At 32.2% G+C, this 288,358-nt stretch overlaps 12 protein-coding genes and 2 long non-coding RNA genes across 21 annotated transcripts in view; 9 read left to right on the forward strand and 5 right to left on the reverse strand.

Moving 5' to 3' along the window:
* Positions 1–2,505: 2,505 nt before the first annotated feature.
* LOC139491504 (diaminopimelate decarboxylase-like) lies at positions 2,506–4,216 on the forward strand. The gene has a single exon (XM_071279236.1). The coding sequence runs from the start codon at positions 2,547–2,549 to the stop codon at positions 4,026–4,028; it is 1,482 nt and encodes a 493-aa protein (XP_071135337.1). The 5' UTR covers positions 2,506–2,546; the 3' UTR covers positions 4,029–4,216.
* An 11,101-nt stretch (positions 4,217–15,317) lies between these two features.
* Positions 15,318–41,569, reverse strand: LOC139492158 (uncharacterized). 5 transcript variants are annotated; one of them, XM_071280304.1, is made up of 8 exons: positions 41,457–41,569; positions 35,555–35,666; positions 25,712–26,401; positions 24,502–24,615; positions 20,217–20,330; positions 19,207–19,365; positions 17,649–17,759; positions 15,318–16,723 (listed from the first exon to the last, which is right to left on the reverse strand). In XM_071280304.1, the coding sequence occupies exons 3-8, from the start codon at positions 26,382–26,384 to the stop codon at positions 15,378–15,380; spliced, it is 2,517 nt and encodes an 838-aa protein (XP_071136405.1). In that variant the 5' UTR covers positions 26,385–26,401; positions 35,555–35,666; positions 41,457–41,569; the 3' UTR covers positions 15,318–15,377. The 5 variants fall into 5 exon arrangements, with proteins under 5 accessions (XP_071136405.1, XP_071136404.1, XP_071136409.1 ...); XM_071280303.1 differs by lacking the exon at positions 41,457–41,569 and adding an exon at positions 37,094–37,252; XM_071280308.1 differs by lacking the exons at positions 35,555–35,666; positions 41,457–41,569 and adding an exon at positions 28,648–28,892.
* A 5,306-nt stretch (positions 41,570–46,875) lies between these two features.
* Positions 46,876–71,528, reverse strand: LOC139492162 (prefoldin subunit 3-like). Its single transcript, XM_071280313.1, has 6 exons — positions 71,375–71,528; positions 68,232–68,356; positions 67,619–67,685; positions 65,447–65,545; positions 51,568–51,706; positions 46,876–47,458 (listed from the first exon to the last, which is right to left on the reverse strand). The coding sequence occupies exons 1-6, from the start codon at positions 71,456–71,458 to the stop codon at positions 47,394–47,396; spliced, it is 579 nt and encodes a 192-aa protein (XP_071136414.1). The 5' UTR covers positions 71,459–71,528; the 3' UTR covers positions 46,876–47,393.
* LOC139492161 (uncharacterized) lies at positions 53,875–55,811 on the forward strand. Its single transcript, XM_071280312.1, has one exon. It carries the CDS (start codon positions 53,931–53,933, stop codon positions 55,608–55,610), a length of 1,680 nt encoding a protein of 559 aa, XP_071136413.1. The 5' UTR covers positions 53,875–53,930; the 3' UTR covers positions 55,611–55,811.
* Positions 71,481–98,620, forward strand: LOC139492159 (cullin-5-like). Its single transcript, XM_071280309.1, has 19 exons — positions 71,481–71,568; positions 74,905–75,011; positions 75,436–75,535; positions 76,578–76,760; positions 77,194–77,335; positions 78,094–78,320; positions 79,303–79,396; positions 80,682–80,812; positions 82,331–82,438; positions 85,857–85,921; positions 86,855–86,987; positions 87,698–87,829; positions 88,295–88,418; positions 89,026–89,198; positions 90,512–90,673; positions 92,411–92,529; positions 93,260–93,383; positions 94,757–97,754; positions 98,504–98,620. The coding sequence occupies exons 1-18, from the start codon at positions 71,554–71,556 to the stop codon at positions 94,949–94,951; spliced, it is 2,334 nt and encodes a 777-aa protein (XP_071136410.1). The 5' UTR covers positions 71,481–71,553; the 3' UTR covers positions 94,952–97,754; positions 98,504–98,620.
* Positions 98,621–102,625: 4,005 nt separating this feature from the next.
* On the reverse strand, positions 102,626–107,414 carry LOC139491505 (DNA-directed RNA polymerases I, II, and III subunit RPABC2-like). The gene is made up of 5 exons (XM_071279237.1): positions 107,336–107,414; positions 105,054–105,114; positions 103,945–104,078; positions 103,459–103,530; positions 102,626–102,840 (listed from the first exon to the last, which is right to left on the reverse strand). Exons 1-5 carry the CDS (start codon positions 107,386–107,388, stop codon positions 102,750–102,752), a joined length of 411 nt encoding a protein of 136 aa, XP_071135338.1. The 5' UTR covers positions 107,389–107,414; the 3' UTR covers positions 102,626–102,749.
* A 6,446-nt stretch (positions 107,415–113,860) lies between these two features.
* Positions 113,861–119,158, forward strand: LOC139491506 (uncharacterized). The gene is made up of 3 exons (XR_011656562.1): positions 113,861–113,981; positions 118,422–118,476; positions 119,056–119,158. It is a non-coding gene; the product is annotated as an uncharacterized lncRNA (long non-coding RNA).
* Positions 119,159–120,083: 925 nt separating this feature from the next.
* LOC139491507 (uncharacterized) lies at positions 120,084–120,900 on the forward strand. Its single transcript, XR_011656563.1, has 2 exons — positions 120,084–120,192; positions 120,801–120,900. It is a non-coding gene; the product is annotated as an uncharacterized lncRNA (long non-coding RNA).
* Positions 120,901–125,714: 4,814 nt separating this feature from the next.
* LOC139492160 (uncharacterized) lies at positions 125,715–158,884 on the forward strand. 3 transcript variants are annotated; one of them, XR_011656708.1, is made up of 12 exons: positions 125,715–125,804; positions 136,927–137,686; positions 139,603–139,732; positions 140,445–140,607; positions 141,636–141,798; positions 143,857–144,005; positions 146,856–146,932; positions 154,128–154,228; positions 155,546–155,646; positions 156,109–156,241; positions 157,145–157,243; positions 158,577–158,884. XR_011656708.1 is itself a non-coding variant. In XM_071280310.1 (12 exons), the coding sequence occupies exons 2-12, from the start codon at positions 136,949–136,951 to the stop codon at positions 158,717–158,719; spliced, it is 2,007 nt and encodes a 668-aa protein (XP_071136411.1). In that variant the 5' UTR covers positions 125,715–125,804; positions 136,927–136,948; the 3' UTR covers positions 158,720–158,884. The 3 variants fall into 3 exon arrangements, 2 of the variants coding, with proteins under 2 accessions (XP_071136411.1, XP_071136412.1); XM_071280310.1 differs by having other exon boundaries at positions 155,536–155,646; XM_071280311.1 differs by having other exon boundaries at positions 125,723–125,792; positions 155,536–155,646.
* A 7,603-nt stretch (positions 158,885–166,487) lies between these two features.
* LOC139492163 (protein Mis18-alpha-like) lies at positions 166,488–178,071 on the reverse strand. Its single transcript, XM_071280315.1, has 5 exons — positions 177,852–178,071; positions 171,981–172,047; positions 171,195–171,317; positions 169,682–169,781; positions 166,488–168,029 (listed from the first exon to the last, which is right to left on the reverse strand). Exons 1-5 carry the CDS (start codon positions 178,021–178,023, stop codon positions 167,544–167,546), a joined length of 948 nt encoding a protein of 315 aa, XP_071136416.1. The 5' UTR covers positions 178,024–178,071; the 3' UTR covers positions 166,488–167,543.
* Positions 178,072–178,301: 230 nt separating this feature from the next.
* On the forward strand, positions 178,302–184,986 carry LOC139492164 (mitochondrial transcription rescue factor 1-like). The gene is made up of 4 exons (XM_071280316.1): positions 178,302–178,635; positions 182,128–182,255; positions 182,933–183,005; positions 184,688–184,986. Exons 1-4 carry the CDS (start codon positions 178,324–178,326, stop codon positions 184,844–184,846), a joined length of 672 nt encoding a protein of 223 aa, XP_071136417.1. The 5' UTR covers positions 178,302–178,323; the 3' UTR covers positions 184,847–184,986.
* A 12,775-nt stretch (positions 184,987–197,761) lies between these two features.
* Positions 197,762–208,385, forward strand: LOC139492168 (uncharacterized). Its single transcript, XM_071280320.1, has 5 exons — positions 197,762–198,295; positions 202,867–203,058; positions 204,479–204,608; positions 206,062–206,235; positions 207,881–208,385. Exons 1-5 carry the CDS (start codon positions 197,796–197,798, stop codon positions 208,082–208,084), a joined length of 1,200 nt encoding a protein of 399 aa, XP_071136421.1. The 5' UTR covers positions 197,762–197,795; the 3' UTR covers positions 208,085–208,385.
* A 1,138-nt stretch (positions 208,386–209,523) lies between these two features.
* Positions 209,524–231,751, reverse strand: LOC139492167 (homogentisate 1,2-dioxygenase-like). Of its 2 annotated transcripts, XR_011656709.1 has the most exons (16): positions 231,652–231,738; positions 226,711–226,794; positions 225,895–226,089; positions 224,542–224,601; positions 223,414–223,505; positions 222,010–222,044; positions 221,267–221,346; positions 220,840–220,939; positions 220,227–220,345; positions 219,600–219,704; positions 217,046–217,172; positions 216,506–216,558; positions 215,035–215,163; positions 214,036–214,171; positions 210,596–212,571; positions 209,524–210,336 (listed from the first exon to the last, which is right to left on the reverse strand). XR_011656709.1 is itself a non-coding variant. In XM_071280319.1 (15 exons), the coding sequence occupies exons 1-15, from the start codon at positions 231,664–231,666 to the stop codon at positions 212,534–212,536; spliced, it is 1,368 nt and encodes a 455-aa protein (XP_071136420.1). In that variant the 5' UTR covers positions 231,667–231,751; the 3' UTR covers positions 209,524–212,533. The 2 variants fall into 2 exon arrangements, 1 of the variants encoding a protein (XP_071136420.1); XM_071280319.1 differs by having other exon boundaries at positions 209,524–212,571; positions 231,652–231,751.
* Positions 231,752–238,930: 7,179 nt separating this feature from the next.
* LOC139492165 (mitogen-activated protein kinase kinase kinase 15-like) overlaps positions 238,931–288,358 on the forward strand; it is a 97,870-nt gene continuing 48,442 nt past the window's right edge. The window contains exons 1-26 of the mRNA XM_071280317.1: positions 238,931–239,070; positions 241,197–241,343; positions 241,788–242,010; positions 252,739–252,911; positions 254,745–254,820; positions 259,236–259,328; positions 260,382–260,537; positions 261,315–261,436; positions 262,005–262,117; positions 262,593–262,752; positions 263,728–263,806; positions 264,252–264,320; positions 265,766–265,837; positions 269,392–269,480; positions 269,825–269,920; positions 270,771–270,855; positions 271,475–271,608; positions 272,968–273,095; positions 273,892–273,995; positions 278,907–279,045; positions 280,225–280,286; positions 280,854–280,919; positions 281,573–281,673; positions 282,109–282,177; positions 284,073–284,137; positions 286,215–286,278. Of these exons, the coding sequence (XP_071136418.1) occupies positions 239,030–239,070; positions 241,197–241,343; positions 241,788–242,010; positions 252,739–252,911; positions 254,745–254,820; positions 259,236–259,328; positions 260,382–260,537; positions 261,315–261,436; positions 262,005–262,117; positions 262,593–262,752; positions 263,728–263,806; positions 264,252–264,320; positions 265,766–265,837; positions 269,392–269,480; positions 269,825–269,920; positions 270,771–270,855; positions 271,475–271,608; positions 272,968–273,095; positions 273,892–273,995; positions 278,907–279,045; positions 280,225–280,286; positions 280,854–280,919; positions 281,573–281,673; positions 282,109–282,177; positions 284,073–284,137; positions 286,215–286,278 (2,726 nt within the window). The 5' untranslated portion in view covers positions 238,931–239,029. The remainder of the gene's footprint in view (positions 239,071–241,196; positions 241,344–241,787; positions 242,011–252,738; positions 252,912–254,744; positions 254,821–259,235; positions 259,329–260,381; positions 260,538–261,314; positions 261,437–262,004; positions 262,118–262,592; positions 262,753–263,727; positions 263,807–264,251; positions 264,321–265,765; positions 265,838–269,391; positions 269,481–269,824; positions 269,921–270,770; positions 270,856–271,474; positions 271,609–272,967; positions 273,096–273,891; positions 273,996–278,906; positions 279,046–280,224; positions 280,287–280,853; positions 280,920–281,572; positions 281,674–282,108; positions 282,178–284,072; positions 284,138–286,214; positions 286,279–288,358) is intronic.

Below are 288,358 nucleotides of genomic sequence, written 5' to 3' on the forward strand. Positions count from 1 at the left end.
AACCTTTTCAGTTTAATTTAAGGATGTCCACTATTCTGTTTCAAAATAACAAGCTTTTGAAAACATCTGTTATGAATTGATATTGAGCAAACTACGGAAGTTAATTACAAGTCCGAAAAAAATTAATGTTCCGTGTTCTTGTCTTTGAGATACAATCAATTGAAAGTTTCGCGGGAAATTATTCGCTCTAAATTTTACATACATTTAACATTGCCAAGTTTGTTATTTCAACAGCTATAAAAAAAAAAAAACATGCTCTTTTAAGTGTATTCTATAAATAAGGAAAAGAAAAGAAGGGTAAGCAGGCAAAATTTATATTGACACTACAAAATGGATAGATTAGAGCCAGAGGATTCAGAATATCTGACAAGTCAAAAATATATAAGTCGCAAATATCCATCCTTAAGTTTGAATTGTTTCTATCCACAATCAATTTGTCTTTCACTATGTTTTAACAAGTTATTGATATGCTAAATTAAACAAAAATAGTATGATCCATTACTACTTAACATAATTCTTTTTTTCTCAAAAATGGGAAAGTATAAGGTTATTTTAAAGCTAAACAGAAAGTTTTTGGTGGGATTCATGTTGCTCAGCCTTTACTTACTTTCGATGTTGTATTTTGTGTACTATTGTTTGTCTTTTGATCTTTATCTTTTTAAGCCATGTCGTTGCCAGTTTGATTGTCCCTCTGGTATCTTTCGCCTATATTTAATCTTTCAATCCATAAAAAAACAAATTATTAGGAATTGGAATCTGTCAAAAAATTAAAACAGCACGTTATACATTTAATGCGAACAAAGCTCTTTTCTGGATTTTCCCTCATCAGGAAATCTAAAGCCGTTTGTTAAAAGCCAAAGAATGTTTTCCAAAATCAATGCACAATAAGGACCTAAATAATAGCTAAATCCAGGGTCACTTTGCTTGAGATAATGAAACCTTAGTTTCTTTATAAATTATGATTATAAACGGACTGTCTGTTTGATAACAGATAATAAATAATTTGACACATATAAATTCCACCCCTGCAACAAGTGTGTTGTTTGATAACAGATTATAAATAATTTGACACATATAAATTCCACCCCTGCAACAAGTGTGTTACGATATTTCTTCACTCGTGACAGTAAAAAATGTTACTATTTAAAGCGCGGTGGTTCGCTCTCACCCAATATGGAATTTACTGACCCCATATATATCGTAGTAGGCAACTATCACACCATGTAACTAATTATATATACATATACAAAAAAAGGTGACGCCCGACATTAATTTGAGAAGATGTGAAGATATTTCCTTAGGTAACAAGCTGTTGTACGTTCTCTGTATACAACAATAATATTAAATTAAAAAGTATGGCCTTTACCAATAATGTTTATTTATATTTACAGTCAATCAGTATTAATGTGTATGATTAATGATTTCAATTACTATACAATTTTTACAAGAGGACAAAAGGATCATTGATATACATTACCGAAAAAAACAGGAATACATTTGTATGCCACATTTATGGTCATTATGTTTTTCGGTCCGTGCGTTTGTTCGTTCTTTCGTCCGTCCGTCCGTCTGTCTATCCCGCTTTAGTTTAAAGTGTTTGGTCAAGGTAGTTTTTGATGAAGTTGAAGTAAAATCAACATGAAATGTAATGCCAAATTAGAGTTTCGAGTCACAAAAAACAACTATTAGAGGAAAACAACCTAAACAAAACAAGCTCCAACATACACAAATACTGACTATATGAAAACAACATCCATATTCCTGACTTTGTACTGGAAAATTTTAAGACAAAATGGTGGGTTGAGCTGCAATTGCAATTTTGAAAATACCGCTTACACTTGATTTTCATTTTGTACAAAAATAGTGAAGGCTACCAAGCTTGCGATATATTCTGGGACTTGCAGTTATTTAAAATAATAGTTAACTTTTTCGAAGTGCTAGTAATACAAAACTACAGGAAACTGAAATCCGGACAAAACACACCAAAATATGATCGATTGATTGATTGTTGTTTGCTTTACGTCTAGAGATAACTAAGATAGACAATTATACTTATAGCGGTTTTTCGTCTATCTATGCTTGGTAAATATTTCCCCCTTTTCTCGTTTATATGATGCCATTTGTTTGAAGTTAAGAGTTTCATTGGTTTTTTTTTTTTATTTATTTACTCCTTTTTGCTATTTCACATATTCGATACTATTTTTATTTTCGATTGACAGGATACATTGCAATACCAAACAAAAGCATTTTTGTTTACAAGTAAAAAATGTGTTATTTGATTGTGAAAAAAAACCCGATTGGTATTTTGTATTTGAACAATTTTTAACAATTTTAATCAAAGATTAGGACAACTTATATTAAATGTAACACTAAATAAGAATGATAAATCACGCTTTAGATAACACACTTTTACGGAAATTACTAAACATGATACAGGTCGTCGGGTTTATTTAAATGTTTAAATATATATAAATACTTTTTGTCACATATAAACACATGCATTGTTTACAAACTGGCACTTAAGCGGTCACGTTCATAAATGAAAAATGGAGGAAGAGTTTTGTTTTCGTAATGGCGTGTTACATATAGAAAATGTCAGCGTTCAAGATATAATTCCAATATCACATGAGGATTCTGAACCTGTTTATGTATTCAGTAAGCAAAAGATATTATCGAATATAAGGAACTATAAAAAAGAACTAAACAAACAATCTTTTCCATGGACATTAAATTTTTCAATGAAAGCAAATGGCAATCCGTCAATTCTTCAAATTTTCAAGGAAAATGGGTGTTCTCTTACTTTAGTTAGCGGTTTGGAATTGAAAACGGCTTTAGAACTAAAATTTCCGACAGAAGATTTGGTGTTTAACGGAAATGGAAAACAAAATTGGGAGATTGATTTAGCCATTCAAAATGGAGTGTTATTGAATATTGACAGTGTATTCAATCTGCAACAAACGGTTAGCGCTTGCAAACGAGCAAATAAACCAGCTAGAGTTCTATTGAGAGTGAATCCTGATATCGAGGTTGACGTACACGAGCATGTGATAACGGGGAAGATTGGGTCAAAATTTGGAGTAGACGAAACTGCATTCGACGAAGTAGTTACCATTCTACAAAATGAACAATTGCTGACGCTTGTTGGCCTGCACAGCCATCTTGGATCCACTATAGATGATGTGGCAGTTATTGCAGAGAGTGCTGAAAAGGTTTCAAAAATATTTAGAAATTTAAAAGCAAAAGGGTTTAGTTCCATGAAGTATATTAATATAGGAGGAGGGCTTGGCATCTCGTATCGAAAGAAGGAATTAGAAACCCTAGCTTGGAAGAACATAGCAGAAAGTCGCAAGCATAAACTTGAGAATGTGTTTAACGAAATATCGTCTCATAGTGATTTTCAATCCATCTTAACGGATTTCAAATCTAACAAAATTTCAGCATCGCAGTTTGAAGAATTGATAGGAAACATTTGTAAAGAAGATAATCCCCAAACTGTTGAAAAACTGGAAAAGACCCTTGGAGTCAGAGGTATTATGCCGACTCCAGCTGATTTGATACAAAGAATAAAACCATATATTGACGACGATGCGCACCTAATTATTGAACCAGGACGTTCCTTAATAGGCAATGCTGCCATTTTATTATGTCGTACATTGGGCTGTAAAGAAAGTGGTGACAAAAGCTTTTTAGTCGTGAACGGTTCAATGAACGAGGTTATCCGACCTAGTCTTTATAATGCATATCACCATATCGAATTGGCAGAACCGACAGATAGCGACAAGAAGATTTATGATGTTGTGGGCCCAGTTTGTGAAAGTGGCGACTTTCTCGGTAAGAACAGACTGTTGTCGACACCACATGTGAACTGTTTACTGGCAGTATTTGACACTGGTGCATATTGTGGCAGTATGTCAATGACTTACAACATGAGACCACGAGCAGCTGAAATTATGGTCGATAACGATACCGTTAAAGTAATCCGACGTGCCGACACATACGAATATTTGATGAAACCCTACAGGATATGAAAATCTCAACGTGATTCATTTTTACCGTTTAGGACTACATTTTCTTGCTTTTACAAGTCAATCAACGAACCTTTTTTAAATTAAGAAAGTTTTAGGTCTAAGATTTTTTTCTTATTAATTTGTTCTCAATAACCTTTAAGAGATATATAAAACGGACTTTATAATTAAAGCTTACAACATGAATTCATCGTGAATGGTTTTTATTTTTATAAATTTGGAAGTAACACATGTGATTTGATGCAAATCAACTTTAGATTGTCCATTGGATTTGAAAAAAAAAAATTATTGCCATTTCTTTCGTTTAAACTATTACTTGTTATATAGCCAAAGTGTTATAGAAAACAAATATCATAAGTAAAAAGATACAAAATCGTTTGAGAAGAGAGGCGGAAGATACCAAAGTGAGCTTACCCTTCCGGAGCACCTAAGATCACCCCTAGTTTTTTGGTGGGGTTCGTGCTGTTTATTCTTTGGTTTTCTATGTTGTGTCATGTGTGCTGTTTGTCTTTTCATTTTTAGCCATGGCGTTGTCAGTTTGTTTTAGATTTATGAGTTTGACTGTCCCTTTGGCATCTTTCGTCCCTCTTTCACACTCATTGTAAGTCGCTGACAAACGACGTCATGGCAAAAAACGACGAAAAAACACAAGCATAGAAAACAGTGACCAACATAAACCATAAGATAAAAAAAGTAGGTAGCGTTGTAATCTATTCGTCGACATCCCATTATGATTATGATACTTTGAACTCCATTCATCGACTTTGTATCATTCAAAGAGGGACGAAAGATACCAAAGGGACAGTCAAACTCATAAATCAAAAACAAACTGACAACGCCATGGCGAAAAATGAAAAGGACAAACAAACAACAGCACACACCACACAACATAGAAAACTAAAGAATAAACAACACGAACCCCACCAAAAAACATGGGGTGATCTCAGGTGCTCCGGAAGGGTAAGCAGATCCTGCTCCACATGTGTCACCCGTCGTGTTGCTTATGTGATAACAAATCCGGTAAATAGTCTAATTCGGTAGGTCACATTCATGAAAGGGAATGGGGTTGTAGTTACGACGTAAGGAACATATCCGATATCATTTGTGAAACGGTTATTCCATAACTGTAAACCAACTTGTGATGGCGTCCGTAAAATTTACGCAGGGATGATTTCAACTTCACCATTTGGAACTCTTGGTTTAATAGCTTCCTTGTGAGCAGCAACCCTCTATCAAGAAAATCATGATAGGAAATGCAAGCACGGGAATAACGTATCAGTTGGGAGATATATACCCCGTATGCAGGTGCTGCTGAAATGTTGCTACTTAGAAATGGAAAGTTCACAATTGGAAAGCTGAAATCATCTCTTTTGTCGTAAAGTTTTGTTTTCAACCGACCCTCATTGTCAATTTCTAGATGTAAGTCAAGATATGAAGCCGACTTAACTGTATCTGTAGTATCCTTTATCTCTAGCTCGATTGGATAGATGCGTTCCACATAATCACCAAATTTTGAATTATTTAGTGAAAGAACATCATCTATGTAGCGAAAAGTAGAGTTAAAGGATATTGCTAACTTCTTATCTTTCTTCCTAAGAAGTTCCTGCATGAAGTCAGCCTCATAATAATAAAGAAACAAGTCGGCAAGTAGAGGGGCACAGTTTGTTCCCATTGGAATGCCGACAGTCTGTTGAAAAACACGTCCTCCGAACGTAACAAATATGTTGTCAATCAAGAAATCAAGCATCTTGATAATATCATTTTCAGAGAATTTTTTGTTCGAATCAGAGTGATCCTTTACAAAGTAGGATTTATCCCTCCCTAAGACAAGATACTTGTATCTACGTTGGCCATTCTTTTTAACGAAGCAAAGCAATACCAACTGTTTCAATTTGTCTTTTAGTTTGGAATGTGGAATAATAGTGTAAAGAGTAGAAAAGTCAAATGTTTTAATACTGTTACACGATGAAAGAGAGTTAGATTGTATGTACTCTAAAAGATCTTTGGAATTTTTAAGTATCCACATCTGATTCACGCCCCCTCTAGAATAGGCAGTTTCACAATAACTGTGAAGCCCGTCTTTGATTGCTCATAAAATAGATGTTAATAATTTCGAAAGAGGTTTCGTGGAGCACTTGGAAGACCCAGCAATATACCGTTGTTTGTCAGGACACTTATGTAGTTTAGGTATCCAATATAGTGATGGCAGATCAACCTTGAACACCTTTATAACATTGGCAATCATGTGTTTTTCATACCCAAAAATGCATGCCAACTAGACATTTAACACTGAAAACCGTGATATGTAAAAACTAGTATATATATTTCTTCGTCCCGTAAACCTCTTTTGTCGTCAATCATAAGATTAGCTCAATGTTGAAGCAAATCATTTCTGGTGTTGGTGATGTTATTTTCCTTTCGAGTTAATATCATTATATTTGTTTTTTGTTTTGTTTGTGTGTACGTTGTATCACCTGGCCTTGGTTGGGTATTTGTATGGTTAACAAGAACAATTGTATAGAGATTCCAGGGTTCTGGGTGTTTGATTTTAGCGCTGTGTTGAAGACACATTGGTTGCCATCTGCTGTTTTCTGCTGTTTGGTCGGGTTGTTGTCTCTCTGACACATTCCCCATTTCAATTCTCAATTTTATTACGGTCAATTTCTGTATTTTTGTTATGTTTCTGTTTATAACAAACACTTTATCATTCAAAACACTAAGAGTTTTTAACTTACTAGCTGTATATGGCATAACTTTTTGAATTTTCCCATTAAACTTCGTATTTGACTTGGACTCCGTCAATCATAAGGTTGATAATTATTGAGAGACGAAACATAACAAGCTCCTGTAATTTGAGTTTACATTGGGTATAAATATGATTAAATTGAGTGTTTAATTATTTGATTAATAAAGGCAACAGTAGTATACCGTTGTTCGAAAGTCATAAATCGATTGAGAGCAAACAAATCCGGGTTACAAACTAAAACTGAGGTAAACATATCAACTATAAGAGGAAAACAACGAAACAACAGAAACACTTAAATACCGTTGTTCGAAAGTCATAAATCGATTGAGAGCAAACAAATCCGGGTTACAAACTAAAACTGAGGTAAACATATCAACTATAAGAGGAAAACAACGAAACAACAGAAACACTTAAGTGCAACCAAAAACCAAAACTGCAATGTAACACACACAGGAATACATCGGATTTTATCACAAGCTGAGTAAATGCATACTTCAAAACACCATCTATATAGAGATGACTAATAACACTCTCCGAGAAAAAAAATTAAAAATCATCAAACCTAATAAATTAACATATTAAGGTCTAAAAGAGAGAGACCAAAGATACCTTCAAACTCTTTAGTAAGAAAATATGGCCATGGCTAAACAAAAAAAAACCAAACAAACAACATCACACAAAACCCAAAATAGAAAACTGAAGATGTAGAAACACGAAACCCACCAAAACTGTGGTTGATCGCACGTATTCTGGAAGGATAAGCATATCCTGTTCTACATGTGGCACCCATCGTGTTGTTCATATAAGTACAAACTCGGTGAATTGTCTAAATCAGTAAGTTACATTTAAGGAAAAGGAGACGGGATTTCAGTTACAAGATTTCAGATGCATCTGTGACATAGATTTTACATAACGATTAACCAACTCGTGATATTGTCCGTAAAACTTTTTAAATTGAACTCAAGATTTAGTAGTTTCCTTTTGAGCAGCACACTCTATCAGGGAAATCAAAATAGGAAAAACAAGCCAAAGAATGTCGTATCAACCGGGAGATATATACTCCGTATATAGGCGCTGCTGGAATCCATCTACACAGAAATGGAAAGTTTACAATTTGGAAGCTAGAATCATCTCTTGTGTCGAACCGACCCTCGTTGTAGATTTCTAGATGCAAGTCTAGATATGAAGCAAACTTAACTGTATCTATCATACCCTTTATCATTTGGTGGGGTTCGTGTTGTTTATTCTTTAGTTTTCTATGTTGTGTCATGTGTACTATTGTTTTTCTGTTTGTCTTTTTCATTTTTAGCCATGGCGTTGTCAGTTTGTTTTAGATTTATGAGTTTGACTGTCCCTTTGGTATCTTTCGTCCCTCTTTTATCACAAATTCGACTGTATAGATATGTGTAAGAAAGTCAATAATTTTTTATTTTTTAAGTGAGAGAACATCTTCTATATCGTGGAAAGTGAAGTTAAGTTATAGAAAATGCATATGTAAAGGTTTTTCTTGTCGTAGAACACACCGAGGGGTGTCAGGATTGGTCAAATGAAAGACCGACCGTAGGGAGGTCTTTCTTTGAGCAATCCTGACACCCCGAGGTGTGTTTTACGACAAGAAAAACCTTAAAATATGCATTATCGGACTTATATACCGTCAAAAAAATATTATTTTTTATAAAGATTTGCAAAATTTAGAATCCTATTTTACCGACAATACTAAAATGGGATATTCCTTTCTAATGCGTTCAGGTTTTAATACGCCCTACAGCTCATTCAGAATGTGAAATAAAACTCACTAATGAATCTATATATAAACCTTTTAAAAGATATTATCCATACACAATAAAAAAAAATATTATTGTAACTGCATGAAGTAAGACACAAATGTATTGTTACCATCTGATAACGGTGTATGACAAATACAAGACACAGTGTAAGTAATTTATTGTACCACTTAGTTTATGAAAAAGGGGGAGGGGTATGGTTTTTTTTCTATTTGTAATGTCATTTCTATCGCGGAAAAGTGGTTATATTTTTAACAATTTTAAATGAATCGAATGAAAAATTCAGAAAGATTGTTTTTGAAAAGCAATACATTTTATTAACAGATAATCAGGATACAATTATATACCCTCCGCACCCGACCCTTACCTGAGTTACGTTAATGTTATTCAATAGAATATAAGATTATCTTATTAGTTGATAATTTGATAGAGTAAACGGTATACATAAATTTTTAAAAGTTAAGAACTGACACGAAGACTAATATAAATACATGTAGGTCACATAATGATTTCCTATTCAGCGTTTATCGTCCGGAACATTCATGAAATATTTGCCACTGGACGTTAAGCAAGCAACCAAAAATCAATCAACCTATTCAGTGTGACTCAATAAGATTTTCAAAATCTAACACACGAATATGTTAAATCTTGCTTTTTATTTATGAAAGTCTGTATTAAAATTCATCTCACATATATTCGAATGTTTCTTTTATATTTATTGTAGCGATAAATTCACAAAACTTCACGTTATTTGTTTCTTAAAATAAAATGCGGGCAATGAAGGTTTCTTTTACATCTATCATCGATTGAACTTTAAAAAATAAATTGCCAAATCGGCAACAAACAACTATCAGACGAATAAAATTTTGAAGTAAATTATAGATTGCATTTTTATCAAGGAAAATAATTACCTCACACAGGTCATTATTGTATGCCTTTGAAGATATTTCATAGAAACATGGTATCGTCCGGGTTGATTCTGAAAAAGAATGACCTGTCGTTCTTAAAGAAAATAACTCTATATAGGTATATAAATGGTACTGCTCATTTCTTTTCTTTATTCCTAAAAAGTTCTTGTATGAAGTTATCTCCATACGAATAAAGAAACACGTCGGCAAGAAGAGGAGCATAGTTGGTTCCCAAGGGATAGATGATTGTTTATGAAAACACGTCCTCTAAACGTAACAAAATACTGTCAATTAAGAAATCATACATATTGATATCGTTAGTTACAGAGATAGTTTACAGAATAGAGGAACAAAAATGCAAAACGTATCTAGACATGATAATAACTTGGTGCTAAAATATACATGATCCGTTTGAAAGTTTTGATTATATTTTCAAGATAATAAGAAAGAGATCAAAAATATGACAGAAAAACATTTTACGGCAATAAATCATTTTACTTTTCATACTTTCATATCATAATTGTGGTGCAAATTGTTAAAAAATGTTTTGACATTCTAAATATACTTTCATGTCAAATTGTCTCCGTATATTAAGGTTCATCTGATATTAGACAATTAATACCTTTTATACTTATGTTCTATTGTAGCCACAGTGGATTAGTTGTTTGGGAAGAGCAAAAAATGCAAATATTATTCTGTTGTCCTTAAGAGCATTTGATTAATGACAGTACAATGACAGCTGTTGATCATTCAAGCAACAGTTTCTTTTTTTTTAAAAACATGTGCTTATCAATTTCATCTAAAAAAAAATATCATTATTTAAAGAATACACAGTGTTTTCATCTAAAAAAAAATCATTATTTAAAGAATACACAGTGTTTTAAATTCCATACAAATTTGATAAAAACAGGTCTAGCGTTTTGTTATACCTGCAATATGAATTAGTAAAAATGTTATGAAAATGAAAGAAAACAAACCGAAAACAACATTTTATAAATTCCATTTGTCCGCAGTTATTGCTTTCCTTTCATCAAAAATGCTCAAAGCCGAATATTTGAAATGATGTACAAGAACTGAAACTGCTACAGCTTAATATGACCAAAAAGAACATTAAAACGATATTCAAGTCCATCTCAGGTCAACTGTGCCATAGGGAGCTGAAAACTTAGTTTCTTTTTTTTTGTCTTAATTAAGAAATGTGCAATTAAAGAAAGGTGTGCTAGAAATCATCCTAGAACCGAAGTGTTAACTGATGAGCTGATGCTTATCACTTTTTTTTTTATTCCACAGAGGTAAAAATGTGAAAATAAAAAGTTACATTTCATGCGTCCGAAGCGCATTTACTTTCATAAGTAACGCTCAAAGACGAATATTTGAGAGCCAAGAATGTACAATTACCTAAACAGTTGAAGAGCTTTATGACCAACAATGACTTAAGAAATAGCCAAATTTATCTAATGTCAAATTTGCCTGGTGAAAAGTGAAGTGGATTGTAATTAAGACACAAGGAACATATACGGAATCATCTGTGAAACGATAATCCATAAAAGTCAGGCAACTCGTGATGGCGTACGTAAAATTTACGAAGGGATGATGTCAACTTCACCATTTGACACTCTTGGTTTAATAGCTTTCTTGAGAGCAGCAGCCCTTTATCAAGGTAGTCATCAATTTTGAATTATTAAGTGAGAAAACATGTTCTATATCGCGGAAAGTAAAGTTGTAGGTTATTGATAACTTACTATTTTTTTTGCCTAAGAAGCTCATGTATGGAAGTTAGCCTCATAATAATAAAGAAACAAGTCGGCAAGAAGAAAGGCACAATTGGTTCAAATGCCGAGTCTATTGAAAAACGCGTCCTCCAAACGTAACAAATATGTTGTCAATTAAGAAACCAAGCATCTTGATTATGTCAGTTTCAGAGAATTTTTCGTTTGAATCCGAGTGATACAAAGTTGGATTTATCCCTCCCCAAGGGCCCAGGACAAGATACTTGTGTCTACGTTCGCCATTCTTTTTTATGAAACAAAGCAATATCAACTCTTTCAATTTGTCTGTTAGTTTAGAACGTAGAATACTTGTGTAAAGTGAAGAAAAATCAAATGTTTTAATACTATTGCAAGATGAGAGTCTTAGATTGTATGTACTCCAAAACATCTTCGGATATTTTTAGTATCTTCATCTGATTCATACCACCTCTAGAATAGGCAGTTTATAATAACTTTGAAGCTCGACTTTGAGAGCTGATAAAATAGATGTTAATAATTTAAAAAAAGAACCATCTGTTAGGTATATTTTTTTTTTATTTTATTGGGTTTTTTCTTATTTAATGATGTCCACATAATATTGTTTCGCTATTGTATTAGACTACAAAAAAACGAAGAAAATGAATAGGCCCAGACTAATGTTCATTCTGCAATATGTATGCTTTCATATTATCTAATTCATACATCCAAGAATCAAGGATAAACAATAGCACTTAATAATGTTTTTGCGTCTGACGCCGTTTTCATCATCTACTGTATCCCTTTATCAAGTACGCTCATACTTAAAAAGGTGAAATTTCAATGTTATTATTTACTGAATTTGAGAGAGTATTTAACTAAAGAGGGGCTACTAGAAATTACCAAATCTAAATAAGTGAAATGACGTTATCAATAAATTTACAGCACATACATTTCACTTGTTCGGATTAACCGTCAAAGGGATTGACACAATGATCTGTTAGTGCTTTAATGATGTTATAATGTTACTCTACGTTTTCACATCTATATTTGATTTTTGATGCTTGTCGAACTTTGGTGCATTACAAATTATTTACAAAAAATAGATCCCGAACTCCCCAGGTAAATTGAAAAAGCGTAATTTCCATAAAACTTGACGAAGTCAAACTCTTCACTATACCAACCAACTAAACGAATGGGAAACAACTGTTCTATCCTGGCTTTAAAGCTATCCACCAAATTTGGCAACTTAAACTTCAGGGTGTAAAATCCATTATTAAATTGTCATCTGCTGAAGAAGAATAAAATATTTAAAAGCATTAGCAGCAAATTAATATATAAAAAAAACACCATCCGAATAGAAAATACAGAAACCAGACATCACTTACATTGCATTTATCCTATTTATGGTAGATACCGAAATGATTTCCTGCCTAGAAGGTTGCTATTTACAAGAAATGTATTTAACCTAGAATGTCAAGTGGTGTACTTGTAATCAGATTTTCGAAAATGTGATGGACGCCATCACGAGTTGTTTGGTCGTTAAAGAATAACAAATTCACTGATAACAGCAGATATATTCCAATGTTCGTAACGACAATCTCGTCATCTTCTCCTCAATGTGATCTACCGAATTAGACTTATGATCGGATTTTGACCTATATGAGCAGTCGTTTTTACTTTGGAGCATATTGGTTTCTGTTTCTACCTACGCTTAGTTTATATCTCATTAATTATAAAACTTTAGTGAATTTATTTGGGGTCAGAATTATGGAGGTTGTAAACAAATAGTCCATTTCTATGCGTGTTGGCGTTTGTGTTTGTAACAGTTCTGTGATTTAGTTGTTTCGTTGTGTTCTTCTTGTAGTTCATGTGTTTCCCCCAGTTTTGGTTTGTGACCCGGATTTGTTTTCGCTTAATCGATTTATGACTATTGAACAGTGGTATAATACTGTTGCCTCTATTTGACATTTCCAGCAAAAGCATTACAAATTTTGTGCGTCAGATGCGCTTTCTTGGATTTAACTTCTGTAATCGAAACATTTAAAAGTCCGGGATAAGCAAATGAGTAGAAATTGTTAAAACGAATTGTGAAAAATTCCATATTAAGTCTCTGAATATCCGGAACATAAAACTAATATTGAGACAATGACCCTAAACTATTTATCAGGTGACAAATTTATATAATTCATAGTATACAGTAATAACTTAGATATTTGTAGAATATGTATTTGGGCGTTGACAATATGTATGATATGAATCAGTTTGGAAAACAAGACATGTGATACAATTATTTACTAAGTATAAACTTTATTGTCTACTTAAAATATATTTTAATTGATACTTGTTTAATAAATAATATAGGGTAAAATAACGTGTGTATACCTTAATGATTTGATAGTCTTAACATGGGAGATAACTTTTAAAGCCTTATATAGCTATGAAATCGGTAATAATAATTCTGTTGTTATTTACAGATGTATTGTTTCATCGCGTTTTATATTGCTTGTTATATATGTTAATGCCTCTTGTAATGGAAGATAGGTCACTGTTTGGCATTGTTTTTTGGACAACCGGTGATAACAAAGGATGCCGAAATATGAAAAATAACTCACACAGTTACATTTGGTCATAACAATAAAGAAATATATTCCAAATATTTCTTTTAAAGCGAGACAACTGGAAATATATTGGATATTTTCTTTAATTTTCGTCTTGAAGTGTTTACAGAAAAGAGAATAATGAGCCAGAAAATCAGCAATGATGAAAAATGTGCCAAGAAGCATGTTGTTTTCAATAATTGAGGTTTTATTTTATAACGTTTTCTCTTTTGAGTTTTTTTAAACATTTGTGTCAGGTCTGGGTCTTTTGCAGCTTCCAAATGTATGAGTTTTGTTCAATGATGAAAGCTGAACAGTGGCCTATTATTGTTTACACCCTCATTCTTTGCGGATAGTTGTCTTGTTTCTAACTAAATATTATATTCTTTTCATGTTTACAAACTCCTTGTCCTGGTTAATGTTTACTTTCGGTAATTTTGAGTTTTATCAATTAATCGGTTTGTACATTCAAAATATTTAGGCCTTGGGCATCACATAAAAGACATTAAGTGTAGTAATGTACATCTTGTGCAATCCGGTTGGTATTGCTATTTTAAAACAATATTTTAAATCATTAAAATAGATATTTTTTGGTTGGAACAAAATATTCTGGATTGGAAAAAAAAATCATCCTTGATCTAAGGTATGGAGCTTAATATTAGTCAAAGTTATGACATTGAAAGGCAATTTTATTCTTTGCTGTGACGCCTTCCTCCTAATAAAAATAGCTTTTCAACAAGCCATGATTATTATATTTGGTTTCATATTTGAAGTTATACCAAATTTTGCTACAAATCTTATGGAAATTTCTTTTTTGTAAATTGTTTTAAATTCTATGTGATATTCAACCACTAATCCAAGGAGATAAGTGCTCCATAAACAAAAACTAAGTCACTCAATACGTTTTCATTTGGTTGATTTTTCAGTCATTCCAATCCTCAATTGTGTTGAGGCTGTGCCACATCTTATCCTTCCAGAGCACCTGACATTACATCAACTTTTTGATAAGGGTTCATGTTACTTATTCTTTAGTTTTCTATGTTGGGTTTTGTTTATTATTGTTTGTCTGTTGGTCTTGTTTTTTTGGTTGTCAGTCATTTTTTTTACTTAAGGTGGTACCTAACACTACAGGGAGGTAACTCTGTAAAGTCAGCTGAACGTTTTAATTACGTTGTGTTGTAAAGGGAATATTAAGCTTCTCAATAATCAAAATTGGTACTTGTCAAACTGCTATATATTCAGTGTAATGTTTCTGACAAAACGGTTGGTTCAAAATTTTTGAAATTTTTATATTTTTGTTACAGGGTTAAAGTAAATACTTTGTCAAAATTTTATTAAAATTAAAGGAGACAAATTAATTTTAATGAAAGTGTTGGGTACCACCTTAAGAGCTAGAATTTCCCCTTTGTATCTTTTACCTCTCTTTCAATAAAGATATTTTGTTTTGCTTTTAAACTAATTAACATTCATGAGAAGCTTGTCAGTTTACATATCCCTCCACTTTTTTACTATACAATAAACATGAAACACTTTTTTCATTTTTAATTTAATTTTATTCACTTCATTTATTAATACTACTAGTAACTGATGTCAAGACTTATCTTCAGATTTTTTCTTCATAATATTCAACAAGTTTTCAGCACGATTTGGTCCCCTTGATGTGTTTGACCTTGAACCAATGTTTGAACTTTGAGGACTAGCACTATTGACTGGTACAGTCCCCATTTGTAAATGTTCTGGTCTATCCATACTGGCCTCGGTAGATTTTTGACTAGATTTTGATAAAAGAGACAGAAGTGAAAGTTTTGGCATATTAGGGTCCTTATATGAGGACTGTTGACTAGAACTTGGACTATTTCCTTGACAAACACAATGAGATTCTAAATTATTTGAAACACTTTCATCCAGTAAGGAATTTGGGTCCAAAGTTGGTCCAAAAGAGCAAGAATGTTCAACTGGTCTTTTTAAAGAGGTTTCACTCTCTGATACAGATGTTAGGTCTATTTGTCCAAATATAAGTCTTTTTAAAGAATTATCATTTTCTTCTTTAATTGGACTATGTGTCAATGATGTTTTGGGCCGCACAATTGGAGGATCATTTGATCGCAGATTTTGTTTCAAATCTTCAGGACTGAAACTGTCACTGCATATATTGAACTTAACTTCGTTTCCTGATTCGTTACAAGGAATATTAACATTGTCATCCATAGAAATTGTATCATTTCTTTCACATGAAGAATTCCTACTGTCTGTTGAACAAATACTACTTTGAGACATGCTTTCTGCCAGTATGTTTTGAGAACTCCCACTACAGTCGTCCCACTTAACGTCTCCAGGTTCCTCAAAAGCATCTGCTCTATTCAAATTCTTTCTTTTAAACTGAAGTTGCGTCAAACTCTCTTGTAGAGTCATAGCCCTGCTAAGATTATTAGCTTTTGTTTCAATGAACATCTCTTGTGCACTGGCTGAACGACTCAAATTATTACGTTTAATAATATCTGAAAGTCTTCTTTCAGAAGTTACTGCAATCCTGTCATTTTCTTCAATACTGCAGCCCAGATTCATTTTAACCTCACTGAGTCTTTTTTGTCTTATCTCTTTCTGTTCACCATTAATGTTAGCCTGATAGCCACTTTCACATTTCATCTCACCACTAATACCACTTCCTGCATATTTAATATCCTTCCTAAAACTGGGTTTCTGTTCCATTGATTTATGTAAATTTGTATCAGCAGGGAATGGGAATCCTTGTTTGTCTTCTTTCTCTGTAGATGTTGCAGGGGACAGGTCATTAAGTCTTGGATTCCCTGTTGAAGTATGGGAGATATTTGTTCTTACTCTGATGTTATCTGAACTGGTATCCCGACTTGAAGGGTAAGAGGGCTCCAAGCTGCGTCTTCTGTCACCAGAGACTGGGTTGTAGTTCTCTGGACAACCTGAGATGAGATAATTTGGATTATTTACTTTTCCAAAAAAGTTGTTGTAAAACAAGAAATATCAGGATTTTCAAATTTATACAAATTTTGTCATGTTTGCATGCTATTGTAATTTGTTAATCAAGAAATTTGTTTTTTTATTATCTAAACACCTTGTAGTTAAATTTTTAAAACTTTTAACTAATATTTTGTCTTTATAAAGAACTTCTCACGCATTCAGTAAAGGCAATTACCTAGCAAACATCATTCAGTAAAGGCAATTACCCAGAAAACATCATTCAGTAATGGCAATTACCCAGAAAACATTATTCAGTAAAGGCAATTACCCAGAAAACATCATTCAGTAAAGGCAATTACCCAGAAAACATCATTCAGTAAAGCTAATTACCCAGAAAACATCATTCAGTAAAGCTAATTACCCAGAAAACATTTGGGGTTTGTCTTTATGTAATATGTTTTTGCTCTTAGGGCTTATCTAACGAGTGTAGCCTTTTTTGAACTGATATTTACAGTTTGATCTTATGTTGTGTTGTTTTTTACCACTGTCAAACATTAAAGGAACAGCTGAGAGCTGACACATGTTCAAGAAACCCTGCCCCATTCTGTTTGAGTCTGTCCTAAGCTAGGTTATAAAATAATTTTCACTAGTTGTTGTCTGCCTCCCCTTATATTCATTGTTGTATAATACAGGTTGTTCGTATTCATTTTTGAATTATTTTGCATATCGTCAAACTGAGCCTTTTATAGTGTACTATACTGTATGGGTATCAACATTTTTGAAGGCTGCACAGGAACCTGTCATTGTTAACATTTTTTTTTTTTTTTTTTTTTTTTTTTTCAATAGTCAGTTAACATCTTTGTCTTTAGGTCTTTGTGAATAATTGTCTCATTGCAAATGACAAAGTATCTCTTTAAATATTCTTACCTTTACGTTTGTAATCTTTTAACTGATCTATATATTCTATTGATTTTCCTGGTGCTTTGTCCTGCTGTTCACAAATCTCTTCTATCAATTTTTGTATCTTTTTTGCAATTGCTAGAAACCAGAATTTAAAATGCATAAATTAAAATTAAATAATAGAAATAAACTCATCATAGATACCAGGACTAAATTTTGTATATATACGCCAGACGTGCGTTTCATCTACAAAAGACTAATCAGTGACGCTCGAATCAAAAAAAGTTAAATAGGCCAAATAAAGTACAAAGTTGAAGAGCATTGAGAACCAAAATTCCTAAAAGTTTTGCAAAATACAGCTAGGATTTGACTGTTTATGAATAATTTTTAAGTGATAAGTGGGACATAAGTTTTATTTTAAAATCAAAGGAAAAACTGCCATTGCTAGAATATTGAGGTCCACCACTTAGGTCTTGAACCACAAAACTAATAACTTATTTTTTCATTTGCCCACCCTGAACTGTTACTGCAGTTGTTGGAGTGCAAGTAACTGATAGTATCATCAAATAAGTGGTCAGTGCTTCAGTACTATTTTTAAACATGATTTTTTAGCATATTTAGAAATAAAGATTCCAACTCCCTCAGGCTTAAAAATAGCCTGCATTGAGGTGAGAAGTGTAGTGAAAATGTTTTTTTCTGTGTTAATGGACTCACTGTCACTTTAATATGAAGAACAGCAATAAAAGCAATGTTCCTTCTTGTGTGTGTGTATTTTTTGGTTTTTTTTGGGGGGGTTGTTTTTGATGCATGTCCTGATTTTGTGTCAGGGATTGATACCCATATCCTTTATTTTTCTATAACATGTAGGATTTATTTGGCTTTTTTCATTGAGTCCCTTCTGTGCATATAGCTCTACATGCGTTTTTAAAAATTTAAAAACTTTCTTAGCTTTCATTTTTGTTTTGTTTTTAGTGTTCCTGGCAAAGATTAATCCAGAGAAGTGAATCTTATGTTTTTTAACATGTATTTGACATCCTCTTAACTTTCAATGCATTGTTCGTTTAAAATCATGTTGTTTGCATGACCTTTGTATATATGTGTGTACATATATTTTGATGTAGTCGATTTGTAAAGCTCACCAGAGGTTGTGGTTTTGAAGTCTATTTACTGAATATCAATTCAAAAAGAAACTTTATAGAGTTATTTCCCTTGTTTTTAATTTGTATATAAGTACTGTTGATTCATTTGAATACCAGGTCTTAAAGCAGTGGCGGATCCAGGGGGGGGGGGGGGGGGGGGGGGGGGGGGTTCCGGGGGTTGGAACCCCCCTTTTTTTTGTCCGATCAATGCATTTGAATGGGAGCATATAGTTGGAACCCCCCCTTTACTCTGGGTTGGGACCCCCCCCCCCTTTTTAAAATGGCTGGATCCGCCACTGTTAAAATCATAAAACTTTCGCGTCAGTTTTTTGTACTCATACTCCAAAATCAACCAATCAAAATGTTGGATTTCATGTTTCAAGCATGATTTGTGTACTCTGAGCACTGAGCAAAGTTTTATGACTTCAACCCGAGACCAACCTTACCTTTATCTCTAATAGTTGTGGAAGCATGATGAACTTTCATGAACTCCTGTGTGACAGGATGAACAGAAATGCCTTTACTCTTCATACTGGCGTCAACAAGACTTCTGTATTTCAATGGTATCAGAACATCAAACTTGAATAGAGCTTGTTTATCATAATCTACAATAAAAATGGAAAACAAACTTTGATTACAATTTGTTTAAATACCTAAAAAACTTTTGATATTGATTTAAGCATGTTATGGTTTGGAAACATCATTACCAGTAATGGTTTAAACAGAACAGAAAAAAATGGTCTAAATTAAGAATTAAATTTTCTAGCAAAAGAATTTCTGATTCAAATAGGATTTTATAAATATTTTTTGTGTACTCACTCAGAAAATTTTCTTTGAAACAAAACATAAATTAAATCAACAGTTTCAATTAAGGAAAATAATTCAGGTAAAAAACATTCATCATGAAAAAAGATTATTCGGACACGATGGCAGAGGATAGTTTATTACTTTTTTTGGTTTTCAGATATTTTTTTAATGTTTTTTTTATAAAAATAGCAGTCACCATGATGTATCCTTTTTCTGCTGAGGTTTTAAAGGTAAGGAAAACACCAATCAACCAATATCAAATTATTGAAAAAAAAAGAAAACACACATACATTTCTAACAACTGCTGAGATATATGATCAAAAGAAGACAAACTTTAAATCAGTTGTTTAAAAAAAAAAAATACTAACAAAATAAAAAAAAAAATTAGCACACAGTTTGTAGTCACTTGTATGTATCATTCAGAATACTGTAGAAACATTCATTTCCGTAAGTTTAAAATTTCGTGGTTTTATCTGTATATAAGATTTCATTGGGATTTAATTTCATAGTTTCCAGTAAATGGAAGTGATATTATATAAAGGTTAAATTTCCGTGGAGGTTTTAATTTTGATGATATATTCTCTCCACGAAATCAACAAAAATAAATAATCCACGAAAATTTCTGATTTTACAATAATTATGCCCTTACCAAATGCCTGTGCTCCTACTGACATTGACATTTCTGATCCACTAGCAGCTATAACCCTCAAGTTGTCCTTTCTCTCATCAGATAGTTTTCTTATCATACCATTTAAACTACTATCTGTAACACGCAAAAAAATATATTGAATTTTTGTTATCTATCAAATCACACTCAGGGTTGTTAGGGAGCTACCATTTAATTTTTAGGGGGGGGGGGGGGGGGGGGGGGGGGGGGCTAGGATGAAATTTGAAAAAAATAGGCAGGATGAGACACTTACAAAAAAAAAAAGTCAGGACGACAATTTAGCTAAAAAAAAAGTCAGGATTAACTATAAAAAAAAAGGCAGGACTGAACAGAGTGAAAAATAAAAAGGCAGTTAAAAAAAGGCAGTTAAAAAAAATGCAGGACAAAATTTTTCCTCCTAGCCCCCCCATAAAAATCAAATGGTAGCTCCCTTATAGGAAAAAATAGCCATACAAATATAATTGCAACAAACATTATTGTTATTTGGGAATCTGCAATGCTTGACCTGAGAATTGGCCAAATTTGAAATATTGAAATCAAAGAACTATAACTTTCTTATAAGGTGTGAAGTTTTCTTTTCTGATGCAAAATTGTTATGGAAACATCTATTGTGTTCAGTAAAAGTGGAAAATAGTAATATAGTGTATTTAAGGTGGTACCCAACACTTTCACTAAAATTAATTTGGCTCGTTTAATTTTCATAAAATTTTGTCAAAGTATTTACTTAGACCCTTTAACGAAAATATAAAAAATTTTAAAATTTTGAACCAACCGTTTTGTCAGAAAAATTACACTGGTTATATAGCAGTTTGACAAACACCAATTTTGATCATTGAGAAGCTTAATATTCCTTTTACAACACAACGTAATTAAAACGTTTAGCTGACTTTACAGAGTTATCTCCCTGTAGTGTTAGGTACCACCTTAATTGTTGAAACAAGAATATATTATATATCCGGCTGTGGTAGTACCATCTATGTGAATTATGTTTTTCTAAGTTATATTTTTTTCGTTTTTTTTTTAGAAAAACTGTTCTTATATGATTATCTTAATTAAATCTATTTCTGTATTAAAAGCCTATAAACAGACTCAATCATTACCAAGATAATAGGATACCATGGGCGGATGTAGCCATTTTTAAGGGGGGGGGGTTTCCAACTAAATGTCCCCATTCAAATATATTGATGGTCTAAAAAAAGGGGGTTCCAACCCCCCAAAAACCTTCCCCTGGATCCGCCACTGGATATTTCATGAGGGATTTGAAATAAAATGTTCCAAATTTATTTTTATTTGTGTATTCATGTAAACTGGACCAAATATAAATTGACTAGTGTGTTTAAAGGGAGATAACTTTTGCTTTCTTACAGTATACATTTTTCCTATTTTATTTAATATGGTTGTGATGATGATAATTATGATATTTTTATAAAAAATAACCTTTTTAAAAACAAGGAATTGACCACTGGTATAAATGCAAGAATAACACATAAAAGGAAAGATAATTCCTGTCAGAAAAAAAATGTAAACAATACCATATAAATTTCATGCCTACTAAGTACTATATAAGGCTTGAATATCCAAATCTCTTTCATATGGAATGAATAAAATAATTATGAAGTGGAAGATTATTCAGGGCCCAAAATTTTTAAAGGTTTTGCCAAATAGATTTACTTTTTTTCTTGTTTCAATAATGTGTTTTTCAATGAGAGACATTCCAAAGTTACCTACATCAACAACCAACCAAACAGTTTTTAAATACATCACATCTCCTTTTATTCATATCAGCGGCAAATCCAACGGAGAGTTCCAGGGGTTGGATCCCCCCTTTTTTGAACAATCAATGCTTTTGAATAGGGAGATATGGTTGGAACCCCCTTACAAAAATGGCTGGATTAGCCCCTGCATATTTAAATATTTATTGACCTTTCACCTTAATAGAAGCACAAATTAAACACTCAAACTGGCAAAGTTTAAAATCTTTACTGGACTGGACTGGAATCTTGGACATGAACCAACTGGACCCATAGACCAGAATGCCAGACTGAACTTTTCTTAAACTTATTTAACATTTTTTTGGGTTCTAAGTTGAATGCATCTCACTTTGACTTTTAGATAAAGAATAGCAATAAAAAGAACTAATCCTTTGATTTTTATAATTTATGCTGTGCACATATACTGATCTTGTGCCATGGATAATCCTTTCTCTTCTGGTGGACTGTTGGACTTGACTAGTAAGGTCTTCAATTTTAGTTTTTTTTTCATTAAGGTGGTACCCAACACTTTAACTAAAATTAGTTTGGCTCGTTTAATTTTCTTAAAATTTTGACAAAATATTTACTTTGACCCTTTGACAATAATATAAAAATTTCAAAAAATTTGAACCAACCGTTTTATCAGAAAAATTACACTGGTTATATAGCAGTTTGACAAACACTAATTTTGATCATTGAAAAGCTTAATATTCCCTTATGAACACAATGTCATTAAAACGTTCTGCTGATTTTACAGAGTTATCTCCCTGTAGTGTTAGGTACCACCTTAAAATACTTTATTCTTTTAAATTTGAAATTTTTTATGTCCTCTTCCAATTATGAAATAGGAAAGTAAAGCTAATAATCTGTCAATGCATTCTGATTAAGTGACAGATAATTTTAGTTTACACAATTGTTGTTTACAAATAATAATTCTGTAAACATAGGATAGTTTATCAAGTTCAGTTTGTGATAACCAATTGGAGATAGAAAATGAGTTGAAAGTAAATATTTTTTTTACAGAATACTTAGTGAAATTGGCATGTTAAAATAAATCACTTATTGATGCATGTTTTTTGTTTACTGTTTATTACAACGTACAAGCTGAAGTGCAACATTCTGATAACAAATAGACACTTAAGACAACTTGACCAATAATTGAGTGCTGTTGTTATCACTGATATATATATATTATTAGAACTTTGTCTTCCTTAACCTGACACTACTTTTAACCTATGACAAAAAAAAGTTACGATTTTGATTTTTTTTTTCTTTTCTTAAACTTATTGACATCTTTGTTTGCAATTGGCTATAAAGTAAAATTGATAAGAGGAATTTAAAGAAGTATAAGTGCACAGAAGATAATAAATTTGTAATTTCAAGTGAAAAAATTAAATGCATGGTTTCTTGTTTGAACAATCTATTATAATTGATAGCAATTATGGACTTTTAGCAGGAAAACGTGTCTGTGTCAAGTTGCAATCACATTTATAATGAAATGCATAGACAGATGGGGAACCCCTATGAAAACCAGTAAGCATTATTGTGCATTTAAAGTAAATATTTTCTTTGACAGTTATTAGTGATTGAACCATTCAAGACCAGTAATAATATGTGTACAATTAGTAATCATTTTTAAAGTTCTAGATGGAAATACTGATTGCAAACTTCAAATGAAATATAAGATGACTGCACTGTATAATGAGAAAATCTTATAACGAGATTCTGAGGAAAAAATCCTAAAAGGAAAAGCTGTCTAAACTCAATTTAAGTTTAATAATATTCTTACTGAAGTTGAAATCATCCCAAATTTTACAGATGCCATCACGAGTTGGTTGACAGTTACGGAATATCTGTTTCACAGATGACATCGGATATGTTCCTTATGTCGTAACTACAATCCCTTTCCTGTTCAATGAATGTGACCTTCTGTATCAGACTATTTTCGGTGTTTGTAATAACATGAGCAGCACAAAGGGTGCCACAGTGGAGCAGGATCTGCTTACCCTTCATGAGCACCTGAGATCACCCTAAGTTTTTTTGTGGGGTTCGTGTTGCTTAATCTTTAGTTTTCTATATTGTGTCTTGTGTACAATGGTTGTCTGTCTTTTTATTTTTTAGCCATGGTGTTGTCCGTTTATTTTTCAATCTATGAGTTTGAATGTCCCTCTTAATCAGAAACAGGGGCAAATCTAGCCATTTTAAAAAGGGGGTTCCCAACCCAGAGTAAAGTATATGCTCCCATTCAAATGCATTGATCGTCCAAAAAAAAAAAGGGGGGGGGGGGTTCCAACCCCCGAAACCTGCCCCCCCCTCCTGTATCTGCCACTGAGAAACTCAAGGGTTGTGTTTTGGTTTTATAAAACAAATCCGAATCTAAACAATGGGCTCACTGAATTCCTTGGAAGACCCAAGCAACTAATTTTTCTTTTTTTCACTCTAACAGAATTTGACCAAACAATATTACAACATAAGAATTTGCTGTCTTTATGGAAAAAATAATTTCACCATTTTACCTATTCTTACAGAAGCAGGAAGAAATTCTCCACTCAGTGCTGCTAATTTCCTATCAATCAAAATAGATACCATGTCTTCATTGGTCAGTTCTGTACTCCTGATTATGTCACTTCCTGCAAATATAAATAATGTGATTACTCGGCATATTTTCAGGAACATATATATTGATGTTAGATATACTGTTCCCAGATATTTCTTAATATTACAAATTAATAAGCCAACCATTATAATGCAAAAAAAACCAATTTTCTTTAAATAGAAAGTTCAGAAACAATTTTGTGCCTAATGGCAGCAATATTTCTTAGCAACAATTTTATAACACCTCCACATTCTATATGCGCTTATCCCAAGTCAGAAGCCTGTAATTCATGAGGCTCCCACAGGGTACCCCCCCTCAGGTCGCGAGGTCTCTTTTAAAATTGTCGAGAGGTCGTTTTTAAGGGAAATGTACAGGTCGCAGGTCTTTTTTTCCAACACAGAGGATGGAAGTCGGTCGGAGGTCGTTTTTTTTCAAATTTTACAGGTTGCAGATCGTTTTTAGAAGGCCCTCGGGTCGGAAGTCGCCTCTAAAAAGCCCAGAGGTCGCAGGTCCTTTTTGACCCTGCGGGAGCCTCATTCATATGTTGTCCTGTGTTGCTGTTTATCATATTTGCAGTTCTTTGTTTATTATTTTGCACATTAATCAGTCCTTAAGTTTCCTTTGATTAAATTTGTCATTTCAGGGTCTTTATTTACTATGTGGTATGGGTTTTGCTCATTGTTAAAGGTCATACAGTGACCTATATTTGTTAATTTCTACATCATTTGGTCCCTGGTTGATAGTTGTTGCATTGGCAATCATACCACATCTTCTTATTTTTATATAATGTCTATGTACAGAACTACTTTATTCCTTTTTCAAAGTTATTCATTTTATACCATAATGTTCCATGCTTTTAAGATAAGTTCCTCATAATTTTCTGCAGGTGAACAAGTAACTGTCAATTAGGAGATAACTTTATTGTATTTTAAGCTCTGACAGCATCAATTGGTGATTTGATGGTCGCAAATTAAGTTTACTGGTGACGTTTTAGCACATACATTTTCGTAGCATCAATGGAAAATTGACGCCTTGAAAATTGGTGACATAATTGCAATCAAATTGGCAAAATGAACCTTACAACCATGTTGCATTAGAATTTGAGAATATAAGGCGTATGAATAACTTACCCACATTTACAATTGAACCAGGCAAGCCGTCACAAAGGTCTGCTATAGTCTCTAAACAAGATGTATCCTCATTTTGATCAGATAACACTTCCTTCAGAAGCTGGCATGAGTCATATTTGTTCAGAGCAGGCACATTCTGTAAATAGGCAATCTTTGACCACTGGCCAAACTTGGCCCAAGTGCATGATGTCAAGCAAAAATAAATATTACTGCTATTAGCCAGAAATTTATGCACTATGTTTTGATATATTTTATCCCATAAGGATTCTGCAAATTTGTCAGGGCCTGATCCATCTTTTTGTGCTTTAGGCATAGCCTCCTCTAAACTGTCAAAGACAAAAATGAACTTTGTATCAGGCTTCTGTTTCACATATTGTAATATTTGCTCCCGACCAACTGATGATCTATGATTGCTGTCGATTTGAAATTTAAGAAAAAGGAGAGCTTCAAAGTTATCATACGTGTCAAGGTCACCGTCTCTGAAGTCAAACTCAGTTACTTCAATTTTGCTATCCTCTGTTTCTTGAAGATTTTTAACGAATTCAGCACATAATCTTGTTTTGCCAACTTTTGCCATTCCATAATATCCAAATATTCTGCAATTGTTTGCCCATGCTTCTGAATACTGTTGCAGCAAGTCATTTCTTCCAACTAATTTGTATTCAATATCCATGTTGATATAATGTTACCCTGAAAAAACAACAATCAAATTGAAAATAAAAGATGGAAGAGCAAACTCATAAGGGAGCTACCATTTGATTTTTATGGGGGGGCTAGGATGAAAAATTTTGTCCTGCATTTTTTTTTGGCTGTTATCTCTGTCCTGCCTTTTTATTTTTCACTCTGTTCGGTCCTGCCTTCTTTTTTTTTTTAGTTCATCCTGACTTTTTTTTACCTAAATTGTCGTCCTGACTTTTTTTTTGCAAGTGTCTCATCCTGCCTTTTTTTTTTACTCAAAACTCCTGTCCTGCCTATTTTTTTCAAATTTCATCCTAGCCCCCCCCCCCCATAAAAATCAAATGGTAGCTCCCTAAGATGGAAGAGCAAACTCATAATCAACAAAACATATTTATAGATTGCTAATTGGTTATTATTCGAGCGATACCAATTTTCATAGGTTCCATGTGTATAAAAGGGTGAACCACATATTTAAATGTTACCATAAACAAAGTACATATTTACTATAGGTTTGCAAAAGACTTTGGCAAAACCACAAAATCAAATAATCACAAAAATACTATTTTTTCTCAAACCAAGAATGGTACCAAGGAAAAATAAATGAACCCATATAATAACATATTAAGTTAATTTTAACAAATTAATCAAATTTTCAAATCATTGAATCCAAACCAAAAAAGAAAGTACCTTTATAATGGCATATATCCTTTAATACAAAATAACAAATGTTTATAATTGCGCATGTTTTGTTTATTAAAGTGTGAAAAAGAAAAACAATATAAACATTTAAAGTATCATTTACAAGAGGACAAATCAGGAAATAATTTCAAACGTCAATCAAAGCCAACACTTGAAATAGTATAGGTAGATTGATAGTCAGATAAAAAAACAATATGACTCCAACATAACAAAACAAGATTTAACTGCCAAAAAGAAAAATACTTAATTAACTGTACACATCCTACACTGGTACAGTGTAAATATTCAAAACGAAAAATATTCTTAAACTTTAAAACATATTTTCATTGGAATTTTTTTTAACTTTGTTTATTTTTTTAACTTTAAAACTTAAATAATAATTAAAATACAATTCCAGCTCCTTACCAGTATCATTAGATAATAATTATAATCAGTTATTTTTATACAATTTTAAAAACTTAATAGAATGCAACTATATATAGACATACCTATACAATACAAAAGAAGTCATATCTTAAAATCATTTAACGAAGTTATGCGTTCAGCGCCAACCAATAACAAATAACAGACAATAATAGATTTTTAACCTTTTTGTACTCTGTTTGGATGACATAATATATATAGGAAGTAATATCATCTATTTATAGTATTCATTCAATAAGATTTTATCAACATGTGAAATTCGTAGACCTAGAAGTGAAACTAAATTTTTTAAGTGGTTATCAATTGAATAATAACATGCATGTTTGGTGGAGAAAAAAAAACCTATTCTATTTTAAGATTTTTAAAAATACAAAACAAACATTTTTTATATCTTTATAAACAAGGATTATTATTTGAATCTTGAAAACTAATTAAGGAATGACTGTAATATTTTTTCTGTCTATGAAGAAATAACATAAAAAATTTGATGCACACTGAATAACGTGCGTAGCAGGTTATTTAACAGTGTGCACCACATTTTTTATGTTATTTCGAATAGACAGAAAAAAAATATTACAGTCATTTCTTATAATTTAATTCTAAATTCCATTTTAAACCGTAGAAAACCATGAAAAAACGTTGATGACGTCAGGTCACATGACTAAATTATGTCTATGGGCTCATAACAAAATAATGTCAGCCAATCAGAAAACGCGTTACATCCAAAATTAAATTATATCTTTATAAACAAGGATTATTATTTGAATCAGGAATAATTTTGAAATCTTGAAAACTAATAGAAGATGTATAATGAGCACTAACCCATTGAAACTTGATGGATTTGCATGTCTAGGGTGTTATACTGAAAATCAGCAAAAGAACCATAAACCATAGCCATGTTTGTTTTTGTGGGTACCAACTTTGTTTGATTCATGAAAAGCTGTGTTTTGTAGATATTTGATTTTCTGGCTTTGATATCACGGTGTAGAATGGTAACGGACTTATCAGGTTTTTGTCAGCGTTTACGCACTAATCGGGTTCGGCAACGGACTTATCGCGTTTTGTTTTCAGATATAGTCTGTATACAAGCCTATAGAAAATTGATCCTTTGCTAAGCATATGAATTCGTAGTTCACCTATATTTGAGAAATCAGCTAAATTGGTATCCCATACAGTCAGACACTCTTCCAAATCAAGTTTGTTAAATCACAAGTTGTGAGTTCCAATCTACACAGGGCATGTGTGGTTGACTCCAATCTTTATTGATTAAGACGGCCAGTTTTCTGGTTGTTGTTTTTATGTTTGTTCTCCTGTTCCCCTCCACTTATAATTTCAGTTTAAGCATATAGCCAAAAAGTGTCTAAGTGGTGTTAATCACCTACAATCAATCAATACATGTATATTCAATATCTCGATTCATAGATGAATTCTATTTACATCACTGGCATTTACTACTGTACTATATATAACTTCTTCATCCGGAAAATTATACCTTTACCCTTACCCATACCTGCCAACTGTCACTATTTGTGCGGGATTTCCCCCATGGAGGCTTCTAAATGGAAATTTTAAAGAGCAATTTTGTCCACAATTATAAACAAAACAATTAATTTTACAAGGGTTATAGGCTTATAAAAGTATGAAGAAGCCAAAAAACAACATAAAAAAATCATTTGAAGACCCCTTTTGAAGGTTTTTGAGAATTACAAGAGCCATCTTGCACGTAAAACCTCCATGGACATTTTGAAAAGTTGGCAGGTATGATTACCCTTCTGGAGCACCTGAGATTACCCATAGTTTTTGGTGGGGTTCATTTTGCTTAGTTTTTAGATTTCTATGTTGTGTTTTGTGTACTATTGTTTGTCTATTGGTCTTTTTCTTTTTATGTCCCATTTATGGGCATTATGTTTTCTTGTCTGTGCGTCCGTCCGTTCGTCCGTTTGTCCCGCTTCAGGTTAAAGTTTTGGTTAAAGTTTTTGGTTGAGGTAGTTTTTGATGAAGTTGAAGTCCAATCAACTTGAAACTTAGTACACATGTTCCCTATGATATGAGATTTTTCCCCCATTTTCACGGTCCACTGAACATAGAAAATGATAGTGGGCATGGGGCATCCCTGTACTGGGGACAAATTCTTGTTTAGCTATGGTGTTGTCAGCTGTTTATTTTAGACATACATGTATGAGTTTGAATGTCACTCAGTTATCCCCCTTTTTTTATCATTTATTTAAGCAATTAAATAATCAAAATATTATCTGTATACCTTTTTTTGAAATTTCTTTCAAAATTACCAGGTATCAGTATGAAATTATGTTAATAACTGATTCAAATGAAAGTCAAAATACCATTTTTAAATACTTTATAAGTGAATGCATTTAATTTCCTGTCAGCTTACTTAATATATTCAGTGGTATGTGATTTATTCACTTAAGAAGCACATGATATAAGTCACAAATTAATGGGTTTATCCCTCACCCCATTTTTTAAAATGTGCAAAATTCCTTTAACAAGCAGCAGATGGCTTTTGCTCATCACACTTTCTATAGGGTTTGCCCAACAAAAAATTTGAATGTTTTCTTGATGAAAAACTATAAAGAAAAGTTGAAAACATTAAATGAGGGTCTGGAATCTCTGGATGGGTTTACAATACAGAGGATATTGGGCAAACAGTGCAGAATACAAGCCCAAAAAATTTAACAGTATAGTATAATTGGGTGTAATTATTTGAGTTATCTTTCTTTTATAAAGTAGCTTTAGTAATGAAAGATATAATATGAAAATTTTAGGCTGTATAAGACTTTATAGTATGAAGATTATAATTCAGTAAATGAAAATGTTATATGATCATATCTTTATTTGTATATATTTTTATTAAAAAATTCAAAATGTGCTACATGTAGCAATTTTAAAAGAGGAATTAACTCTTTCTACTATCCAATAACAAAAAGAAGGGATATAGAACTTGACTACAAGATTCATTTGTAATTTTTCAAAATTGATACAAAAAAGGATGATGGGCAAATTTTTGAAGGCTGGGAAGCTTCATGCACTATACTATAAATTACAAATTTATGCAATTTAGTGAACCTCGAAATCTAGGTCAAACCATTAATTATGCATATATGACCATATATTCTAAAAGGCTTCCGTCATATTGAACATTTTATAAAGTTTCAAGTAGATGTGACCCCAACTTAATTTAAACAACATTAAACCAAAACTTAAGGGAGTTCGCTTCTCATTTTCAAAGTAATTGACTTTTCAAAACACTAGCTTATATTGATAGGGGATTAGTAAATGATTCCAAAGAGCAAATAAAATAAATAGGTCACCGTGCTTGTTTTCGAGATATTAGCAATTGAAATTTTGAAGGGAAAATATTCTCTCTTGACTTTTCATAGATTTATCATTGACAAGTTGAAGATCTCAAAAACTGTTAAAAAGTAATTAAAATTTTATAAAACTTTAACAGATGGCTTATCTTTATACATGTAAAAGATTTACAAAAAGAAAAATGGGGGTCACCGGGCAAAATATTTCAAGGCATTCAAATGGATAAAACCAGAGGATTCAGAAAATCTGACAAAAAATCCAAAACATGACAAGCCAGCTTCCTTAAGTCTGACACAAGTCCAACAAACAGACAGACCCACAGACCAGAAAGCACAAGGCCCACTACATTTTTAGGCAAGGCATATAAAAGTCTGATCTGTTCTTTTCATTCCTGTCAACACCAAGCCCCCCCCCCCTTTTTTTAACACTACAACTCTCTGACAAATAAATTAATTGCTGACTTACGATAGCCACTTTACTTCTCTGATTAAATAGTACCGTTACTGAAATCTGTTTCACTTATAAATACAAATGACTAACGCTTCATTCTTTTCAAAACTGTAATAGTCTCATAAATGCTACCAAATTTATATCAATTATAAGCATCATTAATTTTTAGATGGTATTTCAAAATTCATTTATCAATTGAAACAGGAATATGAAACTAAGGTGTCAATAATGGCTTAATATATATTAGGCAGTACGTATGAGAAAGGCTGCCTCGTGACAAAACTAGAAATCTATTTAAAGTATTTTTTTTAATTTTAAACCATCAATGTCAGGGTTAAACAATTTTTATATATTTCCTTTAAACTGAGGAAATAACATGTCATATTCATCACATTGTATTTAATACAATGCTATATCCTCGTCTGAAATTGCCTCGTTGACGTTTCCTGAATAGTTCGTTCTAGTAAGTTTCACAACTGTGTAGTAGTTTCGGTTTCCGTTTAAACTTGTATACTGCAATACAGTGATGATTTTATTGATTTGTATACATATCAAAATGGGTATGTCTATAAATAAAAATATTTGAAATTGGACTTTTTTTAAAGAAATTTTGATGTTCTTGTATTACAAAATGAGGTTTACACATATTCTGGATAAATTTTGCAAGAGCATCATTTATAAACATTTGTGCAATGAAATATCTTCATGTAGATCTTAAAAAAACACTTTGAAATTTTGTAAGGCTGATTTCCTTAATCAGGGTTTAAGCTAGGAGTTTGAGGGCTTTAGTTACTTTTGCGCATATGAAAATCAACTTTATTTTGGGATCCAAGGGTGTATGTATATTATAATTCACAACTATATGCATTTGAAAATATCCACTTGCATCATACTACCATTGTATTTAACTTTTTTTGTTTGTCTGAAAGTTACCATTAATACATTTGTTTGATTTCATGATGGTCAGTTTCAATTGGTGGACAAAATCAGTGTACATTTGTACAATTTTATGATGGTAAGTTTTGAATTTTCCTCCGTGTTAAGTTTTTTTGTAATTATACTTTTTAGAAAGTAAATGTTAGTATAAAGGCACCTGTGAAGGTGGTTCTATACTATTTGAAAGTAAAAAACTTTATTTTTTGTTTATAATCAAATCCACATCCTATACTCACTGGCAGCAACTGTTTATACTACCCTATTTAATATTCAAAATTTATCTAATCTCTAGCTGTTATAACTGTATATTCAACTAGTTTTTAAAGTTTCCTGTTTATGAGGATATGGCATTAATATTATGTTTCTTGTGACAATAAAAAGATATAACATACTAAAGATAAAATATTTTTAAATTAGTGGTAACATTCTTTAATTTGAACTTTAGTAACAAGACTGTTAATTATAAGGTACCCTGTCTATGGATAGAAAATCTTGAAGGAATATCAATTGGGAATTCATTTTCTATTTAAAGTATTTTGCAAAGGTAGGGTATTGGACATCCCAACTGAAATTTACATCAAAAGACAACCTAAGTCGAGTTTCAGGAAAAAGTTTGATTGTTACTGTCATAGCGTCTGGCACTTTATATCCCCTCTCTAAAATAACTGGCCCAAAGTTGTGATAGGCAAAATAGATCAGCCCAAGTCAATCCAGCCCATATACTTTCTTAAGCCCCATGCTGATTTGAGACAGATTAACTTGGGGCTAGAACAATATGATACCATTCTTGTGACAATCTTGTGTCAAAAATATTATATTTTTCCAGTCAAAGGAGGGGGATATATATTCAACACCCCATAAATTTGCCATAATCAAGGGTTACAATGATTATCTGTTCTCCTCATTAAGAATGAGTTGGGGACTTCATCATCATCCTTCGATAGCCAAGAGATTGGTTCTAGAACCTTCCTTATTTTAAGAGTCCCCAAAATTCAATTCATATGAGATGTTTTCAGATGATGAAACTTCATATGATTTTCCTGTAGGAAAAAATGCAGGAAATAAGTACTTGAAATTAGTCAACTTCAAAGACTGGATGACCAGGGCTTGTCAATTTCAATACATACTTAATGAGAAATTACTTAAAATAAGCACTTTCCTAAAAAAATCAATATAAAATTTAATTGTCAGTTCTATGACATTAATTTTCAATGACCTATTATTCCAATTTCTATGTGAAAAAAAGTAAAACAATCATTTCAATTTCCTATTTCCACAATGATGATGCAATTCCACAGCAGATTTCTTAATGTAAACGCTCGTTGGATATTTTTCCCACGATATTGTAACAGTTTTTAGGAACTATGATAAAAGTTTCAAGGAAATGTCATTGAATCATCATGTTAAATTGTCTGCCAATATTAACCAAACAACATAGAATTTTCTTTAAACTTTTTATAACTTAGGACAAGCAGGGAACTTTAATATATATTTCTTGCCTAATTAAACATTTCAAAATATCTAGCGAAAAGAAAGAAAATTATAAAAAGGAAATTGAAATATTTGATATGCTCCACATAATACGGGCTGGCATGGAACAGAATAATTAATTTTGTTTGAATTTGGCCCTTAAATTAGCTTCAACATGGTTAAATCCAAACTGTGACCTTAGGGGTAGGGGGTTAGACTACTGACATTGTTATCTGACATCTCATTTAAAAGGACAAAATTTGTGAATTATCTCCCCTATGTGGCTCCGCCAAAACTGGTTTGTGAAGCAAAAAAATAATGTTTTTCCCATTTCCATTTGACCATATTTTATCAACAGCAATTTTAGATATGCACTGTTTAAGTCCAATATAATTTAATCAGATTGTCATTTAATATGGCTCTGACACTTTAATGTGAGCATGTAGGATCTTCATTTGTAGCACAATTCAGTAAATACGACATATCTGCAGAACGGTAAAAGTGACCCTATCCAAATTCAAACTTGATCGGTGTTTGGTGGTAATAAGCATTGTGTATAAGTTTCATAACATTTGGTTGAGGCAAAAAAGTTAAAGAAACTAAATATTCAGCTATTTTTCCATTTGTAAAGGACATAACTCTAGAAGGGTTAAATTGAAGTCACCAAAATTTAAACTTGATCTGTGTTTTGGTAATAAGCATTGTTAACAAGTTTCATAACATTTGGTTGAGGCAAACTTAAGTTAGGGAAAGGAAACCAATTTTGGGATGTACGCATGGAAGAAGGGACAGACAGTCAGAGACAGATTAAACTTTACTTTAATTAAGTTTGAATTATTTTGTACAGGGGTTTTTGCTATCTTTTATATTCACACTGGTACTTTTCAATGTGTAAGACTTGGAATCTAAACCTAATTCGCCTTTCCAGAATCTAGTGGACTCATTGTTCGTACACCAAAATTAAAATAATATTACATCATTGGCTCAATTTCCATTGTTTAGAACGTTTAAAACCAATCACACATTTTGGTGTAAGCTTTAGAAAATGTTACCAAAAATGCATTAGATTCAGAACAGCTAAAATTGCTACAAATAATTGCCCAATGATTTTGGAAAAAAAGATTGAGCATTAAATCATCTTATCTTTACTCTATTATAAAGATAAAACTCAACAGGATAAAATTGTCTAATGTTGAGATAAATAAATAAAATTACTAGATGGAACATTGAGAAAGAAACCCAATGACACATAATCCCAAGAAATCTAGTGGTCAATATAGTCTCTGGCAGTAGATACATCTCCTATATGAGAGTTTGGATGGGGTTAAATGATTAAAGAATAATGCCCTTAAAAATGAAGATTAGAAAATAACAGGCAAAAAAAAGGAAGATTAGAGAAAAAGAGGGTTAATTATTTGAAGATTAGAGAAAAAAGGGGTGAAAATTAAATGTTTACAGAATAACAGACCCCCCCCCCCCATCCAGACCCTCCTATATGATAATTGATATATCTGTCTGAGCTTACAATGTTTATGATTCAAAGGTTCTCCATATACATGTTTATCCTCTTATATATCAAATAAATTATTCATATTTAAGAATAAAATAAACCAAATGTGCAGCAGTAATTCATGATTCAAAATAACTCCAGTTCAATAAAAGTTTGATTTATTATGTAATGTTCGTAATAAACAGTTTTCCTAATAAGGTTTATTTCACAATTTGCATATGTACCTTGTTGCATCAAGTGTTACTCATACCATTGATTTATATATTGCATACATGTATACACATGTTAATTGAACGTAACAATGAAAATAATCAGAATAAAAAATATATATATAATCTCATACTAACCTACAAGCACTTGTCAAATATTTATGCCATCATCAAACTAATTCTTCTCTTCTTATTTATATGAATGACTCTCACTTGTGAAATAATCTGGGATTTTGAAAAGGGAGATAATCTGAAAACAAAAAATGTAAACATGTGGATATTTGGATTTTCCTATCTATTAATAGATCACACCTTAAGGTATATAAACTTATTGTATATATTAATGGTTCATGAACGATTTGTATTATTGTATCTAACTTCTCCATTGACCTGGATATTTGAATATATTTAATACTTTTAAAGTGGGTTGAGAATCTATGCACAATATGTGACATAGATTAGTGATTCATAAACATGATAAATTCAATAGATTTTTACGTATAATCTTCTTATATCGGTTACCTTTAAAGGAAGTTTAGGAAACAAAAAGGAAAAGTAAATACCATGTAGGATGAAAAGAGGGGGAGAGAAAATTTACATCTTTTCTTTTATGTCTACCTCGCTTCAGTCGTAACAGACTTGAAAAGTGACCACAGATTGATCTGCAGGTCATAACATGTATAAATGCATTATCAATGATATGAGTGAAAAATTAAGACCTTTAGGATTTTTAAACTAAAAGGAAATAGGTTATAAGGAACACATGCTTCTTAAAATTCAGAAATTAATGTGTGCACCTATTATTGCAAATCTGATTACTAGAAAAAATGGGAGATCTAATTAAATGCAATTGCTAAAATTTTGTGAAGGGAAATAATGATACGTACAGTCACATTTTTCGCATTTATGAAAACATTTTAATAATCTCTGAACTTACAGTATTTAAAATTTGACAGGTAATAAATTAAAATGTTAGTTTTCTAATTTTAGACTAATAGAATGTGAGTCAAAAGCTAACAAAAAAAATATTAACAACATTTTGAATTTAATCAAAAAAATTATAAACCGTTCCAAATAAAACTCTGATATACATGTATTACTTTTAGTATATACATTGATCTTATTACACACTTAGATGACATGAGATATGTCAATGCTAATACAACTGCCTACAAAAGTTCAGTGACTTATCAAGATACGGAAATATTCATTGAATCATATCAATACAATCCTAATACCTTAAAAGTCAAAACTTCACTTGAATAAAAAAATTATAGAAAAACACATACAAATTATATGTACTTTCTTTATACATTGCATGTACAAACTTATTTATAATTTATATACATCGGAAGTAGTTGCACAATAACATTTTGTTGAACTGATCATTAATTAAAAGTAAAATAGTTAATATTTTTTGTATAAATGGTAACTCAGTATACACATTCTTCTAAATAAAGAGATCAAAGGTCACTTCTCTGGAATAGGTCAAAACAAGACAAAACTTATCTGGTTTAAAATTCAATCAACATAAATTTATGGTGAAGATGTACATAATAAATCTGGTACCGGTAATACTCATCATAAGAATAAATCGGGCAATACTTATCATAAGAAACAAGAACACCCCCCTTTTTTATTGAACTGATAAAGGGAATATTCTAGTACAATCCTTACCTTGAAAGACATCCTTTCACATTAATAAGCGGATTACAGAAAACTATTTTATCTGCGTTGTATACACCTTGCACGTAATAACTTATTTGTACTATAATATGCATCTAAAGTAGAAGCATAATAAAATTGGGTCAAAGTTCATTGTTGATTCATTGGTATACAAAGGATTGTCCAGCTTAAAAGTAATGGATAAATATTCTGATTTCTTAATCATTATTGAAGCAAAAAATAATTGTTGAATAAATCTTATAAGAAAAGACATTAATTTGCATTTTTGACATTTCTTTTTCGAGACAGGTATCTACATTTTGAATAAGGGTTATTACCTTTATAAAAGATTAATTATTGTCTAATTTATACACAGTAGCATATATCTGATGAATATTATGGATGAGACATATAAAGGAGAAAAAGAATGCACCTTATTGGCATAAATCATAAATGCCTAAAAGTATTAGTTGTCTGTAATTCTTGAAACTAACTTAGCATTTTTTCAAATAAAATACCCACAGGGCAGCAAGGAGGAAAACAATAAGGATTTATATTCTGTAAAATATCTTAGTTTTCATCATCAGGTGACATATGATTGTTCTGAAAAATGGTAAATGATGCATTCTTCTAAAGGCGGAGTCAAAGGTCATTTCTCTAGAATTGGTTCAAAAAAATTTATCTTTGTTGAAAATTGAAACAAACAAAAATTAATTTCATAGACTACATTTGAGTATTGAATACATTGTACACGGCATTATAAATAATAGTCCCCAGCTTTTGGCACTCCACTCCTCTTATGAGGTAACGTTTCTTGTTCATTAGAGTTGTAATACAACAACAAACCGAAGACTACTGTTTAGACTTGAACATTTCCTCTACTGATTTACAGGCCCTGATTGGGACAGTCACATAGTTTAGTTTAGTTTAAACATACTAGTATTTATTTAAAGTGGATTTAAACATATTTATTTAAAGTGGATTGGGAAACAAGTTTTGCAACTTATATTAATCCCGTTCCACTTTACAGTCACATATAGGATGCGGTGGGGCTCAACATGTTTGTTGGGGCTCAACCCTTCGCTAACATTGCACAGTTGTGTAACAGCAGAATGTTAGTACAAACTGTAAAAATCAGTTTGAAATGGCCTTACTGACAGCAGCATCAAGCATAAAAAATATCTAATTAAAAGACAAAATAACACAAAGTACCTCTCATAGAGTATACTTGTAGTTACTAAAAGCTACTTTATTGCCAATCATGTTTTCCCACTGTGCCCGTTAAAGGACAAGAAAGGGAAAATAAAATGATATAAAAGTCCCACATCTGTCATAATCAACTTCATAAATTAATGTTTATGTAGTAATAATAGGTATTTCATGTATACCTATATTGTGTTTGAGGTCATGTAAAAATGTATGTAGTGATTTTGACAAGAAAAACAATGACTTGATGATAACTGGTATAAGTATGCAACATTAAAATTAATTAGCAACAGTGGTGGCCATCTTTCATAGACTAATGAGGGCCCTCATGGGGTTTTTGATTATGTGATTACTTGGCCGTTTTTTTAATGATTATTTGATTATTAAGCCAAATATTTCATGATTATTTGATTACCTAGGACTGTATTTTTAGTTTATGATTATTTGATTACTAAAGATAAGCAAATATTTAATGATTATGTGATTATATTGGCAAAAAAATGGTGATTATGTGATTACTAGGACCCCCCCATGAGGGGCCTCACTAATATAAAAATAAGTAGATGTGCCAAGAGCGCATGATATGCCATCTTTTTTCTGCTGCAAAACAGAATTGTTAGTATAGAATAGGCAGCTTATCAGAAATTGGTAAATAGGCTTGCATGAATTGTTTTACACTAGTAATGTTGGGCCCTTTATAGCTTGTTGTTCAGTGTGAGCCAAGGCTCCATGATGAAGGCTGTACCTTGACCTATAATGGTTTACTTTTATAAATTGTTATTTGGATGGCGAGTTGTCTCATTGGCACTCATACCACATGCATGACTCACTATATCTATTGCATGAGGATATCCTTTGGTGTGTGGATATCAGTTTGCCTTTAATAAATATGATTGTTTAAATGTTTCAATGACTCTGGCAATACAATTTTCAAAATCAAAAGTGGTTCGCCTGCACTCACTTATCCCAACAACTGTGTCAAGTTTGAATTTAGCACAAACATGTAAAAAAGTTACCCTAATATGGACAAGTAAAGATCCATAACTCTTGAATGACAAATTAATAATTTTGAAAGTCTTACGGTACAAAAAATGTATCTTACTTTTTATCTTAGTTGAAAAGCATTCAAAATTGTTTCTTTTTAATTTTCTAAACAAGATTTTCTAGATATTCCATTCCAATTACCATTTAATCTTGGTTGTTGGAGCCAAGGAAAAGAACACTTGCAATCAATATTATACCCTATTAATACTGTTCTATTAGTTGAGGATTCTAAGGTTTTAAAAACCTATCTCTAATACCCATGGTAATATAATAAGTTACTGATGTTCTAGTAATTGAAGATCTACTGTACCTCAGCTTGGCGAATCCAGGGGGGCTGGGGGGTCTGGAACCCCCCCTTTTTTTGGACAATCAATGCATTTGAATGGGAGCATATAGTTGGAACCCCCACCCCCTTTACTCTGGGTTGGGAACCCCCTTTTTAAAATGGCTAGATCCGCCCCTGCTCATCTTACTCAGTATAAAAGTGTCGATCTGCCTAAGAATCAGGATTTGGTGAAAATAAGACAAACAAAATACCACTCAAGTTGACATTATTTTTAAATTGTATAATGGTGCACAAATATAACATTTGTTTCCTTTTTCTATTCTGGTAATTCCAGTTATAATTTGGATGAAATGCACTATTTAGAAATTAACAATTAAGGGGAGCTAACTTGTTAGTTTGATATCAATTTTATCAAAAGTTATCTCAAGATTTTTTATATTACTAGACAAGCAGAAACAAAATACCTACCATGTCTAATTCAGGATGAGAGTAACTTCAAAAGTGGATGGGAAGGTGGGTGGGCTTTTTCTGCCATGTTCTGAAATTTTTCTAAATTGCTTGATTCTTACAAAGACTGGTAATATGTCAAGAGAAAACTCTGCTTCACTTTTAATTTCTAGTCTTCTTTTTACCAAAACACTCAGCAAAAATATGCATCATGATATCTGAGAAATTGATGCAATCTTACAGTCTCCACAATGAACTGTTAAATCTACAGACCCCGGAGCTCAATTTTTGAAAATTTTTAGATAGAATCTGTTGGCCTGTAGATATGATTTTCACAGGCCCTAGAACAATTTTACAAGCCTGGGCTGCCTGGGCTGCCTGGGCTGCCATTCAGCCTGAAGACTAATCTTACAAGTATGACTAATTTTAAAACAAAAAAGCACCGGTCACGAAATTAATTCAGGCTGGGGAATCTGAGCATGCAAATTTGCCTCGGCCACAGAAACCCGCGGAAAAAATAAAATCAGTAGTGAAAGTGTTAAACATAATTTATTGTTATTCTTGATCATTATCCAAATCACAAGCAAGCTTTCTTGCGTAAATTTAAGATGAATTTTACAGCTTATTTCCTACAGCTTGTAGAGTAAAACTTTGGTCGGCTTTCTCTGTTTGTTTAAATGTTAATTCAAGCTTTGTAATTAACATTGACATCTTCAAACAATATATATAGACATATTTTAACTTGTATATATTATATTCAATTTTGATTGGACGTTATCCCAATCACAATTGTACAACATGCAAACAAAGCATGCAAGCTAACCAAAGTCTTGATCTATATGCATTAGGAAATTAGCTGTAATAAAGAACAATTATCAACAGATTAACAAAAGTGAAGTTTAAGGTTAAACTTACTATCAGTTGTAACTACGTTTTAAACTGAATGGAGAAGACTATAAAAGTTGAAGGTTAATACCATAAAAAAATAATATATGTGTTTTAATTAGTACCACCATGCATTACACTTCAAGTTCTTATACATATATAACTAAAAGTTAAAGTGATGATATATGATATGTATTAAGAATACATGTACAATGTTTATTAATAAAAGAACTTATACCAGTTTGATAATTTACAAATCTTTCAAGTCTTAATAATTGTGAAAGTTGTCTGTTTGTCAGATGTCTTTTACATGTTTAGCCACGGCGTTGTCAGTTTATTTTCGATTTATGAGTTTGACTGTCCCTCTGGCATCTTTGGTCCCTCTTTTAAATGTCAAAGGTAAAGTTAAGAAGAATAGTAAAGAAACTGAAGAAGGCCAGTGGCCGAAACTCTAACAAATTGGTCTATATTTACTACAATAAAATATATTCTACCTAAGATACTAACCTTGCTGAATAAAATCAACATTGTCCTTTCATCGTGAAGTATGTGTCAGTAGTATTATGTACAGGTACACCAATGATGAACAGGTAATATATCAGATGAGATGACAAGTAATAGAGACATTGTCAAACAGTAATTAGTGTTTAATATACAATACAATGTTTTTTCTGTATGCATATCTGTTCGTGGGTCATATTATTTCATATTTTAGATGTTTAAAATTTATATTTTATTCTAGTTGTAGTAGAAGGAATATGAAAGTTTAATTCAAATGCAGTTAAAAATTGTTGCTGTCTGCTCTATGGTCGGGTTGTTGTCGCTTTGACACATTCCCCATTTCCTTTCTCAATTTTATAAATCTTTATTTTCTATTATTTTCTATAGTAACTCATTGTCACAAATTCTGTTTCAGAATATGATGCATGATGGGTAATCATTTGAATAGTGTAAACTAAAGAAATTATGATTCGGGAACAACATTCTAAAGAAGTAATAGCTTTTCAAAACGATAACAATGGATATTAAAGAGTACTTACTTGGAAAGTATCTTGTAGCTATAAAACATGAACCTTTGATGAAATTTCATTATCTGCCATAGTTGATCAACCTCTTGAAAACCAAAGAAAAAATATGGATATTGCAAACAAAAATTTTCCTTATGTAAAGGGACGTAACTCTAGAATGATTAAAGAGATGCTACCCAATATCAAACTTGATCTGTATTTTGTTGTAATAAGCATTGTGTATAAGTTTCATAACATTTAGATGAGGCAAACTTAAGTTAGAGAACGGGAAATAAAAAAATCAGCAATTTTTCCATTTGTAGAGAGTCAAAACTTTAGAATAATAAAAGTGATGTTACCAAAATTCAAACTTGATCTGGTTTGCATTAATAAGCATTGTGTACAAGTTTCATAACATTTGGTTGAGGCAAGCTAAGGTTAGATAACGGAAACTAATTTATGTACATTAGGATGGACCCATTAGGAAGGACAAGGGTAAAACTTAATGCCACCTCAGCTACAGGAGGGGTTTAATAAAAGAATGAAAATAGATAAGGGTAAAAAGAATAAGACTTGAATATACAACTTTCTTCATTTTGACATATTGAAAAGCATATGTTGACCTCTGAATATCTTTTTACCATTTGTAGTGTTGGGTTGCCATGTTATTGAACTTTGTATAAAATCTTCTTGTTATTTGTTTTACATTTAATGACAATTTCCTGAAAAGAAAGCCTAAATCATTTGTTAAACGAGTAAAAATTTGTAAAAAATGTTGAAACCATGGTATTATTGGAGACCTTTAGTCCTTGGGTCATGTTTGAGACATCACAACTAAAAATTATAGAATTTGCTGTAAAATTATCTCCCTTTCATATCAGTTCAAAAATATGTCAAATAACATGTATATACACAATAACCTTTATGTTAAAAAAAAACCTGATCAATGATTTATTATCAAATAAAACAATGTTGAAAACTTAATTAATTTAAACTAGAGGCTCCTGGTAGCTTGTATTGCTCACCTTGTGGCTAGTCTCTAAACATTGTATTTATATGTGAATTTGTAAGGTGTTCATCTAAATGTTTATAATCAATAAATAATGCTTTGCAAAAAATGATTCCTGCAATAAGAGATTAATTTTTGCTAGTAAATGAATTCAGAGAATAGGATGAAAATGATGTTTTTCATAGCTTCTCACTGATGCATGCTTTCTGTCAAGTTAACATTGAATAAGAATCTTCCGTCATCAATCTCCTGAAGTCTATTAAAATATGTCTTAAAACTTCAGTGAAGAAACTTCTGTAAAATTGTCCAATCAGAATCAAAGCTGCCTCAGGAAGACATTTTTTCTCCAACCAATCACGACCAAATGAGAACCATTGATATATCCTGTCCACGAATTTTTTTATTACTAGCCCAGTCAATTCTGACAGAAAATTAATATATTGTTTTTACCCCAGTTGTAGAGTTTTAAGTGGAAATATTCGAAAACGGTTTTTAACATGGGTGCAACAATGTGCACAGCAAGCAACAATCATATGGACACACCTTTAATAGTTGTAGACAATGTTGACAAAAGTAATTAAAATTCAATATAATACTATTATGCATCTTTTATTAGTCGTTTTGTCACTTAATAATTTAACAAAGAAAATGCATTTTTGTCCAAATCAGACATCTTATGAGTAATCTTTATTAATTTATGCTCGTAGGTAGTCAGAATATTATAAACATGTCAACGAAAGTGATATCATACAATATCAGTATTATCTAATTCAATTTTAACCAGTATTATAGTGTTGAATTTATTGCCCAGTATTTCAAACGAAAGGACATAAACTGTCATAACATTTCATAATATGTCAATCTATTTCCGTTTACCGATTTTTATTATGATATATTTTTTTCCTGTGTGTCTTTATCTAAAGGTGTTCTTTTTCAGTGTCAATCTTGATATGTACATGGACAGACAGAAAATAATGTTTAAATCATTCCAGTTGTTGTCACAATCTAAGAGTAACATGATTGATTGATTGATTGTTCCTTGCTTAACATTCATTAGTCAATTTCAAATGAATAATTTATTTTCGTAAGGCATATATGTTGTCTGATATACTAATTCAGATAAGGGTTTTTTCTTCCAATGGACTGAAGATTTTTAGTACTGACTAGCCGCACAAATAAAGCCCATATCAATTGAAAAATTTATGATTCCATGATGATAACTGTTAAAAGAATTAATTCTGATTTTTTTTTGGTATTCTAAAAAACAGTGTTGTGGCTACCGGTACTCTTGCCAGCTTATCTGTGTAGTGGTCAAGTTGTTGGTCACCACAATGTGCAAAGTTTTAATACATGTAGTGTATTTTACTTGTAAGACATATGGTTTAGCTAAGCTTGTAGCATGAGGGGTTTGTGCACATTTAAACCACAACATTTTGAGCTTGAGCTCAATCAGGCTATCTGGACCATTTTTGGCCATGTTTGTTATTTTGTATGAGTTGGGTTTTGCTGTGATCTGTTGTACTTTCCAATATTTTTTGTTGTTGTTGTGTATTATCTTAATGTATGTATGATATAAATATTTGGGAACAATCATATTTGGACTAAAAGAGAATTTATATAAGGTACCAAATACTGTTAATTCGGATATTATTGTAATATTTTTGTTATTGGTAAAAATGCAACACAATTGTAATCACATTTTGGATTTTTTTTTATATGTATAAAGCCAGATGTTTCTCAGTATCACAGAAATAATAATCGTAATTTGGTCTTAAATGACAAAATTGCAATAATAAATACATGCAATAATTTCTGAATTTACAGTATAGAGGGTGGTAAAGGGTCATTTTCGTGCAACGTGTTTTGCCATTTTTATTTCACGTGCAGCCGTGAAAAAGGTTCGTTATTCACCGAGTTTCGTGAAATCAGTAAAAAGATCAACGTGCAAGAAATTTTTAATTGTTCGTTCATCGTGAAATGGCAATTTTATGTCGCATTCTCCGAGCAGATACCCCCCCCCCCCCCCCCTTTACGCCCCTCAGTATACAACATCTCTTAAATGTTACTATCTAATTATCACCTTGAAATAATGCCATATCACTTATAAATAAATTTTATCAAGAACCTCAACAATTAGATATTGACTCATCTATCATCAATAATTTATAAGCTTTACTTATGTGACACATAAGCAGACAAGTCATCAAGTCAATTGTTTCGTGGACAGTTGTTTGTGTTTAAGTTGTTTTTCACCATTAATCATGGTGTTATAAAGTCTTTGAAGTTTGAGATTGGAATCTTATGACTCTCTTGACAGCGTGCAAACAAACAACAAAAATCTAAAAAATTCACTAAGGGGCATTACTCAGGATAGATATACCGTTACTGTAAATTCAGAAATTATTGCGAGGTTTTTATTATTGAGAATAATGCGACAGAGTTGTAAACCCAATAATTAAAACTCGCATTTTGTAATATTTAATTTGAATTAGGCAGGATTTTTCTCAAAATCGTAAAAATTAAAATCGCATTTAAGTTTAAAATGACAAAATTGCAATAATAAATGCACGTAATAATTTTTGAATTTACAGTAACTAAAAATAATGATATCACTATTGTGAGATCCTAATGTTTTAATGGCTGTTTCTAGTTGGTAAATTATCTTCATATACAAAAAAGAAGATGTGGTACCATTACCAATCAGACAACTCTGCAATAAACGACACAAAAATTAACAACTATATGTCAGCATCTTGTAAAGGTACTTGTATAGCCTGTTTAGAGGATTAACATATTGTTGAAATTATGTTACCACAGCAACTAATAAACAAATGAAAAGCATCATGATCTTATTTTGCACATGTTGTAACTATTAAATGTAGTATGGGCTTTGCTCAGTGTTAAAGATTGTATGATGACTTATTGTTGTTAACTTCTATTATGTTTGGTCTCTGGTGGAGAGTTGTTGCATTTACAATCCTATCACATCTTCTAATTTTAATGTGAATTTAAAACTCTTTTCTGCTTAACATTTAAAATTTTTAAAAAATTATTCTAAACATATAATATTTTATCACTACGGTGACTGACCTCGAATCTTAACAACCAGGTAAACCTAATAAAGGCTATAATTTATTCAAAATATTTAAAAATAGATCGTGAAAATTTCCAGCCCACAAATTTTGATTCACTTGAATTTATGCAAAAAAAGTATTAAGTACAATTCAGGACTGAAATCTTTACGCATTTTTATTGACATTCACATAAGAAAGTTTTGATATGGGAACTAAACACCAATTGAGTTGAACAAATTTTCTGAAGAGAAAAAGAAATTATAAGGGAAAGGAACTGACAAAACTATTTATCATCCTAGAGCTCACCTGAGGGTCTTCTTTGAATATCATTCAAGGAATTGGTGAACAAAATAAAAGACCATAAAAAATAACTTTGTACTTAGTTTTACTGGATAGCTGTCTCATTTATCATTCCACATTCATATTTTTATATTCAACAATTTTAGAAAATACATCTGCATTTAAGTCTTTCATCTCAATATCAGATCAATGAAATAACAGAAATATTTTTATTTTAAAACCCACTCAAATAAATTACACCTCAACAGAACTATGATCATATGTAGCCAAAAAGGACTTATCAACCCTGATCTCTTACTTCAACACAAAGTCCTCCAAAAGTGGTGGTAAGCAGGTGACAATTTTGCAAAAAACTGACACAACTTTGGTATTGTACAAAAGAAATAATATTAAGGACCATCTTTTCCATGGATCACCAAAAAAATAAAGATTTTGAGAATTCAATGTCAAAATTTTCAATAAAGTATATACAAAACACAATGATTCTTGGTCTTATCTCTCTCTCTCCACACATTCTAAACATATCAAAACACGGCCATTTTCAGTACTTTTATTTGTGTATTTACAAAAAAATTTGTCAATTATAAATATATGTAATAGTACACCACAAATTTTGTTCACATATATAGACTGGTTAAGTCAGTGTTCGAAGCAAAATCACAGGTTATATAATAAGTAGGCAGTAAATATATTAAAATAAACAAACATTGAACCTGTTTTTAAAGTCATAATCTAAAATTTACATATCTTTATCAGAAACTGTAGCAATGATTTTATAATTTTTTTTTTAATAAAATGTGGTTTATGTTAGATCTGTGTTGAAAACTTTTTTATTACCAAAGTTGATATTATAAACATTTTTGAATTTGAAAAAGAATTCAGAACTAATAGGAATTGTAACTGAACAAATACAAAAGTTTTTAAAATTATCTCCACTTTCTCTGAACGGTTCATCTCCAATGAATTTCTGCTTGTGTGAGCTGATGTTCCAAATGATAATGCATTGAACACAGTGTAAAAAGCACTATTGCAGACCGGATTTGATGGATTGGTGCTATGATTTGGTAACCTGTAGCGCTTGTCTCCGCTTCACGTCCCAATTATATACCCTAGCCATGTCTGTCATTGGTTAAGGAAATCATACATTATAAAACTGTTCTTAATAAATAAAATAAAATGTTGATAAACTACGACCCAAAACTTGTTTGTGTCAAGAACCTAGACGTGGTGTTTTAATTCGACTTGGTTTTTTGGTGTTTTAAAGCCACTTTAGGGCTATATCGTGGCAGCCAGTTTTTATTGATGGAGGAAGCCAGAATGCCCAGAGAAAACTGCAGAACTTGGATATGAAAACTGACAATCATAGTCAATAAAGATCGGAGTAGAGTGTGGTTCGAACTCATAACCTCAGTGTTGACTTGCTAGTGATTACAGTAGTAACTATTTTTTTTCTCTTGATAAAATTTTATTCAAATATGTATGTATAAAAACTACTAAGACCACTTTGCCATCGAGGCCCCTGTTGTTTAGTTTGATAGGAGTGCTTATATGCCAAAGTAACAAAAACACTATTATTGTCATTGAAGGGACAGGAAAGTATATACCAATAAGGCAAGAACACCAACAAAAAAGAAAAAACAAGTGAAACTGCGAGCTACTGCTCACTGATGATACCCCCGCCGCAAGTGGATAATATTAATAGTGTAAAAATATGCAAGTGTTCGGTAAACAGGAAGTTGTCGAGTGATGAATCTGAAAACGCATCACACGGTATAGCTGACTTATATAAATCCTGAAACCAAATTTCAGAAATCCTTGTATTGTAGTTCCTGAGAAAAATGTGACAAAAATTTTCAACTTGGCTATCATGTGTAAAATCATACAAGTGTTCGGTAAACAGGAAGTTGTTGAGTGATGAATCTGAAAACGTATCACACGGTATAGCTGACTTATATTAATCCTGAAACCAAATTTCAGAAATCCTTGTATTGTAGTTCCTGAGAAAAATGTGACGAAAATTTTCAACTTGGCTATCATGTGTAAAATCATACAAGTGTTCGGTAAACAGGAAGTTGTCGATGGATGAATCTGAAAACGCATCACACGGTATAGCTGACTTATATAAATCCTGAAACCAAATTACAGAAATCCTTGTATTGTAGTTCCTGAGAAAAATGTGACGAAAATTTTCAACTTGGCTATCATGTGTAAAATCATACAAGTGTTCGGTAAACAGGAAGTTGTCAAGTGACGAATCTGAAAATGCATCACACGGTATGGCTGACATATATAAATGTTGATACCAAATTACAGAAAGGGTGGATGTGTAGTTCCTGAGAAAAATGTGACGAAGTTTCGTGGGACGGACTGACTGACGGACTGATGGACGGACGGACTGACGGACGGACTGACGGACGGACTGACAGACAGAGGTAAAACAGTATACCCCCCCCTTTTTTAAAGCGGGGGTATAAAAATTATAAAATTTAAAAATATATAAGCCCTTTTGAAGAACATTTACAATAAAATTTTAAGAATAAAATTGTTTTCTAATAATTAATCATTTATTGCTTGATTGATTGGTAATGGTTTAAGGCCACTTTTACCAATATTGACTATTACATGCTTTCAGTTTTATTGGTGAAGCAAGTCCAAGAGCCTCAAAGAGAACCTCCAACCTACAGCAGGAAATCTGACAACCCAAGTCAATTAAGATAGGAGTAAATCGCCTATGCAGCATATCGAGTCTACAACTTCTGTGTTGACAGACAGCAGGAAATCTGACAACCCAAGTCAATTAAGATAGGAGTAAATCACCTATGCAGCATATCGAGTCTACAACTTTTGTGTTGACAGACAGCAGGAAATCTGACAACCCAAGTCAATTAAGATAGGAGTAAATCATCTATGCAGCATATCGAGTCTACAACTTCTGTGTTGACAGACAGCAGGAAATCTGACAACCCAAGTCAATTAAGATAGGAGTAAATCACCTATGCAGCATATCGAGTCTACAACTTCTGTGTTGACAGACAGCAGGAAATCTGACAACCCAAGTCAATTAAGATAGGAGTAAATCACCTATGCAGCATATCGAGTCTACAACTTCTGTGTTGACAGACAGCAGGAAATCTGACAACCCAAGTCAATTAAGATAGGAGTAAATCACCTATGCAGCATATCGAGTCTACAACTTCTGTGTTGACAGACAGCAGGAAATCTGACAACCCAAGTCAATTAAGATAGGAGTAAATCACCTATGCAGCATATCGAGTCTACAACTTCTGTGTTGACAGACAGCAGGAAATCTGACAACCCAAGTCAATTAAGATAGGAGTAAATCACCTATGCAGCATATCGAGTCTACAACTTCTGTGTTGACAGACAGCAGGAAATCTGACAACCCAAGTCAATTAAGATAGGAGTAAATCACCTATGCAGCATATCGAGTCTACAACTTCTGTGTTGACAGACAGCAGGAAATCTGACAACCCAAGTCAATTAAGATAGGAGTAAATCACCTATGCAGCATATCGAGTCTACAACTTCTGTGTTGACAGACAGCAGGAAATCTGACAACCCAAGTCAATTAAGATAGGAGTAAATCACCTATGCAGCATATCGAGTCTACAACTTCTGTGTTGACAGACAGCAGGAAATCTGACAACCCAAGTCAATTAAGATAGGAGTAAATCACCTATGCAGCATATCGAGTCTACAACTTCTGTGTTGACAGACAGCAGGAAATCTGACAACCCAAGTCAATTAAGATAGGAGTAAATCACCTATGCAGCATATCGAGTCTACAACTTCTGTGTTGACAGACAGCAGGAAATCTGACAACCCAAGTCAATTAAGATAGGAGTAAATCACCTATGCAGCATATCGAGTCTACAACTTCTGTGTTGACAGACAGCAGGAAATCTGACAACCCAAGTCAATTAAGATAGGAGTAAATCACCTATGCAGCATATCGAGTCTACAACTTCTGTGTTGACAGACAGCAGGAAATCTGACAACCCAAGTCAATTAAGATAGGAGTAAATCACCTATGCAGCATATCGAGTCTACAACTTCTGTGTTGACAGACAGCAGGAAATCTGACAACCCAAGTCAATTAAGATAGGAGTAAATCACCTATGCAGCATATCGAGTCTACAACTTCTGTGTTGACAGACAGCAGGAAATCTGACAACCCAAGTCAATTAAGATAGGAGTAAATCACCTATGCAGCATATCGAGTCTACAACTTCTGTGTTGACAGACAGCAGGAAATCTGACAACCCAAGTCAATTAAGATAGGAGTAAATCACCTATGCAGCATATCGAGTCTACAACTTCTGTGTTGACAGACAGCAGGAAATCTGACAACCCAAGTCAATTAAGATAGGAGTAAATCACCTATGCAGCATATCGAGTCTACAACTTCTGTGTTGACAGACAGCAGGAAATCTGACAACCCAAGTCAATTAAGATAGGAGTAAATCACCTATGCAGCATATCGAGTCTACAACTTCTGTGTTGACAGACAGCAGGAAATCTGACAACCCAAGTCAATTAAGATAGGAGTAAATCACCTATGCAGCATATCGAGTCTACAACTTCTGTGTTGACAGACAAGACTTTTTAGAAAAACATCATTACTACATACATATACCAACATATAGGTACCCTGAGTTAGCTATAAGCTGGTATTTGTATAGTAATGTTGTTTAACTTAGACAATGAACCAGGCCAAAGGTACCTATATCTGGTGGTGATGATACACAGTGACCGTGTTTCCAACTTAAGTTACTATATGGATAACTTCTGAACTGTTTGCTGAATTTTCATTACTGCGGAAACAACATTTTTTGCAAAACCTGAATTTAAATATTTTAACAGCAATTTTTTGCAAAACCTGAATTTAAATATTTTAACAGCAATTTTTGTCAGAGGCAGATTTAGAGGGGTTGCCCAGGGTGCATATCCCCCCCCCCTTTTTTTTCTACCCTTTTGAGGGATTATATAAGCAATCACTGAAGCATAAATTGAGCGGGCCTCTCTTAAGCAGTCAGTGGGACACCCTTTATGAATATTTATGGATCCACCACTGCTTGTATGTGCAGCATTTCAAAAATCATAATTACTAATCTTACATTTTTGTCTTTTGTTCAACAATAATTTTTGAATTTACTGTTAAGTTATTCCTCCTCAGAGTTTGTTATCTCTAATTTTTTAAAGGATACTGACTTCTAATGTAGTGGTTTGATCTCGGATCAGACACAAATCTTCCTCCACTTGTGCTAAACTTTTATTTGCTGCATCTAGGTTTGTATCTAGTAAGTCATTTGCATCATCTAATGTGTATTCTAACATTACATTTGCCTGCAAAAAAAAAAAGAAATAATTCATGATTTTAAATACAAGTTTAAATGCATTTAAAGGTGAATAAACTCAACCAATTCACTCATAAACAAATAAGTCAGAAAAGAAACGTTTAATCCTTATAATAGGGCTCTTCACGGTTAGTTCGGCCATATTGGATAGGGGGCAGATTTTTTAGAAAGAGGTGAAAATAGTATGAAAGTATGGGAGAGCCTATGTGTGTTTCCAAGCAACTGCTCTGTTTTAATGATGTTTTCCCGTATTTTTCACACCATTTTTACCTCCATTATGAAAATCTGCCCCTATCCAATATGGCCGAACTAACCGTGAAGAGCCCTATAATCTTTAAATTGGAGATAAGGAATATATTTTTCCACACTCATAACCTCTATTACACGTAAACTGTATATTTGATGGGTCCGACAGGATAAAGGGAGACAGGGAGTGAGGGGGCTGGAGAAAGGAGAAAGGTACCCCCTGCCTGCCCCCTCATATTTGTGTCAGTGCATAGGCCTGGTCGCATTAATATACTTGTTGGTTAACACAAAAATATTTACTCCATGAAATTTGATATTGGATAAAAATAAACTACAAAAACTCTTATTATCAATCAAACAAATGTGTTAGTATTTATTATTTAATTTAACGATTAAGGTGCAGTAAAAATCAAGGTAAATAGGTGGTAAATACCCCCTCCGGTATTTACCAGTGGTATTTACAGCCCAAAAAATTTTGTAACCTGTTGTGCTTTTATCCCCGTCATCTTATTTACATTGGTTACGAAAAGAAGTTTGGTCCATGCCATCTATCAAAAAATAAACAACTTCAATATCAACTACCGGAAGTCCTCTCGACCAATCATATCATCGTATTCCTAATTATGCAAATCATAAAAGAATTATTCTATTGTAACGATCTTTTGTTCATGTATGCTGTACCTACTATTTCATCATGTTTATATCATTCAAATGCATCATCCCGTATTGCTAAAATATTGCCATCAATATCATGTTACATATATATATATATATATATATATATAACTGTATATCAATTTTTGTGACTGTCAAAAGCCTAAATATGTCAACCAACATTATGTCATTTCAATTTTATAATTCTGAAAAGGTGAAACATTCCAACCAAAAATGTGGCATATAAATTGTAATTTCCAAAAAGTCTAAATATTCAAACCAACATAAATGACATAAGTCATATTAATGTTGTTATTCTCAAAAATCTATTTATTCTAACCAACATGTGTCATATTAATTTTGTGATTTTTTTAAAAACTTAGCCAGTTCAATATATAAAACATGTCCAATTTTGTTTACTAAATTACAAAGTAGATAATCAGGGATGGATCCAGCCATTTTAAAAGGGGGTTCCCAACCCAGGACAAAGGGACAAAGGGGGGTTCCAACTATATGTCCCCATTCAAATGCATTGAACGTCCAAAAAAAAAGGGGGTTCCAACCCCAGAACCCTCCCCCTGGAACCGCCACTGATAATATAGATACATAAAGCAGGCCTTTATTCTTCTAAAAAGATATGTCAATTTTTTATTTTTTTTAAACAGACCAATTACGGTATCCAACTACAAAATTATGTAGACATTGTGTTTTTTCTCATTCTTTAGACATTTAAATTCAGTCAAAGTTAAGGAGGCTAGAAAAGTGAAGTAGAATAAACAAAACATATTGAATTAAGAACATCGAAATGACTTGTTCTGAATCAATTAGGAAAAGACAAAGAGAGACAAGAATCAGCTCAAAATGCCTAGACTGTGATTTACTAATGTATATCAAGTGTCATGATAACAATAGCAGTTAGCATTAGATAAACATATATTTTTCTATGTGTCCTTTAAGGTAGCACTACAGTCTAACAATGATTTTTTGAAGATATTCTTTATTTAATATTCACCAAAATAGCTTTTAAAAATTTTAAGATAAGTGCTGTATCTTCTTTCTTTAAACCCATGGGTGTGTGTCAATCTTTACTAAAAAGATTTAAAAATCTTATTGTTTGTCATAAAAACTTAGATAATTTCCAACAAAATCAATTTGTGTGTCTGCATGATAACACTGAAAAGTGTTATCTCCTTAGAGATATATGATAAATAAGATATGAGCTCATAGTAAAAAATTAAAAAAAACAAAAAACTAGACCAGTTTGCAAAGTGAAGTAGAATAGGGCAGACATATTTTATATCTTACACTTCAAAATGGCTTTTTGTCAATCAATTCAGAAAGGACAGGTTCCATTAAGCTGTGGTCTATGTGAAACAGAGACAAAAATCAGTTTAAAATGCATCGACTGTGATTTACTTATGTGCATCAAGTGTCGCGATAAAGTTCATGCAAAGTTTAAAAATGCAAAGGACCACAGAGTTGTGGATATCAAGGACATTGGACTGTATGCCGAAGAAAAGGATTTCACTAGTATTAAATGCCAAGATCACACTGGACAAAACTGTTGTTTATTTTGTGAGTCATGTAATCATTTAGTTTGTCCTCTTTGCATTTCAAAGACACACAATGGGCATTGCTTAATACAAATAAGTGAAAGCTATGAAACCAAACTAAATTGGCTGAAACAAGCACAAGTCAAAGTTCAATCAAACTTGCAAATATTAAACAAATGTGATGCAAAAATAGAAGAGATACAAAAATCTAGAAAGGAAAAGTACAAAGACACTAAGGAGAAAATGAAAGCGAAAATAAATGCTCTGAATATAGCAGATGATGAATTCACTGAGAGAATAGAAACAGAACTGGACCAAAAAAATAGTCTTCACCAGAAATCAATCGAAAAAGAGCAAATAACAGCAAATCAATTAAAAAAGAAAGTTGATGATCAAATTTCTAAATTACAAGATATTATAGATGCTAAAGATGCTGTCGAAGTCTTCTGTTGCAGCAATGACCTTGAGCTGTCCATCTCTAAAGAAATGGAACTACTAGAGCTGAACATTAGCTGTATACCAAAGTTTTGTCCAGAGGAAATAACTCAAGATTTTTTCGGCTCTCTACAAAACAACAAACCAATAAAAATGACTGTTTCTGGACAATTTGTTACTGGAGTATCAAGGATTGACACTGTATCAGCATGCTCTGATGAATCCATATGGATCAGTTGCTGTAAAAAACCTGGCAAGTTAAATAAAGCAAAACCTGAACAAGGAAATCTAAAGGATGTACACAGGATAGAAAGACAAGTATTCGACATGGCAATAACTCAATCTGCAGACTTTCTTGTATCTACTGGTTATTCCGAACTTAAACTAGTTAACGACAAAACTGGAGAAATCACTAGTACAAAATACAAAGTTGATCAATTACTAACGGTAGCTGTTCATGTGACTAAAAGTAACAAAGTCATAGTAGGAGCTGTATCAGACTGGTCACCTACACCAGCAAAAAGCTGCATCATAACCATGAATGCAAAGGGAGAACAGGAAAGTATACATGAACATGACAAAAACAATGCACCTATCATCAATTTCCCTTGGAGGATAACAAGTACAAGTAATGGCAGGATATGCATTTTAGACAAACTTTCCAATGATTTTAAAGGCCAAGTTGTGGTGTTCAATGAAGGAGAAGTCATTCAAGTCTATAAAGGACATTCTGAAATCAATTGCCCTGATAAACCATTTAAACCCACCAATTTTGCAGTTACACCGTTAGATAATATCATTGTAACAAACTTGAATATGGATATATTCCACATTCTGAATAGTTCAGGACAATATATAACCCACTATGATACAACAGACATAGGTATCGTCAATCCGTATTCACTAAGTTTTAACGCAACAGGACTTCTCTACATAGGATCAACAACAACAAAAGGATCAAATGATAAAGCTAAACTTTACATAGTGGACATATCTGAAATTTAGAGAACACTGAAAGAAATGATAAAGCTAAATTGTACATAGTGAACATATCTGAAAACTAGAGAAAACTGGATGAAATGATAAAGCTAAATTGTACATAGTGAAAATATCGAAAACTAGAGAACACTGGATGAAATCATAAAGCTAAAATGCACATAGTGAACATATCAGAAAACTAGAGAACACTGGATGAAATCATAAAGCTAAATTGTACATAGTGAACATTATCTAGAAACTAGAGAACACAGAGTGAAACTATAAAGCTAAATTGTACATAAGGAACGTTTCTGGATATTACATGTATATAGACCATAGGACACAATTATCAAGTGGACATAAACATTGTCATCTTAATGAATAATAGGGACCACAAGATACATTGATAAAGATTAACAATAAATAATAAACATGTCTGATTGCTAGAGAACGGGATTAAAGCATAATTCTTAAATAAACAAAGTGAACATATTTGTATACAGAAAACAATCAAATGGTATTTTAGCTAAATCATGTAAATTATACAAAGAAAAAATATACATTAATACTAGAGAAAACTGTAGTTGTATTTGTATAATTATACATGTTTCAAAAATAATAATATTGTAAGTACTATGTAGTTTTTAAACATATGCTTGCAGCTTCATTCAACATACAAATTAACAATTCAAGTCATTAAAAATTTGATATTTTGGTAAATGACAACTTCTATGTATTTAATATACAAGCAAAGACCAGATAGATGGAGTTTGTGTCCATCAGACATAACTGATGCCCCTGCGTGCATATAATGATATAAAGGGACATAACTCAAGAACTGTAAAAGTGATGCTACTCAACTTAAACTTGGTCTGAGCTTTGTGGTACATGTAATCAGCATCGTATATAAGTTTCATACATTTAGTTAAGGCAAACTAAAGTAAGGAAACAGAAATGAAAAATTCAACAATTTTCACATTTGTACATGAATATATATAAACACTGATAAAGGAGCATACAAAACTAAAACGTATCTGGGAGGTTGAGATCTAAACCATGCTCTAACCCCATCATTATCCATATGCTGTTCCTAGACCAGAAGTAACCAGGTTGGTGGTTGTCTTTTTTTCATAGCCTAATGTTTTCTTACTGTTATTATAAATCGACAAGTAACTTGCAGGTGAATCTGTGGAAAACTATGATAGGGTTTGCAATAAAGGAATCTGGTACGGATGGCTGATATTTTGTAGTCAAATTAAAAAAAAAATCTATACATAGGATTAAGTGTTGTATCTATATACACTTTTCTATTATTGAGCTAATTGTGTCTTGAATTGTTTTGTGTTGGTGGGTTAGAAGTTCCAATCAAACTACCTTAAAAAGCACCTTCAGGCCAGATAAGCTAAAACATAACATTGATCAATGAACAATGAATATGAGGTCAAGTTCAGATGAAACCCGCAAAAAGTCAAATCACAAAAATACTAAACTCTGAGGAAAATTCAAAACAGAAAGTCCCTAATCAAAATTCAAATGGCAAAATCAGAAGCTCAAACACATCAAACAAATGGATAACAACTGCCATTTTCCTGACTTTTTATAGGTATTTTATTACATAGAAAACAGTGGATTAAACCTGGTTTTATAGATAGCTAAACCTATCGCTTGTATGACAGTCAAATAAAATTCAATTATATTGACAACAATGTAAACCTCACAATTATTCCATACACCAAATAAGATGATGTTGACCCACTGATAATTGTATCAGAGATATTGATTCGACAATGAAAAATTAACCTTGATCAATGATCAATCAAAAGAGGTAGGGTTGATCTCTGTCTGACAGACATGTAGAATTTGCAAGTATCCCTTATCCCAAATATACCTGTAGTTATCCTATTACTCATAATAAGTGTGAAAATTCATGCCACTGTCACTGAACCATGAACATGACTTGTACTTAAAAATTGAATGCTTCTTTTTGTAAATTTATTGGGGTGTAAAACTGTTGACCGAAGTATTTAAAAATTGAATGCTTTTTTTTTGTAAATTTATTGGGGTGTAAAAGTGTTGACCGAAGTACATTTTGTATGAAGCGCGGAAGCGCTTCATTCTAAAAATGTGCGCACGGTCAACGCTTTTACAACCCTATAAAGTTACAAAAAGACGCATTCAATACTTATAATTACATTTTTTAGCTATGATCATGAAAACACGAATTTTATATATTTTTTTATTTAATTCACCTGTGCACTTTATTGTTGGACCACGTGTTATCATGAATGAAAAGTTGTATTGAGCAATGCAACTGCTTACCAAATAACACGTGATGTGCAGTTAGCCAATCAGAATAAAGTATTATAATGAAACATACATCTAAATGTAATTATAATGGAATAACACATAGATCTGCAAAGAACATTTAAAAGCCTTTGAAACATAAAGTTGGATACAAAGAGTTTACTGTGTGGGCAGATTGTTATCCCTATGTCTTGAGTCTGCAACTATCATCATAGGCAAGACAAAAAATACAGGCAGAAAATGGTAATGGGGCTAGTGTATAAAAGAATCAAACTATGAAATACTAGGAATCAATAAAAATAATCAGTCTATCAAAGAAATAGTACTTTTAATTGTTTAATTTTTCATCTCGACTGAAAAGTGCACTCAAAATTTGACCAAGCCTCAATTTTAGTAGTGCTCTATGAATGCTAGTGAAAAACAACAGCTAAAAATATGTTACTGAACAATGCTGAAGTATCGCTTACAGGTGAAATCAATACTTTTCAAACATAAATATTGAAGTCTTCCTACAAATTCTATCATAAAAGAGTTAACAAAAAACAAGAAAAAATCCATAAAGATCATAAACATGATAAAGACCTTGTAGAAATACTTGACAAGAAAAACTAAAATTGAAATGGGCAATTAAACCATAAATTAACTGCAATTAAACTTCAAATTTGCCTTAAATGACAAAATTATCACATGAACATACAACTGGCAAAAGAATAAGACACACAAGTAAATGTGGGACTCTACTGACATGAAGAAAAGAAGGCAGACTTCAAAAGTGCTCATATATGGATAAAAAATGTTAAAGTTTGTGTCAAAATTTAATTAGGTGGGTAAAACTCTAAGTATACAAGTTTCTGCCTTCTATGTCATAATACTTTTTACATTTCCAATTATTTACTGTTAATCAAATGTATTTCACCTATAAATAATGTCATCTATATACACAATGTTGACTATTTTCAACAAAATCAATTAGGTATCTCATTATTAAAAACATTGAAATATGATTCCTGAAATCAATCAATAAGCAAGAACAAACTAGAAAACATATTGTGGGATTCATTAGCATATTTGATATTTAGAAGAGAAAAATGGCTTTTTCTCACTCTATTCAAAAAGGACAGGCTGTAGTATGCTGTAATTTATGTGAAACAGTCAGAGACAAAAATAAGTTCAAAATGCATAGACTGTGATTTACTGATGTGCATTAAGTGTTGTCATAAAGTTCATGCAAAGTGTAACAAGAGTGCACACGCTGAAATGTCTCCCCTTCTATACTAATCATTGATATTATGTTGATAGTCCTAGGTATAAAGCTAAGCTTTATTACAACTGTCACATAAACCTAACATTAACCAAAATAACTAAACAAAGACCAATGAACCTTGAAAATGAGGTCAAGGTCAGATGAAACATACCAGGCAGACATGTACAGCTAACACTGCTTCTATACAACAATTATAGTTGACCCATTACTGATAGTTTAAAGAAAAATAGATCAAAACACAAAAACTTAACACTGTGCAATGAACCGTGAAAATGAGGTCACGGTCAAATAAAACCTGCGCGACTGACATAAAGATCATAAAATATTTCCATACACCAAATGTAGTTGACCTATGGCATATAGTATTAGATAACAAGCCCAAAACTCAAAAACTTAACTTTGACCACTGAACCATGAAAATGAGGTCAGGGTCACATGACATCTGCCTGCTAGACATGTACACCTTACAATCATTCCATACAACAAATATAGTAGACCTATTGCAATTAGTTATCAAAAGTACCAGGATTATAATTTTATACGCCAGACGCGCGTTTCGTCTACATAAGACTCATCAGTGACGCTCAGATCAAACTAGTTCAAATAGCCAAATAAATACAAAGTTGAAGAGCATTGAGGACCCAAAATTCCAAAAAAAATGCGCCAAATACTTCTAAGGTAATCTACTCCTGGGGTAAGAAAATCCTTAGTTTTTCGAAAAATTCAAAGTTTTGTAAACAGAAAATTTATAAAAATTACCATATAATTGATATTCATGTCAACACCGAAGTGCTGACTACTGGGCTGGTGATACAATAGTATTGACTGAGGACGAAGTCCGAGGTCAATATACTTCTTTGGGTCGATATATCCTGTATTGACCTCATACAAAGGCTATATTTGTTATATTATTAATTTCTGACCATATTTGTATAAAAATCGTCATTTAGGTTTGTTGGAATTTTATAGATATTACATTGTCTCCTTGACAATAACAACATATTAGTTGTTATTTCATTTACCCTTTTTTGGACATTTTATGTATTTGAAGATTTTTTTTGTCAAATAATCGATGATCACAGATATCATGTGTTCCAAACGTTAAACAATATCCTGAAATTCATTACATGACGTCACAAAGTATATTGGTTTTTAGAAATTCTAAAAATAACCGTGCAATATGCTTTTTTCAGGTCAATATGCGTTTTGCTATCCGCCGTTTTCTGTACCTTCGAAAATATAGTTTAACATGTGACTATCCCTAAACGAATCAAATTTGTTAAAATATACGAATTAATAATATTAAAACATATAAAGAACAATCAATACCCAGCCATATCATTTGGCTTATGAGACAAAATCAATTTGAGTATCTGACTACATTTAAATTCAGTCAATAATTGAGACCGCTAAATAAGAAAAAGAAAGTTGAATAAACCAGACTTGTTTGATTTCTAGGACATAAAAATGGCTTTTTCTCAACCAATTCAGAAAGGACAGGTTCCATTAAGCTGTAATTTATGTGAAACAGAGACAAAAATCAGATCAAAATGCATAGACTGTGATTTACTTATTTGCACCAAGTGCCGTGATAAAGTTCATCCAAAGTTTAAAAATGCAAAGGACCACAGAATTGTGGATATCAAGGACATTGGAATGTTTGCTCTGGAAATGGATTTCACTCATATCAAATGCCAAGATCACACTGAACAATATCATTGCTTGTTTTGTGAGTCATGTAACCAGTTGGTCTGTCCTCTTTGCATCTCAAAGACACACAATGGACATTGCTTAATAGAGATAGGTAAAGGCTATGAAATCAAACTAGATAGGCTGAAACAAGCACAAGTCAAAGTTCAATCAAACTTACAAGAAATAAATCAACATAGTGTGAAGATAGAAGACAAATTAAGATATGCCATAGAACTGTACAGGGAAAATAAGAAGAATGTTCAAGCTCAAAATATAGCTCTAAAAGTAGCAGTTGATCAATTCACTGAGAAAATGGATAAAAAGGTGGAGGAATTATTTACTAGGGCGAAAGAATCCCACGAAAGTGAACAAACCCAGACAAATGAATTAAAAAAGAAGATTGAAAATCAAATGTCTATGTTAGAAGACATTATAACTGCTAAGGATGCTGTTAAAGTATTAAATGGAGGTGAAAAATTTGAACAGCCATTTATGGAAAAATTTCAACTACCATTCATGATTACTATGAGTCAATCTACATATTATCCAGGGAAAATCACTCAAGAAGTTTTTGGCAGATTAGGATTGAAAGACGACATTTCTGGGGAAGCTGAAAGACGCTTAATGACTGGCCCAAAATCTTTGGGGTCATATAAAAATTACAGATTGCACAGGCAATAGCATACTTTGGGTTAGATCTATTTGATGTATGTATATATAAATACGGTATGCATTGTTTCAATTTATAAACTAATGTTGCTCAACTCTGGGATTATTCATGCTATTACACTAATATAATTATATTATGTCCCAGCTTAACTGTATGAAAAAAAACTGTATATATCTTCTTTAAGAGAAATTCTTAATTCTTAAACAACAACAGTTTTCCTTTGAAATTTTTAATGATTATTGGCAATCTTTCTTTTCTTTTCTGTAGTTTAAAAATATTTATTTTTTTATTATTGCCAAATTTTTTAATTGATTAAAGGAGACTTATATGATATGATTGTGCAACTAGATATGATCATATTAAACAATTTTGAACAATTTTGAATTTGAACTTTTTTTTTAATTGTATACCTAGGTACCGATTGAACAATATAAAAAACATGTGGCCCTTTTTGCTTACCGGTATTGTAAAACCAAACAAAAGAGAGCCGCAAGTGATGAGCACATTTCTCTCAAATCTCACAACTTCTCCCTCTCAGTTTCAAAAAGAGAAGTCACTATACTTATCCCTATGATTTCGAAGTAGTGAGAGCCCTGTAGTATATTTGAGTCAAAGTTACACGATCAAAAGAACATAACTCTTAGAAAAAAAATATTGAATCATATTCCTTTCATTGTACACATCTACATAATACGTCCTTATATATAATAACTATCTACAAAGATTCATGAAATTCTGTTGAGTGGTTTAAAGAGGAGTTGTAATGACAACTTATATTTGGATCAAAATTTGAGTTCAAAGGGACATAACTCCTACCTATATATCCTGGAAAAATAAAAGAACAATTAGATAGAACACAAGAATGTCCTCACTCAAGCTTTGAACTTTTCCAATAAAAAAATTAGCATCACTTCGGAATGGTAAACGATTTGAAACCAAAAATTAAACTCTGTCTGCATGCTGTGGTTCTTAGCATTGTATATGAGCTTTGCAGAAGACAAACTCAAGTAAGAGTTCAGAAAACAAAAAAAAATGCAATTTTCAACTTATAAAAGGCCATAACTCTAGAACTGTAAATGTCAGATTTGTATTGATTGTTATTTTCTTTAAATGTCAAATGAAATATACTTCAGAAAGAGAACAGTAAATACTCATCATAGATACCAGGCTTATAAATTGGTACACAAACAAACAAGAATTAATTGCTTCCCTGAGTGCAGCCTGATACCACCGCAGAGGTTGAACCATGAACTGCTGGGGAAAATTTGGAAACAATATTCAAGCTTGATACTGTCTGAATTTGGATTGTGATCAAATTTTTGACATAGTATAGGTTTCTGACACAAAATAAATGTCAAGATCTTACAAATCTATTGTGCCATACTGTACAATTAGATTCTTCTTGAAATTTTGTTTTTGGACCTTAATTCCTATACTATTGGCACCATAACCCCCAAAATGAATCCAAACCTTCTGCTTGTGATATTAAACATTGTGGTATAATTTCAGAGCATAATTGAAATACTTATACACAAATTATTAATCCTCAAAGTAGACAAATGCTTGTTTTGGACCCTTTTGGGCCCTTAATTCCTAAACAGTTGGAACCATCATCCCAAAATTCAATCCCAACCTTCCCTTTGTGGTGTTGAATCATCTTCTTAAATTTCATAGCGATCCATTCACTTAAACTAAGGTAATTGTCCGGAAACCAAATGTATCTTTGGATGACTACTACGTTGATGATGCAGACAACAACATCATACCATTATACGATCCCAAAAATGTTTTTGCCATTGTATTAAAAACATGAATACAGGAAAGGGCTGAGATCTCCAAAATTTATAAAAATTCAAGGCATGTATGAAAAAAAACCAGAAGTTAGAACCTGTATATCTAATTTTTAAATGGAATAAGTTCCTTTACTCCAATTATAGATATAATTTCATACGATTGAACGTAATGAATTAAGAGTGAAATTAATTTCTCTTGTACATGACGTTTTCATGATGTATCTGTGCCTATCAATCATGTGGTCAGTTTTCTGGCTGAAATACGGTTTTAGTCATTCAGCACAACAGTGCCGAGGCAGTTGGTTCTTACTTAATCATTTGGTACATTTTAATTTAATCAATAAGTCCCCCCTTTTTTATTATCAATAAGATAAGATTGATAGGACTGGAGGGTTGTTTTTCTTTTGGGTATTATGTTGTGTGAAGTATATAGTTGTGTATAATATATACAAATGTATTTTTGAATGTTCATGTGTAGCATATTTAATAAACATAGTATTAGATGCATGATTTTTTTATTAGTTGTTAGTGGCTTTGAACAAGCTGTCAGATAACTGCGAGTACTCTCAGATCTGTTCATTGTGTCTTTTTGTGTCGGGATGTATAAGTACCGGGCCACGTCCAATTATATTTTTGTCCATCTGATGAGTTAAGCCTTTTTCAACTGATTTTTATAGTTCGTTCTTATGTTGTACTGTTATACCACTGTCCCAGGTTAGGGGAGGGGGGGATCCCACTAACATGTTTAACACTGCCACATTATTTATGTATATGCCTGTCCCAAGTCAGGAGCCTGTAATTCAGTGGTTGTCGTTTGTTTATGTGTTACATATTTGTTTTTCGTTCATTTTTTTATATAAATAAGGCCATTAGTTTTCTCGTTTGAATTGTTTTACATTGTCTTATCGGGCCTTTCATAGCTGACTATGCGGTATGGGCTTTGCTCATTGTTGAAGGCTGTATGGTGACCTATAGTTGTTAATGTCTGTGTCATTTTGGTCTCTTGTGGACAGTTGTCTCATTGGCAATCATACCATATCTTCTTTTTTATATAGCAGCAGAGTTTTCGTGAAGCTTTGAACTTTAATTATGAGTTTTTGTATTCTTCATACTTTCACAGTATGCTATTTGCTTTGTAGTTTCAAAGGCATACATTATCATGGGGTGACGTACACGAGACTAGTATAATATAGTGAAGTTTAGTACAGAATGAAGGTTGTTACAAGAGAGTTTATTAAATTATCAAAAGATATTACAATTTAACCAAAGCACTACTTCATTAATAAGCCTGCTGTAAAAACTATTGACAAATGCAGACTAAACAGTTGGTCTTAACAAGAATACATGTAGGCATTTTTAAATGTTTCATAGTGCATATTGTGATTTTTTTTCAAATGAACTATAAAAGGGAAATAACCCATAAAAATATAAATCACACAAATTTGTCTAACTTTGGCATACATGTACTCAACTACTGTTTTAACTACACTCTTCCACATCACTTGCAATTTATATAGGGATGGCATTTGCTGGAATTTTTATATTTAAATAGTATTTCTTTATCAGAAGTAGTCCTCATAACACGAAATATTATTGTAAAATTACTGTCAGAAATAATCAGCAGTAAATGATGACTTTCTGCCCTGTAAGATTTATCTCAGTATGAAAACTTACAAGCAGACTATATTTGTTAATAATTTAATTTTGAATGTAACACATCTTCTGATTGGCTGACATCGTTTTGTTTATCAGCTCATAGACATAATTTTGTCATGTGACAGTGATGTCATCAACGTTTTTTCATGATTTACTGCGGTTTAAAATGGAATTAAGAATTAAATTATAAGAAATTCATTTAAGGTATGACTGTAATATTTTTTCTGCCTATTCGAAATAATATTAAAAATGTGGTGCACACTTAATTTAAGATTTGGCTGTAAAATTTTTTTACCCCTTACCAAAAGCAGACTGTTTTGATGGAGGAATTTCACCTGCTTTTGCTATTAAAACTAACAACTAACCATTTTTAGCTTTTAACTTTTTTAGTCAGAGAATGTTTAGCTTTAGCAATAACAACTTGCCCAGAACCATAAACAGACAATTTGTTAAAGAATTTCTAACTATTGCAATAACAACTTACCCCTAGCCATAAGCAGACTTTATTTGTTGGAGGAATTTTAGCTTTTGCATAAACCTGATCTGATAACAAGAACTGGGTTTCCATGGGATCAGTGGATTCCTACAAAATAAGATAAGATAGGGAATAAATTGTATATCTCATTATAAAATAGACAACATAGGTCTCTGGAAATTCCTGTAGTATCCTAGAAATTTAACATTAAAAAATAAAACAAAATGCTTCGCTGAGCACAGCCTGATATGACCACAGAGGTCAAACCCTGAGCAAATTGAGACACAATATTCAAGCTTGATACTGTCTGAATTTGGTTTGTGATCAAATTTTTGACATAATATAGGACTTATACACAAAACAAATGTGGTCAAAGATCTAAAAAAAATCTATTGCCCAATACTGTGCAATTGAAGATTTCTTCCTGACCCTTTTCAAATATTTGAAATTTGAAAAATTTTAAAAGAAAAAAATAAGAACCCCTTAAAAATATTGGGGAAATAACCCCCCTCCATTGGAGCAATTACCTCCAAACTCAATCCAGCCTTCCCTTCATAGTAAGGAACCTTCTACTACAATTTAAGAGAGATCCATACACTTATACACAAGTTATTGTCTGGAAGCTAGAAAAATGCTTGTTTTTGGTCCCTTTTTTGCCCCTAATTCCTCCTTGTTTGAGACAATTACCCAAAAACTCAATATCAGCCTTCCTTTTGAGATATGGAATATTGTGGTACAATGTCAGAGAGATTCATGCACATACACACAAGTTATTGTCCAGAAACTAAAAAAAAATGCTTTTTTTTTTAACCCTAATTCTTAAACTGTTGGTACCATAACTACAAAAATCAATCCAAACCTTCTTATTGTGGTATTGAACCTTCTTGTAAAATTGCATAGAAATTCATTCAATAAATTAAAGGTATTGTCCAGAAACCAAAAGTGTATTCAGACCACAACAACAACAACAATGACGATGCAGATGACATCATAGCACATTACAGTGCCGTTTTAGCGTCGCGGTACTGCGACGCTATAATAATTTCTGCGACGCTATAATTATTTTCAGGATGTTATTTTTCTCGTTTGTATATCATATGGCAAAGCCATGTCCTAAATTTTGAACTTTCATCTAATTACCGCTTATGCAATGTTATGATCATAAAAAATATATCACCTTTAATCCCTTCAAGTCAGACAATAGACAATTAAGAGTGATTAAATAGATGTTAATTGCCCTTTGGGGGATTACTGTTTGGATAGGAATACCCCAAGCTGTCACGTGTGACATGATTAATACCACGTGGTCAGCAAAATATTACAGTAGTATTACATTCTTTCTCTTCCTATCACTTTTTGTAAATCGAGAGTGAAAATTTTGATTATGAGCTAAATAAGTTTTGGTCTTTCTTTAGAAAGTGGTCATTATTGGCTTTAGTTTAGGTTTCATTCATTTAATGCATTAAAAACGGCATATTCATTCCAAATCTCTTGTCAAACATTGTTTATTTTCGTATTTTTTATTTTTCATTGCTTTCAGCGGCCATTTAATATTTTAGTGTAAACTAATGATCGGAACCGGACCAGATATGACAAAAATCCGTATTTTACAATAATAACTACATTTGCACAAATGGCAAAGTAAACCAAATATCTGAGACCTATTGCTTATAGTATTTGAGAATTAACCATGAAAAATTTACCTTGTTCGCTGATCCATGAAATGAGGTTGAGGTCAAGTGAAAACTATCTGACGAGCAAGAAGACCTTGCAAGGTATGCACATACCAAATATAGTTATCCTATTATGTGTATTACTCTTAATAAGACAGAAATTAAGAATACTAAAATCTATGAAAATGAGGTCAAGGACAATGGACATATGACAGATGGAAACTTCATATCATAAGGCTTCTATATATATACAAAGTATAAAGGATCCAGGTTTTCTGCATTCTGAAATATTAAGATTTTAAGAGTTTAGCTAACACCACCACAGCCACTGCTGGATCACTATCCCTATGTTGAGCTCAACAAAAACTAATTCTATGTTTTTAATTTCTCTGTCATATTCAATGTTTCCTTGCATTTGTTAATGTTTGCTTCTCTTTTTTGCAAATCTAAAATAAAAACGTTTCATGGATGCATGAAAAGAAACTATAAATAGATATGCTAGACTTACCTTCCTTGACTGTAAATGTTTAACTATGTCTAATGAAGTTTTAATGTCTGGGATCTGTTGTTTCAATCTGAAAACAAAACTTCTTATATCAATTTTACATTCAAAATGACTAATTAATCAATCGATTGATTAATTAATGTATTTATAAATTAATTTATTGGTTAATAAATTGATTGATTTAGTATTTGTTTTGTTTAGGTATTTGGTCTATTTATGCCATTTTGTGTTTTTTTATTGAAATATTTATTTGTTTTTAGTGATTTTATTACAATGTTGACATTTTTATCTTGTCTGTTTGACTCACACACTTTTGTCAAAATAATGGAATTATATGCTACTGTCATACAAGTGAGAGGATGAGTAAGCTATAAAACCTGGTGTAATCCACCAATTTCTACATAAGGAAAAGCCTGTACCAACATTTGACCAAGTCAGCAATATGACTGTTGTTATCCATTCGTTAGATGTATCCGAGCTTTTGATTTTGCTTTTTCATAAAAAAAGTCTTTTCATTTTGAATTTCCCTTGGATTCCCGTTTTTTTTTTTGTTATATTACTTTTCTTTCAGACATAATATTCTATATAAATTAAACATAATATCATGTAAACAAACCTGCTTTTCTTTGTTAATATATTATATTCCATAAATTTATATTTTCTATGTTGTTCATCCAGCCTTACTAAAACATTTTCAGCTGATTCATTTTCTTCTCTCTTCATAAAACTATCAACATCTTCCTGAAAATACATTAAAAGCAAATATATATCTTCCCAATAGAAATAATGATGTGATAGACATGTTAGGTATTCAAATGTTTAAGGGCATACGATACAGTTACAGGGAAGGTAATGACGTTGCTAACGTAAAATGTTATTTTCGCGACGTCAAACTATGACATATCGGGGAAAGATGCATTTTTCGACTGATTTTTATCATTCAAACTGTTTTAATTTGAAAATGAGTGCATGGACCCCTATTTTTTAAAACTGCAATTTGTTTCATTTTGCAAGGAGATTATGTGACCCAAATTTTATAAAACTGTAAATAGCGCATTTTTTTTAATTTTGATAAACATGCAGCAAAAAATGACGTTTTTTCCTCTATTCATGAACATTTGATAAATATGGAGTTATTTTGGAATAAAATTGCATAATTTTTAATGATACTTATAAAATACAAAAATTACCGATTATTTAACAAAAAACAATTTGTGTTTATCTTTTAAAACAAAAAAGTTATGTCTTTCTTTCGAAAAAGAAAATACGGACACAAATCTGAATTTTGAGCAAATATACAAAATTTCGACCTCATTTTACTCAAAAAGTAGCCCATGAAGGTATATTTTTTATTAAATATTTGATTTAATCAGATAAAAAATAGCCTATATATGCAAATTTTCATCAACTTGTAAATACAGGTTCAAAACTGTATCGTATGCCCTTAAACCCGCTGCATTTGTTTGCACCTGTCCTAAGTCAGGAAACTGATGTTCAGTTAGGGTCCTTCATAGCTTGCTGTTTGGTGTGAGTCAAAGCTCTGTGTTGAAGACCGTAATTTGATCTATAATGGTTTACTTTTACAAATTATGGCCTGGATGGAGATTTGTCTCATTGCCACTCATACTACATGTTCTTATATCTATATACACATTTGACTTTTGGACAGATATTCTGTTATTAGCGAAATAGAATTTAATGAATTGTAGTACAATTTTCTGTAAACTGGCAATTCTAAAAGTAATTGAACATGTTGGTGTATCACATTTGAATCAGTGTAGTGTAGCTCTAAATTGCTTATTGTACATATAAAAAAGAAGATGTGGTATGATTGCCAATGAGATAACTCTCCATAAGAGACCAAAAGACACAGAATCATGTACATGGCTTTCGATCTACGTGGATAAGAAAATGTTATTTTCTAACAGTTCATTATTATTGATTTCCAATTAAAATATAAAGCACAACAAATAAAAGATAGGTAGGGAACTATGAGCAGTAAATTACACAAATACTAGAGAAGTGGAACATATGTCAACAAGACAGCAACCCAACACAAAAAAATATGAAAAATGAATATTTTTAACAATAGTTTGCAAAGTTTACTACATTTCAAGCTCTTCATCATTAGACTCTCCAAGTCAACAAAAACTTATGAATCAAAGGAGAGAGTATCCTAAATCTGACAGCAATATTGGCTAAATGACAAATAAAAGTTTATTATAAAGATATAAGCAGATATTGTGTGAGTGTCAAAAAGACTAAAATTGCTAAATTAATAAATTCAAAGCTGATGTACCATAACAGAGAGGACGGTGCATCAAATTGACTGAAATGTTATCCAAGCAATTCCTATCAAACTATATCATACACAGAAAACATTGAAAATTGGTAATTAATTCTTAGTCACTGGACCATGACAACAATGGCAGGGTCTCAAAATAGTTGAGTTTGAGTTTTGTTGTTTTAACGCCACTTTTAAGCACCACATTGGGGCTATTTCTTGGTGGAGGAAGCCGGAGTGCTGGTAGAAAACCACCTACCTTCCATTGGAAAACTGACAATACTTGACAATTAACAATGGAGTCGAATGCACCCGCACCAGCGGGGTTCAAACTCACAACCTCAGTGTTGCCTGGCTATAGTGATTACAGCAGTAACTACTTAGACCACTCTGCCACCCAGGCCCCTGGGGTCTCAAAATAAGGCAATGATTTTTTAATTTGTTGGTTTACGGATCCGCCGACTCGATTTTGCCGATTTGCAGAATAAAAATAAAATTGACTTTTCATGCTTTTTTATTCCCGCCGACCCTAACAAAAACATTATCTCTAAAAATAAATAAAATTGACTTTTTTTATGAAATGAAATGCATTGAACACTAATGGAATTGATAACACTTTCTGTTGTGAATCTAAAACTTCCAATTAACGTATCTAAAAATAGACAAATCACTGACTTCAGCAGAAAAAGGTAACATTTAAAATTGCTAATTATTCAGTCATAACCATGGGGGCAGGGCCTCGACCTTTTGTTAATCTGATGTGAAGTGATAGTAATGCAACTGTCAAAAAAAATATAACATTGATAAATCACAAGAAGTTCCTAAAAAACAGATTTCAGCTGAATTTCTTTTCAATACACCTTATCGCTAATCCCGGCTGACCCGGCCGCTTGAACTTTTGACGCATACAACAATCACTTTTCCATTGTGGCGTCAGATATTTTGTTTTGAGACGTCAAAAATTTACGGGAACCTGTGTGATATCCAGTAATGGCGGACAAATAGCGATAAGGTGTATTGTTGATGTCGCCAACAACTGCCTCGCTCTAGGGGACTTTCGACTCCTACAAGACAAAATTCACACATCCTCGACCAGGCACAACAAGACCCCACTCAACATATGAATGAAAGAAGTATTGCAACCCAAGTAAAAGCATTAGGTCAATATAGAAAACTGCTGCATAATATCTAATACATTTTTCTGAATACATTCATGATCTATGTCAATAATCTACGTGCAAAAACCTATTAGTAAAAATGAAATAACCTGAACAAACTATCAAAAAATATATAACAGAGATCACTACAATTATTGAATTCGTGTTTTATTACAACTGCATCATGACACAACACGTGGGTATAAGTTTTTGTTTGGTCATGAATGTATGTCTATGGGGATAAATAAACAATAACAAATAAGTTTTTCAACTTGAAGGGTAAATAATGTTTCGTGTGTGTTGAATAAAGTGTCATACTACAAATTCTGCTAAAGGAATGCTCGAATTCGCCTTTAATTCTGATTTATCTGCAGAATCTGCTTTGGAATCACCCGTAGCCATGATGCTTGCTGAAAATAACGTGTATTCGGAAGTCTTCTCGGCCTTGTGTATCAATACACCGAAAACTACCGATAGATACGAGAGGAATTATAAATATGGCGATGTTGAGGGTAATGACTGAAAAATATCCTTCTTTGTTTATATACAAATGTGACACATATAGAATCTTCAAAAACAGTTTACGATAATGTCCAGTCCTTATGTCACATTATTATGTAAACAGCAGTATTTACCCTTCAGAATCGAGACAGTTCAGATTATGTTTTAAAAAATTATGTTGAGTGTTGTGCAATTTTTATTATTTTTATATATCTCTACGCCAATTTAACGTGAAACATAATGGTAAAGTTACTTCATATTTAACATTTAAGTCACAGCTTGTAAATATAACACCCTTTAAAAATGTTTCATAAAAATTCCTCAATTATAATATTTACCCATGATATTTACATACACCTTATCGCTAATGAGGGGGGATAGGACCTTTATTGGGACTCCGGGATCGGCTGTTTTTAAGCTCGGGATTTCGGGATTGACCCTTTCGGGATCCGGGAATTCTTTTTTTCGGATTTCGGGATGCCGGGATTTACTTTCTTTCATTTCGGGACCTCAGGATTTAGTCTTTTTGAGCCCGGGATTTCGGGATCAGGACCCCCCCCCCCCCCCCCCCCCCGCTAATACTGGCTGTCCGGCCGCTTGAACTTTTGACGTCCTACAACAATCACTTTGCCATTGTGGTGTCAGATATTTTGTATTATGACCTCAAAATTTTATGGGAACCTTTGCGATGTCTAGTAATGGCGGACTAATACTAATAGGGATAAGGTATATTATTAAATTCGGAGTAAAAGGCTTGTATATCATCATTATACTCCTCTGTTCTGTACTCCATATATTAAAAATCTGTTGTTATAAATATCAACCCAGTATATACATGTAGCATCATCCATCAAAAAGATTAAATTATGTATAATGTTATCGCGTATGAATTCATTTAAATTTACCATAGGCGGATTCAGGTGGGGGCCCAGGCCCCCCTTTCGTGGGAAAAATTTGTTTGATTATATAGGAAATCATCAAACCATGACTGGAGCGGGCTCCCCCTTAGGAAAAGTTCTGGATCCGCCTCTGTTTACTTCTTTATCATGCTTATTATAAAATCTGACTCGAAATTTGCGAACTTTCCCATAAATTTTCTGTTATTATGATTTTTATGTCGCAGTAAGAACTGATTGACCTTGTGTCAACCGGTGTAATTCATTCAAAAAAAACAACTGTTGAAATCAAGATTGGTGTTCACCAAATCACTTCGAAATATTTATATTTGGTTTGCTTTATCATGTCATCATGTGAGAAGGAATTATATTATGCTTTTGACAATCATATGTTTTCATCTTGCTGTTGCAGGTACATGAATATTTAGTGTTTCATTCCCTACATCATCTTGGAACAGAAAATTCATATGTAGCATACTTTACACTTTACAATACAGTAGTACAAAGACTCATAATTTTGCCATGACCATGATGAAATTTTTACTTTGACAAAGCCTAACTCATCAATTCAATTTTTCTGTTGTACATGCATATATACTATTTGAACTTCCATGACTCCATTTAGAAAACTTATGATAATATCACCTTTTTTTGTCATTAATGATGATTTCTACACACATCTTGTTAAGGCCAGACTTTTTTTATTATCTGTTTAACGAGATCCGCCGACTCTACCTTTCCCGATTTTAGAATAAAAATAAAAGTAGTGCTTCTTACTTTTATTATTATTTTTCCCGCCGACTGTTACGAAATCCTCAGAAAAAAATAAAATGTGTTGTTCACGATACTCGCTTTCAGTCAATTTTGTTATCGGTAATATTTAATTTTTACCAAGTCAACGAAACAGCAATTTTCATTTAAAAGTAAAGAAATTCAAGGCATAAACGATATATTTTCTTCTAAAAGATTTTTAAGCTGGTGGCATGCTTTTCATACTTGTTACACGAGAGCGAACATCAAATCATTCTAACTTTCGGCAAAATCAGTTATTACTTCATCAGAACTTGATGAAATTAGCCTAAAGTAAACTTGTCATCCATGTATTGCATTAGAAACGTCATATTCCTTTCCAAATAGCATATCAAACATCGTTTATTTTTGTAAATTTTTCTTCGTCTGACATTTAAATTTGTAGAACTAAGGATCGGAATCGGGATTTCATCGGAAACTGACCCGCTATGACCGAAATCCGGATTCTTGCGATAATGACTACAGACGCATGAATGGCACTGCTGACAGACAAAAAATGATCCCAAAAGGGAAAATTACGCATTCCACACGCATTAACATACTTTTGGTTAGATCTTCTTGATTAGTGTATATATTTCCATGTATAAGCATTGTTTCAATTTATAGGTTAAAGTAGCTTAACTCTGGGACTATTACACCAGAGACATATATACACATGTGTATATATATGTCTCTGTATACACTAAGAGGTTCCTGACTGGGTGACTGGTATATACATATATAGTGTATATGCAGCGAGGTTGATATATTTGAGTGGTGCCATGGATAGTGGAAATACAGAATCAAAACATAGTTTTTATGTTTATATTAATAGAAGGGTTAACCAGAGACATATATAAACTATATGTATTTATATTTCTCTGGGTTAATATACTGGTCTGTTCTCATTTCATTGTTCTTGTATTTTGATAAATTCTAAAAAAAAAAAAAAAAAAAAAAAAAGTCACTTATAATGGTTTTATTTTTATTTTTAGTGTCGACTGGACCAATTTTGCACTTTTATTTTTTTTTATTTCGCCCCCTCGACCCTAATTTTTTACAAATTTTCTCGTTAAACAGATAAAATAAAAAGTCCGGCCTAATGTTTAATTACTTTGAGTCAAAGGATCTTGATATACCTTGGGACTTGTCTGTTTTAAAACTGATGAGTCGAGTCTAAATGGGTCAAGGACTCATGGACTTGTCTTGGTGGTAACCATGCATGACCCAATTTGTTTCTGTGTAAAAAATGTATATGATTAGGGATTATAATTAACTAACTGTCAAATCTGCTTTTAATATATATTTACTGAGAAGCGGAACTAGGACTAATTTATAGAGAATGAACTTGGGCAAGTTATTGACTTTCATTTCTGTGGACTCTGTTATTTTGTGATGTTTTCATGGATTTTGTGGTTATAGGTCATGTAGTTAATTATGAATTTAAATGTTAATCAAAGAACACATTTTCAATACTAAGGCTTGAATGCAGAATTTGGCAAAATCACAAAATCAAATATCCATAAACTTTATAATTGTTCAATCCACACAAAAATGTATGAATAAAAAGTATCCATAAATAAAAATCTGTTCTCAAATAGTATTGGTTATAATGTTAATACATAAACACATAATACGAACAATGATTTTCATTTTTTTCAGCAAGGACAGTCTCAGTTTGAGGACCGATGGCCCTCCATGAGACCAACTGCCTTAAAATTACTCAGACAGGAACCAGTTACCAAAGCAGAATGGCAGGATCTGTTCTGGTAGGGTTTCCACTTAGTTTTATATTCTTATAAGTAAAAAATATTGTTAACACTGTTATACTATATTGAATATAGTTCGAATAAAATGAGATGTATGTTAGTTTTTTTAAGACATGCAACCTTACAATACAAGTCATCTTGACATCCAAGATTAGGTACCATTTTAGGTATTTATAGGATTTCTAGGTAGGCTGATAAAAAAATATTCATGGTTTTATGATTTCCTTACTAAGGTCTTTTCTTAAAAAAACATGTATCTTGGAGTAGTATTAATATTTTTGAAAGCCAATATACCATTTACACAGCTCAAATACCAAGCAATATTTATAACTATAAACATGATAAAAGCAGGCTGGCAAATAATCAAAGCCAATTAAAACAGTTTTATGTAACACCATGCTTAACACTATTTTGCTTTTTACAGTGCAGTACATTCAGTATGCCTTTGGGATGACAAAGGTCCACAGAAGATGTATCAAGCTTTACAAGATGATATACTAGAATTCATACAGCATGCTCAATCAGTAAGTTTTGTCAATATTGCTAAACGCATTGTTTAACAACTACATTTATTACAGAGTTTGTTTATAAAACTTCTAGTTTAATCTGTCAAGAAAACCCTATTTTTATCAGGGGATGTTTTTATGACCCACCTACGATAGTATAGGGGCATTATGTTTTCTGGTCTGTACGTCCGTTCATCCCGCTTCAGGTTAAAGTTTTTGGTCAAGGTAGTTTTTGATGAAGTTGAAGTCCAATCAACTTGAAACTTAGTACACATGTTCCTTATGATCTTTCTAATTTTAATGCCAAATAAGAGGTTTGACCCCAATTTCATGGTCCACTGAAAATAGAAAATGATAGTTGTGTGGGGCATCTGTGTACTGGGGACACATTCTTGTTTTGTAACTGTTGTGAGTTGTTGTTTTATGATTCAGGGATCTCGGTCATAAAACTTTACTCAGTACTCAGACTGCTCAATAATCATACTCAAAATGTTTATGACAACAAGCCTTATCCATGCCTTTATTGATTCATTCTTGTTATTATGCAACACTGAAAACAAACCATACTAACCATTATATCTGACAACAGGAATCACAAAAATCACTGGACAGCACAAAAGACATTAAAAAAAAGTAATACATACAAACAAAAGACCAACATTTAATTAATTAGCAATGTTGCCAAATATCAGATCGTCTTTTTCTTAATTTTGTATTGACATTTCAGACATGCCTCTGTGTCAACAGTTTATTTAATGATATTTTGTCAGTCGTATATACTATAGATGGATTTAATTGATGACTGTAATGTGAGACTGTTTAGTTATTAGGATATCTCAATTTTATGAATTTTTTCTTTCAAAACCAAACTGAATTTGAACATGTATTTAATTCAGTACATATATGCATGATATACAAATATAGGTAATGAGGAAATATATTCTATATTTTCCTCTCCCAACAAACTCAAGGTGGCCATTTTGAAAATCATTGATAAAGTTCATTCAAATAAAAGTGAGTTTACATTCTTCAATTCATTAAATCTGTTGGATAATTTCAGAGGGTATTAAAAAACCAAGAAGATTCAGCATTACTAAAAGCATACATAGCAGAATGGGGTAAATTCTTCACTCAGTGTGACTATTTACCTAAACCATTCATGCAGCTTGTTACCTCACTATCGGGTAAACCACATGGTAGTGTACCAAAGAAAACTCCAGGAGAGGAGAGCTTAGTTAGAAAGGTAAATTATTACTGTTACAATTAAAAATTGACACTTTTAAAGTTTACAACTGTCATTTAGAATGTAATTGATGACTGAAGAAAGAAACAAAGAATTTTCTATTCTTTAAAGTGTACTGTACATGTAAGTTCAGAAATTTTGCAAGGTTTTTATTATAATGAAAATGTAACAGGGGGAGTATTTATAAGAACTGGCATCCTGAAAAAATCTTAACACATACATTTATAATATATACAGCTTTTCCTCTAATTTGTTATCCCCCTGCCATAGCAGAGGGGGCATGAAGTTTTACCTTTATACGTAACATATGTACAACCGTACGTATGTATCTTCATAACATTATATGCAAGCGGGGGCATCATCTGTGTCCTATGGACACATTCCCCATTTAATTTTCTTCAAAGAGATTGTCATAATTTATTTTTCTTTACAGTTGATGTTAGATAGCTGGAATCAAAATATATTTTCTAATATCAAACAGAGGCTACAGGATAGTGCAATGAAATTGTTACATGCTGAGAGAAATGGAGAGGCTTTCGATTCTCAACTTGTTATAGGTGTTAGAGAGTCTTATGGTAAGTCCATGTTTACTTGTGTACTTCATGCAGTAAGGTTGTGAGTTGGAACCTAGCTTGTGCTGGTGCACTCAACTCCAATCTCAATTGACTAGGATTGTCAGTTTTCCTATGGAAGGTCAGTGGTCTTCTCTTTGCACTTCAGCTTCCTCCACCAATAAAAACTGTCCACCACGAAATAGCCCAAAGAGTGGTGTTAAAACACCAACAATCAATCAATAAATCTGTGAGTGATATTCAACAGTTCAGTTGGATTTTGGTTTTCCCACCATGCTTATTCCACTCAATTTTATGTCTTCTTTTTTTGTGTTGACTGTTGAATAACAGTTTGCTTATGGAATAAAAGGAAATTTAGGGTAAATGCCAGTGAGACAACAACACAATAAAACCGCAAAATATTGCTTTCAGTAATTTGTGTGTCAAATCGAAATTTAGTATTTTTTGTGAAGGTAAACAGTCTATGTTTCATGAAATTCATAAAGTATTATTTTCAATTGATATGTATTGAAAGTTAGATTTATAAACATAAGGATATTTGATGTCCTTTTGTAGGGCAGATTTTCTCAGCTGAAATAAATGTATAATTCAAAATAAGTACTTTAAGTATTCATTGCTTTAAATTTGAAAAATGGTTTAAATATAAGTATTGCCTCAAAAGTTACAAGTAAGTGTCATAGTACTCAGTTGTATTAACAACTTGATCAATCCAATAGTCAATATTTCACTATTAAAATACATAATTTGTTATATTTTTCCAGTAAATTTAAGTTCAGATGTAGAAGACAAATTGAAGATTTACAGAGAGAATTTTGAGAAAGCCTACTTAGAAGCAACAGAAAAGTTTTACAAATTAAAAGCTCCACAATACTTAGAAGCTAATGGTGTACAGAATTATATGAGATATGCTGACTCCAAACTGAAAGAAGAGGAGGCCAGAGCTAGGCGATACCTGGAGACAGGATGGGGATGTAACTCAGTTGCTACTGTAAGTATGAAATGTCAAATGGGAAGTCAACACTGAGGTTGTGAGTTCGAACCCTGCTAGTGCAGATGCACTTGACTCCAATCTTAGTTGACTAAGATTGTCAGTTTTTCTAACGAAGGTCATGGTTTTCTCCAGGCACTCCAGCTTCCGCCACCTACAAAAACTGGCCGCTAGAAATAGCCCAAAAGTGGTGCTTAAAAGTGGCATTACAACACCAACAATTAATCAGTTGTTGGGGGTACTGTGGATTCATTTCTGTTTGTTTGTACAAACTTTTACTGAATTGAGGAAAACTGTCTTTTTCCTCGACATCTGTTTCCATGATTTAGCCAAAGCCTGCATACAACCTTAATACAGAAAATTTGTAAATTGTTGAACATTTAAATTTATGGTTAACCTGTTCTCACAAAATCCAAGAAAACTTACAAGTATCCAATGAATAATTACAAATTCAAATTTGACATTGATGAAACAGCAACCTAACAACAAAATATATCTTACAGTGCAACAAAAATTCTTGAACTATTATATAGATTGATTTATCTCAACTGTCAATTGTTCAATTTGTTGAAAAGGGGTTATGTCAATGTAGAGAAAAGTTTGGAATAAAGAGATAAGATGTTTAAAGACAGAGTTGATTTATGATATGATTTAGAACGGACATAAGAATATGTGAAAGAGACAAGAAACTGACCAAAGAGCAGACAACAGAACAAGGCCACAAAAGGGTCTTTAATGCAGCGAGAAAAAACCAAAATTATCATGATACCTGGTAATGTTTACTACAAAAATGGTCATACAAGAACATGCAAGAAATTTTTTTTTAACCATTCATCCTGTTCATTGGGAATTCAAAAAGAAATGCATATATGGGGGTCATATATATGTATACTTAATATTGTTATTTTACAGTTAACAGAATGTTGTGTTACTGTACTAGTGACTGCATTTAAAGAAACCTTATAATATTGTTATTTTACAGTTAACAGAATGTTGTGTTACAGTACTAGTGACTGCATTTAAAGAAACCATATTAAAAGAATGTGCTCAAATGATCAAAAGTAATGAAACAGAAAGTAAGTACTGTCTGATGTAGTTGAAAAAAACTGTAATTTGTTGAAAGACTCTGTGACTGAGTGGTCTAAATAAGTCACTAGCTTTTCAATATTGAATATGCGTTTTAGAGGTCTTAATCAATAAAAGAAGAATACTACAGTGAAACCTGTTTAAGGATGTCTGCTTGTCATGTTTTGGAATTTTTGTCAGATTTTCGGAATCCTCTGGTTTTATCCATTTGAATGCCCTAAAAAAAATCCCCATGAACCCCCATTTTTCTTTTTATAAATCTTTTACATGTATAATTATAAATCATTTGTAAAAGTCTTATAAAATTTTATTTATTTTTTAATAGTATTTGAGAACTTTAACTGGTCAATGATAAAGCTATGAAAAATCAAGAGAGAACATTTTTCTGCCAAAATTCCAATGGCTAATATCTCCAAAACAAGCACATTGACCCCTATAATTTTTTTAATTTTTTTATTCCTCAATTTATTCCCTATCAATACATACTAGTTTCATGAAAAAATTATTTATTTTGAAACTGAGCAGCGAACATCCTTAAACGGAATCTTGCATAAACTGGAAACCTGTCTTGACCAAGCATGTTCTGGAGTCCAGTCGTATCAAATGTTATACCTTTTGAACCTGATTAAACCTAAAACCTGAAAAAAAATGATAAAAATCTAAAGTTCCAAAGAGATTCAATTTAAACAGGTTTCACTGTACTTTCAAGAAGCATACACAAGTATAAAACACAGTATAAAACAATGTTAATAACATTACATAGTTAAGTATTGTAAAAAAAGGAAACACCACCAAAATGAGGACCTGCTGTTATAAACACTTATTGTTATCCATCTGTAGAAGCAAGCATTCTGTATTCAGAGATTACCATTCAATTAAAATTGACTTATGAATAGGAGTTACCTTGAAATATCTTAAGAAAAATTAATCTTAAGAAAAAATAATATAAAATGAAGTTATGAACTACTAAGGATCGTATAAAGTTTCTTTGCAAATTCATTTCTACTGCTTTAAAAAGGTACTGAAATTCAGAAATTATTGCGAATAATGCTACTGGATCATTTGTGGATGAGTATCTCAATAAAATAGAATTTGCAATCTGAAATTGCAAAAACAAATGCACGCAATAGATTCTAAATTTATAGTAACTCATTTATAATGATACACATGTTAAAAGGGTATATCTGGCATGTAAACCAGAACCCATTTACATTCAATAAATTTAATAAAAATAACTTTGAATCAAATAAAAAGATATTTATTTGTACATTTCAGGATTACGACTTATGTTCAGTCTAATGGACAGGGTACCAGATGGTATAACACAGATGCTCGTAGATTTAGAACATTATATTTTCAATCAAGGCTTAGCAGATATGATGGCTGCAGCAGAGTCCATTACAACAGTAAGTGGTTATTACATGACAATAAACATTAACTTCATTTCAAGGTTAATTTGGACATTGTATGTCAATTTTCATTGTCCAATAAAATCCCAATATATATTAAACAGACTGAAACCGCCTATCTATATTGCAAACATAGCAAGAAAATCAATCATTTTTTGTCGAGCCTGCGACTTTTGTCGCAGAAAGCTTGACATAGGGATAGTGATCCGGTGGCGACTGCAGCAGGAGCGGCTTTAGCTAACTTTATAAAAGCTTTATATTTTAGAAGGCGGAAGACCTGAATGCTTCATACTTTGTATAAAGATGCCTCACGCTACAAAGTTTCTGTCAGTCACATGTCCAATGTCCTTGACCTCATTTTCATGGTTTAGTGACTACTTGAAAAAAAGTTATGTTAAATTCTCTCTTATTATAAGTAATAGGATAACTATAGTTGGTATGTGCGTACCTTGCAAGGTCCTCATGGCAGTACGACAGTTTTCACTTGACCTAGAACTCATTTCATGGATCAGTGAACAAGGTTAAGATTTGGTGGTCAAGTCCATATCTCAGATACTATAAGCAATAGGTTTTGTATATTCGGTGTATGGAAGGACTGTAAGGTGTACATGTCCAACTTGCAGGTGTCATCTGACCTTGACCTCATTTTCATGGTTCAGTGGTTATAGTTATGTTTTTGTGTTTTGGTCTGTTTTACTTATACTGTATGCAATAGGTCTACTATATTTGGTGTATGGAATAATTGTAAGGTATATGTATCTAGTGTGCAGGTGTCATCTGACCTTTACCTCATTTTCATGGTTCAGTGGTCAAAGTTAAGTTAAGTTTTCGTGTTTTTGTCTGTTTTACTTATACTGTATGCAATAGGTCTACTATATTTGGTGTATGGAATGATTGTAAGGTGTACATGTCTAGCGGGCAGGTGTCATCTGACCTTGAACTTATTTTCATGGTTCAGTGGTCTAAGTTAAGTTTTTTTGAGTTTTGGTCTTTTTTCTTATACTATATGCAATAGGTCAACTATATTTGATGTATGCAAATATTTTATGATCTATGTCAGTCGCACAGGTTTTGTTTGACCTTCACCTCATTTTCACAGTTCATTGCTCAGTGTTTAGCATTTTGTGTTTTGGCCTGCAAAAGGTCAACTATATTTGTTGTATGGAAGAATTGTTAGCTGTACTGCCTTGCATGGTTCATCTGACCTTGACCTTATTTTCATGGTTCATTGGTCAATGTTTAGTTTTCTTGGTTAATGTTAAATTTATGTGACAGTTGTAATAAAGCTTTATATTTAGGACTATCAACATACTATTAATGATTAGTAAAGAAGGTGAGACATTTCAGTGTGTGCACCCTCGTTATATTTTTTGCATGCTTTAATACAGAATCTGTAATACTTGCTACTAAATGTTAAAGCAAGCATGCAACAATCCATTAATCAATCTGTGAAAAGTTTGTTCCTGGCTCTGCTTGTTTAGTATTTTTATGACACCTATCTTGCCTCTTTTTCAGGATTCAGAGAAATATGTAGAACAGTTATTAGAATTATTTAACAGATTTAGTACTCTAGTCAAAGATGCTTTTATGGATGATCCACGATTCCTAACATCTAGAGATAAAGTAAGTTTGGGTATATATTGTTCCTCCTATACATTTCTAGGAATATGATTGGTTAAAAGCTACTACGTGGAGACCTTGTATATGCCATATTAGGTTAGAAGGGTTCCATATTAGGTTATTAGGTAGGGTCTTATTTCAATACAATGTTAGTTGTGGTGTTACGTCCCTTTATAAAAACAACATGGTGTTGAGGAAAAAATCTAAGTTTCAACAAACAAAGAAATTGATGATGAACGATTGAAATAAATTCATTAAACACATTTAAAGATTACAAGTTGTTATTGTTGGCATTTGTTTTTGTATAGATCAATGTGTAGGTTCTTAATACTAACGGTATTGAAGACTTGATCACTTTAATAGGCCTGAGTGATAGGCCATAGTGACCTAATACGATATATATGTGGTCAGTAAATTCTTATAGGTATACGAGCCTTACTCTTACCCCATATGTAATTTACTGACCCCATATATATCATATTAGGTCACTAGCACACTATGTGACTAATGACATTATGAATGATGCTTACATAGATATAGGAAGATGTGGTGTGAGTGCCAATGAGACAACTCTCCATACAAATAACAATTTAAAAAGTAAACCATTATAGGTTAAAGTACGGCCTTCAACACATGTATATATATGGAAGTAATATTATGTGTATTAAAATGCTGATAACTTACATAAACTCATCATAAATACCAGGATAAAAATAATTGTACGCCAGATAGATGTTTTGTCTTTAGAAGACCCAGCAGTGTCACTTCAATAAAAAAGGAAAATGGCCAAATAAAGCACAAATTAAAAAACATTTAGGACCCAACATTCTGAAAGCTTTTTTATACGGCTGCAAAAATTTTAATTTTTTGGTCGTATATTGCTAAAACGTTGGCGTCGTCGTCGTCGTCGTCGTCCGAATACTTTTAGTTTTCGCACTCTAACTTTAGTAAAAGTGAATAGAAATCAATGAAATTTTAACACAAGGTTTATGACCACAAAAGGAAGGTTGGGATTGATTTTGGGAGTTTTGGTCCCAACATTTTAGGAATTAAGGGCCAAAAAGGGCCCAAATAAGCATTTTCTTGGTTTTCGCACTATAACTTTAGTTTAAGTGAATAGAAATCTATGAAATTTTGATACAAAGGTTTATGACCACATCAGGAAGGTTGGGATTGATTTTGGGAGTTTTGGTTCCAACAGTTTAGGAAATAAGGGCCAAAAAAGGGCCCAAATAAGCATTATTCTTGGTTTTCGCACAATAACTTTAGTATAAGTAAATAGAAATCAATGAAATTTTAACACAAGGTTTATGACCACAAAAGGAAGGTTGGGATTAATTTTTGGAGTTGAGGTCACAACAGTTTATGAATTAGGGGCCAAAAAGGGGCCCAAATAAGCATTATTTTTGGTTTTTGCACCATAACTTTAGTATAAGTAAATAGAAATCTATGAAATTTAAACACAAGGTTTATGACCATAAAAGAAAGGTTGGGTTTGATTTTGGGAGTTTTGGTCCTTACAGTTTAGGAATAAGGGGCCCAAAGGGTCCAAAATTGAACTTTGTGTGATTTCCTCAAAAATTGAATAATTGGGGTTCTTTGATATGCCGAATCTAACTATGTATGTAGATTCTTAATTTTGGTCCCGTTTTCAAATTGGTCTACATAAAGGTCCAAAGGGTCCAAAATTAAACTTAGTTTGATTTTAACAAAAATTGAATCCTTGGGGTTCTTTGATATGCTGAATTTAAAAATGTACTTAGATTTTTAATTATTGGCTTAGTTTTCAAGTTGGTCCAAATGGGGGTCCAAAATTAAACTTTGTTTGATTTCATCAAAAATTGAATAAATGGATTCTTTGATATTCCAAATCTAACTGTGTATGTAGATTCTTAATTTTTGGTCCAGTTTTCAAATTGGTCTACATTAAGGTCCAAAGGGTCCAAAATTAAACTAAGTTTGATTTTAACAAAAATTAAATTCTTGGGCTTATTTGATATGCTTTATCTAAATATGTATTTTGATTTTTGATTATGGGCCCAGTTTTCAAGTTGGTCCAAATCAGGATTCCATATCAAGTATTGTGCAATAGCAAGAAATTTTCAATTGCACAGTATTGCACAATAGCAAGAAATATCTAATTGCACAATATTGTGCAATAGCAATTAATTTTCAATTGGAGTTATCTTTCTTTGTATAGAATAGTAGTTGATAATATATGTTGGAAATTTGCCAGACATGACTATGATGTCATTTTCTATTTTTATTTGCCAATAACTTTATGTAAATAACTTCATTGGAAATTTGCCAATATAAAATGTTGCTGATGAAGTTTTTTTTATTGTTTTATACAATAAACAATGTATATTCACTTTTACTACCAACCAATCTTTACCATTCAGTGATAACAAGCACTTTATTTTGCATTTTAATATTTTATGATGTATTTAAAAGAGTAGTTATTGTTGCAAACTCCTTTAGAAATTTGAATTGATATCAGTTTTGGAAAAAGGGAAACGGGGATGTGAAAAAAAAGGGGGGGGTTAAATTTTTCTCATTTCAGATTTCATAAATAAAAAGAAAATTTCTTCAAACATTTTTTTGAGAGGATTAATATTCAACAGCATAGTGAATTGCTCAAAGGCAAAAAAAAACTTTTAAGTTCATTAGACCACATTCGTTCTGTGTCAGAAACCTATGCTGTGTCATGATCAACTATTTAATTTTAGATTTAAAAAGTTTGAAGAAGAAATCTTTAATTGATTTGTAAAATCTTGACATTTGTTTTGTGTAAAAAAAAACCATGTAATGTCAAAAATTTGATCACAATCCAAATTCAGAGCTGTATCACGCTTGAATGTTTTGTCCATACTTGCCCCAACTGTTCAAGTTCGACCTCTGCGGTCGTATAAAGCTGCGCCCTGCGGAGCACCTGGTTTTCAAATACAGCTGAGGTTATCTATTCCTGGAGTAGAAAAAAGTACATAACTTGAATCTAGCAATACATGTAGATACATATTCAAATTTCAAATTTCAAATTTATTTTAATCTGAAAATTACAGTCTCAATAGGAGAGAGATTGACCTTGGCTCCAATTTGAAACCATGACCTGTAAATATAATATAAAAAAAAACCAACCCACTCTGATAGGCAAATTGCTTTAGTGAGAAGGACAAAAAAAATCTTAAAATTGATCCAATCAAAGGTCATTGTTTGGACCTTTTATCCTAAACTGTTGTAAAGGTCCAGGACTTTTTAGTAAAAAATGTTAATTGAACCCCTGACAAACTTTAATTTTAAGTATTTCTTCTTTTATAATAATTTTTCTAAACACCTTAAAACTAATGTAATTTGTATTTATAAGACTTTACTTTCAGACTTTCAGATGTTTTTTAATCGTCTATATCAATTTTTTTTTCAGGCTTACAAGTCAGTTGTGAATGACACATCAGTATTCCGTCTAGAAATTCCTATGAAAAATAAAGGGTGAGTCAGAATATTGAATAAATAGCCAGCCATATTATTTTAAAGCTGAAATTGTGTTTGGAAAAAGCAAAAAGATCAAATATCAGATATGAAAATTAAATTGTGTTATGGTGCTTTGTTATTCAGTCTAGAACACAGATCGTATATTGAAATTTTGATATAAATCTTAGTTTAGGCCATGAAGAGGACCAGATTTCTCTGGCATAAAGATTGTCAGTCTGTAACACGCCTCACAATGACAGGGCTATAATATTTTTACATAGTTTGAGAGTTTATAATATCTGAATTTCTTTTCTTTCGCTGAACTAAATCTCAATATGGTTTTGAATGATTTAATATTGATTTTGAACTTAATTCTAATGAAAATTAACTACATTTATTTAGAATTCTTATTGGCTTAATCACAGTTTGAAAAAATGTCAGAATATGAATAAGATAAGTTGTGGAATTTATTGATTTGTGTTTACTATGACAAAATTCCAATTACATGATGTATATTTAGTATGAAATTTAAGGTGATACCTAACACTACAGGGAGATAACTCTGTAAAATCAGCAGAACGTTTTAATGACGTGTTGTTAAGGGAATATTAAGCTTCTCAATGATCAAAATAAGTTTTTGTCAAACTGCTATATAACCCATGTAATTTTTCTGATTAAACGGTTATTTCAAAGTTTTTGAAATTTTTATATTTTTGTCAATGGGTCAAACTAAATACTTTGTCAAAATTTAAAGAAAATTAAACAAGCCAAATTAATTTTAGTTCAAATGTTAGGTACCACCTTAATGTGTATTAAATGTCCAAGACTTCAAAAAAAAGTTAGTTGAAAATACACAACTTTAGGTTAGCATATGTTTTCTAGTGTTGGACAAAAGCCAAACCTACATGGCATGCTTCGGAGTTTTAATAATATTTTGATATTGTATTTCAGTATTGGTGCCAAAACACAGCCTGAGTCAAAGTGTCCTGAACTTTTAGCTAATTACTGTGATATGTTGTTACGTAAAACACCATTAAGTAAGAAACTCACCTCAGAGGAAGTGGAAACTAAATTAAAAGATGTGGTAAGTAAATTATGTCTAAGTTTAACCTATTTTTATGCCCCATTTATGGGCATTATGTTTTCTGGTCTGGGCGTCTATTCTTTTGTCTGTCTTTTTGCCGTCTGTTTGTAGTTTGTCCATCTGTTCATGCGTCTGTCTGTTTGTTTGTCTCCTGCTTCCTGTTAAAGTTTTCAGGTTTAAGTTTTTGGTCTAGGTTGTTTTTGATAAAGTGGAAGTCCAATCAACTTGAAACTTAGTACACATGTTCCCTATGATATGATCTTTCTACTTTTTATGCCAAATAAGAGATTTTACCCCATTTTTACGGTCCACTGAACAGAGAAAATGATAATACGGATGGGGCATCTGTGAACTACGGACACATTATTGTTCATAGAATGTTACGAGCAGCTGAATAGCCCTCTGCGTAATCTTAACTTCCTCTGTGTTGGTCCTCTAAACAAGTTATAATTTTAAACTTTGCCTACAATGCACTTTTTGCCTTTTACTTTTATAGGTCTACTTGTACCTTCAATATTCTATAAAAATTCTTGGTCGAAATAGTCTGTGTGTGTACACTTGTTCATTATTTTTTTTTTCATATATTTCAACTGAAATGATATAATATCTAAATATTAAAAAGTCATTAACTTTTTGAATCTTTAATTAATTCAAGTTACTTTATCAAAAATATCAATTTAGTATTTCACATTTAATAATTTAAATTTCAGTTACTTGTGTTAAAGTATGTACAGAATAAAGATGTTTTTATGAGGTATCACAAGGCACATCTAACACGGCGATTGATATTAGACACATCAGCAGATAATGAGAAAGAAGAAAATATGGTGGAGTGGTTAAGGGTAAGTGACAATACAGCTTGAGTGGATCATTACCTTACCAGAGGGGATAGGAGTGGGTGTTGTCCCAAATTCCTGATAAAAAATGCTGAATCCCAAATAACAAAAATAAGGCATTCTTTCCTGAGTTCTGAAAAATTAATCATTTATTCCAGAATCCTGATAAGTGTAAATCCCAAATTCTTGGAAGAATGAAGGCCCAATCCCAATGAAAAAGGTCTGTCTGCACTTCCTTTTAGCCGAACCATGTGCACTCAAGTTTTAAAAAAATGTAGAAAAGTTGAATACAAATGCCTTTTGATTATATTAATCAATTGTTAGCTCACCTGGCTCATATATTTAAACCTGGAACAGTCCTGAGGACAATCATTTAATAGCATCTGACTTCAATTGTAAGTAAGATATTGAAAAACTGGCTTTTTTGTTTGAATTTATTTAGATAAAATATATGTATTTTTATACTTATAGGAAGTAGGTATGCCTGCAGACTATGTAAATAAATTAGCCAGAATGTTCCAAGATATTAAAGTCAGTGATGATCTCAATCAAGAATTTAAAGATGCTCACCGGAACAACAATGAAGGAATTGCAGGTCAGTATAGTGCATGTTCATTTAATTTTATGTTTTTGTTTATATATGTGCAATTTTTGCACCGTTACAATGTTGTACAGTAAAAATTCATTTTGGGACTGTTTGTTTTGTGGAAAATTCTGATGATAAGTCCAGGAAATTTATCAGGTTCAAGTTAAATTCACATTTGCTCAATTTATATTTAATTCCGATGAGTCAAACTGGATTGATACGAAATCTCAGATCAGTGGAATGGTTAAGTTAAGTTCCTTCCCCTTTCACTTATAACAGGTTGACTGTAGTCAATACACAATATAAGTAAATTGTCAACAAATGTCTGAGACCCAAGGATAGAATGAGATGTTATAATTCACATGTGAAATAAATCCTGTAATTTCACTCTTCAAACGTTGTCAAGATGTTATCAATTGCTTCCATCAATCATTGTCAATATGAAGTAAGAACAGGTAGAAAAAGATATATATTTTCTACTTTATACACATTAGAAGTCAAGGTGTTTAAAAAAAAAACAAATAGCAATAAAAAAAATCAAATAAGTTATATAAAAGATACAATTTGGAAGTAAAATATTGTTATCATATTGAACAAAAATTTAATTTCTTTCTAGATTCTATAAATATAAAAATCCTTAATGCTGGAGCATGGGCCAGGTCTAGTGATAGAATAGCTGTAACACTGCCAATGGAATTAGAAGACTATATCCCACAAGTGGAGGAGTTTTACCGACAGAAACACAGTGGTCGTAAACTACAGTGGCATCATCTGATGTCTAATGGAATTGTAAGTATTCAGCTTATATCTGAGTACATTACCTTATTGAATTTGCTCATCGTTGAAGGCTGTACTGTCATCTATAGTTGCCTACATCTACATCTATAAAAAAGAAGATGTGGTATGATTGCCAATGAGACAACTTTCCACAAGAGACCAAATAACACAGAATTAAACAACTATAGGTCACCACACGGCCTTCAACAATGAGCAAAGCCCATACCGCATAGTCACATAGTCAGCTACAAAAGGCCTGAAATGACAAATGTAAAACAATTCAAACAACAAAACTAACAGCCTAATATATGTGCAAGAAATGAACGAAAAACAAAAATGTAACACATCAAGAAATGACAACTACTGAATTAGAGGCTCCTGACTTGGGACAGGCACATGCATACAGAATGTGGCGGCGTTAAACATGTTAGCAGAATCCCAATCCTCCCCCTAACCTTGGACAGTGGTGTAACATAACAACATAAGAATGAAGTATAAAAATCAGTTGAAAAGGGCTTAACTCATCAGATGTAATACTACACACAATGGATGTGGCCGCCTACTTGTATATCCCAACAACAAAAAGACACTACGTACAAATCTGAGAGTACTGGCAGTTACTAACATCTAGTTCAAAGCCACAAACAACTTATAATAAAAAAAATCATACATCTAAGACTAAATTATCAATCCGTACACATCCAACATCCAATGGATTAAGTGTAAAGACGTCATAAACAGTCAAGATACAGGTATCGACAGATTGTAGATCCATGAATGTATACATGTATATAACAATAATATTCAGTTTGCTTTTAATATACTGATAACAAAATCAATATTAATACCAATAAAGAATCTACATCATTTGGATTCTGTAAGATAGTTGTTTCAAAGTCAATCATACCACATCTTATTTTAGCTCACCTGACCCAAAGAATCTAACCATGTATTTATTTTGGGCTCTTTATCAAATTGGTCCAATTTGAGGTCCAAAGGGTTCAAGAATTCAACTTTGGTTTGATTTGATTTTATTATTTTCATCACAAATTTAATTCTTAGGGTTCTTTGGTATGCTGATTCTAACCATGTACTTAGATTTTGGACCATTATAGGTAAATGTCCAGTTTCAAGTTTTTAAGTTCTTTGACACATTCATTTTTTGTCACAAATCTATGCTGTGTCAAATATTCAATCACAATCCAAATTCATGGATGCATCACCAGCAAATTCAAAAATTTGTCATAAAATATGTGATTATTGTCAGTAAATATAATTATAAAATTGGATTATCGCCTTTATAAGATTTCAATGTTTCTTTTCAGATTACTTTTGGTAACGATACAGGCAAGTTTGACTTAGAAGTCACAACATTTCAAATGGGAGTATTATTTGCCTGGAATCAGAGACCTAAAGATAAAATAAGTTATGAGAGTTTACGTTTAGCAACAGAACTACCAGATACAGAATTGAGAAGAACACTAATGGTGAGTTTAATTCTCAACCTTACTGCATCATATCTGTCGAATTCATTTTTTTAAGTGCTTGATAAATATTTTAAAAGGTAGTAGTGTATTAAAAAAGAGTTTCTTATTTGTTTGAAAAGTATTATTTTATACTGCTTGAAATATGGTTTAGGCATTTTTTATACGCCCGTCAAAATTTTGACGGGACGTATTATGGTATACAAATGTCCGGTGTCCGTCCGTCCGTCTGTCCGTCCGTCCGTCCGTCCGTCTGTCCGTCTGTCCGGCGTAAACATGTCGCACCGTAACTTGAGAACGACTTATCCAAATTTCATGAAACTTTATATAGTTGTTTCTTATGATGGTCAAATGATCTGTATACTTTTTGGTGAAAATAAGATTTAAACTTTTTGAGTTACGGCACTTTGTAACTAAAACAGGGGTGTGTTTTTTTTCACATGTCGCACTGTATCTCAAAAACTTTTCTTGATTATTGCTTAAAACTTTACACACTTCTTAGTTATAATAATCTTAATATCTGTATACTTTTTGGTGATGATTCAAAATTTCATTTTTGAGTTTTTGAGTATTTTGTAAAAAAAGGGGGAGGTTTTTTTTACATGTCGCGCCGTATCTCAAAAACGATTTATGATTTTTGCTTAAAACTTTACACACTTCTTTGTTATATTAATCTAAAGATCTGTATACTTTTTGGTGATTATTCAAAATTTCATTTTTGAGTTATTGAGTATTTTGTAAAAAAGGGGGAGGTTTTTTTTACATGTCGTGCCGTATCTCAAAAACGATTTATGATTATTGCTTAAAACTTTACACACTTCTTTGTTATATTAATCTAAAGATCTGTATACTTTTTGGTGATGACTCAAAATTTATTTTTGAGTTATTGAGTATTTTGTAAAAAAGGGGAGGGTTTTTTTTACATGTCGCGCCGTATCTCAAAAACAATTTATGATTATTGCTTGAAACTGTACACACTTCTTTGTTATACTAATTTAAAGATCTGTATACTTTTTGGTTTGATTCAAAATTTTATTTTAGTGATATTTGTAAAAAAAAACAGGGTGGGGGGGTTTCACATGTCCCGCCGTGTCGCAAAAACAATAAATGGTTATTGCTTAAAACTTCCTCAGAAACTATTTATGATTATTGCATAAAACTTCCACACAAGATGTCGGGCGTATCATGCGCTCATGGCGCAGCTGTTTATTTCGAATCATTTAAAGATTGTATGTTGACTTCTAAACATATGTTTTTGGCCTCAACACTCAGTGACAGGGGCATATATAACCCATGTCAATCTTTTTCAATCATTACACAAAGTTCCCATTTATTTTTATGTTTTTGGTTTGATTCCTCATTAAAAAGTATCTTTATTTTTTTCTAATTTAAATCCATCAGTGTATTTGTGGTAGTGTGCTTGTCTATTTCAGTGCAGGGCTCATATTTATATTCAGTAAAATGTTCTCCCCCTGAATATGCATTGAAATGTACTACTGGACATTTAACAGCCATCAATTATCATCATTGTGGGGATTTTTTTCCTCATTTGTTTTTCCCCGACAAATAAGTGTAAAAATCGGGGGAGGGGGGGCCTTAGTTGCTTCCCTGGGCAACTTAGGGTTGATGTAACAGCTGATTATTAATAAAATATGTTTAAAATTAAAAAAAAAAATTATCATCATTGTATTTCTAGAAACAATTTAATTTCATACTAATTATATAAAATTTCTATTGCAGTCACTAGTAGCATTTCCTAAGATTAAAAGGCAGCTATTATTGTGTTCACCTGAGACTAAATCATTGAAAGAATTCACTGATAGTACACAGTTCTGGGTAAACCAGGAATTCTCACTTATGTAAGTGTATTTTACATGTATGCACATTGAAAGACCATATATGTTGTCAGAAGGAAAATGGAAAATTATTTATCCAAAGTTTTTGTAATTTTTTAAATGACCAAGAAAAATTTGCTATTAGTTTAACCAAAATGGAATGCAAAAGTTGTAGAAACTTTAAAAATTACAAATGGACAATTGTGCATGTGCAAATTTCCATGTAGGAGATGCATGCCTGTTAAACAGACAGATGTTATTTTAATTTTACTATCATTTTGTATGTTTAAAACTAAGTTGGTCCTGAATATTCTTCTACAAGATAAAAAAACAGGAAGATTTCATCATGGAATCTTATTCAAACTCTGAGAAAACACCAAAAAGTGCAATAACTCCACCTTTGGAATATTTTTTTGTTTCCCACAGGCAACATGTATATCTAAAAATAAAAATAAAAATAATACCAGAAGTAAGTGCACAAAGACATGATTCATGTATTATATCTTGTACAACTGTTACTTCAAAGAGGGGCATAAAGGGGGGTATCTGCATGGAAGAACACGAAATATAATTGCCATTTCACGATGAAGGAATAATTAAAAATTTCCTGCATGTTGATCTTTTTACCAATTTCACAAAACACAGTCAATAACCGACATTTTCACGGCTGCATGTTAAATAAAAATGGCAAAACATGTTGCATGGAAATAACCCTTTACCACCCTCTTCAAAAGATATTGATATTTTATTACAGTAAAAATGGAAAGGTACAGAAAAGAGGTAAAATAAACTTAGTAGGACGTTTACAGTTATCTACAGAGAAGAGTCAAGAGGAGGACAATGAAGGCATCATGCAGCTTAGGATATTACGTGTTCAGGTAAAACATTTTCTCTTTGTTATAACCTAGTTTCAAATACTTATTTGATAGATTTTTCATATTTTAGCTTGAATCAGAGCGTTTTTAATGACTAAACCAGTTAAAAGCTTTCACATAAACTAATCGAATCAATTGAAATAGACACTAAAAGTGTTTAAAAAGTGTCCAAAAACTTCCGCTAGATGGACCTGAAATTTGAGGCCAAAATCGGCCCTTACCGTCCCTACTCCTTCGCGAAATCTGTGAGCAATAGGTCACAGCTCTACTTGTTGTCTTTTAATTTGACACTGTTGACTCTTGGAAAGTAACTGACATTGCTGACATTATACAAGTGGGTTTGCTTTATTTACCTTTGGCAAGTTGTTCTCATTATTGAACTTTGGCGAGTGTTTAGCACTTTTGACCTTAGGTAAGTGATTGACACTATTTATCTAAGGCAAGTAACGCTATCAAAGATATTTTTCACCATTTAAAAAAAACTATTTCATTAGATCATTCACTTATTTAAGTTGTTTTCCGAAACCACAGTAAGATGTTGCAAGAAAGAAACCATTGAATAGAATACTACAGACTAACACAAATATACCATTAATCCTTTAAACATCTATGGACATATTAATGTGTCAGCCTTTAATTCTTAAAAGTGGTATGATTGTCAATGAAACAACTCACCACCTTCTTCTTCTTCTTTTTCTTCTTCTTTCGTAAATCCCTCCAATATTGGACCACCAGAGACCAAATGACATAGCAATTAAAAACTATAGGTCACTGTACAGCCTCAACAATGAGCAAAACACATATTGCAAGCTATAAAAGACCCTGACATAATAAATGTTAAACAGTAAAAACGAGGAAAAATAACAGCCTTATTTATGAATAAAACAATAAACAAAAAAACAAACATGATATACTGCATCAAACAACAACCACTGAAATAGACGTATTTACACTTGTTTGCAAATTTGTCCGCCATTACGTAAAATCACACAGGTTCCCGTAAACTTTGACATCATAATTAAAAAAATGAAATATTTGACATAACAATTTAAAAGTGATTGTTGCTTGACGTCAAAAGGTGATTTAGAGTAGATCTAAGGTCATTCGGAGTCAAGATTCAGCTAAATACCAAAAGTGTAAATACGTTTATACAGGCTTGGGACAGGCACAATAAGTGCTGGTGTTAAACTTGTTTGTGAACTTCAAACTCTCCACTTTGTTTTCTTTTCTAGAAGTTTTAAAGTCTTTAGTTTTTTACTTTCCAGTTGTTGGAATTAAATTAGGACATTAAAATCTGTGAATTTATAGTTTGAAAGTGTCTTTGAATTGATTTTGTATTGAAAAGCTGAAATTTATTAATTGTTTTATATTTGCAGGAAGCAATTGTAAAGATTATGAAGATGAGAAAGCGAATAACCAACGCAGCTTTACAAACTGAACTTGTAGAAATATTACGAAATATGTTTCTACCCTCTAAAAAACTGATTAAAGAACAAATTGAATGGTTGATAGAACATAAATATATGAAGAGAGACGAGGATAATATAAATATGTTTATTTATATGGCATAACGTACTAATGAAAACATCCCTTTTCGGCAATCTTAAAATGAATGGTGCTTGTCGATCGAAGCTACTCTTCGCATTTGACTGGCCTCATTTTTGTTCTTAGGACTTTTTGTACCTTATTCAATAAAGTAAGGACCTGAAGCTCTTAGAAAATGAAATAATGGATCTCTTATTGAAACGTTCAATAAAAAAACTGAATTTTAATCTAATCACCAACTGAATGAAACTAATTTTGTAGTTTTATAGTATTTCCTGTTGTTAAAGAAATAACAGCAGAGCACTATTTATCAGTTTCTTGCAGCAATTTTCATATACACTAATTTGTTACACCATATTATTTTCACAATTTGCCTTTAAGATCCATGCTCTAACCTTTAGTTTCAAAACTTGAAATTAGTTTCCTTTTCTTTATTCAGTTGTACTTTCCAATTTTTTTAACAGTCTTTATTTTACTGTATGTTGAAAAAGTAAATATATTTGTAATAAAACCCTCACAGAACATGCATATTCAAATCCAAAATTCCTTGAACGGCTGATTGTAAAGAATGATGACTGCTGCTTTCTCATAATTTTCTAATGATATATTTCTTATCCCAAAACTATAGATGAATTTAAAATTAAGAGAAAAGGTACTATCATATGCCTAAACCCCCCAAAAAAAATCATTTTACCTCATTTGTTTAGTATTGTTTAGAAAAAAAATAAATGCAGCAAATTCTATATATTGAAAGCATAGGTTATTATATTTTACCCTTCAAAAATATTAGCACTACACTGCTTGAATAATTTTTCGTATCATAAATAAGAGAAAACTTTAGAGGGAGATTAATCAATGCTTATTTTTACGGTGTAATTTGAAAGTTAAAAGAATGTCCTGTGAACAGTTTGTGTTAACATTGTACATAAAACCCTTCTTACCTTATTAAGATTTGAAGATCTGCTTTGAGATAACAAAAAAATAGAATCAGGAAAAATAGGCATTTAAAATTTTGACATGAAAATAATGAAATATTTTGATATTGTAACATGATAGGTATGATAGGACACATTAATCACAATTTTGTGTACATTTTTTATTTGATCTATTGAAAAAACTTTCACTTTAAGATATAGCATTTTGAAAAACTTTGTTTTATCAGTTCTGAGAACACCCCTACAATTTTTGTTTTTCAGAAAAAAAGGTTTTGAGACAAACCCATTCCAGTGACATTTCTGTACACTGTGCCATATTGATACCCCAGGGATGTTTTATCAGCGGGCTTTCACATTCTAATTGTACATAGTTTTACATTGTTTGTATATATGTAAACATTTTGTATATCTTTTAGTATCACATTAAGTATGGATGTTTGTTCATTTCATTTTAAGAATTTATGCATAAATTAACATCTAGTTGAAAAATTACCGTATTTAACAATTTGATATAATATTAGTCAGGGACTTTTTATTCTAATGGTTTTTGAGGGGAAAAAAATGAAATATCTGTTTGATAATATAGAATAAAGTTTTCTTAAATCATGGACTGTATTTCAATGAAACATTGTGCACCTCCAATTTGATATTTTTGGCAAGACATGGCTTTTGTTGTCAAAGTAAGTGAAACATTTGGTACCAATAATTCCCTACTAAACCAGTTAATAGATTATAATGAAGCTTTCACATAATTTATCTTTCATAAATCCATTTTAAACCTCGTATCTATTTCCTTATCTGAATGATTTTGGAAAAGGTTTTGAAAGAGATAATCCTGTCTGTCAACTCAAGAATATGAGTTTTTAAAACAAACACAAAAAGTATTAAGCATACAACAAGGTTAATAACAAAGAAAGCTCTGACAAAGGTGTCATATTATAAGCATGCTCAACATACCTCATGTTCTCTATGGGCACTCTGGGTCCTCCACCAATAAAAAATGGCTGCCATGAAATAACCCTAGTGCGGAAAGGGGCATTAAACACCAACCTATCAATAAATAAATCATATTGATTCACTTGAATTTTTCAATTCACACAGGTAAATATGCCCTTTGCCTTTGACAACCATTTGTATATGATAAAAAAATTAAACGACAGGTTATTGATTAGGAACATTTTTTAAGATGTTTATCATTTACTGTAGATATAAAGTTTATATGGTCATTTTTACCATTTTTTGTATGAAAGCGAGTTTTGAATTTCAATATATATGTATAAAGTAATATTTGTTGGTATTTATGTTTTAACATTTGTTTTGTGTCATATGAAACATATTATTTTCATTATTTAGCTTGCACTGTAAACCATTTCCTCTACATTATGCATATATTTAATTTTGACATAGAGGATTTCCTCAATATTTGATGCCACATAAGTAGTGATATATATTTATAGATTATCGTTGGTTATCTGAACGAGATAGATTTTCTCGCTTGAGCCGATAAGGCAAAAGTGAGAAAAGCAATTGAGTTGAGATGACCAATGATAATCTATTTATCGCTTTTTTACTTATGATGACTTTGTTCATTTCATTGATGTTCATTTCATTGACAACAAGCACGTGCCTCCTTAGTTTCTAGCGATAATTTTCATATCACTCGACTCCGTTGAGAAAGGAAATTATCAGATCAAAGGAACATTTCGTAAAATAGTGATTATTCAAGTTCTCTGATAGTCATGTCATCTTCTACTTGACCATCTCTGATGAATGGATGAGTAAATTTAGATATAAATTGTTGGTTAACAGTGTTACTGGGTCACTGTCTTGTTAATATTTGTATAAATTTTCAACATTAATAATTTAATAAATTAAAAAATTAAAAAAGATAAGAGTTACTGTGAAAGTACTTTAATTCGTGGGTATCAATATTCTTGGTTTGAGCAATATTTACATGTTCGTGGGTTTTAAATTCATGGATTTTAGTTTTCTTAAAAAAAATATTGAAAAAATTAAAGCCTTTAGACACAGAGGTTACAAATATTCTGGATTGAAGGAAATTGCAAAGTAAACATTGACCAGTGTAAATCTTAGTGACAACACTAATTAACCCAAGATAAAGTGATTGACAAATTAAAGAACATCAAAGGTGTTAATTAGGCCATAAACATGTCACCTAAAGAAAACAGTAACATAAACAAATACTACAAGCGTATCTTGAATTGTCAAATAATTCTAATTAAAATCTAGCCCAGCATGAAATTATTATTTCCCATGTGTACGAGAACTATGAGGATATAAAATGAACATTTCATCATACTAGCATATCAATACCGGAAATCTGACTTTCATCTATCAAAAATATTTTTTATGAGAATAAAAAGATCAAAAGTTGTGCAATTAAGGTTATTAAAGATTAAATGGGTACACTCCACTGGTTAAAGTCATCCACGAAAAGCACGAAAATTGGTACCCCACGAATAAAAGTACTTTCACAGTAAATGCATTTGAGATCTGATGAATGGATGAGTAAAATTAGATATAAATTGTTGGTTAATATGTGTCACTGGGTTGCTGTCTTGAATATTTGTGTAAATTTTCAACATTAATAATTTAATAAATTGAAAAATTAAAAAAGATAAGAGTTAAATGCATTTGAGACAGAATTCCAAGAACGTAGAATAAACAAACACAGTATTCCTTTTCAATTTTGCCCGTATGAAGATAAAGCAAATTGAAAGCAGATTTGCTTTTTTTTTTTTAAATACAAACAATACTGATTTTGCAAAATAATGACTCTGAGTATAATATACAAGCCTTCTAAAAAAACACTCTGATCATATTGAACAGAATTTTTCATGATTCACCATTATAGATAACTCATGGCAGTGAATTACTTCCCCTTTGTATCAGTGAGTTACTTCCCTTTTGTTGATGTGAATACTTGTTAAATTGAGTGTAATTTGAATGTATATCATCAAAATAAAAAACAAACTTAGTCATTATTAAAAGTTTTAGTTTTTGTTGTTGCTAAGATCAGAACTATATGGAGATTTGTCATATAACAGGCTATTATTTGAACTTGGAATTATTTTTAATTATGGAATTTGCTTGATTTCTTGTTATTGAATTTTTTAATAAATTCCATGCTTATTCTGTACTGAAATGTTCTGTGCTGCGCACAACACTTTCTATTACAAAGAAAATAGTATATTTTCAATAGAATGTACTGTGCCGCGCACAACACTATCTAACCAAAATAAATTGTATGGAAAGTGTTATTAACCACTCAAAAGATCATAATACCAAATAAACATGGAATTTATTAAAAAAATTAAACATAAGAAATTATGCAAATTCCATAATTAAAAATAATTCCAAGTTCAAATAATAGCCTGTTATATGCTTAAGTCTGTACGGTGACCTCTAATTTCAGTTTTTATCTGAATGTTATTATGTTGTTGGTTTGTTGTATCATATACCCAATATTTTCTTTATCAGGTATTTAGATTTTAAATATTTGTTGATCTGTATCTCAGTCTTAATACACAACCACAGGCCTACTGACCTAGGCTGTAAAACTCATCTCCACAGGCCATTAGAATATAACTCAAATTTCAACAACGGGCCTCTTGGTTCAAAAGTTTATCATTTAGACTGGACTATCTTAAAATTTAAGTTGCTTTCTTTCGTGTTTCTAAATAGTGGAATGTAACGTCAGATAGTCGGCAAATTTTTACTCAAAATTTGAAGTTTACAATTGCAGTCATGTGTGAGGCTTTAGCTTGTCTAATGTAATTGGATGCTTGAGCAAACATTTAAACAAATAAAGAAAACAAGCCAACCAAACATTTAACCTACATGCATTTGGAAAATAGCTCTAATTTTTCACATCTTCAACACATACTCAAGTATGCATTGGTGCATTGGTGGATCTATTTCAAATTTAGCAAATTTTTTTAAGAATGGTGTTCTGAAGGTTTATAAATTTTAGATGATTTTCAAGTATATAATGTTCCATATATGAGAAGTTAGAGATTATGACATGATTATGTATTCCTATCATTGGGTGATAACTGTGAATGGAGCTATGTGTAATTTGTTTGTGGTCACAACTTTATAATGTTTAATTCATTATATGAATGAGTTTTGTAAATGTTGATTTACGCAAGGATGAAAAAATGTAGCATTAACTAATGGTATATATGAAATTATGAATTTCAGAGTTTTTAAAAATCCTTCCCATATTTATGAATTTCTTAGATTACCGTAGCTGTATTTGGCAAAACTTTTAGGAATTTTGGTCCTCAATGCTCTTAAACTTCATACTTTATTTGGCCTTTTTAACTTTTTTGGATTCAAGCGTCACTGATGAGTCTTTTGTAGACAAAACGTGCGTCTGGCATATACACAAAATTTAGTCCAGGTATCTATGATGAGTTTATTATAGTGGTCAATACAAGCTTCATTGGACTTGAGATATCCTATTTATTGGGATTGTAAGAGCAGTCAGGTTGCTTCTTAATCAAACAGTACTTGTATTAGAATTTGCCGTTTCAGAATCTAATGCATCCTGGGTAATATTTTCAAAAAACTACATCAAAACGTTGTGATTGGTTAAAAATGTCATAAACAATGGAAATTCAACCAATGACGTGATGTTATATTCATTTTTGGGTACGAACAATGAAATTACCATTGATTCTTTAGATTCTGGAAAGGTGAATTGATACAATATCGTCTTAAAGGATTTAAACCAATACATGTAGAACTATATTCAAAATTATTATGTTGTATTATTTATTATTCTGAATGTCATTGTCACAATTGGAGATTCCTACTTATATAAAAATTTCGGCTATATGTTTTATTTTTTTTGTAATTACTCTTCAGAGAAAGGACTTCCAAAGTTTATAAAAAAATCATTTTGTGTCTGCATAACTAATGTATATTTTTTTGAAAAATGTTTTATTTAAATGTATGAAATTTATGTATTGAAAACATGTAGCAATGAATTCCAGATATTCAGATCTTAGAAAAATTGAGCAGAAAAAAATCATTGATTACAAAATTAAAAGGATAGTTGTTTATAATCATGACATTTATTGTTAAATGTTACTTGTGTGATGAATCACTAATAGTGAAATAAAGAAATATCTTTCTATATTTGTGTTGACGTTTTTCTGTTTTTACAGATTTCACACTTGAGAAATTAGTGCAAAATTTACCATAATCTTCATCTTCTTTTTATGCCCAACCTAGGGGCATTATGTTTTTCAGCCTGTGCGTCCAAGTCTGTCTGCTCATCCTTCTGTTCCACTTCAAGTTAAGTTATTGGCTTAGGTAGTTTTTGATGAAGTTGAAGTCCAATCAACTTGAAAATTAGTACACATGTTCCCTATGATATGATCCTTCTATTTTTAATGCCAAATTAGTTTTTTTACCCAAATTTCACAGTATACTGAAAATAGTGGTGGCTTCATGTACTATGGACACATTCTGGTTTTTAATCACCTATTCAAAAGGGATATTTTTTTACTAGTTTGGAGTAGCATGTGGGATGATGCATGTATAGGTTAGGAGTAGGGTTTGGTACCAGCAAAACTAGTTTAACCCACCTCTATCTGTATGAGCCTGTATCAGGAGCCTGTAAGTCCGTGGTTGTCGTTTGTTGCTGTGTAACATCTTTATTTTTCTATCATGGTTTTATACATAAATCAGTCTGTTAGATTTCTTATTTGACTTGCATTTGTCATTTTGGTGCCATTATGCAGTATCTGTTTTGCCGATTGTTGAAGGCCATATGGTGACCTACAGTTATTAAATTCTGTGTCATTGGGTCTGGTTGAGAGTCATCTCATTGGCAATTATATCACATCTTATTATTATACTGTGGATTCAGTAATTTTCGTTTGATAGCTGGAGAAACTTACACCTTATTGTTTTGGCTATAGGTTTTTTTCTTGCATTGCAGGGACTGTGCTGTGCGTCGCCAATGTCGCAATTTGCGATTTTTTATTTTATCTGGTGACAAAATACGGCTGCTGGCGATATTTCTGGCGCCAACATTTTCTTATGTAAAAGTTTTCCTTTCTTGACAATATCTATCTTCATTTTAATTGGTAAAAGTTTTAAAAATTTTTTTTACAAAAAAATGATTGTAAGCAATGATTGTATAATTAAAATAGATTTACTGTGGATTCATTTATTTTCATGGGTATCAATTTTTGTAAATTCAGTAAAACTTGCATTTTTGGGGATATTTGATTTCAGGGTTTTGCCATCCATGCATACAAAGCATATAGAAAAACTGTAATTCGTTAAACATTTGTATTCTTGATTCCCACGAAAATTAGTATCCAACAAATAATATTGAATTCAGTGTGTAAATTTTCTCTAGCCAGTATATTTAAATTATCCATTATTCGATTTATTTTAAAAAATCAATTCCATAGGCTATTTTACGTAGCTGCTTTTGTCCGTTGTCTATTTTCATGCTTTTTAAGTTTTCATTGTCTCACCTAAATGAAGTCTGGAAGATGAAACTTAAGCATTTTTGTTTCCAGCATCAGTCATGCAAAAACTTAGCATAAGTTCATGCTAAGATCAGTTTAAGGTGGAACTACTATTACAAATATTGTAAGTATTTTTTGGTGTATAAAGCCACTTGAATCATCCTTGGCATCCAGTTTTTGTTGTTTGAGGAAACCAGATTATCCAAAGAGAACCCCTGACAATCGACAGGAGTTATAATAAAGACAAGTATCTCATGATATGGGTTTATTTACACAATGACAATGTAAAATAAAAAGTACTGTCAAATCTTCATATTAAAAACAGTATACAAAATTAACAAATATTTAGTCTTGCTACATTGCACATAATTCTCCTATTCTAGAATAATAAGTTCATCTACACCCCAATCTTCATAACTGCCATCTGGTAAATATCTTCTGATTATAATGGGTACTTTCCTGGCTCTACAAATAGAACAGTTGGGTTACATAGACTTATAGACATGATATATAACAAATATATACAGAGTTCGTGAAAACCATCAGACCTGACCCCAAAAAATGAGGCTGTCCAGTATTTTGAAGGCTAGTCTTTGTTCCAATGACAGATCAAGTCCAAATTTTGTTCAGTTTGATGATATTGTGCAGAGTTATGGTCCTTGGACTTAACAAATTCACTCAATTAATCAATATTCCACCTTTTTTTTCCTCACCCTTGAAGATATTGACTTATTATCTGTTATTTAAACTTGACACCATGACAAGTTACGGATCAATTTAGCATTTTGTTCCAGAACAGTGAATTTTTAACTTAACTTGCAGGGGACTATGTTCATAGAATGCTGTTTTATTATCTTACCATATCTGACATTAATTTGACAAGTACACTGCAGCTTTTAATTTGTCTTATTTGAGATGATTTACAATAAACACTGTTGGATTTTAAGAGTTACGAAGATAGAAAGAATCGTAATTGCCATGATTATTGAGCCTTACTGTCTTATTTCATTGTTACTTGATAAGTTTTCTTTGAACTTCAAAATAAGGAATTTAATTATTTTAATATCATGATCAATAACCTACTTTAATTCTTTCATTGCTATCTGTAGAGGATCTGTTTCTCCTTCCAATTCAACCATGACAGGAGCACACATTCTGTAAAATATGAGATTGTGAAATTATCTCCCTTTACCAAAGTAATAAATTACATATAATTTAACCACTTGAATTCAATCTTTTCCCAGACTACTGTAAATTCAGAAATGTATGTGTCCATTTATTATTGTAATTGTTAAACAATAGAAAAAGATTCACTGTCAATTATTGTGATTAAAGAAAATGCAACATAATAGGAAACAGGAGTGAAGTTTGTTTTGGGAAAAAGGGGAAGTAAGTATGATTTTGCTTTTCTTTTTTTAGAACATTTTACATCAACTATATAGGGGGGAAATTTCAAGACTGTTCTAAGCCAAAATTTTCCATAAAATGTGTTACAGTGAGTAGGGAGCAGAAAACACAATAATAATTTTCTGGCCTTAACAGTTTTTCGTTCCTTTTTTCAATACTTACGCTATTTGCAATGCTCTAGTACCCAGTACTCTGGCCCTTTCATATTTTGTCATGTAAGGTGTAGTAATTCTTTTATGACGTTCAATAGATAGTGATGGGGTTGTTGCTGGAAGAATCTCTATATTATCTTGATCCTGTAAAATCAAAACAAACAATTACAATAAAAGTACATAAAAGTATCATAAATAATATGAGGGTCTGGATGGGGGATCTGTTATTCTGTAAACATTTAATTTTCACCCCTTTTTTCTCTTATCTAAAAAAAATGACCCCTTTTTTCTCTAATCTTCAAAAAATTAACCCTTTTTTTCTCTAATCTTCATTTTTTAAGGGCATTGGCATTATTCTTTAATCATTTAACCCCATCCAAACCCTCATAATATGATTTGTCACCAAAAAATGACTGCCTGCCAGCAATACTAAATAGGTTTTTATCAGATACATATAGTACATGTCCAACAAAGGTAAATCAGGTTGATTATAGCCAATGTACATGTAAGGGTTCTAAACCCATTTAAAATGTATGCAATGAACCTAAAATGTTAAATTGGGAAACTTTAACACAGAACAAAACTCCCTTGAGAACGATTACCACAAATGAGTATAACATAAACAAGGGCACATAATATTTCTGATGAAAAAAAACTTAGAAAATTATATTTTATCAGAAAATTTGAAATTTGAAATATGTACACCTTGGTGTAATCACTAGATTAATGTCTATAGGTCACCATACATCTAAACGATACTGTGGATTCAGTTTTTTTCTTGGATACCAATTTTTATGGAGTTAGGAAATCTTGCATATTTATGAATATTTAAATTCATGGTTTTGGCATAGTCTGCATACATTTCTTCAGAATATTTGTATTACGACACGTTGAACATTTAAGTTTGTGGATCCCTCGTAACAATGAAATCCAACCAATATTAATGAATCCACATCAATTACACACTACAAATGGCAATCCCTTATCTACCAATAGTCTAAGATACGGATAAAAACATTTTTTATAAATATGGGTGGCAACAGACATGACAGACATCTATCAATCACCTGCAGGCAAACTAATTCTCACATTTAAACTGAATTAATATTACAAGCGTACCTCTCCATCTATTGGTTCATCTAATGGCTCTTCATCTATATCATCATCTAAATCATCAAAACTGTAATGAAAAAATAAATAACAGTTACATGTCATGTATGAAGGACTGTTTAGAATGGTTTGGATGCGTTAAACTTTAGAAACTAAAATTATTTGACTTTTATTGTCTTTCATATATATATATATATATATATCTATTCCTGCCATTCCTTCTGACTTATTCAGTAGCACTCTTTTGATGAATGAGTCTGAGCACACAAATGCATCTTTTCAAGGTTCACAATTTTCAATGTAAAAAGGGGCACAACTCTAGAATGGTAAAAGACTCACTTCCAAAATATGAACTCTGTCCACATGTTGACATTCTTAGCAATGTGTATGAAGAAAACTTAAATTAGAGTCGGAAACAAAAAATAAACTCTAGTTAGGAAGGAGACTAAAACCCAAATTTGAACTCTTTCTATGAGTTTTGGTTCTACCATAGTTTTTACCAAATGTCAACCCCTCGAACTATTGACGTCATACAACAATGATTTTTGTGGCGTCAGATATTTAGTATTATGACGTCAAAATTTTATGGGAACCTGTGTGATGTCGAGTAATGGCGGACATATAGCTATAAGGTGTATAATTGCGGACCACATCGCAGTGTTCTCCCCAGGATTTTTGGATAGCGCTGTGGTAATCGCGTAATTTTCGACAATGCTCAGTAACTTTATCGCGGCATGCGGTTTGTTTGTAATTGTTTTGTTATGTGTTTTTATTATATTATGCTGTTGATGTTTCCTCTTGTTATGATGTCCTCATCATGCTCATGGAAGTTACAGTGTACCCCTTAATGAGGCTTTGTTTGTTAATGTTATTGTCTGGATAAAGAAGAAGAGTATTCTTTTCTCCATTGTAAATTCATATATTAAATCCTCATACATGTCATACTATCTATGTATAAAACTGGAGGAGAAGTCTTTTTCCATGATGGGTCTACACCAGACATGCCTGTGTGAAGATTTCTTAGCACTATAAGGTAATGTTGCAGAACATGTAAGGACCAACAATAAAGTCATTGTCAGCTTCTGTTTCAGTGTTTGGTTTTGTAACCAACTGTAGCAGTGTACTGTTAACCTTACGACGTTTGACAGGAATTAACATTTTTTTGCATAAAGATTTCTCATTTTTATGACCTTAACGTTTTATAATATTTAAATGGCCTCATCCAAGCTTGACATCGAGACAGTAAAATTTCTCAAGTCGTATCAGCTTGGGTTTGTTTTTCTAATCATATGCTCTCAAATGGTAGAATTTCTGACTAAACAATTATAAGTTCGAATAGGGGATAATGAATACTTAAAAGACTTGCTCATTTTCGGGGTTCGTATGGATATCATAGTAAACCCGGCAAATAATTTGCAACAGACCCCTGTGTTTGATCGTTTTTAAAATCCTCGTTTGTTCAAAGTTTGTAAAACAAGTTTGTGAGTGACGTCGGGAAATGTGGTCAATTCATTTCATCTCATTCATATATGCCTCTATATATTCTTTAAATTAAAAAAATAGATGTCAATGTTGAAATCTTTGTTTATTTTGATCTTTCAAAAACGCCATTTTGTAAAAATTTTTAGACTGGTCCCGCGGAGTTACTTAAATACAACGGAAATAATTCTTTCAAAAATCGTAAACCAGTCGATCACGTGATCCGAAGTGAAAAATAAGCGGGAAATTTGAAAAAAATTGAAAAATATGAAAAAAAATATAGCGACGCGTTTGCGTGGGATAGCGCTGCGGTCAGTGCAATAGGACAGCGGGGAATTGCAATAGCGCTGAAAAGCGCTGTGCTAAAACGGCCTGGGGAGAACACTGACACAGTATTGTTTTTTCATTTTTGAAGATTGTGAGGTTGCCTGTAATTGCTTTTAATCATCACCTTCATTTGAAATTTCTTGGATAGTTGTTGCATTGCTAATCATACACTTTTATATATCTAGTGGATGCTAGGCCTTAAAAATTTCCAAACAGCATAGGTAAGTCTGTACACAGAACAGTTTTTGAGGTGAAAATACGGCCAAAATTGTCCATTTGTTATGATGAACCTTAACACTATAAGACACAAATAATTTTACTTTAGACTCAGAGGCTATACCATTATGTTATGTCTTATGATGCAGCAGGTATGACTTGTACAGAAAGGGAAAATATAGTTGGGTTAAAGACAATGGAATATTAGATAGTTGTCGTATATATTTTTTCATAGAATTTGAATAGATATTTAGTTAAATGCGCAATACCCGTCGGCATCATGTTCGTCGTCCGCCATCTTGCAATATAATCCAAGTCCCATAGACGCTTTAGTCTGTATAATTTAAATCACAGCTCGGACTACAGATGTATTATTATCCGCATCTGATATGTTAATTTATTATATCTAACAACGCACATGGCGCACAAGTTCTAAGATATTCTAAGAAGCAAAATCACTCTTATAACTTTAAATTTAAAAAAAATCCATCTTTGACAAAAAAACACCTTATTTTTTTTAACCCTTTCATCATTTCAATTCATTTTTTTATCATTGAGTTTTCTGTTTAATTTTCGCTCTCTTGCAAAAAAAGATGCTTCTTTGTATTATAAATTTATATCATAAATAATCAAAAGCTGATCGATTTCATATATATATAAATAGGTAGAGACACATAATATTATAATGTCTCTGATATAGCTAGATAATTCTATATCTACATCTACATCTACATCGTTGGAATGCAAAGGGTCTAAGACCCATCACGCAAGTACTAATAAAGTAATTCAATATGGTGCTCATTAAAAACATAATTTACATGTGAAATTAGAATTAAATGTTTGTTGCCTGACTTCTCTGTTAAATAACGTGAGGCTGTTCTTGAATGCCTCTGCATCTTCTATATTTAACAGTACGTCTAATTCCAGATATTTGTATTTGTAGGGTGTTTTTGAAGTTTGAAGGTTTCTAAGGAAGCTACCATTTGATTTTTATGGGGGGGCTAGGATGAAATTAGAAAAAAATAGGCAGGACAGGAGTTTTGAGTAAAAAAAAAAGGCAGGATGAGACACTTGCAAAAAAAAAGTCAGGATGACAATTTATGTAAAAAAAGTCAGGATAAACTAAAAAAAAAAAAAGCAGGACCGAATAGAGTGAAAAATAAAAAGGCAGGACAGAGATTACAACTAAAAAAAAATGCAGGACAAAATTTTTCATCCTAGCCCCCCCCCCCATAAAAATCAAATGGTAGCTCCCTAAGTAAAAGTTTACTTTGGTGGCATTGTCCTGCCTTGTTGTTCTACATAATCTGGAATATTTATGGCTATTTTTTTATGTAAGGCTTTGTGAAACAAGCAATTAAAGTCGTTTTATTTACCGTCTAGTCTCTAATGATTCAAATGTATCTGTTTGTGCAACACAATGGTGATTTTTTTTTATAGAGCTCGTTAACTTAGAACCACCCTATGTAAACTAATCATAAGTCCTTTGGATAAATTGATACAGTCTAAAAGGTTAACAAGATAAAATAAAATAAAACTTTTTTATCCGCGATACCTGGGACACTATAATGTTCTAGTCTCACTGACAGTAACATGAGTAACTGGCTGCTAGATTTTGTATTTTAACTGTTAAAACAAAACTAGATATATGATTGAGACTGTGAGAACTCACATCCTGTCGTGATATATGTGTCCTATATGTGACGGGGTTAAACATGTTTGAAGACACCACTAAGCCCACGACAACGGACAATTGTGTAACGGCAAAACACAATAACAATCAGTAAAGGAATGAAAAAAAAAAAAAAAAAAAAAAAATATATGAGAAGCCCCCCCCCCCCCCCCCAAAGGGATAACCATTCAAGTAAAGAGGTTCCTGACTTTGGAGATTCAAATACAGAATGTTGCGGGGTTAAACTAGTTTGCACGGTCTGCCGGTGTTATATAGCCATTCTTCCCCCATGCCAGTTTTTCCCCCGGGGGAAAAAAAATGGCATGAGCCAATTTTTCCCCTTGGGAAATTTTGGATCATTGCCATTCTTCCCCCGCGGAAATTTGGCAATACGTATACATATTGTCACTTTTCCCCATGCCAATCTTTCCCCCATAGAATAGATTTCACTATATTTATATCAGTCTGAAAATTAAACCCAACAGAGTTGGAATTAGATTTTTATGCTGAAAAATATTTTTTGTCAATGTCGACATGGTCATCAGCCTGTCTATGTGTCCACTCGTCCTTCTGTATTTTCCCAATTTTTTTCTAATAGTCCTCTAGTCGGTTAACATTCTCAACATGACATGTGTTCACAAATCTGTCTACATATTTGTCTGTCTATTTCCAGTAGTCCGTCTATATTTTCATCGGTCTGTTTATGTGTCTACTTTTCTGTCTGCATGTTCAACAGTCTGACTTCATATTCACCCGTCTATGTCTACTATTATGTCTACAGGTCCACCCGTCTTTCTCCGTGTTGACTAACCCACCTACATGTTTACAAGTCAGTTAACGTTTACACCAGTACTAGTGTACCTACATCTCTACTCGTCTGTGCATGTGTCCACCAGTCGGTCTATATGTCTACCATACTGCGTCTACATGTCAATCTGTCTGTCTTCATGTTCATCAGTCCGTTTATATTTTTTTGCCGTCTGTAATTGCATTTTTTTGTGTATTATTTTGTCTGATCGTCCGAATCTTCAATATGCTGACATTTACATGCATTCTTTTGACCTGCATTGCAACTTACAACTTACTTTTATTATTTACAAGGTGTATACTCCATACTAATACCATAATTCTTTGAACTGTCACCAAGTTTTCATTGGGGTTCATTATAAGCCATGGAACATTTTATCACCACTAAAATTCACGTTGCACTTTTAGTTTTTCCGACAACAGGCTAGCAATCATACCACATCTTCTTTTTTATATATATATTATGACGATTAAACTTGTATATAAATGATGAAAGCATGATTCCGAAATCCCGGGCTTAAAAACACGAAATCCCGAGGTCCCGAATTTAAACAAAATTAAACCCCGACATCCCTAAATTCGAAAAAAAGAATTTCCGGACTCAGAAAGGGTCAATCTCGAAATCCCGAGCTTAAAGGAGACGTGACACAATTTAAAATTTTTTTTTTTTTTAATTAATTAATAAATATTGGTCAAATAACATTTTTTCTTGCCAAAACCTCATTTAACGGCCTTTTAATGGTCAAAGAATCCAGCGCTTGTCGTAATCTTTGATTTTTAATGAGATACCGGTCACGTGATCGTGATGACGTCAGTGGATACAATCTGAGAAAATGTCTCAAAAAGGACGAAGTCGATCATATTCCTGTAAAATTAAACAATGAACGGTGTTGACAGCAGTTTTCAAGGCCATTCTCAAACTTTAGATATTCAACCGTATCAGTTTGAGCCGTTACTTGTTGAAAATAATCAAGTAGGAGATATAAATTCGTCATCCGACATTGACGATCTTTCAAGCAATGCCGATATAATATATCAATAATTAATTTCACCAAAAATAAAGAGAGATTTCTTAAAAATGTTAACGTTTAACAGGTAATTGAATTACATTTAATAATACAAAAAGACAGGTCATAAATAATGTAGGACAGAAAGTCACAGCCAAAAAGTCACGGGCAAAAATTCACAGGACAAAAAGTCATAATTTATTTTCGAAATTATTTTTCATATAACAAGAAAAAATAATTTTAAAAAATACAAAATTCTTGATCTATTATATATTAAGTAACTTTGTTACTAAAATTTATTCAAAATAGATATCAATAATGATCAAATAATTGTTATAAAAACAACATGTCAAAGTGGCTTGGTATCTATAAATGGCTTCATTGTGGCATGAATTATATCCTTTGCATGATTTAAATTTAATTTTTTTTCATAAATCAAGCTTCATGAAAAATTTCCTAAACTCGAAAATGAATAAATGTAATGAAATAAAATATTTCAAGATCACTCTCTTATAATTTAAAAATAATTCTCAACAATCATCATAAATTACCTATCACCTCACCAAGAGTGTTGGGTGTAAAATTTGAATTACTAAAGCTGCCCCAAATAAATGTGTAATAAGTATGACATAACAGGGAAAGAGGGGGGGGGGGGGGGGGGGGGGGGGGGGGGTATTATAAGTAAGATTTAAAGAAGTTTTAAAACAGTAATATATATTCATATGTCTTTTTCTCCTCCATAATAATCCCATTGAAAATGTTCTATGAGTACTGGCTTATTTTTTGTGATATTTTTTCCGTGTGGTATATCCTCAGTCTATAAATTGTTTTCAACGGTATTTTGTGACTTCTCTTCAACTTCGACAAAGTTTGGCATAGGGGCCTTATATGTAAAATGAAAGCTTATGGTATTGACGGAAACTTATTGAATTGGTTTCAGGATTATCTACACGACAGAAAACAGAGAGTAGTAATGCATAACAGAAAGAATTAAAAAAACGATAGGTCATTATGTAAAATTGAAACGTTTCATTTGTACAGCCCAAGGAAATTGAATATATATATCATCTAACGCAATTGAGATGTTCTCCTTCATTCTTAAACAATGATCTATTTAGAGCTAATATTATAAATTTATAAATGATCCTTCTTGTCATTGTGGGTGAGATATTGATGATGTCTACCATTACTTCTTTGTTTGTCCAAAATACACATTATGTAGAAAAACCTTATTCAATAATCTCAACTGGCTATCCGAAAACATTGTTTTAAATACAAAACTATTAATTTGCGGACACATGGAATTTCGAATGAACAAAATATTCAAATTTTCAAACATGTTCAAAATTTCATAAAATGGTCATTGACAAACAGATTTGTTATGCCTTGATAGAGGTTACTGTTACTGGCACGGAACATCATTGTCATCATCAGTACACACGTCATGGTCACAGAATCATATGACTTTTCAAACTTTCTTTTTCTCTTTTTTACGTATGAAAGCTAGTATTATTCTATAAACTGTTTTCCTTATATGCATGTCCATTATATCATACTATTATTGTACTTGTATATTGTATTATGGAGAAGACTTCATAAGTATGATTTACTTGTGTCTAATCCTTTTTGCTTTAATTCAGCAAGTAAAATATGTTTAACTAACTCAGTCTATACTTATAAATTATCTACTACTCCCAGGTCTGTCTCAATTGGATTTATCTGCATTATTTAAGTTAAAACTATGTTAATATTCATCTCCATGTCTTATGCATACATTCACTAGCCAAAATATTTGTTTCTCATTCAAGTCACCTTTTGCATATAATTTTTCACCACGATAACCTTGCATCAATGGTCTGTCATTTTAAAAGCATCACTTGATATCTCTTCACAATTTATTTTTTAAGAACTTAAATTTATATTATAAACAACACAAGTTTACAGTTTTAACAGTGTTATCATGATACGTGATATATGCGTCATTTTCCGGATTTTTGATCGAAAGTGATGAACCGTTTCAATATTTGTATTTTGTATTTGTTTTTCGTATGGCCGTCCGTCTGTTATGAGGTATATAATATACACGGTTCCCGACGACTCGGCGAGTCTGTAACCGCGACTATCACCGTGGAGCTCCCTTTAAATTGTGAATCTTTTATGATATCGGGAATTCGTTACCGGCTGAATCAGCTGTTTTAACCGCTTCTCCCGATCGTACGAGAACATTATGGTCCATGCCTTAGTAGCTAAACACCCCCATTCGTTGTAGCAGGGAATTTCTCAGTAAACTAAGTATATACTTGACTGTGTTTAAAGTCCCTGTTTTTAGTTATATACATGTCTGTTGAGCTTTCAACAATATTGAAATTCATGGTCCTCGATAAAAAATTATCTTGCGTTCCATGATCTTAGTTGCTTTATATGTTTTTTTAACTTACCAGTTTGATTTCTAAAACAAAATATCTTGAAATAGTTATACAGGTGATAATTGTTTGCATAAAAATTGCTTTCATTTTACTGATGTTTCTGAAAGTAAGGAAATCGAAGAAAAACGGGTCATTTTTAGCCATATTGAGAAAAAAATCCGTGGTCACAATGTATTTAATGTTAATAATTATAGGCCAAATTACAGCCTTCAAGACGGAGCCTTGGCTCACCCCAAACAGCAATCTCAGCTTGTTTTTGCATAAAAATTGTTTCCAGGTTCAATCGGCGGCCCCAAACCCCTGCCTCCTCTGAATTAGAACCCTAGTTACGGCCCTGTCTTCAGGTGCCATATTTTGGTCTTTGAGATTAGCTTATGTCCAAGTTTCATGACAATCCATGAAGGTTTAAAGACTTGTCACGTAAGAAAAAAAAAGAAAAAAAAAAGAAGTGATTAGTCAATCTATCAGAAAAATACTGAAAATGAAAACTGATTTATCATGAATAAGCTTCTGCTTAAGTTTTTATAAAATTCTATGAAGGTTTGACAAGGAGCAATAAACTTTAATCCAAGACTGTATCAAATTGTTAACCCTGAAATTAACTAATTATAAAAAAAAGATGTGATATGATTAATGAGACAACTCTTGGCAAGAGAAAAAATAACACAGAAATTAACAACTTTAGGTCACCGTACGGTCTTCAAAAATGAGCAAAGTTCAGGTTCAATTCTGTTGCTTGCTGTTTAGACCTTTGAACATGGACTACGACGCACGTCTACATCGATTTCGTTGCGCATATGCCGTTGACTTTATGGGAGGATTGTGACGTTACGTAAAACCATTAGCTACCACTATCGCCCAAGATTTGACAAAAGTTGAAGAAGCAGTTGTGTTACTGTCTGAAAATTCGCTCGCAATACGCTATGGCTGTTATTTTGATAGCAAGCATTGTTACTATGGTCCTACTTCAACCGTGGTCTGTTAATAACCCTATTGTAGAACTGTAAGTATCTTAATTTGTCATCTTCTCAGTTTACAAAAGTAGTAATTTTAGAATTTTGGAATAGAGAATGAAAATGAGACTCGACCCAAGAGCTCAAAACAATTAGTCTTTAGTGACCGTACTTTTTAACCGATATGACATTGCGGAGTACAAAAATTCCCTTGATATTTAGGTGTCAAGTTTATTTCTTAGTAGATTTCTACGGAAGCCGATAAGGGCCATTCAAAAAAAAAAATTTATGTCGTAATTACGACATAGCATGTCGTAATTTCGACATAACATGTCGTTATTTCGACAAAAGATGTCGTTATTACGACATCGCGATGTCGTTATTTCGACATAACATGTCGTTATAACGACATCGCTATGTCGTAATTTCGACATGACATGTCGTAATAACGACATCACTATGTCGTAATAACGACATCGCCATTTATATATATAAAAGAATGTATTATGATTAAGACACTAAATGACACAGAAATTAACAGCTATAGGTCATCATAAGGCCCCCAATAATTAGAAAATCCCCCACATAGTCAGCTATAAAAGAGGGACGAAAGATACCAGAGGGAGAGTCCCCGAAATGCTGTGTGGCAGACAGTGTTATTTATAAATTTTTAGCTCCCTTGGTAAAACTCCAAATTTCATATTTAATGTATTTCATTGTTAAATAATTTACATGAAGCTTAATAAGTATATATTTGTTAATTGCACAGCTTTTGCTATTTGAATCCATTGGTTAAAGATATTTATTTATATTGTAAAATTTAATATTTGCATCGTCGCAAAATCTTTGGTTACCTTCTTTTGTTTCCTTCTGTGAGAAACTTATATATTTTATAGAACCCATTAACGTTCATTCAACTACCGACGTATCGTGAAAGGCTACATAGCCAGTCAAAAGACATTAAAAACTTCAATTTTTTAAAAGAACTATATGTGGACTGACATTCAGAACTACTAAGGCAAACTAAGCTTTCCACATCCCAATCAATAAGCGCAAACTACATGGCTTCTTGTAATAAGGGTGAATTGAAGTATTGATTGCTCTATTTCTACTTTCAAACGTTGGGCACGATGTTCCTACAACACCACATTACACTTAAAATGCGGCGTCGAAGAGGGTTTTTGACTACGATTAATGTTTGCAAGTTTTATTCGGTTTTTTATATGATTGATGATTCTGGTTCTGTTCGTTTTGTGATGTCATTTTATCATAAGTTACCTAAAGTTGTGGAAATGATTCGATTTAATAATATTTATCCTTTAAGTTATTTCAACAAAAAATGCAGAACTGTCGCAAGTAATGTAGGAAGGAAAGATGGGAGGAAGTACATGTATACGGTTTTCAATAAAAAAAAATATTTTTAGATGTAGAAAACTTTTTTCATAGGATGTTTAATTTTCAAGGTGCATATCATCTATCATTGTAAAATTTCTATATCTTAACTCAACTCCAATTCAAATATATCTGACACTGCAAGTAAATCGGACATTTTTACCCTTGGTTAAATTTGAATAGAATTGTGTTTTCCATGGCACACAGGTTGTCGAAATACACCCCTTCAATTACTTGAACCTTGGCTTGAGAATTATTTCCCAAGTCATCTATAGTGTTCAACTTCTGATATACATTTTAAAATATAGTAATATACTCCTGGATCGTCCGCGAAAACGGCTAATATAATCCCGGGTTTTTATTAATTCGATGAAACAGTTTTCGTCGCTGTTTGGGATTCGTCTTTCAATTACCTCCATTTCATGCACAAGTTTATATTGACGAAAATTTCAGGCTTCGATAGTACAGGAATTACTTTCATCACGACAGTTATAACATGAACAGGACAAATCGCGAATTAAAACATTCCGTGAACTGGTATTAAGTCTTTTATTATTGGTGATTGCACATTACTGAAGTGACGACTTTAAATTGTCTATTTCAGAGTACTTTTCAATTCGCATTTTACATTTAGAGGACTGTCTTGGCGTCTCCAATTTGTCTTTGCAAAAAGTGGACGAAGATCATGTGATTTTTCCCCATTTCCCCATTCTATTAAATAAATTGTTAAAAGCTATAAACGATTAATAAAAATTGCAAAATTTAACCTGTGTCGAACCTATGTCCCCGGGCGGAGTCTATAGCAACATGCACTATTCTCTTTTTCTGCAGCAATCATCAACCTGTTTTTCCAAATTTCATAACACGATTTGTTGTTAATTATCATGAACATTTAATTGAAACTTTAGCACATGTTAACGTCAGAAATTAGCGTCTTTCGGATTTTAGACGTTTTCCGACGTTTGGACAAATTGGCTACCGTTTTGTAATGTGTGGAATCATTTTATTCCTTGAAGAACCAAATATGTAGTTAATAAGAAAAGAATCTTGGCATGATTTACTCGTCGTTCCAACTTTTGTTTTGATCAATTATAAAAAATACGCGTTAACTGCTTTGAAAATGAAATATCAACTTGGACAAAATGGCTACCGTTAGAAAAACGACTGTGAAGAGAAGATTTTATTGAATCAGCAATATTTGAACTCAAGAACAATGAGGCAAATATTTGTACTTTTGTTAGATATTATTAGTGTCTTACTCTTTTTATTCCTTTTCTGCTATATCTACTTATAAAATTCACTTTCAGTCGTTGAGTTAACGAAATACGTCGTTGGACATTTTTCTTATTCCAGCTTAATATGCAGCCACCGAGTCAAATGAAATTTGGCAAAATAACGGCTTTAACGCCACAAAGAACCGACACATGTCGCTGTTCCTGCCAAGAATCAAAAAGATCAGAGAATAAGAAATAGAATCACTTTACATAAGAGTTAAAACAGTTTTTCATAAATGTAACGTTGGACATCCGTTTTTTTTTCACATAGATTTGTTATTTTAATCCTCAAATAAACTAGGTATTACTTACGAAATGATGAAGAGCTGTAAAAACATAATTTAAAACATATATTGATTTTGTTTTAATATTGGTTCGTGTTTTCTAACATTTTTATTTTGTTTTGCGGATGAAATTTTGACGATTCTGTTTTAAATCCTAGGGCTTGTAGGAACATCGTGCCCACCGTTTGAAAGTACATTTAGAACAATCAATACTTCAGTTCACCCTTATTACAAGAAGTCATGTAGTTTGCGCTTATTTACAGATAGGTGGACAGCTTGCCTTGCCTTGGTAGGACTGAAACAAATAGAAGTTTTTATTAACCTTGACAGGCTATATAGCCCTTTCACGATCAAAACTTTGTTTAACTTCAATCGGATCTATAAAATATATAAGTTTCTTACAGAAGTTAACCAAAGAAGGTAACAGAGATTTTGCGACGATGCAAAAATTAATTTTACAATATAAATAAATATCTTTAACCAATGAATTCAAATAGCAAAAGCTATGCAATTAACAAATATATACTTATTAATTATAAGCTTCATGTAAATTATTTAACAATGAAATACATTAAATATGAAATTTGGAGTTTTACCAAGGGAGCTAATAATTAATTAATAACACTGTCTGCCACACAGCATTTCGGGGACTCTCCCTCTGTTATCTTTCGACCGTCCCTCTTTTATAGCTGACTATGCGGGGGCTTTTTCTAATTTTTGGGGGCATTATGATGACCTATAGTTGTTAATTTCTGTGTCATTTAGTCTCTTGGCAATCATAATACATATTCTATTAAATATATAGCGATGTCGTTATTACGACATAGCTATGTCGTTAAAACGACATGTTATGTCGAAATTACGACATAGCGATGTCGTTGTAACGACATATTATGTCGAAATTACGACATAGCGATGTCGTAAAAACGACATGTTATGTCGAAATTACGACATGCTATGTCGTAATTACGACATATTTTTTTTTTTTTTAATGGCCCTTATCGGCTTCCGTAGATTTCCCCATTCATCTAATTTGTATCATGTAAACGAAAATGTAAAAAAGTGAAGTTAAAATGGTGTGTTACTTCGTTCGTTTAGTATAGTATACATAACAACACCAACAGTCCGATATTATAATACACAATAATAATATATATTAGGAATTGGATAACAAGAATTCCAATTTTTAAAAATATTTTTATTTCTTAGGTTTCTCACAGGTCTAAAAAGTGTATGCACAGGCGCTAGATACATTGTTGAAATAATTTTCTTATAAAATACGAAAGCCGGAGAGTCACATTTAATCTACCGTTATTCTATTATCTTAATTATACACAAAAACACATTAGGTATATGAAATAAGGTAGAAATCAATAAAGAATATTTACTGAAAAAAAAAAATTCTAAAAAGGAGGTCCACTCTTCAAGCGCACGGTTGTATAAAGGGTCACTCAAATGAACACTAGTAAGATAATTTTGACAAATCAATCAAAAACAATTCCAAAACTCTTTTAGAGTAAACCTTATTTTATTATTTCAGTAATGAACAAGAATTTCTGTTTGATCCATCTGATCTAGAGTTTTTAGATTTTGAGGTAAGTTTTCTTACTCCCCGTTGTATTAAAGCCAGAATTGGTAGCTACGACGTAACCATCCAGATACAGATACTCCGTCTTTCTGGTTGACATTGTGTATGCTTTCCGAAACAAAAACTTACCTCAAACGCAGCAAAATACTACTGACTTGAAATATTTTTAAATGTATAACTTACATTGTACATGTATATTGATACACATTCGCAGATTATAGGTCCTTAAAATAACGTTTGATTATAGTTATGCTATTCTGGAGAGTTTTACTTATATCGGAAAATCAGTATGTATTTAATGTAACAACAAGTTTATTTTAAGTTCGTAATCAATACTATCGACTATTATGAGTTTTAAAAAAAAGTTGGAGTTATATAGCTCGAGTTCGAATTGAAGTCTGATATCGTGTTAAACTTTCGAGGTTTTTTTTGTAGTTTTTATTTTGCTATAAGAAGAAACGGGTCCATTCTCTACAAAAAATGTTCTTTAAAGCCTGAACATTCAACATACTACTGTATACATTATATAATATTTTAGTTAGAAATTTGATAATAACAAATCGACGGTCTTTCTTTTATTTTGCAGGATTATTCGCTAATATTTATGCTGTTTGAAAACTTTCCATGGAAAACTATTTGTAAAGTTTTGACGTTTATCGCCGGCGCCTATATAGTTCTCCAGATATTATGGAAAAGGCGAAACACAGGTAAACATATGTATTTTGTTTTTTTAATCTCCGGCTCTACGGAATACATCTTCCCTTATTCCCTTTTTTATTTTCTTTGTCATCTGATGTTAATAGAAGAAGCAGATTTGGTTACTATTTCAATGATATGATTGTAGTCTGGTGGTGTGTGTGGTTTTTTTCCATTTGGATTTGTTTATACCCCTCAATTTGCCGAACTTTATTTTTCCCGGCGAAGCCGTGTGGGGCGTTTTAAACTTTTTCGTATGCTCTTGATACAATACGAATACTGTGTTCACGCTTCGCTTACTTAGTCACCAGAGTAAAAGGAGCTTGTTTATTCTGTTCAGTTCAAATAAAGTGAAAGTCCTTTTATAAAATTGAGAATTGAAATTGACAATGTGTCAAAGATAACAACCCGACCAAAGAGCAGAAAACAGTCGGAAGCCACCAATGGGCGTTCAACACAGCGAGAGGGAAAAACGCACCTGGAGGCGGGCTTCAGACGGCCCCTTATAAAATGTGTATGACTGGTTCCATGAAGTTTTGTAGTAGAATAAACAGCTACATCTGATCTAAGAAACTTTCAACAGGTGTTCTGGAATGATCACTAGTTACTAAACGTTCATATCATACCAAAATTACCAAAAATTTATCAACAAAGCAACAATTGCGTAGGCATTATTTTGTTTGATTCGAGTAGGACTTTCCAGTATGGTCTTTCTGACAAAGTAACAGCTTTTCGTATATATGCGTAGGAACTATTTTGTTTTTAACATGCGTAGTAGTTCACTTTATGTTCCTTCTGATTGAGTTCTTATAAGTAGTTCTAAACCTTATATCAGCCTCGGTAAGTTGATATTTGTCTGATTTGAACATGTTACTTTGAAAAGCACATTTTACATTCTATATTCTATATAATTATTTTTGTTATTTCAATTGTAGTACGTCAATGGGATGTATTAATCTTCAGTGAACCCCTGGAAAATCCTTGGGAGGAACTTTTAGGACATCCATTTGATAATCAAAAATCTGTGGTAAGTTTATTGATACGTTGGCTAATAAAACACAAGTTCTATTGCAAATTTAACAAACGAAATTTGAAAATAGTCTAGAACACTCGACTTTACACTAAACACTCGACTTCACACTAGACAATGGACATTACAATTAACATTATACTTTACACTAAATACTCGACATTACAATTAACAATACTGTAACACTTTACAATAAACACTCGACATTACAATTAACACTACTGTAACACTTTACACTAAACACTCGACATTACAATTAACACTACTGTAACACTTTACACTAAACACACGGCATTACTATTAACATTACTGTAACACTTTACACTAAACACATACCATTACAATTAACACTACTGTAACACTTTACACTCAACAGTCGACATTACAATTGACACTACACTTTACACTAAACATTACACTGGACACTAAACATAACGCTTAGTACTAATCATTTATCTAAGACTCTTGCATGACACGTAACACTAGACCTTGTGCTCAGGAAAAAATCGATATTACATTTAACTTTGGACATTTTGAATTGTTTTTTTAATGGTTTAATTGCTTTAACATTTTTACATTTAACCATTTTTTTTTTATCTTTTCAGATCGACAACGATGCGACGCGGATGACGAAGAAAGCTGACTTTTATATTCAACATTATTCATATTTTTGATAATAAATGTTACGTTATTTGGATACCTACATCATGTTTTATTTCTTATTGACAAAAGGAGATGTGTAATACACGCAGTTAACAGATACAATCCAGTGGCGGATCCAACCATTTTAAAAAAGGGGGGGGGGGGTCCCAACCCAGAGTAAAGGAGGGGGGGGGTAACAACTATATGCTCCCATTCAAATGCATTGATCGGCCAAAAAAGGGGGGGTTCCAACCCCCGGAACCCCCCTCTTGGATCCGCCACTGCAATCGAAGATCTGCCATTAAGGAACCACCATAAGATTATTAGGGGAGTGACTAGGATGAAAAACTTTGACCTTTATTTTTTTATAAATTGTATTCTTTATCCTGACTTTATATATATTTTCACTCTTCTTGGTCCAGCCTATTTTTGCATAAATTGTCATCCTGCTTTTTTTTACTCAAACTCCTGTCCTGCCTTTTTTCTTCATATTTCACCCTAGCCCCTCCCCCCTTTCCCCAAAACAAAACAAAACAAATCAAATGGTATCTCCATTAGCCTATATCAACAGTCCAGCAGCGCCAGCATACATAGTTTATAATACCCCCAAGTTTATACGTTAGCAAAGGGCTTGTATTCCTTGATGGAGGGTTGCTGAGAACAAGGAAGATATTAAACAAAGAGTTCCAATTGGTGAAATTGATATTATCCCTTCATGAAAAATCAACGGACGCCATCACTCGTTGCTTCACCATTTTGGAATATCCATTTTAAAGATGATAGTTGATACATGTATGTTGAAAACAAAAATCGTAAGTATACAATCCAGTCCTGTTTTCCACGAATGTGACCCACGAATTAGACTATGGTCTCAATATTGATTCACTCAAAGGGTTTTTGCATTGGAAATACACAGATTTATTCATTTGATTGAGTGTTGGTTGCTATAAGCGCCCAGTGGTAAACATTTCATGCATGTTCAGGACGAACATTTATTCTAAAACCAGTTGTTGGCATGAAACGGGTTAGGTTCTTATCTTATTTTTTTTTATAGTAGGATACTAAACCTCTAACGGGAGGGATTGCGCTTGATAAATATCATAAGATGAAGACATAATCTTTTAATCAGTTTAATTGCAGTCTGGAGCTGGCATGTCAGTACTAGTAATCCTTTGTTAATTTATATTTCATGTTCATTTTGCTTACATTCTTTAGTTTTATATTCTGACATTGGACTATATATAGGTCTTCTTTCACACTGAGTTTTATTGTGCGAATTGCTGTGTGTTTTGTTTTTCTACATTGGCTAGAGGTATATGGGGGAGGGTTGTGATCTCACTAAACATGTTTAACCCTACTGCATTATTGCGCCTGTCCAAAATCAGGAGCATCTGTCCATTAATAGTCTTTGAGTTATTTTTAATTTTAATTCATTTATATGTTTTGGAGTTAAATATAACGCGTTCCCCATTTCCATTCTTTATTCTAATTATTACCGTGTTTTTACTATAACATAAGCAACACGGCGGGTGCCATGTAGAGCATAATCTACTTACCTTTACAAAGTACCCGAGATAATCCCAAGTTTTTTGGTGGGGTTCGTTTTCCTTAGTCTTTAGTTTTTTTTTATGTTTGTCTTTTTCTTTTTTAACCATGGCGATGTCAGTTTATTTTTCACTTATGAGTTTGAATGTCCCTTTGGTATCTTCTGCCTCTCTTTTACATTTGAGTATTTACCCATTGCTATAAAGCGCAAACGTTTTGGTTAGTCTTTTCGTTGTTTGTTAATGTTGTGGTTGGTTTGTATTTTGCTAAAGGGCACCACAAATTACTAGTGTAAAACCATTCAAACGGGAAAACCAACAGTCTATTCTACATAAAAAAACGAGAAACGAGATACACATTTGAACCACATAAACAAACAACAACCACTGAACATCAGATTCCTGAATTGGGACAGGTGCAAACAATTGCAACGAGATTAAACGTTTTAATGGTACCAGACCTTCTCCCTTTTCTGAAACAATAGTATACATAACATCACAAATAAGAAAGACACCCTATAAAATATCAATTGGAATGGCTTAGCTCAATCAAAAAACGTAGTAACACAAATTGAATTGTTTATTATTAAAGGAGGAACGAAAGATAGCTGAGGGGCATTCAAACTCATAGATCGAAAATAAACTGACGGTTCATTCTCATTTATCCAACTTTTAAAAATTATAGGTAGTACAGGTTAAAAAAAAAGTTGGATAGATGAGATCAAAGGTAATCAAGAACAAAGGGTTTTTCAATTAGAGTTTGGGTTGAATGACAGGTGAAAAATAAGACTGAAAATTATACCCGGATTAAATTTTCCGTAGTATTATTTGGCATAGTATGTTAAAATATGCAACTGACATTTAGTTATGTAATGTAAATCATTTGAAAATATTTTCAAGTTTTTTAACCGTTGATTAAAATGTGAATTGAATAGAAAAATATCAGTTACACTTTTATTTATGAAGAGATCCTCTTCGTTCATTTTTTCTGTTCTTCTGACCAAATGATCCAAATAAGACAAAATATAAGTTGAATACGTTTTACTACACAAATACTAAACAGAACAAAATTCACACAACATATCATACATATTTTTTTATATATATATATAAACAAAAGATATGCAAGCACAATGGTTAAAAAACGTAGCACAGAAATATCAATAGCACACACTAAAGGACTGTTCAGTAGATCTTCATCCTCGTTTAAGTAGTTGGGATACTGCATCAGTATAGTGATATACGTTGATCTGTTCTTGCTGTAGTCTATGCTTAAGTTGGGCCAGTCTGTTGTCTATGTAGGTTTAGGGGCGTTTCCAGGATATTTGAAAGAGGGGGCGGAGAATGAAAAAAATTTGGACCTTATTTTTGCCAAAAACATAAAATAAATATGTAATGCACTAATGTAACGGTTCCTGACTTGGAGCATGTATATTTTATGGTTAAAGTGTCAGGGTTTAACAATTTTTTATGCCGAACTCTCCATTAATTGTCTATGGTATGTTAAAATGATTGGATAGATCTTAACAGCAGAAGACCCATAACGAGAAATTCCAAGTCATACGGTATAAGGCTTTACTAAACATTTCAATAGAACTAGGCCAGGATTTTATGAACGAACTTCAAGGCGTAATTACAGTTGCCCTGGTAGAGGGTCCATGGGGAAGCTCAGAAGCTCCTGGGTTTCAACAATTTAGCATTAAATTATGAAGAAGCCAGACTAATAAATATCTCTATTTTAGATTAGATTCTGGTTTCTTTGAACAACACATGATGATACAAGACAAACAAACACTGAATTATAAAGCTTGTTCGTTTTAAATATTGTAGGCTTTCATGTGGAATACATGACTGAATAAGGAAAATTGACTTTATTCTACAACAAAGCTAAATTGAAGCAATCATGTCACTGCCTAGTTCCGATCGATTGTATATGGTACATGAATACATATGGTGCTTGAACTTGATGGCAAAATGTAGGTCCGATGATGTGACTTAGTTACTAACTAATGGATATTGAAACAATATGATACTACCAAAGGCTATCCAGATTGGGAAGTCAAAATGCTATACCAAATATACATGTTACTAGTATAAATGCAAATTAACGCAAAACCTCAAATGAACAAATATTACAGATTTGTGGGTTTCTTCTTTATAGAGATGAAACATTTATTTATTATTTAAAATATACTAAATTTTATCTAAAAATAAAAAGTAACTAGTAATTTTTAAATTTTATAAAAACATACAGGAACAAATTTACTGTCTAATTTTAGAAAGACACCTTATTATTACTAAACAAACAACCCATAATTAACAAAAATAAAAAGTTGGCTAAATGAGAATGCCTTATTTCAAAAAGTTGGATAAATGAGAAGACACCAAACTGACAACGCCATGGATAAAAAAAAAAGAAAAAGACAAACAGACAAAAAATTGTACACAAAACACAACAAAAGCAACTTAAGACTAAGCATCTCGAACACCACCAAAAAAACTGGGGATTCTATCATGTTCTCCGAAAAGGTGAGCAGATCCTGCTCCACATGTGGCACCCGTCGTGTTGTAGTCATGTTATCAAGTTACAAACCAAGTTGTGCGATTTTTCACTTATGAATGCACACGTTTTTGTATCACCTAATTTGTAAAGATATCGTCACAATTTTCGCCCCCCAAAAAAATCTCTATGTCTCTGTCAACTAGATCCTCTGAAAACAAATTGACAGATTTCCCAGAAACTTGAACTAACTCTTCTTTTAGTTTGTCATAAAGTTGTGCACGTGCTACTTCATTTTTTTTTCTGGTTGTGTGTGCGTGGTCCCCCCCCCCCCCCCCCACCACAACCAAAGACCAAAACGGTTCAGAACGCAGTGAAGTTAATATAAAAAAGAAGATTTGGTATGATTGCCAATGAGACAATAACTATATGTCACAGCACAACCTTAAAATAGAAAAACCAATATCCTGTAATAAACTATAAAAGGCCAAGAAATGAAAAATGTGATATTCATATGAGAAAACTAACTGACTGATGTATATAAAAAAAATGTGACTTTTTTTGGTGGTGTTCGAGATGCTTAGTCTTTAGTTGCTTTTGTTGTGTTTTGTGTAAAAATCCGGTGAAAAGGTATATTATTTTCTGTTTAAATCATTTTATTCACATTTATTTCTGTCCTTTTGTTTGATGTAATGGGGGTACAAGCTCTTGATTGACCATGTACGTGCACCGACTAGCACCTAGCTGTTCTTTTCTATAAAGTGCTAAGGTATAAAAACTTTTTTTTACAAATCCTTTACCATTTTCCGGATAATTATCGTCCTACCTCCGATCTCTGTGTAAATTACTTATTTTCTTTTGACACATGGCGGGAAAATTTCTACATGAAAAAAAGAACCAGTGGCCAAATTGTGTGTTTACAGGTACCTCAGACATTATAGAGAACTACACTATATAAATCTTACCTGCATTGTCCACTTTTCTTAACTTGGTCTATGCATTCAAACAAAAACTCTTTTTATCAAAGAAATTCGGTTTTAGAAAGAACAAGAGATAAATAAGGTATGGGATATAAAACTTACCAGATGTTGCTTGATTCGCAACTTCCAACTATCCACTGTAGTCCAAATGACATGGACGAAAGCAACTACACGTTATCATACAGGCATGTGCATACAACATAAATCGAGTTGATGAGCAAATCCCCACTCTTGGTATGGAAGCTATATAATTTGTTCACATGAAATGGTAATTTGGCAGTGCTAAACACATTTTTAGGTAGATTTAAACTGACACACATTCATGAGACAATTTTTTTTTTGGCAAACCAGTTCTGACAATTTACCATTTGTGGGGGGATATAAAAAGAAAATCAGAAAATGATGAGAATTTTGTTTTCACAGATTATGATGTGACTTTGTTTAAAAACAATAATAAAATTGTCAACAAAAACAGATATATTTCCAATAATTTTTATTTGAATGTGTTCCACTTTATCTAAAGGCACTGGCTACGGTTACATGGAAATGTAACAATAATAAAAATATTATTGTTACATTGGAGACTAATTGCTGGAATGCAAAGTTGGGTAAGGAACCGATTAATTACGAATGTAACAATAATTATTGAGGCTACGGTTACATTGCGTTATTGTTACATGAAAAACAGCAATATACGCTAGATTTATAAAACTTAAATCTTCTATATAGTTTTGTTGCTTAATTCATTCATGTCTACTAAATTATACTTGTTATAATAATAAATAATAAATATTATTATTCAACAAATGGTGTTTAAATAGTTTTTGATATTAATGGATTTGATGTTCTTAAAGATACTACTTCAAATTAGTAGTGCCAAAGGCGAAAAATATAGTTCAATGGTTTGTTGTTGAAAACTCGGGCTGAGAAAACTGTTCACTTTTAAGTATTTAACTGCACACCTACTCGCTCGTATTACCGTCATTATACTTTGAACAAATGATGAAGAGATTCCTATTACCAATTTTGTTTGGGTGAAAAATTTAAAACTTGCATGGGATGCGTTTGAAACGAAACTGAAACAATATCAAGACACAAATTTCATACTGCTTTACAAACGCACTTACCAAAAATTGATACATCAAAAGCAAAGTTTGCTAACTGTGAACTAACACTGTGAACTTCTGTATACATGTATAAAATGGGGAATGTGTCAAAGCGACAACAACCCGAAAAATAGAGCAGACAATAGCCGAAGGTCACCAATGGGTCTTCAATGTAACGAGAAACCCCCGCACTCGTCGGAGGCGTCCTTCAGCTGGCCCCTAAACAAATATGTATACTAGTTCAGTGATAATGGACGTCATACTAAACTCCGAATTATACACAAGAAACTAACTTTAAAAAATCATACAAGACTAACAAAGGCCATGCAAAGGCTCCTGACTTGAGAAAGGCGCAAAATTGCGGCGGGGTTAAACATGTTTATGAGATCTCAACCCTCCCCTATACCTCTAGCCAATGTAGAAAAAAACAACGTACAACATTACGCATAGTAAAACTCAGTTTAAGAGATGTCCGAGTCCGATTTGAGAATCCATGGAGGACGTACTATAAAAATATCAAAAAATTGTATGTTATACTTGTATGTATTGTAAATATAAGATAATGTCTTCAACTTTTATTATTAAGTACATATTACTAGTCCCATCGAACATTGCTGTTTTTCGTGTAACAATAACGCAATGTAACCGTAGCCTCAATAATTATTGTTACATTCGTAATTAATCGGTTCCTTCTCCAACCATGCATTCCGGCATTTAGTCCCCAATGTAACAATAATATTTTTATTATTGTTACATTTCCATGTAACCGTAGCCAGTGCCTTATCTAAATCAGATGTTAATTTTATTAAAATTAAGATTTGCAAGAATTTGAGTATGTCCAGTTTAAAATTTAAAAATTTGAGGATTTTAAGGCTTCCCAACAAATACCCCACCTAAAACACTAGTTTTACATTTTTGAATTATTTAAAACACACTTTTATGTTTAATCATTTGTTAATATGCAAGTCTGACATTTGATATGGTTTTAATACAACCTGACCGAAAAGCGTCAAATTTTAAATACCTAATTATCAACTGATTGTTTTCTGTTTAAAAATCCTGCATGGTTTGACAATCAAGTGAAATGAAGTGAAATTAATTTTGTTTACAACTTTTTTTGAGGAAATATTCAAACAATTAAGGTATTTTGATTTATATATGTAGAATACAGCAAAATAAGTGTTAAATTACTTAAAGTTATTTATTAACCAATGACTCAAAATATAAATTATAGAATATTTTTTAATTACCATGCCATGTGTTTGGGAACAGGTATAATTTTAACAGGTCTAATACAAAAGACAAACTTCAAGTCATAAAATGTAAGTATTTTACGTAAAATGTCAAAAGTTTAGCATTAAGTTTAAAATTTATGTTAACACTGGGATTGAACTTAAAACTTGGCTGTGGTAGCCCACATCGTTAAATTTGTAGCCAATATATATAGTTCTATGCACGAAAAGCAGAAACTTTGGGAGCCCACGTACACCAAATTTTAGGGGCCATTGGCGAGTGGGCCCCTGCTAATTTCAAACCCTGGTTAAAGAGTTTGTTATTTTTATATGTTATAGTACTTTTATCTTCGATGGTAGGTTTAGTCACTAAAGAAGATTTTAAAATTAATTTGGCTCTTAATTTTCTTAAAATTTTGACAAAGTATTTACTTTGACCCTTTGACAAAAATATAAAAATTTCAAAAAATTTGAACCAACCGTTTAATCAGAAAAATTACACTGGTTATATAGCAGTTTGACAACACTTATTTTGATCATTGAGAAGCTTAATATTCCCTTATGAACACAACGTCAATAAAACGTTCTGCTGATTTTACAGAGTTATCTCCCTGTAGTGTTAGGTACCACCTTAAACCATTATTTAATAGGCATTAGCTGTCAAATTCATGTTCTCCGAATTTAGGCAAATTCTCATATTTGATTTATAACAGACATGTGACAGAGTTGTCAAGCCACAACTGGAGATTTGGAAATTTTCAGCTGGAGTTTTGGCCTCATAACTGGAGATTTTTTATCGACATACGCAAGATTTTGTGTGTGTGTTTAAACTGCATATATATCTTCCTTTTTTGTTAAAAAACAACGATTCCATACCTTTGAACACCTGCATAGCCATTTTTTACTCAGTAAAATAGAAGATAAGGGGGGTTCAAATATTTATTCATCATATATAGTTCCAAGATAAAGTGATCAGCCATCATACATGGCAAAAAGTACCTCTTATTTAGCTACATTACTGAACTACTGAACATGTTTGTAACAGAAGGTGTTGAATTGATAGAGTTGTGGGTCTTCTGGTGGGTAGCTGTCTCCATATTTTTAGTCAAGTAATTAGGGCCACCATAGTTAGCTTTGTATGAAGTGTAGTAAGCATGGTCTTGACCCTTGGTACTTGACTTGCACCATTTTTATACGCCCGTCGTCTTTTAGACGGGGCGTATTATGGTATACCGTTGTCCGTCCGTCCGTCTGTCCGTCCGTCCGTCCGTCCGTCCGTCGTCCACACTTCGGACAATAACTCAAAAACACTTTCACCAATTTCCATGAAACTTAAGTGAATTGTTTATATCTATTGACGTAAGCTCCCTTTCGTTTTTTTTTTATTTCAGATTTTAAGTTTTGGATTTATGGGGCTTTATTCATAAAAAAGGGGGGATTTTCAACACTTCGGACAATAACTCAAAAAGGCTTTCACCAATGTCCATGAAACTTTGGTGAATTGTTTATATCTATTGATGTAAGCTCCCTTTCAATTTTTATAAATTTCAGATTTTAAGTTTTGGATTTATGGGGCTTTATTCATAAAAAAAGGGGGATTTTTAACACTTCGGACAATAACTCAAAAAGGCTTTCACCAATGTCCATGAAACTTTGGTGAATTGTTTATATCTATTGATGTAAGCTCCCTTTCAATTTTTATAAATTTCAGATTTTAAGTTTTGGATTTATGGGGCTTTATTCATAAAAAAAAGGGTGATTTTCAACACTTCGGACAATAACTCAAAAAGGCTTTCACCAATGTCCATGAAACTTTGGTGAATTGTTTATATCTATTGATGTAAGCTCCCTTTTAATTTTTATAAATTTCAGATTTTAAGTTTTGGATTTATGGGGCTTTATTCATAAAAAAAGGGGGATTTTCAACACTTCGGACAATAACTCAAAAAGGCTTTCACCAATGTCCATGAAACTGTGGTGAATTGTTTATATCTATTGATGTAAGCTCCCTTTCAATTTTTATAAATTTCAGATTTTACATTTCCGTGTTATGAATTTTTATGCTTAAAAAAGGGGGGATTTTCGAATTTTGGGACAATAACTAACACTTTCACAAAATTTTATGCAACTTTGATAAATTGTTTATATCTATTGACATAAGCTCCCTTTTCATTTTTATAAATTTTAGATTTTACGTTTTCTTAAGTAATGAATTTTTATACCTAAAAAAGGGGGATTTTATGAAACTTTGGTGAATATATTAATGTAACATCTCTTTTGATTTGTATATATATTTCTAGTTGATCATATAAATTCATTTAAAGCATAAAAGACAAGTTAAAAGAGCAACGGGCGTATCATGCGCTAAAGCGCAGCCCTTTATTAAATTTGGCTAAGATACTTGTCTTCTTTAATTTGATGCTGGGGTATTTGGTGATAACATACAGTTTGCATTTTGTCAAATTTTAGGACAAGCACTATGTAAAGGTATTCCATTGGCTTGGCTTTGATAGAAAACAAGCCATACATCATATTTGACATTTTCAAAAAAGCGGAAGATTTCAATTTTTAACGGGAGGGACAGAATACGGTCTGAAAAGCGGGAGATTTTAACTCGCGCCAGAAGAATCACATGTATGTTATAACATACTAAAACCTTTATACAAATTATAAAAAAGTCTAAAATAAACAATTACAATGCATGGGCTGGATAATATTTATCAACATTTGGTGTGTAAATTAGTCTTGACACTAGACGTCATCTAATTAACTATGGAGATGACCTCTAAAGACTGCTGAAGTCCATGTAACCTGATTTAAACAAATATATATAATTAAATTAAAAACTCATGCCATTTTATTTTTCTAGGTCTGTTTTAGTGGCGAATCTAGAAATTTTTATAAGTGGGGGCCACTGACTGCCTTAGAGGTGCCCACTCATGTCAAGGCTCAGTGAAACCCTATAGATATAATCAAACATAAATTTTCCACAAAAGGGGGGACCCAGGCCACCTGCTTCCCTCCTAAATCTGCCTTCGTGTTTGATTCACATTACAGGTTAAAAATATATGTTTTTACTTGTTTTAGAATGCATGCGTTTTTGTGGATCTAATCAGTCATTAAAATGGTTTACCTCTGTTTCACTTTTAATGTTGACCTTTTTTTCCTTTTATTAACTGAACACGCCTAATTCATGTGCAAGTGAATAATTTATAATTTGTAATTCTTATCTTATTTTGACAAAATTTAATCAAACTGGCTCGCTAAAAGGGAGTTCTTATTATTTCATTTTCATTATTGATGGAACCCAAAAAATCTTATTTTGATGATTTTTCTACCAAAAAAAAATAAAAAATGTGGTCGTAAATTGGTATCACTTTGTCGTCGTCGGCGTCAGCATCGTCTGAAGATAGATGATTTACCGATAATAACTTTAGTATAAGTAAATAGAAATCAATAAAATTTTAACAAAAAGTTTATAACCACAAATGGAAAGTTGGGATTGATTTTTGGGGTTATGGTCCCAAAGGTTTAGGAATGAGGGGCCAAAAAAGTGGCCTTAATAAGCATTTTTGTAGTTTTCAGTCAATAACTTGTGTTTACAATGTAAGTGTATAAATCTCTCTGAAATTATACCACAAGTTTCCATACTGCAAAGGGATGGTTATGGGAGGTTATGGCTAAAATTATATAGCAATTAGGGGCTAAAAAGGGGGGGGAACAAGGGCTTTTCTTGTAAGAAGACCATTTAGACAATTTAAAAGCAGTGTAAGGGAGGGGATCCAATTAAAATTTAAAGAATACTTTTGTATTTATGTTTGATTACTTGATTACCTCCCTTACACTGCTTGAAAATTATGTATTAAGAAATTGAGATGTGTAGCTGTAAATTTATTTTTAGAAGTTACTTTTAATTAAGTATGTACACCTCTGAGGAGCGAAAACTTCTAGAATTAAACTTTTTTTCTTAACCTGTTTTTGGGGTTTATAAGACTGTAACAAAATAATTGGCATAGAAAAAAATCAGATGGTGGTGCACTTCTTTTTTTCCTACGGCCCTTTCAAAATCCTGTTTTTCAGTGATTTTTATCTATTTTGGGGATATTATTGTGAAAAAATTCACATTTCCGCAATTAAACTTTTTTTCATACTTTCTTTAAAGATGAAGTGGACCAATCTGAATAAATTTTACTTTAAAAAACTATAGGAAGGTTAATATAAGACAGTTTTATCATATTTTGACGCTTTTTTGTGAAAATTTTTTCTCTTCACTTTGCGTCCCTCGTCGTCATCGTCATGCATCGTCTGTTAACTTTTACAAAAATCTTCTCATCTGAAACTACTTTGTCAAATTTAATCAAACTTGGCCACAATTATCATTGGGGGATCTAGTTTAAGAAATGTGTCCGGTGACCTGGCCAACCAACCAAGATGGCTGCCATGGCTAAAAATAGAACCTAGGGGTAAAATGTAGATTTTGGCTTATATCTCTGAAACCAAAGCATTTAGAGCAAATCTGACATGGGAGTTAAATTGTTTATCAGGTCAAGATCTATCTGCCCTGAAATTTTCAGATGAATTAGACATCCCGTTGTTGGGTTGATGCCCCTGAATTGGTAATTTTAAGGAAATTTTGCTGTTTTGGTTTATTATCTTGAATATTAATATAGATAAAGATAAACTGTAAACAGCAATAATGTTCAACAGAGTAAGATTTACAGATAAGTTGACCCCTTTAGGAGTTATTGCCCTTTATCAATTTTTAACCATTTTTCGTAAATCTTGGTAATCTTTTACAGAAATGTTCTCCTCTGAAACTACTGGACCAAATTAATCCAAACTTGGCCACAATCATCTTTGAGGTATCTAGTTTAAAAATGTGTCTGGTGACCCGGCCATCCAACCAAGATGGCCACCATGGCTAAAAATAGAACATAGGAGGTAAAATGCAGTTTTTGGCTTATAACTCAAAAAACCAAAGCATTTAGAGCAAATCTGACATTGGGTAAAATTGTTAATCAGGTTAAGATTATCTGCCCTGAAATTTTCAGATGAATCGGACAACCTGTTGTTGGGTTGCTGCCCCTGAATTGGTAATTTTAAGGAAATTTTGCTGTTTTTGGTTATTATCTTGAATATTATTATAGATAAGGCCACACCAATTTAATTCCTTGTTCAACGGACAAGCCCGCACCTATTTTTTTCAAAACAGATTTTTTTTATTTTTATTATATTCCTGCTTCCCGCATCCGGAAATGTAATCATGTCCATTTCCCGCACCGTTTTTTTGTAAACATTATAAAAAGATCTCAACATTTGTTTTTAAAATCACAGTATAACCTTTATATAATGATTTTAAACCTATAAGCACCCAACAACACTAAATATCTGTGAGAATATTTGATTCAGCATGAAACCAATTTATTCCAAGTGGGAGTGCTCCGAAATAAATATATAACAGCGGAAATACCTGTACAGAACAAAACATTGGTTTCTTTCCCCCTGACTTATATTCCTTATCAAAAAATGTTCGTTGTTAAAATAAAGTACAAAGAACTTCTGTTTATCAAAGGATTTGCCTTCAACTGCAATTATAATGTATGATGACGGTCATATCCGTTGCAGGTTTGTGCACCTGTCCTGATTGATTCAGGGACCTGCCGTTCAACAGTTATCGTTTGTTGATGTGGTTCATTGGTATTTTACCGTTTGAAAATATAAATTAGAATAGATCGTTGGTTTTCCTGTCCGAATTGTGTACAATACTAAGTTGTGGTCCCTTATAGCTTGCTGTTTGGTCTGGATCAAAGCTCTGTGTAAAAGGCCATACTTTGACCTATGTTTGTTATTATCAGGTTATCCCTCAGACAAGGGCCTTGAAGGGGTCATTTTACCATGTTGTAGAAAAGAAAATAGAAATACTAAGGATTTGTATGATTTGTATAGTGCTACTATACAAAACCTTTGAAAACTTAGAATTTTGTACTCAAAAAGACGAGAAATACATTATATTTTAAACAACTTTTCTAAAAGAGGGGCCACTTATTTTGAATAATATTAAACTGTTAAAGTAAATGTGTTGACATGGTTAAAGTCCAGGAATATTACAAAATTCTTGGACATGTTTTGACCATTTAATACCATATGGATATTATAGTTCTTTGGGAAAATGTTAGCCCTTTTGTACTAAAAGTGTTTTTACAAAAAAAATATATTATAACTTATATTGACCCCTCAAAAAAAAGGGATATTCACAACCTTAAGGGGTTGTTCTGAACCTGATTATGACTGGGATGGAGAATTGTCTCATTGTCAGTCACACATACATAGACCAGATTTAATTATTCAATTATTTCTTGTTGAACAGGGGAAAAAATCTTCATAAATTAAAGAAATGTTAAGGTACAAGTGATAAATCAAGTTTTAATATAGTCAAAAAATACTATTTTATGCTTAGAAAAAAAATTATAATCGCTCGCCTTTACTTTTTAAGCTTCACCTAAAATATTTGCAGATTAAATATTTTTTTATTAAAATTTTCAAATCGCTCGCTCGCCCCAATTTTTGGAGTCCAATAATCCGTAGAACAAGAAATTAAATTGGTGTGGCCTAGAGATAAAACTGTAAACAGCAATAATATTTAGCAAAGTAAGATCTACAAATAAGTCAACATGACCGAAATGGTCAGTTGACCCCTTTAGGAGTTTTTGCCCTTTATGGTCATTTTTTACAATTTTCCTATAATTTTTGTCAATTTTTAGAAAATATTTTCCACTGTAATTACAGTCAAACCTGATTAAACCGGACCCTGAATAAACCGGTTTCCTGTCCATTCCGGCCGAAAATGAAAGTCCCTTATTTTCCCATTTAAAGTCTTTGTTAAAATAACCCTTTGTAAACCGGACCCTGTATATTCCGAATTCCGGTCTAATTATGAAGTCCCAATACTCTTAATTACATTAATTATTACCTTCTAAACCGGTTTGTCTAATTAAATTCAATGATCAATATGCAATCAAAACATATTTGTTTATTTGTGTATATGGCTTTCCATGACAATCAATTAGTCAGGTGTCAAACTGTGAACCTAAAATCGTACAGTAGTGAGCTGTATCAAAACATTATAAACGTGTCAATTAAACGAAAAGACACACCGAATATATCTCGGATTGAACTTACGTTTTAACTTGGATAAACAAATTTAAATCGTGGAGTAAGAAATGTACATCGTGATTTCGAAATCCTGGGTTCCCGGTTGTGAACCCCTAAACAAATGACCTTGATAATGAAAAACATCCGGATGACAACAATCAATGGATATTTTACACTGTACGACAACGTTTTGAAAGTGATGAAATTACGTTTGATAATATTCTGGCTTTTTAATCGGCCATTCCAACATTTCAAATTATTGATCATGGGAGTAAATCGAAATTCTCGTCTTACAATCCAAACAACTCAAGCATTATGAGGCAAAAGCAAACAAGGAAAAACGAAGTGAAATTATTTTAATTTATCAGATATAATTTACTATCAGAGAGAACTTTTACATGTAAAATGTCGAACGTCACAAGTCATAAACTTCCGGTCAAAACTGGAACCTGAATAAACCGGCTCACTGTCCAAACCGGCCCTTTTTCATAGTCCCGTAGCCGGCCGGTTTATACAGGTTTTACTGTACTGGGCAAAGTTCATTATAGATAGAGATAATTGTAGCAAGAAGAATGTCCAGTAAAGTAAGATCTACAAACACATCATGATCACCAAAACACAATTTTGTCATGAATTTATCTGTGTCCATTGTTTAATATGCACCTAGACCAAGGTGAGCGACACAGGCTCTTGAGAGCCTCTTGTTTGTATCCTTAACCCATTTTCTTAAAATTTTGGTTAAAAATACTGACTTGATTGGTCGTAAAATTTGAAAACTGGATTACTCAAAAACCATTCATTGTAAATACACAATTTTTTCACAGAGTTATGTTTGATTATAATATTTTAAAAATTCATTGATATTTATCACATGTTTTTGAAATAATTTTTATCATTTCAAATTTCAGAAATTACAAAGAATTTTCTTCAAATACTAACATTCAACAGCATAGTATTACTCAAAAGCAAAAAAAACAAAACAATTAAGATCATTAGACCACATTCATTCTGTGTCAGAACCTTTGCCGTGTCAAGTTATTTAATCACAATCCAAATTCAAAGCTGTATCAAGCTTGAATGTTGTGTCCATACTTGCCCAAACTATTCAGGGTTTAACCTCTGCAGTTGTATAAAGCTGTGCTCTGCGGAGCATCTGGTTTTATACATTGTTTCTCATAGTTAATGCCTCTTTAAGCTCTTGTGTCTTAATGAAAATATTGGACATTAGAGAATGAAAGTAGAAAACAAAAAGTGTGTTTCATGTGGTTTAAAATTATGTTGTATTGAGTCTTGATTAGTTGCTGGTGTTAATTAAAGTCTGGCAACAAAAAAAGGTGAATTTCCTGGTGCATGTCCATAAAAATAGGGTTGGTAGGTCGATATTTTTTGTTCATTGATGATATCATAAAATTCTTTGGACAGTTTCTAATCAATCATGGCGAAGTCAGAAATTAGACACTAGAGTTTGTAGGGCAACTGGAAATACATTTTATTGTTTTATTGGACACAGGTTCATAATTTAAAGACTGATGTACATGCCTGTTTAAGAAATGTGCTGTATTTTACTCATTTCAGAAATAGTTTGAGAGGATGGAAAATGGGTAATAAAGAGTCCAGCAATTCCAGATCAAGTGATGAAGCTGATGAGTCAGTGGATGTCCCTGATGAGACAATTACTATTCAAGGTCAGAGGTATGTCCCTGGAGGAAGTATGACTCATGGTAGTCATGCGACCAGTAGAAATGAAAGTGAGGCTGATGATGATAACATATCTATACCTCCACCCTATATACCTGATGAGTTGATGCCTTTGACGAATGAGTTTGAAGACGACAATTTACCTGTTTCACCTGAAAGTGAGGTGGATATACCTGTCTTTGACGAGGATGATATTCATTCCCCCAAAATTACTGAATTCCCTCTGAATACTAATCAGAATGGACTAGAATTACCGGTGAATGACAACGAAAATACTTCTGTTTCTAGCAGTTCAAAATCATCTGACAAGGAATCGTCTGTTAATACTGGTAGTAGCAAATCAACACCTGAACAGGAAGAATTACCTGTGTATAACAAACCAAGAGCACATGTGCATAGAAATAAGACTCCTGATAATGTGGCAGTGTATATCGATAAAGACGATAAAATATCACCTGTCGTAGATGATCATGTGACACCTGATAATGGGGACAATACATCGAGTAATGCACCTGACAGAAAGGCACCAGATAAGAGTGGTACCACAAGTAGAATTACTAGAAGTAATAGTGTCATAAGTAGTAAATCAGAAAACTCAGAATTAAAGTCACACACATTGTCACCACTTGCCTATCAGGTAAAAATCATGACAATGAGATATATGTAGTATATTAGTGTAAATTCAGAAATTGTTGCAAGTTTTTTTTATTAAAGTGGCTGTGTAAGTATCACATTGATAAGAACTTCCATTTTGATATCTGTATTGAGATTTTCCTGACCGACTTTAGAAACGCAACACTAGATTATTTTTGTGTTAATTTTGAATGAATGTGTCACCGTCAAAAGTAAGGACTGCCTTTTACAAAAGCCAAAATGATTGTTAGAAAGGTCAACAAATTCTGTCTCTAATGTTTTAAATTCTGTTTTACACCTTCTGATTTTGCATTTGTTCCACCTTTTAATTGGTTTTGGCAATTATGCGGTTGGAACTTGAAGGCTTTAAAGCTTTTCCTTCAGTCGATTCTTTGGCAATTCAGTTGATAGGAAACATTTATGGCATGAAGCTGTACTCAATGGCACTCGGAAATTTGATTAGCAGTTGACGTTGCGGCCGTAAACATGTCTTGCAAATGACGTTGCTTATTCAAATTCTGTTGACGTTTCATTGTCACTACACGTTGATCTTTTCATTGATGGCCATCAACAAATCTTGTCTACTTGTATCGTTGTCGGAAGGACAGTAAGACGAATTTCTGAAGTCATAAAGTATGGTTTCAGCACGTTTATGTTTTCATGTTTGCAGTATTCTTAAGGGCTAATTCTGTTTTTTATTTCCCATTCTTGGCAAAATGAAGATGCAACACTTTTAAACTGAATTTAAAAATGAGGCAAAGAATTGAAAGAACTGTTTCACAAAGCAAAACAAAAAGAAAGAATCTTTCATGGGTCCAAAATTTCGCTTTAGGAAATTCGTGCGACTTAAAAAATTCGGTATGTTCAATAACCACAGGTAAGTCAGATTTTGATTTTTTGTAAGGAGAAAGAAGTATGATAAGCATGAAAAGAAGTTATAAGAGAATCAAACAAGATTTGGTAAAAAAAATCAACAAAATGAGTGTTGCGTTTCTAAAGTCGTTCAGTATAGTAATATTTTACCTCACTTTTTTGTCCATTCTTTCAAAAGATCACAAAAATAAATGCTTGCAATAATTTAATTAACAGGTTATGTATATATTAGGTAGATATTGAAAAATTAGGAATCACACTGAAAATTTCTGGAATTTTTGCAAATAGAATAATGAGTTACTGACCATTAAAAGTGATAATTAGTACATGTACATGTGCTTTACAAATATTTGTTTTGATCAACTTTTAAAAGTTTGGGAAAAAATTAAGTAAGAATAGTTTGATTAAAAACAGAAGGATAGATTATTCCAACTCCCCTTAACTTTGTACCCATCTGAATTCCAGAATTAAATTTACAATTAAGCTATCTCTTTTAACTGTATGACTCAATTGTGGACAGGGGCAGTGGCGGATCCAGAAGTTTTTATAAGGGGAGGGGGCCCTCTGACTATTCTAAGTGGGGACCAGCTCCAGTCATGCTTCAATGATTCCCTATATAATCAACCAACTTTTTTCCACAATAGGGTGGGGGCTGGGGTGACATTGGATCCACCTATGAAAAGAGGCCTAAACCTGGGAAAAAAAAAGATCATGATTTGAATTTTGAAGCATAGAAGGATATCAAAAGGGGAATGGAAATATTTTTAGAAAAGTTGGATCAAAGGGAGATTTGGTGCATGTTGGTGGGAGCTGGAATTTAAAAGTCTGCAATCTCTTTTAGTTAACTGTAAAAATAATTTTATATGGATGTGTAGGAAAAAGCTTTGCAAGTAAAGATTTGTCTAAAAATTAATTCATTGTATTACATTTGTCTGGATGTTTCTCTGACTATTTAAACTATTAAGATTTGAAAGATAATATCTTCTAGTCTTTTGAAGTTAAAAAAAAATGTAGTATGCTCAGTTTTCACATTGGTTTTACTTTCAGAGGTTGAGAAACTGCCTGTTAAATTTACCATTAGAAGATGGACAAGAAATAAAAGACAAAACTGTAGAAAGAGTTGCCTCTCACGTCTCAGTTCAAGACTATGATCCCAAAATTGACATTATAATGAAAGGTATCAAACTCGATTTAGTAGGTTAAAATTATAGGATAAGTTGCATGTTATGATAGATATTTCTGAAAGTTTATACACCATTATTTTCCAACTGGATTTTTCATGTCTTACCTTCCTGTCAGTGGCAATTTTTTTCTGCTAAATATAATAAAGTAGTCAATAAAATATAAAAAGTAGGTATATATTTGGTATAGACAGAAATATAGCCAAACAATGGGTGGCTAATGATAAGGAATCTCTTAATAAAACCTGGATCTATATGTACCATAATGAAATGAGGGGATCATAACAAAAAAAAAAACACTTCAAGCACTTGAAAAAAACATAAACAAAGGAAAATTGCTTTTATGGCTATTCTTCACCTCAATTTCAAAGTGAGACCTTCATCATGGAATGAAATCTTACACTTCTCTGCAAGATAAAGATTTCACCTAGTTTGGGAAGCATTTGAGTTTTTTTTCTAAATGTTGATAACACTTTTTCTGAGTATTGAAGAATGCAAAGGCTGGGTAATATCAACATCATGCATTTTTTTTTTGACAAAGTAAATTTTGAGTAAATTGATTCAGTGCTATCCTGATATTTCTCTAATAGAATATCAAAGAAACTGTATAACCTTCAGTTATTTTATTTTTTTTGTGACCATTAGATATTCACTGTCTAACTTCATGCCAATTATACCCAATTTTCCCATTTGTATTTATAATTGCAGGTGATGAAGCCAAAGGGATTTTTGTTATCATAGATGGCAGTGTGAATGTTTTGTCGGAGAATGGAACTGATGTTTTAGCTACATTGCAAGAGGGGGATTATTTCGGTGAAATTTCTGTTCTGTTTGACTGTCCATGTACAGCAAGAGTACAAACTATCACTAAGTAAGTGTAAAAATATAAGAGGGTCGTAATGAGGGTACCTTCATGACGAATAACAGTAAAAATTCTTGCCAAATGATGTTAACGATAATTTTTGGAGTATGACGATAAAATGTACACTCTCTTTTAGAAGATAAAAACATTGACTGAATTTGACAAATCATGTTAATTTTTTTTCCAAAAAATGACGGTAACAATAATTATTTGAGACCTCTGACGAATCACGATAAGGATATTTTGACGAATCACGGTAAAATTTTAACCAATTTGACGCTAACGGTAGTCGAAATGACTGTTTGACGCCGGACGTTAAAGGGCATTACTACCCTCATATAACTTATAACTGATATTGAAATATAAAAAAATTGAGAATGAAAATTGTGAATGTGTCACAGCAACAATAACCTGACCACAGAGCAGAAATCATCTTAATGCCACCAATGGGTCTGCAACACAGTGAGAAAATCCTACACCTAGAGGCTGAGGGTTCAGCTGGTCCCTAAACAAAAATATGTACTAGTTCAGTGAAAATGGATGTCGTTCTAAGCTCCAAAACATGTAATTGAAGTACAATGAGTATTTTATAAAAAAAGACCTTGATTAATAGATAAGAAGGAATATATTTATCATTGATACCAGGATTAAAATTGTTTATGCCAGACGTCTGTTTTGTATTCAAATGACTCATCAGTGACTCATTTAAAAAAAAATAAAAAAGCCAAACAAAGTATGAAGTTGATGAGCACTGAGGACCCAAAATTCCAAAAGTTAAGGTAATCTATTCCTGGCGTAGAAAATCCTTAGTTTTGCTTAAATGGAAATAATATACCCCCTTTTATGAAATAGGGCCAATTAAACAAATAATAGTATGTCTTCATTTAAAGCAATAGATCAGCAACCATGATCCCCAAAAAACTGTCAGACATTACAGCAATCTGAAAAATAATAGAATATCCTTGTTTTACTAATTTAATGACACAGGGTTAGTAAAAATAGTAGAAAAGTGTTATTTTTTCACCAAATGTTTTCAGATGTCAGTTTGCCATATTGGAAGTGAATGCTGCTAAGCGTCTACTACACAAAATGGAAGTTGATCTGATAGATTATTTTGTATCAAAGAGATATCTACCCACCAGTGATCACATGGATGTTAACAGGACACAACGTAGACTGGTACTTTCATGCCTAAAGCAGGTTGGTATGAAATGATATTCTTGCTATACATTTTTCACAGGAATAAATATACAGATACTTCTGGTGCTGAATTTGCTAGCTTTGTTGAAGACCCATTGGTGGCCTACGGCTGTTTTATGTCCTGTGGTCGGGTTGTTGTCTCTATGACACATTCCCCATTTCAAATTTTAGATAAAAGTTTCAAGAATGACATAAAAATAAATATGTTAACTTGAAAAATAATTTGTAAGGGTTCAGCGGAACCCAGTGTCTTGCCTACTTTTGCTGTTAATCACACACTCAACAAAAATGATGAAAAAAATCAATAAAAATATTCCCCTCAATACTATCTTATGATTGTCAGAAGCTTCTGTTCAAGTTTGGTAAAAATCCAGGAAAGTTTATGAATCTTAAAAATGTTTTAAAAACTTTTAACTGCAGACTGTATGTAATGTTAACTGGAAGAAAAACTAAGTCCATTTATAAGTAAAATACGGGAAAAATGAAATTTTGTTTTTACCAAAATTTACTTCTGGATACTATCTTATGATCAGAAACATGCTTCTGTCCAAGTTTGGTACAAATCCAGGATAGTTTAAGAAAGTTATTACAATTTTAAAAACTTTAACCACAAAGTTAATGTAATGTTTCCTGGCAGAAAAAAGTCCATTTATAAGTAAAATACAGAAAAATTGGAATTTTATTTTTACAAGATTTACTTCTGGATACTACCTAATGATCATAAACAAGCTTCTGTCCAGGTTTGGTACAAATGCAGGATAGTTTAAGAAAGTTATTAAAATTTCAAAAACTTTTATGGTATTAAATAGAACCATCTTGTTCAGAAACACAAATATTGCTTTAAATGTTTAATAATCTTGGAAAACAGTTTGTTTTAAGATACTGAAAACGGCACTCAGAAGAGAAATGACGCGGCCTGAAAGATGAGTTTGTGACAAAAGGAGTTGTCTCCCATGTATATACATTTTCATTTCAAATATTTAAACTAACATTTATTGCATAATTTTAATCTGTATAGCTGACACATGCCATTTCAAACTACTCAAAAGGTAACGCAAACGACTGCAGATTTTTATAATTGGTAAAAAATTAACATAAAATTTGGTGACATTTAAAAAATTAGGTCGATCAATTTTATTCCTTAAATACTTTTTCACCAAATTATGATAAAAATAGATAAGCACTTATCCCCGACGAACATTCACAGGTGTGAGATGGTATTAAAAGTAAGTTAATATTTGTGGACACTGCTGACAACGCTGACGGAATGTAGGATCGCTCTGTCTCGCTTTTTCGACTAAAGTCAAAGGCTCGACAATAATTATATATTTTAAACCTGATGCCAGAACAGCATATATATTTAAAGTGTGTTTCTTTATTTCATGACAAAAATTTATAAATGATTTTTATAGTCACTCAAAATTATACTGACTTCACAAGGCACTAGCAGACTGGTTGTCAGTACCCAATATGACTAACAGGAGTACTGAAATATTAGGCATGGATATCAGTAGAATATTATTCCAGGTGATGAAAGTGACAATTGATAACTGACTTTGATGACACATGTACACTGTCACTGCATGCCATTCATTAGGAGGCGGTACCCATTACTTTTACCCTCCTATGCTACTGATAAGTACCACCTGAATTCAGGAATTTTTAAATAAGATGTTCATTGAATACATTGAAAAGTACCACCTACAAATAGGAATGTACCGGTCAACATGAAAGATAATGAAACCCCTGTCAGACTGTCAGTGTCAACCAGGTGAAACAAAAAAAAAAACAAGAGAAAAATAATTAGAAAAAAAGGCTAGTTCAAGATGAGTTTTGAATTGTTGAAAGTATCATATCTATCATTTAAAAGCCAATGCAGGGCATTGGATGATTTCATATGTATAAAATTTACACTGGATCATGATGTAATTCACAGATGTTTGTAAAGAAGGAAAGAAAATATAAGTTTAATTTCATAATTATATTCATCATGATACACAATAATAAAAGGATTAAAAAAGAGTACAAAATAACAGCATTCTTTATTTCCTTTTCTAGCTACCTATATTTGAAAAGTGGTCCAAGGAAGCAGTAAAAGAACTGGTAATGCAGATTAAACCTGCTCTTATCATCCTGTATCAGGCCAATACATTGGTTATCTGTGAACAAGATCCACCAGTGGCACTTTATGTCATCATCAGGGGGAGGTAAGTCTAGATAAAACCAGCTCTTATCATTCTGTATTAGGCCAATACGCTGGTTATCTTCGAACAGGATCCACCAGTGGCACTGTATGTCATCATCAGGGGGAGGTAAGTCTTGATAAAACCAGCTCTTATCATTCTGTATGAGGCCAATACGCTGGTTATCTTTAAACAGGATCCACCAGTGGCACTGTATGTCATCATCAAGGGGAGGTAAGTCGAGATAAAACCAGCTCTAATCATCCTGTATCAGACCAATACACTGGTTATCTGTGAACAAGATCCACCAGTGGGGCTGTATGTCATCATCGGGGAGGTAAGTCTAGATTTAACCAGCTCTAGTCATTCTGTATCAGACCAATACATTAGTTATCTGTGAACAAGATCCACCAGTGGGGCTGTATGTCAGCATCAGGGGGAGGTAGGTCAAGATAAACCAGCTCTACTTATCTGTATCAGGCCAATACATTGGTTATCTGTGAACGAGATCCACTAGTGGCACTGTAAGTCATCATCAGGGGGAGGTAGGTCAAGATAAAACCAGCTCTAGTCATCTGTATCAGGTCAATGCATAAGTTATCTGTGAACAAGTTCCATCAGTGGCACTGTATGTCATCATCAGCGGGAGGTAAGTCAAGATAAAACCAGCTCTTGTCAACTTGTGTCAGGCCAATACACTGGTTATCTGTGAACAAGGTCCACTAGTGGCACTGTATGTCATCATCAGGGGGAGGTAAGTCAAGATAAAACCAGCACTTGTCATTCTGTATCAGGTCCATACATTGGTTATCATTGAACAAGGTCCACCAGTGACACTGTATGTCATTATCAGGGGGAGGTAAGTCTAGATTTAACCAGCTCTAGTCATACTGTATCAGACAAATACATTAGTTATCTGTGAACAAGGTCCACCAGTGGCACTGTATGTTATCATCATGGGGAGGTAAGTCCTGAAAACCAGCTCTAATCATCCTGTGTCAGGCCAATATATTGGTTATATGTGAACAAGATCCACCAGTGGCACTACATGTCATCATCAGGGGGAGGTAAGTCAAGATAAAACTATCCACCAAGGAGATAAGTCAGTGTTTTATGTTTAACAAAATGAAAAGATGTTGTCCACATAATATTTTTAACAACCTTATTATATTTTACTTTAGATTAAAATATACGTTCCTAGATTATATTTCATATATATGTAACACTCCCAAACGTGTCCTTCCCCCCAAACGTGTCCGATTCTCCCAAACGTGTCTTTTCTCCCTAAACGTGTCCGAAATGTACAATATTTCCCAAACGTGTCCGATTTCATAACCCCCAAAACGTGTCTGATAATTGTTATTTGCCAAATCGTGTCCAATATTTAACGCCAAAACGTTACACGTCTTTTAGCGCTTTTACATGTATCTCTTAAATAAAATCGCTGATAACGTTTACGGCAATTCTATGATGGGAGACACACGTGATGAAGATGTCATTTATCAGATTAAGTTAGTTCGATGTAGGTTTTTAATGATTATAATAATTGCAAAATTAATCTGTTATTATTAAGTAACTTTGACTGCAGTTGTTTATTGTCCAGTTGCAAGTATTTCATATTCGTTTAGAGCGAACATACACATAGTTCTGGAGTTGAATTAATCGTTAACTTTGATAATTATTTTGTACTTATAAACTCCGATGTTGCCTTTTATATTTATCCGAATATTGCATGGCGGGTTTTTAACAGTATTTTTTTTACTTTTGTCAATAGTTTGTGTGTATTTCAAAAGCCCATCAAATTATAAACTTGTTATCCTGGTTTTTAATAAATTTTAGGTTTCCACCATCACTAAAGACACACGATAAGCATATTGAGTTTTATAGATTCTTTTTTTTATGAATAGTACTGTTATGTGGTCAACGCCGGTTTTAAATGCAAATTTATTTTGTAGTGTATAAATAAACTTTAGAATGTTGATTACGTATACGTATTGTCCAGTTGCAAGTACTTTATGCATATTTAGAGCGCACAATAGTTTTGCAAGTTTTAATGTTTTTACAGTTGTACTGTACACATTAACTTTGAACTAAACTTTAAACTGATGATCGTGTATTGTCCAGTTGCAAGTATGTCATGCATATTTAGAGAGAACATACAAGTTTTAATGTTTTTGAAGTTCTATTTAGAGAGAACATAGGCTACCTGTTGTCAGTATTTCATGCATAATTAGAGAGAACATTAAAGTTTTAACGCGCAGAGAAAGGGACACTTTGACCCGTTAACTGTACTGTTTAACTCAACATGTTTGCTTACAATTTACAAACGAAATAGCCGAAATGACGCCCCCACTTTAAGCCAGTTTAATTCTTCCGTTTTTAAAAAGTACTAACGTGCTTATGTATATTTTTAATGAAATGGTAAAATTAGTATACGTTAATGAAATAGCAATAACCAAATAACGCTTGATATGGACACGTTTTGGGGATTGGACACGTTTGGGGGTTAGTTGAGAAATGGACACGTTTGGGCGTTTATACAAATGACACGCTTTGGCGCAGTTTTCAACTAGACATGTTTGGGGGAATCGGACACGTTTGGGGGGAATGACACGTTTCTGAGTGTTACATATATGCCAAGTTTTAGTTTAAATAGAACAAGTGTGTAGAATTTGAAATAAATTTAAATGACCACTGCCAACCTTCCTGTAATTTGTATGGAAGAAAAATGCATTTTTTATGCCCAGTGAAATAAGTTAAACAATATGCCCCATACATTTGGTTGAAGTGGCATATTAAATAGTGACCTTTTTAGTCTGGTACCTATCATATTTTAATATATAGTTATTAGTTTGCTTTCTTATATCTCGACAGAGCCCTGATAAAGAAAGAAGAAGATGTTATCTTAGAAATAGATGCAGACAAACATCCTGCAGTTATTGGAGAAGAAGGTTTGTAAATTTATTTCTTGGGATAAGCGGGGGGTTGTTGAGATATAAAAAAAAATCATCACCAGTGTGCACATCTTACAAAAAATGATATACCTACACATTTGCTACAAGCATATTCCAATTTTTACTGATTTATTTGGGAGATTTGAAGGAAAAGGTCACAAAAATATGGCTTTCAAATTTTATTTAGTAATGGTAAAAATGTTTTAATTATACATAGCGAATTTTGAAATAATTGTTCTTTGGTGGGTGGCAGTCCCTTTTTCAGTCTTTTTGTCAGATTCTCTTAAAATTTCTTCTTAACTTTTACTTTTTAAACAGTTTTCACTTGGCAGCAAAAGGGGAATAATATTTAAGATTTTTTTTGATACCAGTGACAGACAAATTCTGAATTGTCATGCTTTCTTCAGCACTAGTTAATTTATCAACTACAATGTCTTTGAGTTTGGAAAAAAAGTTGTGACAAGGACTAATTATGAAAAAAAAAATATATATTTAAAGTCAATAGAAATTTATTCTTGTATATCATAGAAGTGGGTATTTAGTGATGATTTGTATACATTTCAACAGTGCATATCAATCAAAATTAACTTTGTGTCAAAAAAAAAAAAATTCAAAGTGAGATAACTTCAGTAACGTATGTTCATAAGGCCACTTTTTTTTTTATTTGTTGGTTTACGGATCCGCCGACCCTGTTTTTCACGATTTTAAAATAAAAATAAAAACGATTTTGAAGATTTTTTTTAATTCCGCCGACCCTTTTCTGTTTGAAGAAGTACAAATAAAAATAAAAACATGATAAAAAAAAGATCGGTCTTTCTTCTTCCAGTCGCGAATACCCTCGGAGTGGATTCGAAAATCCTGTGTGGTTCCCTGTTCAGTCAAAGTTTCATCATGATCTAATGTGGTGAAAAGGAACCAGTTGAAAGGCGGTTCCCTGTTCAGTCAACGTTTCATCATGATCTAATGTGGTGAAAAGGAACCAGTTGAAAATGGTGGACCAGATACGATTTTACGTAGATTTACACATTAATTGTTGGAGATTTTCGGTGTAAATCTAGCAGTTGAACAAAATGAACATCGCAGTCATGAATAATAAAAATGAAAATTATTTTTGAGATCGTTTGGGAATTTTGGTTTAAAAGGTCAGACCACCGCTAATTTGAACCCCTGTTTCAGACAGTGAGGTTGACAGCGAGTCAACTTTGGTTCAAGTGTTGATCAGAAAGTCTGAAACCCGTCGAAAGGGGCTGTTTTAGTTCCATTACACATATGAGGTACTAGTCCAAATAATTATGACGTCTGGCAAGGCTTCCTGGCATCCCAGATTTGTTTTTAAATAGCCTCGCCAGACGTCACTAAAGGGAAGGATCTTTTAACTTGCTGCCAGGGATGGGTGTCTGATTAATTGGCCTTATTATATAAATACCTAAATACCTTCCCACGGTACCCATTAAGATTTAATGGAACAGAGATGGGATATGGTGAACAAAATCCCAACACAAAATCAGAACATGTATTACTGTCATAGAATGCCTGACAATTAAAATCACTTCGACATTTATAAAAAGGGACAATCACAGGACACTTCGAGATATAAGCTAATAGTTAGCAGAGTAAAATAGCATAAAAAGCCTAAAAAGGACATGTTTTTATGTACACATATGAAGGCATATGACATGCAGAGCGCATATATGGTATTTCCTCAATAAGATTGTATTGTGTTATGTCTTATGAGGAATTTTGTCACTCCCTGATATAAATTTGATAAATAAATACATAGAACAAAGAGAAATGCAATTGGAAAAGACACTTCCCTTTCATTAGGGGCACATATATATATATATCTGCTTTCATCAATCTACATTGACATTGGACTCCTTGTAACACATTTAATTTAAATTAAAACAGCAAGAATTAATACCAAATTATGAAACTATCTGCATACATGGTTAGTATAATACTATTATATAGAGTAATGTCATTGTTTGTTTCTCTCCATTTTTGGTAAAAAAAACAAGTATTAATTCCAATTTTTATTTTTTATTTTTTATTTTTTTTCAACCTCCTACCCTATATTTTTTCATTATTTTTATTTTTATTTTTTTTTCGACCTCCTACCTTTCCTTTTTTTAAGAAGAATCCCGTAAACTAACTAATAAAAAAAAGTGGCCTAAAAGGATTTGTTGTTTAGGAAATTTTGTGTTTATGGCTATTCTTTGATTACATGTGTGTTAAAACACTAGGTGACTTTTCTACACTTAATTTAATTAGAAATTAAATTTGTTTAGACACTTAAAATATCTTTTCAACAGTTGTTTAAGAGTACTTGTATATATATGATCCAATTAAATTCTATCACCTTCAAAAGTGAAGGTTTCAAATTATATTGTTTAATATGCATTGTATCTTTATCTTCACAGTATAGGAAGTCAGAAAATGAGTTTCAAAATGTTATCTTTTATAAGTAATAAATAAGTTGTCTCTTGTATAAAAGTAAAAAAAATTACAAAATAAACCCATTTTAAAATGGATCAGTAATTGAACCAAAACAGCAACTGATCATGTTTCTAGCTGAATAAGTATCAATGGGTTGCAATTGCACCAAGGGAATATGTCAATGGGTCAATCATTTTTATCTTTCAATTAGATTTTTGTATAAATACTGTTTTATCGTTTGAAAATCAAGTCAAGATAAAAAAAAAAAAAAAAAAAAAAATAATATGTGATAATTGAGTAATATATGAATGGGTTATGATTTTGCCATGAAATATGTTTATGGGTCACAATTTCACAAAACTACAATATATGAATGGGAGGTGTTTTTAAAAACCCACCTGCGCATGTGTACCTAAAAAAGCCATGTTGAGACCCCCCCCCCCCCTTGTGGCAGTAAGTAGGAAAGTATTATGGTTTCCTAAAGGCAGCTGACACCAGGGGGTGTTACCTTATAGACCATAGGCATGTAAAAAGTGTGTAAATATCTCCTTCCTACCTGTATAAGTTACATTTAAAAGGAGGAAGGAATGTTAAGTAGGAACTTATCTATACGGAAATGTTATATGTGATAAAATTTGAAATGTAAGTACATTAGTATTTTGTTTCGGTATTAATATCCATTTTAGTTGGTACATAATAATGTATATAATAATTTTAATTTCTTTTATGATCTCGATAGAAAATTTAAGTTTACTTTCATTCATGAACATTTTTGAGTGACCTGACTGAATCGTAAATGATCCCATGTTTACCAAGACAGGATTTTACATTGGTCATAGGATATATCTTGTCTACGGAAGAATTGGGACGGCCATTTACATACTGATAGGTGCATTATAGAAAACAAAATGGCAGAATTTCCGGCCAAACCACCCTCAACTTGGGAGGAATTTTATGAGTTAATGCTCAATCCCTCTGTTGGCAACATATTTGTTAATGAAGTCAACAAACTTGCTTTAAAAAAAGGATATAGTACAGATATTTTTATGAAAGTGAATATTGAATCTGTAGAAAAAGTTTATGGTGTTGTTCTGAACCAAATAAAAATACCCACATCTGCAAAAGGAAATGAATGGAAACTGGTAAAGGTTGGGATGACAGGGAAACCAACAAAAAAAGGAACAAATAATCGTATGGAGCAGTTGATGAGTGCCATAGGGGCTGAATCAAGTGTATTGTTTAGATTACCAAAAGGTTTCTATGACACAACTTCTAGTATTTTTGAAGTTGAACAAAGGGTGAGAGATCGTATGGGGTTTTCAGTCAAGAAAGAATTAATAAAGAAAATGAACTTGCCCTGTTCAACTGAATGGGTTTTGACCACCCAGATGGACATTAATTTATTTTTGAGAAAAAGAAAGGAAAAGAAAGATGCAGGAGAATGGTGTACAACCCAAATATTAAAGGAGTTACCTAAAGCAGACGACTGGAATTACTGGAAAATAAAGTTACCAGATGGTTTAGTGCTGGAGAAAGAAAGAAAGGAAATTGATTTGTCAAGTCCAGGCAAGTTACCAGATTGGCTCATTAAGGAGTTAGAAAAAATTGGGACAGAAAAAGAAACAAGAACTCGTAAATCAATCAAATCTGGCATCAGTGATGATGATGAGATTGCTACTAGATCAAATGCACCAACACCAGGACAAAAGAAAATTAAAAAAACCAAAACTGATACAACAGCTGAAACAAGCAAAGAAGTACCAGAAAGCAAATGTCCTCCTACACCAAAAGAGGCAGTGACAGAAGCTAGCCCAAAGCGAACTGGTAGAAAGACAGCTTCCACTGGCACAAAAAATGCTATCCCTTCATCACCAGAAGGTACTAAAACCGGAAGTCCAGGTAAAGGTCGAGGGAAGAACACCACCCCATCTTTACCAGAAGGAGGAAGCACATGTACAGAAAGAAAAAGTAAAGGTCGAGGGAAAAAAAGTTCCCCATCTTAACCAGAAGCTAGCACAGAAAGATAGGAAGAAAAAAAGAAAAAGAAAAAGAAAAAAGAAAAAGAAGATATAAAAAGAAAAAAAGATGATTTATAGAATGAAAAGGAAACAAAGGGAATAAGAAATAATAAGCATAAAAAAGAAAAAGAAAAAGAAAATATAATATATAAAAAGAAAAAGAAAAAGAAGAAATAAAAATTAAAAAAAAAATTACAGAAAGAAAAGAAAACAAGAAAAATATAAAATAAACAAAAAGTATAAAACAAAAAAGAAAATAAATAAAAAAAGATGAAATTGAATACAATGTATAAAGAAGGGGAAAAAAAATGAAAAGAAGCTGTTTGTAATAGTTAATCAATAGCTATAACCTGTGACATTTATCATATATTTCACTGGCAAATAAGCCATTATGTCAAATTAAAAAAATGTGCATGATATCTTTCTTTTATGATCATATTACATGTATCAGTAGGATTATTAGAACATATTTGTTAGATTTTCATGATAATGAGTTAATATTTAGCAGTTAACTTGTATCTCAGTATGGGTTTTTTGTTAAAATACAAAAAAATATATCAAATGGATCTTCTTTTTAGACTGCAGTTATAAAGAACAATTAAAAATAACAGCAAGAAATATAGAAACTTATAGAGATGTTTATATGTTTTTTAAGAAACATTTGATCTTTTTGGTGAAAGTAAAATTTTTACAATAAATTAAAATATTGTTTTTATATATTTTCAAACAAGGGCCTTGTAATATTTTAGTTGGAACCGTTAAAAAATAACATGGCATTCAACATCCACGAATTCCCATCAATTAAATTTCATTAATATAATGATTATTTCTTTATGCAAGAATAATAATACTCTGGGGGGCTATTCACTCTTATTTACATAATAAAATTTGGAACTGCTAAACATCAACATGATCAATAGATTTGGGAAAACTTGCTTTTTCATGGATATGTTATTTTGTGGTTTTACAAAAGCCTACATAAAATCTGATAGAAAATTGGGTAATCTGAACCTACGAAAAACCATGAAATCTATATTGTTATACATGTTGATATGTGAACCATTTACAGTTGAGTGACATAATTCATTTTCTTATAATGATTTAAATTTTCTTTTAATGTCGTCAAATGTTTTATATGTTTTAACTCAAATTAAATCATTAATTATGATAAATGTTTTTACAACAAAAAAAGATAACTAAAATAACTACTGACAATTGTTCATTTTTCAATACCTGGTTTGTAAAATGCTTTGAAAAATGTGATTTTTATATGAAACAATAGGAAAACTTTGTTGTAAATGAATACTTGTGTCCTTGCAGCATTGCACTTGCAATGGGGGTTAAGGTATTGTAAGGCTCTTTTCTGCCTGCTTTTAATTATTTTCATAAGATTAGTGTATAATTTTACAATATGAAGTTTAAGGTCAATTGATTGTAAGTAAACATTAAGAACTGTTCACTTTTGGACTAAAATTATCTTATGTATTATCAAGTTGTAAGATAATGTATACACTTTAAGATTGTTTTAGTGATAATCATTGAATTGTTATGGACTTTTTGTCGTTAGAATTGTAGCTCTACGAACTTCAGACATTTTCTCATCTACATCCTAACTAATTTAACAAAAAAGATTTTGAAATAGGACAGAGCATGTATTAAACAGTTATAGTTTGTTTGCAAATCATTTAAATTGCACTCATCATTGTCACTGGTGATGGAAGTTTTGGCGTTCATTCTTGTGTTGGAATATGAACCAAAACATTTGTATGACAAGCCAACCATCTCCAATATGACCAGCATTTCTGTTATGAATACATTGTTATGGAAATTGAAACAGCATACTTCACAGTTATAAAGTTTTCTTGATAACTATACTTGGTGAGTATAGCTGTTACAAGTGCTTATCTTTATTAGAATCAGATAATTTAAAAGAATATCAAAACATGGCTTTTCAAAAAAACTGCCACCCTTACCATCCTCTTTTGGAATTACCATCATCCTAACTAATAAATGGTATGTCTTGTTTTTTATGTGTCTGGTAATTAGAGAAATCTCTCGATAATTTTTGGTTAGAATGATAGCAAATTCTGTAGTTATCTCCCCTTGATTGGTAATTTATTATATGAAATACAAGAACAGGAAGAGGAAAAAGACAAAAGTTATGTTTATGCACAATTATACATTTTGAACAAAAATTCATGTAAACTTGAGTGAGTTTTTTTATTTTATGTTATCACCACTGCCTACATGATTCTTTAGCAGATTGGCACTTTATAAACAAAGATATATTTATAATACCATGTATCTGAGAGGGAATCAGTGGCGTATACAGAAATTTTCATAAGTGAGGGCCTACTGACTGCCTAAGTGGGGGCCCGCTCTGGTCATGCTTCAGTGATTCCCTATATAATCAACCAATTTTTTTTCCAGAAAAGGGGAGGGGGGCGGCATAAAATCTCCTCTGGGAATACAGTGATGAACATGTCGAGAGTCCAATTTTCCATACATATGTTGGGGGCATAACTCTTGAAATGTGACTGTCAACATTTTTTTTTCTAGAGTTTTGTCCCTTAGATTTCTCAGAATTGGTATTGCTTTGGTTTCTGAATGATAATTTTAGTACCACTCTACCAAATCTTTTGAAATTGTAACAATGTCAAGGATCATAAAATACTGTTCTTTTTAATTTAAACATTTAACCAACTGATTTGCATACTAATATTATTATCTGTTTAAAGGTATGCACTTAGGATGTAATAGTGCTGTGACCATCCAGACTTCCACCTGCTGTCAAATCATAATTATCAAAGAGGAATGCATAGACAATGTTCTAAATAAGGTAAGAATCAAGATACTAAGATTGTTAGATTGAGTAACAGGTGATGTGGGAATATTGTCTGTGAGACATCTAGAATACATGTGGAGGCTCTCCAAACAGCACTTTTATTGAGAAAAAATGAAAATAAAATTTACCAAACAGATATATAGTTTGCCTTGTATTTTAAATGTTTAAAATACTGCTATGTTTAGATGAAAAAAATAGAAATAAGGAGATATAGTTTGGCTGCAATTGAGACGACTATCCAACTTGATGATTTGATTGATTGTTGGTTGCTTTACACCGCATTAGCACAAAAAGGCTATATCGCTGTGAGCCAACATGATGAAGTTAACATACAGTCCTATTCATTGGCAATGTGTCTAGCTCTAATTGCTTCCTGTATAAAAGATGTAATTGAATAAACCTTGGACTAGCTTTAGAATATCTGATATAATAGATATTTACATTGATGGTTTATTTTTAATTTGGAACTTTTTTATCAATTCTGAGCCTTATTGAATACATGATATTTGTCTCAAATACTGTTGCAAATTCATGTCTGAAATCCAAACAAAAATGTCTATAAAAATACCGAATGTATAGAACAACCATTTAATATTAAATTTTTGATTTTGATCAGGAACATGTGAAAAAAAATAAAAAAAAATAAAAATACACAATGCAGGGTTTTATTGTCTCGTTTTGACAAAGTAAAAAATGCAAGACTAAGATTAAAATTTCATATACTTCTTTTTTATTCGAATAAAAACAAGGGTTCTACAGTGATCCCTAGTCCCCAAGCTTTCATTTGATACTAAAACTACCCAAATATTCCCACTATTGACAAAGATACAGCTATGCGTAGAAACTATTTGTTTAAAATATGTAACTTTTGTTACTACTATCTTGTATGTTCTTTCCAACCAAGCCTGAATTAGTGATAAAAGGTATCCAGATAATCCATGACACAAAATCAGTACAATGTCAATAAAAGGTATCCAGATAATCCATGACACAAAATCAGTACAATGTCGATAAAAGGTATCCAGATAATCCATGACACAAAATCAGTACAATGTCGATAAAAGGTATCCGGATAATCCATGACACAAAATCAGTACAATGTCGATAAAAGGTATCCAGATAATCCATGACACAAAATCAGTACATGAACTGCAAAAACACAAAAACCAAAGGAACAGCACATGTTTAAATATTGCAATTTTAATTTCAACATTTGCATGATAATATCAAAATTACAAAAAGCCAGACATTTCTCTGTATCAACAAATAATATGTGTATTACATGTATATTATTTTGACAGATTATTTCAGGTTGTGCAGAAATATGGAAAGCCAGAGAATTAAAGTGGAGGGCATTGGTTAACAAAACTGATGTTTTATATAAGACTTTTCCTCATCTATTGCAATTCGAGGTACATGTATACCTATTTATTATCAGTAATATGTTAGATAATTGTACAATTACAGAAAGAAAACTTAAAACTTGGGTAAAAACTGCAGTTTTATAAATTTTACTTGGAGGGTTTAAGTTTAAGTTTAAGTTTTTAATTTTTATGCTCCATTTATGGGTTTTATGTTTTCTGTGTGTGCATCCATTCGTTTGTTCGTTCGTTCATTTGTCCTGCTTCAGGTTAAAGTTTTTGGTGAAGGTAGCTTTTGATGAAGTTAAAGTCCAATCAACTTGAAACTTAGTGCACATGTTCCCTATGATATAATCTTTCTAATTTTAATGCCAAATTAGAGATTTTCCCCCATTTTCACGGTCCACTGAACACAGAAAATGATAGTGCAGATGGGGCATCTGTGTACTGGGGACACATTCTTGTTTATTCTGTTTTTATTGATGTCATAAAAATTTATTTTCAAATTTTCAGGTTCTTTTCCATTTTTTGAAAAACCATAGAATATTTGCCGGGTGCTCACCAAGATGTGTTCAATACTTAGCTCTGCATGGTATACCCCACCAGTTTAACACAGGAGATACTGTATGTACTCAGGAGGAATATGGTGAGTCGTATTGTTTTTACATTCAATAAATATTTAGCTTATCTATTACCTACCGTATTGTGGGTTATTTTCGTGGGGTGCGAAAATTCGCAGAAAGAACAAAATTGCCAAAATAAATTTCACCAATTTGAAAGTGTACATGCAAAGGTAATGATAAAAGTTTTGTATCCGCCAAAATAATAATTGCCAAAATATTTTGTATACCTTGTTCAATAAAAATCGCTAAATTTTACACCTGCGAAAATAACCCGCTTTACGGTATTCAATAACAGTTCTCTGACGGAATCACAGCTTGTGTTCAGTATATGTAACTATGGAGAGCCATACTATATCATTTTAAATTTTAATTTATGGATCTCTGTTAAGCATCTGATCATATTAAGATTGAATGAAAGTTACACTTTTAAAAAATCCTATTCAAAATTATACACAGGTCAGGGTGGCATCTTTAATGTATTTGCATACCATATCATGAGGGTATTAATGCCCTTTACTGTCAGGCGTCAAACAGTCATTTTCTGCTACCGTTAGTGTCAAATTGGATAAAAATTTAATGTGATTCGTCAATATCAGTCAATTTTTTTTTTATCGTCTAAAAGAAAGTACATTTAATTGTCATGCAACAAAAATTAAGGTTAGCATCATTCAACACAAATTTTGACCGTTATTTGTCATGAAGATACCCCCAATTTGACCCTCTATCATTATTCTAATCACCTTTGAATAGCTGGTAAAAGATCAGTTATTTTATTATATGTCCTAATTATAGGGTAATCAGTTTACTTTTATAAAACATCGTGGAACTTATAATAAAACAAGGCTGAAGAAAACTTTATTTGAAATTCAGAGTTTTTCTGCAAAGAATTGATAACCTATCATTAACATGAAAATATTTATTTACAGATGACAACATGGTTATTTTGGTTGTAAAAGGTGAAATTGAACTTTTGACAAATCCTGAAATAAGATATGCCTACACCATTAATACTGGTGATGTTTTCTGTAAGTATTTATAGATATTATAGAGGTATTGCACCTTAAAACATGCTATTTATACAGCAGATACGATAGGATCTGTGTTTGTCATTGCTTTCTAAACAATTATTTTTAGTTTTTAATTGCCAATACCAACCCTGTAAGACCCTCAAGGGAAGTCAAGGTTGTTAAAACCTTTTGCAATTGCCAATCTGTCAAAGAATCATGCATTGGTGAAAACATGACAAACAAAAGCTGACTCTGGTTTACATTGATTTAAATTCAAAATGTTATAAAAGTGCACAAATATAACATCCATTTCATTTTCCTGTTTTGGAATTTCAATTTCAAGAATTTGGTTGAAATGCACTAGAAATTACCAATTAAGGGGAGACAACTATGTAATTTGCTATCATTCCAACCAAAAATTATCAATTTCTGGAATTACCAAACAGAAATAAAGACCTACAATTTCTAAATCGGGACACAAGTAAATAAAAACTAGGATGGTTATATTGTTTTCACTTGACCTCGACATCATTTAATATATCAGTGAACAAGGTTAAGTTTGGTGGTCAAGTCCATATCTCAGATATTATAAGCAATAGGGATAGTATATTTGGTGTATGAAAGGATTGTAAGGTGTACATGTCCAACTGGCAGGTGTCATCTGACCTTGACCTCATTTTCATGGTTCAGTGGTTATAGTTAAGTTTTTGTGTTTTGGTCTGTTTTTCTTATACTGTATGCAATAGGTCTAGTATATTCGGTGTATGGAAGGACTGTAAGATGTTAGCTGTACATGTCTGCCTGGCATGGACCATGGTAACAGGTTCATCTGACTTTAAACTCATTTTCATGGTTCATTGGTCAATGTTTCGTTTTCTTGGTTAATGTTAAGTTTCATGTGACAGTTATAATAAAGCTTTATATTTAGGACTATCAACATAATATCAATGATTAGTAAAAAAGGCAAGACATTTAAGCGTGTGCACTCTTGTTTTTACCATGTGAAATTCTTCTTAATTGCCAGATTCTTACAAAGACTGGTACTTAACTATTGTATACAGGAGACTGTGTCTGTGTTTCCAATAGTGCCATTGCACAACTTTTTTCATCTGAGTTACTTATTGTGTCTTCTGCACAGATAGCTTGTAAATAGAGTTATTTTTTTAAGATTCAATATCATTTAAACAATTAAAACACATTTCATTGTTGTTGTGTATGCAATGGATTTGAAGGTAATATTTTAAGTTTATCTGAAACATGATTTCCAAAACATCTGGCCATAGGGAACAAATTCATTTATGGTTTAAATATTAAAAGATGTTTTTTTTCTACTCTCACATTTTATTTCCAGACCACTGTGATTGGATGGAAAGTAAGGGAGAAGTTATTGCAAGAAGTGATTGCCTGGTACTGAAAATAGACCATATAGAGATTACTGCAGCATTAGAAAGGAATAAAGACTCCCATTTGATGTTGCCGTCTGAACCCGTATGAATGGCAAATATATAAATGGAGTATGCTCATAAAATTTCAAATCAAAACAATAATGTTGGATATTTGTTTTTAAATGTCTATCACTAAGTGATTTTGTCAATCAAAATAATTTGTTACTGTTATATGTTTATTGCTTTGTTGATTATTTTATTAAAATTATTTGCTCTTATTTGTTAGTGCAACTACCCTATACTGTTAAGAAATACAACACAACCTATTGGTCTACAATGGAATGAAATATACTACAATATACATTATACTCCAGTGAACATTCACCATCTGACCAATTATACAACTTTAAAGTCCAATGTACTTTTATTATCAAATTTCTATTGTCCAATATTGATTGGCTGTTAATTTAATTACTGTAAATTTAGAAATTATTGCTTGCATTTATGACTGCGTTTTTGTCATTTTAGACTAAAATGTGATTTTTAATTTTTGCGATATTGAGAAATATCCTGTTAAATTCATATAAAAATTCAAAATGAGAGTTTAAATTATTGCGAATATTACCCTGTCTCATTTTTGTCAAGCCTTTGACTTTAGTTGAAAAAGAGAGACTAAACAATCCTACATTCAGTCGTCAGCAGCGTCGTCAGCGGCGGCGTCCACAAATACTCACTCTGTGGTTAAAGTTTTTGAAATTTTAAAAACTTTCTTATACAGTCCTGAATTTCTACCACACTTTGACAGAAGCTTGTTTATGATCATAAGATATTATCTAGAAGTAAATTTTGTAAAAATAGAATTCCATTTTTTCCGTATTTACTTATAAATGGACTAAGTTTTTCTGCCGGGAAATATACATTCACTCTGTGGTTAAAGTTTTAAAATTTTAATAACTTAAACTATCCTGGGTTGGTAACAAACTTGGACAGAAGCTTGTTATAAGATAGTATCCAGAAGTAAATTTTGTAAAAAAATAAATCCATTTTTTCGTATTTTACTTTTAAATGGACTTAGATTTTCTACCAGGAAACAACACATTCACTCTGTGTTTAAACTTTTTAAAATTTTAATAACTTTCTTATACTATTTTGGATTTGAACCCAACTTAAACATAAGCTTGTTTATGATCAAAACGTAGTATCTAGAAGGAAATTTTGTAAAAAAGTAAATCTATTTTTTTTGTATTTTACTTTTAAGTGGACTTAGATTTTCTGCCAGGAAACAAAACACATTCACTCTGCGTTTTTACTTTTTATATTTTTAATAACTTTCTTATACTATTTTGGATTTGTACCAAACTTGGACAGAAGCTTGTCTATGATCAAAAGCTAGCATCTAGAAGGAAATTTTGTTTTTTTCCAGTTAACATTACATTCAGTCTGTAATTAAAGTTTAAAACATTTATTCAATACGATTCATAAACTATCCTGGATTTTAACCAAACTTGGACAGAAGCTTCTTACAATCAAAAGATAGTATCTACAGGAGTATTTTATTGATTTATTTCCTCATTTTATTGAGCCTGCGTTTAACAGAAAAGTAGGCGAGACACTGGGTTCCATGGAACCCTTACAAATTTTTTGCAGTAATTAAAACATTGCAATAATTTTTGAACTTACAGAACAGTCATTCTATATCTGATTTGACATTTTATAGCAAACAATCAATCCATTACTGGCAATTTTCTGTCAATCTAGCTAAATAATTGTTTACAATTGTATTCATTTTGAAATATAAAAATAAGATGTGATTGCCAATGAGATGGTCCGAGATAAGGTACCACGGCCCCAGCTTGTCTGGCAAAACAGCAGTTGGACGTCAGAGTAATCTCGGACTACCAATGAGACAACTCTCCACCAGACTAAATGATGTAGAAGTTAACAATTATAGGTCACTGTACAGCCTTCAACAATGAGATAAATCCACACTGCATGGTAAGCAATGAAAAGTCAATAATGTGACAGTTTTACATCAAGTATCACATAAACTTAACCCTATCAATGATCTACGTAAATAAGGTTCAAGTCAGATGAAACCTGACAGACAGACGTGTAAACCTCATAATCATACCAAGCAATATAATTCGCATTTAGTATCTAAGAAACAGACATAGCCATAAAAACTTATCATTAGCCAATGAACCATGAAAATTAGATCAAGGTTAGATGAACCTTGCTAGACAGACTTGTAAATTTATTATTCCACACACCAAATATATTAACATATTGCTTAAAGTGTCTAATAAACCAACAAAACTATGAAAACTAAACACTGACCAATGAACCATGATAATAAGGTGAAGGTCATTTGAAACATGCAGACACATTAAAATAATTTCATACAAAACATATAATGACCCAGGACCCTGATGCTTATAATGTTTGATGAATGACAAAAATATTTAAAACGGTCAGATGAAATGAGGATAGGCATGAAAAAAGTCCAGGTCAGATGAAACAATGCCAGACTGACATGTACTACACTAGATATATCTATAATACTAAATTTACGAGGTCCAATTTGTCAGCCGTCATCACGTAAAAACGACGAATCAAAGAATTCAACTTTATATATAACTAATATAGTACAAAGGTGTAGATTAAAAATTACACCACTCCAGGCCCTTTTGTTTTCCACGTAATTAATATTGCCAATAATTAAGAAGTTCCGGTCGAGTCAGATACCGATACCATGCAATAGTATATTCACCTGTTACCTATTACCTTATCTGTACGTTCCTCATCTGACAGGCGCACCAACAAACGGTGTATTCAGGATTAATATGCTATATACACGGGTCCTAATCCCAGCGTTGACACTACTTAATTGTCAAATTGTTACCTATTGTAGTATTTTAATCAGTAAGACTGTGACTTTCTAAGATAACAATACGAATACTAAAAATCTGGACTAAAAATAATTTTCAATTTGGCAGCGGGCATGACGTAAAACAGCGAATCAAAGAATTCAACTTTATTTATAACTAATATAGGACAATGCTGTTGATTAAAAAATACTCCATTCCAGGACCTTTTGTTTACCAAATAATTAATATTACCAATAATTGATAAGTTCCAGTTCGACGGGTTCAAACAGAAAGATTTGAAAGCAGAGAAAACTGTGTATCTTATAATCGGCATGACTTTATCAGATGACAATACTAATACTAAAATAAGGCTTGCGCATAGTTATATACTTTAATTCAGTCACGGACCCGTGATATCACGGGTGTGTTCTAGTTTCTTATAATATCTGAGAGACTGACCAAAACATAAAAACTTAAGAATGACCAATAAACCAAACAACAGTGCACACGCTGAAATGTCTCGCCTACTTGACTATTGATAATATGTAAAAGTCCTAAATATAAAGCTTTTCTGCAACTATCACATCAACTTAACATGATCCAAGAAGATGAGGTCAAGGTCATATAAACCAAATAAGAAATACATGTACACCTAACAATCATTCAATACACTAAATATAGTTGACCTATTGCTTAAAGTTTCTAAGAAACAGACTTAACCAAGAAAAATAAACATCAAATGAACCATGAAAATGAGGTCAAGGTCAGATGAACCATGCCAGACAGACATGCACAGCTTACAATTCATCCATACAACAAATATATTTTACCATTGCTAATAGTTAAAAAAAACCCAGACCAAAACACAAAAAAACTTAAAACTGAGCAATGAAATGTGAAAATGAAGTCAAGGTCAAATAAAACATGCAAGATTGACATGTACATCATAAAATATTTTCATACACCAAATATAGTTGACCTATCCCCTACAGTATAAGAAAATCAGACCAAAACACAAAAAACTTAACTATAACCACTGAACCATGAAAATGAGGTCAAGGTCAGATGACATCTGCTAGTTGGATATGTACACCTTACAGTCCTTCCATACACTGAATTTACTAGACCTATTGCTTATAGTATCTGAGATATGGACTTGACCATCAAAACATAACCTTGTTCACTGATCCATGAAATGACGTCAAGGTCATGTGAAAATTTTCTGACCAGCATGAGGACCTTGCAAGGTATGAAAAAAACAAAAATAGTTATCCTATTACTCATAATAAGAGAGAAATAAACATTACAAAACATCTTAACTCTTTTTTTCTAAGTAGTCACTGAACCATGAAAATGAGGTCAAGGACAATGGCCATATGACAAGTAAGAAACTTCGAAACACATGTAACATGAGGCATCTATAAAGGTAAGAAGTGAGCTAAGGCTGCTGCCGCCGTAGCCTATGGCATATGGTATCTGATAGATGAACTTGACCACACAAGAGTGCACACACTGAAATGTCTCGCCTTCTTTACTAATCATTGATATTATGTTGATATTCCTAAGTATAAAGCTTTATTACAACTGTCACATAAACTTAACATAAACCAAGATAGCTAAACAAAGACCAATGAACCATAAAAATGAGGTCAAGGTCAGATGAACCATGCCAGGCAGATATGTACAGCTAACAAAGCTTCCATACAACAAATATAGTTGACCTACTACTTATAGTTTAAGAAAAATAGACCAAAACACAAAAACTTAACACTGTGCAATGAACCGTGCAATTGAGGTCATGGTCAAATAAAACCTGCGGGACTGACATAGAACATAATATATTTCCATACACCAAATATAGTTGACCTTTGGCATATAATATTAAATAAAAAGACCAAAACTTAAAAACTTAACTTTCACCACTGAATCATGAAAATGAGGTCAAGGTCAGATGACATCTGCCCGCTAGACATGTACACCTTACAATCATTCCATACAACAAATATAGTAGACCTATTGCATAAAGTATGAGAAAAACAGACCAAAACACAAAAACTTAACTATAACCACTGAACCATGAAAATGAGGTCAAGGTCAGATGACACCTGCCAGTTGGACATGTACACCTTCCAGTCCTTCCATACACCAAATATACTAGCCCTATTGCTTATAGTATCTGAGATATGGACTTGACCACCAAAACTTAACCTTGTTCACTGATCCATGAAATGAGGTCGAGGTCAAGTGAAAACTGTCTGACGGGCATGAGGACCTTGCAAGGTACGCACATACCAAATATAGTTATCCTATTACTTATAATAAGAGAGAATTCAACATTACAAAAATTCTGAATTTTTTTTTCAAGTGGTCACTGAACCATGAAAATGAGGTCAAGGACATTGGACATGTGACTGACGGAAACTTCGTAACATGAGGCATCTATATACAAAGTATGAAGCATCCAGGTCTTTCACCTTCTAAAATATAAACCTTTTAAGAAGTTAGCTAACACCGCCGCCGTAGCCGCTGCCGCCGCCGGATCACTATCCCTATGTCGAGCTTTCTGCAACAAAAGTTGCAGGCTTGACAAAAAACAAAACCTCGATCACTGTCCCATGCAATGAAGTAAAGGTTGTCTAGATCCTATATACCAAATAAAGTTATCCAACCACTCAAATTAGGTGAGTAATAAAGCTATGAATTTTTTCAAGCAGTTACTGATCCATGAAATTATGGCCGAGGACATTGCACATATGACACTAAAACTTTGTATACAGTTGCTGATGCATAGTCATGATAGTTATCCCTATGTCTCACATTTGTGACTTTTTAGCTCACCTGGCCTAAAAGGCCATGTGAGCTTTTCTCATCACTTGGCGTCCGTCGTCGTCGTCGTCGTCTGTCGTCGTTAACAATTTTTCAAACATCTTCTCCTCTGAAACTACTGAATGGATTTGAATGAAACTTAACATGATTGTTCCTTAGTATATCCTGCACAAAATGTGCGCTTCGATTTTTGATCCGTCAAAAAACATGGCCGCCGTTACTTAAAATAGGACATAGGGGTCAAATGCAGTTTTTGGCTTATATCTCAAAAACGAAAGCATTTAGAGCAAATCTGACATGGGGTAAAAATGTTCATTAGGTCAAGATCTATCAGCCCTGAAATTTTCAGATGAATCAAACAAACCATTGTTGGGTTGCTGCCACTTAATTGGTAATTTTAAGGAAATTTTGCAGTTTTTGGTCATTATCTTGAATAATATTATAGATAAAGATAAACTGTAAACAGCAAAAAAGATCAGCAAAGTAAGATCTACAAATAAGTTTATATGACCAAAATTGTCAATTGACCCCTTAAGGGGTTATTGTCCTTTAATGACAATTTTTCACAATTTGTTCATCATATTTGCTAACTTTAAAAAATCTTCTCCTCTGAAACTACTGAATGGATTTGGTTAAAACTTAGCATGATTGTTCCTTAGATTATCCTGCACAAAGTGTGTGCTTTGATTTTTGATCCGTCAAAAAACATGGCCGCCGTTACTTAAAATAGAACATAGGGGTCAAATGCAGTTTTTGGCTTATATCTCAAAAACGAAAGCATTTAGAGCAAATCTGACATGGAGTAAAAATGTTCATTAGGTCAAGATCTATCAGCCCTGAAATTTTCAGATGAATCAAACAAACCATTGTTGGGTTGCTGCCACTTAATTGGTAATTTTAAGGAAATTTTGCAGTTTTTGGTCATTATCTTGAATAATATTATAGATAAAGATAAACTGTAAGCAGCAAAAAAGATCAGCAAAGTAAGATCTACAAATAAGTTTATATGACCAAAATTGTCAATTGACCCCTTAAGGGGTTATTGTCCTTTAATGACAATTTTTCACAATTTGTTCATCATATTTGCTAACTTTAAAAAATCTTCTCCTCTGAAACTACTGAATGGATTTGGTTAAAACTTAGCATGATTGTTCCTTAGATTATCCTGCACAAAGTGTGTGCTTTGATTTTTGATCCGTCAAAAAACATGGCCGCCGTTACTTAAAATAGAACATAGGGGTCAAATGCAGTTTTTGGCTTATATCTCAAAAACGAAAGCATTAAGAGCAAATCTGACATGGAGTAAAAATGTTCATTAGGTCAATATCTATCAGCCCTGAAATTTTCAGATGAATCAAACATCCAATTGTTGGGTTGCTGCCACTTAATTGGTAATTTTAAGGAAATTTTGCAGTTTTTGGTCATTATCTTGAATATTATTATAGATAAAGATAAACTGTAAACAGCAAATATGATCAGCAAAGTAAGATCTACAAATAAGTCAATTTGACCAAAATTGTCAATTGACCTCTTTAGGAGTTATTGCCCTTTAAAGACTTTTTTCACAATTTGTTCATCATGTTGACTTACTTTAAAAAATCTTCTCTTATGAAACTGCTGTATCAATTTCAGCCAAACTTAGGCTAAATGAGTTTCAGAGTTTCAGAGTATCTAGTATAAATTTTATATTTCATTTCCTTGTATGTCAAGAAACATAGCTCCTATGGCTAAAATAGAACATAGGAGAAAATGATTTTTTTTTGCTTTTGAAGAAAATAGGACGATTCAAAGAACATTTAAATAAATTGAAAAGCCAAAATAATCATTGATGAGAGATTAAACCAAAAAAATTCAGGTGAGCGATTCAGGCTCTTGAGAGCCTCTTGTTTTTGCAAGTGGGACAAAAACGGAGCCCTTTTAAAGATTGTTGTGAGGTATACCGTATGGGTTTTGTTCAGTGTTGAAGGCAGTACTATAACTTATAGTTGCTTACTTCTAATTTGGTCTCTGGTAAAAAGTTATCTCATTGGCAATCATACCAAATCTTATTTTTATTGTACACAAAGTAACAGTCTGCAGAAAGACATATCACCATAATAGATTAAAATTATTCTGTCTCACCCTGATGTTGTTAAGTTGGCTAAAGTTGTACATGTGTTTTCATGAATTGGGTGCAGTTAGAAATTGCTGTATTACATTTTATTTTTGGTACTTAAGTACAGTATCATAATTCAAAATATACTATTAAAAGAACAAATAAAAAACATACAAATTGCTCTTCAACAAACTTGTTAATTACATATTATTAATTATAAAAAATAACAACTAAAAAAATTATATAACAATAGTTACAAGACATTCATTATATATATTTGGCAAGCTGAAATTAATAGCTATATATTTTGTCAAACATTGCTCTTGTTAATTTTTTTAACCCTAGTTGACCATGCCAATCAGTTTAGAAAATTTCACAATGTTTCCCACCAATAAACCCAAAACTTTTCATTCACGAATGTTCATTTTCTTTATATTGAATTCCCTGCAAAAAAAATATTGTATACAATGGGCAATATTGCAAGTTTATTTACAAAAATAATAATAACTATGAACATGATGAACACATCTATTTATGAACCAAGATTTCACTTGCATTATTTAAAACTCCATTTCAAAGCATTAAATCAGCTGCATAATAAGTCTTCCCAGCCAGATAACTAATTGAACTTGTATTGTTTTATAAGTAGTGCATGTCAGAATGGGAGCAATTAAGGGATCTTATTTAAATTAGATTACTCAAAAACCTGTGGAAAACCAGAAATTTAAACATCATTGTATGTATTGTACTCCCAATACACTTTTTTAAATGTAATAAAACATTTTCCTGTGTGACAACCAATTCACCATTTCAGAATCTAAAGGACTGTGGGTAATCTCATTGTTTGTACACCAAAATGAAAATAACGTTACCTCATTGGATCGATTTCCATTGTTTAGAACGTTTTGAACCAATCACAATAGTTTGGTGTACTCTTTTGAGAATATTACCCAGAATACATTAGTTTCTGAAACGGCAAATCATATCACAGGATGCAGAAGATAAAATGTACAATGCTACATATCAAATTTCATTAATAAGAATGTAACATCACCCCAGCATTTCTTGAACATTGTAAACCAAAATACCATAGAAAAATATAACATCACATTCTAGCACTTAAAACTATAGTCACTGTATCAGAATTAATATTTGCTTCTTTTATTTTTGTAAGTTGAATTATCTGCCCTTGGATCAGAATGTTTCTTCCTTTTATTTGTATCCATGTATGACTGACTTGTTCTGTAACTAGATTGAAGACCATCATCAGTCTCCTGACGAACATCTTCACTTCTAGAATAAACACTACTATTCCCTTCATCAAATTTCCTAAAAGCCGGTCTCTTCTGAGCACCCTTTGATGAAAGCATACCTGCATTGTACGACTGAACACTATTTTCGGAAGTCACGCCATTATTGAACATTTCCCTGGACATTGTTTCTGGTCTTCTTACTGCTTCTGGTTGCTGTGGTGGTATAAATGCGTGAAAACTGCCTTCTTTCCTGTGATTTTCGGCAGGAATTATATTGTGGCTTTCATCAGGGACACTTTCTGGTTGGTCATCATACTCCTCAAGGAATGTCTCTATATGTTTCAGCCTACCGTCCACAGTTACCAGGACATGCTTTATCTGTAATAAAAAAAAAATTCCTGCTGTGTAATTCCTTTGCATCAGCGATCACAATCTAACTTCTGATATCCATAAAAATATTGAATGAGGTCAAAATAATCATACACTCTTCAAATAAAAACACAGAAAACTAAACGAAAAAGTAAAGTAAACATACTTTAACTCAGGACTTAATAATAATCTGACAATTATTTAAATTGAAATTGTCAAAATAATTTTTTTTACTGCTGATTCATTAATATTCGTTGGATACCAACTTCCGTGGATTTTGTGGGTACAGTAGAACCACAAGTATAAATGTTCAACAGATTTCAAATTTTCTTAAGGAATGCATGAAGACTTTGCCAAAACCACAAAATTATATATAGATATCTACAAATATGTAAATTTTCTTCTTACCATGAAAAATTGGTACCCACGAAAATAAATGAATCCACAGTATTTATAGAAAACAAATTTAATAATGTTTCACTAGAGGCGGACATATTAAACAGATTGATTGTTCGATGGCAATTATCATAAAAACTTCAGAATCACTATAATACACAAACTTAATTCCAGACTTTATAATCTGACAATTACTAAAATTGAAATTGTCTAAACAAGAATGTGTCCCAAGTACACGGATGCCCCATCCGCACTATCATTTTCTATGTTCAGTGGACCCTGAAAATGGGATAAAATCTCAAATTTGGCATTAAAATTAGAAAGATCATATCATAGGGAACATGTTTACTAAGTTTCAAGTTGATTGGACTTAAACTTCATCAAAAACTACTTCGACCCAAAACTTTAACCTGGACCAAAAACTTTAACCTGAAGCAGGACGAACAGACGGACAGACGAACGGACGGACAAAAGTACAGACGAACAAACGGACAGACGCACAGACCAGAAAACATAATGCCCATAAATGGGGCATAAAAATAGAAAACAAATTTACAAGTTAAAACCAAACATATTAAACAGATTGATTGTTTGATGGCAAATATCATAAAGACATCACACATGAAATAGAACCTAAGAAATCCTACAAGATCCCATTTTCAAAAAGGAAAATCAAGTGTTAGGTTCTGCATTAAGATTTCACTTGAAGTTTATAATTCTCAACACAATTATATTCTATAAAAGCTCTTCCATTGAAATGTATGTAAGAGGGAAAGAAGGGACTTTCAAAACATCCCTACAATCAAGAACCTTTTTTAGATAATTCTGCATAGAATTGGTTGTAGACACATATCAACACAAGAATGGGTCCCAAGTACATGCACGGATGCCCCATCCACACTATCATTTCTATGTTCAGTGGGCCGTGAACATGGGATAAAATCTCTAATTTGGCATTAAAATTAGAAAGATTATATCATAGGGAATATGTTTACAAAGTTTCAACTTCATCAAAAACTACCTCGACCAAAAACTTTAACCTGAAGCGGGACAGACAAACGGACAAACGCAGGAACAGACGAACAGATGGACAGACGAACGGTTGGACGGACACAGAGACCAGAAAACATAATGCCCATAAATGGAGCATAATAAATGGGGAATAAAAAGACCCATGACCCCCATTCAATGATTAAACTTCCCTTCTTACCCTCCCACATACAGTTTAATGGAAAAGCGCTTATCTATTTTGGATTAAGATTTACCTTATTTAATTTGGTATGCATTTCTTTTAATTCTCCAAAAGATAATGTGTCATCTAAGGTCAAAGCCTGACAGCTCTGTGAACATGAACCAACTTGGTAACTACAAAACAAATTCATATGTGTATACATTAAACATGTCTGCTGCTGAAATGTAATGTTCTATTGTTTAAATTTTGCAAAATCTAAATGGGTTTTTGTGCTGAATTTTGAGAATTAACCATTTGAACCAGACACTCCAAGAACCCTAAATGGCTCCTTTAGAAAAAAGCGCTGACTTCATACATAAAAAATCCTTTTATAATCATATCAAGTTTTAAAATTTTAATTACCTCCCTTTCAAAATGTCTGACCAAAAGTATACCTTCTTGTAGATTAAGTACTACCTTAATGAATTTCTGTTGAAAAAATGGAAATTTATATCATTCCTTTTAACCCAGATCACACCTCTCTTACCACTTATATTCCACATCCTTACTAGTTTTACTCCCTTTATCCCCCATCCCAAATTTATTAGGGAGCTGCCATTTGATTTTTATGGGGGGGCTAGGATGAAAAATTTTGTCCTGCATTTTTTTTTAGTTGTAATCTCTGTCCTGCCTTTTTATTTTTCACTCTATTCGGTCCTGCCTTTTTTTTTTTTAGTTTATCCTGACTTTTTTTACCTAAATTGTCATCCTGCCTTTTTTTTTTGCAAAGTGTCTCATCCTGCCTTTTTTTTTTACTCAAAATTCCCGACCTGCCTATTTTTTTCAAATTTCATCCTAGCCCCCCCATAAAAATCAAATGGTAGCTCCCTTACACCCCTCTTTTCACTGTAAAAAATTCATAGATAAAATTCTGAATAAACACTATCAAATGAAGTGAATGTTAGTCCTGCATGTTTTTTTAACTTGAGTTCATTAAGGATGTTCGCTGCTCAGTTTCTAAATAAATAACTTTTCATAAAACTAGTATGTACTGATAGGGAATAAATTGAGGAATTAAAAAAGCAAAAAAAATATAGGGGTCTGTGTGCTTGTTTTCGAGATATAAGCCATTGGAATTTTGGCGGGAAAATGTTCTCTCTTGATTTTTCATAGCTTTATCATTGACCAGTTAAAGTTCTCAAATACTATTAAAAAATAAATAAAATTTTATAAGACTTTTACAAATGACTTATAATTATACATGTAAAAGATTTATAAAAAGAAAAATGGGGGTTCATGAGGAAATTTTTTTAAGGCATTCAAATCAAGGACGTATATTAGTTAGTTATACGTCCTTGATTCAAATGGATAAAACTAGAGGATTCCGAAAATCTGACAAAAATTCCAAAACATGACACGCAGACATCATTAATATGTTTTGCAGTTTGGTATGACATCTATTTTTACTGAACTAGTAGTTTTGTTTAGGATTTTCTTGCTGTTTAGAAGACCCATTTGTGGTCTTCAACTGTTTTCTGCTTTTTGGTCAAGTTGTAGTCTCTTTGACATATTCCCTATTTTCATTCTCAATTTTATTTTATTGTCACCTGGTTAATTTATCTATAAATAGAGAGAAGAGTCCACGTAAATGATCCAGCTGAGTTGGCGTTGTACGGTACATTCGACCGATCTCTTCATTGCATACTTCACACTTCAGCACATTAAAGGCACTAAAAATAGACATGATAGACAACAAAAGTGACATGTAAATTCAATTGGCAAAACTTAGCATCTTAACAATCAACTGAACCTTGAGTGCAAAATATTTCTAAATTTCAAATAAATTGATTATTTGAATCATTCTGTCAGTTTTAACTTTGCAACAGAAAAAAAGAATCTACATGTAGGTGTATGACAGCTAGTATTTCTTTTTAAACATAATTTTATCCTTAAAACAACATCTAACTTTTTGAGACATTTTTATTAATTGAAACAGATGCTAATTATCAACATAATACTTATGAAAACATATTTTATTATTGATGTCATACGGTATGTTAAATGTTAGGGAGCTACCATTTGATTTTTATGGGGGGGCTAGGATGAAAAATTTTGTCCTGCATTTTTTTTTAGCTGTAATCTCTGTCCTGCCTTTTTATTTTTCACTCTGTTCGGTCCTGCCTTTTTTTTTTTGCAAGTGTCTCATCCTGCCTTTTTTTTTTTACTCAAAACTCCTGTCCTGCCTTTTTTTCAAATTTCATCCTATCCCCCTCATAAAAATCAAATGGTAGCTCCCTTACCCTGTGATTTAAATATTTAAAATATCATTTTATCACACTTTAACTTTGTATTAAGAAGTTATTTTCCTCTGAAATCAGAAAATTATGCTGTACCTGCCAAAATCTGTGCCATTCTTTGATGTATCCAGGACTTCTGTTATTAAAACTTTTTCAGATGCATCTATGATAATAAAAGAAAACTTCTCTCATACAACAAATCCAAATACAATAATAATTGTTCATAAGTGCAAAACTAAGTACAAGAAGAAAATAATAGACAATATCATATATGTCTTGAAACTCACAATTACTGAATGCCAGCTTTAAGTAATTAATCTACTGATTTCAAAATACCTCTACCCTCTACTGTTATATTAGTAGCTGCACTCCAGAATATATTTCATATTGTAACACCATATTAAGTACAGGAGACCCAATATTTGGCCCTGATTATCAAGTCCCTTGTTTTAATTTTGTGAAAAGACATCAGATTTAATAGTTGAAATTTGAAAAAAACAGGCTGAAAAGACAGCCTGTTTTTCCAAATTTCAACTATTAAATCTTTAGGTCTCACTAATTAGCAACAAGAAGCGTCAAGAAGCGACAGGAAGAATTATTTTAGCGACAAGAAGAGACAAGAAACTATTAAGCGACAAGAAAACATATTTTTTTTAATCAAAATTACTTATTCCAAATAAATATTAAAAGAATATGCAAAAGAAAACAATTTCAGCAACAAGAAAGTTAACATTCATTTGATAGAAAAAAATTGAAACATTTATTTACATGATATTTTATCATTATTATGTATGTCATGTGTAACTGCCAGTATTTCGTTTACCCTGTTGTATTATGAGATTACTTTTCTTTGGGCCACAATTAAAAATATTTCAGTTTGCCCAAACCCGACCCATGATGACTGGGTGTGGGTAGGTAGGTAGGCAAATTCTTTTTTTTTTTTCTTTCAGAATTTGCATGAAAATTTTTAAAGATCTTAAAACAGTACATCTGTTTTTTTCGTCAAAACCTTTGTAGAGTCAACCAAAAGCCATGAATTTAAAACCTCTATACATAAATTAGTCTACTTTATGATTTGTATCCTGAGATGTTTATAACCCTGACAATTGCTACATGTGTGAAAGGGCTGGTGGATTTATGAAGTGATTTTCAACAGTTACATCAACACGATGTTTGTGTAAAAAAAAATATCAGCTGACTATGTATTGATTTAATTTGTTTGCAGTTTTTAAACCCTATATCTATTAAAATAGATTAAATGTCCTAAAATATTTTAAATGAATTATTATCTACCATCCATAGTTTGTCTTTTTTTTTTTTTTGAAAATTTATATTTTAATAATTACATTAGATCTATGTTTCATTATAATATTTTATTCTGATTGTTTAACTGCACATCACGTGTTATTCCATAAGCAGTTGCACTTTTCACTCATGATAACATGTGCTCCAACAATAAAGTGCACAGGTGAATTAAATAATAAAATATATAAAATTCGTGTTTTCATGATCATAGCTAAAAAATGTAATTATAAGTATTGAATGCTTCTTTTTGTAACTTTATAGGGTTGTAAAAGCATTGACCGTGCGTACATTTTTAGAATGAAGCGCTTCCGCGCTTCATACAAAATGTACTTCGGTCAACGCTTTTACACCCAAATAAATTTACAAAAAGAAGCATTCATTTCTTAACATTATCACACAGGTAAACTAATTTGGCTATAAATAGATCAAAGCATGTTCTGTAGAATCTCCAAACTAAAAACATATTTGTTATAATTTTATTTCTTTAAATAATCAAGTTCAAATTTTTGAAAATAATCATTATTGATAAAGTATAATTGCATAAAGTTAACGTTTTCTGAAGACTATTTTATTTTTAGGTCATCAGGTTCCAGAGGCTTCCTCACAAATTTGTATAAAAATCCCACCATAACATGTGTTTACTTTTGCACATGTGAAAAAAATATTTCTGACAAAAGCCAGATTTCTCTTGTCAAAGGGGATTTATATTTATATTGCAATAAATTATTCAGAAGGAGTTACATTCAGTTAAGATTATATTCTGATTCTGTGAGCACTTATAGTCTTATCAAATTCTCCCAAACAGCAACGTACTGATCTTGTCAACTAAGACTTGTAAATTTGAACTATTTGAAAAAAAGGCATCTAATTCACATGATAAAGGAAGATTATAGTTAAAGACAACAATTTATCAAGAAATAATTCCTTTTTATTCAGTAAAAACAAAATCTTCTTGCAAGATTGTATATTCGCAACTTCCGGATCCATTTCCTGTCAGAATAACATTGAAAATATTCGATTGCACATGATTTTGAACAAATCTACCTGAATATTCTTATCAGATATTCGTTTACACGATGAAATTAACATTGAGCATATAGGTAAGGGTTTGGTAGTACAGACAACTAGAGCGTAAAAAAAACTGTGCCACTTCACATGTTTCACTTCTTTACGTTCGTTAAGTCAGAACATAAAAACAGAGAACATCGAATATCGATTAACTGCATCTCTTATGCGCTTTCTTTTAATCTTATTCATAGTTACTCTCAAACGCAAAGACGACAAACTTTAAGTTTTATACGATGACGGAGCAGACACGAAAAAAATCAGCAAAAAAAAAAAATTCTTCTAAAAAACGTCAAAAAAAGAATTTGAGTCGGCGGGTTTATTTTGGGTCGGTCGCGTTTGGGCAAACATACAATCTTTTTATTTTGGCCTTGTGTTTTAGACCATTAATATATTTATCTTATAATTTGGTTTGTTAAAACTCTATTTGTAAAATATATATTAAGCTTGCAAAATGAATTATTTGTACATCATTGTCCTGAAAATACAGACACAAATTGTGAAATACATAGAACTGAAATCAAACAAGAGGAAAACACAATTAAAATGTGAATATTTTTCATCATTTTATTTAGTGTATTGCCTCATTTCACGATATTTATCATGTTTATGCATATTGATTGAAGATTAAAGGAAATTAATGACAATCTTGAGTTTTCAACAGGTGTTCTCTATTTACAATGATTGTATATTCTGGCGCATGTACAAAGTTGAAGGTGTTAATTGGATGTTATTGTAGCAATAAAACAAGGGACACACGCCTCCTTAATCTCATTTGATGTTCTACATTGTGTATTACCTTAGGGTGAATCCACAGCTAACGTTGGTCCTATCATAAACTAGAGGCTCTCAAGAGCCTGTATCGCTCACCTGATTCTACTTGGGTTTTTGAAATCATATAAAAAAATATAAAATTTGGCAAAAAGTGACAACACAACCTCATTTATAAGGAAAGGAACATGTTTAATTTCATTCAAAAGTCCCCCACTGGCGGCCATCTTGGATGACGGATCGGCTACAAAGTAACAACACTTGGTCAGCACCTCATAAGGAACATTCATGCCATGTTTGGTTTTATTCCATTCAGTGGTTCTCTAAAAGAAGTCATTTGTATGCATTTCCAATAGGGTCCTATGTTAACCTAAGTCCCCTGCTGGCGGCCATCTTGGATGATGGATCGGCTACAAAGTAACAACACTTGGTCAGCACCTCATAAGGAACATTCATGCAATGTTTGGTTTTATTCCATTCAGTGGTTCTCTAAAAGAAGTCATTTGTATGCATTTCCCATAAGGTCCTATGTTAAACTAAGTCCCCCGCTGGCGGCCATCTTGGATAATGGATCAGCTACAAAGTAACAACACTTGGTCAGCACCACATTAGGAACATTCACGCCATGTTTGATTTCATTCCATTCAGTGGTTCTCTAAAAGAAGTCATTTGTATGCATTTCCCATAGGGTCCTATGTTAAACTAAGTCCCACGCTGGCGGCCATCTTGGATGATGGATCAGCTACAAAGTAACAACACTTGGTCAGCACCACATAAGGAACATTCATGCCATGTTTGGTTTCATTCCATTCAGTGGTTCACTAGAAGAAGTGATTTGTATGCATTTCCCATAGGGTCCTATGTTAAACTAAGTCCCCCGCTGGCGGCCTTCTTGGATAATGGATCAGCTACAAAGTAACAACACTTGATCAGCACTCCATAAGGAACATTCATGCTATGTTTGGTTTCATTCCATTTAGTGGTTCTCTAGAAGAAGTCATTTGTATGCATTTCCCATAGGGTCCTATGTTAAACTAAGTCCCCCGCTGGCGGCCATCTTGGATGATGGATCGCCTACAAAGTAACAACACTTGGTCAGCATCCCATAAGGAACATTCATGCTACGTTTGGTTTTATTCCATTCAGTGGTTCTCTAAAAGAAGTCATTTGTATGCATTTCCCATAGGGTCCTATGTTAAACTAAGTCCCCGGCTGGCGGCCATCTTGGATGATGGATCGGCTACAAAGTAACAACACTTGGTCAGCACTCCATAAGGAACATTCATGCCATGTTTGGTTTCATTCCATTCAGTGGTTCACTAGAAGAAGTCATTTGTATGCATTTCCAATAGGGTCCTATGTTAAACTAAGTCCCCGCTGGTGGCCATCTTGGATAATGGATCGGCTACAAAGTAACAACACTTGGTCAGCACTCCATAAGGAACATTCATGCTATGTTTGGTTTCATTCCATTCAGTGGTTCTCTATAAGAAGTCATTTGTATGCATTTCCCATAGGGTCCTATGTTAAACTAAGTCCCCCGCTGGCGGCCATCTTGGATGATGGATCGGCTACAAAGTAACAACACTTGGTCAGCACCCCATAAGGATAATTCGTGCTATGTTTGGTTTTATTCCATTCAGTGGTTCTCTAAAAGAAGTCATTTGTATGCATTTCCCATAGGGTCCTATGTTAAACTAAGTCCCCGGCTGGCGGCCATCTTGGATGATGGATCGGCAACAAAGTAACAACACTTGGTCAGCACCTCATAAGGAACATTCATGCCATGTTTGGTTTCATTCCATTCAATGGTTCTCTAAAAGAAGTCATTTGTATGCATTTCCCATAGCGTCCTATGTTAAACTAAGTCCCCCGCTGGCGGCCATCTTGGATGATGGATCGGCTACAAAGTAACAACACTTGGTCAGCACCTCATAAGGAACATTCATGCCATGTTTGGTTCCATTCCATTCAGTGGTTCTCTAGAAGAAGTTCAAAATGTAAATTGTTAACGACGACGACGGACGACGACGACGGACGACGGACGCCAAGTGGTGAGAAAAGCTCACTTGGCCCTTCGGGCCAGGTGAGCTAAAAATGAATTGAACAGTTGGAAAGGAAATAATATTTCATGTTTTTGTTTCAATAAATCCTTCAAAAGGAAAGTGAAAAATCTTTGTTTATATTTTCATTCTATAGGGAGTGCATTTCCTTTGCTCTTACAAATATAATTTCTTCATCTATCAATATAATAATAAAAAAATTCAATTTATTTCTGCCCATAAGAGACTAAATGCATATTTTTTTATATTTAATAAAAAAAAAATATGTTTTCTTGTCGCTTATCAGCTTCTTGTTGCTAAAATTATTCTTCTTGACACTTCTTGTCGCTTTTTGTCACTTCTTGACGCTTCTTGTCGCTAATTAGTGAGACCCCTTTTTTCGAACAAATTCGACTACAATGTTTTTGTTTTATAGTCACTAAATTGTTTGTGATTGTTGACGTTTTTACCTTTTACTTTTTGCTGAAAGATACAATGTATATTTGCATCTTATGCTTTAGACAAATGAAACAATGAGATTAATTAGTGGCTGATCAAGGGGGTTGGAACGCCCCCTTTTTTCCTGCAATCAATGCATTTGAAATAGGAACATTTATTGACCCCCTCCCTTTGTTTTATATAAAATGGCTGGACCTGCCACTGTTAATCATGTCTTCGAGATAGGATAACACATAAAATTACATAAAGTTGGAATATGATTGACTGTGTATGGTCTGTATTTCGTAGGTAATCAAGATAAACAATCAGAAATATTTTGACATACTTTTTAAACTGACGGTCCTCAATACATCATCAGCAAAAGCCCAAGCGGTTGTATCCCCCATAATTGAACTACATTGTGAACATTGCAATACTAAAGTCTGATTTGGATTTTCTTCTGTTGGGCTTTCGTCTGTACTAGGAGCATTATCTAGGCTGTCTACACCATTGGACATTGCGATTATCAACTTTCCCCGCCAATTTTCTAAAGTTTAATATTTAGCACGTTAGAAGAAGTTACCTAAAAACTGAAAAGCGTTTCCGAGTTGTCGCTTAGTTGGTGTTTTGTTTTCTAGGCTAGAAGTTATCTTTATAAATGTTATTTTATAGTATAATCAAGTATATCATAAAATTAATAAAAGTATTAAATAGCATTCTTTTTCAGAGGTAAACCGTGTGATAATATTTTTACAGAGAGTACCATTATTTTTAGATTTCTCTCCCCGTGCCATAACATCCCCATCCAAATAATCATCATGTTGTATTTTTCTAAAATATTTCGAACAGTTAGTCGGTACTCATTACCATCTATAGTGTCAAAAAACATCAGATACGACGTTTTAGGTCAAAGATCATCACTTTCATATTGCTGTTTAAAGAAACTTCAAGCAATTTCATCCGAAAAGAAATCTCTAGACAGTAGCTATTCAAACTTAGGAACACTATGTTGTCCAACAGTGAAAAGGCATTTTAGTACTACTGATTGCCTGCAAAAAAAGAGAAAAAAGATTGAACAAACTGACAATTCAGATTCAGAGACTGATGACAATGAAGATTTAGACGAGGAGGTTTGTTATAAATATTAAGACAGTCAGAATACCCAGATAACCTCATTTAATACTTGTAATCCTTAAAGCCATTAAACAAAATTCACAGGATGAGAGACATAGATAGTACTATCTAGTGGCAGCTGTGTTAACTTTTTGTATAAAGCTAAATATATTACTTCCGGTCAGGTTCAACTATCCAAGTACATGGTCACCTGGATGCTTCATACCTTGCATACAAATACATTAGTACAATATGTTAGTAACTTTCCATCAGACATATAATACAATTAACTTGTATTATATCAGACATATAATACAATTAACTTGTATTATATGTCTCTGTTTCCATCTATCATATGTCCAAGGCCGTAACTACCCTTGAGGCAAGTGAGGCAATTGCCTCACTAAAATTTCGACACTGATCTTTTTTTTTATACATAATATAAATATAATAGTCATTTGTTGTTCTGTCTCAACCTTAATTTCTATAACTTGTCATCATTCCTTTTAAACTATTCTTCCTTGATATAACTCAGCATCTCAACGGGTGATGTTTCTCGATTACATTAACCTAGTAACAATTATCATCATGGATCTTTAGTTATAACAGACTCTTGCAGAAAAAGGAAAAGCGACACTGGACACTGAAGGTAAAGAAGGAATAATTCTAGTAAACTAGTTTTTTTGTGAACAGAGTCTGAGTATTGCATATAACTTCATTAGAACAATAAAAAAAAACGATAAGTAGACTGACAAATAAAGTACTGGTCTTCGGAAGGGGACAGTCCTGTCTGCGAATTCATTTCTCCGTTTCACCAACTTTTGACAAATCAAGTACTGGGCATCGCAAGGGGGCAGTTCTGTCTGCGTATTCATTTCACGAACTTTAAACTTTCTCTTTACAGATAAATGAAATATAAATAATATGAAACATGAATGCATGGATTAGTTTTTATCCATGTTTCTTTAACCTTAAAAATTGAAAGAATATCCCATATTCCAATTTGATATTATTGAGGAATGGTAGAACCTTAAACACAGGATTTTGTCTTTACTTATTCGGGACTACGGAATTTCGTTTCTTTATATTCGGGGTTTCGGAATCGGACACTCCCAAACCCTAACCCCTAAATTTTTAGATTCTGGAACTAAAATACCACCAGAAATAAATTGAAATTACGGAACTACATGTACAAACGCCAAAAACTTCATTCCAATTCTCCTGTAACCATATATACTTACTCTATAGATAGAATCATATACATGTATCTTATCTCAATCTATCCCTAGTTTGTCTACTCTTTGTCAGCATAAAAGCGAGTTTAATATTTTGTAACTGCGACTGTATGATGGTGCTTACAGGAAAGCTTAATTCCCTTTTGCAAACAAAACTGTTACTACCGATGCTGCTACCGAATTGCTGATGAAGAAGGAATTGGAGAAGACATTGATCATTGTGTTGATGATGATGATGTGCTACCTTTAGAAACACAGACTGCCCTGAAACAACTGAAAACTTGGAAAAGAGCATGCCTGAGAGGCGAGAGATTGCGCAATCTTGCCATGCTCCATGTTCATCGCGATAAGGATATCAGCAGACCAAATTATGATTCTGAAACGATTTGACTGAACCGGCCATAGAAAAATTTGGAAAACTCTACTGAATCGATGTTTGTTCTATGTTCTGGCAGCAGACTCAAATCAGTGATATTTGAATGATTATCTTACACATGTTACATATAAATTTAAATAAAGTTGTTAAAAATTCGGTGTTAGTAAAAGTCTTAAAATATGAAAAATTTATATAAAAAGTGTCCAAATTCAAAACATTATCAAACTCTCTAAAAATGCCTAGAATGCAGGATTTTGCACCATTCATTTCAAACCCCCAAAAAAAAAAATTTCGCCTCACTTAAATAAGATGTCTAGTTACGGCCTTGATGTCTATTGTCCTTGACATCATTTTAATTGCTAGGTGACTAAAAATAAAAATTAAAATTAAACAGTTTTTTTATCATGCAAATTTCTCTCTTTTTTTTAAAGTTTTTTTGACTATATTTGGTGGAGATTTACTTTTAGTCGAGTAGCAAGTATCAAGTTGCAAAAAGTGAGTATTAAGTTATGAAAGGTGAGTATCGAGTTATAAAAAGTGAGTAGCGAGTAACAAAAAGCGAGTATTGAGTTATAAAAAGTGAGGAGCAAGTAACAAAAAGTGAGTAGCGAGTTATAAAATTAAAATGAATATCCTTTGCAATGAACTATGATGCGCTGATATAAAAATGATAAGTACCTTTTGTTACTCGCTACTCACTTTTTATAACTCGATACTCACTTTTTATAACTCGATACTCGCTTTTTGTTACTCGCTACTCACTTTTTATAACTCGATACTCGGTTTTTGTTACTCGCTACTCACTGTTTATAACTCGCTACTCACTTTTTATAACTCGCTACTCACTTTTTGTTACTCGCTACTCACTTTTTATAACTCGATACTCACTTTTTATAACTCGCTACTCACTTTTTGTTACTCGCTACTCGCTTTTTGTAACTCGATACTCACTTTTTATAGCTCGATACTCACTTTTTGTTACTCGATACTTGATACTCGACAAAAAGAAATCCTCTATTTGGTGTATCAATGGGTAACTGTTGCAACATGTACCTTTTTTTTAAGTCAGTTCAATTGACCTAACCCTCATATCATAGATCAGTGAAGTTATGTGATTATGTCCATTTCTTAAATACTATATATGTATGAGCATGCACATGTTGACCATCTGACCTTGACCTCATTTTCTATGGTTCATTGATCAATATTAAGTTTTGTGATTTTGTCTGTTTTTCAGTATTATTGGCAATAGGTAAACTGTATTTTGTGTATTAAATGATTGTAAAGTGTACAGTTATGTCTGGCATATCTTATCTCATTGGTCAATGTTGTTATTTATGTTTTGATAAGTTTTTCAAATACTTATAGCATTAGGTCAGCTATATTAGATGTATAGAATATATGCAAAGTTTATTATTATGGCATTTACAATCTGTCCTTGACCTCATTTTCATAGTTCATTGGATAAGCTTTGTTCTTTGGTCTGTTGTTTCAATTTCCCTAAGCAATAGGTCAGCTATATTTGATGATCCCAACTCACAATGGAGAGTAAAAACAGGTGCACCAGAAAGGTATTCTACATGTTCTAGTTATAATTTACATAGGAATTCATATACAGAAGAAGATGCTTTATTTCCATCAAATGGGCTCACAAGGAGCATAATATAATATCATTATAAGATTATTTTTACAAATGTAATAAACAAAACAGTATACATAGTTACAAACACAAATAAGAAACAGCAGTTTTCATATATTAGTACATATATATAATATAGGAGTATATATAAAACCTACACATACATGTATTACCGGTGTTGAAAAAAAACCCTTAACAATTGAATGCAAGATTGAAAAACTTTCTTATTTAAATAATAAATAGTCTAACTTTTTTTCAGTCAGATGAAGAATTTGAGTTATATGCAGAGGATGACGTTGCAACAACTGAATTTGTAGAGAAAGAAGTTGTAGTGGCGGCTATGAGGGTTGATGCTTTGTTAGCCAAATCTTTAGGAGAGAGTAGAACGTAAATATTTGAAACAGTTTTTTATTATCAAGAACCACCAGGGAATGTGTTCAAGAGACAACAAAACTGACCAAAGAGCAGAAAACAGCCATGGCCACAAATGGGTCTTCAACACAGCTAGAAAACCTTTCACTTGTAGACAGGTTTAGCTGGCCCTTAAACAAATTACAATAATGTGCAAAATGTATATATACTAGTTCAGCCAAATGGATGCAACACTAAACCACAAAACATACACAAGTGAACCCAAAATATAAAAAAAAACAAAAGACTAGTAAAGGCTAGAGGTTCCTAATACATTATTCTATTCTACTACAGTTCACTAGCATTTATGACTGAAAAATGTCAGGATAGAAACGGTGCATATTTCCAATATTCAACATGGGAGATAACTCTATTATGCTCTATCTGCATGGTATCATCAATTATTCGTTAAATAATTTTGTTAGTGAGAATATTGACTTTAATTTTTTTCTGCCTTTGTTAGTTTTATTAGTAATAACCCAGTTTCAGTACTGCCAATTTTTAATTTTGCTAATGTGTGAGATTTGTCCAAAATTGTGAAAATCAAAGAGAGAAAACAATAGGAATTTCAGTCCTGGTATTTATGACGATTTTATTTTCATGGATTAAGCAGTTATATGATATCTTGAATTTATAATTTGTTCTATTAATAGGAAAATGGATGAGGAGTTTTACAATAATAAATTAAGAGTAAATGGAGCAGTTTTCAAAAATAAAAGTACAAAGGTAGTTTAATTGACTTACTGTTAGAACAGGTGTTGCAGATAATTGAGGAAAACTTGTATTTTTTCGTGGACAATTCATTTTGTGGTTTTGCCAACTAAAAGTCTGACCCCAAGCTATAGAAAACTGTACTTCTTTGAACATTAATATGTTCAGAATACCCACTTACTCCTCAAAAATTGATACCCTACAAAATCCACAGAAAATGGCTGTTGTAAACTTAAAACATACCAGGTTTATTTTTAGTTTAATATATGGTTGTCAATTGTAAATACAAATTTTATGGTGTAGCCTCACCGTGTAGGCTTGATTTGCACTCCATATGTTTATGCTTTAATGTTTTTTTCAAATAATGACATTATTTTAAATAATTTAGTATACTAGTTATCTTCATTGACCTAAGATCAAAACTTGCATGCCTGTCTTTAATTTCTATGCTTGTATGATTGTTATGTTTGTCTTACCAAGGGTTTCTATGTTGGTAAAAAAAAATAGACAGTTTGGTTTGATTGCCATCAAGACAACTCTCCACCAGAGACCAAATGACAGAAGTTAGCAACTATAAATCAGTATATGGCCTTCAACAATGATCAACACCCATATGATATAAAGCAACAAATGACAACCACTGAATTATAGGTTCCTGACTTGGGACAGACACATACAGAAATATTGTTTTAGATAGAGGAACATGTGGTATGAGTGCCAATGAGATAACTCTCCATTGTTTGTTTTATATGGTTATAATTAAATTAGATGTATGTTTCATTATAATACGTTATTCTGATTGGCTACACTGCAATCTTGAGTTATTCCTTAATCAACTTCATTACACAATCAAATTTATCATTCATGATGACATGAGGTCTCACAATAAAGTGCACATGTAAATTAAATAAAAGTTGATAAAAATCATGTTTTCATGATCCTAGCTAAAAAATGTAATTATAAGTATTGAATGCTTCTTTTTGTAACCTCATAGGGTTGTAAAAGAGTTGACTAAGTGCACATTTTTAGAATGAAGCGCTTATGTGCTTCATACAAAATGTACTTCGGTCAACGCTTTTACACTTCAATGAAGTTACAAAAAGAAGCATTCAATTCTAAATTACAACATGTTTCTATACAGTTTATTGCAGCTATGTTGAGGAAACAGTAAAGCTTTGTATAAAAAAACTAACCATGCAAGAGAAGATCTGAAATATCTTGCCATCTTGGGGAATAAAAGAACCATGGAACCCATGCTTAAATGTTTGTAAAGTTTGACCAACCATCTCCAGCCTTTTCAACAGACTCTTTGATAATATTTAGCAATGTCATTGACCATAAAATACTAATTGAATTTTCCTAACCAATTGAAATGGCACTTGACCATTAAATACTGGTTGAATTTTCCTAACCAATTGAAATGGCACTTGACTATATAGTATACTATAGATTTTTAACATTTTTTTTGAAATGGCAATGAATATTTTAGGTGCATCTTTGATAAACAAGATACACTCATAGTAACAAAATTAAAAAAATCTTCAAAAATCAGTACCCATGGAAAAAGAAAGAGAGTTTTTTCATATGTACAAGAATAAAAAAATTATTTGCCCCCATTTTTCAAAACAGTTGAGAAATATTTTATAAAAGCATTATCTGTTATATTATTAATTCATCCTCATTTTTCCTTTTTTCAGGTAGACACAGGAGATTTTATGGACAGAATAGTTGGGCATAAGTTGGGACATAAAACAGTGCAGCGTGTCCGTGTGTTAAAAATAAAAACAAAGAAAACAAGGAAAGGGAAGACCAAAGTTATTTGTAGAGTTTGGACCAGTCCATTTACAATTAAATAACCATTATTTTTACAAAGATAAACTGGACTATGCTATCTCTGTCTTATTGACAATTATGTTAGTGTTATTTTAATTAGAAATCTTTGAAATGTGTCTAAATTATCGATTAAAGGGACACTAGCTACGAGATATGAAAAAATTAGAATATGATTTTGTTTGGTTCAATCATGTTTTAAAAAAGTGAAATAATGAAATAATAATTTGTTTAAAGAAGCCAATTTGGTTCAATTTTGTCAAAATGAGCTAAGAAATATTGCTGATGAATTATTCCCCTTGCAAGTGAACAATTCAACCTCATTTATTCTGTATTCATATGACTGTCAATTTAACCAATCAGCTAGAGATTGGTTACACATGCATAAGTCTTGTTCATCCATTAAAAGGAAAAGAATGTCAATATTGAAAGGTGAACCATTTCATTGACTGATTCGATCCACAAAAAATTCTTATCCAGGTAAAAATATTAATTAACTTATTTTTTAAACCATAACGTGAAATCAAACGGACCTTTAAAAATCCAATTGCATGAGGACAAAATCTATTTATATCTATGTTTATGTTTATATGGGGTTATATGACCATATGCAGTAATCAGAAGTCATCTCAATAGTTAATTACATGGGGTCTAGACTGAAATACACATGAAATTCTAATATATATTATTGAATATTATGCTTTGTTAACTGTTTACTTCAGACTTATTGCAATTTGGATATACGTTTTAGTATGTTATAAATGAAATATGAGAACTTGAGTCAAATTGGTGAACTTGAGTCAAATTGGTGAACTTGAGTCAAATTGGTGAACTTGAGTCAAATTGGTGAACTTGAATTTGACAGCTAGTGCCCCTGTAAGGACTGAATATTTTAGTACTCTTAAGGTGGTCAGTATTTTTTCAGTACATTTTTCTGATTTTTTACTTTAAGACACCCTGTTTTGAAAAGTTGTTTATTAGTTTGACTTCTGAATGATTTTTAACCGGATTTTTGTGACAAAAATGTCGGTTATTGATTTGGGGATGTACGGCGGGCGGCCGGGCGGGGGGTCGGGCTGTCGGGCGGGCGGGCGGGCGGCAATCAAATGTTGTCCGTGCATTAACTCATGAACCGTTCAACCAAAGCTTTTAAAATTTTTATATGTTATTCCTGACAACTATACGAAGGTCAAGTTCAATAATGGCGATTTTGACTTTTACCGTTCAGGAGTTATGGTTCTTGAAAGATTGAAAAATGGAGTTGTCCGTGCATTTACGCATGAACTGTTCTACCAAAGCTTCCCAAATTTTAATATGTTGTTACTAATGAAAGAATGGAGGTCAAGTTCAATAATGACGAATTTGACTTTTACCGTTCAGGAGTTATGGTTCTTGAAAGATTGAAAAATGGAGTTTCCAGTCGTGTCCGTGCATTTATGCATTAACTGTTCTACCAAAGCTTCCGAAATTTTAATATGCTGTTACTGATGACAAAATGGAGGTCAAGTTCAATAATGACGATTTTGACTTTTACCGTTCAGGAGTTATGGTTCTTGAAAGATTGAAAAATGGTTTTTCCCGTCGTGTCCGTGCATTTTCTCATGAACCATTCAACCAAAGCTTTTGAAATTTTAATATGTTGTTACTGATGACAAAATAGAGGTCAAGTTCAATAATGACGATTTTGACTTTTACCGTTCAGGAGTTATGGTTCTTGAAAGATCGTAAAATGGCGTTTCCATTCAGGTTGTTGCATTTACTCATGAACCATTCAATCTATGCTTTTCAAATTTTAATATGTTGATACTGATGACAAAATGGAGGTCAAATTTGATATTGACTATTTTTACTTTCACCATTCATCAGTAATGGTTCTTGTGATATTGCCAGAACACAAATAAATGTTAATAAATCCGGTTTGCTGTCGTTGTGACAGCCTCTTGTAATTTAAATTAAGTAACAAATTACTCGATGAGACCCCTAAGAGAAATTATGTACTCAGATATACATGAACTCTTTGAAACTTGGCACAGTGATAGAATGTTTAATTTTTCTTGAGAAATTAAGTGTGGTTAATTTACAATTGTATTTTAAATATACCTCTGCCGTATATATCACCACACACAGTAAAAGTATCATTTCTTTGTTTTTGTTGATTAATATTGTCCTGCAATATTTATTTGTCAATTAGTCCTGAGACTATAATTATACAAGTATAATTGTCCCAGATTAGTCACATATTAGGCTATAATTTTTGGTTAAAGTAGTTTATCACAAATCTGTGAATATTTTGTTATTCAAGAAATATCAAAATAACTTTGGGTTAGAATGATAGCAAATTACAGAGCTATCTCCCCTTATTTTGATTATTTGTGCGTTTCAACCAAATCATTTCTTAAAATATCAAAACAGGAAAAAGCAACAAATGTTATATTCGTTCACCATTTCACATTCTAAACTCAAAATTAATGTTAAGTTACGAAGGTTTTTGTTTGTCAGATTGACTCTCGAAATAAAATCTCACACTTTTGTTGATTGTTGAACAATCATAACAATAAATTCAAACAAAAATTTCAGAAATTTTCAGAATATCAAGAGAACAATGTTTGTATTATTGTTCTTCCTATTGACATTTTGGAAAATGAATAAAAATAATTCAGAATTCAGGTCGCTGATACTCTTCACATCCTTGACAGCTGTTTTTTATCTTTATTTTTTTAAAGTAATTTTGTTCCTTTTATATGTAAAATGTTAATGGTTGGGAGGCATGTTGGAATACCAAGAAGCAGAATTTTTGAGCTATATGTATACATGTGATTGTGTTAATGATAAAAAAAATGATGTACAGACTCTGTTATATATGCCTACTTATCAGTATATTTAAATAAATATTTACCTTATATATTATAATATCCTAATCTAAGAGTTAGTTGTTTTTAGTGGCATTTAGAAAGTATTGTGTTGATGCCTTGATGACAGAGTTTTTATGGTCTTTTATATTAAGAGTTTTTATGGTCTTTTATATTAAGAGTTTTTTATGGTCTTTTATATTAAAAGTTTTTATGGTCTGTTTTTATGGTCTTAGAGTTTTTATGGTCTGTTTTAATGGTCTTTTATATTATATAAGACCCTTTTTTTGCAGAAACTATAATAGATAGAGAGAAACAAAACAGAAAGAATGTTTAACAAAATACGGTCTACAAATAAGCTATCTTTTTGTTGCAGAAACTATAATAGATAGAGAGAAATAATAACAGCAAGAATGTTCAGCAAAATATGGTCTACAAATAAGGTAACAAGACGAATAAGCCTTGTAAGATACTTTTTATCATTTTTCATAAGCCTGCGACTTTTGTTGCAGGAAGCTTGACATGGATAGTGATCTGACAACGACATGCATGGCTATGGTGACATTAACTAACTACTTAAAAGCATAATATTTTAGAAGGTAGAAGACCTGCATGGATACTTCATACATGTATATAGCAGTTTTCGTCCGTCATCATTTTCATGGTTCAGTGTAAAGGGTTAAGATCTTGTAATGCTAATTATTTATTCTCTTATTATTAGTAAAGGATAACTATATATGATACATGCATACCTTGAAGTCTTCATGCCACTTGACCTTGACCTCATAATATGGATTGGTGAATAAGGTTTTTGTGGTCAAGTCCATATCTTGGATACTATAACCCATAGGTCTACTATATTTTCACGGTTTGTTGCTCAATGATAAGTTTGAATGTTTTGGTCTTGCCTCTGTTGTTCTTAAACTGTAAGCAAAAGGTCAACTATGTTGAATGTATGGAATGGTTGAAATGTTTATATATATAATAGAAAAACATAAAGCAGAGGAACAGCACTTTCATTGCAATTCTTCTTCTCAAAGTTAGTGAGGCCTTCAACCCGGAGCAAAAAAAACTCACCTTACTGCAAGTTTGTCTGTCGGGTATCATCTGACCTTGACTTCTTTTGCATGGTTCATTGGTCAATGTTACGATTTCTTGGTTAAGTTAGTTTCTTTGATACTATATCTGATACATCAACTATATTTGATTCATAGTATGATTGTAAAGAGTACAATATGTCAAATCTGGCAGAGTTCATCTTACCTTGAACTCATATTCATAGTTCATAGTTCATTGGTCATTATTTAGTTTTCATGGTTTCTTTTATACCTCATAAGCAATTTTCTAGTATCATGATTAGTTACAGTGACACTTAAAGTAAAACTTAAGGGGGCTCCTGGGTATAAATGATTTTTTTTTTCTAATATAGGATTTCGCTATATTTTTTCATAAATGAACTTTATCCTATACTTAAAAGAAAAATGAAATAAAAAAATGGGGTCACCGTTTGTTTAAGCTAAAATCTGCCTCTGGAAGAAGCATACATTTTTGTTAATGTCCTTTTTTTCTGTTGAACTAATAGGAGAAAAACAGGAAATATTGAAATAAAAAAATAACCTAATATAAGAAATCGCTTAAATTTTACAATTATTTAGTTTATGTACAGCTTATTTGAAAACAATAATAAAAAATGTAGGTCACCGAAGAGTTAAAAAAGATATTTCAAATTTAAGGCCAAAAAATGGCATTTTGCATCAAAGGGAGATAATTTGGAGCATTTTCAATTTTTAAAGTCATCTGGGGCCAAACCAAATCATTTTTGTCGAGCCTGCAACTTTTGTTGCAGAAAGCTCGACATAGGGATAGTGATCCGGCGGCGGCTACGGCGGCGGCAACGGCGGCGGCTACGGCGGCGGCGTTAGCTCACTTCTTAAAAGCTTTATATTTTAGAAGGTGGAAGACCTGGATGCTTCATACTTTGTATATAGATGCTTCATGTTACGAAGTTTCCGTCAGTCACATGTCCAATGTCCTTGACCTCATTTTCATGGTTCAGTGACCACTTGAAAAAAAAGTTCAAATTTTTTGTAATGTTGAATTCTCTCTTATTATAAGTAATAGGATAACTATATTTGATGTGTGCGTACCTTGCAAGGTCCTCATGCCCGTCAGACAGTTTTCACTTGACCTCGACCTCATGTCATGGATCAGTGAACAAGGTTAAGTTTTGGTGGTCAAGTCCATATCTCAGATACTATAAGCAATAGGGCTAGTATATTCGGTGTATGGAAGGACTGTAAGGTGTACATGTCCAACTGGCAGGTGTCATCTGACCTTGACCTCATTTTCATGGTTCAGTGGTTATAGTTAAATTTTTGTGTTTTGGTCTGTTTTTCTCATACCATATGCAATAGGTCTACTATATTTGTTGTATGGAATGATTGTTAAGTGTACATGTCTAGCGGGCAGATGTCATGTGACCTTGACCTCATTTTCATGGTTCAGTGGTCAAAGTTAAGTTTTTGAGTTTTGGTCTTTTTATCTAATGCTATATGCCATAGGTCAACTATATTTGGTGTATGGAAATATTTTATGATCTTTATGTCAGTCGAGCAGGTTTTATTTAACCGTGACCTCATTTTCACGGTTCATTGCACAGTGTTAAGTTTTTGTGTTTTGGTCTATTTTTCTTAAACTATAAGTAATGTGTCAACTATATATGTTGTATAGAAGCATTGTTAGCTGTACCTGTCTGCCTGGCATGGTTCATCTGACCTGGACCTCTTTTTCAAGGTTCATTGGTCTTTGTTTAGTTATCTTGGTTAATGTAAAGTTTATGTGACAGTTGTAATAAAGCTTAGATTTATACTTAAGACTATCAACATAATATCAATGATTAGTATAGAAGGCAAGACATTTCAGCGTGTGCACTCTTGTATTTTATTTTGGATTGTTTTTTGTACCATATCATAAAGTAACAACTAATAGTGTAATAAATAAAATTTGTAATGAAAAAATAAAGGTTTAATTTTTTGCTAAAATTTTTGTACCCACGAGCCACCTTAATAGAACTTTCAACAATTACATAAAATCAATAATGATAAAGCAGCTTGGACATTTCAACTTGTGCACTCTTGCTTCATAAATGCAATAAAAGTATAAACAGACTAAAATACATCGGGAGCACATCTTTTAGTTTTATGGACATTTTTACCTATTACTTCTGCTTTTTGCTTGTTTTATTCACACATTGTTGTCAATGTTATAAATGGAATTTTATATGACTGTCATACAAGTGAGAGGTTGAATTAGCTATAAAACTAGGTTTAATCCACCATTTTCTACATAAGAAAACATAAGAAAATGTCTGAACCCAGTCAGGAATATGACGGTTCAACTTATATCCATTCGTTTGTTGTGTTTGAGCTTTTGATTTTGCCATTTGATTGAGGACCCTCTGTTTTGAATTTTCCTTGGAGTTTGGTATTTTTGTTATTTTACATTTTATAGCATTCATCTGTTGTAGGGGAGATGAGGGGCCGTAGAGGGGGAAGCAACTTATTTTTTATTAAGTTTTGTTTTCACTGAAAATTCACTAACATTTGGTTTAAAAAAACTGGGAACAGTATGTCAATATATATGTTCCTGAAAAAGTACTTATGTATGTTTTTTGAAAAAAAAGTTTCTAATTAGGTTCAAGTTGAAAAAATATGTTTGTAGCTAGCTAGGTCTTTATAATTATAAAAAAATGTTTGTCCAAGAATACCATCCATCTAGCACACGATGAATGGTAGTAGCCAAAGTTATTCTGCAAAAATTCAGCAAAATTCTTTTGAGTTTTCTTCTTATATAGTAACAGAGACATATATACACAGAGATTGGCAACTCCGTGAAATCCCGTAAAACATCGCGGCCCGGGATGAGATTCTCGTCGATAAATATTAGAACATGTAATCAAGTCAGGGATGAATAACCTCGATAGATTATCAAGAAAAGCAATGGGAAAATGATATCATAATTTTTCCCCAAAAAAATACTTGAATATTATATTTATATATAAGTATTTATTGAGAAAAATATATTTTCTGCATTTCATAATTAAAAATTCAAATCTGGTAATTTGCCGGGGGTGAAATTCTAAATGGATTAACATTAAACCAGAGACATATATACCAAGGATTTGTATAATACAAATCCTTGTATATACGTATATATGTCTCTGATTAAACAAATGCAAACATATTAATTGAACCCTGATCTGAACTTTATTTGAACAGAAGTACGTATATATTATTAAAACGTGAAAACAAAATTAGTAAATTAACATGTCTAAAAGGGAAAGAAAACTCCTTGTTCTTAAATAAAAAATATGATTCGTGGATTTTTTTTTATGTTCCGATTTTATTTCTTTGAAAATTGATTTCCGTGACTTTACATTTCAATATCTGTATGGTGTTTCAGACTTTATAAAGGAGATTAGCATGCACAATTGAAGTTACTTTTGTGGGGTTCCGGGATTTGTGACCCCCCTTTTTAACCTTAAATGTTTTTGAATTGGGATATAAGATATATCACTTTTAAAAATGGCTATTTCCGCTGCTGGATTTGGTCTTCAATCCCATGGAAGATATCTATTTACATTAATTAATGATAATTATTAATTAAATACATCTTTGTTGGAGCAGTAAAAGACATTACAGCACCGACGATGTATATATAAGGAAATGAGTGAAGCTCTGAGCTTGGGTGGTTACTGATTTGTGATGAGTTAATTAATGAACATATTATCAAGCTTGGATGCTTGCGAATATATCAAAAGTTAAAGTTTAAATAAACGTAAATTGAGAAAAAATGTATTCCTTTTTCGGCATTGTTAATTAATTCAAATTAAAATTTGGCAATGAAAATAACTTCATTTCTATGCAAAACTTTGCACATTACACATGCAAGTGAAATTATGTCGAAATCAGATTTTTTATCATGGGATGACGATTTAGACGACTTTGAACTAGCATATCTTCTTGGTGATTATACGGACACTGATACTAATGCTGACTCAGTCTCTGCATGCAAGAAGCCAAAAAAGGACATTCAGTGTTCAGGATATATGTGTCCCGATTGCAAAAAAGTGTTAAAAACAATCTCTGGCTTTCGTGGTCATACAGCAAAACAACACGGAAAGAGCAATTTGAAAGGTTTGTAATATTTTTGTATTGTTTGTCCCAAATATATATATTCCCATATTTCATGAACACTTTTTGTTAAGATATAAAAAAGGAGATGTGGTATGATTGCCAATGAGACAACTATCCACAAAAGACCAAAATGACACAGACATTAACAACTATAGGTCACCGTACGGCCTTCAACAATGAGCAAAGCCCATACCGCATAGTCAGCTATAACAGACCCCGATAAGACAATGTAAAACAATTCAAACGAGAAAACTAACTGCCTTATTTATGTAAAAAAATGAACGAAAAACAAATATGTAACACATAAACAAACGACAACCACTGAATTACAGGCTCCCGACTTGGAACAGGCACATACATAAATAATGTGGCGGGTGTTAAACATGTTAGTGGAATCCCAACCCTCCTAGTGCCCCCTAACCTGGGACAGTGGTATAACAGTACAACATAAGAGCCAAGTTACCTCAAGAAATAATTTGTTTTTATTATATAGGACATCGAATACATTCTGCAATAGGGACTCAATATATCCTAAAGTAATACTGAAATCCTTTATTATCTCCACTTTGCTTTTTGTCTTCTTGAGATCTTAACATGACTTATCCAATATCACACAAATGACAAATCCTTTACCACTAACAGAATGAAAACTACATTGAATTAAAAATGTGCCGACCTAATGGTGTAGAATTACTTACTGTCAATATTTTTTCAAGGCTGAATAACAACAATTTCTATCTCTTCAAAATAAGGAGATGTGGAAAATGAGAATACTATCCAACTTGAATTTATAAGCAATTATAGATCTCTGTGCATCCTTTAACAATAAGCAAAACCCATTTCTTTAGATATACAAAAGATGTGATATGATTGCCAATGAGACAACTCTCCACAAGACCAAATGACACAGAAATTAACAACTATAGGTAAGCGTGTGGCCTTCAACAATGAGCAAAGCCCATATCCCAATTTCAGCTATAAAAGGCCACAAAATGACAAATGTAAAATAATTCAAACGACAAAAGTACAGCCTAATTTTTTCTGAAGTCTGGGTGTGTCAGATTTACTCATAACCTTGAATTCTATATCTTTTTAGTTGATTTGTTTTGCTCACTCTTCAATTTTCTGTGTAGTGCCTTGATGACTGTTATTGTCTTTTTATTGATATTTTTAAATTTCTGTGTCAATTGCTTTCCTGTAAATATTTGTCTAATTGGCAATCATACCACATCTTGTTTTTATACATAGATGTGTGTTCCTTTTTAGGAGGTTGTTGTCTCATTGCTTCAACTTATTCATTTTTCTTGTACGATATATATAGACAAATAAGTACAAATATCAGCTTTAAAATTTATTGCTTCTTGACACAATTCCATATGGCATTTGTCATCATGATTTATATACAAATAACAAAATATATACATAGATCAAATACATATGATAAAAGAACCCAAAACTAGATATAGGACAATGTTACACTACAAGTTCTACACAGTATTATAAAATTTTGAAATAGGATGCCAAAAAAAATCATACAATATAGAACATGCTGACATTCAAAATTGGTCAGGGAAACACACCCGTATCCGCCAATGGGGTTTTGGGGCATATCCCCCCCCCTCCACCCAAGAAAATTTTGAAATTTTAGATGCAAAAATCCCAAAATCTGTGCATACCTTTTGACATTTTAGGGGTTCAACATATTTTGAAATTTAAACAAGTAATAGGGACAAATTATTTATTTATTTACTGAAAAAGGACTTTCTTGACGGGATATTAGTAACTGAAATGTCACTTTTCCGGGAAACGGGAAATGGTAACCTTTATGCCCTAGCATGAATAACAGTCTAATATATTATTTAAATTCTAGAAATTATTACGAGTGAAAACCCCTTAAAATTCTCAAAGTTGAGTACACATATGTTTATGAATAATAATTTCACCCGATTGGCATTTATTTTTGAATCAAATTAATTGTGCAAGTTGGAGCACTTAAAATATCCCATGATGGAAGTTTGTTAATATGTAGAATTGACCAAAAAAATCAAACAACAAAGTCTATGTCCATAAAACTGAACCATATATTTAAACAATATTGTCATGACATTCCCTAGTAGTCTATGTACATCATGTAAGTTACTCATACATCTTTAATGAAAAAATATCACACAAAAAAATATTTGGTTCGTCAAGCACTCAACAAAAAATACCCAATAAATAAACTAAAAAATGTATACAAATTTCCATTGTTTAACACTTAAAATAATAAAATAAATCCTCAATACAGTTATTTTTATACATATCATGTTATTTGTTTTTAATTATTTGAATTCATTCTTTCACATGAGAATTATATGATTTTTTTTCATTACAGCTTTTCAACACAGAATCCAAAATGGTGAGGTCCTTCAAGACCAAATAACTACTCCTCAATCAGATAAGAGTCAACAATCTACAATGACAGCAGTCACACTGGACTCGATCTTCCAATCTGCATACAACAATACTCTCATATGTATTGAAGAGGACCCTATGTACAATATTTTTGGCGAGTCCACAATAGTTCAAATTGCTAAAAGCATTTCTGATAGCGTTGAGGTAAAGACATTTTTCTATGACCTGTTCAGGGAGATATTTAACTCAAATCCTAACTTAAGTTTGAATCATGACAGGGAGTTATTTTTTACAAAGTTTCATGCTTTAAGACTCAGTTCATCAATTGACAAAGGATACACCGATCACTTCAGTCAAAATGGTTTTACACCTCTGGACAATAAAAATTTCATTCAAATAGTTATGTTGGAATTAATTAACCAATTGCTTTCTCAACAAACAATCCAAGAACAGAAATCATCCGATATAAATCACTCAGAGCTCAGCGAGAATGATCAAAATATCTTGTATTACATCTGTGGTTATATCATTCGTGCATGTGAAAAACGCTATTCCAAGCTTAAAGGTGACCTTCGGTCAATGAAGATCAACTGCATTGAGCAAGTTAAGTCGACATCAACTACTAATTCCTTTGTAAGCAAATACAACAAATGGACAGAGAAGAACGACAGAGGTGGTTTGATAATGCCCTCTGACAACTTTTATTTGTTGACCAGGGAATTTGAAACTGTTGTAAGGAAGCACCTAGGAGACCAAGAACTAAATGCTAAATCCCTGCTACATGATAAATTGAAAGAACTTATTATGGAATCATTCATGGTAAAATATTACTCTGAGCAGATTTTTGTGGGTATTGACTATGACGACTACGTTTTAATCTTGGAGGACATCATTCACCTATTTCTGACAATCCGTGGATTTTCTACTGCCAAAGTGATTAGAAACAAAATGATAAAAGACAAGGTCACATCAAAGAAGTCTTTGAGCCTAAGACAAGTTTTGAAGGAAAAACATAACAATTAACTGTACCATTTGTATACATGTGAAATGTTAAAAACATCAGTTACATTTATCTCAGTGCTTAGTCTTATTTATTGACTTTTCATAATTATATGTTCATAAACTTTGTTGTTATCATACATTTGCAATGTTCATGTACATGATATGTATATAATTATGAGTTGACATTTAAAAAAAATGCAATTTCAGACACATAGACTTACAATTAAAGTTTATCTTAAGCATAACAAATGTTGTCTTTCTTCATTTCTTCATTTTACATTTACACATTATAGCATTTACTTAATCTCTACTGGCTTTCAGATAATCAGTATTTATCGTTTTCGTTGTAGTTTCGTGTTGTCGATAACATTTTCATTATTGTTAACATTTGTTATATTTCCACGCTTGGGATTCAATGCTTGAGCTCCAACAGCACGTAACTGTGTCATGGTATTTCTTACTTCATAAACGCTGGGGTTGTTATTGGCTCCTCCCTTGTGTCTATAGTGACCGAAATGTTGTTCTAGGGGGTCTTGGTTGAAGTTGTAAGTTAGTACGAAATCTGCTCCTTGGTCCAACATAAATTTCACACATTCTGTTATAGAATTTATACTGATTTTCACCCCAGCTATAGTTTGTGCGCTTAGTTGCATAGATAATTTCTGTGAAGGTGTCAGGTTTGGTCTTTGCATGACTGACTGCTTCCATTCCTTTAAATAGTCCAAAAATGTTGATTTTAACCAAGTAAGTCGAGGATCATCACCACCTGTGAAGGGTTCTAAATCAGGATTCCTTTTATTACGTCCTTCAAACAAATTTCTCACATTCAGGCAATCGAAAAATTTATTGAAGTTTCGAATAAACAAAACAGTTTCTGACACACTGTCATCATACAAATGTTCCAAGGCATTGGCCACACTACCACTTAAAATTTGAGCAGCCAAATTTACCTTCATATACGTGAATGCTGCCAGGTCAATGTGGCTCCTTGTCAACTTTGGACAGGGACTATATAGTTGCAACTCACAGTGTTCCTCAAACAGTCTCACCATGTGCATCCAAGAGATGTCTTTTCCATTTTTCCATAGTCGTCTGGTGTTTTTATGGGAGAATGAGTTGCTAAAACAGTTTCTGGCAGTCTTAATTAAATGGGGGACATCTGAGATAAAATACAAATTTCTGCTGTTGTCATGTGGGTTGATGGTGAAATAAACGGGTATATATGTCTCTGATAGTAACACTATATAAATCCTTGATTTATCATGTTTTGATCTGATGTACACTATGGAAGGTCGGTGGTTCCCTCCATGCATTGCAGCTTCCTCCAGCAAAAAAAAAACTGACACAAAATAGCACAATAGTATTGAAATTGTAACACCAATCTATCAATCAATCAATCTGCTGTAAATTATCTTATTACTAAGGTTATACACTTCATATGGAGGTGTTCCTACGTAAAAGAGGCTGATACACAGAAGAAGCTTCTTAGCACATTATCAGTCGTTTCTCTCCCTGTCGTTATATTCCCCTTGTTTATGATGGAAAAAAGAAAACTGTCATCATCAGAAGAGTCCCAATACGACCACAAGCTGTCATCTTTAGAAAGCAAACGACAAAAATCCTCGAACTTCAGAACAGAAGACTTGACGGACATAGGGGTATTTTTTGCAGACAATCCGATTACTGTGTTAGAAGTAAAAGAAAAACTTCAACTTGCATTGGAAATAGTTCCACAAAATAACAGAAGAAGTTGCAGGAATCTGAGAAGAAACACAGTAGAAATTCCCACCTGTATTGAGTCCCTGTCCAAGTTTACAAAAGAGCATGTGACTTTTACCTTGGAGGAAGTTGACTGGAATAAGAAAGTGTCATTAGCACCAAAATTTCGAAATGAACTTCTAGAAATTGAAAGAGAAGCAATTATAGACCTCCTGAAGGCAAAAACTGATCTAATGGATTTTTCGGAAGAATTTCTGAATGACGAGACAAACAAGTTTAGCTTGTTTACTGACAAGCATGACAGGCTTGGCAAAAGGTAGACCGCTTGTTCCACTTCTTGGGGAGAATAGGAGGGGTCCTATAATCACGAAATCCCGGGCTTTAAAACATAAAATCCTGAGTTCTGAATTTAAATAAGTTTAAATCCCGACTTCCCAAATTTAAATAAGTTTACATCCCGACATCCCAAAATTAAAATAACATGAATAAAGAAATCCCGGATCCCGAAAGTGTCAATCCAGAAATTCCGAGCTTAAAAACACCTAATCCTGGAGTCCAGATAAATGCCTATCCCCCCTCACTTTGTTATTTTAATATTTTAATGTACATGTATATTTCATTATAATGATGTAGCGTTGTCATTTTTTGTAACACAATATCACTCTCAAGTCTTCTAGCTTACTTTCTCCACTCTATATTCGGTCTCTCTGATCTCTCTGGCATCCCCTTATAAACATACATGTACTTACAGGCATCCTGACGGTTTCAAAGATAGGGTACTGGGCGGTTCTAAAGATGGGCTACCGGGCGGTAACCTGACAGTTTCAATGATGGGGAACTAGACGGTACCCGACGGTTCCAAAGATGGGGTACCGGTGGTTCTAAAGATAGCGGGCGGTGCCTTATAGAAATGTAATTTAACCCAAATGTATTAATAAAAAGATATGTTACATAATAATAAATTATACTGTCAAACTAAAATCGCTACATAAGTTATTTTGATTGACTTTCAGCAATCTCATGTCATTCTGAAATCAACCTTCATTTCAAAATGAATGTAACGTACAATTTCATGATGACAAGAGCTTCCACAAAAAAGTCCACAGGTAAATAAGAAAGACTTGATTAAAATCATGTTTTCATGAATTGAACAATTCTTTTAGAAATTTTATAGGTTTGTATAACATGTATAAGCGTTGACAGTGAGCACATTTTTAAAATGAAGCGCTGAGTCTGCCCTTCATACAAAATGTACTTCAGTCAACGAATTTACAGCTAAATAAATTTAACAGAAAGAAGCTTTCAATTCTCATGATTCTTAAATACATAATAAAATTGAAAATGGTAATGGGGAATGTGTCAAAGAGACAAACAACCTGACCAAAGAGTGAAAAACAGCCAAAGACCACCAATAGTTCTTCATCCCAGCAAGAAAATCCTGCATCTGGAGGCACACTGCAACATGACTTACTTAGTCTAACACATTAAAACTCAGTTTAAAAGAAGTCTGAGCCTGATGTACACAAGTGGGTAGCTCCCACAATCACAAAGATTAAAACTATTTATTTCCTAAACATAGTAACATACATGTAGCTGTATTTTGTATAATGTCTATAGCTATTTCATCATGGAACACTTTCTCCACAGTCAGGGGTCAATTAAGAGATGAAAATAATTTTGACATTTGTGTTACAATTTAAAAAGCTATCAATGTATTAATTTCAGTTGCAGTATAAAAAAAATATTAGGTCAATGTCATAAAAATATAAACTTTTTTGTTCTCGCGCAAAAATGGGGAAGGGCTCGGTAGAACCTCACCCTTCCCCAGTTTCTCAGTCTCATACAAAAAAGTTTATATTTTCCAGACATTGACCTAATATTGTATATATGTGTCAGTGGCATACTTAAGGGCATATGATACAGTTACAGGGGAGGTAATGAAGTTGCTCACGTAAAATGTTATTTTCGCGACGTCAAACTGTGACATATCGGGAAAAGATGCATTTTTCGACTGATTTTTACCATTCAAACTGATTTAATTTGAAAACGAGTGCATGGACCCCTATTTTTTAAAACGACATTTTGTTTCATTTTGCAGGGAGATTATGTGGCTCAAATTTTATAAAACTGTAAATAGTGCAATTTTTTTTAATTTTGATAAATATACAGCAAAAAATGACATTTTTCTTCTCAATTCATGACCATTTGATAAATATGAGTTATTTCTGAAAAAAATGCATATTTTTTTAGGATACTTATAAAATACAGAAATAACAAATTATTTAACAAAAAACAATTTGTGTTTATCTTTTAAAACAAAAAAGTTTTGACTTTCTTTCGAAAGAAAAAATACGGCCACAAATCCGAATTTTAAGCAAATATACAAAATTTCGACCTCATTTTACTCAAAAAGTATAGCACATGAAGGTATATTTTTTAATATTATTAATTCGTATATTTTAACAAATTTGATTCGTTTAGGGATAGTCACATGTTAAACTGTATTTTCGAAGGTAGAGAGAAAACGGCGGATAGAAAAAAGCCAAAATACATATTGACCGGGATCAAAACTGTATCGTATGCCCTTAACATGTTATAAATACATATATACATTCAGTCTAAAATTTACCAGATTAAGTCATATTTCTCCTGATCATTCATTTTAATTTTTTAATCTGTTTCAGATGATGTACATCTTTTTTTCTCAAGAATGCATGTTCTGAAACTTAGCTGTATGAATTCAGTACTAAGTAAAAATGACATGTACATTTGTATCTCTAAGTAAGGTTGTCTTAAATATCAATAGAAATAAATAATACATTCCTGTGATATCTATAGTGGTTCTATGGTTTTCATTGAATTTTAGGGAATTTTTCAGGAAATAAGTGTACCATTCATTATCACTGAACTATATTTGGTTAGCGGCCAGCTGAAGGACTCCTCCGGGTGCGGGAATTTCTCGCTACATTGAAGACATGTTGGTGACCTTCTGCTGCTGTTTTTTTCTATGGTCGGGTTGTTGTCTCTTAGGCACACTCCCCATTTCCATTCTCAATTTTATTCAGTTTCAATTAAAGATTTTGGTAATGGTTATTACTGCTCCAATATCTCCCTTTGACAGCATGCATACAATATACATGTAGGATTAAACACTTTTTAAAGGAATTTATTGGTGTAAACTCAACCAATCCACTCACAAACAAATTAAAGTCGGAAGGACTTTTATGATATGTTAAAAAAAAAGGGGATTAGGAATTTAACTTCCCTGCTCCTAACCTGCATAACACAGGAATTGTATATTTGTGTCATTGAGTTGGCCTGGCACATTAATTATTTTTTTGGTTAACACAACAAAAAATGTACAGTATGAAATTTGCTATCTGAAAAAAAATGTCAAATTAATGTTATTTGTTTATTATTGAATTCAACCATGAATGTGCAGAAAAATTGAATATTTAAACCTGGCCTTTCATATCACTTGGCGTCCATCATCGTCTGTCGTCGTTAACTTTTTACAAAAATCTCCTCTGAAACTACTGGGCCAAATTTAATCAAACTTTTCCGTAATCATCATAGAGGTATCTAGTTTAAAAAATGTGTCCAGTGATCTGGCCAACCAACCAAGATGGCTGCCATGTCTAAAAATAGAACATAGGGGTAAAATGTATATTTTGGCCTATAACTCTGAAACCAAAGCATTTAGAGCAAATCTGACATGGGGTTAAATTATTTATCAAGTCAACATATATCTGCCCTGAAATTTTCAGATGAATCGGACAACCAGTTGTTGGGTTGCTGCCCCTGAATTTGTAATTTTAAAGAAATTTTGCCATTATGGTTATTATCTTGAATATTATTATAGATAGAGATAAACTGTAATCAGCAATAATGTTCAGCAAAGTAAGGTCTACAAATAAGTCAAATGACCAAAATGGTCAGTTAACCCCTTAAGGAGTTATTGCCCTTTATAGTCATTTTTTTCCCCCCAATTATTCGTCAATTTTTGTAATCTTCAAAAATCTTCTCCTCTGAAATTACTAGGCCAAATTTAGTCAAAATTAGCCACAATCATTATTAGGGTATCTATTTAAAAAAATGTGTCCTGTGACCCGGCCAACCAACCAAGATGGCCGCCATGGCTAAAAATAGAACATAGGGCTAACATGTAGATTTTGGCTTATAACTCTGAAACCAAAGCATTTAGAGCAAATCTGATGGGGTAAAATTGTTTATCAAATCAAGATCTATCTGCCCTAAAATTTTCAGATGAATTGGACAACTGGTTGTTGGGTTGCTGCCCCCACAATTGGTAATTTTTAAAGAAATTTTGCCATTTTTGGTTATTATCTTGAATACTATTATAGATAGAGATAAACTGTAAACAGCAATAATGTTTAACAAAGTAAGATCTACAAATAAGTCTGCATGACCAAAATGGTCAGTTGATCCCTTAAGGAGTTATATTGTCCTTTATAGTCAATTTTTAACAATTTTCATTAATTTTGTAAATTTTTGTAAATTTTTACAAAATATTTACCTCTGTAAGGAAAGGGCCAAGTTTATTATAGATAGAGAAAATTGTAAGTAGCAAGAATGTTCAGTCAAGTAAGATAAACAAACACATCACCAAATCACAATTTTGTCATGAATCCATCTGTGTAATTTGGTTAATATGCACATACATGTATACCAAGGTGAGCGACACAGGCTCTTAAGAGCCTCTAGTTTACATTGGTTACAAAAAGTAGTTCAGTCAACGTTGTCTATCAAAAATAAACAAAATAAAAGTTGAGAGCCAATACCGAAAGCCTTCTCCACCAATCATATAAACGTATTCCCTAAAATGCAAATCATATAAGAATCATTTTTATTTTTACTTTTTTGCAGAATGTTTTTGGACTGGTCCACCAATACATCCAGATTTCTTGCTGAGATAAAGAAAGTACTCGAAAAGTTAAGTTCACCACTGGAAGTACCACCTGAACCGATCAGAGATAAACTTGAAGATGTTATTTTAAGGGAAGGTGTTTTCACAAGTTTGTTCATGAAGTTTGCAGAAATCTTTTTTCTTCAACCAGAGTAGGTTACATGTAATTCTGAGAGTTCCATAGCAGTTATTGCTATAGCTACCACTCATCATCTTTTGTCCCTGCATCTAAGACATATAGGATCACCTTAGACACCTTCCATTAAGTTGCAATCACTTTGTGTCTGACTGTCCTACAAAAATGTCCATTTTCGTTATATTTTTAGATCACTACCTTGACAAAAATGAAATAAAATCATCATCATTTGTTAATGTAAAGTTTTCAAATATCTTCTCTGTTTCCACTAGGCAATTCTGAGAAACATGGCAACAATCACCTTTGATGTGTCTAATTAAAATAAAAATATCTACTATAGATGCCTGCCACGTATAACAACATGGCTGAAGTAGAACATTGGGACAAAGACTTTTATAGCAAGACAAATCCTTGCTTGGGTCAATATATTTTCAGCTAATCGGACCGAAAAGTCCATGCATGTTAATGCCGTCATTTAGCATCCATTATGATGTCTCTTCATCCATCTAGTGGGCCAAATGTTACCAAATTAACATTATCAATAAAGTATGACTGCAAGATAAAAAAAAATATTAACAATTATGCCTGCAGCATAACAAAACATGGCCACCATGACTGGAATAAAACATTGAGATCAATAAGTTTTTGATAGTGTTGAGGCATTATGTTTTCCAGTATGTGCGTCACTTTACATGTTCATTCTTCTGTTCTGTTTCAGGTTAAATTAATGATCAAGAGAAGCTTGGACTCTTGGCGAAACTTGTAACAAGCAAGATTAGATGAATAAATATTATTATGTTGTTAAAAAAAAAAAAAAAATTAATGATCAAGGTAGTTTGTAATGAAATTGAAGTCACATTAACTTGCGACTTAGTACACATGTTCATTTTATGTGAACTTTTAAGATTTACTGTCAATTAACAAATTTCTCTTTCACTATAAGCATGATAAACTAGATAAGGAAAATTGATACTAAAGCTAGCAGCAAGCGTGTCATGGTGTTCTGTGGATTCATATACTTGTTTTGATTGATTTGGTTACAAGTGCTAAGGCAGCAACCATTTGATTTTCTGGGGGGGGGGGGGGGCTATGGTTTTTTTTTGGAAAAAAAAAGTTTGTTTCCAGTTTTTGGAGAAAAAAATAATTTGTTTTTGATTCTGAGAAAAAAAAATTGTTTGTTTCACCCTCAGCTGCCACTATATGTAATGCTAAAATTGAAAGAAAAAAATTGTTTTCGACTTGTCGCAAAAAAAATAGATTGTTTTTCGCCGCAGGCGAAAAAAAAAAGTTTGTACAGAAAAAAAAACCATAGCCCCCCCCAGAAAATCAAATGGTTGCTGCCTAATTAATATTTTTTTACCTATTATAACCTGAAACTTAATCTGTCTTGTGGGCATCTATCAAGCCATCATTTTATTTTATCTTCTTTATTTTAGTTTTGGAGAACACAAAACTATTTCTTTAAAGATAAGAAATAAGTATGTTGGATGTATTCCTGATGTTAGATATAATCAACGTGTACAGAAATCTGAAGGCAGATCCTGTTTATTGCTTATGCTGGCCGAGGTGAGTAGAGGAATACTTTCAACAAAACATTAGTTCTATCTTAGATTTGATACATATAAAAATAAGGAGGTTTGGTATTATTGCCAATGCAACAACTATCCACCAAAGTTCAAATGAAGTGGCAGTAAGCAATAATAGACAACTGTAACTTACAGTGTAAGGCCTTCAACAATGAGAAAAACTCATATTGTGTTGTCGGCTATGAAAGTCCCTGATGCCTTGATTTGACTGTTTCATTTTCAGTGTTTGAATTCGTTTTTAGCTGACTTGGCTCAAAGGTATGTCATCAAACTACAATGTGTTAAAGTTTTTAAAGTAATCTAAATAGTTTTTAATACTAGTGACTTTCTTGGTGAGTAATAAAATAATCATATTTGGTATATAGGATCCTTGCAAAGTCCGCCTGCTACTGACCTTGACCTCATTTCATGAATCAAAGATCTAGGTTTAGTTTTTGTCGTCGAGTCCATATCTCAAGCACTATAAGCAATAGGTCAACTATATTCCCACAGGCAAAATTGACCTTAGATGAATTTGACTATTATTTAAGGGCCTGTTTGGGCAAAAAGCTCCTGGCATTTTTATGTATTTATACATTTTTTGTTTTCAAATATTTTGTTTTGAGTGTTCCTGATGAAGGTAAATCTAGATTGTAGTTTCGACACACAGAATTTATAGTGTGTTATTTTTGTCTATAAGCAATTAGGGAGCTACCATTTGATTTTTATGGGGGGGGGGGGGGGGGGGGGGGGGGCTAGGATGAAATTTGAAAAAAATAGGCAGGACAGGAGTTTTGAGTAAAAAAAAAAAGCAGGATGAGACACTTTGCAAAAAAAAAAAGGCAGGATGACAATTTAGGTAAAAAAAAGTCAGGATAAACTAATAAAATAAAAGGCAGGACCGAATAGAGTGAAAAATAAAAAGGCAGGACAGAGATTACAACTAAAAAAAAAATGCAGGACAAAATTTTTCATCCTAGCCCCCCCCATAAAAATCAAATGGTAGCTCCCTTAGTCAACATTGGTTACAAGAAACTGACTTGATACACAGTTCTTCACAACACAGTAAATAAGTTTACTTTTATGTCAAAAAAACCATGTATGATCATCACAGCTCGTATTAGGAAAAAAAAATTGGAGTGCACCTATACAGTTTTGATAACAAATATTTATAATTTTTAATTTAAAATTTTTGGATTTTAATGTTTCTGAAGAAGGTAATACCAGAAAAGCCCATGCAGACACACCAAATTCACTAAATGTTATTTTTGTTTATCATTATGAACTAACAGTTAAAACTCGGTAAATAAAAATAAAAATTGTTTCTTATGCAACATCTTTAAAAGTTCTTTAAAATAAATTTGGATTTTTTGAAATTATTTCCTAGTGAGTAATTCATGCTCCTTGGAGCCTCTAGTTACTATTTGAATCACAATAATGTTTTATGTTATAAGGTGAAAAAAGATGTATTAAAGGTGCCAGATGATGATGATGACTCCAAAACCCCCTGGATAGAAAAAAAATTGAAAAAGCAGGTACTGGGACAGATTGGATCACAGCTATTATTAGAATGTTGGCACTCTGTGTTTGTTCCAAAGAGTCTAGGGATTGTTTGCATAGGGACTGAGGTAAGATAGTCAAGTCTAAGCTGGGTTCAAAGTTCAAAACCTGTTAATAGAATGGCAATGTTTAGCTGGTGAATGGGCAGTCATGGAAAAATGGGTCCCTTTTTGTGTAATCAGCCTCTCCAGTTTTCGACCAAGAACCCTGAAACTTCACAAGAAGTTTGCACTCATATTGAAGTTGTGCACCTGCTTTCACTAAGACCTAGAAAAAAAAGTATGTGTTTCTGGTAACCCAACAGACCCTAGTTTGTTCCCCCGACTCTATTTTTTTTTATGGTGTCGGCAAAAAAATAATTCTTTAAAATCGAATTTCTGTGTCACTGATTTGCATTTTATTTCATCGCTAAAATCGCTGAAAAAAACCTAAAAAAAACCCTACCTACCCTAATTTTGAAAAGGGTGTTACTGGACACACATATTTTTTTTTATAGTTTTTTAGGCCTAATTGTGTAAGGATATTTTACCTCATTTCAATCACCTTTGAGTGTATGATCCTGACTAAATTAGGGTACATGTATCTTGTATAAAGTATGATCCCTTCTAGAGTTATTTAATACCCTTAAACCCCGAAAATCTTTAGTCCGGACTGAATTTGTATGATCTGTAACAGCTTCAGTATGTTATCATCTTGTGACAGATTTAACTGCTGAACAGTTTAGGTTGTGGTTTCACATCTGATAACAGTTAACTGAGAAAAGACAATATGACCTTAGTTTAAAACTAAGGTCATATTGTCTTTTCGACCAAGAACCCTAAACTGTTTTAGAGAAAAGAAGTTTTATTATCAAAATACATATGCACTGGATATAATGATTTATTTTTGTTACATCATTCCCACTGATGTCCAATGTATGGAATGTCTTTAGGATTAGGATATTTGGATCTAGCTAAATCCAAACTCTCAGAGTCAAAACTAGGTTTTGGCATAAATAATTTCTGTGATAAACTACCCATTCACCACCTCCTATATTTTTCTTTCTGTCCAAGTACTCCTCAGTATACCATACCCCTTAATTGTCCATTATCTTCCAAAACCGTTTATGAATTTCCTTTCTAATTCCTGAATTTTGTTAAACCACAGCGTTACAACCTGTCATGAATTTTTATTACAAATCAACATGATCAATTGAAATGAAGTGACATGTAAAGATATGGAAACATTAAAAATTGTAAAACACTTTATATTTTGACCTTCATTATACATTCTTTACCTAATGACATTTCAAGTAATTGTAACAAAAGTATAACTAGGCTAGGCATCTGTAATTCATCAGCTTCTTGTCAAATATATGGTCATAAATTCATAGATAGAGAAACCATACAGTGACTTTCTTCATCACCAAACTGATCAAAAAGCGGTGTACTTCAGGGTTTAAGTTAATGATGATTTTTTTTCCAAATTTTTGTGAGAACAATGTTACAAGGAGAAAAACTTTGAAAGGCATAATAAGAAAGTAAGATAATTGATAAACAGCAAAAATATTCATCTACACAAAAAGTCCTATTGAGCCATTAAGACTTTAAGAAGCCTCTTAGTTATGATACAATATAAAGATTAGATACAGATAAGGTTTATGTACGGTGAGATGAAGCAATTTAGGACAAACTTACATAAATGTTGTTATTTTCCTTGTTTTTTTCATTTTAGATAATTTTTCTGTACATGGACACAGAGTTTGACCATTACGAAGCTTTGATGGCAAACAACATCACAGATAGTCATAGATCAACAATACATTACACAAAATCATTTGATATCATGAAAATGGAGGACAGAAATGAGTTAGTTGACTTTTTATTCTGGTTGGGATGTTTACAGATACAAGACTTTAACGAATACTTTTGTTGTTGAGCTTATTAGTATTGATAGAAATATGTTCCTGGCCAATCCTGGCAATAGCATATTGCAGTTGTTAAATAATGGCAATATTAATGCAGCCGACCAATGTGTTGCAGTAAGATGTGGAAAAGGCAGTCATGTTTACATTAACCTTGGTGTATGATGATTTTTGTAAAAATGTATGATAACTTAGGCTTGATTAACACCAACACAACTCCTTGTTTAATTACACATCAAATAGAGCTGTTTATATTGGAAGACCTATAAAATACAGTTTAGCAGTCTACCACTACTTAGCACTTAATAATTAAAATGAACTACACCTCGATACATGTATATAATTCACATGTCTGTGGACCCGCATAGTACCCTTTGTACCACCAACCCCAAAATTAAAGGTGTTCCTCCTTGTGTGTAGCTTTTATGAATTTAAGGCTAAAAGAGGCCTATGTGGGAAAACCACAAAGCAACAATATATTTTAAGAAGTTGTATTATAACCTAAACCTTTGACATGGAACAATTGAATTCATATGGGAGGGGGGATAGGACCTTTATCGGGACTCCGGGATCGGGTGTTTTTAAGCTCTGGATTTCGGGATTGACCCTTTCAGGATCCGGGAATTTTTTTTTTGGATTTCGTGATGTAAAGATTTACTTTATTTAAATTCGGGACGGCGGGATGTCGTGTTTTTAAGCCCGGGATTTCGGGATCGGGACCCTCCTATCCCCCTTCATATGGGATGAAATACAACTTTTGTCAATCAAAATCTTTGGTTAAGAATTCTCTTTTAGGTCCTGCTGCTGTTTGTTGTTGTTGTCTTATTTATAAACCTATTATACTGTAAATTCAGATATTTTTGTAATATGTTTATGATTTCGAAAGTTGTGACTGGATAGGTTTTCATTTAAAATATTGATGGCATTATTTGTAATTCATAAAATGATAAAAATCAATCTTACATTTTTGAACAATGTAATTGCAATAGTAAATGCGCTCTAAAATCTTTGAATTTATAAAATCCACTGGATTTTTTTCATGAGTAGACTCCAGTCTTCATCTCACATTTTTTTAGTTGTCTCCCCCTTGTATTGTTTACTGAATTTAAGATAAATATTTATTCAGCTCATCTGACCAAAAATGTCATTCATGCTAATGCCATCACTTAGGGCCCATCATGGCTTCTGTTCGTTGAAATTTGGTCATTTTAATCTTTTAAAAATATTGTGAATTCATTACTATTTGTAGGATATACCAATTTTCATGGATTTCTTGGGTATGGTTAAACCACCAATTTTTTACTAGGTATAAATTTTCTATAGGCTTATATGGAGACTTTGGCAAAACCAAAAATCAAATACATTGTATCTATGAGTTAATATGTTAATGTTAATGAATCCACATTACTTGACTGTACTATGGTACAAGAAGGCTTCAGATAAAACTCAAAAGTTACGTAAAAATTTTATTGATTGTACAGCAAATGCATTTTTATACATTATGTAATTTTGTACTGCGAGTCTCATTGGGGTCTATAAAGCGTGTTGTAGGATTGGCCGTCTTTTTTTATGTGCATGACACATGGAAATCAAATTATTTTGCATGAAAATAGGAAACGAAGTTGAGCAGGACAAGTGAAATTATTAGCAGGATACTGGATTCTGACAAAACAGTTTTAGCAAAATTTGAGATCAGACCAAACCTCCCAATGAGACCCCATGTACACAGGTACAATTACTATCCTCACAACACCATGACATTGATAGATATATGTAATACATGACAGCAATAAGACTAGAATGTTAGTAATCTCAGACTTATCTATATAAGGATACCTATATATGGTTCCAATGAGATTTATGTTTTTGTGTTATTTTTTTTAAATTGATGAACAATAATCAGTGTATATTTGTGTTATTTTTATATTTACAAGAGACGCCTAATAAATGTCTTATGAAAAATAGTTAGTTTGAAATATTGAAATATATGGTTAAGACTTACAACCAATTTAGCTGCCTTACTGTTGACCTGCTAGTGATCACACTAGATATACTTCTTCGACATAAGGCTAACGGAACCCCAACAAACCATTACATAAAAGCTGTGTAAGAAAATTTTGTGACAATATATAAGTTATGTATAAAAGCAGTGAGATGTATAAGAAATATTAAAAGACATTAAGTGTAGCAGATTATTTATGCTAGTGTTTCAGAAAACAAATCAAAGCGACAAATAAAGAAGAAAAAAAATGATTCATAAAGTATACTGTTATATAATTTAATTTTGGATGTAACGCGTCTTCTGATTGGCTGACGTTATTTTGTTATGAGCCCATATATATAATTTAGTCATGTATAAGTGACGTAATCAACGTTTCTTCATGGTTTTCTACTGTAATATTTTTTCTGTCTATTCGAAATAACATAAAAAATGTGGTGCACACTGTTAAATAACCCGCTACGCGCGTTATTTAGTGTGCACCAATTTTTTTATGTTATTTCTTCATAGACAGAAAAAATATTACAGTTATTCCTTAAATATTGCACCCTTTCTTAAGTATACAATAATAAGCATATGAATAAAAGTAAGAATATGAAATAGGGATAAAAATAGATTAAAAAGCTCAAAATATCACTTTATATAGATGTTGGTCTTGAATAAAATAATTACTGTACTTTCTCTTTACAAACTTTCTATGATTATTCTAAATATAGAAATGGTAAAATAAATGTTTATTCTATTGAAAACTCCAACAAAATTCATGAATCAGATAATAAAAATCAAGAAAGAATGTCTGTGCTTTTACAAGTAAAATATAGTGTTATAAAATCTTGATGAACTGGATTAAATAGAGAATAGAGAAAAGTGACCTAAATAATTTAAAGAATACAGAATTTAAGCCTACCCTCTTTCTCATCCTGTCCCATTGTAGATGAGGGATGCAATGCACATATTTTAATATAGAAATCAAAAGATTATGCTAATAGAATAATAAAGTTGATGTACATGTGGATATTACAAATTAGTGAAAGAATTTAAATTATGAAGTGATTTGCTACCACAACCTTCAAAATCTTTCTATTAAATATTATAATTGGAATGGTCAATAGCATTAACTGGAATTCATTCAATGCTTTAGAAAATAACGTATGTAATGGATACCTTTCCATCATTTAGAAAAAACACAACCATTGTTTTTGAATACGGAAGCCAAAAATATCATTGAGATCAGATGTACAGGCCAAATGTGTATATAACCCATTAAAGCACATACTTTCTCCTTATATATCATCACCAAACTTAAAATGTCACATAAATAAGTAATATTTACAATTCATTTAGACTTTTCAAATATCAAAATTCTCATATAATACTGTAAATTCAGAAATTATTATGATGTTTTAATTATTGCAAAAATTTAAAGTATGAATCCAACAGGATTTTTCTCAAAATCACAAAAAATTTAAATCACAACATACATGTAGTCGTTATTGATAAAATCACAATAATAAATGTATGCATGCAATAATATCTGAATTTACAGTAGTGTCTATGAAGCCCCAATGTAAGTTTTATATATAAAAAAAAACCATGCATTTGATCATAATCACCAACAACATTATGCACAACACATTCTTAATTCTTTTCAAACATGCACATTTAAATTCAAAACAAAGCCTATAAACATTGTCATCAGCAGGAATACTAATATGAGTATTTAATCAAATAAAGTACTCATTACCGAAGGTATTTATACATATAAAATTGAATTCAGAAGAATTTCATCAAGAACATGATTTTTTTCATCAGATCGTTCTGAATAAATAGAAAATAATCATCCATGCAATGGTGTACAAAATTAACTAAGAATATTTTATCATTTTTGTACGCTAAATACATACATGTATTAAGAAGTCAGAAATAAAAGTTTTTTATTTCGAAACAAGTACACACAAATAAATAAATACTGAGACTGAAGTATTAACATTTTCTGACTTAAATACATCAACAAAATGAACAAAATAATCAGATAATTTTGTAAAATAAAAAAACAAGACATTCTTCCTAAAATATAAAAATTGTTGAAAAAAATAATGAAACGTTTCGTCATTCTGCATATTACGAAATGTATTCTTTTAATTATATTGGTATGTACAAAATGACTAGACATATCAAATGCTTCTATTTATGGAATACTTTATTGGTTTTACCTGTTTTACATTTTGATAAATAAAAATCGTACAGTCACAGCTACTATCGAAATAAGTAGAAATTCTTAGCATGAAAGAGGCAAACTAAAATTCTTTGAGCTATGTACACACTCAAATAATCATATGCACTGTGAATGTAAATAATAAACTTAAAAAAACAAGAGATCAACAAATAGAAGCTGTGATGATGCAACAATAAATGTAAGTAAAAATATCAATCTGCATAGAATATATCTCCTCTGCGATGAAGTCTATTTTGCTTTCTTCTTTTTAGCTTTGGATGCACCATCTAAAAATAAAATAATAAGCACCATTAAAAGATACAAAACTTAAATCTGTTGAACAAATAACAGTTTTGATTTATGTTTGATAAAATTGAGTTCCTAGCTGACTTAGTAAACTGGTAAGTGTTTACAAAAAAAATTATTCTCCAGATATGCCATATGGCATGTACTTGTTTATCATAAAGGGTATATTTCAATTTTATAAGAGAAATAAAAAAAAATTATTTCTGCAAATAATTCAAATGAAAATAAGCTTATAATATTAGCTGCAGACAATACACATGTCATTTACTGAAATAGCTAAAGATTGCAATACTATATCTTTAAGATTTGCATATTTATTTAAGAAAAAGAATGAATCTTGTGTCCTTAGGACAAGACCCTATTTCTTATCCTAATTCAGGATGGACAAACAGACTCGAAAACATAATGGCCCCAACCATGGTAGAAGGGCCATAACAATATTAACTGCAACACATAAAAATAACTTGTACATCGATTGATTGATTGATTGGTGTATAACACCACTTTCAACACTATACATGTACTGCTATTTGATGGCAGTCAGTTTTTATTGGTGGAGGAAGCTGTAGCGGCTGGTGAGAACCACCGACCTTCAGTAGGAAAGCTGGCAATCCTTTTCAATTAAGGTTGGAATTTAATGAACCTGTGACGTGCAGGATTTGAACTCACAGCCTCAGTGTTGACAGGCTAGTGATACAGTAGTTTGAATACTTAGACCACTCAGTCTCTGAGGCCTCTAAATAAATTACTGGTACAACAGAATTTTTTATTTTTTTTACTGAAACACAAAGAGGTAGTGCAATAATTCAAAACTAGCAAAAGGTCAATTGAAAATTTTAATTGTAAAAGGGCTGTTTTAGAGGAACACAACAGCTTATATCATTAATTGTATTAAATAAGGAAAACAGAAATGAATAAATATAACATTAAATGTGAGCAGCATGAGATAAATATTTGTACAAAATGACTTAACAATATTTTATCTGAATAATAAACATGAATATAACACCGGCAATGCTTTTTAACCAACAAGAATAGCATTAAATTCAAATTCCAAATATTTTCTCCTTTCTACATTGAAGTCCTGGATTTAGTTTACCACTATAATAGATACTAGTAGTCCAGTCCATCTATATATATTCTCCCTTTCAAAAATTATTCCTTATAAGTAAACCTACCACTCAACCTGTATTTTAAGTGTGACAGTTGTCATTTTGTTCTAAAGTTAAAGATTTCACTTAAGTTGGTACATGGCACTTCAGGGAGATAACTATGTAAAAGTAAATATTTTGTCAAAAAAAGGTACAGACAAACAATGATGTCAAGTGGTGGAGGTGGCAATCTCTAAAAAATAAAACACTATGGGCCAATTGACCTATAAAGTATGAACTCATTGAACTGAATAAACAATATTAAACAAATAGTTTAGCATTAAAAAAGCATACCTGAATTTGTATCATTTTCTGCTATCATAAAATGTTTTTTCAATGGCTGCCAGCATTCATAATATTTCTCATCTACTTTGGTCTTATTTCCCCACTCAGTCACAGCCATACTTAATGATGACTCGAACATGAAAGCCTGAAAAATAAAAATAAATTATTGCCATGTTTTCAATATTGCGAAAAATGCAACTGGTTTTTAATCGCAATAATTTAAACTCTTATTATGAATTATTTTATATGTCAGAATTAAATAGAATTTTTCTCAATATTACAAAAAATAAAATAGCATTTTAGTCTAAATGACAAAATAGCAATAATAAGTGCATGCAATAATTTTTGAATTTACAATAACTATTAATTTTACAAATAAATCTTGTCTGAAAATATAGCTTTTACCAAACATTTAGAACCCTTGCAACAACTCTTCTGAGGGGTGTGTAAAGGGATATAAATCTCGAATAACAAGGTCTTTCAAGGAATTAATGCTATTGTTAAATACTCATGCCCAGTGGGTCTGTGGGGGATTCAGAGGGAGGGTTCAGAGACGCTGAAACCCCCTTTTATTGATGATTAATGCTTTTGAATGGGAACATATGGTTGGAACACCCCTTTATCCTGCTTTGGAACACCCTTTTTAAAAATGGCTGGATTAGCCCCTGAAATCTTTCTTCTGGATTTCGTATGAGTATGGCTGCTGAGGTATGAAGAACAAACTATAACTATTAATTTTTGTTGTATGATTCAGATCTCATTGACTTATAAACCTCATACCAATCAGAGTTCTCCAAAAGTGGTGGTCTATAGGTTTTGACCATTAACATAAAAATTACATTTTATTAAAGACTGACACAGTTTTGGTTATGTGCAACAGAAATTATTAAACAGATTAGGGACTTAGTAGCAGATTTTCTAACAGGACCACCAGGGAAAAAAAAAGGTTTTACTTTAAAAGACACATACAATTGAATTTAAACATAACGTTCTATGTTTTAATCATACCATAGTTCCATCTGCTACTCGTTGAGGTTTTAAATCAGCATTGGATGCATTCTCAAAACACTCAGCATCAGGACCATGTGGTGTCATCATACTGTGTAACGTAGCACCTCCAGGACTAAATCCTTCCTCCTACAAAATAATCATGTCATTTTCTAAAGCATTGTCACTAATGTATGCAAGAACATCCCATTGGTTTTGTAAATAAAAAGAAATGCATATTTGTCACATTGCTGCTTATAAAATATGGAAGCAAGGAGATAATCTTAAAACCAATAAATAGCAGATAATAAAATTGAGAATGGAAATGGAGAATGTGCCAAAGAGAAAACAACCCGTCCATAGAGCAGACAACAGCAGAAGGTCATCAACAGGTCTTCAATGCAACGAGAATTCCCGCACCCGGAGGCGTCCTTCAGCTGGCCCCTAAACAAATATATACAGAGTTTGTTTGCAGTCAACATGCTTGTAACAAAAGTAAGGCTAACAATGGATATGCAGTCTGAATGTTACTCATTGTTGAAGATTGTTCACATACCTATAGTGTGTTATTTGGTATCTTGGAGAGTTGTCTCATTGGCAATCATACCACATCTTATCATTTCTATATACAGATACATATCGAAGAGTTTAAAATACCTTAAGGTGGTACCCACCACTTTAACAAAAATTAATTTGGCTCGTTTAATTTTCTTAAAATTTTGACAAATTATTTACTTTGACCCTTTTACAAAAATATAAAAATTTCAAAAAATTTGAACCAACCGTTTTATCGGAAAAATTACACTGGTTATATAGCAGTTTGACAAACACTTATTTTGATCATTGAAAAGCTTAATATTCCCTTAACAACACAACGTAATTAAAACGTTTAGCTGATTTTACAGAGTTATCTCCCGGTAGTGTTAGGTACCACCTTAAATAATTTGTAGTCATCAAAAATATTGTCTATTATTGTTTGATCGTCCTGAACATGCAGACAAAAAGCAACCAACAACCAATCAAACTTTTGATGGGATTGTTGAGAGAGTATCAAAGTTAAAATCTATAAGTTTTTAACACGATATACATTCTTTGAACTGAATTTTAATGTGTGTATTGTTATGCGTTTACTTTTCTACATTGGCAGAGGTATAGGGGGAGGGTTGAGATCTCATAAGCATGTTTAACCACACCACATTTTTGTGCCTGTTCCAAGTCAGGAGCCTCTGGCCTTTGTTAGTCTTGTATTATTTTTAATTTTAGTTTCTTGTGTATAATTTAGAGTTTAGTGTGGCGTTCATTATGACTGAACTAGTATATATATTTGTTTAGGGGCCACCAGCTGAAGTACGCCTCCGTGTGCGGGAATTTCTCGCTGCATTGAAGACCTATTGGTGACCTTCTGCTGTTGTCTGTTCTATGGTCGAGTTGTTGTCTCTTTGATGCATTCCCTATTTCCATTCTCAATTTTATTTGTTTGCTAATAACATACCTTTGCTTCATATTTACCAAGTATAAGTCCCATAAACTCACTCATACAGTTTCCTGAAAGAAAATTATACAAAATCTACAAAAAGTTCAAAATTTCCACAACATATCTACATTTTAAATTTTATTCATGATATGATCAAATATTGAAGCACAAAATGGTACTATAAGCTTTTACAAAAACATTTTGCTTTCTTAGTGCCTTATAATACTCATACGTCATGTATTGAAAAAATAGCTCTGTCAAATATCTGCTTCTTTAAACTATACCATATAAATAATAAGGAGATGTGTTATGATTGATTGCAAATGAGACAAGTCCACCAAAGTTGAAATGTTTATCAGATGCTTTTTTCTATGAGAACTGAAAATCTCTTATCAAATGGCAAAATCAAAAACTCAAAACACATCAAACTAATGGAAAACAACTGGCATATGTCTGACTTGGTACAGGCATTTACCTATGTAGAAATGATGGATTTAAGAGACATTTCTCAATAAAACTTGAAAACTTAAAACAATGAAAATTGTTTATACTACTTACTATGGTAATAGGGTGGTCTAAATGTGTTCTGTGCTACACTCCATCTTGGAGGGAAAATCACAAAGTCTGCTATAGCAGTCCCTGGTTTTAATGACTGGCATGTTAAAACTGTAAATACTGAAGGGTCCTGAAAAAAAAGTGATATTGTCTATATTTACATGTAATAACAAACATCTGTATAATAATTAAACTAACATTTCATTTACTTCAAATTCAGAAATTATTGAAATGTTTTCATTACTGCAAAAAATGCAACAGGGTTAAAATCGCAATAATTTAATCTCGCATTTTGAAATTTTTATTAAATTGAACAGGATTTTCTCAATATCACAAAAATTAAAATAGCTTAAAAGTCATTTTAGTCCAAAATGACAAAATCAAAATAATAAATGTGAGCAATAGTTTATGATTTTAAAGTATATTGAAAAGTAAAAATGACTATTGTTAATCTTGGGTGTTTTAACTTTGCAAATGAATGCATAGACTCGAAACTTGTAGTAAATATGTACTGTAAAAGCACAAATTTTCGTGGGGGATTTAATTTCGTTTATTTCGTGGATAAGAAGTATCCACGAAATTAAAACCCCAACGAAAATTTAACTGTAGATTTACATTATTTTATGATCTGACTAAATCTTATTGACATTATATAATTGATGAACATAAATGCAGACAATTAAATAAATAGGTTAATTGATTAGACATCGATATTCAAAGGTTTTCTTTAAGTCAGATGATAATCCTAATCCTTTGTTTGTACAGTAATTAATAATGATCAAGAACTGTCAATCAATGTCATTTAACAGTCTAATGTGTCTGTAATGCCCTCAAGTCGTAATACATTTATCACACAATCATTGTCCTTGAATAAAACATCAAAGGTGTGTAACAGCCAATTAGCGTATGCAGGTTACAACACTTGATTAGTGCTCACTGTTACTATGAAATGCAATTATTGATTTTTCCCAACGGCAAAAGTTCACATCAGTTTTATTGAGTATTGTCAATTATAAAGTGACATTTGTATAATTTTTTTCTAAACTTAAAAACCACGAAAATTAATCCCCGCGAACTTACTTTTGGATACAAAACCATGAAATTTTAACCCCACGAAAATTAATGTTTATACAGTATTTCATTGAACTTTAAATTTATGGTTTACTGATACCATTGAAATCAAAAACAAAATACTGTAAATTCAGAAATTATTGCGTTGTTTTTATCAATGCGAAAAATGCGACTGGGGTATAACTGCATAATTTAAACTCGCATTTTGAAATTTTTAATATGATTTAAATAGAATTTTTCTTCATATTGCAAAAATCAAAATTGCATTTTTGTCTAAATTAGGATTTTTCTTCATATTGCAAAAATCAAAATTGCATTTTTCTCTAAATTGACAAAAACGCAATAATAAATGCATGCAATAATTTCTGAATTTACAGTAGGTATTTCAATAATACTACAATGTTTCAATACTAATGAAGCCACAATGGCCAAGAAGTGTTTTGGAAAAAGGAAATCTGAATTGTCTCCCCTTCCAATATATCATTTTTATTCTGGTATCACCTAAGTTGGACAAAGGTATACAGAAAAACACATTAGTTTACATTACATTGCATATATGTACATTTGTTGAGGAAGCATTAAATATGAGTTTTTTTACAACGATATGATCAGTATAGCCGACAGGTTAACATCAGAGAGAATCCAGTTTGTCATTTATAATTCTAATAAATTGGCACAATTTTCAAAGTTTAGATTTCTGTTTTTGGTTCATAATAGCATTAAATTTTAAAGCATTACAGTTCGTTAGATATTTCTTATCAATAAGTAGTGTTCTATCTGTCAAGAGACTGCCGCATTCCATTACATAGTGGTATTCGTCACCTATAGCAACTCTGCACAACGGACACTTTCTTTGTTCTCGGGGAATGTTTTGCCATCTACCATTTTCAATCGGCAGTTTATGGTTCATTGTCCTAAACCGTGACATTGTTATTACATCTTTATCATCAAGTACGTTAAGTTAGTGTTCAAAATTGTGTGATGTCTTGTATAGGCGATAATTCAGGGCTTTAGGCGAATCGTTTACCTTTCCTGACCATGACTGTGTAAACTGATCTTCTAGTCTTTGTTTAATTATCGATTTAATGTTAGGTAATGTGTTTTGGAATGACCATAAGTAAGAGAATCCACTATTGTCTAGAATACTTTTCATCTTGTCTAACGACCGCGATCGAAATGTGGTTTCTTGTGCTAACTTGAAAAGGTATCTAAACATTACAGCAGCGAGCTTACTTTCTTTACCGGTAATTAACTTTGTCCAATAAGATACAATTCTAGTTTTTATATCTATTTCTAGGGGATACCGACCCAGTTCTCCATAAATGAAGTGGTTTTGAGTAGATGGCTTAAGATGTAAAAGTAGCTTAAAAAATTTAGTTTGAAGTCTTTCTAGTATATCTAGGTTTTCGTAACCCCATATTTCACATCCATATAGCAGAATAGGTGTTCAAGATAAGTATTTGTTTCTAAGGTAACAAAAACTTACCACATGGTCAAATGACACTGTATTCATAGTACAGAAATTATCCAGATTGTATTTATATGGTGCATAGTTTCCATGCCAGGCTACAACATCAAATGGAGAATGGCCCTGAAAAACGAGAAGAAAAAATACATTAAAAGCTTACAATAACAAGACATTTCCTAAAGAAAATCTTAGTGTAATCAAAAAACTTCTTTTTTTATAAAATTAAATTGTGAAAAAATGATACAGTCAGCATTAAGCAATGGTTTACAGTAACAAAGATCAAAGCAAGTTCATTTTTTAATAGATGGGTTCAAGCTACAATGAGAAGAATTTGACTACAGGAATCAAATTTCCATCAGGTATATTGACTCTAGGGTCACTTTCCAGGGGTCAAAAATAACATATGACAATGACACTGTAAAATATGAGAAGTTTTTTCCAACATCTTAAAATACTTAGGATATGATACCACTTTATTATTTCATTAAACTATGTCTAGAAGTTGAGTTTTATTTATGTTGACAATAAAAAAATAGTATATCCAAATTATTCTGTAAGTTAGCAAGATAATATTTAGATGGTCTTAATGCCAATATTTTTATAAATGGCCGATGTTATTGTCTAGCTAGCCAATGGTTGCCTCACCTGTTTTGCTGAGAAAAGGTGACCTTGAAATTTACTAGTAACTGTATAATCACAATCTTTGTCTTCATAGCAGGCTGTGGGTGTCAAAAAATCTCTAGGATTGGCTAAGCCATTGGCACCTATTAACAAAAAAACAAGTATGGGCAAGGCAACAAACAACATCCATTGTATTACGGACTCCTGACTTGGGGCAGGCACTTAAAGAATGTGGCACAGTTAAACATGTTTGCTGCTGCCAAACTTTTCCTTAATCTAGGACAGTGTAACAGCACAACATAAGAACAAACTATAAAAATCAATTGTAAAAAATCACAGTTGATATAAATAAAAATATATATATATATCACAAAATTAGATTAGTTAAATTGTTGATCAAGTTTGGTTTATCTATTCTTTCAAAGCCTCTTCCTAATCTATTTCCTCCTATTGTTTTAATCTACTGACTGGTTTAATTTCATTTACAATAATTTTATAATCAACATATAAAAAAATGTTATAGAATGAGTAAATATCAACACTGACATCTATTTGCAATTTTTAAAGTAATTTTCCTTGAAGTATATTTACAATTTTGTTAACAAGATCACATTTTCGATTGTCCTTAAAGATTTACCTATTGGTCCTAGATTAGGAAGTGTAAAATGTCCATCAAATACTTCCATCATATAGCCTCTTGTTTCTCCTGACACTGAAACACTAAACCTTATTCCTTGCTGAAAAACATGTAAAACATGTTACCTTATTCCTTGCAGAATGTGTAAACAATTACAATACATGTTGCTAAAATCATATAAAACTACTATTTCAACAATTTACAAATTATTTCTCACTTAACTAAGGATGTTTTCTTCTCTCTTTTTTTTCTCATTTTTATCAGATATTCTGAATACTCTGTTTTATACATTTTAAATAGAGTTGATCTATATGCCTGTATTTTTTTTATTTGAAAAATATCGTTATAAAAATTTTAAAAAATGTGACAAAGATTTTACAATTTAAAAAAAATGACATTGAATTGAAATGATATTTTTCAAACATACCTGAATAACACAAATTTCATTTGGATCAACTTGCATTTTTCCAAACTCTGTTGTAATCAAAAGTCCTCCTTGTTGTGGTACTGAAAAATAGAAATAGGTTAGACCATCAAAATATCATAACCATGTATTTCAATAGCTGAACGTGATACACAAATTATTATTTATAATACACTCGTTCTATTTGAATGTATATTTCTATGTCATATACAGTCACTGATCTGACACCACTTTCCCTCGTAAGTATTTAAATTGTAGAGCCGGAACTCTATTTAAATATTCATGAGGACCCCTTTCAACCTGTAGCATGGAACAACTCAAACTTATTTCTTTAACAACTGTTGGAAAAAAATATTTCTTTTGTTAATATTTTTTTTTTAAACCGATAAATGATTATGTTTTATGCTGATTGTTGATATTTTAGTCTATACTCAAATTCAACATCAATTGATTTTAACAGGTAATGTACATTTCATTGTGCATGTTGTGTTGTATATTTCTCAGCAAGATTTGAGGCCTTTTTAAAGGGGGATTTTTCCCAATATTTAAATCATATAAATAACAAATAACACATAATTTATCAACAACAATTGAAAAGGTTTTTTCTAGATTGCAGTATAAAGACAATAATAGTGTATTGATTTGACATACTAACTATATAAGGATTCGGCATGAAAGGGGAAAATGCAAAAACTTGTCACACGGTCACCAAGGTCACAGTTTAAATATCAGGGTGATAAACATACCTATCAGAAGATCTCCATCTGAACTGTAGAAACACCTAAAAATTAAATGAGTTCATTCATTTACAATCAAATCTTTATCTTAGATAACATTTATTAGAATTACGTTACAGGTACTTAATAAAACATTTCTTTAAAAGAGTTATACATACATCATGTCTTATCTACATTGTTTCTTACCCAGCATATATTCACAATTTACTTGTTTTTGGTTATGGGTCGCCTTTTGTTCATAAAATGACAATTAAATATTGAAGTGGAAGACATACTTTATCAAAACAAACTTTTTACGGACTGCAGAGTAAAACAATTTCCAAGCTGTTATGGCAAAATTAGATGTGGAGAGGACTGTGAGAACAGCTATATGGAAAGTTTCAGTTGTATCCATCAGGTACATGTCATACTGTGATTTATTAATTATTCGTTGGACACTAATTATCATGGATTTTGTTGGTAAAGGAAACCAAGAACTTAAATCTTTAACGAGTCATAAATGTTCCATAGAAATATCTGCTGACTAGAGCAAAATCACAAAAAATCTAATCTCTTGTCAAATTTGCAAGTTGACCCCATTTCACGATTAATAGTACCTATGAAAATAAATGAATCCTCTGTATTAAAACCTTAGTTTTTGTTAGTAACAATTAACTATAGCGGAAAAGTTAATTAAGTAGTTTTGTCTTACAATAGAATTACGGTCTTGCATTAATATTGAGATAACTATTAATAAGCATTAGACATAAGATTCTCATATCTGACACCTTAGCCCTCTGAGGATAAGAGACAATTACATCTGAATTTACATAGAAGTAATAAATAATATTCTATCCTTTCTCTTGTTCTAAAAAGAGCAATTAGCTTTGATAAAACAGGAAAAGTGTCATTATGTCAAATTTCCTGACGCAGTAACCCTTTCAAAGGATGTATTTTTGTTATGGATTTTGGAATGAAATCTTAATTTCATCAGGTTTTTTTTCTGCATCAAATTGTTATCATATCACTGCTTTTGTATGACCATATGAATAGCTGAACTATCATCGTCTTTTTTTTTTACGTAAATGCCAATACTTGAATATTTTTCTGATAACTGATAATACTTCTATGTAAATGGATTCACTGTAGTAAATTCGATTTTCATCATTCAAATCAATTTATTCATGGTGAATGGAATGTAAATTAGAGGGTATGTAAATTTTTCATTTCATTTATATGTTGTGGGAGTTTAGTATGACGTTCATGTTCTCTGAACCAGTTCACATTTTTATTTAGGAGCCAGCTGAAGCCTGACTTCCGGTATGGGATTTTCTCACTATCTTGAAGACACATTGGTTGACTTTCGCTGTTATCTGGTCAGGTTATTGTCTCTTTAACATCTTCCCCATTTCCTTTCTCAATTTTATTACTTACTTATTTTCCATTGATGTGTTACAGGTGTAGATATATATGCCCAGTCCATGTCTTCCTCTGGTGTCTCCGGCTCCACAAATTGTAGCCATACCCTGTAAACAGATCATTGATAGATGAGGGTAGTAATGGGGGTACCTTTATGACGAATAACAGTAAAAATTCTTGCCAAATGACGTTAACGGTCATTTTTGGTGCATGACGATAAAATGTGACATTAAACTAATCTACTGATTTTGACAAATCCAGTTATTTTTTTCTCCAAAAATGACCAGAATGATAGTTATTTGAGACATCTGATGAATCATAATAAGGATATTTTGACAAATCACGGTAAAATTTTAACTAATTTGACGCTAACGGTAGCCGAAAATGACCGTTTGACACCTGACAGTAAAGGGCATTACTACTCTCATAGATGATGATGATAGGTTAAAAGAGGGTAGTAATGGGTGTATCTCTATGACACATAACAATAAATACTTGCCAAATGACGTAAACAGTAATTTTGGGTGCATGACGATAAAATGTACAATTTCTTATAGATGATTAAAAAATGGCTGATTTTGATAATTCACATTAAATTTTTTCCAATAATAACGGTAACGATACTTGTTTGAGACCTCTTACTTTTAATAAATTTGACGCTAACAGAGCGGAAAAATGATGCCTGACAGTAATGGGCAATACTTCCCTCTTATAACTTATTCCATTATTAAAAACATAACACACACCAAAGAAGGGATTATACAAATTGCATCTAACGCTCTAAAATTTCAATCTATAATAAAAGCTTCTATAGCAAATCAATTGTCTAGTTCATAACATTACTTTAGTTGGTGGTACATGTACTGTTATATTTTTAAGTAAAATCATCATTTAGACAGTTTAAGATGGTACATAACAATACAGGGAGATAACTCTGTAAAAATAATTTTATTTTAAATAATTGGTTAATAGTATTAAACTTCTCAATTATTTCATTGAGCTGATTTCAGATCTTTACTATAAATGCTTTGTTATTTGTTTAGTGTTGGATTCAATAATCCAGTTTTCTTAACTCATAAATGTAATTTTCTTGCGAATAATAAGATAACGTAAAAAAATAATTTGCAAAGGTTTAATACCAACCTGAACAAAATCCACTTTCTTCTGGCTTGCTTTTGTTATATCGAATGGTTTCCATCTCATCTGAAATAGTTTTATAAGTAACTGGATTAGAATGAAAATATACAATTGTTTCACTTCTTCAGAAAAATATTTTATGTATGAAGATTGATTGATTGTTTGTGTTTTTTTATGCTATTTTAAGGTGGTAGACCTTTGTTCAGAGAGACAACTCTTTAAATCAGTTATGTGTTTGTTAAAGTCAAGTTTCATCAATGTTTTTTTAAGCATTTACCTGAAACAGATTGGAAATAATCTATGTAACCTAGAAGCTTAGAATATATTTATGAAAATGGTTGACACAAACGTACTGATGATTTTAAGAGTTATCTCCCTGAACAAAGGTCTACCACCTCAAAATCAACTTTTAGGCTATTTTGTGGCAGCCAGTTTTTATTGGTAGAGGAAGTGGGAGTGCCATGGGAAAACCACCAACCTTCAATAGGAAAACTGACAATCCTAGTCAATTAAGATTGGAGTCTAATATATGAAAACATGAGAATTCCATTATTGCATTAAAATAATTGATAATCATTATGAGCCAAACTTTTACTTAACACTTGAACCAGAAAAAAGTGAATATTTTATCAACACAAGCATGGGGAAAACAATAGGAGATATTAATCATAGTAATTACAGGAAACAAACAACCTCGAAATATGCTGTCAAAATATAAATGTGATTCTTTATTTTTTGCAAAACCTATCCAGAGCAATTTTTAAATCATGAAAATGTTGCAAAATTTTGAAAATTTACAGTGTTTTAAAGACATCATATGAGAATCTTCTTAATCATTAGCATGTTAAACCAGTAAAACAAATACTTGACAATCTAATTAAAATTAAATCCTTGTTCTGATATGTGGCGCATCACTGGGCGCATCCATTTTCCAATATTTCCATTCGAGTTCGCTCAGATTCTATAGATTACAACCGGAAAAGTCGAAAGAACTAAAAATGCCAAAGATATTGGGAGACAATTTCTGATTGGTTGGCTCGAAAGGTCACCAGATTTGACCTGTCTATCGAGTTTCGTTAGATCCTTGATGCGCGACATATCAGAACAGGAGCAATTAAAGGATTTAATTTTAATTAGATTGGCTACTTGAAAGTATCAAACCAAACTTTACTTGACTGTTGGCCATTGCTTTTACAGTCTTTTTGAATGTCTATTGAAGCTACAATATGCTTAAACCATTAACTCACACGATGAGCTCAATGTTTACGCTTGGTTGCTGTGAAAGCATACAAAAGTGAGCAAGCGCAGAGTTTTAATTTCAATTACATTGGTAGAATCTAAGAAGATTTTTTAACTTACCTGGTTTGGGTTTGGTTTAACTTTGTCCCAATCATTAGTAAACAGACCATTATCAATTGGTTTGAATGGATTATGTTTCACAGAAGGTCTGATACGGTAAAGCCAGCTCCTTTCATTACTTTCCCTTGGTGCAGTGAAGGCAGTACCAGATAGCTGTTCAGCATACAGTCCATATTTACATTTCTGTGGGTTATTCTGAAAAATATACAATTAAAATAAGATATATATATTAATTAAGTCTCTGATGAAATTTGACTGCAAGTTAACTATAGTTAAAATTTGGCAAAGCTGATACTGATTCCATTTTCGGCATCTCTCAATGAAAATTCAAATTTGGCAAATCTAATGCTGATTTCACTGTCTGCATCTCACAATTTTCAATAGGTTGGTACTTATTAAAATGTTTAAACGCATTTGTTTGCACCTGTCCTTAGTCAGGTTTTTGATGTTCAGTAGATGTTTATGGATGTGCTTCATAACTGTTTCTGTTTTTTATATAGATTAAACCGTTGGTTTTCCATTTTGAATGGTTTGACACATACCAGTAGTAATTTTTTTGGGGCCTTTATAGCTTGGTATGAGCCGAGACTCCATGTTGAAGACTATACTTTCACCTATAATGGTTTTTCTTTTACAAAGTGTGACTAGGATTAAAGAGTTGTCTCATTGGCACTCATACCGCATGCCCAGGTGAAAAAATTTCCAAGGTGATACATTCCTCTGACCTATTGAAATACATTGTACATGTAGCTCCATCAAAAATTCAAACTTATAGTCACTGACCAGTAGTCCAGCATACAACAACCAATACAATACCTGTCCTTGTGGTAGAGCACCTAGACATCTGGGATCTTCACTGGTAAATTCATTACCAAATCCTGACATATACTGTAACTTATCCTACAACACAAAGATCAACAATCAGCCGAAGTAAGAATTATAATGAAGTGAATTCAATATTTTAAAGAGATAAGGTTCATACCAAGTCAGGAATATGACAGTTGTTATCCATTAGTTTGATGTGTTTGAGCTTTTGATTTTTCTATTTGATCAGGGACTTTTTCCAAGGACTTCAGTATTTTTGTGATTTTACTTTTTTCAAATACAAACATAATTACTGCTATATTATAAATCATAACAATGATTCCTATATTGTGGATTAATATATTTTCTGGGCATAGGACACCTTTTTTCTTTTATTGAGAAAAAGTTTCATTTTTGTGGACAATTAATTATGGCAAAGTCTAAATACATTCCATTAGAACATTTGTAAGACATTGAACATTTAAATTTGTGGTTCCCCAGTACCCACTAAAACCTTAGTTTAAACATATTTAATTATAGTGGATTGGGAAACAAGTTTTGCAACTTATATTGATTCCTTTCCACTTTGCGGGTGCGAGTGCTGCCTTGTAGCGGCATTAGCCTGCTCTTTTTCGAAATCTACAAGGGTGTCTTTAACGTGCAACGTGTAATGGCTCTCTCTTAACACAGGTCAGCCATTTATGGTCCCCTTCTGACAGACTATCATCGTTTCCTCAAGACCATACTCACAAATGGTGTCAAGGGAGCGCCGAAAATCCTTGCATTGGTATCCAATGAATAATAATAAAGCCACAATAACTAATTGTAACAATGATCCCTATAATAAATCCATTTGAAAACATGCTGTTTTACTAATTTTCTTAACATGCTTGTAATTCCAAAAAACAATCCTGTGTTACAGTTTAGCTTTCAAAGATCTGCCTGCCATCCAATTACATGTAATTAATGTAGACTTACAAAAACACATGACACAGAGTTCTTATGAGGGTACCTTCATGAAGAATAACAGTTAAAAATCTGGACAAATGAAGTTAACAGTAACTTTAAGTGGATGATTAAACATATAGTTTTTTTATAGAATGATAAAAAATGTCCACTGATTTTGACTTATCATTGTTAAATTTTTCCAAAAATAACAGTAATGGACAATTATTTGAGAGCTCTGATGAATCACACTTAGGTTTTTTTGACAAGTAGTGATATGGTTAAAACAATGTGACACTAACTATAGCTGAAAAATGACGTTTTGATGTCCGACGGAAAAGACTGTAACATGTATAAAGAGGGTAGCAATTACCTTTATCATCAGCCTTGTAACAGTCATTTTCTGCGACTGTTAGCATCAAATTGGTTAAAAGTTACCATGATTTGTCAAAATATCCTAATCGTGATTCATTAGAGGTTTCAAATAAATATTGTTACCAATATTTACGGAAAATATTTAACCTGATTTGTCAAAATCAGTAAAAAAAAATTATAATCTAAGAGATGTGTACATTTTTTTGAAACAAACTTAAAATTACCGTTAATGCATTTGACAAGAAATTCTATCTTTGTTCGGCAATACCACCCTCTGTAAATTTAAGGCTTAATTTCTACTGAGGGGGGAGGACAGAGTTGTCCTGATCCGGAAATCCTGGGCTTAAAAACATGATCCTGAGGTCCCAAATGAAAAAAAATAAAAAAATCCTGACATCCCAAAATTCAGAAGAAAAAAAATCCCAGATCTCGAAAGGACCAATCTCGAAATCCTGAGCTTAAATAGTTATCACAGGTACCAGGATTATAAACACCCGATCCCGACGTCCAGAAAAAAGTCCTGCCCCTCTCTACTGTAATGACATGAGGGTGCTATAAACAGTTTTGTATAAAAGACCAGAAGCTTGGAAGATGTTATTCCCCAACTAAAATAGAGGGGGGATAGGAGGGGTCCTGATCCCGAAATCCAGGGCTTAAAAACACGAAATCCTGAGGTCCCGAAGTTTAATTAAAGTAAATACGGACATCTCGAAATCCGAAAAAAAGAATTCCTGGATCCCGAAAGGGTCAATCCCAAAATCCAGAGCTTAAAAACACCTGATTGCGGTGTCCCGATAAAAGTCCTATCCCCCCTTAAAATAATCATGGAAGGAAACCCTTGTTTATTTACTCAATTGATGAAAAAGTATCATGTTTTTTGTATAATTGATTGTAAAAATAAGTTAATTAGCTTTAAATTAAAACAGGTTGAATGATAGAAATAATTCAAAAAATTATATTAAATATACATGTTTTGAGGGGAGACAACACTGTAAACATCCTGTTTTTTTAGCAGTGAAAATTGAAAACTTATTTGCTTATACACAAAATTTGAATGTTCTGTCTTATTAGACAACAAAGAGACAGAATGGTTTGCAGTGGACTCCGGGGTAAGACAAGGATGCATCATCTCTCCTATCCTATTCCTAGTTGCAATCGATTGGGTAATGAGAAAAACCACAAATGACGAGAAAAGAGGAATAACATGGTCTATGTTTACAACACTGGAAGACCTAGATTTTGCAGATGATATTGCCTTATTATCATCTCGGCATGATCATATGCAAGAAAAGACCAACAGACTCAGCCATTTCGCAAGCCAAACCGGACTCCAACTCAACACACAGAAAACAGAGGAAATGAGATTAAACACCTCATCTCAAAGAAAACTAGAGGTTGATGGAAATGAAATTCAAAAAGTTGATAAATTTATTTATTTGGGCACAGTCATCAGCACTAAAGATTCTACACAAAAGGACATCAAAAACAGATTGGCAAAAGCAAGAACATCATTTCAAAAACTAAGGAACATCTGGAGATCAAAGCAATACAGCCGAAAAACAAAAATCAAATTATACAATAGCAACGTAAAACCTGTTCTTTTGTATGGAAGTGAATGTTGGAGAGTTACGAAAGCAGATATGAGGGCACTTTCTTCATTTCACCACAGCTGCCTCCGACAAATCTGCAGAATATTTTGGCCTAATACCATCTCGAACACCAACCTACTAAAAATGACAGAGTCGTCATGTATAATCGACGAGATAACACAGAAGCGCTTCCGGTGGCTTGGACATGTTTTGAGAAAGGAAAACTCAAGCATAACAAAAACAGCCCTTAGATGGACACCACAGGGAAAGAGACCAAGAGGACGTCCCAAAACAACATGGCGGAGGACAATAGAGAATGAATTAAAAGACCTAAAGATGACATGGGGAGAGGCAGAAACAATGGCAAAGAACAGAACAGAGTGGCGAGGACTTGTGTTGACCTTATGCTCAGATCGGAGCAAAGAGGATAAGTAAGTAAGTAAGTAAGTATTTGCAGCCGACTGTAGCTCTTTCGGAGCAGAAGACCATATCCTGAAACAAGATTTTTTTTAAAGGCTGAGGTAAAAACCTACAAATTTCATACAGTTTTGATTATGTAAAATGTGCATGGATCATGTCTTCATGGGTGTGCACATGACCTGGTTTCAAGTTTTTTTATGTTCAAATTAGACCTTTTTTCCCCCATGTTCATTGAAAGGATTTTTTTTAATATATTAAAAGTACACATTTTTTTTATTTCATTATAAACTAGAGAATCTCATAAACATGTTTAACCCCACTGCAATTTTGCACCAGTCCCAAGTCAGGAGCCTCTGGCCTTTGTTAGTCTTGTATAATTTTTAATTTTAGTTTCTTGTGTATAATTCGGAGTTTATAATGACGTCCATTATCACTGTACTAGTATACATATTTTTTAAGGGGCCAGCTGAAGGACACCTACGGGTGAAGGAGTTTCTCACTACATTGAAGACACATTGGTGGCCTTCAGCTGTTGTCTGCTCTATGGTTGGGTTGTTGTCGCTTTGACACATTTCCCATTTCCTTTCTCAATTTTAACATTCTGATTCCAGTGATATCTAGTTTTATACAAGTATCTTTATTAATCAGTCCACAACTAAGGGTCAATTATGCATGGTCCCTCAGAGTGGGTCTCATTGAGGTCTAAGCATGACGCAGGATTGCATATTTTTTGTAAGCGTGACAAGTGAAAGTCGAATTATTGTGTTGTGAAAATGTGAAATGATGTCTAGTGGGCCACGAATTGAAAAAAAAAATGAGAATACATACATGAAACATCTAAGACTAGCTTCTTTAGATAGTAATTTAATAATGGCTGTCTCAAAACAATATACAAATAATGCTGTAGCAACGTAACGTATAATAATAAGAGTTGCGGATGTGTATGATGTGAGTTCCCGGGTTAATCTGGATACTACAATACATAGTATAAGCAGGATATGGGAATCTGACAAAACAGTACCGTAAGAAGGATCCGGGATCAGAACCCCCAATGAGACCCCCCCTCAGACTGTGAGGTCATAGAAAAAACTATAGATTGATTGCACCCTGAAGATGTTTTTTTGTTTTAACCTAGTTTTGGTTGCCGTCTCTATAATAAATTTCATATTTTTCAAATCATCCATAAAAAAGCATAAGTAAATTTCTAGTTTTAGTAGTACTAAGCACATGTTCAGAAGATGAATGCAAAACTGATGACCAATCAAAATGTTGTGTGTGACACACCCACATTTAGCAGCTAGAACTGTTGGTTGGGAATCACTATTTCTAAACTTTAATCTATATCACAAAGATTGTTTTGCTTTGATAAAACAAATTCTGGTTTCCTAAGATAAAGATTCATTTAAAAATTCGTGTTTAAAACCTTTTTTTACAAGTTATTGACAAATATGTCAAGGTCACCACGTATGAAGGTGTTTATGTCGTTTATTACAAATAACAGCAATGACAGCTTATAAGTGTCATTTTTACTAATTCAAAACACTTGCAATACACATGATACACCGTGTCGACAAATAATTCGAGTAAAATTTCGTGTAATTTTACAAATTACAGTCTTGTTTACCTTTTGCAGGCTCATGTTGAAAGATCTTGATCTTTTAAATGCTTCCTTTGCAAAATTACCTTTCGTCAAACGTTTTATTGAATTAATTCGATATCATTTCGAATATACTCTAGACTTACCGTTTTTTATAATGTTAAAGTCAGAGAAATTTAAATTATCTTCATGACCTTCACCTTTAAGTTTCTTGGGCTGAAACAATTTTAGTTACTGAAGAAAAATGCTACTTTTACTAAAGAAGCATCCACTGGTGATCAAATAACAGCTGTCTTGACAACAGTTTTATTATTGTCTTCAACTGAATCAGGTAAATTTTTATGATTGCATGCTCAATATTGGAAAAATAACGTGCATTGTCTGGGTCTATGCACTACATGTAAAATATATGATGTATAGACAACAATGATAAGAGATCTATGCATTCCAATTTTCTGAACTAATAGCTTTGGAAGTCGTTGCTACAAACCATCATGACAGTAATATGATATACAGAAGACAAGATGTATAAGCACAAAAGTAAAGGAATCAATCACCAATAATGGCAATATGGAATATACATATATTCAATCTTGTACACCTTATTGCTTTTCCTGGCTGACCCAAGAATCTATCTTGTTTGAATTATTGACGTCATACAACAATCATTTTTGCATTTTGGATTCAAATATTTTGAATAATGATGTCAAATTTTTATGGGAACTTGTGTGATGTCCAGTAATGGTGTACTAATAGCAATAAGGTGAATCGCTATTTCAGAATCTGCAACATTTAAACTATTTGCATCAAACAACAATGCCTTTTGCAACGCTGTGTCAATGACTTCAAAATTTTTGGCGGAATGTTTTTTTTTTGGCCAATATTATTGTACAAATTTTGTTTGTTGCTCGCTGAGTGTCCAGGAGGTTCTTCTTCTTCTTTAGTTACGGAATACCATCAACTTTTTGAGGATTACTTTCCGGCGCATGCCTGTATGAGGTCGCTTTAAGTTAATTTCATTTTTTTTTTATTACTTTTATTTATTTATGAAATTTACAATTTTATTAGTTTCAATTTTTACATTTTTTATATATATTTTTTTTTATAACTATAAGATAAAAACAATAAGCACATTTAGTTCAGATGAGAGTATGTTTTAAGGAGCACCTCATGAGTGAGTGCATCCTTAAAGTTGTCTGTAGTGGTTTGGTTTGAGATATCGGGTGGTAATTTGTTCCAATTTTTGATTGTTTGGCTGAAAAAAGAAAATTTAAAGGTGTCTTTATTCTACCCTAGTTCTTGACTTCTTCCAATATAATAACAGACTTACCCTTGTCCTAGCACTCCCTTTGTGTTGAGGTGGATATTGTTCTTTAAATATTGTTTTACATACATTAGTGACACATCTTCATTAAAGCTCATGATTTGGGGAGGAGGCGTGGTGGCTCATCACAATTCACAGAAAATAAATTTCCATGATCACGGATCACGAAAATATATATATAAAAAATACTGTAGAAAAAAAGATCAGGATAGCAAAAATACACCGATCACGAAGAACGAAAATAACCCAGGTTACTAAGTTGCACAGATTCCATTGTACTCTCACAGATCTCTAACCAAACAGATAAGAGAGGAATTTAACAAAACAAACATACAAATAGAGATATTTAAGGTGTATATTCTGTTTTGCACAAAAAATGTTGGGGTTTATCCCCTAAATGGGTCAACATTAACAGAGCCAGGGGTGCTCTATGGTTTTGAACACCCTTCCCCCTTTTTTAAAAATTATAGTTTTTGTCGGGTTTTTTTCTAAAAGATCTGAACATTTTATGGTGTTCTTTTGATTGAAACCTCCCTTTTTCAAAATGTAGCCTGGAAAAATAATAATACTCCTGTCCAAATGGGATTTAATTTTGCTGTCTCCCAAAAAAGTATTTTTGGATTTACATGTACTAATATACATGTATAAAGAGTAAATGTAAGTAAAAATGTATAATCAGTGTTCTCTCCAGATATTTTATTTAGCATCCTGGTAAACAGGGGAAATTGAAATACCATCTTGTTTATAAAAATTATAGCATCACATCCATAATATAATCTATTAAGACAATTTCAAATAGCATCACATTTAAGATTAAAGCATCACATTACCATGATGCTAAAAGGCTCTGGGGAGAACACTGATATAATGTGTAGTTTTTACATCTTTAAGTTAGCAAAATTTTTGAATATCCAATTGTTTGTTAATTTCATCCCTTGAATATGCTGATTTTCAGAGGGATCAATCTAGAAACTTGTTAACTTCTGGAAAACTAAGTTACCAAAAATTGCTACTGTTGAGATTCACAAATGCACTTTTAAATAGTTCTGCTAAATCCCAAAATTCTGATTATTTTGCCCTGAAAAATAATTAAAATTCATATTTCCCTTATTTTGAAAGTTTCTCAGGTGAATAAATCTAGCAACTAATTTATTTTATTGGAAAGTTCATTTGGATATCGAAAGCAAGGTGACCAAAAGGAGAAAAACCAATATCCCTGTCTTTCACATTGTTCTGGGTCTATTTTTGTGCAAAGGGTATCTGAATTTTAAGTTATTGCCCCTGAATTGATGAATATAAGGAAATTTTGCAGTTTTCAGTTATATTATTATAGATATTCAATATTATATTGAAAAGCAAAAATAATCATTGATGAAGTATTTAAGCAAAATAAAACAGGTGAGCAATTCAGGCTCGTGAGAACCTCTTCTTCCTGTTGGAGCTTCACTTCTCCCTGAAGTTTCCATGTTGGGTCTTAATCCTATTTCGCCATGTTTGTCTTGATATATAAGAAGATGTGGTATAAGTGCCAATGAGACAACTCTCCATCCAAATCACAATTTGTAAAAGTAAACCATTATAGGACAAAGTACGTTCTTCAACAGAGAGTCTTGGCTTACACCTAACAGCAAGCTATAAAGGGCCCTAAGGCTGGCTGCCTACAAGAAGTTACATTTCCCTATAATTCCTAAGTGTGATAACCCTTGTGTATCTGTACATGCTTCAGTATTCTCACCACATACATGTATGATAATAAGATGTATATTTTTGCATTTGCAATTGTCAACCAGGAATTTTAAAATTGATTATTTTTAATTATAGCATAACATCTTTAACAAAATCTGCAAAAAAAAAGTCATTTTAGAAATTATCAAATACATGAAATACTCATGATGCTAAATGGCTTTGAGCAAATGTTGAGAAAAAACATGTATCCAAATGTATCTTGTTCCAATTTATTCCATAATATTCTATAAATATGTACAGCTGTATGCATCATATTTCATGTAATTCTAGTATATTTACATGTAGGTTTACAGAATTAGATCTTCACTTCTTTTAATCTAATAAAAAAGCTAGAATTACTTTTACCATCATAGATATATATTGCTTGTGATAAATGTGCAATTATCTTTTCCATTCAGTTGATAAAATTCATTGACTAATATATACCAAGGCTTATAATCTTCATGATCATGCTATATCTATTGTGCATGTTCATAAATTATTCAGGTGATGTTTGAACTGGTGCAGATCTAATTAGACAAGCTTCTAAAACGCTATAATCTATATTTTGTTACATTTTCATATGTATATGTACATGTAACAGAGTACATGTAATTGGAATATCTAAATTTAGAAAATTTCATTTTATTGTTATCAAAACATCAAATAAAAAAAAAAAAAAAGCTGCATAGAACAATCCTGTACATGAAACTTTTACATACTAAATTAGTATGTAAAAGTTTCATGTACAGGATTGTTCTATGCAGAATACTTTTTTTTTTTTCAATTTGATGTTTTGATAACAATGAAATGAAATTTTCTAAATGTAATGACAAACTAAAGAGAATATTGGATTACTGGGTATATCTAAATTTAGAAAATTTCATTTTATTGTTATCAAAACATCAAATTAAAAAAAAAAAAAAAGCTGCGTAGAACAATCCTGTACATGAAACTTTTACATACAAATCACAAACTAAAGAGAATATTGGATTATATCTAAATTTAGAAAATTTCATTTTATTGAAATCAAAACTAATTAAAATCAAAAATTAATGCTGTATAGTCATGTTACATTGTAGTATTTCTCTTGAACCGGGTACATAAAAAATAAAAAGTTCAAGTCCAGTAGCTGTTGTTTGACTTGTACCTGTCAGACAACCAAAAAAGACATGTACATGTATCAACATATATTTGATTGTTTTTGGAGTTTTATGCCCAAGCATCGTTAAAAGGCTATAAAATGGTAGTATACATGAAATAGTTTGTATGAAAATGAATTGAAAAGTGGTCTAAATTGGACATTAAAAGGGGATCAAAATAAAAGGTCAATATTTCAAAGGTCACAGTCAAAACAGCAATTGATAAAGTAACAACTTTAAAAAAAGGGGGGGGGGGGGGTTCCTTTACAAATATTGTTATCCCCAATTTAATGAAAAAAAAATATTTGTGGCCATGCAGATAACTCTAAAAAATATGGAGATCCAGATTTTCTACATACATGTAGCTTACAGTGTTAAAATTTTGAAGAAAAAAATTTCATTGATAGTCATGATAGTGACGAAAAACTAAATAAGGCCAACCTTAAAAATATGTTTGTTTGAAGTTTTCCGACTGTACCTTCAGACTAAAGGGTCGGTAGGTAGGAAAAATATTTTATTTTATCAGCCAAAATACAGTTTAAACAAGCAGTTACACTAAACCAAGTTTCTTGTGAAGAAAAAAACCCATTTTATAACCGTGACAACAAACACTGGACATGCTGAAAACCAACATCAAATGAACAGGCATTTTCAGATAAAAAAAACTTTTTAACCAAAACTGAAACTTTAACATAGTGTCATTATCCAATTTATGACATAAAATATGGTATAATTATTAAATACTGGAACACTTATAAACAAGGAATGTCATTATGACTAGAACTGTTTTAAAGAAATATATTCAGACATGTATGCTTCTTGACTAGAATGTTTTCAAGAGTAGAGTATTTTCATCAGAAAAATGTAGATATTAAAGATTTAATTGAAAAAAAGGCAACTTGAAAAAAGTATTAAAACATTCGACTGTTTTCATATTTCTAACAATATTTAATTATATGTGACAAGGTTATATTTTTGCCAGACTTTAATGAAAACCAAAGAAATCTAAATATGGGGTGAAATCCATAGCACCCCATTAAAAGTAAATGGTCTGTACTGAAATGTTTTTAATGCATAAAAAAAATTGGCAGCATAGCTCCTAAGGACATGTTTTAATTGAATTCACACAGGCCACACAGTTTGGGTTCATTTAATATTGTAAGAAAGAGAATAATTGCAATGAGTGGGGCAGCCCCGCTTATCCTAAAGGAGCATACTCATTGCAATCGATTTAATATAGAGAGAGTATATTTATTTTTCAAGCTAACCATTCATTTTCTCTACATCTTTGTGTAGTTAGGGTTGCTTCTTATTGATTTGGCATGATCTATATCCATTAACATTTCAAATGAGCCCTTCCTCCGCACAGGCGTGTTTACAGATATCCATGAAGATTTAAGTCACGGAGGAATGGTTTCATCTTTGTCGTCTTCACAACGATTTGTAGAAAATATGCCATACTTCAAGCTGCTGTCGAATTATTTAACCACTGAAATTGGTTCCATAAAGTCAGGCTCCACAGATTCTGTACCCGATTTGTTTGAGACAGAATGGTTATTGTGTCAGTTATGAATATCCGCTGCATCATCGTCAATGATATCATCACACATCATTACATGTGCCTGAATCTGTATAAACAGTTTACTAATAAACTTTTTTGTTTGTTATTTGTCTTAAAATTGACACGAGATGACAGCGTAAAGTACTCCTCCGTGTCTCAATGGATACCTGTAAACAATTTCCACGTGCTTTATCATTAAATGGTCACATGAACGCTTGACGGGAAGCTAAAAAAAAAAACGAACTTGAAATGCGTAATTGACCCAGACTTTAAATCATTTCCGAAAAGGACCCAAAGTTCCGGATCGCGTCAATAGAAATATTAAAAAAAAAAATCTTCAAATTTAAGCAATAAAATTTTCACAGTCGGGAGGATTTTCAAGGGTCGGTCGGTAAACTGCAAACAAACAATATTTTAATTTAAGCCTAAAATTGTTCACACTGTGTGCAAAAAAAAATTGTCTGACTCAGACAAAAAAAACGTACCCCTTTGAAGTTCAATGGTTGTTCCCTTTTTTTGGGGGAGGGGGGCTACTTTTTTTATCAGTTTATCCTGACTTTTTTTACATAAATTGTCATCCTGCCTTATTTTTTTACTCAAAACTCCTGTCCTGCTGTTTTTTCAAGTTTCATCCTAGTTTAAACTGGTAGAAACATAAGCATCGAACATTAATACAATGTATTTATAGGCCTCTATCTCTTGTAGTACTAGTTGTCTGCCATAACTTTTTAAACCCACTACTACTACTACTACTACTACTTCTGATCACTTCTAGTTAATTGTTGTAGGACCTGAAATGTTTTATTTTTGCAAAGTCTGAAGTAAAATATATTCCTACATGTATAAAATTGTTTTACTTTTAATTAAAACAGTTCAGAGTTGAGGAAAATGGATAACATGAGCAAATAGAACTTTCTATAATTAAGAGGCTGTCCATGGAAAAACCAGGCAGTGGATGGCACATGACATATTTTGTTTTCATTTTTTTTTTTATCTATTTCATATCACAAATTCATTCTTTCTCAAAGTTAAATTTTGTGTTTTTATTAACTGCAACAAATAAAGAGAAAAAAAAATACATAAAAAGCACTGAAAATTCATTGAAAAGGGGAGATAACTCTTCATTTTGTACAAAATTTTGTTGCATTGTAAGTGAACTTAAAATCATTTTTTGAGCCATCCACTGTTGATTCAAAAATATCTTTGACACATACATCCTTTGTATGATATAAACATGGCATTGGAACCAAAAATTAAGTGGGAAAAAAATTAAATGTGTGCCACCCATATCATAGGATTTGCCTGATATTTACTTGGACAGCCTCTTAAGAACATGCAGTCTAGATACATCATGTTTGATGTGATGTTCAATTATCTATAAGCACACATGATGTTGGGTTAACCAATATACTGATAACACCTTAAGATTTAATGACAGAGTGCTAGATTTGGATGCTTTTAACAAAAGACTACTGTTGACTGCAAACAACATGTGACATGATAGATTCTTGCATAGGTTGGAGTTGTGTCCCTTTATCATGTTCTTAATTTTAAACCTATATCTAATTACTACATAGAAATTCCAAGAAATGTCTTATTAATGGGAGGGCAATATTCAATATTAAATAGACTTGAAATAGATTGTTTGTGAAGATGGGAAATAAAGATTTGAAGATGTTACATACATGTAACAGGTAGGGAATTTTTAATCTCTTTTCCTAAGAATACAAAATGAATAATTATCTAATTTAACTTGACACCCTAAGAAGATACACTGCAGATAACTATAAAGTAAACAATGTGTTTTTTTCTTGCAAAGTTTGTTTACTTTATCGACCAGCTGCGACTGATGTTGAGTTTAAATCATTTTGTTTACATTTCTGACACCACGACTGTATTTATCGATCATGGAATCATGTTGATGTTTTAGGATCATGTTTATGTTTTAATAAGGACAATGACATTTGGCATAATTGTAACAATTGGTAATAGATTCTGCATTGACATTCATTAGCGTCTTTTGTGTTACATAAACATATTTATATTGTTGTTGTTGATATAATAACCTCAAAGAACAATTGTTTTCATGCACTTTAAAAATCACAATATAGGTTATATATATATATACTAGAATGTGTGCATTCAGTTGGAACTAGACATTGTAGTTATAAACAGTGAAGTTAAGATTGCGATCATATTTCTTTTATTTTTTCAAAGTTGTGGTTAAATGACCCAAAGATTTTGTCAACCCAATTACATTGCACTAATGATGGCAAAAATTCAAATATAGTATAGAGGTTCATTTGTACGTGTAGTACATGACCTTGCATATACATGTATATACATGATATATGCATATTCTGTTTTTAAAAAATTGTAAGGTTTTCCTTTAAGGGTACATTGTCTTTTTTAAATCTTTTATCAATGATTATGAGGATTAGGCCAAATAAAAATATATGTGTGGTTCCAGTAACCCTACCTTCCATACTTTTTCGCCTCAAAAATAGCCTACCCGAAAGATTTTATTGTCTTTTTTCAATAAGCACTGTTAAAGTTAGAATGTTGCTCCCATAGACTCAATGTAAACAAAACCCATAAAATTAAAAAAAAACCTACCTACCTACCCTAACTTTTTTTCAGATGTAACTGGAACCACACATACTTTTATATTTGGCCTTACAAATATTTTGATTAACATACATGTATTCAAAAAAAGATTGACAAAACGTTCATCAGACAGTGCCAGTGATTGGTCAATGAGTTTTGAAAAGGGGCTCATCAAGCATGTTTGCCTCAAAAGCGGGAGGTGACTTCAAAATCAGATAAAAAATTGTACCAAAAAAATGTTAACCAAAAAATCACTGAATTAAAATTATGGGCTTTAACTTTAAGGAGCTTTTCCAATCCCCTCCCCTTTACTGATCTTCCTGCTGTCTTCAACATGTAAGATAGATGAAGTTATACATGCAATAAAACAACCAAACAACTCAAAAGACTCCAAAGACATTTAAAGTACAAGACAAATGTTATAGTAATGTAACATTTTGAATGAATATCAAACATAAACATGATTTCAGCTCTTTGGTAAGGTTGTTGTCTGACACATTCCCCATTTCATTATTCTCAATCTTATACATGTTATAAAGGAGGTGGATCTAGGAAGTTGACATTTCAATAGATAAAAGAGGTGCTATGGTCACAATGGTGTTAATGAATTGTCTAAATCACACCTTAATGTCATTCATCTTGAAGTCTTTATCGACCAACTTTAAAGATAAAGTTCTGTTGAAACATAATAAGCACTCATATCTTCACGATCTTTAAGTTAATTGGAATCAAAATATCTTATGAGGTAGGTTTCCCCGTTTTTTATGTTCTCTGAATGTTGAAAGTAAGATGGTACTGGAAATTGCATGTTTTTATTGTTCTTTATTATGTTTATGTAAGTTACTGTTTGTGTATTTTTGTGAACTTGTATACATAGTATAAATAGGTCAATTTTCGCAGTTTGGGAATAGAACTAAAAAATAATACTTTAAGTCGAAATGTACTTTTTTGAAGTCATACATATTTCATTAGGAAAAAGCAATTTTTACCTTCAGTTTATAAGAAGTAAACAACAAAAATATTGAAAATAGGAAAATTCAAAACAGAAAGACCCTAAACAAATGGCAAGTTCAAAGCTCAAACACATCTAATGAATGGATATAACAACTGCCATATTACTGACTTGGTACACACATTTTCTTATGTAAAAAAATGATGGATTAAACCTGGTTTTATAGCTGGCTAAACCTCTCACTATTATATTAAATTTCAGGAAGATGAAAGTAGTTTGTGTGCTTGACAGCTGGGGTAAAACCACACCCAATGTGGATAGACAGTCTGTAACAGCTACAACAAACCTAGGGGCAATCGATTCCCCAAGAAGGGCAGCCTTATGTGTCTTAGAAAAGGTTTGCAAAAGGTAAGTGTATAATTAACATCTAATATGTAATATAGGGGAGGGAAGGAGGGTAAACCATTCTGCATGGCTGTTAGTCATAAAACTTAACTCAGTGTTTGGGAATACATTCATGTGACATTGTACAATCAAGTTTTGGCTTGAAACACTAAATCCAGTATTTTGATTGGTTGAATTCTGAGTCTGAGTATGATAATTGTACTCCAAATGTTTATGTCTGCAGGGCGAACACAATACAAGAAAGTCATTTAGATTACCGATATGTAGGTAAATACTCTATACTTCAACAGAAATGTATCGATTTTAATAAAAGAAAATCCATAAATTTTTTATAAGGTAGGCATAAAATTTAGAATATGTAGGAAACAGATCACAAGAATTGTTTGGCCTCCTTAGAAATACCAACGTTTATACCAATTCTAGTCCTTATAATGCTTTATATTCCAGTGTTGAAGCTAGCTTAGAGCATGTTCCATTTAAGAAGTTAGATTTTGGCAGTACCTCAGTGTTAGAAGAGTTTTACAATGCTGATGTTGTGGTCGTGGATATGACGATACCAGTGCAACAGTCAGCTTTATTTTATCATATTGGTGTACGACAGAGTATGGGCATGAAACACAACATTGTCCTATTTTATGACACTGATGTGGAACAGTCTTTATCACTTAAGGTGAGTTTCAGAAGTGGTTGTGTCCAAACTGTAGAATTTTCTTTCGAGTTGAATGTCATTAAAATTTGAGATACAAGCCAGAGTTAGGAGTACTTGACATGTAATTTTGACCCTTTATGCACACATCATTTCCTGTAGCATGTGTAGTATGAGAGAATTTATCAGATTTTTTGTTTGTTTTTTGGTTTCAACATGTCCAAGCAGGTGAGACATCATGAACATATCCCAGTTTGAAAGGGTTTATTGAAAGTAAGTTAGTATAGCACTCTTTTTGAGTTTTTCGTAAGTCAGGATACCGTAATTCAGTGGTTCTAATTGGTTGCTGTTTGTCATATACATGTTTCTTTTTTGTTTTTAGCAATGATCAGGCAGTTTGTTTTTTCATTTAATTGTAGATTGTTCACATTTTGTCATGCATTTTTACAGCTAACTGTATGGCCATGGTATACCTTTTGCTTATTGTTGAGGACCATGCAGTTAACTAAACTGTCTGGTACCAATATTGTTTGCTCATTGTTGAAGATCATGCAGTATCCTGTTGTTGTTGACATCCTTGCTCTTCGGTCTGATGGATTGTTCATTTACATATAACATCCCTGTATTTTCATACCAGTATAATGTTTTTCTTAAAGCATGAATATGTTGTATAAAAATATGTTGTATCGAGCACGACAGATCATTGTAAGATAAATTTAAAAGGTTTCACCCTTTCACTTAATCATTGTTAATGATTTACTCTGACGTTCATTTTTTCACTTGGAAAAAAAATATGCTTATCTTGAAAATGAAATAAAGGTAGCACTTTTGTCATAATTTTAAAATTGAAGCAACTCTCAGCTTAGGATTGAAAGATTAAAACATTTCCATTTCCATTTCCACTGAACTAGTACACCTTTTTGTTTAGGGGCTAGCTGGGGCTTGCCTATGGTTGCAGGATTTTCACGCTCTGTTGAAGAGCTATTGGTTGCCTTCTGGTATTTTCTGCTCTTTGGTCGGGTTGATGTCTCTTGACACATTCTCAATTTCCATTTTCAATTTTATTGAAATATATTTGATCAATTCAAACAAATTATGAAATTACAAACCGTTTCTAAGAATTTGGATAGCCTGCTAAATTTTATGTAATTAAGATTATAAAGAGGATTAATGAGAGGTCTTTTCTATGTATGTGATAATCATATTTTAACAGTACATTTACATTTTCGCAAAGAAGACATTTATTTCAAGGATTTTCATAAATTTAGTAACCACATACAGTCTGGCAATGATTTTTACACTATTTGTTTGTAGGGATTCATGGGAGATGCCAGACAAAAGGTGCATTAGATATTGTTGTAAACCTGTTTGATTATTAACCATGTTGTTTCCATAGCTTCATATAACAATATAATCACATTGACCATTCCAATTTGTCACCAATTTATACATCCATGTCTTTCCCTGTGAAGTAGTTGTCATGTAAATGCTTTAAATCATTCCATGGAAGATCTTAATGCCCCAGCAGTAGCAGAGGGGGCATTAAGTTTTATAATTACTCTTGTCCTTCCTTCAGTCCTTATGCAAGTATGTACGTTCCAAAATTGCAGTGTTTCACGCTGAACTGCTAAATCTACAGGCCCGCAGCTCAATTTTTGAAAATTTTTAGTTAGATTCTGTTGGCCTGTATGTCTAATTTTTACAGGCCCGAGAGCAATTTTACCAGCCTGGGCTGCCTGGGCTGCCACTTGGCGTGAAGACTGAAATTGGTTTCAGTTCTCAAACTTTAGTTTGTCTCAACCAAATGTTATACACAATGCTTATAACCACAAAACACAGATCAAGTTTGAATTTTGGTGGCGTCACTTTAATTGTTCTAGAGTAATGTCCATTACAAATGGGAAAAATTGCTGATATTTTCGTTTCCGTTCTCTAACTTTAGTTTGCCTCAACCAAATATTATGAAAGTTATACACAATGCTTATAATCAGAAAACACAGATCAAGCACAAATTTGGGTAGCCTCATTTTTACCATTGCTCAGTGATAACTTTATATTATATGCAAGAGAGGGCATTATCTTTGTCCCATGGTCACATTTCCTATTTATTTGTTTATGAATCGTGCAATCCCCCTATATGTATCCATATATTAAAGTTTTGTCCAATCATTTAAGGTTTTTGTAGTATAGAAATTAGAAAAAAATAGCACATGCCAGTCTATTTGCATGAATTTGATGCAATGATTTCAAGTTATGTGATAAAATAACTCAAGAACACAATATCTAAGGGAAACGAATGTTAAGTTTGCCACTGAAAAAGGTGGATTCAAGGAATTAAAGTTTTTGTTTCTGTTACATCAAGGTTTAAATAGATTATAGGTTTATACTCTAAACTGGAGAAAATGACTGTGGAACAAAATGATAACCAAATTATCTGAAGTGTTGCTTTTTGACAACACAGTTACATGTACGTTTGTGTTTATGAATATAAGGGAATTTGGGTAAACATCTTAGAGTGGTATTATCAGACTTTTTAGGCACAATAAGAAATACTAGCTGTTTCTACTTGTAATGATTCTAAACTCCATTTGCACATAAATCTCAACGTCATAAGTAGCGTGACGCTACAATACATACCTAGCGGTACCGCGAACTTCTAATGAACAGTCCTGAACACATGTCATTTAGAAAAATGTCATTGAGGCAGTATGTCATTGAGACTTATGACATTGAGGAGGTAGGTCATTGAAACAGTGTGTCATTTAGATAGAATTCCATTGAGACAGTATATTATTGATATAGTGTGTCATTGAGATAATATGTAATTGAGAAGTTGTCATTGAGAGTGTGTCATTGAGACTGTGCCATTGAGCTGAATGTCATTGAGACAGTGTGTCATTGAGACTTTGTCATTGAGAGTGTGCCATTGAGACTGTGCCATTGAGACTGTATACCATTGAGCTGAATGTCATTGAGACTTTGTCATTGAGAGTGTGTCATTGAGACTGTGCCATTGAGACTGTATACCATTGAGCTGAATATAATTGAGACTTTGTCATTGAGAGTGTGTCATTGAGAGTGTGTCATTGAGACTGTGCCATTGAGACTGTATACCATTGAGCTGAATGTCATTGAGACAGTGTGTCATTGAGACTTTGTCATTGAGACTGTGCCATTGAGACTGTATACCATTGAGCTGAATGTCATTGAGACAATGTGTCATTGAGACTTTGTCATTGAGAGTGTGTCATTGAGACTGTGCCATTGAGACTGTATACCATTGAGCTGAATGTCATTGAGACAGTGTGTCATTGAGACTTTGTCATTGAGACTGTGCCATTGAGACTGTATACCATTGAGCTGAATGTCATTGAGACAATGTGTCATTGAGACTTTGTCATTGAGAGTGTGTCATTGAGACTGTGCCATTGAGACTGTATACCATTGAGCTGAATGTCATTGAGACAGTGTGTCATTGAGACTTTGTCATTGAGACTGTGCCATTGAGACTGTATACCATTGAGCTGAATGTCATTGAGACAATGTGTCATTGAGACTTTGTCATTGAGAGTGTGTCATTGAGACTGTGCCATTGAGACTGTATACCATTGAGCTGAATGTCACAATGAGACAATGTAAAAAGAACTAATGTAAATGTCATTCTTCTGTAAATATGGAAAATCATTCACTTTGTAAAAAATATTAAAAAAAGAACAAATGTAAATGTCATTCTTCTGGAAATAATTCACTTTGTAAAAAAAATGCTAATTGCGTCAGAAGTTTTAGTGATGCATTATAAAGAAAGAAATCCTGATTTAAAAAACAAGTGATTGATTTCTTTTGGCATTTATTTATTTTGGATTATTGAAGATTTTACATATTTTAAGGAAGTTAAATAATGAAAAATTAAGGGAAATAAAAATGAACAATTTAAGGAAGTTTGAAACACGGAATGTAAAAAATTCAAGGAAGCTTAAAATTGAAAATTGAAATACCAGTTTATAAATCATTTGTTAAAATGTCAGTTAATTATGAGTATTGTCATGATTGTGTTACTAAGCATAAAAATCTAGGTGTGTCAACTCATTTTATAATTTTTCTGGCTGTTGGATACCAACTTACATGAAATTCATGGTAATAGACTAAACAAACTTAAATCTGCAATGAAAAATAAGTTTTCTTTAGAAATGTATGCAAAGTTTGGCAAAATCATGCAATAAAATATCAACAAAAGTTTTCTCAATCTATAAAAACTGCTACCCACAAAAATAAATTAATTGGTTGTGAATGGAAAGAACTTTATTATTGGGTAGACCTGACTGTCTGTAGTAAAAAGATACTGAAGGCTAAATTTATGCAACATTTTAATTAAAAATGAGGCATTAGAGAAACTACTGTAAATTCAGAAATTATGCCTGTCACATATTTTGCAATAATAAAAACCTGGCAAATATATCTGAATTTACAGTATACATGTATATACTTTTACAAATTGTGACTTGGATGGAGATTTGTCTCATTGGCACTCAAACCACACAGGAGCTGATCCAGCCATTTTTTTAAATATGGAGGGGGGAGGGGGTCCCACTATATGTCTCTAACTATATGCCCCAATTCAAATGCATTGATGGTCCCAAAAAATGGGGGTTCCAAAACCCCAGAAACCCCATCACCCGCTCTGGATCCGCCACTACCACATCTTTTATATGTTATCATTTGACATGGATCCCCTAAATCCTATTTATATACAACTGCAAAATTTTTGTGTTCGTATATTGGTATCACATCGTCGCCGGCGTCGGCTTCGTTGTCAGCGTCGTCCGAAGACGGATGGTTTCCAGATAATAACTTTAGTATAAGTAAATAGAAATCAATAAAATATTAACATAATGTTTATAACCACAAAAGGAAGCTTGGGATTGATTTTGGGGTTATGGTCCCTAAGGTTTAGGAATTAATGGCCCAAAGGGCCCAAAACAAGCATATATCTAGTGTCAGGACCATAAGTTGTGTATAAGTATTTCAATTGTTCTGAAATTGTACCACAATGTTCAATACCATAAGTAGAAGGTTGGAATATATTTTAAGGGTTATGGGGCAAACAGTCTAGGAATAAAAGGTCAAAAACAAGCATTTTTGTAGTTTCAAGACAATAAATTTGAGTTATCTTTCTTTGTCCAGAATGGTTGTTGAATCACCTAATACCAATATTTTATGAAATATTCTTTGAAAATTGGAGTTATCTTTCTTTGTCCAGAATAGTAGTTGAATCAACTTAAATCAATGCTATATACAATATACAATGCACTTTTACTACCAACTGATGAATTAAAACAATCTTTACCATTCAGTGATTACAAGCACTTTGATTACCATTCTAGGGTTATGCCCATTTACAAGTGGAAGAATTGAAGAATTTTTTCGTTTCTGTTCTCTTAACCTAAGTTTGTCTCAACTAAATTTAATAAAATGTGTATATAATGCTTATTACCTCTAAACTCAGTTTAAGTTCAATTTTTGGCAGCTTCACTTTTACAGTTCTTGAGTTATGTCCCTTTATAAAGTTCAATTTTTCTCATTTCAGATTTAAGAAATAAAAAGAAAATTTCCCCAAACTTTTTTTTGATAGAGGATTAATATTCACCAGCATACATGGCATAGTGAATTTCTCAAAAGCAAAAAAAAAGTTTTAAGTTCATAAGACCACGTTCATTCTGTGTCAGAAACCTATGCTGTGTCAAGTATTTAATCACAATCCAAATTCAGAGCTGAATCCAGGTTGAATGTTGTGTTCATACTTGCCACAACTGTTCAGGGTTCAACCTCTGCAGTCGTATAAAACTGCACCCTGTGGAGCATCTGGTTAAAGTGTGCAGGAATCCTTGCATCATGTACTGACTCATGATCCCTGTCAATATATATATTCAAACCATTTTAATAAAATCTATATACGTGCAAAAATGTTGAAAGGAAATCAAAATTTTTCCACTTATAATTAAGTTAAGTGTGTTCAAGGAACAATAGTTGAAATTTGTTCACTTGTTTAGTGAACCATTTAACCAGTATTACTTTAATAGTTATCCCATAAGGACGCGGTGTGTCAGTGTAAGATCATCCCGATGGCCGGAGGCCAGAGGGTGATCTTACACTGACACACCAAGTCCGAATGGGATAACTATTTTACATCCCAGCTGATTAAGAATAGACGAAAAACCATTTACAATTCATAAAATCTAGTTTAGAACGCCACACAACCATTATGATATACTTTATATATTACTATATGATGTATACCCTTTATGACCCCCAAACACGATGAGTAGATATCAAATTATGTCAACTCGCCCCACTGGCCAATCGGCCCATACTATATCGCCACTTTATGAAAAAATCGCCCCACTCTTGTAACCGACTCGCCCAACTTTGAAAAAGTGTAAAATCAAATTGAACAATCAGTCTGACAACTCATTTATTTAACGAAAAGGGTTTAAACCCCACTGAGTAAAGGTCTGCCAACTCGCCCCAGTTATAAAAATATCTTGCTTCCTTTAAGTATGTTAAATTTCTGATAGTTCGTATCCAGTTGTCCTGGTGTAGTGTTATGTGTCGTGGCTTGATATGCTAAAGGTCTTGAGTTCGAACCCCAGCATATACACTGGATTTTTTCTACGTGAATTTTGATAGATAGTCTTCTCCGTATAATTAATTATAAGTTTTATACTGGATTTGTCATTCCCGCCAAAATGTTACAGAACAAAGGAAAGCATGCACAACAAAGAAACTTAAACTGGGGTGATCTGGTAGGGGTGATCCGGCTCAGATCACCCCACATAGAACAAAGGAGCTGGGATGTAATTTGTTTTATTACCTATGGAAAAGTAAATAAAATATTTTGGGAGAGTACTGATTTTTCGTTTTTAGCGAACAAACCATGGCACAGGTAACCAAATGTTGAGGAGTGAAAATTTGACCAGTTCAGCTTTATTTATACAATTGCTTATGAATATTTCTTGTTCACAGCTCCTATCAAAAAAAAAAAACTCACTTAAATTGTATGTACAATGTATACACACAGATACTTTAGATGTAAATATGGGCTTCTAGAAACATTATAATACAAAATAAACATGAATTTATTAAAATTTCAAGCACAAGAAGTTATGCAAATTCCATAATCAAAAATAACTTGAAAGTTGAAATAATTGCCTGTAATATAGATTTATGCCAAAGATACATTTGTAAAGTACATTTATGAAGTAAAATATCCTTAAATAGATGTAAAAGTTAGTCAATATTTTGAAAAAAAGGAAGGTGTAGTAAGATTGTCAAGGAGGCAACTTCTTACCAAAAATTAAAAAAAATGACATTTATTAAAAACAATAAATGTTCTGCAGCAAATATTCCATATTTTGATTTCATAATCAAAATGTTGAATTCAAACAATGGAAGTAAATTCACATTTATTTCTGTGTCAGAATTGAAATTTGATTCATTTGACGTGTTATTAACCTACATTTGTCTGAAACACGGGATTTATCCATTATCATTTAATCCAAAATTCATCATCTGGCGTGATTTGGATTATTTTAGAAGCTATATCAGCATGAACAGCTTAGTGTGAAAATCATAAAAAAAAACTCAATTTGTGTTATTTTGGTATCATTTAAAATGTTTTGTTTTAAAAGGCAAACACTTTCACAATTTAATATTCATGCTGATCTGTTGTTGGAAAATTTCTGCGTAATATGGTAAGCTTGATTTTCTACTTTCTAATGATGTTTGTATTTTAAACATTTCTCATTCATCATTCAATTGATTGATTGATTGTTGGTTGCTTAACGTCCCATTCATCATTCAAAGATTTGTATTAATGAACTGCACAATAATGGCATCAGCTTTTTTTTCTGTAAAAATTGAACCGCATCTTTTTATTTTAGATTTATTGTAAAATGCTAAAGAATTTAGTACAGCATGAAAGAATATATCATAGTTGTATGAATTATGTAAATGCATAAAAATGAAATATATTGTAAAATATTCAGGCCCTTATTTTAGCATGTATAGTGTCAGTGCTTTCATAGGTAGAAAGGGGAACAGTAAATGTATTTTGTTTAAGGTGGTACCCAACACTTTCAACAAAATTAATTTGGCTCGTTTAATTTTCCAAAAAATTTGACAAAGTATTTAATTCGACCCTTTGACAAAAATATAAAAATTTCTAAAAATTTGAACCAACCATTTTATCAGAAAAATTACACTGGTTATATAGCAGTTTGACAAACACAAATTTTGATCATTGAAAAGCTTAATATTCCCTTTACAACACAACGTAATTAGAACGTTTAGTTGATTTTACAGAGTTATCTCCCTGTAGTGTTAGGTACCACCTTAATCAATGAAGTCAGAAAGACAAATTTAGTTTCCCAGTTTGTTTGAAGATGTGATTAAAAAAAATTATAGCAAAAGTGTCTCTTGTCCTTTTTATACCCACACTTTGAAAAAAAGGGGGGTATACTGTTTTACCTCTGTCTGTCCTTCCATCCATCCTTTCGTCAGTCAGTCAGTCCGTCTGTCCCATGAATATTTTTCGTCACATTTTTCTCAGGAACTACACTACCAGGATTTCTGAAATTTGGTTTCAGGCTTGATATAAGTCAATTATACCGTGTGATGGGTTTTCAGATTGATCACTCGACAACTTCCTGTATACCGAACACTTGTATCTTTTTTACAACTGATAGCCAAGTTGAAAATTTTACGTCACATTTTTCTCAGGAACTACAATACAAGGATTTCTGAAATTTGGTTTCAGGCTTGATATAAGTCAACTATACTGTGTGATGCGTTTTCAGATTGATCACTCGACAACTTCCTGTTTACCGAACACTTGTATGATTTTACACATTATAGCAAAGTTGAAAACTTTCGTCACATTTTTCTCAGGTATTACAATACAAGGATTTCTGAAATTTGGTTTCAGGGTTAATATAAGTCAGCTATACTGTGTGATGCGTTTTCAGATTCATGACTGGACAACTTCCTGTTTACCGAACACTTGCATATTTTTACACTATTAATATTATCCACTTGCGGCAGGGGTATGATCAGTGAGCAGTAGCTCACATTTCCACTTGTTTCCTCAGAAAGAGGTGCAATATTTTCACGTCAATGCCACTGCTGGTGGTGGATTGCTCTTCAATGGTATAAGGGACGACATCAAAAGATCGATGTAGGATAAAAAACTTAAATCAAATAGTTTGGGGGTGGGGGGGTTAAAATTCTGCAAGTTTTGTATATTTAAAATCGATTTTTACATATATCCCTATTGGTAAATCAATTTTTCCCAAATTAAGTTAAGGGGGGGGGGGGGGGGGGGGGGGGGTCAGTGAAAAAACTATGTGAATTAAGTTTTTTATCCTACATTGAACTTTTGATGTCGTCCCTAACAACCCAGTAGTCTGAATACTTGTGTGCTTTCATGAGGTCATAAACTTTGAATTTATTGAAATACTCCAGATGTTGTACCCTAGGAAACAATACCCTTAGTTGTATTTGCAAAAGTCTTTGGAATTTGTGGTCCTTAATACTCAACTTTATTAAGCCGTTTTAACTTTTTATTTTTATTCTAGTGTCACTGATGAGTCTCTTGTAGCTAAAACATACTTTTGCCATACAAATATTTATTCCTAGTATCTTTGATGAATTTCATTCCTAAGAAGCTGGTAGATGACTTACCCTTCTACTCTATGTTTTTAAGGGTTATGCCTGTTTCCTATTTCGCACTGTGTTTTCTATTTCAATGAGATTATATAGGCCTGAGGCCAGAAGTTCTTATAATGAATCTCTTTAATATTAGTAAAAATTGAGGTGGATAAAGCCAAGATTGTTATAAATGTATTGTCTGGACTTTATTGATTTCTCATTGAAAAAAAACCATGCTTTATGTAATTTTAAAGTGCAACATTGGTGAGTTGATTATGTAATGGACATAACTAGATGTATATTTCATATCATAAATCATTGATTTCACAGGAAATTCTAAGGAAGAAATATTTTTTTTTTTAACATTTATGATAGTTGCACACAACTCAATTCAAAATTAATTGTAGTTTCCATGGAAGTTGTCTCATAATATTTTTTTGTTTAAAAAGAAATGATTGGACATATAAAATTGATTTTTTATTACACAATATTTTTTATATACATGTATTTAACATGATATTGGCATCAATTCTTAGTTGACATTAAATTGAATAATAATGAGAAGTAATTCAATTTGGAAGCTAATATTAATATAAAAGAAAATGTTTGATTGTCTACTGGTCATAATTTACAATGAACTGTGTGCACGTGCTGTGCCAGGAAATAAGGCTTTCTAGAGCAGTACAAGGCATTTCTTATACCTGAGGTACTTGGTTGAAAAAGAATAAGTCCACTGGATTACATGATATTCATGATAATTTGATAGACTTGATCATATTTTTGATGCAAGTCCTGTCCAGAATAAAAAAAATAAATAAATAAGGCAGTAAGTTCTAAGGGAAAATATACGAATTGATGATTAACTGACCTCACAGATAAATAAAAAATGTACTTTTATGGATATTGCAAAAGCAATAAGTTAATACTTATTTTTCAATTTTCAGTTATCATTACAAATTGCTAATAAACTGACAGTTATTATATAAAATCCAAAGTGTTTTAAGGGATATTACTTTAACTTAAGTTAACATTATTTTTTTTATTTTTCAGTTATCATGTGGTGCCAATGTTGAATTCCTACCATATTTAGTGGACGCCAATAGTGTACCAGTAGTTGTAGAAAATTCAACCCTGCCTCAGGATATGTGTATGCACCCAGAAAAAGGAATGTCTTTATATTATCAACTGAAGAAACGACTGATAGAATTACAGAAAGAAAATATGTAAGGAAATATTTTTTTGGAGGGACTGAGCTTAGATCTGAGAAAACAATACTGTAAATTCAGAAATTATTGTGATTTTTAGAAAAATAAGAAAAATGGGAGATTAATTATTGCGATTTTAGGAAAAGGTTAATAGAATTGTATTTGTTAGATATCATTATGCAAGGTCTTATTATTGTGATACTAATACAATCGCACTATTCCCATTTATAAAATCTCGCAATAATTTCTGAATTTACAGTAATTATATAATTTTTTTAAAAATGATTTTTTTTATTGCATGAATTTTGTTTTATCTAACTTCTTGTTATTACACTTAAAGATGATTTTACATGTTTTAATCAATTGTGAATTTGTTAAATGTCAATAGCCTTGATTATTTGCATAACTAAGAGGAAATGATATATAATATTTTTTAAATCTCTACCCCCTTTTAGTGCATGAATTTTGTCTTATCTAACTTCTTGTTATTACACTTAAAGATGATTTTACATGTTTTAATCAATTGTGAATTTGTTAAATGTCAATAGCCTTGATTATTTGCATAACTAAGAGGAAATGATATATATTTTTTTAAATCTCTACCCCCCTTTTAGCTATCTATTTACCTAAAGAAAGGTATATATTTTAAATTTATTTCAAGTCAGTTATCACAAGGATGAATTTAAATGTATTGGTTTGTTACAGAAGTGTATTTTGGGATAATATTGATTTCAGGCAAATGCCATAAATGTGATGAAAAATTTATGTGGAATATTATGAAATATTAGAATTTAAATATGAAACTTCAAGCATATTTTTATAAATCGGGAAACAACTTAGATTACAATTAAGTTAATTTGATTATCGATTGCACAAACTCAGTGGTTACTTTCCTCATTAGACCTTAGGCCTGTAATTTGTCCACTGAATAATTACTTATATAGGATAGAAAGTCTGTAACTGGAGTAATAGCTTTAGATTAAACAGGTAGGATGCAAATCTATTAATATTTTGGATAAGGATGGTAGGCTACAAATCTAATACATGCTCAAGATGGGACAAGTAGGATGCAAATCAACTTCAAAGCTAATAAAAGTTTGGACGAGACAGGTAGGCTGCAAAGTTTATAATAGATTGGATGAGACAGGTTGGCTGCAAAACTAATAATAGATTGGATAAGGAAGGTAGGATACAAATTTGATACATGCTAAAATGGGATAGGTTGGCTGCAAAGTGTTATTATAGCATGAATAGCCTGAATGGAACTGCTAGACTTCAAAGCTAATAATAGATTGGACGAGACAGGTAGGCTGCAAAGCTAATAATAGATTGGATGAGACACGTAGGGTGCAAAGCTAAAAATAGATTGGGTGAGACTGATAGGCTGTACAGCTAATAATAGATTTGATGGGACATGTAGGCTGTACAGCTAATAGTTAATTGGATGAGACAGGTACAAAATGTAGGCTGCAAAGCTTATAATAAATTGGATGAGACAGGTAGGCTGTACAGCTAATAATTGATTGGATGGGACAGGTAGGCTGCAAAGCTAATAATAGATTTGATGAGACAGGTAGGCTGCAAAGCCAAAATGATAGATTTGATGGGACATGTAGGCTGTACAGCTTATAGTAGATTGGATGTGACAGGTAGACTGTACAGCATATAATTGATTGGATGTGTCAAAAGCTTGTCTTAGACTGGAATGCTACGTCATATTATGATATTTACTTTCAGTGGTATGCACTTAAAGATAGGTTCATAACATGTGTCAATGATGTATTAGGATAAATTGGACTTTCAAAGATGTTATTTATATATTTTGAAAACAGCATATATTTTTTTTTACAGTGCTCATCAGAAAGAAAGATTTTTAAATGATTTGAGAAAAGCAAGACAAAGTTATAAGGGGGAAGAACTTGTAAAGGTAACACAATGTATAAAGCATTCTGAAATTCACCAAATACTGTCAGTGTATTCATATATTTTCTTGGATTGAGGGAAGCTTGCATTTTCATGAATATCTAATTTCATGGTTTTGGCAAAGTCTACAAACATTACTTCGTGAAAATTTAAGGTGGTACCCAACACCTTCACTTAGATTAATTTGGCTTGTTTAATATTCATAAAATTTTGACAAAGTATTTACTTTGACGCTTTAACAAAAATATAAAAATTTCAAAAAATTTGAACCAATGAATTGAAAAAATACACTGGTTATATAGCAATTTGACAAACACTAATTTTTATCATTGAGAATCTTAATATCCCTTTTACAACACAACGTAATTAAAACGTTTAACTAACTTTACAGAGTTATCTCTCTGTAGTGTTAGGGACCACCTTAAATTCATGGTTCTCTGTACCCTTGAAATCCACGAAAATTGGTATCCAAAGAATATGAATGAATCTACAGTATAAAGATTTTTAAGGTGGTACCCAACACTTTAACTAAAATTAATTTGGCTCGTTTAATTTTCTTAAAATTTTGACAAAGTATTTACTTTGACCCTTTGATAAAAATGTAAAAATTTTAGAAAATTTGAACCAACCGTTTTATCAGAAAAATTACACTGGTTATATAGCAGTTTGATAAACACTTAATTTGATCATTGAAAAGCTTAACATTCCCTTAACACCACAACGTAATTAAAACGTTTAGCTGATTTTACAGAGTTATCTCCCTGTAGTGTTAGGTACCACCTTAAATTCATGGTTCTCTGTACCCTTGAAATCCACGAAAATTGGTATCCAAAGAATACGAATGAATCCACAGTATAAAAATTTAATTATGTACACTGAGCAGCGTCTGCTAGGACATGCATCTATTTGTTCCTTCTTCAGTCTGTTCAACACTTTGTCCATCCACTTCAGGGTAAAGTATTTGATTGATTTAATTAACAACGGCAAGTGGTCACAGCAAGCTATAAAGGGCCAAAATAATGACCAGTGTTAAACCATTCATACAGGAAAACGGAACAGTCTATATAAAAACAAGAACCGAGAAAAACTTATGAACCAAATTCACAAAGTCAAACACACAATCTTGACTGTCTTGGTGTGACTTGTAGAATACATTCTGCAACTTTTTTCCCCATGGGCAGATTTAGCCCAGCCATGTTTTATAGCCCATATTTGGTTATTTTAAGTGTATTTATTTAATATTTTACTGTCAGGCCACTATGTTCAGCCTCTTCCCCTTTTCTTTAAAAAAAATTCTCAATTCATTTCTCAATATCTTGATCAATTTCTGTATAATTATTATTTTCACAGATTGAAATAAAGCACTCATAGGTCAGGATCACCATATGACCTTCGACACTGAGCAGAACACATACCATATAATATATAATTAATTTCAGCTAAAAAAAGTGTCACATTTTCCCATGTATATTATTGATTTATCTCTCAACATTTCAAAATTGAGCTGTGTTAATATTTAGATACGTAACCGTATTAAATGGCAATAACCAGGAACAAATCTTATTTCACACATGTATTAGTGACCAAATCCAAAATAAAAGGGCTTCAGAGTTTTTGAAAGTGTACCATGCCAAAGGAAAATATTTTAACATTTAAAAAACAAAAGGGCATTTTCAATGAGTAAATGAAACAAAGGGCATATGAGGACGTGAAGTCGTGAACTCCATTGGCATGTTGCGAACAATTTACTTTTAGTCTAACAGATAAAATGGTCATAATTTTAAATCTATAAATATCTGTAATCCATACAAATTTTGAAATGTATAACATACAACATGTACAAATTTTATGTAAGATGTAATTAGGGAATGGACACATTAGATAAGTATGATACCCATGGTGTTTTTTTATAGTTTTTTTAAAAGTTAAAAAGATGATGTAGTGTGATGTGTGAATAATGATCCATAATCATGTTTGTTTTTTTTTGTATCGTTTAAGTGTATCTCTCATTAGCACTTATATCCAAATTAACGTTAGAATCTTCTCAAAGCTAATGAAAGGTTGTTGTACTAAGAATATGTTAACAGTAGATATACAATAGGAGCGATTAAAATGTGTGAATACTTAACATAGGGCATGTGAGAAAATGAACTTCATCTTTGATAAAATTACACCATGAATGAGTGCAATGGTGATAATTGATATGCTATTTGTCATTCATAAAAAAAAAAATGAATCAAGTATGTTTATTTTAAAAAAAAAGTCTACAGGCATCTGACACCTTAATTGATTACCATATAAAAACAGAATTAATTCTGATTTTTTGTTTAATCCCATCTTTTCTAAAGTTGCCTTATTATAATAGATATCTGGAAACACAAATGTTATATAATGTTGCATACAATTTTGAGAAACTTTACCAAAATTAAAAAATTAATTTAAGTAAAACGTGTAATGGTTACACTTAATCCATTTATGACAAAATTACTGATAAAAAAATTAAATAGTCATAGTCAAAGTATTGTTAATTATCAGTTATATTTAAATTTTAAACAAAGGTTTGAATTTTACTTTGGATTTATTGATAATTGTTATGCATACTTATTTTTTAGGGTATTGGTGAACCCACAGATTCAAATGTTCAAATAATTGAAATTTTCTATAATCTTGTATGTAGGCTTTGGCTAAATTGAGAAATTAAATATCAAATTTTTTTTTTATTATGTTTTTTTTCTTCCTCTATTCATTAATATTAATATTGGCACCCAAGAAAGTGAACAAATAGAAAGTATACAAATTTTAATGTAAGAAAGAGTTCAATTTTTTTTTGAAAAGTGACATAAAAGTTATGTATGAGAAAAAATGACAAGGTGTGACCAAGGAGGTTATATTAGAAGGAGAGTGAACACTCTGCTTGATACAAAATTAGCATCCCCAGGATAGCAGTTCAATCAGAGAAAAATGATAAAATTATAAAGAAGCCGACATGTTTATCACCCACTTGACATGGCCCTCTGATGTACTGGGCTGTTACCGCGAGCAGTTCGGGCTATTAGATAAATCGCATATGTCACATGATTGTTATCAGTGACTGGGTCATTAAAGTTCAGGTGTATTTTTGGTAACAATGCAGTGTATAGGTGTTTATGATATGGAAAAAGATCGGAGGCGCAATTTCAAAATCAATCGTCTGTCTATCGTGAAAAAAGATAAAGAAATGACAAAGTTATGAGGGTTTAAAGGAAAGTTAGTGTGCCATTTTCATTCAACACTACATTGCTTTAAACAAAGATTTTCGCTTCACCTTTCAATTTCTGTTGATGGGAATTGGCAGGTAATAATCATAGAATATATACGAATATGCAAAGTACTTACGGTGACCGGCAACGACCGGAAGGAATATTTGCAATTGAAACATAGAGAAATTTATCGGAAACAACGTAAAAGTGCTTTCTGTTGATATTAGCATTGAAGGCAATGAGACAGATATTCGTTTCATTTTTATTGGTAATAAGTTTTCTTTTAACATTAAATTTCAATTTTTAATTACTTAATAAAAAATATCACAAAAAATCTTATTAACATGTCAATAATTGTATATTCGGTCAGTTTATGACACCTCAGGTGTTTCCGTTCTTACTTGGGTATGTAATTAGGACAAAATCTCCCTCTGTGACAGAGTCGATCTCAACTAATTAACACCCACTTACAGAAAAGTCGGTAACATTTTATGTGTAATTATCGTCTTTCGTCTTCTCTCCTTCTAATATAGCCTCCTTGGTGTGACATAGGGTGATGAAGTCCTCATATGCCCTTTGTATCAATTACACATAGAAAATGTCCTTTAGTTCTTTTACAATTTAGATTTTTCCTTGGAACAATATCCTTTCTGACATTTCTTAAGCTATTTTCGTTATAATAACTACTATCTTTACATCCTCACTTGTGCGAAGAAAATTTGTCACTTATAATTTATTTGTTTTCAATGAAACAGCTGTCCAGCTATATCAGACAACTTGAACTGATCTCTTCTGATCACACTGTTGGTCACATATGATTAGAAAATGAACATTTTGTTTACAGCTATTTTCCTAATGCATGTAGTTTCAAGGTTTGGTTGTCTTGCTTGCTTTGTTTGTATAAATATTTGCTTAAGCATCAAATAACATTATACAAGCTGCAGTCTCACCTATCTTTTGATTGCAATTGTAAAACTTAATTACAATTTTTGAGCAATCAGTTATACAAGCAAAGCAAGATAGCCAACCAGACATTTAAACTACATGCATTTGGAAAATAGCTCTAATGATGTTTATCTTACTTTCTTCAGTATTTTGACGTTATGAGGAGACAACTAGATGACCCACAGTTGCTATCTGTTGATGTTGTGTTTAATTTTAACTTTTGTGTTTTCTTCAGCATTTAGACGGAATGAGGAGACGACTTGATGACCCACAGTTGCTGTCTGTTGATGTTGTGTTTAACATGCTGCTATCATTCAGAGATATTCAGGTAGGAGACATGTGTTTTATTCAGAGATATTCAGGTATGTGACATGTGTTTATTCAGAGATATTCAGAGATATTCAGGTATGAGACATGTGTTTCATTCAGAGATATTCAGGTATGAGACATGTGTTTCATTCAGAGATATTCAGGTATGAGACATGTGTTTCATTCAAAGATATTCAGGTATGAGACATGTTTTATTCAGAGATATTCATATATGAGACATGTGTTTTATTCAGAGATAGTCAGGTATGAGACATGTTTTATTCAGAGATATTCAGGTATGAGACATGTGTTTTATTCAGAGATATTCAGGTATGAGACTATGTGTTTTATTCAGAGATATTCAGGTATGTAGCATGTGTTTTATTCAGAGATATCCAGGTATGAGACATGTGTTTTATTCAGTGTTTTATTCAGAGATATTCAGGTATGAGACATGTGTTTTATTCAGATATTCAGGTATGAGACATGTGTTTCATTCAGAGATATTCAGGTATGTGACATGTGTTTCATTCAGAGAAATTCAGGTATGTGACATGTTTTTCATTCAGAGATATTCAGGTATGAGACATGTGTTTTATTCAGAGATATTCAGGTATGAGACATGTGTTTTATTCAGAGATATTCAGTTGTAAAGGTCATCTTTAGAAAATGGAGTAATCTCTTTTGTCCAGAATTGTAGTTGAATCAACAACAACCAATGCTTTATACAATGCAATATTTTAAGTTATTTCCCAGTTGGTAAATTGAAGCAATCTTTACCCTTCAGTGCTTACAAGCACTTAGATCAGTATTATTTTTTACTTTTTTTTCTTTTTTTTTACTGGTAAATCATACTTTATTGATATTTTGACATTTGTTAGTTAGATACATGAAATACCATTACCTTATTCCAGGCCTTGCGGTCATAAAACTTTCGAGTACGATTTTTGTACTCAGACTCAAGATTCAACCAATCAAAATGCTGGATTTAATGTTTCAAGCATGATTTTTGTGCTCCGAGCACTGAGCAAAGTTTAATGACTTCAACCCCAGGCTTTACATTATTTTTCAGGAGTACAATTCTATGGTTAAGTTAGTAGAAGATCTAGAGAACATACCTAACAATACGATCTCATCATCTATTGGTATACAGTATCACTATGCCTTCGCATTGAATCGGAGAAATAAGGAAGGTGACAGACAGAAAGCACTCAATGTTGTAACAAAGGTATGAATTATTTCTATCAGATGTGATGTATGGCTATCATTCCCACCACCACCATTGGCTTTAATGCAAATTTTTCTTTTGCTCAAATCTAGATTTAAGTTTGAGAAAAGAGAATTATTTCTATCAGATGTGTTGTATGGCAATCATTCCCACCACTTCCATTTGATTTAATGCAAAGCTCCCTTTGGCTCAATTCTAGGAAACAGCTTGAAAAAATAATGAAATAAATGAATGAATAAATGAGTAATAGGTTGTTTAGATAAGGGATCAGTGTTTGAAGATAATACTATTTTTTTCTCAATTTTTAAGTAACACACTGAAGTTTTTATTCATCCTCATAAAATATTCATGAACATTAATGTTTTTTGGAAATATTGCAATTATTCATTGAATAGACCTTATCACTGTTTGGGAATCTGCTACACTTGAACTAAGAAACTATTGACGTCATAAAACAATCACATTTCTCCTTTGTGGCGTCAGACATTTTCTATTGTGACGTCATAATTTTACAGGAATTTTTGTGGTTCCCAGTAATAGTGGACAAACAGCAATAAGGTGTATTAAGTTTATAAATATTTAGAATTACATCAATAACTTTTTGTATGATGACTATAAACTTAAATAATAAATAGTATAGGTTATTAATATTTAATGTCAATGACACTTGGTCAAATATTGACGTTGATTTGAAAAATAAAAATATATATGTATTTTTATGGAAATGGGTTCGGGAATACTTTGAAATTTGGATACATGTAAATATTGATTTCGTAGGCATTATCAAAGACTGACAACCAGACACCAGACATGTTGTGTCTTTGTGGTAGGATATACAAGGACATGTTTGTGGAGAGTGATTACACAGACAAGGAGGCATTAGATAATGCTATTCTATGGTTAGTAGTATTAAAATATATGGTGTGTGCGATTGATTGTTGTTTAGGGCTGTTCCAAAATTAATTGTATGGTTTTGGTGAGGAAGGGAAGGCATCAAATTATTTTATCGTACATTGTTAAAATAAAAAAAAAATTGTATTTTGGGTAGTTTTGGTAGTCTAAAAGATGTGCCTCCCATGTCCTCCAAATTTTAAAAAAAAATGGGCTTTTCCATTAAAATGTATATGGGAGGGTAGGAAGGGAAGTTAAATTATAAAATGTGGGTCATGGGTCTTTTTACAGTATGTCTCTATTACTATTATGCAAAATTATCTAATAATGGTTCTTGGTTGTAGGGATATATTGAAAGTCCTTTCCTACCCTCCCACATACATTTTAATGGAATAGCCCTAAGGTAACTTAAAAAAAAATGAATAAAGCCAGTTTCAACAATTTTGGTTTCAAAGGCCATTACTTTTCAAAATATCTTTTCATAAAATTTAGGTTGTATTTACAATATGCAAGGAAATTTGTTACAACTTAAATTTATTGGTCATACCTCTATGATAATTTGTGTATTTTTTATAGGTATAGAAAAGGATTTGAGAGACAGCCCCATGAATATGCAGGGATCAACTTAGCTACTTTGTTAGTTATATCAGGGAAAGACTTCTCCACATGTCAGGAACTTCAAAGAATAGGTTTGTTACATGTACTTGTATCATAAACACCTTTATATTGCAATGAATGTCCTATTTAAATTCCAATTTATAGGCAGACACATTTATATGATTAGATTTACAGATTATTGATGGACGAAAATAAAAATGTTTTCGTCATACAGAAAATTAACAGATATTTTGTTAAGTAAATTCAACTAATTCAATATATAAAAAACTTAATAATTAAATTAGTAGTTTTCAGAAGATGAAAATCTGTGTTTTATTGGAAAGAATTACAACTGTTAAATGATTCAAAACAATAGTTCAACTTTATTAAAATTTCAGGTTTGATATTAAATAATTTGATTCGTAAGAAAGGAAGCTTATCATCATTAACAGATTACTGGGACTTGACTACCTTCTAAGAATCTATGGCTAACTTTGCAATGCATTCTGGATAGAGATAATTTTATATTCATCAAAAAATAATAATTCATCTTGATTTAAATTTTAGGTTTGATATTGAATAATTTGATTGGTAAGAAAGGAAGCTTGCCATCATTAACAGATTACTGGGACGTGGCGACCTTCTTTGAAATCTCTGTGTTAGCTCAGGATTTTGGAAAAGCTGTCCAAGCTGCAGAGTGTATGTTCAGTTTAGAACCTCCTTACTGGTAAGTGTTAGTAGTAAGGGTCAATTAAATGTATAAGTTCAAGAAAATCCGCCAATGTCATATCCAAATAAAACAGTTGACAAAACACAGCTAAAAAAACTCAACATTGGGGAACTTAAATATCACTAAAATCTGGTTGCCTGAGGTTCTTAAAAAGTCTCAGAAGTTATTTTTCCCGCCATTTACACCACTTGTATCTTATGTTCAAATCAAAGAGAAGGATTCTGATAGGTTGGTTTAGGCTGCTCTGAGGGTGGCATGATACTGCTTTACCTCTGGCCATCCCTTTCTCAGTATGAATGTCCACTTGTTCAATGACATTTTCATCGTTCTTATTGATTCAGCTAAATCTTTTTATGCCCCACCTACGATAGTAGAGGGGCATTATGTTTTCTGGTCTGTGCGTCCGTTCGTCCGTCTGTTCGTTCGTCCGTCCGTCTGTTCGTTCGTCCGTCTGTCCCGCTTCAGGTTAAAGTTTTTGGTCAAGGTAGTTTTTGATGAAGTTGAAGTCCAATCAACTTGAAACTTAGTACACATGTTCCTTATGATATGATCTTTCTAATTTTAAAGCCAAATTAAACTTTTGACCCCAATTTCACGGTCCACTGAACATAAAAAATGAAAGTGCATGTTTCAGGTTAAAGTTTTTGGTCAAGGTAGTTTTTGATGAAGTTGAAGTCCAATCAACTTGAAACTTAGTACACACGTTCCCTATGATATTATCTTTCTAATTTTAATGCCTAATTATATTTTTTATCCAATTTCGTGGTCCATTGAACATGGAAAATGATAGTGCGAGTGGGGCATCCGTGTACTTTGGACACATTCTTGTTAAAATATGTTACTGTAATGATAAAATTTATTCAAAATGTTGTTGAACTATGAAATCAAAAATTTTGTATATTATATTTGTTCTGAAATTTGTAATTCTGGTTGAAATAGCCTTTGTAAAGATGTCTATATATCATTATACAGGTACTTAAAGTCTACAGTAGGTAATATAACTCTGATCAACAGATTTAGGAAGACGTCAAGTCAGACCGGGGATTATCAGGTATGTTTGAATAATACATCAATATTAATTGGCTTGGGGTAATAAAACCAGTGCTCTAAAGAATAAAATTAAGAACTTGCTTTGTTAAAATCTTTTTTTTTTTTTATTTAAACATTAGATTTTTCTGTTCATTCCCAAGATTATTTGTTTTTGTATCAACAACTTTTTTCAGACAAAACATTTACATTTTATAAAACTAAAAAAAAAATCAAATTTTCACTGATAAATGAAACTGAAAGTTATCTTTAATTTTATATAGAAGATAAAATATTGTTGAAAGAAATTTTAAAAAAAAAGACATTATTTTTTATAAATTACCGGTAATATTTAAATAAAAGGAAGTATTCTTTATCAGTTGTCAACTGGATACTAAATACACATAAACATACAATTCAAATGAGCATGTTGATGTTTAATTGAAATTTCATTTCCTTGTACATTTCAGTTATTCTGTTTTTGGATGGATTTCTTTGTGGAAGCAACAAAAACAGAGACATCAGCTACAACATTCCCAGTAAGTGCTTTATACCAGTCAATCATATTTGTCAAATTTCCACTAAAGCATTTGTAAAGGGAAATTCAAGAATGTGTTATTCAAAAAAAATTATCTCATAAACATGTAATACTATGATATGAACACTGATTTGTATAAGACTGATGGATTTGTTTTAGACTGACATGTGAGGCCAGATTTTAACATGCTAATTCACAAGCTTGCAGTCTGCAGGAAGACATGTGATTCTATCTATAAAAAATATTATGACTCCCCAGCTGATTAGTATACACTTATCCATAAATACTACGTGCTTACTCAATATTGGAGCAATGACAGAAACTAATTTTTGAGTTAATTTCCTAATGTATGTAGATTTTGACTTTGGTTGACTTACTTGCTTTGTTAGTATAAATGTTTACATTTTATTTAGATTTGATTGGACATAATCAATAAATCAAATTCAACGTTTATACAAACAAAGCAAGAAAAACAACCTAAGTCTTAATTTACATGCATTAGGAAATTAGCCCAAGAAGTACTGAAATTCTTAGTCTTGTGTTAAATCCACTATCTATAATACTAAAATTACGAGGTCCAATTTGTCAGCCGTCATCACGTAAAAACGACGAATCAAAGAATTCAACTTTATATATAACTAATATAGTACAAAGGTGTAGATTAAAAATTACACCACTCCAGGCCCTTTTGTTTTCCATGTAATTAATATTGCCAATAATTAAGAAGTTCCGGGTCGAGTCCGATACCGATACCAATAGTATATTCACCTGTTACCTATTACCTTATCTGTACGTTCCGCATCTGACAGGCGCACCACCAAACGGTGTATTCAGGATTAATATGCTATATACACGGGTCATAATCACAGGGTTGACACTACTAAATTGTGAAATTGTTACCTATTGTAGTATTTTAATCAGTAAGACTTTCTAAGATAACAATACGAATACTAAAAACCTGTGACTAAAAATAAGGCGTATAGGTACAGTTTTCAATTTGTTAGCGGGCATGACGTAAAACAGCGAATCAAAGAATTCAACTGTATTTATAACTCATATAGGACAATGCTGTTGATTAAAAAATACTCCATTCCAGGAGCTTTTGTTTTCTAAATAATTAATATTACCAATAATTGATAAGTCCCAGTTCGACGGGTTCAAACAGAAAGATTTGATAGCAGAGAAAACTGTGTATCTTATAATCGGCATGACTTTATCAGATAACAAATTGCATACTAATACTAAAATAAGGCTTGCGCATAGTTATATACTTTAATTCAGTCACGGACCCGCGATATCACGGGTGTGTTCTAGTGGTAATATAAGATTGAGCATAGCTTAATCTTAATACATCTTATATATGGATAAGTAAAAATTATATGGAGCAATACCATACTACATGACACTGAATATGTAATGCATTATATACTTTTATAATTATTACAGGTCCTGGTTTTAGAACCCACAAAGAATTTTATGCCTAGTTATGTACAGATTAATTGTGATGGTGAAAATAAGGTAAGATTTCATTGAATTGCCAGCCGTGAATGATTTTTAGGCAGTTAAGCTGCCTTATGCGAGCACCCTAGATTTGTGTTCTACCCAATAAATGCTGATATATGTGCCATTGTTATTATCTAGCTGGATGTTATGTTATTTATAACTAATTGGACAGTTGTTTCATACTTTTAATTCTTGATTACAAAAAATATGACCAGAAAAACCTTAAATGATTGTCGAATTATCCAAAAGTTTTGAAGTTGCACATAGGAAGTAGGGCACATTAGGAATATTTATGAAGTTTATTATCCCCTGAGATTTTGGCTAAGCTGTCAAAGAACAAATGTATGAAATGTTTAATCGCCGAAAATTTCTAAAGACAAGTAGTTTAGATTTCCCAAATGGCAAAAGTCGTAGGAATATTGTTTGTCTTCAATACGTAATCAACTACGTCAGTAGTCTTAAAATAAGTTCCATTGTTAATGCTGTTGGCGGCAATTTTAAATCAAAAGACGAAATTTTTGTATCTTTTCAATTTGGAGGCAGGGGATCAAATTAGCAGTTGTCCGAGGTCTGCGACCTTCCACTTTTGCAGTCGGACTTTCGACTTGGTTACTAGCTACGCTCGCCATGCCCTACTTAAGAGGAAATAAAAAAATAACGTTGCAGACCTTTTTACCAAAGTCTCCTAATAAACGATCGCGAAACTTGTTTTTAACATTATTATTCATGACAGCGATGTTCATTTTGTTCAACCGCTAGCTTTATACAAAAAATCGCTGACAAATAATGTGTAAATTCGAGTAAAATCGTAACTGACAAAAATAACATTGAAAACAAAACGGCTGATATGAAAAGAAAATAACAATATCGGATCCGATTTCGGAAACGGATATGAGTAACTCGGGGTTTGGTGATCAACTTTTAAAAAAATCAGACAGATGACAAAATACATCTTTGCATGGTAAATAAATATAAACACTGGAATTGAAAACCAAAAGATATATGTAAAAGAATGAACAAACAGAAAATATTTTGTACTGAAACTCAAAATTTCTTTTGACAAATTTTAATGTCAAAATCCAATACATTGTGAGTCTTTGTGACAGTGGGAACAGTATATCTAACAATATATATGGTCCTGGTGACAGTATAAATTTTCTTAATCAGTAATAAATATTGGTAAAGCAAGTTAGATGCTTTTAAAGTGTAACCATTATACTGCAATTTCAATGGGTATTTTTTTTCCTCAATTTTGATGGGTCAGTTAAAACAGCTGGAAGTTTCTTATTTTACCCATATAGTGCAACTAGATTATATGATACCTGAATGTAAGCAAATCATATGATATGTATGTGGAGTCCTTTGGGGGCACTCTACCCCCTCCTGTTTGATAACTTTGAAACGGATGAGATCCCCACTTCTCAACCATATACATTCATGTATGGGACTATAAAACTAATCAAATGAAATATAGGTGAAGTCCTTAGGGTCACCCACCACCTCCTGCTTTAGAACTTGGAAACAGTCGAGATCCCCACCCTTCAACCGTATTTATTCATGTATGGGACAATATAACCAATCAAATGAAATACAGGAGGAGTCCCTGGGGTCACCCCACCCCTCCTGTTTGGGAACTTTGAAACAGTTGAGATCCCCACCCCTAAACCATATATATTCATGTATGGGACAATAAAATAAATCAAATGAAATAGGGGGAGTCCCTGTTGGTCATCCCACCCCTCCTGTTTGACAACTTGGAAACGGTCTAGATCCTCACCCCTAAACCATATATATTCATGTATGGGACAATATAACAAATCATATGAAATATAGGTGGAGTTCGTGGGGCCACTCTTCCCCTTCCTGTTTGAGAATTTGAAAATGGTTGAGATCCCCACCCATAAACCATATATATTCATGTATTGGACAATATCACAAATCAAATGAATTATAGGGGGAGTCCCTAGGGTCACTGCACTCTCCTGTTTGAGAACTTGGAAACTGTCGAGATCCTCACCCCTCAACCACATATACTCATGTATGGGACTAAATAACAAATCAAATAAATTATAGGGGGAGTCCCTGCGGTCACCCCACCCCTCCTGTTGTTTGAGAACTTGGAAACAGTCGAGATCCCCACCTTTAAATTAAACCATATATTTTCATGTATGGGACAAAAGAACTAATCAAATGAAATATAGGGAGAGTCCTAAGGGTCACCCTACCCAATCCTGTTTGATAACTTGGAAACAGATGAGATCCCCACCCCTCAACCATGTATATTCATGTATTGGACAATATAACAAATCAAATGAAGTATAAACCATATTCATTCCTGTTTGTCATTTCAAAAAGATTGAATGACATACAAGGTCAATCTCATAGGCGTCACATGTGCATATCACTTTGCTAGACCTAACACCTGTCATTTTATTCCAAACTTAGACATCATGGACTTGAGGTGAAGGTGGGAGTCATTTACATTTACTATGGACAGGTCAGTCAGACCTCACCATTGATCCCTGTAGTAGTAAACATTTGTCTGATTTGTGTCTCATAACTTTTGTACTGTAGAACACAAACTCAGTTTTCTTTCTGGGGAAGCAAGTCCATTCATACTTTTACAAGCTCGTACTCAAGTCAACTTGAACTGCTAACAGTCAACTAATACGAACAATTATAATCAACTAGAAGAACTGCAATCATTGCGAATTTGTACCACTGCTGCCTCGAGACTCATGACAACGAAAAAAAAAATACTTGATATATACGTTGCTATTGAAAACCTTGATAAAATATGAATTATTTGCCTTAATGATTAATTCATTAAATGAACATAAATGTACAATTATATATGAATGTTTAATGTTTGTTCTTTTAAATCTTTAACAATGTTTAAAAAAAATTGAAACAACATTGCCACAGTTTTCAGAATTATGTTTGCCTTGGTTTTTGTTTAACTGCCTACAGTGCTTACAGCGCTTTGATTCTTTTTCAAGTTGTTGCCCTTATGTAGTGATTTTCCTGAACTTAAAGTTTTTGTTTTGCAACAAAGAAATGTAGGCACAATTTAGGCCTGCTTTTGATTCCCCTTGATCACACATTGAAAAGCTGAATTTTTTATAATTTAAGGACTTTACTAAAAAAAATATATTAGATAGGAGAAAATAGATACCAAAATGGCATATGTTTTTGCCAGGTGAGAAAGTATGGCTCTTAAATCTTTATTGTTGTTGTAATATTGTTCTTGAAATTTAACTTTCTTTACTTAATGGCTCAAAAATATCACATTTCATGAAAGATATTTTTCACCAGGACCCATCTGAAACAAGTTAACAACATTCAACAGATCACTATGTTACTGTGAATTGATTTACATTGTTGATACCAATTTTATTGTAATCGGAGGACATTGTTTTTTGTTTGTATCCATTTTTGTTGTTTTGCCAAAGTATCCATTCAAGCCTATATAAAATGTGTACACCATTGTACATCAAAATTCTAAATGCTAACAAATCCACAAAAAATGGTATGCTACAAACAATAGCAAAGTATGTATTCTTTTGCAGGAAGTAAGACTATGGAATGTAGTTCAAATTGCAGAAACTAAACAGCAGTCTCAATGGACATTCCAAGCTACCAGTATTAAAGGAGTCAGGTATAAAATTCCTTAGTTAAATTCTTTATAGTAAAATAGCCTTTAATCTACAATCTAAAGTGACAGACATTGATTGAATAATTTTTTACTACAGATCCTGAAAATGAACGATTTCATCTTGAATCTTTGTCCATTTTGGTATATTACATGTATTAGAAGCATTTTCATGAAAACTTCAGCATGGGCATTCCAAGCCAAAAGTTAGGAAATAATTATTATGAATATGTTTGTGCTGTTGGATTGCTGTCTCAATTACATCATATTTTTTATTTATTAAAAATTTTATCAGCTAGTGAAGAGAATGAAATCTATTGTATTTATTTTTTTCATTTTTCTATTTCCAGTTTATATAAGAGAGATTGTCGAGCAGTATTTATATATGTCATGGAAAATTCAGATGATTTTCACATATTCTTTTCATCAGAATCTCAGAGATTAAGGTGGGTAGCATGAATCTCAAAGAAAAACTACCTAATGAAGATGTTAAGGAGGTGGACCTAGGTTAAGGGAGATAACTCTTTAAATCAGTCAAGCGTTTGTAAAAGTCAAGTTCACCAATGTATTTTAAGCATTTACCTGAAACAGATTGAAAATAATCTATGTAACCTAGAAGCTTAGAATATGTTTTTGAAAATGGTTGACACAAACGTACTGAGGATTTTAAGAGTTATTTCCCTTAACCTAGGTCTACCACCTTAAGTTGATTGGTTGTTGTTAAGATCATGAGCAAAAAATTGAAAGCACTATTTTAGTACATCTGCTTTTTTAAATGCAAATATATGTAGTGTAATTAAAAAATACTTCCACTTTTGTTCAAGGTTACCATAAATATAAGACATTTGGACATGTTGGTAAATTATATAAAGAAGACCATAAGCAGGATTACGATATGCTTCAGATGGTTCCAGATTTAAAAAAGGCTTGGGGGGAATGGGAGAATGTGAAAAATTATCCGTGTGATTCGTGAATTAAAGCGCCACAAGAATGGTATATGTATTGTATTCAAACACAAAAATATTCACATTACAGAAGATTCCTGTATTTACTGTTTGGCGGCATGGTGTTTTAAGTCTTCTACTGTATCACTCTCCTGCTAACATTGAGGTTACAAGTTCAAGCCCTGCATGTGGCTGGTGCATTGGACTCCAATTGTGATTGGCTAGGATTGCCAGTTTTCCCGCCAAAGCTTGTTCTTCTTTCTTTCATCAATAAAACTGGCTGTCATAGAAAAACCAATAGGGCTGTAAGTGGCAATGGTCAAAAATGCAATCAATTTATTTATTTTTTCAGTTTCTATACCATGGTTTCAGACATGATATCAGACCAGGCCAATGCTCAGATCTTTACAAGTATGGACGAAGAAGAAGTTGTTGATGTGAGTACCACAAAGTTTTTATCCAGTTATAATTTTTAACCATGTTTTCCAATTAAGGAAAAATCTAGTTACTGAAATGTTGAAAGTGCAGTTGGTATGGAGCAAGCATGCAGCTGTCAGTTTCTCTGCCATTACTTATAAACTATTCAACTAATGCTTTTTAGATTTTAATATGTTGTTACTGATGACAAAATGGGGTGTTACAAAATGGAGATCAAGTTCATTATTGACAAATTTCACTTCTGCTATTGAAGAGTTATTGTCCTTGATAGATAAGAAAATTCAAAAATTTGTAATCAAGTTAACATTTTATGAAACATTTATACTTACCAGTCAGAAACATACTTTTGGATTATCTTTCTTTACTACTTTCATAACTCGCAAACACACAGATGATCTTGATTCAAACATTAACTAACCCAGATTGTCTGTGTGACACATGCTTTTGTTTATCTTTCGGTGTGTACAAAACACGTTCAGTTCGCCTTTGGTCAGTAAATAATTGAAATAGAATTGTATTTATACTTATGAAATGTTCAACCATTGCTAGGAAAAGAGCACTTTTCGTGTGAGAGGCACACAATGTGAAGTCAAGTTTGATTTTATTTTTATCTTTTAGTTTGAATATGACTTAGATGATAAAAATAACCGAGTTGTCCTTGGAAGAGGTACCTATGGTATTGTGTATGCTGCCAGAGACAAGAAAACACAAGTCAGAATAGCCATCAAAGAAATTCCAGAAAAACGTACACAGTAAGAACACTCTTAATTGGGATAGTTGTTTTGTCAGATCAATGTGAACATAATTTTACTGTTACAGTATTACTGTTTTTATACGGCCGTCAAAATTTTGACGGGACGTATTATGGTATACAAATGTCCGGTGTCCGTCCGTCCGTCTGTCTGTCTGTCCGGCGTAAACATGTCGCACCGTAACTTGAGAACGACTTATCCAAATTTCATGAAACTTAATATAGTTGTTTCTTATGATGGTCAAATGATCTGTATACTTTTTGGTGAAAATAAGATTTAAACTTTTTGAGTTACGGCACTTTATAACTAAAACAGGGGTGTGTTTTTTTCACATGTCGCACTGTATCTCAAAAACGATTCTTGATTTTTACTTAAAACTTTAAACACTTCTTAGTTATATTAATCTCAATATCTGTATACTTTTTGGTGATGATTCAAAATTTCATTTTTGAGTTATTGAGTATTTTGTAAAAAAGGGGGAGGGTTTTTTTTACATGTTGCGCCATATCTCAAAAACTATTTATGATTATTGCTTAAAACTTTACACATGTCTTTGTTATATTAATCTCAATATCTGTATACTTTTTGGTGATGATTCAAAATTTCATTTTTGAGTTATTAGTATTTTGTAAAAAAGGGGGAGGGTTTTTTTTACATGTTGTGCCGTATCTCAAAAACGATTTATGATTATTGCTTAAAACTTTACACACTTCTTTGTTCTATTAATCTAAAGATCTGTATACTTTTTGGTGATTATTCAAAATTTTATTTTTGAGTTATTGAGTATTTTGTAAAACAGGGGAGGGTTTTTTACATGTCTCGCCGTATCTCAAAAAAAGTTATGATTATTGCTTAAAACTTTACACACTTCTTTGATATATTAATTCTAAAGATTTGTATACTTTTTGGTTTTGATTCAAAATTTTATTTTGGTAATATTTAGTTGTTTTTTTTAAATCAGGGTGGGGGGTTTCACATGTCCCGCCGTGTCTCTAAAACAATATATGGTTATTGCTTAAAACTTTCTCATAAACTATTTATGATAATTGCATTAAACTTCCACATAAGACGTCGGGGGTATCATGCGCTCATGGTGCAGCTGTTTATTGAATTACAAGGTGCTTTTGATTATGTGTTTTGGCACTGCCTACTTTAATTTGTTTTGGTCTAATACTATAAATTCAGAAATAATTATGTGCATTTATTATTGTGATTTTTAAAGAATGACCTAAATATGAGGGTTTAATTATTGTGATTATAAAAGAAGCCATTTTTCAGTTTTTTATGACTCTTTTAAATCTTTTGATATTTTTTAATTTATTAAATAAAACTATTTAAATGGAGTTTGTTGTCTTTCAGGGAAGTTCAGCCATTACATGAGGAAATCAAACTACAGAGTAAATTGACCCATAAAAACATTGTCAAATATCTAGGATCTTCCAGTGAGGATGGATTGTTCAAAATATTTATGGAACAAGTTCCTGGAGGTAGTTACAAATTAATTTCTTTATGTGTAACTATTTTTATTCCCTCAATGGTCCTGTGATAGCTGTGGTGCTGGCTGCGAACGAGTGATGGAGTTCTTTGTTTCAATCTACATATAGGCTTTAAAATTTGTATTTGCTACTTCTGTATAGACGTATTTACACTTGTATGCAAATTTGTCCGCCATTACGTAGAATCACACAGGTTCCCGTAAACTTTGACATAACAATTCAGAAAATTTGACGTCACAATAAAAAAGTGATTGTTGCTTTGACGTCAAAAGGTTATTAGGAGGCGATCTTAGGTCATTTGGAGACAAAATTCAGCTTAATACCAAAAGTTTAAATATGTTTATTAAGTATGAGCATTAAGGAGAGTAAAGATAAAAAATGGCTGTCTCATATTCAGAATACAGCGACCACTTAGTGTATTATACCTTGTGAACTAGGACATTAAAAATCCAATTGAACATGTTGCTCTTTTATAAAGCAGGGCTCATATTCATCAATTCTAATCTTAGTATCTTTTATGATAAAATTGAGAATGGAAATGGGGAATGTGCCAAAGAGACAACAACCCGACCATAGAAAGAAAAAAAAAGAAAAAAAAAGTTTTTTATATCGCATTAACATAACATATTCTTAACCTGACTCTGCATTGAATTTGTCACTGTAGGCAAAAACAAATCATTATTATGAGTGTTCACAAATTAAACTTGCATGTAAGCTGATGCAATAACACTAATAATATTCAACAAAATGATTTTCTTTTTATGTCTATTTATATTTTCCTCTACAGGAAGTTTATCACAGTTATTACATAGTAAATGGGGTCCACTGAAGGATAACGAATCAACAATAGCCTTCTACACAAAACAGATACTAGATGGTCTGAAGTACTTGGTATGTTGGATTCATTTGTAAAGGTGGTACCTAACACTACAGGGAGATAACTCTGTAAAATCAGCAAAACGTTTTAATTACGATGTGTTGTTAAGGGAATATTAAGCTTTTCAATGATCAAAACAAGTGTTTGTCAAACTGCTATATAACCAGTGTAATTTTTCTGATAAAACAGTTGTTCAAATTTTTTGAAATTTTTGTATTTTTGTCAAAGGGTCAAAGTAAATACTTAGTCAAAATTTTAAGAAAATTAAACGAGTCAAATTAATTTTAGTTAAAGTGTTGGGTACCACCTTTAGTTCATAGGATATCATTTTCTGTTGATTTTGTGGTATAGGGAAAGGGAAACCACACATTTTAAAGTTTATAGAAGTATAAATTGCTTATAGGCTTGCAATTGTATACAAACTTTTTCAAAACCACAAAATCACATTATTCATGAAAATCCCACCAGGTATAATGGTTCCCACACAAATAAATGAATCAACCGTATTCTAATATACCAAGTTAGTTTTCACAATTTATTTTCAAATAAAAAAATGTTTTGTTTTGGATAGACCAAACCAATGATCGACATGTGAAAAAACATTTTAAAGTCAAAACATAAATGTTCTCTAAGGAAGTTTGCTACTCAGTTTCAAAATAACAAGCTTTTCATAGCACTAGTATATATTGATAGGGGTTTACTAAAGAAACTAAAAAATCAAAAAAAAATATATACATTTTTGTAGGTCAATGTGCTTGTTTTCGAGATATTAGCCCTTGAAATTTGGCAGGAAAATGTTCTCTCTTGATTTTTCATAGCTTTATCATTGACAAGTTAAAGTTCTCAAAAACTGTTAAAAAATAACTTAAGATTTTATAAGACTGTTACAGATGGCTTATAATTAAACATATAAAAGATTTATATGGGGACGAAGTCCCCTAATACAATAGAAAATTCAATAAAAAAAAATTTAAAAAAAATCTGGAAAATTTCCCAAATTTTTCATTGTACTATAATGAACTCAAAATCGTTCAATTTTTTTTGTCGTGTTTTTTAATTTCCGGATCTGTGCAGAACACATAACTCTACTTCCTTCTTCCGGTCTTGTTGTCGTGAGACTTTGATTAGTCTAGTAAAATATAGGAACTAAAGGAACACAATACCAATATTTCATTTTTAATCATTCTTTGTCTTTGGTATAAATAAACGTTAGGCCTACCTGATGCATTGCGTTTCTTTGTTTACATTGAACATGACGTCATAACTTAAATAACGTCACAAGTAAAATCCCTAACAACAGAACCAAAATCGGAAACGTTACGGTATTTCCGTATCTTTTTTTTATACGACCGCAAATTTTGAAAAAATTTTCGTCGTATATTGCTATCACGTTGGCGTCTGCGTCGTCGTCGTCGTCGTCGTCGTCGTCGTCGTCGTCGTCGTCCGGCGTCCGAATACTTTTAGTTTTCGCACTCTAACTTTAGTAAAAGTGAATGGAAATCTATGAAATTTTAACACAAGGTTTATGACCACAAAAGGAAGGTTGGTATTGATTTTGGGAGTTTTGGTCCCAACATTTTAGGAATTAGGGGCCAAAAAGGGCCCAAATAAGCATTTTCTTGGTTTTCGCACTATAACTTTAGTTTAAGTTAATAGAAATCTATGAAATTTTGACACAAGGTTTATGACCACAAAAGAACGGTTGGGATTGATTTTGGGAGTTTTGGTCTCAACAGTTTAGGAATTAGGGGCCAAAAAAGGGCCCAAATAAGCATTATTCTTGGTTTTCGCACAATAACATTAGTTTAAGTAAATAGAAATCAATGAAATTTAAACACAATGTTAATGACTACAAAAGGAAGGTTGGTATTGATTTTGGGAGTTTAGTTCCCAACAGTTTAGGAATTAGGGGCCAAAAAGGGACCCAAATAAGCATTTTTCTTGGTTTTCGCACCATAACGTTAGTATAAGTAAATAGAAATCTATGAAATTTAAACACAAGGTTTATGACCATAAAAGAAAGGTTGGGTTTGATTTTGGGAGTTTTGGTCCCAACATAATAAGGGGCCCAAAGGGTCCAAAATTAAACTTTTGTTTGATTTCATCAAAATTGAATAATTGGGGTTCTTTGATATGCTGAATCTAACTGTCATGACTGTGTATGTAGATTCTTAACTTTTGGTCCCGTTTTCAAATTGGTCTACATTAAGGTCCAAAGGGTCCAAAATTAAACTTAGTTTGATTTTGACAAAAAATGAATCAGTTAGGTTCTTTGATATGCTGAATCTAAAAATGTTCTTAGATTCTTGATTATTGACCCAGTTTTCAAGTTGGTCCAAATCGGGGTCCAAAATTAAACTTTGTTTGATTTCATCAAAAATTGAATAAATGGGGTTCTTTGATATTCCAAATCTAACTGTGTATGTAGATTCTTCATTTTTGGTCCTGTTTTCAAATTGGTCTACACTAAAGTCCAAAGGGTCCAAAATTAAACTTAGTCTGATTTTAACAAAAATTGAAATCTTGAAGTTCTTTGATATGCTGAATCCAAAAATGTTCTTAGATTTTTTATTATGGGCCCAGTTTTCAAGTTGGTCCAAATCAGGATCTAAAATTATTATATTATATAAGTATTGTGTAATAGCAAGTCTTTTCAATTGCACAGTATTGCGCAATGGCAAGAAATATCTAATTGCACAATATTGTGAAATATCAAATTTTGTTTTAATTAGAGTTATCTTTCTTTGTCCAGAATAGTAAGCAAGAAATATCTAATTGCAAAATATTGTGCAATAGCAAGATTTTTTTTTAATTGGAGTTATCTTTCTTTGTCCAGAATCAACTTAAATCTTTGTTATATACAATATACAATGTATATTCACTTTTTACTACCAACTGATAAATTAAAATAATCTTTACCATTCAGTGATAACAAGCAGTTTTTTTACATCTTAATATTTTATGATGTATTTAAATGAGTAGTTATTGTTGCAAACTCCATTAGAAATTTTAATTGAGATTAGTTTTGGAATAAGGGAAAGGGGGATGTGATTAAAAAAATTGGGTTCAATTTTTCTCATTTGAAATTTCATAAATAAAAAAGAAAATTTCTTCAAACATTTTTTTGAGAGGATTAATATTCAACAGCATAGTGAATTGCTCTAAGAGAAACAAAAATTTTAAGTTCATTAGAACACATTCATTCTGTGTCAGAAACCTATGCTGTGTCAACTATTTAATCACAATCCAAATTTAGAGCTGAATCCAGCTTGAATGTTGTGTCCATACTTGCCCTAACCGTTCAGGGTTCAACCTCTGCGGTCGTATAAAGCTACGCCCTGCGGAGCATCTGGTTGACAAATATTTAAAATACAAAAAAAATAATTTAAACAAACTTCGTCCCCATTCACAGGTAATGCCTGCCTCATATTAAAAAGAAAAATGGGGTTCAATGGGAAAATTTTTCCTTAATAAATAAAACTAGAAAATCTTTGCCAGTGGATTACTGATTGTCGCAGGAAAAATGAGACACAAATAAATCACCAACCTGGGTGAATATAAGTCACTAGAACCATAAAGACTTTCGGCATGGTATAAATAGTGGGCCATTTACTGCAGTAAATGAGTCGTCCAATTATATTACTTTATTATGAATCTGCAAATATACAAATTGTAAACCAAGTTTATAATGTGTTCCAATAAATACGAACAATATGTATAACTGAAATATACGCATGCAACAGATCTAGAGCTTTATTCGGATATTTACTAATATTATATACCAAAATGTGGCTTTCAATCCAAATTGAATTATATATTTGAAATGCTAAAATAACTTAACTTTAATTGAAACTTTTAAACATGGCTAAAAGAATAAATAAAGTTACAAGTACCTGCAGCGGTGACTCTCGTATGTTATATTGATCAGTGACTAACTCGAAAAGTGCTTATTTTAGTATATATATATATATGGTTAGTATTGCCACACTTTGGGTTCATGCATAAATCATGCCATTTGAATATAAATACATATCCTTTAAATGATAATAAAGAATCGCATTGACTTTCTAGCGTATAAAGCTATAGTTTGTTTCAAAATATGCAGCGCAAAACTATTAGTCGTCAATCGTCAAGAAACATGAACATGATATGAATGCGAAACACATAAGACTGAAAACACAAATAACATAATATGTTTAATAAATGGAACAAAATGGATACATATATCCAGTGACATGATGCTTGCACAAATTAAAGGTAAACTGGTCTTCGAATGAGGTATTATTTTAACACTTACTTTAAATTCTCATTATACCCCCGCTTTAAAAAAGGGGGGTATACTGTTTTACCTCTGTCTGTCAGTCCGTCCGTCCATCAGTCCGTCCGTCAGTCAGTCAGTCAGTCCGTCCCACAAAACTTTCGTCACATTTTTCTCAGGAACTACACATCCACCCTTTCTGTAATTTGGTTTCAGGATTTATATAAGTCAGCTTTACTGTGTGATGCATTTTCAGATTCATCACTGGACAACTTCCTGTTTACCGAACACTTGCATATTTTTACACTATTAATATTATCCACTTGCGGCGGGGGTATCATCAGTGAGCAGTAGCTCGCAGTTTCACTTGTTAAAATTCACCTTGCAACTTTATCAAAATTTGTGATATCTGTACTAAATAAAATTGAGAATGGAAATGGGGAATGTGTCAAAGAGACAAAAACAAGACCATAGGGCAGACAACAGCCGAAGGCCACCAATGGGTCTTCAATGCAGCAAGAAACTCCCGCACCCGGAGGCATCCTTCAGTTGCCCCTAAACAAATATGTATACTAGTTCAGTGATATTGGACATCATACCAAACTCTGAATTATACACAAGAAACTAAAATTAAAAGTTTGTATATTTCATATTTTCTCTTTTCTAGCATGATAATAAGATTGTTCATCGAGACATCAAGGGAGATAATGTGCTTGTCAATACATACAGTGGTGTACTAAAGATCTCAGACTTTGGAACCTCTAAACGTTTGTCTGGTATAAATCCATGTGCCGATACATTTGCAGGTAGGCATAAAAATTATCAGTTCTAGCAGTACACTACTGTTAAATAAATTTTGAATTTATTCCATTTCTTCAACAAAAAAATGTGCATTCAACAACTTTATATGCCCCACCTACGAAAGTAGAGGGGCATTATGTTTTCTGGTCTGTACGTCCGTTCGTTTCTTTCGTCTGTGCGTCCGTTCGTCCGAATTCAGGTTAAAGTTTTTGGTTAAGGTAGTTTTTGATGAATTTGAAGTCCAATCAACTTTAAATTTAGTACACATGTTCCCCATGATATGATCTTTCTAATTTTAGTGCCAAATTAAAGTTTTGATCCCAATTTCACGGTCCACTGAACATAGAAAATAATAGTGCGAAGTTCAGGTTAAAGTTTTTGGTAGTTTTTAATGAAGTTGAAATCCAATCAACTTGAAACTAAGTACACATGCTCCCTATGATATGATCTTTCTAATTTAAATGCCTAATTAAAATTTTGACCCCAATTTCACTGTCCACTGAACATGAAAAATGATAGTGAAAGTGGGCATCCGTGTACTATGGACACATTCTTGTTTTCAAATAACTTGTTTAATCTCTGATTTCAACTTTTAAGAATTGGTATCAGTTTCAACTTTTATAAAGGTTTTATGGATTTCTTTTGTGGAAAAGGAAAGTTGTGCATCATTGAAAGAAATAGAACTTCTTACAGCTAGATATTTGCATTTCATGCTAGTAGTTTATAAGCTGTCTGAAAATCATTTAATATATAGATATAAGAAGATGTGGTATGAGTGCCAATGAGACAACTCTCCATCCAAGTCATAATTTGAAAAAGTTAACCATTATAGGTCAAAGTACGTTCTTCTACACATAGCCTTGACTCACACCGTACAGCAAGCTATAAAGGGCCCCAAAAATGACTAGTTTAAAACCATTCAAATGGGAAAACCAACGGTCTAATCTTTACGAGAAATGAGGAAAATTTATGATTATGAACCACATCAACAAACAACAACTGCTGAACATCAGATTCCTAATTTAGAACAGGTGCAAACAAATGCAGTGGATTTAAACGTTTTAATAGGTACCAACCTTCACCCTTAAACTATAATATATGTTTAGATAAAAAAAGCCCTGAAATAAACCATAAAGAACATGTCACTCTGTTGACAAAGTATAAACATGTTGTATTTATTACAGGAACCATACAGTACATGGCTCCAGAAGTTATAGATAAAGGTGCCAGAGGATATGGTCCTTCAGTATGTATTTATTCATTTATAAAGTATTTATAGATTATGTCATGCCCTTTTCCATTTTGGCTTAGTAAGAAAATTCGAAGTCATAATAGAGTTTTGACCAATGAACAACTGAGATCAAACGAACCACAGGTTGATTAAATAAAAATAATGGATATATTATTGATTAAATAAAAATAAAGGATATATTGCGTAAGAAATGGTTGTTTCCCTTTACAAAGATGAAATGAATTAATGATAGATTGAAATTTTAATATCTATAAAATCTAATTGAATAATAATTACTGTGAATTCATTTATTTTCATGGGTACCAATTTTTATTGATTGTGGAAACCTTGCGTTTTCGTGGATATGCGATTTCATGGTTCTGCTAAAGTTTCTAGAAATTTGTATTACATTGAACATTTAAATTTGTGGTTCACTTGTACCCAGGAAACCCACACAAAAAAGTATCCACAATTAATAATGAATCGACAGTATAACCTTTAAACACCATCAAACTGCCTTATTTTACATTATGTATTTTGTATAAAAGAATGAAAATAATATAATATGATTATTCATTAAAGGCTGATATCTGGTCACTTGGCTGTACAGTAATTGAGATGGCAACGGGTAAAATTCCATTTATTGAGGTAGGCTATTGTTGACAAATGACTAGCACAAGGGTTCCATCAAATGTTTTAAGATTTGCCAATTTAAGAAAGGGTACTAAAATAGTAGTTTTTACTTTTTATAGACTAGATAGTTACATGAAACAAACTTATTTGCTTTTTCTATTATTTATTTTCTTTACATTTTATAGAAAAGATGAAGTTAAATGTTAATTGCTTTTGTATTTATCTATGAATTCTAAAAGTTAGAATGATCTTTGAAAAACGCTACTCTATATGATCATGTACGCTAACATTCAAGAAATGTGACAAGTTTGTTTACCGTATTTTAACATGTGATTTGATATGATTTTAAATTTACAGCTAATTTCCTAATGCTCGTAGAGTAAAACATAGAAAGGCTTGCTTGCTCTGTTTGTATAAACCTTAATTCAAGCTTCATAATTAACATTGACATCTCCAAACAATATATATAGGTATAATTTAACCTGTATATATTTTTATACATTCTGTATTTAAATTTGATTTGGCATTATCCTAATTACAATTGTACAATTTACATACAAAGCAAGTAAGCTAACCAAAGTATTGCTTTACATGCATTGGGAAGTTAGCTGTAAGATATTTCTTCTTAATGATACTACTATAAGTCTAGTTCCATTTGTGTGTTTCAGCTTGAAAGCCCTGAGGCAGCTATGTTCAAAGTAGGATTTTATAAAATGCATCCAGAAATTCCAGAAACAATGTCAGCTAATGCCAAAGATTTTCTTCTTAGGTATAATATCACATCATTTATATGTTACTGAGTGTCGCTACATTAAAAGCAGGGGGAGGGGACTTGATACATTGATAATATTATCCAATTTACTTATATATAGCTGTTAAAAAAATTCGGTGTTACTAATGTTCACCTGGTCATAGATATGTTAAACTTTCAAATAATTCTCCACTCCAGACAGTTCAATTTTAATATCTAAAGCGCAAGGCTTGGCAAGCTTTTAAAGTAATTAGTATTTAGATTTCAGCCAATCATTTGCTTGGAACATATATTTTTACTACTGAGGAGAATAATTTTTTTTTTACAATTGGGAAATGTGAAAATAGTGAAAAAAAATTAGATAAAGGAAATAATGGAAACAAGATCAGATTATGTCTTTCTTCACTGTCACATTGTGTTGTTTCATAAGATAATATCATTTGTACTCGACAGGTGTTTCCAGCCAGAACCTGCACAGAGAGATACAGCAGCAGAATTACTTAAACATCCATTTATTATAGAGTAAGTTATTTATTGATTGGTTGTGCAGATGTGGTATGATTGCAAATAATACAACTATCTTTCAAAAAATGAGGTTGCATTCAACAATTAGCAAAATCCTAAAGTAAGCTTTAAAAGACCCTGGGATGAAAAAATGTGAAACATTTCAACAATTAGCCAAACCCTATATGAAGCTATAAAAGGACCTGGGATGAACATATGAAATATGTGAAACAATTCAACAATAAACAAAACCCTATAGTAAGCTTTAAAGGCCCTGGGATGAAAATGTGTGAAACAATTCAACAATAAACAAAACCCTATAGTAAGCTTTAAAGGCCCTGGGATGAAAATATGTGAAACAATTCAACAATAAACAAAACCCTATAGTAAGCTTTAAAAGGCCCTGGGATGAAAATATGTGAAACAATCCAACAATAAACAAAACCCTATAGTAAGCTTTTTCAGGCCCTGGGAAGAAAAATGTGAAACAATTCAACAGAAACACTGAAAGAAAGACAGCCTGAAAAACTAAAGCAATAGATAAAAAATACAGACAGTTACCAACGACCACTAGTAGATAACAGATTCCTTGCTTATGGCAGACACTTAAAAAATGTTGCAGGGGTCAGGGTTTTTGCTAAGGCGAGTCCATGAGTCCTGGACTCATCAAAATCTGTCTGTACTCAAAACTGGTGAGTCCACAGATGCATCAAGATTGAAATATTTTGTATAAACTGAACACAGTTAAACACAAATATCCTCTTTTTATTGCAAAAGTTTAAAAGAAATCTGAATTTAATGTCATTTTATTGCTCTGTTAGGCCATGGAGACTAAAATATTACATTATATTGCAATAAAATATCTTCTTCTTGTTGTTGGACTCACCATGGTAAAAAATTATGAGTCCCTGGACTCGCTTTCAAAAATCCTTAGCGAGAACCCTGACGGTTTCACATGAATAGACTAACTGCTATTCTACAAATTTAGGCTTTAGAAATGATGCTTATATATAAATGTTAAGTATTCAGATGAAGAAGTCACAAGATTACATTAAAGTGTAATATTTTCATTATAGAAAAATACCTAGTTTGATTGGATGATCCATATGGCTGTACTTTTATAGAATTTATATCATCTTTTAAAAACAGTGTAAACAGAAGACTTTGTGGATTTTTTACACTTGTATCCTATACTGAATATGATTTTTTAGCTCACCTTGTCTGTCGTTGTCGTAAACTGTACAAAAATCTTCTCCTCTGAAAATACTAGGCGAGGTAAAATTGTTTATCAAGTGAAGATCTATCTGCCCTGACATTTTCAGATGAATCGGACAACTGGTTGTTGGGTTGCTGCCCCTGAATTGGTAATTTTAAGGAAATTTTGCCGTTTTTGGTTATTATCTTGAATACTATTATAGATAGAGATAAACTGTAAACAACAATAATGTTCAGCAATGTAAGATCTACAAATAAGTCAACATTACCAAAATGGTTAGTTGACCCCTTAAGGAGTTATTGCCCTTTATAGTCAATTTTTTACAATTTTCATTAATTTGGTAAATTTTTGTAAATTTTTACAAAATATTTTCCTCTGTAACTAAAGGGCCAAGTTTATTTTAGATAGAGAAATTTGTAAATAGCAAGAATGTTCAGTAAAGTAAGATCTACAAACACATCACCATCATCAAAACACAATTTGTCATGAATCCATCTGTGTCCATTGTTTAATTCATGTATACGCATAGACAAAGGTGAGCGACACAGGCTGTTAAAAGCCTCTAGTTTTATTTTTCATGGCGTTTTTAAAAAAATTGGTTGTCAGGATGTCACTTTATTATGCAGTTGGACCTTGCAAGACCATGATGGTCATTAAAAACTCCCCTTGTCATTGATTTTACCTTGTATATTTGTAGAACACTGAGTCCCAGAAAGAAGAAGAAAAGAGTGAGTGATGTGGAGTATTTAAGAAGTATATCAAGTAAGCAAATATTCCTTTCTTAGATTTAGATATTTCGGTTTCACACGGGAAACTCCACACTAAAATTTACGACAAAACGGATGATTTTTCGTTCCCTATTGTTAATTTTCCCTTTTAAGATGGTGATGTTCCTTTGGCACCATCTAACGGTGTTAATATTTCACAGTTCGTTCGCTATGCTCATGTCTATTGTGAAGTTTTTGATTTTTAAAAACATAATCTATGTATTGTTTGTAAATTATTAAGCCAGAGATTTCTTTACCACAAATTACTTAAAACCTTTACTAAATCCTTCCAAAGCTAAAAATATTGTTTGGTTGTACCAAATTTATTTCAAACGGGATAGCACATCCTCATTTTTGCGGAAATGTTGTTTACCTTGTCCAGAAATTTTGAAACAATCCTGGTAAACTTATTAATTCTTATAATAAACTTATTCTAAAAGGTTATCAATTCAACACTAATTAGATCATTGAATATTGTTTTTATTGGTATTAATATTGATTTTGTTATCAGTAAATTAAAAGCAAACTAAATATTATTGTTATATAAATATACACATTCATGGATCTACAATCTGTCAAGACCTGTATCTTGGCATTGCACAAGGTCATGTTGTTCTCTGACTGTTTATTATGTCTTTAAACTAAATCCATTGGATGTTGGATGTGTAATGATTGATTATTTAGTCTTAGATGCATGATTTTTTTTATTAGTTGAACTAGCTGTCAGTAACTGTGAGTACTCTCAGATCTGTACTAAGTGTCTTTTTGTTGTTGGGATATACAAGTACCCGGCCACGTCCACTCTGTGTAATATTTGTATTTGTTTCCATTTGATGAGTTAAGCCTTTTTCAAATGATTTTTATAGTTTGTTCTTATGTTTTACTGTTAAACCACTGTCCCAGATTAGGGGGAGGGTGGGGATTTTGCTCACATTTTTAACCCAGCCACATTCTGTATGTTTATATAAATAAGAAGATGTGGTATGATTGCAAATGAGACAACTCTCCATAAGAGACCAGCATAAGATAATTGGAAATGCTATCTATGGATATTTTGGCACTATTGCATCTGCTACTGACCTTCTACATTGATTGAGGTTGCATACACATTTTGATTCTATTGGTCAACTGTGCATACTGTGAAAGTACTTTGATTCGTGGGTATCAATTTTCGTGGTTTTTTAAATTCGTGGATTTTAGTTTTCTAAAAAAAGAAAATTGAAACGAAGGTTACAAATAGTCTGGATTGAAGGAAATTGCAAAGTAAACATTGACCCGTGTAAATCGTAGTGACAACACTTATTAACCCAAGATAAAGTGATCAACAGATTAAGGACCATCAAATGTGTTAATTAGGCCATACACATGTCACATAAAGAAATCAGTATCATAAACAAATACTATAAACATATCCTGAATTGTCAAATAATTCTTATCAAAATAAAGTCCAGCATGAAATTATTATTTCCCATATGTACGAGAACTATGAGGCTATAAAATGAACACTTTATCATACTAGCATATCAATACCGTAAATCTGACTTTCATCGAAAAAAAAATATTTTTATGAGAATATTAAAAACAAAAAATTGTACAGTTTAGGTTATTAAATATTAAATGGGTATAATCCTGCATGCAGTTGTAGTTCTGTGACTGCATTCTGAGATTCGAGGTTATTCAGTATATTCTCTAGATCATATCAGTAGTCAAACCTTCATGGGGATCTTTCCATGTCTTGATTTGGACAATGGTTGTTTTATTTCATTGGACACTTAAATTTGTGGATAAAGTCATCCACGAAAATCACGAAAATTGGTACCCCACGAATAAAAGTACTTTCACAGTATATGATGTAACAAGTGATTCAATTTTCAAGTCCATATCCTAGTTAGTTTAGAGGATTTCACCGATTTATTGGTCATCAGCAAAACTCATTTTTTGCACAGGATTCTGCTATTTAAATTTGAAAATCTATTGCACAACTTACAATTATCTTTTTTACATAGTGCAAAGTTTTCAAGATTCTGTGATCTTGCTTGCTGTGATTACTTATAACAACTTTTAAATTTCAGTGCCAGCAGCCGAAAAGAAGAAACAAAAGCCAAAGTTAGAATTACATGTACCAAGGAAAAAAAGGTATTGTTTTAAAATCTTAAAAAAAATACAAAGTAACATGTGTCAATAATAGCAATGGGATGGAAAGAAAACTTTGAAAATGTGAAAGAGTTTCGTGTATAGTTTTGGCATCATTCCAGTTTGTTTGGCCATACTCTTTGATAATGGAAAAAATATTATGTTAAAAATTATGCTATATGTAATATGATTTTGTAAGCATAACCACAAAAAATCAGAACAGTAACATTAAAAACTGGACTAAAACCTTTTTACTTGTTATTTGTAAGATGAAAAAATTTATGATTAATTCTTAGTTAAATATTATTGATTAATTTAGCAGGATGATAAGTAAAAACCTGTAGAAAGGTTAGAAAATTGTGATAGTAAGACCAGTTTCAATAATTTCTATAGGTTTTAGGTTTTACCTCCTACTGTATGAAACATGTCTACTTATGCTTGTTCTAAATGAAAACGTAAAAAAATAACAAGTTGAATGTTATATTCCATACACAGGTCAGATTTCCAATTACTGTGTGTATTAGGCTAACTATGTTGGTCTATAGATCATTGAAAGATATATCTGTCTTGTGGACGTCATGAAACCTTGACCGCTTCTCCAGCTTTTAATGGTTAACATTAAGATTTCTAATTACAATGAGTAATACGTTTGTAGTACCACTATTTCATTGTTTATTGTTTTGTTTTGTTTTGTTTTGTTTGATACATAAACTCATCTCAAAGAATTTTGTTGTAGTCTTAAAAACTGGTGAGATATTTTAGCATGTGCACTCTTTGTTTTTGCTAGAATTTCAATTACTGTGGATTCAACTTTATTCATGTAATATCAATTTTCCTTGATTATCAGGGGTATAGGTAAAACACAAAAGTGAATGTCCTAAGAAGTACTGTAAATTCAGAAATTATTGCGTGCATTTATTATTGCGTTTTGGTCATTTTGGACTAAAATGCGATTTAATTTTTTGCGATATTGAGAAAAAATCCTGTTTACTTCATATAAAAAATTACAAAATGCGAATTTTAATTATTGCGATTATAACCTGGTCGCATTTTTCGCAGTAATAAAAGCATCGCAATATTTTCTGAATTTACAGTATACATTCCCATAGGATCATATGGATGTGTATGCAGACTTTGACAAAACCATAAAATTAACTATCCACTGAATTACAACTTTTCCTCAATCCAAAAAATTAGTACACATTAAAACTAATGGAATCTGCAGTATTTGGAATTTGTCTTGTAAATTTTGAAAAAAAAATGAGTATATTATCTTCATCATGGCTAATTTTTATCAGTACCAAAGTTCTGGTCAGAGTAAATGAAAAAAGGACTTGCATCCAAATAAAATTATCCCTGTTTTAGAATCATTACTCAAATATCATCAAGCGTTCTGTGAAATTCTGCTTTATTTTTTTTGTCTAACCTGAATGCGTTTAGTTTCTTTCTCTGTACATGGTTTGACAAATATATTTCAAATCTTTCTTTTCTAAACTTTCTTTATCAATTTTGAAGAGCTCTGAATTGATATTTTAGAATGTTGCTCAGATAACATATAGGTTGTGTTTCGTTTGCATGCTGTTTTCAAAATCTGCCTTTCTTATTTCTGAGTTTTAGATTCATGTTTAATTTCCTACTCAAAACAACTACAAGATTATTCAATAAATATATTTATTGATGTGTACTATTCTAGTTTTGAGGAGTTTTCAGTTTAATCTAGAGTTGATAGGTTAATTATAGTACATGTTGCATGTATAATATAGGTAAAAAATATACACAACTGTACCAGGATAAAATAAGGGTTTGAGCTCCTGCTAAAATGTTAACCCTGCCACATTCTATATCTGCCTGTCCTAAATCAGGAGCCTGTATTTAAGTGGTTGTTGTTGTTTGTTGCTGTTGATCATATGTGTTGTTTGTTTATTGTTTTGTTTGTTTATTGTTTTGTACAGTTATAGTAAGTAGTGTTCTGTTGCACCACCGTCCATGGTTAGGGGAGGGTTGGGCACCCACTTACATGTTTAATTTCTGTATTATTTGGTCTCTTGTGAAGAGTTGTCTCATTGGCAATCATACCACATCT

The sequence above is a fragment of the Mytilus edulis genome, chromosome 10 (assembly GCF_963676685.1).
Source record: "Mytilus edulis chromosome 10, xbMytEdul2.2, whole genome shotgun sequence".
In the NCBI taxonomy this organism is placed as follows: Eukaryota; Metazoa; Mollusca; class Bivalvia; order Mytilida; family Mytilidae; genus Mytilus; species Mytilus edulis.

Coding starts and splice junctions, on each gene's coding strand:
- LOC139491504 (XM_071279236.1), top strand. CDS start 2,547: ATGGAGGAAGAGTTTTGTTTTCGTAATGGCGTGTTACATATAGAAAAT.
- LOC139492158 (XM_071280304.1), bottom strand. CDS start 26,384: ATGGATATTGAATACAAATTAGTTGGAAGAAATGACTTGCTGCAACAG. Junction 19,366..20,216: donor AGTAGGAGCACAGGCATTTG/GTAAGGGCATAA, acceptor TTTTTATTGTAG/ATTATGATAAACAAGCTCTA. Junction 16,724..17,648: donor AAAAGATTACAAACGTAAAG/GTAAGAATATTT, acceptor ATCTCATCTCAG/GTTGTCCAGAGAACTACAAC.
- LOC139492161 (XM_071280312.1), top strand. CDS start 53,931: ATGGCTTTTTGTCAATCAATTCAGAAAGGACAGGTTCCATTAAGCTGT.
- LOC139492162 (XM_071280313.1), bottom strand. CDS start 71,458: ATGGCTACGGGTGATTCCAAAGCAGATTCTGCAGATAAATCAGAATTA. Junction 67,686..68,231: donor ATATTAACAAAGAAAAGCAG/GTTTGTTTACAT, acceptor TTTTGTTTTCAG/ATTGAAACAACAGATCCCAG. Junction 47,459..51,567: donor AACCACTACATTAGAAGTCA/GTATCCTTTAAA, acceptor AACCAATGACAG/ACATGGCTAGGGTATATAAT.
- LOC139492159 (XM_071280309.1), top strand. Junction 76,761..77,193: donor AGGAGAGCTTAGTTAGAAAG/GTAAATTATTAC, acceptor TTTTCTTTACAG/TTGATGTTAGATAGCTGGAA. Junction 77,336..78,093: donor AGGTGTTAGAGAGTCTTATG/GTAAGTCCATGT, acceptor ATATTTTTCCAG/TAAATTTAAGTTCAGATGTA.
- LOC139491505 (XM_071279237.1), bottom strand. CDS start 107,388: ATGGGACTTGGATTATATTGCAAGATGGCGGACGACGAACATGATGCC. Junction 104,079..105,053: donor ATGAACCAATAGATGGAGAG/GTACGCTTGTAA, acceptor TTGATTTTACAG/GATCAAGATAATATAGAGAT. Junction 103,531..103,944: donor ACTAGAGCATTGCAAATAGC/GTAAGTATTGAA, acceptor CATATTTTACAG/AATGTGTGCTCCTGTCATGG.
- LOC139492160 (XM_071280310.1), top strand. CDS start 136,949: ATGGGTAATAAAGAGTCCAGCAATTCCAGATCAAGTGATGAAGCTGAT. Junction 139,733..140,444: donor AATTGACATTATAATGAAAG/GTATCAAACTCG, acceptor TTATAATTGCAG/GTGATGAAGCCAAAGGGATT. Junction 140,608..141,635: donor AGAGTACAAACTATCACTAA/GTAAGTGTAAAA, acceptor AAATGTTTTCAG/ATGTCAGTTTGCCATATTGG.
- LOC139492163 (XM_071280315.1), bottom strand. CDS start 178,023: ATGTCCAATGGTGTAGACAGCCTAGATAATGCTCCTAGTACAGACGAA. Junction 171,318..171,980: donor AATGGCACAGATTTTGGCAG/GTACAGCATAAT, acceptor GTCTATTTTTAG/TGCCTTTAATGTGCTGAAGT. Junction 169,782..171,194: donor TTTATAGATAAATTAACCAG/GTGACAATAAAA, acceptor TTTGTTTTGTAG/TTACCAAGTTGGTTCATGTT.
- LOC139492164 (XM_071280316.1), top strand. CDS start 178,324: ATGTTGTATTTTTCTAAAATATTTCGAACAGTTAGTCGGTACTCATTA. Junction 178,636..182,127: donor ATGAAGATTTAGACGAGGAG/GTTTGTTATAAA, acceptor ACTTTTTTTCAG/TCAGATGAAGAATTTGAGTT. Junction 183,006..184,687: donor TCAAAAATAAAAGTACAAAG/GTAGTTTAATTG, acceptor TCCTTTTTTCAG/GTAGACACAGGAGATTTTAT.
- LOC139492168 (XM_071280320.1), top strand. CDS start 197,796: ATGATGGAAAAAAGAAAACTGTCATCATCAGAAGAGTCCCAATACGAC. Junction 198,296..202,866: donor CATGACAGGCTTGGCAAAAG/GTAGACCGCTTG, acceptor ACTTTTTTGCAG/AATGTTTTTGGACTGGTCCA. Junction 203,059..204,478: donor ATCTTTTTTCTTCAACCAGA/GTAGGTTACATG, acceptor TCTTTATTTTAG/TTTTGGAGAACACAAAACTA.
- LOC139492167 (XM_071280319.1), bottom strand. Junction 224,602..225,894: donor TTAAACCAAACCCAAACCAG/GTAAGTTAAAAA, acceptor AAACTATTTCAG/ATGAGATGGAAACCATTCGA. Junction 221,347..222,009: donor AGATGGAGATCTTCTGATAG/GTATGTTTATCA, acceptor TCTATTTTTCAG/TACCACAACAAGGAGGACTT.